Source organism: Dermochelys coriacea, chromosome 20 (genome assembly GCF_009764565.3).
Source record: "Dermochelys coriacea isolate rDerCor1 chromosome 20, rDerCor1.pri.v4, whole genome shotgun sequence".
Lineage (NCBI taxonomy): Eukaryota > Metazoa > Chordata > Testudines > Dermochelyidae > Dermochelys > Dermochelys coriacea.
The window spans coordinates 3,682,720-3,957,068 of NC_050087.2; the positions used below are offsets into that span (position 1 = coordinate 3,682,720).

At 59.0% G+C, this 274,349-nt stretch overlaps 11 protein-coding genes across 27 annotated transcripts in view; 6 read left to right on the forward strand and 5 right to left on the reverse strand.

Moving 5' to 3' along the window:
- The first annotated feature begins 13,174 nt into the window (after positions 1-13,174).
- LOC119845977 (solute carrier family 26 member 10-like) lies at positions 13,175-25,945 on the forward strand. 3 transcript variants are annotated; one of them, XM_038379009.2, is made up of 18 exons: positions 13,175-13,339; positions 17,426-17,536; positions 18,071-18,228; positions 18,463-18,627; positions 18,774-18,926; positions 19,144-19,226; positions 19,412-19,559; positions 19,788-19,901; positions 20,295-20,372; positions 20,650-20,745; positions 21,310-21,416; positions 21,795-21,864; positions 22,657-22,836; positions 23,228-23,282; positions 23,665-23,750; positions 23,864-23,918; positions 24,024-24,130; positions 24,635-25,945. In XM_038379009.2, exons 2-18 carry the CDS (start codon positions 17,428-17,430, stop codon positions 24,671-24,673), a joined length of 1,803 nt encoding a protein of 600 aa, XP_038234937.1. In that variant the 5' UTR covers positions 13,175-13,339; positions 17,426-17,427; the 3' UTR covers positions 24,674-25,945. The 3 variants fall into 3 exon arrangements, 2 of the variants coding, with proteins under 2 accessions (XP_038234937.1, XP_038234938.2); XM_038379010.2 differs by lacking the exon at positions 13,175-13,339 and adding an exon at positions 16,437-16,719; XR_005289742.2 differs by lacking the exons at positions 13,175-13,339; positions 23,228-23,282 and adding an exon at positions 16,437-16,719 and having other exon boundaries at positions 24,635-24,670.
- Positions 25,946-26,564: 619 nt separating this feature from the next.
- Positions 26,565-54,891, reverse strand: B4GALNT1 (beta-1,4-N-acetyl-galactosaminyltransferase 1). Of its 6 annotated transcripts, none has more exons than XM_043506574.1 (13): positions 54,742-54,891; positions 46,185-46,327; positions 38,818-39,010; positions 37,338-37,511; positions 36,314-36,487; positions 36,080-36,186; positions 35,738-35,775; positions 33,678-33,858; positions 30,300-30,401; positions 29,470-29,660; positions 29,179-29,319; positions 28,048-28,285; positions 26,565-27,384 (listed from the first exon to the last, which is right to left on the reverse strand). In XM_043506574.1, exons 4-13 carry the CDS (start codon positions 37,508-37,510, stop codon positions 27,170-27,172), a joined length of 1,560 nt encoding a protein of 519 aa, XP_043362509.1. In that variant the 5' UTR covers position 37,511; positions 38,818-39,010; positions 46,185-46,327; positions 54,742-54,891; the 3' UTR covers positions 26,565-27,169. The 6 variants fall into 6 exon arrangements, with proteins under 6 accessions (XP_043362509.1, XP_043362507.1, XP_043362508.1 ...); XM_043506572.1 differs by having other exon boundaries at positions 37,296-37,511; positions 38,818-38,964; positions 54,742-54,890; XM_043506573.1 differs by having other exon boundaries at positions 29,470-29,657; positions 37,296-37,511; positions 54,742-54,890.
- Positions 54,892-66,110: 11,219 nt separating this feature from the next.
- On the forward strand, positions 66,111-83,319 carry OS9 (OS9 endoplasmic reticulum lectin). 2 transcript variants are annotated; one of them, XM_038379026.2, is made up of 15 exons: positions 66,111-66,320; positions 71,242-71,418; positions 72,117-72,180; positions 73,044-73,120; positions 73,521-73,619; positions 73,876-74,077; positions 74,475-74,624; positions 75,124-75,218; positions 75,772-75,814; positions 76,564-76,652; positions 77,053-77,286; positions 77,900-78,098; positions 78,788-78,955; positions 80,994-81,112; positions 81,806-83,319. In XM_038379026.2, the coding sequence occupies exons 1-15, from the start codon at positions 66,147-66,149 to the stop codon at positions 81,941-81,943; spliced, it is 2,028 nt and encodes a 675-aa protein (XP_038234954.1). In that variant the 5' UTR covers positions 66,111-66,146; the 3' UTR covers positions 81,944-83,319. The 2 variants fall into 2 exon arrangements, with proteins under 2 accessions (XP_038234954.1, XP_038234955.1); XM_038379027.2 differs by having other exon boundaries at positions 80,994-81,106.
- A 9,064-nt stretch (positions 83,320-92,383) lies between these two features.
- On the forward strand, positions 92,384-99,300 carry LOC119845895 (glycoprotein-N-acetylgalactosamine 3-beta-galactosyltransferase 1-B-like). 3 transcript variants are annotated; one of them, XM_038378842.2, is made up of 5 exons: positions 92,412-92,515; positions 93,932-94,084; positions 95,112-95,342; positions 96,134-96,798; positions 97,554-99,300. In XM_038378842.2, exons 3-5 carry the CDS (start codon positions 95,138-95,140, stop codon positions 97,770-97,772), a joined length of 1,089 nt encoding a protein of 362 aa, XP_038234770.1. In that variant the 5' UTR covers positions 92,412-92,515; positions 93,932-94,084; positions 95,112-95,137; the 3' UTR covers positions 97,773-99,300. The 3 variants fall into 3 exon arrangements, with proteins under 3 accessions (XP_038234769.1, XP_038234770.1, XP_043362518.1); XM_043506583.1 differs by having other exon boundaries at positions 96,134-96,603; XM_038378841.1 differs by lacking the exon at positions 93,932-94,084 and having other exon boundaries at positions 92,384-92,515.
- A 5,089-nt stretch (positions 99,301-104,389) lies between these two features.
- Positions 104,390-107,953, forward strand: LOC119845957 (glycoprotein-N-acetylgalactosamine 3-beta-galactosyltransferase 1-B-like). The gene is made up of 3 exons (XM_038378969.2): positions 104,390-104,552; positions 105,726-106,390; positions 107,825-107,953. The coding sequence occupies exons 1-3, from the start codon at positions 104,405-104,407 to the stop codon at positions 107,951-107,953; spliced, it is 942 nt and encodes a 313-aa protein (XP_038234897.1). The 5' UTR covers positions 104,390-104,404.
- Positions 107,954-111,660: 3,707 nt separating this feature from the next.
- AGAP2 (ArfGAP with GTPase domain, ankyrin repeat and PH domain 2) lies at positions 111,661-168,134 on the reverse strand. Of its 6 annotated transcripts, none has more exons than XM_043506584.1 (19): positions 167,736-168,062; positions 127,755-127,813; positions 126,072-126,159; positions 124,164-124,249; positions 123,785-123,926; positions 121,963-122,097; positions 120,942-121,063; positions 120,220-120,372; positions 119,724-119,810; positions 118,319-118,423; positions 117,764-117,926; positions 117,138-117,257; positions 116,605-116,751; positions 115,703-115,762; positions 114,942-115,093; positions 114,317-114,407; positions 113,984-114,206; positions 112,986-113,241; positions 111,661-112,309 (listed from the first exon to the last, which is right to left on the reverse strand). In XM_043506584.1, the coding sequence occupies exons 1-19, from the start codon at positions 167,893-167,895 to the stop codon at positions 112,103-112,105; spliced, it is 2,556 nt and encodes an 851-aa protein (XP_043362519.1). In that variant the 5' UTR covers positions 167,896-168,062; the 3' UTR covers positions 111,661-112,102. The 6 variants fall into 6 exon arrangements, with proteins under 6 accessions (XP_043362519.1, XP_038235219.1, XP_043362521.1 ...); XM_038379291.2 differs by lacking the exon at positions 167,736-168,062 and adding an exon at positions 145,835-148,207; XM_043506586.1 differs by lacking the exon at positions 167,736-168,062 and adding an exon at positions 127,938-127,956.
- An 11,860-nt stretch (positions 168,135-179,994) lies between these two features.
- On the reverse strand, positions 179,995-189,529 carry LOC119846057 (poly(U)-specific endoribonuclease-D-like). Its single transcript, XM_038379179.2, is given in 8 exon segments — positions 179,995-180,132; positions 180,748-180,890; positions 181,820-181,926; positions 183,095-183,211; positions 185,236-185,438; positions 186,111-186,317; positions 186,319-186,352; positions 189,460-189,529. Coding segments are annotated over 8 exon segments (996 nt in total). The 3' UTR covers positions 179,995-180,017.
- A 10,810-nt stretch (positions 189,530-200,339) lies between these two features.
- On the forward strand, positions 200,340-219,030 carry TSPAN31 (tetraspanin 31). The gene is made up of 6 exons (XM_038378642.2): positions 200,340-200,683; positions 208,900-209,067; positions 212,796-212,876; positions 215,275-215,424; positions 215,828-215,956; positions 216,150-219,030. Exons 1-6 carry the CDS (start codon positions 200,612-200,614, stop codon positions 216,222-216,224), a joined length of 675 nt encoding a protein of 224 aa, XP_038234570.1. The 5' UTR covers positions 200,340-200,611; the 3' UTR covers positions 216,225-219,030.
- A 503-nt stretch (positions 219,031-219,533) lies between these two features.
- CDK4 (cyclin dependent kinase 4) lies at positions 219,534-228,649 on the reverse strand. 2 transcript variants are annotated; one of them, XM_038378641.2, is made up of 8 exons: positions 228,511-228,649; positions 227,495-227,728; positions 225,275-225,410; positions 224,645-224,812; positions 223,346-223,455; positions 222,254-222,304; positions 220,703-220,838; positions 219,534-220,420 (listed from the first exon to the last, which is right to left on the reverse strand). In XM_038378641.2, exons 2-8 carry the CDS (start codon positions 227,710-227,712, stop codon positions 220,328-220,330), a joined length of 912 nt encoding a protein of 303 aa, XP_038234569.1. In that variant the 5' UTR covers positions 227,713-227,728; positions 228,511-228,649; the 3' UTR covers positions 219,534-220,327. The 2 variants fall into 2 exon arrangements, with proteins under 2 accessions (XP_038234569.1, XP_038234568.1); XM_038378640.2 differs by lacking the exon at positions 228,511-228,649 and adding an exon at positions 228,175-228,308.
- A 15,664-nt stretch (positions 228,650-244,313) lies between these two features.
- Positions 244,314-260,525, forward strand: MARCHF9 (membrane associated ring-CH-type finger 9). Its single transcript, XM_038378639.2, has 4 exons — positions 244,314-245,534; positions 255,192-255,347; positions 256,146-256,338; positions 259,697-260,525. Exons 1-4 carry the CDS (start codon positions 245,163-245,165, stop codon positions 260,026-260,028), a joined length of 1,053 nt encoding a protein of 350 aa, XP_038234567.1. The 5' UTR covers positions 244,314-245,162; the 3' UTR covers positions 260,029-260,525.
- A 13,064-nt stretch (positions 260,526-273,589) lies between these two features.
- The window catches only part of LOC119845937 (25-hydroxyvitamin D-1 alpha hydroxylase, mitochondrial), a 7,621-nt gene continuing 6,861 nt past the window's right edge, over positions 273,590-274,349 (reverse strand). Inside the window, exon 9 of the mRNA XM_038378937.2 lies at positions 273,590-273,877. Within this exon, the coding sequence (XP_038234865.1) occupies positions 273,764-273,877 (114 nt within the window). The 3' untranslated portion in view covers positions 273,590-273,763. The remainder of the gene's footprint in view (positions 273,878-274,349) is intronic.

Below are 274,349 nucleotides of genomic sequence, written 5' to 3' on the forward strand. Positions count from 1 at the left end.
TGCATTGAATGTGTGTACAGTGTGTTCAGTGCATGTGTGTGCAGTGCATGTGTGCAGCATGTATGTATGCATGCAGTGATGTTCAGTATGTGTATGTGCGTGTGGTGTTTTTCAAGTGCATGTGTTTCTACAATGCGTGCATGCAGTGAATGTGTGCGTGCATTGTTTGTGCAGTGTATTTGTGAAGTGTGCGTGCATGCAGTGTGTTTGTGCATTGTGCACGTGCATGCAGTGTGTGTGCAGTGCGTGCATGTGCAGTGTATTTGTGCAATGCACATGTTTGTACAGGTTTCAGAGTAGCAACCGTGTTAGTCTGTATTCGCAAAAAAGACGAGGAGTACTTGTGGCACCTTAGAGACTACCAAATTTATTTGAGCATAAGCTTTCATGAGCTACAGCTCACTTCATCAGATGCATGTTTGTACAGTGTGTGTGTGCATGCCATGTGTTTCTGCAATGTGTTTGCGTGTGCACAGTGTATGTGTGTTTGTGCACTGCACATGTGGCAGCAGCTGAGGTGTTCGTGTGTGTATCAATGATGGCAGGGTGTGTGTGTAGCAATGGTAGGTGCATGAGAGTTGTTGATGTGTGTATGTTGTGGACATGGCGCTGCCCCGCAGCATGTGCATGTGTGTGCGTGCGGTGTGTGTCCGGTAGCAGCTGGGGAGTGCATGTCACTGGCAGGTGTTTGTGGGTAGGTTGTGTGGGCCAACGGTGGCAGGTGTGATTGTGTGTGTGTGTGTGGGGGGGGGCGTCCAATGCAGTCAGGGAAGAGGTATCCTTTCAAAGACACGTCTCCCGCAACCCTGCCTATGTGTGAGGGTGGCAGGTGTTTGTGTGTGAGTAGTGGTGGGGGGGTGAGAGTGTGCGTGGTGACAGTTCTGTGTGTGCAGCTGCAGCGGGGTGGGTGTGTGTGTGTGTGTGTGTAGTTGCAGCAGGGGCTGTGTGTGCATTCGTGCTTGTGCATCTGGGTGTGTGCGCGCGCACGTGTAGTGGCGGCGGGGGGCGGGGCTCTTCCAGGGGGTCCCTTGTAACCCAGCTGTTAATTACTCCGCGCATCGTTTCCTGTGTCCCGCGCGGGCCCAGCTGCGCCCTTTGAAGTGCAAACAACCGGTGCATCGCTTTGAACTGCTAAAACAAAGCTCCAGCCTGCTCCCCTCCCCCCCCAGGACCCCCCCCCCGGCTCTGGGCCCTGGGCCCTACTATCTCCACACCAGCCGGGATTTTCCCCGACTCCCCCCACCTCCAGATCTGGGGGTCTGGGGCCGGGACAGCTGATGCTGGGTGGGTGGGTTTTGCCGTGGTGCCCCCTGTGCCCCAGGGCTTCAGGGTTGAAGAGCTGGAGATAGAACCCAGGAGTCCTGGCTCCGAGTTACACCCCCCGTCCCCAGCTCTAACCACTAGACCCCACGCCCCTCCCAGAGCTGGAGATAGACCCCAGGAGTCCTGCTCCCAGCCCCCCACTCTAATCATTAGACCTTCCCAACCCCCTTCACCCCAGAGCTGGGGCTAGGACCTGACTTGGCCGCTGGGTTCTAGCTATGGGGGGCTGGTGCGGTGGGGCAAAGGTCCCAGCAGCTGGGGGCTGTGGAGCTGCAGAAGCTGCCCTGGTCCGTGGTGCTCCCAGCAGGAGGTGCCATGGAGCTGGTCTGCAGAACTGCCGACTCCTGGAGATTCTGGTCTCCTCTGCTCCAGCCCTGGTGTGAAGCAGCCGGAGTCCGCCCCCGGGGTCGCCAGTCCCTGCTCCCATGCCAGGTAATAGTGATCAGAGTAGCAGCCGTGTTAGTCTGTATTCATAAAAAAAAAAGGAGGACTTGTGGCACCTTAGAGACTAACAAATTTATTTGAGCATAAGCTTTCGTGAGCTACAGCTCACTTCATCTGATGCATTCATCCGATGAAGTGAGCTGTAGCTCACGAAAGCTTAATGCTCAAATAAATATGTTAGTCTCTAAGGTGCCACAAGTACTCCTTTTTTTTTTTAAGGTAATAGTGAGTGTCCCTCGTTCGGGGTCTTGGAGCGTTTCACTGACACCGGTGACATCTGCTCCTCCCCAGCTCCCAGGATGTAGCTATGGGAGATGGGGGAAACTGAGGCCTGAAGCATGGCGGTGACCAACCCAGCGACAGCGCTAGGGGATGGACTTCGGACTCCCTGGACTCCCCTGCTCTGAGCACTCAGCTGCGTCAGCACCCTCCCCTCCCAGAGCTGGGAATGGATATTAGTGATGTGCCTGGATCATATGAGAGAACCCAGGAGTCCTGGCGCCCTGCACCCTGCTTCACCTTGCTCCCTGTAAGGGAAGGAAGAGGTTCAGAACGGCACCCAGATGGTGGGTGACTCATGCAGCCTGCATGGGGTTTGCCCATCATGGACTGGGCTGGAGATGGTCCCATTAGAGGGCACCAGGAGGGTGGGGTGCCCACTGCTCTCACCTATGGGCTCTGTGTGTCCTGCTGCTGAGCCAACAGCGGCTGGGACCCTGCCCCTATCCCTGCCCAGCCCCATGGATCCAGCACCACAGGGGCTGCTGCAGCCTGCCAAGTGCTACCAATGCTGGAGGTGGGTTCCCAGGCCACTTGGAAAGGAGCTGGAGAAGGGGGTTATCTCCGTTCAATCCTTGGGGACACAACTGCAAATCCCCCCTCCCCCAGCTATGTCCCCCATTGCCAGCCATTTCAGGAGCAAGGGGATTGGTCGTGCTTGGAGGTGGGGGGGCGTGTCTCTGCCCCCGCTCTGGGGAGGGGGGATAGAGAGCAGCTCCCTCCTGTTACCCCCCCATCCCCCTTAAGGTTCATTCCCCCCGCACCCCGTGTTCTGTGCCCGCTGGTACTGTCCGCCCCCAGCCTCCTGCTCCCCATCTCCAGCCTCCGCGCCCCGAGCCCTCCCCGCTTGTCCTGCTGCCACCTCCCCCGGGCAGCCCTGGGCCCTGCAGAACCACACAATGGCCGAGACACACGGTGCCCAGCTGCAGGGACTCGGGGTCCCCGTGGTGGGTACAGCAGCAGGGGGCACCTCCCTTGCGCCTCCCTTCTCAGGGCTGAGCCTGGCTGTAGTTTGGGCTCTGGCCTGGGGCGAGAGGGCTGGGAGTCCCCCAGCCCCACTTCGTGGGACCTGGCTGTGGCATGGGCTCGGGCCCGCCACAGGGGCGTTTGGAGAGAGGCTGCCCAGGCCTGTCAGGTGGACAGGAGCCGATGGATCCACACGGTTTGCGCAGCGAGCGCGCCGGGCCTGGAAATGGGGATGCCGTGGGGCCAGCCCAGCTGGGGCCAGGCCTAGTGATGGTGGATGTGCAGAAGTCAACGCACCAGCCAAACAGATGCTTTACTGGGCTTGGTGGTCCGTCAACTCCCCCCACTCAGCCAGGACAATCAAATCACCCCCAAAGTCCCCCCCCCAAGGTGTCCAGCTGCGACACTGTCACTTGGCGCTTCCCAGGTGTCCGGCTGTCACTTGGAGCTCCCCGGGTGTCGGGCCTTCCCTTGGCACTCCCCTGGTTGTCCAGCCATCCCTCGGTGCTCCCCTGGCTGTCCCTTGGTGCCCGCTGAGTGTCCGGCTGTCCCTCGGTGCCCCCCCAAGTGTCCAGCTGTCCCTCGGTGCCCCCCGGCTGTCCCTTGGTGCCTGCTGGGTGTCCGGCTGTCCCTAGGTGCCCCCCCAAGTGTCCAGCTGTCCCTTGGTGCCCCCCAGCTGTCCCTTGGTGCCTGCTGGGTGTCCGGCTGTCCCTAGGTGCCCCCCAAGTGTCCAGCTGTCCCTTGGTGCCCCCCGGCTGTCCCTTGGTGCCTGCTGGGTGTCCAGCTGTCCTTCTGTGCCCCCCAGGTGTCCGGCTGTCCCTAGGTGCTATCCAGGTGTCTGGCTATCCCTCGGAGTCCCCTGGGTGTTCATCTGTACATTGCGGCAAAGAGTCCTGTGGCACCTTATAGACTAACAGACGTCTGTACATTGTTCTCCATGAAGCCGGCTGTCACTTGCTCGGTATCTCTGTCCATCTGTCTGTCTGTGTCAGTCTGCTTTGATTCCTGAACAGCCCTGCCCTGATCTTGGAGCATGGTGCGGGGGACGGGGGAGGGTTGTTGGCTTGGCCCCTCTGTCCTAGATCCCCATGATTTGGGGCTTCTTAGTCAGGGTGGGTTGGAGTTTTCCACTGGCCTCCTTGACTCTCCCTGCTGCGTACTGTAGCTTGGGTTCCAGGGACATCAGCAGAACTGAGTGTGTGGGGAGCCCAGGGCTGGGCTAGTGGGGGGCTGTGGGTCGGGAGTAAGGGGCACTGGCAGGGCTGGATGCAGGGGGAACCCAGGGCTGGGCTAGTGGGGGGCTGCAGGTTGGGAGTGAGGGGCACCGGCAGGGCTGAGTGGGGAGCCCAGGGCTGGGCTGGCAGGGGGCTGCGGGTCGGGAGTGAGGGGCATCAGCAGGGCTGGATGCGGGGGGAGCCCAGGGCTGGGTAGCAGGGGACTGTGGGTCGGGAGTGAGGGGAACCGGCAGGGCTGGGTGGGGAGCCCAGGGCTGGGCAGGCGGGGGCTGTGGGTCGGGAGTGAGGGGCATCAGCAGGGTTGGATGCGGGGGGAGCCCAGGGCTGGGTAGCAGGGGGCTGTGGGTCGGGAGTGAGGGGCACTGGCAGGGCTGGGTGGGGAGCCCAGGGCTGGGCTAGCAGGGGGCTGTGGGTTGGGTTGGAGGGGTATTGGCACAGTTGCGTGTGGGCAGCTGGCCTGGCAGGATTGGGGGACTCAGGCAGGATGGGGGGGTCCTAAGGTGGCAGTGACAGCTCTGTACCCAGTCCCAGCACCATCCCGGGCTCCCAGCCCCTCACGCTGCCAAGCCGGGAGCCCCCTCCCCCAGCAGCGGCCCCTTCCCCGGTTCCCTGGCCCAGAAAGTTTCTCGGCCAAGTGAATCTCCGCCAAGTCTCACCCCAGCTGCCCGGGAAATCCGGGGATCGGCAGTAGCAGAGAACAACAAGTAGCAGCAGCTCGGGGGGCCCCGGGGATGGGCCGTGCCCCCCTCAACCTGTGTTTCATCTCGTCTCCTGCCACCCGCCTGACGGATATCGGAGGAAGCAGCCGAGTGCTTCTGATCCGGGGGTACAAAGGCCTGGGGGGGCCCTGTGCAGAGCCGGCACGACAGGTCCAATTTGCTGGCGCCGTGTAGGCCCGGCTTTGAAGCCGCCTGTTTAACATACCGCGGCATCCGCCCTGTGAGGAGCAGCTGCTGCCAGTCCCACGCCATTCAATTAGGGGGAGAACAAGGCAGGGAGGCGGGCGCCCCCCTCTCCTTGCATTAGGCTGATGTGGGGGGCGGGGGGGGGGCACGGCGCTCCCCTCTGCGGCCCGTGCACTGAGCTCAAGTCTCGAGAACTTAACTTGGGCAGGGGCAAGGAGTCACAGGGGCTTGGCCCTCTCCAGGGCGCGCTGGGGGGCTTGGATTCCCCGCACGGGCCTTCCCTTGGAGTCTGGGGTTTGTCTACAGGGGACAGTGCCTGGGGGTGGGCGGGCCCCCAGCCTCGAGTCACAACCAGCGGGTCTCCTTCCTTCCTTCCCCGCAGTCCCCTGGGAAGAGGCTCATTAGCAGATTACGCCGGGGGGGGGGCTGTATTGCCAATCCCAGAAAAGTCCTTACAGGGGAGTGGGGGCATGAATAATACATCTGGGGTTTGCTCGGTGCAGCAGCAGGGGGCAGCCGCCGGGCCATGAATTATGCCGTCTGGCTGCTCATTAGAGCCGGGGATGTGCCCGGACGGCAGCCCCCCGGTGCCAGCGATGTCTCGGCCTCTTCTGCCCCCAGGGCTGGCCCGGAGCAGCCCCGCCCTGGCCCGCGCTCCCTGCTGTGAAGGGTGGGGGCTTTGGCCGGGCTAAGCCACGGGCCCGGGAGGGCCCTGTGCCAGCCCCCCACCAGCGCCCTCTGGTTGCTCAGTGCAGAGTTCCCCTGAGACCAGGCCCAGGTGCTCCCCTGGGAGACAGGGCCCAGTGCTGGGCAAGGGGCTCTGTGCTAGGCGGGGCAGCCATGGAGCAGGGGTTCAGTGTAGAGGTGTAGGGCAGGGAGGTGTGGGGTGCAGGTATGAGGCAGGCAGGGAGGTGTGAGGTGGAGGAGTGGGGAGTCGAGGGTGTTGCAGGGAGGTGTGGGGCAGGCAGGGAGGTGTGGGGTACAGGTTTGGGGTGTGGCAGGGAGGAGTGAGGGGCAGGGAGGTGTGGGATTCTGGGGGTGGGGCAGGGAGGGAGGTGTGGGGTGCAGGTGTGGGGCAGTAAGGTGTGGGATGCTGGGGGTGTGGCAAGGAGGTGTGAGGCAAACAGGGAGGTGTGGGGCAGGCAGGGAGGTGTGGGATGCATGTGTGGGGCAGGGATGTGTGGTATGCTGGGGGTGTGGCAGGGAGGTGTGGGGTACAGGTGTGGGGCAGGGAGGTGTGGGATGCTGGGGGTGTGGCAGGGAGGTGTGGGGTACAGGTGTGGGGCAGGGAGGTGTGGGATGCTAGGGGTTTGGCAGGGAGGTGTGGGGCAGGTAGGGAAGTGTGGGTGCAGGTGTGGAGCAGGGAGATGTGGCGCAGGCAGGGAGGTGTGGGGTGCAGGTGTGGGGCAGGAAGGTGTGGGATGCTGGGGGTTTGGCAGAAAGGGAAGTGTGGGTGCAGGTATGGAGCAGGGAGATATGGGGCAGGCAGGGAGGTGTGGCTGGGGTGCAGGTGTGGGGCAGGCAGAGAGCCTGCTGTGTGTGCAATACACTGGTGTGTCAGTAGCTGACCTGTGTTGAGTTCCCATGTGGGGCACGCGGAAGGGTCCGTGATGTATGTGGGTCCGTGCGTGTGTTGGGGTGCTCTCTGCCAGCCAGTGCTCTGGGTTGAAGTGTGTTGTGTGACTGTGTAGTGTGTTGAGTGTGTGTCATGCAACGCATCAGTGTGCATTGTGTAGCTGTGCTGTGCATCCGTGTGTGCTCTGTTGTGCAGTGTGTGTTGTGTTGTCTAGCTGTGCAGTGCACTCATATTCGCTGTATTGTGCAGTGTGTTGGTGTGTGTTGTGTAGCTGTGCTGCACCGTGCTCTGTGCCCATGTTGCATGCAGGCATATGTGTTGTGTATCTGCATAGTACAACTGTGTGTGTTTGCAGTGTGTTGGTGTGTACTTTGTTGTACTTTGTTTACTGTGCGGTGTGTCGGTGTCCACAGTGTTGTGCAATGTGTCAGTGTGCGCGTGTTGTGTAGTTGTGCGCTGTGTTGTGTTGTGCAGTGTGCACTGTGTTGCGGAACTGTGCAGTGTGCCCACCATGTGTGCCCGCTGTGTGTGCCCTGCCCCGTCCCTGTGCCCGGCTGCCCTGCCTGGCTGGTGCTTTGCCCTGTGCGGCAGCTCCTGGCACCGTGCCCACAGCGAAGGAAATCAAAGCCGGAAACGACGCCTGCGTCTTCGCAGATCAAAGGCCTGAATTTACCTCGCGCGTTGCTTGATCTTCAAACCGCCGAATCAAAGCGCCCCGGAGCCCCCGCCCGGGGACGGCGACCTGCTACCTTCAGACCAGGGGCACTCCTGGCGGGGGGCTCGTGGCTCCCGTCCCTCTCCCGACGGGGTTGCCCTGGGCTGCTGGGGCGAGCGGGAGCCCTGTGTGGCTGGCACTGAGCAGCGGGTACCGGGGAGAGGTGCCAGCCTTGGAGGCTGGGGGCCCTGGCAAGCTGCTCGCCCCTGCTCTGGTGGGCGCCCTCTTGTGGGGATAGAGAGCGCGCAGCCCCCCCGCCCTGTGACTGGTTTAAGGCACCTCCAGGGCCCTGGGGACACCATGAAAGTGGACTCCCCAGGGGTCCGACCCCACTGGAGGGGCAGTGTCCGGCTCTCCCTCTCCACCCCACGACCTCCCCTTCCTCCCCACTGCCAAGGTGGCTCTGCTTGGGTGGGGGGCTAGGCCTGCTGCATTCTTCCCCCCCGCCACACACAGAGTCCCCTGCTGGGGTGGGGCTGGCTGGGGCCCCCAAAGAAGAGGACCTTGGCGGTTACACCCCAGGGGGATGAATGAGGCAGCTCCCCCCCCCCCGGAGCTATGGGCTCAGGCTCTCGGCAGACTCAGGCAGTGTTGTTGTGTTAGTTACGCTGGGGTCACAGTTTTGAGCGTTTCTCCCCAGCTGGGAGGGCTAGAAATTGTCCTTTTCCAGTGAGAGCCGAGAGTCTGGTCTCGGGAGCTGGGGTCCTGAGCGTGGGCCTACAGCTCCTACCTGTGCCTTCCTCCAGCCCTGCTGGGGCTGCCGGCGAGGGGCCAGTTCCCCAAGCTGGCACCACACACCCAGTGGGGAAGAGGGCTCCATCCCCAGGACCGGCGAGAGTTGCCAGGCTGGGTGAAGAGGGGAATCTGGGGGCCCAACTGGCCTCTCTAGCACATGCACGAGTGGTTAGAGCTGGGGGAGCGGCCTGGGAGCCAGGACTCCTGGGTTCTATCCCCAGCTCCAAGAAGGACATGGTGTCTAGTGGTTAGAATGGGGGGAGGCAGGGGGCTATGAGTGTGGAGACGTACTGTCCCTTTAAATCTCAGCCCCCCCAGAGGTCCCTGAGGGCCATAGCGAGGGAGGGGGAGGGGGAAGGGGCCCCACTCCAGTATTCCTGTCCCAAAGGCAGCTTGCTGCTGCCCCCTAGTGTGGGTCCGAGGCTGGGGCGCAGGGACGGTGAATGACAGATGTACAGTACCCCCCCCCCAACACACACCCCACCCCACAGGCAAGGAGGGAGGGTTCAGAGTGGCACAAATGTGTGTGTGTGGGGGGGGTGGCGCAATGATCTCTCCCAGGTGGGTCGCTGCCCCCCTCCCACTGCCAGAGCCCAGCCCAGCTGTGACGTCCGGACCCGTTAAGGAACCCACCGGAGGAGCAAGGATCAGCAGAGGCTCAAGGACAGGGAGCGTGGCTGGCTGGAGAATCTGGCTCCGGGGCCAAGCTCCTATCGGGTGGGTGGGGTGATCACGGCCCTCCCTTCCTGCCCCCCAGGGAGCAGGGTCAAGAAGGGCCAGGGCACAGGAAGGTTGGCCGCCGTGGAGATAATCGAGGGAGCCATCGCCCGGCCTGCTGGGAGAGCTGGCCCTGCAGCCGCCAGGCCCTCTGCCCAGTGCTGAGGTCTGTGAGTGGTGGGCCCAAGTGGGTTCCCAAAGCTCAGCCTGCTTGTCCCCTGCGCCCCATCTCTCCAGCTCCCTCCACTGTGTCCGTCACTGTAATGTCTGGTCAGGAGATTTGTCCTCAGCACCTTGGCCTTCCTCACCTGGGGGAGCAGTCTCTGTGTGGGGAGAGCGGCCCGGGCTCCCCTCCCCTCTCTGCCAACCTTATCAGCCGCCCTCCTCTGCCCACCAGGGTTCCATGTTGGGTAAAACTACTTAACCCTTTGGGGATGCGGGTGGGTAACCCAGAGCTCGCCCAGGCCTGCAGTGCCCGTGGCCACTTGTGCCCACCTGGTCTGGGGCCCGGGGGGAGAGGCCATTGGTCTTTTCAGCATGGATGGTGTGGCTGCTGCTCTCTGGCTGTGGCTGGGACCCACTTGCCGGCTCTCCCGGCCATGGCGAAGAGCTCTCGTGACGCACAAACCACACGCGAGAGGCAGGCACGTCATGGGCCAGCGGGTCCCCGGAGGGGCAGTTCAGGACAGCAGCTGGCTCCCCGGAAAGAGCAAGTCCCATTCACTCAGTGCCGGGACCTGGCCCCACTGCTCTCGCCCCCCCCCCGATCACCCCTGGGTAGGGGGCGGATTTGAACCGGGGACCTTTGGATCCCACAGAACTAGCTGCTCTCCTTTGAGCTAGGATCTGGCTTCCTTAACCTGCAGGCCTCAGTGCATGGCAGTTCCACTAGAGGGGGACAGCGAGCGACCAAGTCAGGAGGTGCACTGGGTTCCTGGCCCCCTCAACGCTGTCAGTCACCCCAGAGCAGTGTGGGCGGGTGCTGATGTCATACGCAGGGGGGGTGGGGGGAAGGAGCCACGGGCGCAAAAAGCTGGGTGTGAGCAATTCCCACTGGGGCGTCTGTCTCCCCCACCCTGGAGCTGTTCCCTGGAGGCCTGGTCTCCGGGACCCCCAGCTTGGGAGGCAGGGATAGGATCTGCCATGGCAGGGAATTGCAGCCCCCCCTCTCCCCAAAAAACTCACCGATTCCCCAGTGAGAGCGGGGCAGGCTCTGGTCTTGTCTACACTGGAGTTGATTCCAACCCTTTACCCCCTAGTGTGGTGCACGCTGAATGGTGATCTGCAGTAGTGTCGTGAACCCTGCAGGGGTCAGTGCAAGGAGCAGCTCCTGGGGCAGCTCCCTGGAGGGCTGGAATCACCCGTTGGAGGGGTCAGTGTCGTCCAGTGGGTAGCACACTGTGCTGGGACTCCCGAGGGCTGGGCTTTAGTGCTGAGTGACCCCGGGAAGTCCCTTTTCCTCACTCTGTGCCTCAGTTTCCCCTCCCAGTCGTGGTCTGTTTCCATTATACGCTCTTTGGGAGCAGAGGCTGTCTGGGGCCTGGTCTCTGTACAACAGCAAAAATAGCTGAGTGCCCGCAGTGGCAGGAGGTGCAAGGGGCTGGCACCACACAGGAAATCCCCTCTTCCCCCCCCCAGCCGGTGCAGGGGGACCCAAAGTTTCACGGCACATCCTTCCATAGGACCCTGTGGCAGGATGGGGTCTCTGGAGGGCAAATGCTAAATATCCAGGTGTTTATTGCTCCGACTCCACCGACCCGGGCCAAAGGCTCCCAGGGGGCTTTGACAAATGACCCAGCCCTACTGCGTTAGCCCATTTGGAAGCAGCTTGCCGAAGACTAGCCCGGGGGAGGCGGGCTGGACCAAACCCTGGGCAAATCCTGCCCTGGCTTTGAATCACGCAGGGACAGTAACGCTCAGCCTGGCAGCGGCTCAGGGGTGCAGGGCCAATGGCTGGCAGATGCCACGAGTCTGTGTGTTCTCAGCTGCAGAAGTGGGGTTTTCTGAGTCCGCCCAGGGAGGCCGGTTGGAGGGCAATGGGGCCATGCTCAGAGCTAATCAGGGGTCCCAAACAACCAGACCTGCCAAGGAGAGACAGAGAGGATTGTTGTACTTGTGGAGCAAGCCCAGCATGGAGGCAGGGAGGAGAAAGCTGGGGGGGAGCTCAGAGTCAGCTGGACTGGGGAGGGTGAAGGGGTTCAGAGTTGGGGGCATAGTACAGGTGGATACAGAATGTAGGTAGCACCCGCAGCAGAGCTGTTACTGCAGAGATATCCCCTCCCCTAGGGGGCAGACACCCCTCCCAGGGTTACTGAGCCCCTGGGGGGGTCCCCAACTCTTAGGGAAAATGCCACAGATTCAGAACTCAGCACTGCAAGATGGGGAAACTGAGGCACAGAGCGAGGACTCACTCTATGTCACATAGTCAGTCAATGGCAGAAGAACCCAGGTGTCCTGACTGTCAGCTTACTGCTTTAACCACTAGACTCCCCTTTCCTCCCAAAGCCTGAATAGAACCCAGGAGTCCTGTCTCATCCCTTTCTGCTTTAAGCTCTGGATCCCACTCTCCTCCTAGAACAGGGAATAGAACCCAGGAGTCCTGATGGCCAGGCCGTGCTCTAACCACTAGTCCCCACTCCCCTCCCAGAGCTGGGGAATAGAACCCAGGAGTCCTGACTCCCTGACTGCCGAGCGAACTTCCCTAGCTGTGTGCGCCTAGGTTTGGGTCTCTCCCGGTGCCCTGGGGTGCCCGCTAACCCTACCCTGCGCAGCCTGCGTGCATCTCCCCGGGGGTTCGCGTGTTCCCTGCTCTGAGCTGGGCTGGTTTCCTGCCATCAGACAATAGCGTTCGGGGCGGGAGGGAGATGGAAGATGAGTGTCTGTGGCCCCGGCCCATCACCCTGTTACCCTCGGGCGGGCCAGCCTGCCAAGTGGCAGGCAGCCAGACGGATCCTCGGAGGCTCATTGAAATACAGGAACCCACCCTGGAGCTCTCCTCCCTGCGAACAATGTGGGGGCTGAGAAGGCACTGGTCGCGGCCTCCCCGAGGTGGGATTAACGCGGACAGGACGTGCGGAGCGAGCGGGCCAGGCAGCCAGCCGGTGCGATAAGACGCCAGGGGAACAATGGAAGGAATTGGAAGGCCGCGGGCTCCAGCCTGCACCACCCAGACTTTGAAGAATGGGCCGGGGAGAGGCAGCCGGGAGCTCCTGTCTGGCCGAGGCGGGTTCGGGCCCGAGCTGGGAAGATGGGGATGGGGCAGCGCAGAATGGGCTGGGGTGCCAGGGCAGAGCCAAGCAGGCAGCCCGGGGGCAGTCGTGGAGCTGGCTCCAGCGATGATGGGGCCATGGCACCAGGGCAGTGCCAATCAGGCCCTGCTGACAACCAGGCCACTGTGGTGGGGTAAGGCTGAGCAGGCCCCCTGGCACATGGGCCACAGCCACAGGACGGTCCTGCCACAGCTCTGTCCACAACCAGGCCCCCGTGCTGGGCAGTGCCTGCTGCTGACAACACGGGGGGTAGTGCCCAGCAGGCCCGGTTCCAGGGGTCTGCAAACGGTCATCCTTGGGCAGCGAATTGGCGGCCACCAGGGCAGCCGGAGAGCCCTTGTCCCTCCCCTGCCAGCTCCTAGCATGGGTGTGGGCAGTCAGGTGCCGCTCCCTGGGTCGAGGCGCTGCCTCTGATTGGGTTTGCTAGAATGTCAGGGGGGGGTCACAGGAGCCGGGCTCCCCACACCCAGGGGCATTGGAGGTGGGAGAGGCTCCCACAGAGCGACGGCTGGAAGCCCCCAAGAGAGGGACTAGAGGCCAGCGGGGAGCTGGCGGCAACGTGGGGCTGCCTGCCCCACCTTGTTCCCAGCTGTGAAATGGCAGCACAAGGATGTTATGGGACAGGGAGGGGACGTGGGGGCTGGGCAAGGGGCAATAAAGGGGGACATAGGGTGATGGAAGGGGACGTGGGGGCTGGACAATAGAAGGGGACAGCCTCTCTCTGCCACCAAGGCCTTTAGCCCCTTGCCACACAGGTAGCTTGATGCCTAACTCCCATTGGCTGCAGTGAGAGAAGAATGTGATCCCCGTGGGAGAGCCTCCACTGTGAACAGTCCAGCATCTGAAAGGTTAAATGCCTCCCCCTCCCCGGGCTAAATGGGACCGCCCCCCTTCCTCATTTCCTGTGCTCCTACTGGCTAGAAGTGCCTGGAAAAGGACACAGGTGGAGGCATCATTGCAATGGATGTTATAGCTGGCACCTGCCCTTGAATCTGGGGGCGGGGGGAAGGACAGCCAGGAGCTGGGGTGGCATGTACTGGAGACGGGTTCCTCTTCCTTAATGCGGTGGCTGTGGGAAGCCATGTGACTCTCCTGTGTGCGGTGTGGAGCGGGGGGGCCTGCTTGCCAGAGCCCTAAGGATCCTGCCTTCCTGCGGCTTCCCTTCCATAATTGGGGTGGGTCGAATTTCCCTTCCATAATTGGGGGGCGATGGATTTTCAGAGACTGAGATCAACCATTCGATACCACAGTCATGGGGGGAGCAGACAGACAAAAGGGGCCCTACAGATGGGGATGGGGTGCAGGTGGGGATGGATGGATAGAGGGGGATAGATGGAATGAGGGGAGTATGGATGGGGGTGGCTGGGTAGCGGTGGATGGGGTGGGGATAGAGGGGTGCATGGGGGATGGACAGACTGATGGGGGGGCAAGGGAGGCATGTAGACGATCAGCTGCCTTTCCCCCCTCCCCAAAGGCCGGGGGCATTGTCCTCCCCGCAGGGTGCCTCGGGGGTGGGGGACAGGGGAAGTGTGGCTGGGTGCTGGGGCAGCCTGACGGCCCAGCTCACCCAGTGGCCTGTCTCCGACCGGGGCTGGTGCCAGACCAGGGCGGTTATCCAGTGATCCTTCCCCTGGCGTCCTGTCCCAGCTTCCGGCCGTCAGGGGTTTTAGGGAGACCCGGAGCAGGAGGCTCCTGGCTATGGGCCATTGCTGGCCCGATGCGCCGCGTGTGCTTGGCTCGGCCCTGGGCACACGATAGTTCCTGTGTTTAGCTTAGCAGGACCAGGCATAAGTTGGGCTCCTGGGAGCAGGCCCCAGGCTGGGCTGAGGGGGGCACGGGGCTGCTGGGGGAGCGGTTTCCTCCCTGGTGGGGTTTAGTTCAATGGGAAGATCCTGTTTATAGGGAAGGATTCACTCCTGAGTTCCCAGGTTACCTAGAGGCCAGACTGGGGGAGGGGGGAGAATGGGGACGGGGAGTGGCCTGGGGTGGGGGGGGGGCTGCCTGGCTGCAGGGCTTCTGCGGTTCAGGCGCTCAGAGACCCCCGGGAGGATGGGGCTGCCACTCATGTGGGCCCCTCCCAATGTGCCAGGCCAGGACACACCTGGCAGGGCCCCCCCTCCCCAACAGGCTGAGGGGAGCTTGGCCTCGGTGGCCCGTTCAGCCCCCAGCCTCTCTGCTGAGGCTGCCCCCCCACGCCCAGCGGCTCCTTGGCATCAGGAGGCTTGGTGCTGAATCCGTCTGGTTGCCTGGGGCGAGGGGTGTCCCCCAGCTGGGCTGGCAAACAGGATATGGGGTGACAGCTCTTGGGTGGGGGGCCACAGAGACCCCATCGTGGGGTGGGGGGACTTGGAGATTGGGATGTGAGGAGGCCTGGGGGCTTCTGGAGGCAGAGGAGGGGGATGGTACAGTGCACCCCCCCACCTCCTTAAGGCACCAGGCTCTCTGGGTGCTGCCCCCAGACTGGGCAGGGAGCAGTGGGCATGACTGGGGGTGCTTTGGCGCTCTGTTCACACCCCCATTCTGCCTTGGGAATGTGGGGGTGCAGAATCCAAAATCTAATTCTGCCAGGAGCTGGGTCCCCAGGATCAGGAGGAGCTGGCTGGGCATCGTGCAGGATCAGCCCCCAGGGGCAGAATGCTCCTCGTGTCCCAGGCATGGCTCTGGCGCACCTGGGCTCAGCCCCCTCTCCAGCCAGCGCCTGGCCTTTACAGGTCTCTAGGGATGATGGTGGTGAAGGAGCTGTGGGTCAGAGGGGGTAGTTGGACACAATGGAGGGCTGTAGGTTGAGGGGGGTAGATGGGAGCCGGGGGGGTAGATGGGAGCCAGGGGGGGCTGTGGGTCAAAGGGGGGTTAGATTGGAGCCCGGGGAGGGAGCTGTGGGTTAGAGGGTGAGGGGGGCAGATGAGAGTGGGGGGCTGTGGGTCAGAGGGTAGTGGGTAGATGAGAGCTGGGGGGCTGTGGGTCAGAAGGGGGAGCTGTGGGTCAGAGGGTAGGGCATTGATGGGAGCCGGAGGGGGCTGTGGATCAGAGGGTAGGGGGTAGATAGGAGCCGGGGGGGCTGTGGGTCAGGGGGTAGAGGGGAGTCGGCGCGGGGAGCTGTGGGTCAGAGGGTAGATGGGAGCCGGCAGGGCGGGCTGTGGGTCAGAGGGTAGGGGGTAGATGGGAGCCGGCGGGGGGGGTTGTGGGTCAGAGGGTGGGGGGTAGATGGGAGCCGGCGGGGGGGGGTTGTGGGTCAGGAGGGTGGGGGGTAGATGGGAGCCGGCGGGGGGGGGGGGGGTTGTGGGTCAGAGGGTAGGGGGTAGATGGGAGCCGGCGCGGGGGGCTGTGGGTCAGAGGGTGGGGGGTAGATGGGAGCCGGGGGGGCTGTGGGTCAGAGGGTAGGGGGTAGATGGGAGCCAGCGGGGGGGCTGTGGGTCAGGGGTAGAGGGGAGTCGGCGCGGGGAGCTGTGGGTCAGAGGGTAGATGGGAGCCGGCAGGGCGGGCTGTGGGTCAGAGGGTAGGGGGTAGATGGGAGCCGGCGGGGGGGGGGTTGTGGGTCAGAGGGTAGGGGGTAGATGGGAGCCGGCGCGGGGGGCTGTGGGTCAGAGGGTGGGGGGTAGATGGGAGCCGGCGGGGGGGGCTGTGGGTCAGAGGGTGGGGGGTAGATGGGAGGAGGCGGCGGGGGGCTGTGGGTCAGAGGGTGGGGGGTAGATGGGAGCCGGCGCGGGGGGCTGTGGGTCAGAGGGTGGGGGGTAGATGGGAGCCGGCGCGGGGGGCTGTGGGTCAGAGGGTGGGGGGTAGATGGGAGCCGGCGGGGGGGGGGCTGTGGGTCAGAGGGTGGGGGGTAGATGGGAGCCGGCGCGGGGGGCTGTGGGTCAGAGGGTAGGGGGTAGATGGGAGCCGGCGCGGGGGGCTGTGGGTCAGAGGGTGGGGGGTAGATGGGAGCCGGCGGGGGGGGGCTGTGGGTCAGAGGGTAGGGGGTAGATGGGAGCCGGCGGGGGGGGGCTGTGGGTCAGAGGGTAGGGGGTAGATGGGAGCCGGCGGGGGGGGCTGTGGGTCAGAGGGTGGGGGGTAGATGGGAGCCGGCGGGGGGCTGTGGGTCAGAGGGTGGGGGGTAGATGGGAGCCGGCGGGGGGGCTGTGGGTCAGAGGGTGGGGGGTAGATGGGAGCTGGGGAGGGGGGAGAGGTGTGGCTCAGAGGGGGCGGGGCCGCCCGAGAGAGGCGGGGCTTGGCGGGGTCCCGGGCCGGGGCCGGGGCCGGGCCGGGGCCGGGCGATAAAAGGGCCCCCGCGCCCAGCCCGCCCGGGCCGCCAGCATGAGCCGCCTGGCGCCGGGCCGGGCCTTCACCGAGCAGCGCTTCCAGGAGCTCTACGGGGCGCCCGAGCCCCGGGGCAGCCCGGCCCGGGCGCTGCGCCGGCGGGTGGCCCGGGGCTGCCGCTGCTCCGGGGCGGCCGCGCTGCGGCTCCTGCAGCGCCGGCTGCCCATCGCCGCCTGGCTGCGGGGCTACCGGCCGGGGACCTGGCTGCTGGGGGACGCGCTGGCCGGGCTCACCGTGGGGGTCGTGCACATCCCCCAGGGTGAGCAGCTGCCCCGACCCCGCTCTCCCCGACCCTATTTCCCGCTCTCCAGGGGGCCTCGACCTACCCCCCCCAGCTGCCCCCCATCTCTCCGCGGGCTCGGGCGCCCCAAGGCGGGTAGCTGCCGGGTCTCCGGTGGAGAGACGAATCCCAGCCCTGGAGCGGTTCTAACTGGGGCACGGGAGGGGCAGCGAGCCGGGACTCCTGGGGCAGCAGGGTCCAGTGGTTAGAACAGAAGGGTTGGGAGCCAGGACGCCTGGGTTGACGCTCCAGCTCTGGGAGGGAAGTGGGGTCTAGTGGCTTAGAGCAGGGGGGCTGGGAGTCGGGACTCCTGGGTTCCATTCCCAGTTCTGCCTCTGACTTGCAGCTGTCCTTCCACCCCTCTGGGCCACCGTTTCCTCCTGGATGTGGTAATAACAAAGCCATGGAAAAGGGCAAGGTTTAGACAGGCTGGACCCTGTGGGGCTGACCGGGTCTGGCCTCCATGCCCCTCTGAGACAGGAGCCCTCTGTGTGTGGGGGGGGCTGCTCTGACCCCCTGCATCTCAGTCTGTGTCTCACCCTCCTGCCGGGGTCTCTGGGCAGGGGCGTAGCAGCATCCCTGAACTCTGTGGGATGCTGCTGCTCAGTCCTTAGGCGATCAGTGGGGGCGGTTATGGTCTCAGCCACCCCCGGCTTACCCCCCTGCCCGTCTCGGGTCCCCGCAGGCATGGCCTTTGCCCTCCTGGCCTCCGTGGCCCCCGTCTACGGACTCTACACCTCCTTCTTCCCTGTCATCCTTTACATGCTCTTTGGCACCGGGCGCCACGTCTCTACTGGTGAGTGGGCCACCGGTGCCCAGGGCTTGGCAGGGTTAAATGGTGGGGGAGGGGTGTCTGGTTCCTCGGGCATCCCTGTGACAGCTGCCTGTTCCCATGACAGGACGGGGGGGGGGGAGGGAAGATCCCAATAACCAACCGAGGGGCTGAATAGGGCCCCACCCCTGATGGTGCCCTCCCAAAGCTAGGAATGTGGATGCCAGCTGTGCCCTCCCCAAGAATGTGGGACATGGGGTGTGTGTGTGTGTGTGTGGGGGGGGGTAGTACACAGGGGGCAGAAATCCATGGGAGATGGGGCTAGAGGCAGTGGGGGGATCTGTGCATGGACGGGGGCCCTCCCCCAGAGTGTGAGGCACAGGGGTTAATGTGTGGGGTGGTATGCAGGGGGCAGGAATCCTTGGGAGATGGGGCCAGAGGCAGTGGGGGGGATCTGTGCATGGATGGGGCGGGCGGGGGGGGGACTGCAGGTAGCACTTTCTGGGCAGGCCGTGGGTGAGCAGCACTCAAGGGCCGTGTCTCCCTTCCCCTCCCCAGGCACCTTTGCTGTGGTGAGCCTGATGACTGGCACTGTGGTGGAGCAGCTGGTGCCCTGGCCCCTGGGGCCGAATGCAACCAGTGCGGAGCTGGCGCGGGTGGAGGAGCGGCGCATTGGTGTGGCTGCCGCCATGGCCTTCCTCGTGGGGCTCCTCATGGTGAGTCTGTGCCCGCCGGGCTGCCAGAACCTGGGGCAGGGACCCTCCATGGAGATGGTGGGAACGGTGGAAGGTGGACAGGGCATGGATGATGGGAGGGGAGTGGGGCAGGGTTCCAGGGTGGGGGGAGAGGTGAGACCCTGGGGGGAGGGGAGGAACCCTGGGGGGAGGCCCCGGGCACTGTGTCGTACACCGGGCAGCGCTGATGTCCCTTCCCCCCTCTCCCTCCCCCAGTTGGTGATGTTTGTGGTCCAGCTGGGCTTCCTGGCCACCTACCTCTCAGAGCCCATCATCAAGGCCTTCACCAACGGGGCTGCCCTGCATGTCTTGGTCTCCCAGCTGCCCAGCCTGCTGGGCCTGCCCCTGCCCCGCCGCACCGGCTCCTTCACCATCTTCAAGGTGCGTCTGGCCTGGTGGGGGCAGCGTGGGGAGGTGGGGAGAGAAAGGGGGCAGGGAGGCGGAATGGGGCTGAGGGAGGGGTGGGGGGGAGGTGGGAGCAGCCCCCCCCCACGCCCCGCACATAACACGCCCTGTGCTGCCCCCAGACACTGGCATCGGTGGTGCAGGCGCTACCCCGGACCAACGTGACCGAGCTGCTCATCTCTGCCCTCTGCCTGGTCCTGCTGGTGCCCATCAAGGAGATCAACACCCGCTTCCGGAGCAAGCTGCGGACACCCATTCCGGGGGAGATCGTGGTGGTATGTGCCCCTGCCCCTGCCCCTGCCCTCCCTGGATCCGCCCGCTTCCTGCCCTATCTCCCCTGGCCCTGCACCCGCAGCCATAGCCATGTCCTCTGAGCAGCACGGGGACGAGGCGGGTGGGGGCTCCAGCGGGGGTGGGCAGCGGGCCTTGGGCATGGGAGGGTTGGCGCCACCCTGGGCAGTGTAACCCACTGGTCTCTGCTCTCTTCCCCAGGTGCTGGCGGCCACCGGCGTCTGCTTTGCCTCCTCCCTGGACACGCGCTACGACGTGCAGATAGTCGGCCGCCTGCCAGCTGGGTGAGGAGTCGCCAGGGCCCCCTGCCTGCCCCCTCTGTGGCATCACGTGGGGCCCCCCAGCACAGCCCCGTGACGCCCGGCCAGCATCCCTGCCTGGCCAGGGCTGGGGACGTGTCTCCGCCCAGCCCAGCATGGCTCTGGGCTCGTCCCACCCGGCCTGGTGACCGCCTCTGTCTCTCGCGCAGGTTCCCGCAGCCCCGGCTCCCGGCCCTGCAGTCGCTGCCCCAGGTGCTTGGGGACACGGTGGCGGTCGCTTTCGTGGCCTATGCCGTCTCTGTGTCACTGGCCATGATCTACGCCGAGAAGCATGGCTACACCATCAACCCCAACCAGGTGTGTGGGCCGGACGCGGGCTGCTGGCAGAGGGAGGCACTGCCCGGCCTGGCGTCTCTATTGCCAGCAGCAGCCCAGGGCCCTGTGCCCAGGATCAGCCCCCCTCCTGCCCACCTGGTCCCTCTTCCAGCTGGGAGGCCCCAGTGTCTCGCCTGCCCCCTGGTGCATCTGGGCTCCCTCCCGGCTGGTCCCTGTAGCCCTGACCTGTCTCTGGTCCCTGCCCCACAGGAGCTGCTGGCCCACGGTGTTTCCAACCTGGTCTCCTCCCTCTTCACCTGCTTCCCGAGCTCAGCCACCCTGGCGACCACCAACATCCTGGAGAGTGCAGGGGGGCACACACAGGTATGGAGGGGTATGGGAGGGCCTGCAGAACTGGGGGTGGGGCCATGGCGTGTGTGCAGCGGGTGAGTGTCTCATGCTCCCTAGCTAATGGGGGGGCCCCCCCATCTGTTCTGCAGCCCTGGCTGGCTCATGCAGTGAGTTTGCCAGGTCTCAGCTTAGTGGCCAGTTGGCCTGTGTGGCTGGGCACAGGCAGATCCCTCTCCTTCTCGGACGCCGGGCAGAGGAGGCCGGCACTGAGGCCTCGAGCAGGGCACGAAGGGTGGGAGGGCTTCTCTGGTGTCTAGGGCTTCCTCCGTGCTGTCCTGGTGACCCCTGCCTCCCCCCCGCAGGGCCCAGCGCTGGCCTCACCGCCCTGGCAGAGCCTGCCCGCTAATCCGCCCTCCTCTTCTGCAGCTCGCAGGCTTCTTCTCCGGCGCGGTGGTGCTCATGGTCCTCATGTGGCTCGGACCCCTCTTCCACTACCTTCCCAAGGTGAGGCTGGGGGCGTGAGTGACCTGGGGAAGGGCTGGTGCCCACCTCCATAGCCCCTGGGGCTGCCAGGCCCAATGCCCCCATCCCATGGGGCACAGACCTCCTTTGTGCTCAAACCCCTTGTGGGCTGGTTGCCCTTTGACTAGCTGGCTCTTTTCCCCTCCCTCGCCCCCAGCCATCCTGGGAAGAGCTCCCTTTCCTGGATGCCTTGGCACCAGCTAGCACAGTGCAGGGGATGGCAGCTTGCCACTCATGCCCGTTCTCCTCCTCCACCTAGGCTGTCCTGGCCTGTATCAACGTCACCAGCCTACGCCAGATGGTCCTGCAGTTCTGGGACCTGCCCGAGCTCTGGAGGATCAGCCGGATTGACTTCGTAAGCAGCTGCACCCTTCCCCTGCCTCCTCACCCCGAGCAGGGCAGGCCCTGGGTTTCATGCCTGAGCCAGTCATGCTGCTGCCCCAGGGTACAGGGTGGGCATTGCCAGGCTGGCCCAGCCCTCCAAGAGCTGTTCTGGGCCTGCTCCACCCCACTGAAATTGGCCAGAGCAGAGAACTGGGGCCCACAACGTGCTGATGCCCACAGAGGCAGAGCTCTCCAGACCTGGAAACGCCCCATTGTGCCAGGACAGCGCCTGTCACAGAGCGAGAAGGTCCCCGAACTCAGTCGAACTAGATGAGGGGTTGGTGGCACGGAGACGGTAAAGGCCCCAGGTCACACAGCTGGGCTGTGGGCCTAGTACCTGGCTCTCCAAATCCCCGCTGGGTGCCCTACCCACTAGAGCATGCTGTCTCCAGAGACTCCTAGGGTAGATTGACCCCTGGTTTAACCTCACTGAGTCCTATATGTGTGACCCAGCGAGTGTATGGTCCCCAGGGGGACCAGCTGACCTGACGTACCGCTTCCCTGTCTCCCCTCTGACCCCGCACTCTTGTTCCAGGCTGTCTGGGTGGTCACCTGGCTGGCCGTGGTGGTGCTGAATGTGGATGTGGGCCTGGCCGTGGGGGTCGTGTTCTCCATGATGACTGTTATCTGCCGCACACAGAGGTACCAGAGTGCCAGGCGCCCTGCCCAGCCCCGTGTCTGGTCTTGTTTGTTGGGAACCTGCAGAGCCAGGGAGCTGCATCCGGCTCTGGCATGGGCTGGGGGGCAGCTCTGTCTGCCCCGTAATCCTTGCTCCAGGCACAAGACCCCCACAAGGAGCCAGCCAGCCGTGGCTGCTTGGAGACCTGATTATCGGAGGAGGAGGAAGACGGGAGGAGGGTTGCGAGGCAGGAATCTGCCTTCCCAGCTGCTGTCCCTGTCTCTGGCCAATGCCCTGCCACCGGGGGAGATGGGACCTCTTCTCTCCAGCCAGGACCGGGGCCAGCCCGGCCTTGGCATGGCCAGACGCCTCCCTGCCTGATGCTCCTTCCTCTCCCACAGGGCCAAGTGTATGGTGCTGGGCAAAGCGGCCAACACAGAAATCTACCGGCCTGTCCAACGCCACAGCAAGGTACAGGCACCGCGGGGCCTGGGCATGATCTGGGGCTCCCAGCCACCCACCTGGGGTGGGCTGGCTGAGAGCACTGGGCAGAGGCAGCGGGCGGGTGTGTGAGGCACATTGGGAAGGATGTGGTGGGGGCTTGCCCCGGGCTCCATTCAGGCACCCCCTCCCTCCTGACCCACAGCCCCCTCCTGGGCTCTGATCTACCCCCCTCTGACCCACAGCCTCCTGGCTCCCATCTACCCCGCACCCTCTAGCCCTCAGCTCCCTCCCCGGCTCCCATCTACCCCCCCCCATGGAGGGGCATTCTGCCCCTGGGGGCTGATCCTGCACGATGCCCAGCCAGCTCCCCCTGATCCCGGGGACCCAGCTCCTGGCAGAATTAGGCCTTTTGGATTCTGCACCCCCACATTCCCAAGGCAGAATGGGGGTGTGAACAGAGCGCCAAAGCACCCCCAGTCATGCCCACTGCTCCCTGCCCAGTCTGGGGGCGGCACCCAGAGAGCCTGGTGCCTTCAGGAGGTGGGGGGTGCCATTCAGGCAGCAGGTGGGTGTGTGGGGCGCATTGGGAAGGATGTGGTGGGGGCTTGCCCCGGGCACCTAGGCTGGCCTGTGTAGGGAGCTGTCCATGTCCCGAGAGGCAGGGCTGATCTCTCAGCCCTCTTCCCCACTGCTGTGGGGCAATTCAGCACCCAAACCTCCTTCTCTGTTTGGGGTGGGGGGCAGGGCAGATGGACACCCACCCCCACGGGCAGGGCCTGCCTCCCCTGCTGCAGCCAGCACTCTGGTTTTCCCCCCCAGTGCTTTGAGATCCCCGGCGTGACGATCGTGGCTTACCATGCCCCCATCTACTACGGCAACCGTGGCTTCTTCCGTGAGGCGCTGAGCCAGCAGCTGGGCCTGAGCCAGCCGAGGGGCGACCAGGGGGAGAAGGCGGTGTGGGCCTTGGAGAGTGGGGCCAAAATGAGCATCAGCAGCGTGGTAAGTGGGCCAGCAGCAATCTGGGGGTGTGTGTGGAGGGGCAGCTCAGTCCTGGGGTGTGGGAGCAGGGCAGGTGGGCAGGATTTGGGCAAGTCCGATCCTGTGCCCATGGGCCTGCTGGCTGAGGGGCTGCTTTCCCGAATCCCAGGGGTCTTCCCCCAGGGGAACCCAGCTGCCGGCATGTGTCTGGAGATGCTCAGCCCTGGTCTTGCATCTGCTTCTCCCCTGCTCCTGCTTTTGGGGGGGGGGGCTCCTTGCTGTTCCCCACTGGAGGTGGGACTTAGCTTTGGGCTGGAGGTGGCATCTTGGGGGGCGGGGGATCCTTGCAGGGCCCTGGGCGGGGTTTCGGGTGACCACAGAGGTGGCATTAACGGACTTGTGTTTCTCTCAGGAAACCTGTGTCCCCAGCTCTGTGCCCGATGGGGGAGCCGGGTGCCCCAGCTCAGGTACGCAGGGCCCCCCTGCAGCTCCCACTCCCCAGTTTGGGGGGAGGTGCTGGTATGGTGGGGGGCAGGTGTCTGTGTCCCAGATCCCAGCAGCCTGGGTGGCACTCAGTGGCCCCCTCGTGGGCTGGGAGGAGGGGGGGGCTGTGGAGGTGGATCCTTCTCCAGGGGAGGGGCGGGTCTTGGCAGGGCTGTGTGGCAGCCCTTAGTCTCCCAGCCCCCACCCCTCTGTAGGGAAGGGTCTTGCTGGCAGCTGTGCTCTGCAGTGCGGGGGCCCATCTGGCTGGGATCATGGGGCCTGGCCCCTGTGGGTGTCTCTGCAGAGCTGCCCCATCCTCAGGCTGGGGGGCTCATGCAATCACCCCCTCCCCTCTCCCCCGGGCAGGCGCCACTGGCAGGACCCATGCCGCGATCCTCGACTGCAGCGGGATTGCCTTCGTGGACTCTGCCGGGGCCCGGCTGCTCATTCAGGTACCTGGGGCAGCCTGCAGGGTGGGGGGCCCTGAGGGCAGATGGGAGGCGGGGCTGGGATGTGGCTCCGCCCACTCCTAGAGATGCCAGCCTGCCCTCTCCGTGCCTTGCAGATGTGCATGGAGTGCCAGAAGGCCGGCATCCGCATGAACCTGGCAGCATGTAATGGTGAGTTGGGGGGGTCCCCCCTGCCCCCCTCCCAGACCCTCAGAGCCCAGCGCTGCACCGAGGGGGGCTGGGCTGAGCCGTGTCTCCTCGTTTCCCGTGCTGCAGGCGAGGTCCTGGAGACGCTGACCAGCAGCGGCCTGGGGCAGCACCTCTCCCCACAGCAGGTGTTTGTGACGGTCCAGGACGCCATCACATGCATCACGCAAACCACGGTGAGGGGGCTGGCACAGGGGTTTCCCCTCTAGGGGGCGCCAGTTCTAATCTGGCTCTAGGGGCGCTGGTTGGGGGGTGTCTGCTCCCTCTAGGGACACTGGCTCTGATCCAGACCTAGACTGAGTGGCTGGCTGGCCCAGGGGGTGGGGAATGGGACACAGGGCTTTTCCCCTCTAGGGCACGCCGGCTCCAATCCAGCCCCAGGGTGGGGGGAACTGGGCTGGCCAGGGGTCTGGGAGTGGGATATGGTGGTGGTGGGGGGGGTGGCTTTCCTTATCTATCTTGGATAGAGGCCAGCAGGGACCGACAACTCCAGCTTTTGCAGAATGTGTGGGGTGTGTGGGGACACTGCAGTGCCCTTGGGGGAGCCGGTAACGGGGTCAGACTCCTAACGAGCTGGGCTCCCCCAACCCCGTTCCTGCAGGACAGCTGGCTTTGGCAGGGGGGCTGGGGGCAGAATGTGACTCGTGCCCAGGATTCACGCTGGCTCTGTTTCCACCCAGGAAAAGGTGGCAGAGAAGAATCTGGCAATCTGGGTGTAGGTCCCCTGGCAATGGACCATGGGCACCGCCCGGCCTGTAGGGCTCCCGGGACCAGACTGGCTCTTGGGCCACAACAGCAGGTTGATCTCCGGGTGTTGTGAATTCCTGCTCTGCCCATGGGGCCTCCCCAGGACCAGGGGCCCAAGGAGCCATTTGCAGACCACAGAGCCGTGGTGGAACAGTTACCTGCTCCCAGGACAGAGGGGGGCCTCCTGCCCAGCTCGCCAGGGGGACCTGACCTGGCACGAGCAGCTCCCCTGCGGCCGGCAGGCAATCCAAGGGGGCAGAGCAGGTGGCCAGGTGCCAATATAAGCAGCAGCCTGTCTGCCCCTGCAGGCGCCTAAAGGATTGGGGGGGGGGGAGTTCCTTTGCCAAGACAGTTATGGGGGCCAGGCCTACTACAACTGGGAAGAGCATGTGTGGGCATGCTGGCATTCTGGTTTGGGGGAGGGGGGCCTATGGGGGGGCATTCTCCAGCATCAGGGGAAAGAAAGATCTACACCGCCAGCTTCAAGGTGATGGGATCAGGGCAGGAGCTGGACTTTAATTGCTCCCCCCTTGCCCCCGACAGAGACTCACAGAGAGGGTTTAAACCACAGAAAGGAACCAAAATCCCTTTTATTTGTGCTGGGAGGGGGGCCAACTCCCACAGCCCCCTGGGGGTGGGGTGGGGGCTGCTTTGGCTGCTGGTGTCACAGGGTGGCATGGCACAAGGGAGGCTGCTCCTGGCCACTTCACGCAGGGAAGGGACAGGAGGGAATCTGCTTTGGTGGGCAGGGGCCTCCCCCTGGCTGGGGTGGTCCCCTGCATCCAGCCCTCCCACATCCGGGGGGGGGCTGAGATGGAGCTCAGGGGATAATCCGCCCCCTCCTCCCCACAAATCTGTCTGAGGGCTGACCCTGGCCCCCAGCACCGCCTGAAAGGCCGCAGGCTGCATCTGTTCCCTCAGCACGCGACTTCTGCCCTATAACATGCTTCAGCACCCACAGGGCTGCCCCCCAGCCCCAGGCTGGCATCGTGCTACCATCTTGCCAGCAACAGGCTGGTGCCAAACTTCCCTCCAACCCCTGCTCTGGGTGGCTGGAGAGACGCATTGCAGAGCTGGACCACTGGAGGGTGACATTGCAGCCATGGGGGGGGGGACACAGTGGGCAGGCTTTGGGGCCTCCAGGGGGTATCCCTACGGGCTGCTCTCTCTGATGTCACCACCCACTTGCTCTGCGGAGCCCAACCTTTTTAAAAAAAAAAAAAAAAGTTTTTCTCTGTTTTTGGCTAAAACACAACGAAGAATCAAGGTAGAGGGGGGCGGGGCTCAGGACAAAGGGGGCAGAGCTCAGGACAAAAGGGGCGGGACCTGGATGGCCTTTAGGGCAAAGAGAGTACTTGTAAATGCGTGGTTTTTTTTGTTTTTAAATAAACATTTTTTTTCCCTTAAAACCTCACCCCTCTGTCACCCTTAGAAAACTGCAGCTGCTGATGGCAGCTCAAGCAGCCCATCTGCCAACCCCGGGTCTCCCTTGGGTGCAGCCTGACAGCGCCTGGCTTCTCGCTCGCTCACATTAAATACCCACACACGCATATGCCCGTGCACACACACGGTTCCCGCTGTGCTGCCTCCGGTTCCCAGAGACACCAGCCAGCTCCTGCCCCGCCAGTATCCTGGCTGAGAAGCCAGCACCCACTGCCTCATCCAATGCTCTGGCTGTGGGCCCTTCTCGGAGCAGTGTGGGATTGGGGCCGGCCAGTGTGTGGGGCAAAGATGGGGCCGGTCCCCTTGGCCCTTCCCCTTGTGCCCATGCTCTTGGATTCTGTATAGAAAGAGTCCTCGGTCTAGGAAAGAGACCTCAGCCACTGCCCGGCCCTGGGAAGGACGAGCCTCCCGTGCCCATGCCCCCCCACCCAGCCATGGGCGTCAGCCCTTCCCCTTGCTCGAAGGGCTGCCCCCCCTCCCGCAGGCTTTGGCACTTGAAGTTGGAACTCTCCCAGAGGGGGCAGATGGGGGCTATAACGACTTGGCACAAAATAAAATGAGGTACTGACACTTGTCCCAAGGCAGCTGGGAGGGGCGGGGGCTGTGCTTTTTCTCTCCTGCAGGGGGGGCTGGAGAAATCCAGCTGTGAAGGGGGGCAGGTCTGTCCAGTATAAAACAGCATCTCTGGGGGAAAGTGGGGGTTCAGCCACCGGGGTGATGTAAGCTATTCTCAGCCACCCATCCTGTGGTCCAGGGAATTTCCCAGTATCCCACTGTGCGACTGGATTCCCCCAGGCCCTGCTACCAGCTGGGAAAGTGGGGGAGACTCCCCACCCCCCACCATGGAGACAGCCTGAAGCTGGCAGGGCGTGGGGATGGCGCTGGGTGGGAGGCACCAGCGAGCCAGGGGTAGCAGGGGTCACCTCCCTGGCCTGGTACAAGGATAAAAAGCCCCAGCTCCATGGGGGGGGGGCTCTCCCTGGGATCCGGCTCGCTGGCAGGGCGGGGCTGGTAGCCCAGTGGGGTTAGTTGCCTGTCATACACTTGAAGCGGTTTTTGAAGTAGAAGAGACCGTGTTTGACGCTGACACTGCTGTCGGCCGACGGGGGGTAGCGGAACTTGGCGTATTGCTTCTCGCTCTCCGTCTTCTGCCAGGGCAGCTTGATCTTGGAGGCGTGATCCACCACCACGTCGGCGCACGAGCCCACGTGCAGCACGCCCAGCCCGTCGATGAAGAACTCTGCCGGGGGGAGGGCACGGGGAGTCAGGAGGGGCTGGGTCAGCCAGCCCAGGACTGCTTGACTGGGGGGAGGGGGTCGGCTGCGGGCAAAGGGATCGAACCCGCATCCCAGACCCCCTGGTCTTCTCAGGATCTGATCCCTGAGACACCCCTTGGTGATCTCTCCCACTGACCCCTGTTGGGATTTCGGGAACCAGGCCCCAAAGCAGGAAACTGCCACGAAGCGTCCCATTCCCCAAGTCCTAGCAAAAGTGGTGACTTCTGTTTGGCACGTCGGCTCTCCAGTTGGCACCGGCCTGCCTGGCTAACCGCCACGCGGAAACGACGACAGCCCACAGCCCTATTGCCTCGGCTGGCCAGGGACCCTGTGTAGCCTGCAATGGAGCCCCATGTCAGCACCCCGATGCCACAGGGAGGGAAACTGAGGCAGAGGGAGGTGACCAATGCCACAGAGAGTCAGTGGCAGAACTGGGGATAGAACCTAGGAGTCCTGGCTCTCACCCCCCACCCCTCCCGGCTCTAACCACTAAACCCCACTCCCCTCCCAGAACTGGGGATAGAACCCAGGAGTCCTGGCTCCCAGTCCCCTGCCCTGCTTTAACCACTAGGCAGGTGCTATAGTGGTGTGGTGCAGCCCCAGCACGAGCCTTCCCCTGCACTCACCGAGGTGGGCGACACGGCTGAGCCGGGGGTCAAACCCCACCTGCAGCACCTTGGCTGTGCGGGCCAGGAAGAAGTTGACGACTCCATCGGTGACCACGCAGCCGGGGAAGCCCTCGAGGAGATGGTGGTAGCCCTGGCGCATTTGCAGGCAGTCACCCTCCTTGCCTCCTGCCTGCACGCTGATCTTCTGCCGGTAGGTGGTGGTGAACCCTGTGATCTCCCGCACTGCGCCCCCCACCTGCCAGACACACCGATGTGAGCAGGGGGACGGACGGACGGGCTGCCAGGGGTAGCATGTGGGGCTCTGCACCAGCTTCCCCTCCCCTGGGCCCAATCCCCTGGGGGCCATGGGTCAGCTCCCCTCCCGGCCAGCTCCCCCTCCCCTGGGTTCCGTCCTCTGGGGGCCCTGGGTCAGCTCCCCCATCTCCTGGGCCACCTCCCCCGCTCCCCTGAGGGCCTTGGGCCAGCTCCCCCCCTGCTCTGGGTCTCCCTCCCCTGGGGGCCTTGGGACAGTTCCCCCCTTCCCTAGGTACTGCTCCCCTGAGGGCCCTGGGGCAGCTCCCCCTCCCCTGGGTCTCCTTCCACTGGGGGCCCTGGGGCAGCTCCCCCTCTCCTGGGTCTCCCTCCCCTGGGGGCAATGTGCAGGGAGCTCTGACACCTGCATTCTTTCTGTGATCCATCCTGCCCCGCTGCCCCCTGGGGCGAGGACTCGGGTGCCCCCAATGCACTGGGGCGGGAGCCGCCTGGTGCAGGAGATAAAGCCTTGGGGGTCCCCATCCAGCTGGGGCAGCTCCTGCGACTCCCACCATGTCATGCCCGGCAGTGGCCACTAGGGGGCTCCCCTTCCCTCCCTGCGCCTCGGGCCCCCTGCTGGGATCCCTGCAGCTGGTGGGGGTGGGGGAGCAGCAGAATGGGGGGTGGGGGGTAGCTGTGGAATCCCACTCTCAGGAGCCCCCCGCCCTGCCCAGGTGTGGCCGAACTCCCCCCATCATCCCCAGCCAGGCACGATCTGGGGATCCCCCTACAAGGCATAGCTGGACACCCTGCAATTCCCCCCCACCCCCAGGCATGGCCAGCCCCCCACATTTCCCCCCCTCGCCCCAGGCGCAGCCCCCCCCCACAAACACTCACCAGGTCCAGGCTGGTTTTCTCCAGCACGTCCACCAGCTTCTCCACCCTGGTGCGGGGCGTGAAAATGAAGTCGTCATCCACCCACAGCACGTACTTGGTGGTGACCTGGGAAATGGCCAGATTGCGCCCTGCGAACCAGCCCTGGGTGGGGGAGAGCGGAGGACACATCAGTGCCTGGCCTGGCCCCCCCAGCCCCACCCCCTCTCAGTCTCTTCTGGCCCCCGCCCCACCGTCTTCCCACAGTCCCGCGCCCATTTCTGCCCCAGCCCCAACCCCCCTGGCACCCCGCACCTTGCCGAAGGGCATGAAGTACTGCTCGATGTGGGGGCCGCCCACAGGCTCGGGGTGCTGGCTGTCGTCTGCGATGATGATGGTCACCGTGGGGTAGAAGCGGCGGATGCTGGCGATCAGCACCCGCAGCTTGTCATACCGCAGGAAGGTCTTGGTCGCAATGCTGACCAGGGCGCTGATGTTGTAATCTGCTGGGGGAGGGTGGGGGCAGCACTCCAGACTCTGCGGGAGGGGATCCTGCCTTGGGAGGACAAGCTCCCCCCCTCCAATTCCAGCCTCAGATAGCTGCAGCTGGGTGCCATCTGCTCCAGCCAATAGAGCTGGACAGGCAGGAGGAGAAGCAGCGGCAGGATTCAGGGGACCCCAGGTTGGGGGGAGGGAGGCAGTGGCAGGATTCAGGGGACCCCGGTGGTGTGTGGAGGTGCAGGCAGGATTCAGGGGGACCCTGGGTCGGAGGAGAGGCTACAGCAGGATTCAGGGGACCCCAGTTGTGTGGGGAGGCACAGGCGGGATTCAGGGGGACCCCGGATCAGGGGAAGGGAGGCAGTGGCAGGATTCAGGGAAGCCTGGTTGTGTGGGGAGGCGGTGCCAAGATTCAGGGGGATCCCAGGTCGGGGGGGAGGGAGGCAGTGGCAGGATTCAGGGGACCCTGGTTGTGTGGGGAGGTGCAGGCAGGATTATGAGGGACAGTGGGGGCAGCCTTGACCCCGAATATGGTGGGCTGACCTTTCCCTCCCCATTGCAGAAGCCCATAGGTCACCCGGGACAGGCCTGTCCTGCTCCCTCCCCCCCAGATCCTCGCTGGGCCCTGGCACCTGCCTGGCACTCACCTCCGCCGTCGCCCGGGGATCCCGGGTTATAGAGCTTGGGCGTGGGTGCGTGGCGGATTCGGATGGTGAAAGATGCCTGGTGCCCATCGGCAGCAAACTGCACTGGAAAACAAAGGGGGAGACGGGTACTAGGAGGGGTAGGGGTCAGCGCAGAAGAAGTTCTGGGGTACAGGGGCCCCCCTGGCAGGAGGGGTCCCCCAGGGGCCCAGTACTCCCCAGGATTCCATGCAGGTATCTCCTCTCTCCCGCCTGCCTCGTCATGCCAGCCATCCCCCTGCCCCTGGCCTGGGAGGGGAGGGGACAGGCCAGCCGCGTTGCCCAGCCAGTCTCTGCGGTTTGGGGGCTGGAAATATTCCCCTCCCCACAACAGCCCCCCCCGGGTGCAGCTGCCCACTCTTTACGGTGCCCTGGATTGGCTTCCCCCACCTGGTGTTTTGCAGATCTACCCCTGCCAGGCCTGCCTGCTGGCACCAGATATTGCCTTCTTCTCTGGCCTCCCCCCCGTCCGGAGAGCCCCCCCAGCACCCTGCTCTGGAGCCTAGCACATGAGTGACTGCAACGTCCACCTGGGAGAACTGGGGTATCACCCAACAAGCTCCAATCAGAGGCTGCTGGGAGGGGGAGGAGCCTGGGCCCTATATTAAGTCAGACCCAGTTCAGGCCAAAGGGGCAGACGACCGTATGGGTGATGCCCCAGAGAGGGGAGTGCTGAAGACCGCACCAGCCCATTGCTGCCCGCCCCTTGGAAAAGCAGGTTTGGGGGGTGACGAAGGGGGAATTTTCTGCCTGTGTGTGCCTCAGTTTCCCTCTGGACTTTGCCTTGCTACCTGGGGGGTGCAAATGGGTTCAAAAGCTGCTCCTGGGGCAGAGCAGGAAACATGAGTGGGGGGCGGACAGGTGACAGCCTGGGGTGGGACGAGAGAGTCGTTAAAGGACTGGCTGAAACCAACCTAGATCAAGGGAGAGGCTGCAGGATGAGTGGGTCCCTTTGGGAGGCTGGCCTGCTGCAGGGGCTGCGTAGAAACTGGGGTGGAGCCCAGATCCCGGGGACGGGGGTATGGGGCCTGGCTGGACTGTCCAGAGGGGAAAAGGGGAAGGGGGGGCTAAACGGGAGGGTGGGAAAGTAAATATGGATGGGTGGGAGGGGTCTTTTAAAAACTGCTCCATTCGATGGCTGCCGCCCCAACTTCTGTGGTTGGGTCACCCTGAGCGACTGGACTGATCCTGCCCTCTCCATGAATCGTAGAATCCTGGAAGATCAGGGTTGGAAGGGACCTCAGGAGGTCATCTAGTCCAGCCCCCAGCTGGACCTCCAGCTCAAAGCAGGACCTTCACCCACTAAATCATCCCACCAGGGCTTTGTCGAGCCAGACCTTAAAAACCTCTGTGACGTTATGCGTGTAATATAATATCTCATTGAAAGGTGACAGGGCCAGAAAGAGGTAACAAACTCGCAGACTGACCTGACCCAGGGCCGAACTTTAGAGACTGGTTAGGAAGAGATGGAAATGAACAGAGCTTTGAAATGCAGCCGGCATTGTTAGAGGTAGAAGGGGAGATGTTTGCTCAGGTCTTGTGATGTAAGCAAACAAGTCTTGTCTATGGCTATAGCTTTGATTCAAAGATCAAAAAAGGAATATTAACATTTAGGAAGATACTTGAGTGAAACAGTATTATTGTCTATGTCTCTTTGAAGGTTGGGATTACCTGTATCTGAACTGTTTAATGGATAAATTACTCTGTGCTAATTGCCATGATGTTTGGAAGAAGGAAAGTTAAGCCTATTGTTTTCTCAGGCCAAAAGGCTGCAGGAAATGTATAAAAATCTTGGGATATGATCCTTCTTCATCTCCAGTCTGCTTTGGGTTTCAAGAGGGGGAAACCTTAAGCCATAAGGATTGAGATCCCCAGTCACTGACTGGAGTCACCCTGAATATTAGTTTAGTTAACAAGAATTGACTATAGCATGTATTTTGGGTAAAATCTAAATTATAATTGGACATGGGTGTGTGGCTGATCCTTTGGGATTGGAAGAACCTTTTCTTTTATATGATGAGACAAGATTTTCAGTAACCATCATCACATCTGACGTGTGTCTGGACAGAGGCCTGAGGCTGGGCCCTTTAAGGGAACTGTGTTGTTTGAACTTCTGAGTAACCAGGGAGGTACTATAGAAGCTGTTTTGTGCTGGTTTGGTAAATCTAAGTATTGGAATATCCACCAGCTTCTGGCGTTTGCCTACCCCGTTTTGTTCGCAGCTCACCGTAATTGAGTGACCTCAGCTGGCTCCCACGGGGCAGCACCGTCACAACCTCTAAAGAAGGAGATTCCACCACCTCCCTAGGTAACCCATTCCAGTGCCTCTCCACCCTCCTCGTGAAATAGTGTTTCCTAATATCCAACCTAGACCTCCCCACTGCAACTTGAGACCATTACTCCTCATTCTGTCATCTGCCACCAGTGAGAACAGCTGAGCTCCATCCTCTTTGGACCCCCCTTCAGGTAGGTGAAGGCTGCTATCAAATCCTCCCTCACTCTTCTCTTCTGCAGACTAAATAACCCCAGTTCCCTCAGCCTCCCCTCATAAGTCGTGTGTCCTGGCCCCCTGATCATTTCTGTTGCCCTCCGCTGGGTTCTCTCCAATTTGTCCACATCCCTTCTGTAGTGGGGGGACCAAAACTGGATGCAATACTCCAGATGTGGCCTCACCAGTGCTGAATAGAGGGGAATAATCACTTCCCTCGATCTGCTGGCCATGTTTCTACTAATACAGCCCAATATGCCGTTAGCCTTCTCAGCAACAAGGGCACGCTGCTGACTCTCATCCAGCTTCTCGTCCGCTGTAAACCCCAGGTCCTTTTCTGCAGAACTGTTGCCTAGCCAGTTGGTCCCTAGTCTGTAGCAGTGCATGGGATTCTTCCGTCCTAAGTGCAGGACTTATGCACTTGTCCTTGTTGAACCTCATCAGATTTCTTTTGGCCCAATTGTCCAATTTGTCTAGGTCCCTCTGGACCCTATCCCTACCCGCCAGCATATCTACCACTCCCCTCAGCTTAGTGTCATCTGAGAACTTGCTGAGGAGGGAGGTGACCAACCGGCCCTCCCCTCCCTGCCTGGTGCTCTCCGTCCTCCATGCCTGATTAGCCCCCCCGGGACAGACCCGCCTCTCCTGGTACCTGGTGCCGCATCATCCCAAGGCAATACGGCAGGGGGGCACACAGGGTCACATGCCCGATATTGGAATGTCCTGCCGATGGGGGGGTGTCCTGTTGCAGGTATTGCCTCTTGCCCCCCTGCACCAAGTATTGCCCCTTGCCCCCCTGCACCAAGGCCGGTTGTCAGATCCCACCCCACCCCCTCACAATGCCAGGTGCACACCTGTGTCCGCGGTGTTGGGGTGAAAGAGCGTGTTGGTGTAGGTGACGAACTGCAGCTGGCGGTTGAGGTTGTCCAACTGGTCGCTCGACAGTGAGAGACGCGTCTCCCCCTCGCCCTGCGCCTTCACCCCCTCCACCACTGCCGCCACATCGAAGGTGCCCAGGGTGGCAGTCAGGGTCACCTAGGGAGGTGGGAAGAGGGAGGCAGGGTTAGCGCTTGGGGCTAGGTATGGCGCCAGCCGGCTTGTGGCAAAAGGCACCACCCCTGGCGCGGGGATAGGTGCTAGGCTGGTACTGCCTGGTTGGGGAAGGGGTGTGTGTGGGGGTGACCATGTTTCCCTATGCTGAATATGGGAGACCTGGTAAAATTACACGTATTCCACGGCAATCAATCAGAAGTATGCAGTACAAACGCCCACGTGGACCGAGCCTCTGTTACAAAGAAATGCTGTGTAGCTGGACTCTTTTTTTTTTTTTTTTTTTTTAATCATCTTCGTATCTTTTTAAGACTTTAGAGTTCACATGGGGAGGGGTAACACCCCCCCAATCCCACAAACACAGGGAGAGCTCTCTCTCTCTCTCCCCTCCCCCCCCATACAGAGAGGCGGGAGGTGACCGACTGGCCCACCTCTCCCTGCCTGCGCTCTCCACCCTCCATGCCTGATTGGCCCCCGAAGACGGACCTGCCTCTTCTGGTACCTGGCACGGGTCCTGGGAGGGTGTGTGTGTGTGTGGATCACATTTCCCCCCCCCCCCACCAGATGGCCAGTAGCAGCCTTTCCGCACTGGAGGAAAGGGATGGACGGGAGCTGCTTCCAGCTGCAGGAGCTTGTCCCTTCCTGCCCACTTCCAGGCTGCTGCTGGCCACCCCCATAGCCCAGCCACCACCTGTCCCCCAGCTACAGCGCAGGCAGGAAGGGGTTAAGGCCAAAGGATGCATTGAGAACCTGACTGCAGGGGTTTCAGTGAACCTGGCCAGAGGGGGGACTCAGCAGGGGGGGCTACCTAGGCCTAAGGGACAGAGCAGCCCTGCACTCCCTGGGGGAAGCAGCTGGGGAGGGAGTGAGGGGTGCTAAGTCCCTGCCTGGGGGGCTGCTGTGAAGCCTGCAGGCTCAGGGAATGAACAGGCTGGAAACCACTCCAGAGCATAGCTGAGGGGCAGAGAGGCTCTGTGGGGCTGCGTGGGGCTTCGGCATGCTTTGGCCAGAGGGTCTTGGGTTTTCCCGGGGCGCCGGCCCAGCCAGAGGCAGTGAGGGGAAGGAAGGAGCGGGACGTGCCCCATCGGGGGGGGCATACGGAGGAGCAGCAGGGGGGAAGGGGCAAAGCAAGGAGAGGACAGCGAGAGGGGGGAGCACGTAAAAGGCCCATGGGTGGGCAGCAGAGGTGCCACGTAACCAGCTGCCGCCTGCCCACACTCACCAGCCACTGTGCAGCCACTGCCGGACGGGGACGGGGCCCTGCTCGTCGACAGCCGGCCCGCAGCAGGGACTGCACTGACCACCATGGGGAGCAGCTGGCCCCACGCGCTGCATCTTCACCCCGCCACCAACCTTGCACAACCACCCCCCTCGTCGGCCACTGGTGGGCAGGCAGCTGGCGAGCAGGGACCTGGCCAGCAGCAGGACCCGCCAGTTCTGATGGGGTCAGGGAGACAGAAAATACGGGACAATCTGCCCGTTTTTAAGAAAAGGTTGGGACACCTGCAGCAGGGCTTAAATAGGGGGACTGTCCCTTTAAAAACGGGACATCTGGTCACCCTAGGCATGTAGAAAGTGCCCATGCTGGCATCGTGCTTTGGGACCGTGACCCTCGGGCCCCGAGGTGAGGCCGTCCCTGTGAGAACAGACGCCAAGCACACTCCCCGGAATAAACTCCTCAGACCCACCCTGTGGGTCACTGTCCCCAGGGCAGAGCTGGTGCTGCCCAGCATCCACGTGCCAGTTTCCACAAGGCAGCTTTGGAGCAATGTGGGGTCTAGGGGCTCACCCTGCACCCCAAAGAGCCAGCCACTGCCCCAGGATCGTGCCCGCCCCCCTGCGGTGAGCCCCCTCCACGCCTTACCTCGTACAGTTTCCTGCTGGCCGCCTGCAAGCTGAGCCCTGGGGAAGCAAGAAACGGGATTAGTGAGACCCCAGGAGCCCCCCACCCCGTCACTGCCACAGCGAGCTCAGGTCCTGCCCGCTGGTCGTCCCTGGGCAGCAGCGCCCGTGGGGCAGGGGATTTGCCAGCTCTGGAGGCTGCAGTCTCCAGCTGGCCATGGCCAGTGCTCCCCAGGCTGTGTGCTCCCTCCCTCCGCCCAGCCACCTCGCCCCCATCACCCCTGGCTCTGTTCAGCCCTGGGAGCGGGGGGGAGCAGGGCAGGCTGCCCCCCCCCGCCCCTCCCCAAGAGGCTGAGGTGCTCACCTGGGATGAGGATGGTCCGGAGTGGGCGCACCTCCACGCCCTGGGCGGGGTACTCCAGTGGGGAGTTGGCTCTGACGATCAGCAGCTGGTCAGCTGGAGACTTGGTCCTTGGGGGGGGAAGACAGGAGTGAGGGGGGGATATGCCCAGCCCCGGCTGTGCCCCAGGCAGGAGGGGGCGGTCCTCTGACTTGGTTGCCCCCTCCACTCCTCCGCCCCCCTCCCGGCGTGGCTCACCGATGCTGGTCGCTCTGGTACTCCTGCTCCCGGGTACCGTGGATCCGCGCCAGCTCCACGGGGCCGAAGGCGGCGGTGAACTCCAGCGAGTAGAGCTGGCCGAAGAGCTGCTTGGGGAAGGGCAGCTTCCCGCCGGGCACCACCTCGCACGAGCACGAGTTCCGGGGCAGCAGCCTGGGAAGACCAGGAGCCCGGTCACGCCCGCCTGGCCGGCCCCAGGCTTATACCCCCACCCCCGGCCGATACCCCCGCCCCCATCTCCCCTGCCCCTATTCCCACCCCTGCCCGCCTGCCCCTGGCCGATACCCCCGCCCCCATCTCCCCTGCCCCTATTCCCACCCCCGCCCGCCTACCCCCGGCCGATACCCCCGTCCCCGCCTGCACCTGCCCCTGGCTGATGCCCCTGCCCTCCTGCCCCACCTTCCTGCCCGAGGCTGACACCCCCACCCCTGCCTTCCTGTCCCAGACATTCCCGTCCCTGCCTGCCTGCCCCCACCCCAGGCTGATGCCCCTGCCTTCCTGCCCCAGACCAACACCCCTGCCCCAGGCTGATATCCCCGCCCCTGCCTCAGACACCCCTGCCCTCCTGCCCCAGGCCAATCCTCCTGCCCCAGGCCTATATGCCTGCCCCTGTCCTCCTGTCCCAGGCTGATGACCCTATTGACGGGGTGGGCACCACAGTGCTGGCAATGGGGGGGTCTGGGGACTCGCCCCCCAGGAGAGGGCAGGGCTCTGGGGAAGTGTCCCCTGGGAAGGGCTGGGATCCCCATGGGGAACCTGGAAAATCCACTTCCCAAGGTCCATCCCAGGAGCCAGGCTGCAGCCCTGCCCGTAGGGGCCAGTCCCACATCCACCCTAGCCAAGGCCCTGCTGGGGCTTCCCCATCCCTGGCCACCCTTTCCTGCCCCGTACATCTCCCCCGACCCATGTCAGCCGCCCCCCCCCCGCTGCGGGGGGGGGGACAGGGGACGGAGGTCCTTACTCGAGGATCTCCTCCTTGAGCCGGAAGGGGATGTGGGCGTACTTGTTGGAGGGGCCCAGCAAGGGCTCGCCCAGCAGCTGCTCGGGGGCTCGGTCCGGCCGGTTGCGCAGGTCGACCGTGCTGTAGGGCTTGGGCGACCAGACGTGCAGGTACAGCAGGGCCAGGGACGCCGTGGCCACCAGCAGCAGACATATGGACTTCTGCACCAGACGCATCCTGCAGGGGGCAGCGGGGAGGTGAGGGGGGAGCCCTATGCCGTCGGGGGGATCTGGGCCGTGCTGGGGGCTAGGTGGGGCCCCAGCCTGGCACATGGGTTCAGAGACTGTGCCCCCTTCCGGTTTGGCTCTATTTGGTCCACAGTTCCTCCCAGCTCCAGTCAGACATTGCTCCCCAGGTCAGTTCTTGGCCCGGTACCACCTCCCCAGCCTGGGGTTGCCAGTTGCAGTGGGACTATTCCTGGAGGTTTCGTCACATTGAGTTAAAGATTAATCTCGAATTCTTGAAGACTTCAGGACCATCAGGAGGGTTGGCAACCCTATGTGGGGTGCCAGGCAGCTGTTGGGGGGTCGGGAGACTCAGAGGGGGGCTTGGCCTTGCTGGTTGAGTGAATCTCCTTGATTGGACCAGGAACGAGGCTCTTCTGGGGCCAGAGCTCAGATGTTAACCATGACTGGGAGGTGAGGGGGAAGGGGGTTCCCTGGTTGGGTCCCCCCAGGGCTGAGTGGATGCAGGGAAACAAGAATTCCCTCCACACCATCCACGGAGCAGGGCTCTAGCTTGGGGCCAGCCTGTGCCATGGAGCACCTGGCAGCTGCCTCGTCCGGAAGAAGGGCCCGATTCTGCTCCCAGCGGGACCAGCTTCTGGTTCCTCCCCATTGATGGGGATGGGCCTGGCTCGCAGCCCTGTTCCTCTCCGGGTAGCAGTTTACACTAGCGTGAAATCGGTGTGACACGGGTGGTGAGGAGGGCGACAGCCGGTGCAAGGCAGCGCAGCTTCCAGCCCCCGGGGGAAGTGGGGCAGAGCCCAAGACCCGGCCTCGGGAGCTCGTGCTGCCTGCCTGAGGAACAGGCTCGGCCCTGTCCTGTGCCAGTGCCAGTGCCAGTGGGTGAAGCAGGGTCTCTACTGCAGGGGCATGTTTGACAACAAACACGGGGCGAGAGGAATGCTGGAAAACTTGTGAGCTGGGTGCCAGGTTGGCAGGGGAGCTCAGCACCCACAGGCCCGCAGGGGTGGCTGGGAAGAAAGGATCCTGCCTCATTCTTTTATGCCAGGTGCTGCCCCTCCCTCCCCCCCCGCAACTGAGATCAGGGCCCTGTTGTGCCAGGCACTGCCCTCTCCCCCACCTTACATTGTGTTAACCGGCTCAGAGTCTGCAAGTCTCACTATTCGTATCACCAGGGGGCCACAAACCGGGGCCCCGCAGCATTAGGGGCTGCACAAAGAACGGAAAGACAGGCCCTGCCCCAGGAAGCTTCCAATCTAATGTGGCACTCAGAGGGTGGCTCTTGGTGTGGCACTAACCTGGGATGCCCTGGATCCTGGCCCTTTCGGGAGAGGTGGGCGGAGGAGCCGTTTCCTTCCCAAAAGCGCCTCGAAGGCAGAAGTGCGGTCCCGCAGGGTCCCCAGGCAGCTTCAGAGTGAGGGAGAAGTGGGGCTGTCTACCCAGCGCTGGAAGCAAAACAACCTGGCTGAGAGCGACAAACAGGAAAGGGCCCTGTGGAGAACACCAGAGCAGGCAGTTCTAACCACCACCTTGGGTGATGCTTTATCACGAGATGCAATTACTCAACCTTCCCCCCCCTCCCCAGTTCCTACTCTCACACTATACCTCACGCCACCTCTGCCCCCTGCCGCTGAGCGGCCCTGTGTTTTCGCACTCTTTGCCCCTGGGGGTGCAGCTGCTCGCTCTGGGTAAGCTGAGAAACCTGCTAATATCTGCCCTGCAGCCCAGTCAGAGGCCATGCACAGCCCCGGGGTAGGGGAGACCAAGAATGCAACCCCTCAAACAACCCCAAAGCCATGATCTCTGCCCTCCAATCCGGTCAACGCTGCCAACATTTGGGAAAGGATGGGAAACCCCCTGGCAGCTCAGCTCGTCCTGTTGCCAGGATCCACAAATTGGAGGATTGGGCCAAAAGAAATCTAATGAGGTTCAATAAGGATAAATGCAGGGTCCTGCACTTAGGATGGAAGAATCCAATGCACCGCTACAGACTAGGGACCGAATGGCTCGGCAGCAGTTCTGCGGAAAAGGACCTAGGGGTGACAGTGGACGAGAAGCTGGATATGAGTCAGCAGTGTGCCCTTGTTGCCAAGAAGGCCAATGGCATTTTGGGTTGTATAAGTAGGGGCATAGCGAGCAGATCGAGGGACGTGATCGTTCCCCTCTATTCGACACTGGTGAGGCCTCATCTGGAGTACTGTGTCCAGTTTTGGGCCCCACACTACAGGAAGGATGTGGATAAATTGGAAAGAGTACAACGAAGGGCAACGAAAATGATTAGGGGTCTAGAGCACATGACTTATGAGGAGAGGCTGAGGGAGCTGGGATTGTTTAGTCTGCAGAAGAGAAGAATGAGGGGGGATTTGATAGCTGCTTTCAACTACCTGAAAGGGGGTTTCAAAGAGGATGGCTCTAGACTGTTCTCAATGGTAGCAGATGACAGAACGAGGAGTAATGGTCTCAAGTTGCAATGGGGGAGGTTTAGATTGGATATTAGGAAAAACTTTTTCACTAAGAGGGTGGTGAAACACTGGAATGCGTTACCTAGGGAGGTGGTAGAATCTCCTTCCTTAGAGGTTTTTAAGGTCAGGCTTGACAAAGCCCTAGCTGGGATGATTTAACTGGGACTTGGTCCTGCTTTGAGCAGGGGGTTGGACTAGATGACCTTCTGGGGTCCCTTCCAACCCTGATATTCTATGATTCTATGATTCTATGATCCCAGGGAAAGGACTCTGGGAATCCCACCCCAACGCCGAGATATTCCCACCTGCCCCACCTCGAGTCACCGGTGGCGCAGGCCTTGCTCCCAGAGCAGGCCGGTCTCTGGAGAGCACCCTCTGCCCCACAGCCGCTGAATCAACTTCCTTCTTGTGCCGGGTGCCCCTCATTCCTGTCTCCGGGATGTTGTGTGGTCAGTGTGGTTGCCAGGTGCCACGGAAACAGCTCTGGTAGGAAGGATGGCGTTCTCGGGGCAAGCGCTTTGGGGAAGGGGGATCCTAGCAGTGGGGCAGACAGAGTGAGGCTGCTGAATGCAGGGAGGGCAGGTCTCCGGGAGTTGCCTCCTCGGTTCAGATTCAGTGGGGCAACAGGCCAAAGTCCTGCCAGGTGTAACCACATCTTTATGTACATCACTGGCTGTGTCCCAGGCCTGAAAGGGGCCTGGGTTCAGGTTAGGATCTAGCAGCCAGAGCAGGGCACATGCCCCTGCAAGGCACAGCCAAGAGGGCCAGCCGGTGTCCCTGGGCGAGTAGCCCCTGGGGTGGGGGCTAAAAGCAGTAAACTGAGGCTGGGGAAATACGTGGTCCCTGCACCTGCCCAGTGCGCCCCACCCCTTATGCTGGGAGCTCTGCCACAAACCCCCCCTCCCCTCCGCCCCGGGGCAAAACCGGATGTGGCCATAGTGTGCACAGAATACAAGCCCCTCCCTTGAAGCACCCAGAGCCTCGGGCTAGGGCCAGACTGGGTGGGAGCACACCTGCACCATGGCGGGTGTCCGGATCCCACGTACGCTCAGCCGAGATAAATCCACTGGCAAAGGGCCCACAGCACTGTAGGTACAGTGGGTAAGATCTGTCAGGAAAGCCAGGGCAGAGGGGCAGGTCCTCCAGGCTGTGCTGGTTTGGAGGTCACGGGCAGGGCAAAAGGCAGGCACCTCAGCCCGTGGGGTAAACTGCTTCCCCCCCTGGCAGCCCCTCGGGGATGGAACTGGGGCCAGGGGCTGCTCCAGCGAGAGAGGGAGGAATGAAAACCACTTGTGATTCCCTCTGCCGCCTGCCCTGCCCCCGTGTCCATCAGCCGGGAATCCACGCAAAGCCCGGAGCTGGGAAAGGTTCCCGAGGTTCTCTCACCCCAAAGCGCGGGACCCCCCGCTGGCCCACCCAGATTCTCTGCCCCCCCCCCCACATACAGAGGTTACCAACAGCCCCTCTGGCTTACAGCTACAAAGTCTGTGGGTTCAATCCCTGCTCATGGAGCCAGCCAGAGGAGCTGTCACAGCTGCACAAACTCTGCCCAGGTGTCTGGGTCGATCCACACATGGCAGATGCTACTGTGCAGAGTGGGGACAGGTCTCAGCTGGCTGCAGTGTGGCTATGGGGCTCTCCGGAGCTTTGCCTTGCCCCATTCACTGCCTCTTTTGCCCCCTTGGGAAAGCCGAGGGGGCTCAGATTTGCCACCCTTCCAGGAGCAGAGCTGACTGACGTTTGCACCGCGCTTTGCAGGGGCTTGGAACAGTGCCCCGTTACGGGATGACAGCGTGTGACACTGGACAGGGTGTGACGGTTATATGCGCAGGCAGGTACGTTACACGTGATAGTTCCCCGAGGGGGGGGAGGAGCATGGTCTCCGCCAAAAGCTAAGGACCTGCCCATTGTTCCGGTTCCTGCGAGATGTTTGTACAGGGCATATTTTCAGCGAGAGGTAACAGGTAAAATGTTACCTTCTGAAACCGCTGGGGATGAAGGCCGGCCCCGGAGGGTCGCAGCTAAACCCAGCCAAGCTTGCGATGTATCAGCCTTTTCCCAGCTCTGTGTTTACAGTCTGGAGCCAGGGCAGGCCTGGGCGCTCCCAAGAATGGATTCCAAACGGGGGAGCCTCGGGGCTGCAGGATGTTCCTGAATCACCCTGTCACGGGGTCCCCGGGTGTTGCTCTGGAACTGCTCCCTATGAAGCCAGGCAGGATTCTGGGGAAGTCTCCTCTCTGAGCAGCCTGTCCCCAGAGCAAGAAGCTCACACGGCTTCCACCTTCCTTCGTCTGACCCTGGAGCCTTCAGCATCCTCTGCCCTCCGTGCGCTTTCCACAGCGAGTCTGCCCAGGCAGGGTCCAGGGGGGGGCCAGAGGATCCTGCCCCCCAACTCCACAGTCAGATGGGATTCTCAGCCAGCCAGTAGAACAGAAGGTTTATTAGGTGACAGGAACATGGTCTAACACAGAGCTTGTAGGTGCAGAGAACAGGACCCCTCAGCTGAGTCCATTTTGGGGGGCAGTGAGCCAGACAACCCCGTCTGCACTTCACTCCATGTCCCCAGCCAGCCCCAAACTGACTCCCCCTCAAGCCGCCCCTCCTCTGGGCTTTGTCTCTTTCCCGGGCCAGGAGGTCACCGGTTTCCTTTGTTCTCCCACCCTTTACCTCTCACCTTGCAGGGGGGGAAGGGCCCAGGCCATCAGCTGCCAGAAGACAGGGTATCGCCATTTACGTACCCTGGCCCTTTGCTCTGCAACAGTCACACCCCCCTTATCCCACCACCTAGAGACTTAAGAAATGCATAGGGGAAACTGAGGCACCCCTACAGTATTCAGAGGAAACATTAAGAACAGTCCTGCTTTGTCACATGCCCCAATGCTGAAAAGAGGCAAAAAGTCTGGGACTGTCGGCGGAGGAAAGAGGGCACAGACGCGCTCCGTTACGGGGGAGATTCCCTGCCATCCTGTGTGTCTCATGGAAGGTGGCCAAGGGCTGTCAGAAGCGGGGGAGGATCCCTGATCAGCTAGGAAAGGGACTGTTAATAAGGGCAGGCCCGTGTCTGCCAATTCTGTTTTCCTTTTACCTAGAAGCTTGTCGCCAAAGCCTTTCCCTTGCTTTTAGCTGACTCTTTAACTCGAGCCTCATTCAATAAACTTCAGCTTGGTTTTACCGGAGCTCCAGCTCTGTGCTTTGTGCTAAGGGGCGGCAGGCTGAACCGAGGTGAAGCCAGTAAGCTGGGGTGCACGGCTGCCAAGGCAGCGGATCAGGGGACACTGCACGTGTCCCAAAGACACAAGGCTGGGTTGTGTAAATTGCCAGGCTGCAGCGGGAAAAGGCGGAGGGGCTTAGGGCAGCTCAGCATGGAGCTTTGGGAGAACTCCCCCCCCCGGGATGGGGGGGCAGGAGGGTGCAGACCAGGCTGGAAGTGGAGGGAGAGGGGGGTGGCAATTTTCCCAGGGCATCAGGGTTAACCCTGACCAGTGTCATGTGGCATGAACTGCACCCACCCACGCTTCAGTCTGGCCTGGGGTTTGTGAAATTAACCAGCAGCACATGGCTGCCCCCGAGGCGGAGCACAGCCGGGCGAGCATGCGCGGGGAATCTGGGTCATGGCTTGTGCGGGTCTCTTGACAGGCAAGCAGGAGACCATCTCAGCAGGAGGTGGTGGATTCCTGCCCGCCCCGGAGTTTCTGGAGCTGATGACCCATGTGTGGGCCAGATCTGAAGCTATCTCTATGGCAACTGCCAGCCCCCCTCCAGCAGCTGGGGTTAAAGCAGCCAGGCTGTGCCAGACCAGGCCAGGGGCCCTTCCTCTGGGTCTGCTCAGAGCCTGTCAAAATGAAGCCGGAATGCCGGGGGCAGGGCGGGTCTCAGCTTGAGATCAGGACCATCCGGCCCTTCCTGCATTGCTGGATGAGGGACAGGCACAGCTAGGGGGGAGTGAGGAGTCCCGGTGCTGGTGAAAGTTGAGAATCACTAGCCTCAGGGATTTGGATTTGGATTTTGGACATCTAGCTGGCATGGGGTCAGAGACCCTGGCCTGGGCATTAGCTGGGTAACCCCAGTGCCGGAAGCTGCCATGGGGGACATGCTGGCCAGGAAGAGCTGACTTTCCATTAGTATCGACTCTGATTTAATGCCAGTCTGTGAGCAGCGGGAGTGTGGGTGCAAACAGAGTTGCCAGGGCTGGAGCGGACCACTCATTAAACAATCATGACTGTGTACATGTTGGCGCTGTACCAGGCTCCGCGGCACTCCTCAGAGAAACTTATCCCCAGCGGCCGACCCAGCCCTGTTGGGGCTGGACACAGCCTCATGCAATCTGAAAGAGATTTGCGTACCATTGGGCAAGCCCCAGGTGGACCACTTGCGCCACTTGCGGTCCCAGAGATTGAGGGCAGGGGCTGGGAGATGGGGGGGGTCTGAGTCCTGCCCCAGGACGTGGGCACAACCCCTGCAAGGAGCCATGTTCCCTTCTCTCCCGCCTCCGAGAGCTGCTACTGGGCTTTAAAAGACAGTAACGGTCCAGGAGACTGCGAGGTGCCCAGAGGCCAGGGGGATGGGCACAGCATGTGCACAGAAAGGCACAGCGTTCCTTCCGCTCTCTGCACCAGGCTCCAAGGTGACCCGACCCCCAAGCTTGGGCGGCCTCAAGCCGCTCTGCAGCCCTTGGCCCTGCTTGGCTCCTGGTGTAAAGGGGCAGCTGTGACCTGCACCCCGCGGGGGGGTGGGGAGCAGAGAATTCCCATAGCGCCGTCCAGTCTGACCACGCCCCTCATGGGCGGGGCCTTGAGGGCAGGATTCTTAGGTGGGTCCATATCATTTTATTCCTGGTGCTGTTCCGTGTCATGCCACAGAGACACTCAGCCGGCTTTTAGGGCTTCGGCCCATCCTGTTACCAGCAGCACCGTGCCGGTGAAATGACCCTCCCTCCTCTCCTTGCCTCCCGAAACGCAACCAGCTCTGGGGAGGAGCGGCCGAGTGGCACACAGCACCAAAGTGAGTGTAGGGCAAAACCCCTCCTCTTCCAGGAATTGCTCCGGGGGGGAAGGGGGGTGGGACGGACAAGCCCGCAGCAGACCAGACGTGGCCACTTTATGCAAATCCATCATTCCCTGCCCCGGCTCCCACAGCTGGGCCAGGGCCCAGAGCAGAAACCTGATGTTTGCAATTCAAACCTATTCAGGGAAGTAGCAGAGAGACCCACAGCTCCCCTCCCCCAGGAGGTGAACTCAGAGCCCCAAGGCAGTCACAAGACTGTAGTCAGCAGGAGCGTGGGGCTCGGAGAGCCAGGCTCCATGTAGGGGTATGAAGAGAGCAGGTTGGGTGGTCCGGAGCACCTCTGTTCAGCTCAACGCAGGCTGGCATAGGGGGCTATGCCCTCCGTGAGGGGGGGAGGGACTGGTCTGAAGCCAGCTTGGGCTGGTGGCAGTTGGCCTTTTTGTGAACGGGGAGCGGATTTTATTCCACTTTGCAAAGGGCAGGGTTGGCAGTAACGTGCAAAGCGACCAGAAGCCTGACCGGGCCATGGGGACTTGAGGGCTTGTCTTGCCCCAGGAGCTGCACTGGTATATTGGCATTGTGGCAGCAGGCAGCACCTAACCCCCCGCTCCCCGCTGCGCCAGGCCCAGCACATACCAGGACAGGTGGGCACAGTGCTCTGGGGGCGTTCCTGGTGCTCTCCCAACCCTGGCACCCACCCAGCAGCGGGCACAGCGGGTAAGTGTCCCGCCATCCTGCTCACTGCCTTGTGGGAAGCTTTGGCAGTGCATTGTGGGATGCCGGCTGGCATTGTGGGAGCGTGGGTTCAACCCCCTCCGACCTATCCCAAAATTCACTGCTCGCCTACGCCTCTCCCCATGTGGATGACGCATGGAGAGCGGATGAAGGAGCAGTGCATTGTGGGATGGCAGCGGGAGGACTTAGCCTGATTTTACCCCACCAGAGAGAGTGTGTGTGTGTGTGTGTAGGGCTCAGAGGGAACAACTGTCCAGAATAAACTCAGACACAAGCATGTTCCTGCCAGGGAAATCTGGTGTGTCCACCAGCCCTGAGCTCCCCTCTGCCCTCTAGAGGTGGGTCCCCACAGGACAGCGGGAGGGGTAGTTTGCCCCACGGCTGCCTAGGAGGTAACACCCAGGTCTGTGCTCTTGGCACCCAGAGCGACGGCTGCACCCCCTTCCCCCCGCGGCAAACCTCACCTCGGGGGTGATGCAGGGCTCCCACAGCTCAGCCCGCAGCTCCTGATCTCTGGCGTGTCCTGGGCTCTTCTAGGGCCAGGCAGGGAGACTCCCCCGTCTCATCTGGAGACCCTCACGGCTCCCACGGGCAGGGTGGCACCAGCCTGGGGTGGGGAAGACACAGGGAGGCGTTGAAGAGTGGGCAGAACCAAGAAATCCCATCTGGCTCTACTCCATGCCCCCTTCTCCAGGCACCAGGAGGACAGAGGGTGCAGCTGTGGGGCGGAGGCAGGGGGCTGGAAACGCAGCAGGAGCCCAAGCCACCGGGGAGCCCAGTGCCCGTCTCCCTGCCTGCCTGAGCCCCCCCTAGTGCCAATCTCCCCTGTCTCCCAGAGCCCCCCCATGCCCATCTTCCCTGCCTGCCTGATCCACCCCTCAGTGCCCATCTCCCCTGCCTGCCAGAGCCCCACCCCACCCAGTGCCAATCTCCCCTGCCACCCGACCCCCCCTCACCTATCTCCCCTGCCTGTGAAAGGCCTCTCAAACCCCCACAGGCCCTGTGACCAGCCAGAGAACAATACTTAAGACTTTCATTGTCCTCTGTTGACTCTACCGGGCTTGGCATGGGGCATGCTGTTCCTGGGAGCCTTCCCAATTGCCCGGCCAAGAGGGGCCCTTAGCCAGCCTGAATGCCCCTCAGTGGTGCCCAGTGACACCCGGGTCTGGCAGGTGACCACCTGCAGCTGGAGAACTGCTTCGTGACTCCCTCAGCCGGGGCAGGCATGGGGTCACCTTGGGGGGGGGCAGGGTGATGTTGGGTCCCTGCCCCTCTCCTAACAACACCCTCCCTCCCTCCTGCCCAAGCAGCCAGTTCACTGGGCAGCCGGCCACCCCACAGCTCTTTGCGGGGGGGGCACGGGAGCTGCTTCCCTCTCCGAGGGGACCGGGCCTCCAGAGTTAGCAGCACGGGGGGGGGAAGAGTGAGGGGGGTCAGAGTTGGGAGAGGGGAGACAGTGACAGGCCCTGGAGGAGGGAGAGACGGTGGTCGAGGGAGTGAAACAAACAGATCTGAACGCCTCCACCCCCACGCCCAGGCGAGATGTCCGACCCCGGGGAGCCCGGGCCATTCTGAGGGGGGCAGTTGATGCCAGACGCCATGGTGAGGGGCTGGGGGGGGGAGGAACTACTTCGGGGTCTGTGTGGAGACCGAGGGCTGGGTCATAGGTAGGTAGGCCGGGGGTGGGGTGGTCGGCGACTGCCAGCCAGTGAGAGGGGAACCTGGCTCTGCCCAGGGTGCCCTGACGCTGCGGTGATGGAGCCCGCTGCAGGTGTCCTATGATCCGCAGTTCCCGGGGAAGGCTGAAGAGCCCCCCCGGAGTGGGGGAATTTGGCACAGCTGTGCCCCAGCCCTGGCTGTCGATCCGCCCCCCCCCCAAAAAAACCCCTCCCCCCTCGCTCGGTGCGGAGGGGCCGGAGCTCAGCGCAGAACATGGCTGCAGCTGGGGGCGCAAACCCTCCCCCGCCCCCGGGCCATGCAGAATGGGCTGATCCCGATCCCGCCCCCCACCCCGCGCTGCGCCCACGGCCGGTCCCGCGCAGCTGGGGGGGGGCCCGCAAACTGCAGCGCTATAAATCACCCCCGTGCTGCGCGATATTGCAACGACCCCCTCCCCAGCATCGGCACCGCGACAGGGAAAGGGGGGGGCGGGATCGCGAGGGCCTATCGACCCCCCCTCCCTCCCCGCAGCAGCACGTCCCCTCCCCCGTCCCCCCCCCCCCCAGTCTCCGCTGTCGGAGCGGCAGTGCTGAAGTGCTGGCCAGCTGCCCCCCCCCCACCAGCCTACCTGGCTGCCCAGCGCATCTCCCCGCCTCGCCTCCCATGGTCACATCTTCGGACGCCCCCCCCCACGGACCCGCCCCCCCCCCCACACACACCCCGGACCCCGCTCCGGCTCTAGCGCTGCTGGACCGGGCTGGCGGGGGCCGTCGGGAGCCTGGCAGGCGGAGGGCGCCCCCGCTGGCCCGAGGAGGGAATGGCGGCTGCAGCAGCCCGAGGTGTGTGGGGGGACGGGGGGGGCGCCTTTGTCTCGCACAGAGATGCCCACCCCACACACATACTTTACCAATCCCGACCCACCCATCTTGCGCCCTGGGGAGCCGGGGGAGGGGGGCCAGCTCAGACAAAGAAATCCCAAGACAAAGGACTTGGGGGGAGGACTTGGGGGGAGAAAGCAGGTGGCACCTTGTACTGGGCTCTAACTGGGAGGCACGGCTGGAGGAGACGGGATCGTCACACACACACACCCTCCCCACACAGGATCCCTGCTGGAAACCCTTGGAAATGGGATAGAAACAGGGACCAAACTGGGTCTAGGACCAACCACGCCCAGCAAGGGCCGGGCATCGCTGGAGACCGGGTGGGACCTTTCCCACTAGACCGGCTATCTGAGGCCAGTGGGATGGGGGTGGGGGTGGGGACTCAAAGCCATTCCCACACTTGTTCCGGGTCCCCCATGGGAACTGGATTGGGAGGATCCCGGTTCCGCGCCGGGGCCCATGTGGGTAGCAAATCACCTAGGTCACAACTGAGCCTCAGGGGTCGGGGGGTTCCTGCAGGCTGAGGGGCAGCTGGACTATCCCCAACTAGCTCAGGGCCTCACAGGGCCTGATCTGGAGCAGGTGGGCGAGACCCCAACTGGCACAGTTACCAAGGAGTGGTTTAAAGAAACCTACCAAACTTCCAATCGCCTGCAGGTTTGCTCGCTTTTATCATTCGCTGCGGCCGGAATGCCAGGACATTGCCCCCCCCCCCCAGCTTTCCCTGGAGAAGTGACCTGCGTGGGCTGCCTAATTGGTGTTGCAAGCCAGGAAGCCATCCTTCGCTGACGAACAGGGCACTGGGCAGTTTGTTCAGTTGTACGTGGCTTTCAAAAAAAACCCAGAGAAGGAAAACCCAAAACAGGAATAGAAAAAAAGGAATCGTCCCTCTGGCTAACTCATTGAGTCTACAGACAGTGCTTGAGGTTATGGGTAATTCAGGTATCAGAAGGGTAGCCGTGTTAGTCTGGATCTGTAAAAGCAGCAGAGAGTCCTGTGGCACCTTATAGACTAACAGATGTATTGGAGCATAAGCTTTCGTGGGTGAATATCCACTTCGTCGGATGCATTCGTCAGTAATTCAGGGGCAGGGAAAATCTGGGCGAGAAAGTCAGAGAGGCACAGATTTCAAAGGAGGTGGGACATTTGTCTGTGTACCACAGTGCCACCTAAATACTTCAATCGAGACCAGACTCCCCGCAGAGAGACAGCCCCGGCCCTGAAATGCTTTGGGTGGGAAGGGAAACAGAGGCAAGCAGCAGGTGAGTTGTCCAAAGTCATATGGCCAAATCTGGAGTAGACCCCAGCTCTCCAAGCTAACGCCCAACGGCTCCACTCCACTGCCTCAAACTACATCAGGAGGGGCTTTACGGTTTTACAGGGCTCCTGGAAGTTCCCAAACCCCAGTTCCTTCCCGGATCATAAACACAACCCCCAATAAATACAAATCCGCCCTAGCTTTTAGAGCTTTCTCCATCCCTAGCTCTCCAACCGCTGTCCTGAGAAGGACAGTTTCATGAGATGAGGGAATGGAAGAGATTCCATTATATGAAACTGGCCTGAGCTCTCCCATTACAGTCTGGGTGCCCCCACTTGGGCCAACTAAGAGGGGCTAGAAGAGGTCAGTCAGGCCTCAGACAGGAGAGGAGAGCTGGCAAAGTCAGGAGATGGTTTCTGGGAAAAGGCAGGAGAGGTTTGCTGGCTGGTGTCCCTGCAGAGAGGCAGCTTCCCCACTCCAGCAGAATCATAGAATCATAGAATATCAGAATTGGAAGGGACCTCAGGAGGTCATCTAGTCCAACCACTTGCTCAAAGCAGGACCAATCCCCAACTAAATCATCCTAGCCAGGGCTTTGTCAAGCCTGACCTAAAAACCTCAAAGGAAGGAGATTCCACCACCTCCCTAGGTAATGCATTCCAGTGTTTCACCACCCACCTAGTGAAAAAGTTTTTCCTAATACCCAACCTAAACCTCCCCCACTGCAACTTGAGACCACTGCTCCTTGTTCTGTCATCTGCTACCACTGAGAACAGTCTAGATCCATCCTCTTTGGAACCCCCTTTCAGGTAGTTGAAAGCAGCTATCAAATCCCCCCTCATTCTTCTCTTCTGCAGACTAAACAATCCCAGTTCCCTCAGCCTCTCCTCATAAGTCATGTGTTCCAGTCCCCTAATCATTTTTGTTGCCCTCCACTGGATGCTTTCCAACTTTTCCACATCCTTCTTGTAGTGTGGGGCCCAAAACTGGATACAATACTCCAGATGAGGCCTCACCAATGTCGAATAGAGGGGAACGATCACATCCCTCGATCTGCTGGCAATGCCCCTACTTATACAGCCCAAAATGCTGTTAGCCTTCTTGGCAACGATGGCACACTGTTGACTCATATCCAGCTTCTTGTCCACTGTAACCCCTAGGTCCTTTTCTGCAGAACTGCTGCCGAGCCATTCGGTCCCTAGTCTGTAGCAATGCATGGGATTCTTCCATACTAAGTGCAGGACTCTGCACTTGTCTTTGTTGTACCTCATCAGATTTCTTTTGGCCCAATCCTCTAATTTTTCTAGGTCCCTCTGTATCCTATCCCTACCCTCCAGCGTATCTACCTCTCCTCCCAGTTTAGTATCATCTGCAAACTTGCTGAGGATGCAATCCATGCCATCCTCCAGATCATTAATGAAGATATTAAACAAAACCGGCCCCAGTACCGACCCTTGGGGCACTCCACTTGATACTGGCTGCCAACTAGACATGGAGGCATTGATCACTACCCGTTGAGCCCAACAATCTAGTCTGCTTTCTATCCACCGTATAGTCCATTCATCCAGCCCATACTTCTTTAACTTGCTGGCAAGAATACTGTGGGAGACTGTGTCAAAAGTTTTCCTAAAGTCAAGGAATAACACGTCCACTGCTTTTCCCTCATCCACAGAGCCAGTTATCTCGTCACAGAAGGCAATTACATTAGTCTGGCATGACTTGGCCTTGGTGAATCCATGCTGACTGTTCCTGATCACTTTCCTTTAGTGCTTCAGAATTGATTCTTTGAGGACCTGCTCCATGATTTTTCCAGGGACTGAGGTGAGGCTGACTTGCCTGTAGTTCCCTGGAACCTCCTTCTTCCCTTTTTTAAAGATTAAACATTAGCCTTTTTCCAGTCGTCCGGGACCTCCCCCGATCGCCATGAGTTTTCAAAGATAATGGCCAATGGCTCTGCAGTCACATCTGCCAACTCCTTTAGCACTCTCATATGCAGCGCATCCAGCCCCATTGATTTGTGCTCATCCAGCTTTTCTAAATAATCCCGAACCACTTCTTTCTTCACAGAGGGCTGGTCATCTCCTCCCCATGCTGTGCTGCCCAGTGCAGTAGTCTGGGAGCTGACCTTGTTCGTGAAGACAGAGGCAAAAAAAGCATTGAGTACATTAGCTTTTTCCACATCCTCTGTCACTAGGTTGCCTCCCTCATTCAGTAGGGGGCCCACACTTTCCTTGACTTTCTTCTTGTTGCTGACATACCTGAAGAAACCCTTCTTGTTACTCTTAACATCTCTTGTTAGCTGCAACTCCAGGTGTGATTTGGCCTTCCTGATTTCACTCCTGCATGCCCAAGCAATATTTTTATACTCCTCCCTGTTCATTTGTCCAATCTTCCACTTCTTGTACGCTTCTTTTTTGTGTTTAAGATCAGCAAAGATTTCACTGTTAAGCCAAGCTGGTCGCCTGCCATATTTACTATTTTTCCTACACATTGGGATGGTTTGTTCCTGTAACCTCAATAAGGATTCTTTAAAATACAGCCAGCTCTCCTGGACTCCTTTCCCCCTCATGTTATTCTCCCAGGGGATCCTGCCCATCAGTTCCCTGGGGGAGTCAAAGTCTGCTTTTCTGAAGTCCAGGGTCCATATTCTGCTGCTCTCCTTTCTTCCTTGTGTCAGGATCCTGAACTCAATCATCTCATAGTCACTGCCTCCCAGGTTCCCATCCACTTTTGCATCCCCTACTAATTCTTCCTGGTTTGTGAGCAGCAGATCAAGAAGAGCTCTGCCCTGCCCCTAGTTGGTTCCTCCAGCACTTGCACCAGGAAATTGTCCCCTACACTTTCCAAAAACTTCTTGGATTGTCTGTCCACTGCTGTATTGCTCTCCCAGCAGATATCAGGGTGATTGAAGTCTCCCATGAGAACCAGGGCCTGCGATCTAGTAACTTCCGTGAGTTGCCGGAAGAAAGCCTTGTCCACCTCATCCCCCTCGTCCGGTGGCCTATAGCAGACTCCCACCAGGACATCACCCTTGTTGCTCACACTTCTAAACTTAATCCAGAGACTCTCAGGTTTTTCTGCAGTTTCATACCGGAGCTCTGAGCAGGCATACAGCTCTCTTACATACAGTGCAACTCCCCCACCTTTTCTGCCCTGCCTGTCCTTCCTGAACAGTTTATATCCATCCATGACAGTACTCCAGTCATGTGAGTTATCCCACCAAGTCTCTGTTATTCCAACCACATCATAATTCCTTGACTGTGCCAGGACTTCCAGTTCTCACTGCTTGTTTCCCAGGCTTCTTGCAGTTGTGTATAGGCACTTAAGATAACTCGCTGACTGTCCCACTCCCTCCCCTCTTGCGCTCTCCTGCTCGTGATTCCTCCTGGTATCCGACTTCCCCACTTACCTCAGGGCTTTGTTCTTTGTTTAAAGCTCTCCTCACTAGGTTGGCCAGCCTGCTTGCGAAGATGCTCTTCCCTCTCTTTGTTAGGTGGAGCCCATCTCTGCCTAGCACTCCTCCTTCTTGGAACGCCATCCCATGGTCAAAGAATCCAAAGCCTTCTCTCCGACACCACCTGCGTAACCATTCGTTGACTTCCACGATTCGACGCTCTCTACCCGGGGAGACCCAGAACCCTGAGGTGAAGGGCACCGGGGTCTGGGAGGGATAAGGGGGCTAGCGGCAGGCAAGACACCGGCCAGTAGGAGGTGCTCTGTATGCTGGAAAAGAGCTAATTCCTGAGGCAACCAGCAGGAGGTGCCACGCGGGTGAGTGTCGATCTGCTACAGTCCCCAAGCCAGAGATCTAGGCCTGGAGAGGGCTGAAGAAAGGGGAAGCTACCCGCTGATGTCTCCTTGCTGGACAGCGGGACCCTAGGAATGGTGAGATGGCTGCACCCCAGAAGGAAGGGCTGGTGTGGCCATCCTGACTGAGGGACAGGAGAGGATGGAGCAGGACACCTGGGGCATGGTGAGAACAAGACCACGAGGGGGCACTTGGGGAGGCGGCCACTCACTTGCTGGTAAACTGAGGCACAGAATGGGACAGTGACTTGCCAAGGTCAGTGGCAGCGGTAGCAACAGGCCGAGCTATGGCAGAGCTAGAATACTGAGGCTGATGATACATCTAGGTAATTTGCAGGAATATGACTGACAGCCCCCCGCAAGTCCTCAATTCCATTCCCTTCTCCCCAAGCCAGGGCAGACTCCAGTGACACAGGGCCTGATGTTATGAAATCCCAGGCATTGGAAAGGAGTCTTTATTTCCCAGTAACTAGCCTGGACTGTGAGAGCTGTGGTCTAATCCTATCGCGATCCTCCTAAACTGGGCACCAAGCCAAGCTGCTTTCAAATCAGGCACCAGAGCAGAGCCATCAGGGTTCTGGGCCCGAGTCAAAGGCCCTGAGGCAAGTGGCACATCTGAAATGCAAACCATCTGCCCCGAAAACAGTCCCCCACGTTGTGCACTGTCGGAGCCTTGCGTGGGCTCACCACAAAGATGCCCCTTGTCCAGCGGCAGTGGGCGGGTGCTGCTCCCGATGAAATGCTGTTTGCCTCTTCTGGCCTGTTAGCTGCGAACCGGGATTCAAACCAGTGGCAAGCAGCTGATTTTAACCCCCAAGAACCAGGAGACTCTGAGAGGCAGAACTCCCACCCCATCCTCCACCTGCACTGGCTGGATCCTTTTAGGAACAGCAGCCCCACACTGCACGGTAACTAACCTCAGCGGCTCGTGGGAAGCCCCCCTCGATGTTCAGGGGGCAGTGGTCGGGGTGCAGAGGAGCCTGCATTGAGTAAGGGGAGCTGAACCCTTTGGAAAAGCTAGAGGAGATGGCTTTGTAGCCTGACCCTCATGCCGGGAATTGCTGGTCCTCCGCCCTTCCTCTCCTCCCCAGGCCCCGTGTGCTATCGGCTCTATGTGTGTGTGTGTGTTTGGGGGGGTGTCTTTCAGGGAAAAGCGCAGCACACCGGGTCCTTGTCTGCACTGCAGAAGTGTTGACTATGGAAAGGCGTTCTCCAGAAATGAAGGGTTTGCTCTGGTGACTGGCAGACACTTTCCCTCCTGCCCTCCACCCCAGAGGTAGCCGCATGCACCAAGGGCTCAAGCATGTGCTTGGTGTCAGTTACAGCGTGACCGACTGCCTGCCCCTGTAGCTCTCCAGAGGCACTGTAAGGGGCCTAAGGGATAAAACCCCAAGGTGACAGAGGCCTCTGAAATACCTGTGTTAGGCTGACCGCCTAGGAGCTCCGCCGTTTCAAAGCAGGGGAATTCGTGCAACAAGATGTCTCGCTGGAGTGCCATGCCTCAGAGTATTTAGGTTGTGAACTCTTCGGGGTCTTTGCTTATTGAGACGCTAGGATGCATTGAGTGGAGATCTGCAGCTGAAATAGAACATGACTTTTAATTGGATCCCTCAGCTGGTGACATGCACAAGGGAGGAAAGGAATGTGGGCGGGAGACTGGCACCACTTCAATAGAGCAGGCAGCTGGTAGCTGCTGTGGTCTGATGTTTGGCTGCATGCATGTGTTCTCCCTGTGTGCTGCTCCCAGCTCTGCGCAGACAGCCGGCACGGCAGACTACGAGCCAACCACCCAATGACCACAAGATCCGTTAAGATATGAAGGCACCAGGCCAGGTTTATTGTTGACCAAGCACCTGGCAGACTCTACAAGGATATCTCTTAGTATATGACAATGGATGCAGCTCGGTGAATGCTGGGACTTTCCATTTCCCCCTCGGCTGGACCAAGACACTCTTTCAGAGATACCTCTTTATACCATGATGCAAACAAGTTACGTACTGCCCCTCTGACATAGTTGGTTACGGCCCCCTGACGTGCCTAGTTATCACCTATCTCCTTGTACATGATCAAAACCCCTTTATTTGTCACACTGTGATCCCAACCGTATCTTTTAGGAGGGGTCAGCGTATTCCTGTTATCCTTGGGGAATGTTTTTGTACTATCCTTGATATCGGGATGGTCTGGTACCCCTCTTCTGGAATGTGTTTGCGTGAGTGCCTGATGTTTGCTAACTTTGCTTTATATCAGCAAAGCTTGCCCACTGCTTTAGCTCATACCAGGCTTCTGTTAGAAGGGCTTATATCTCAGGCTCTCTTTCTACGACATTAGCCGCCACCAATGGAGCTGACATGCCAAAATGCCCGGTGTTGACCAATTTAGGCTGGCTAGCATATAAATATATATCATATTAATAACAGGCATGATCCACACCATAGATCTACATCGGTATGATTAAGCACCAACAATATATATATATAATATATATAATTTGGCCATGTACATTGGCCAAACTGGACAGTCTCTACGTAAAAGAATGAATGGACACAAATCAGACGTCAAGAATTATAACATTCAAAAACCAGTTGGAGAACACTTCAATCTCTCTGGTCACTCGATCACAGACCTAAGAGTGGCTATATTTCAACAAAAAAGCTTCAAAAACAGACTCCAACGAGAGACTGCTGAATTGGAATTAATTTGCAAACTGGATACAATTAACTTAGGCTTGAATAGAGACTGGGAATGGATGAGTCATTACACAAAGTAAAACTATTTCCCCATGGTATTTCTCCCTCCCCCCCCCCCACTGTTCCTCTGATATTCTTAGGTTTCGGAGTAGCAGCCGTGTTAGTCTGTATTCGCAAAAAGAAAAGGAGTACCCGTGGCACCTTAGAGACTAACAAATTTATTAGAGCATAAGCTTTCGTGAGCTACAGCTCACTTCATCGGATGCATTTGGTGGAAAAAAAACCACCAAAAGCTTATGCTCTAATAAATTTGTTAGTCTCTAAGGTGCCACGGGTACTCCTTTTCTTTTTTCTGATATTCTTGTTAACTGCTGGAATTAGCCTACCTTGCTTGTCACCATGAAAGGTTTTCCTCCTTCCCCCGCTGCTGGTGATGGCTTATCTTAAGTGATCACTCTCCTTACAGTGTGTATGATAAACCCATTGTTTCATGTTCTCTGTGTGTGTGTATATAAATCTCTCCTCTGCTTTTTCCACCAAATGCATCCGATGAAGTGAGCTGTAGCTCACGAAAGCTTATGCTCTAATAAATTTGTTAGTCTCTAAGGTGCCACGGGTACTCCTTTTCTTTTTGCGAATACAGACTAACACGGCTGCTACTCTGAAACCAACAATATAAAGCACAAGTACGGTACTGACCTCTACCTCGATCCTGTTCATTTATGCTAAGTACCCCATCACAGCCAGCATTGACTAAAATCAGCAGTTGGCACAAGCAGACAGGAAACTTGTCAGCAATCAAGATACTGTCATTCTCGGTCATGGTATAAGCTCAGGAAGTCCCTTCACGGCTCTGCACCTGGAAAGGAACAGAGCAACAAAGCAGGGAACTGGGGCAATGGGTTGGATTTTAGTGATGTGCAAATGTTGTACTTAAAGTACTGCACAGGATCTTTAGGGGGAATAAGGCAAAGCGCCACATTTATTGGTAATACATGTATCAATCAACACTGTGCCATATGCATCTGTTATATATGTAATATATATATAGATATATATATTACACTCATGCACTCCGTCTTGTTGTTGTTACCAACTAGTTGCTCCCCTTAACTTCACTGGCCAGGTGAGTTAGATGGGGGAGGGATGGAGCCTGGCTTCTGTCGGATCAATGCTCCGATGTTGACAAGATGAGACCCGGGGTCCTCTGCAAGACACTTCACATTTATAGTAGCTTCCCTCTCATGCAAATCTGTCCCAGATACAAAATCTGTGTCTGTGTCCCTTGGTCCTTTGTGCTGCTTCCTTCTGGGTGTTGTCTTAATGCTACAAAGAGGGTGTTTTCAAAAGAAGGTGTTGGCTTCTAACCCCCAAGGCTGTCAATATGTCTGCTCTTCTTTAGTGAGCCCACTTGACAAATTTTATTGTTCTTGGGTCTGACTTCCATCCCCTCTTCCACTGTTGCAGCTGTCTGGAGGTGCTTGCCTTCCATACCTTGCTCATTCACACCTCGTTCATTCAACAGGGCAATTGATTAAAAGATGTGTGTGTGTGGGGGGGCAGATCTTATTCTACTCCTAGCAAAAAGACTTTTTTTTAACATTATACCAAGGCTCAATACAGAGTTGTCTAAATAAGGATCTGATACAAAGTTGTATGAAAATTGAGGCATAATATAAAGTCATATGAAAGTTGTGTGAAGATTCTTAATGCAGAGATTTATCTACACAAAGAGACATGTAACTTGGTAAATCATAAAAATAATACCAGCTGAAACGTGCAACTTGGGGAGCACCCCTTCTGCATAAGGCGAATGTAACATTGGCTGCATGGGAGCCTGGTATCTTAGAGAACCTTTTTCCTGGAGCATATTAATAAAACTGCCTGTCACTGGTTACTTGGTCTCTTGAATATATTGTATAACGAGATAACAAACCAAACTGTGACCAAGCACTTGACTATACCATTTATCTATGCCAGTGCGGGATCAGCTAGCTTAAAAAATTTTTTGCTATTACTTTTTGAGTCTTTGGCTAGCTGTTCCTCAAATTATTTTTGGCCTTCTTCATATTTTTTATACTTCCTTTGCCAGAGTGTATGCTCCTTTCTCTTTTCCTCAATGGGATTTAACTTCCACTTTTTAAAGGAGGCCTTTTTGCCTTTCACTGCTTCTTTTACTTTGTCATTTAGCCACGGTGGCTCTTTTTTGGTTCTCTTACTATGTTTTTTTAATTTGGGGTATACATTTAATTTGAGCCTGTATTCTGGTGTCTTTAGAACGTTTCCATGCAGCTTGCAGGGATTTCACTTTTGGCGCTGTACCTTTTAATTTCTGTTTAACTAACCTCTTCATTTATGTGTAGTTCCCCTTTCTGAAATTAAATGCTACGGTGTTGGGCTACTGCCACAGGGATGTTAAATTTAATTATATTATGGTCACTATTACCAAGCAGTCCAGCTATATTCACCTCTTGGACCAGATCCTGTGCTCCATCTAAGACTAAATCAAGAATTGCCTCCCCTCTCGTGGATTCCAGGACTAGCTGCTCCAAGAACAAAATTGTCAGACACATAGATGAACATAATTTGTTGGGGAAGAGTCAACTTGATTTTTGTAAAGGGAAATCATGCCTCACCAATCTACTAGAATTCTTTGAGGGAAGTCAACAAGCATGTGGACAAGGGGGATCCAGTGGATATAGTGTATTTAGATTTTCAGAAAGCCTTTGACAAGGTCCCTCACCAAAGGTTCTTAAGCAAAGTAAGCAGTCATGGGATAAGAGAGAAGGTTCTCTCATGGATTGGTAACTGGTTAAAAGATAAGAAACAAAGGATAGAAATAAATGGTCAGTTTTCAGAATGGAGAGAGGTAAATAGTTGTGACCCCCAGGGGTCTGTATTGGGACCAGTCCTATTCAACATATTCATAAGTGATCTGGAAAAAGGTGTAAATAGTGAGATGGCAAAATTTGCAGATGATACACAACTACTCAAGACAATTAAGTCCCAAGCAGACTGCAAAAAGCTACAAAAGGATCTCTCAAAATTGGGTGACAGGGCAACAAAATGGCAGATGAAATTCAATGTTAATACATGCAAGGTAATGCACATTGGAAAACATAATCCCAATTGTATATATATATGAAATGATGGAGCCTAAATTAGCTGTTACTACTCAAGAAAGAGATCGTGGAGTCATTGGGGATAGTTCTCTGAAAACATCCACTCAATGTGCAGCAGCAGTCAAAAAAGCGAACAGAATGTTGGGAATCATTAGGGAAGGGATAGATAGTAAGACAGAAAATATCATAATGCCTCTATATAAATCCATGGTACACCCACATCTTGAATACTGCATGCAGATGTGGTAGCTCCATCCCAAAAAAGATATACTGGAATTGGAAAAGGTTCAAAAAAGGGAAGAAAACAAAAGAGTATGGAATGGCTGCCATATGAGGAGAGATTAATAAGACTGGGATTTTTCAGCTTGGAAAAGAGGCGACTAAGGGGGGATATGACAGAGGTCTATAAAATGATGACTGGTATGGAGAAAGTGAAGAAGGAAGTGTTATTTACTCCTTCTCATAACACAAGAACCAGGGGTCAGCAAATGAAATTAATAGGCAGCAGGTTTAGAACAAACAAAAAGGAAGTATTTCTTCACACAACGTACAGTCAATCTGTGGAACTCCTTGCCAGAGGATGTTGTGAATTCAAGACTATAACAGGGTTCAAAAAAGAACTAGATAAGTTCATGGAGGATAGGTCCATCAATGGCTATTAGCCAGGATGGGCAGGGATGCAAAACCATGTTCTGAAGTGTCCCTAGCCTCTGTTTGCCAGAAGCTGGGAATGGGCGACAGGGGATGGATCACGTGATGATTCCTGTTCTGTTCATTCCCTCTGGGGCACCTGGCATTGGCCACTGTTGGAAGACAGGATACTGGGCAAGATGGACCTTTGGTCTGACCTAGTATGGCCGTTCTTATGTTCTCAGTTTCCCCCTATACTTTGCATTGGTACAGGGGGCAGAAAGGATGAAGAGTAGCAGCCGTGTTAGTCTGTATTCGCAAAAAGAAAAAGAGTACTTGTGGCACCTTAGAGACTAACAAATGTACTCCTTTTCTTTTTGAGAAAGGATGAAGTTTGCTTTGGGGCAGACATATGTGCGTGGGTCACCTCCCTGTCTGGGTGGAATGCACAGAGTCATTAAGGAACAGGCTGAAACCAACTCGAATCAACAAGGGGTCCAGAGAGACCACACCAGCTCCAGTGAGTCGTGGATCCACACTCCTGGCAGGGAAGCTCTGTGGAGACCCAGACCTGCTCTTGAGAACAAAGGGAGTGTGGGTGGAGCAGCGTAAGAATTGGCTTCTGGGAGCTCTCTCACCTGTGAACTGATTAAGGAGATCAGAGAGAAACACAAGGCCTGGAAGTGGAGCACACTCCAGTTTTCCCCGGTGAATTGCACTGGGCCAGCCAGAAGGGTTGATGCTTTAACCTTCATTTCAAACAGGGGCGTAGCACCTAGCCTGCACCTCCATGACAGGGTACCTGTCATTTTTATTTGGGCCTGTAAACCTCTAGACAGAGCTATGGTCCATTTTGGTCAATTTCACGGTCAGAGGATTTTAAAAATCGTAAATTTCCTGATTTCAGCTATTTAAATCTGAAAGTTCACGGTGTTGTAATTGTAGGGGTCCTGACCCAAAAAGGAGTTGTGAGGGGGTCACAAGGTTATTCCAGCAGGGTTGCAGCACAGCAGCTGCTGTTGTTGCCTTCAGAGCTGGGCAGCTGGGAGCGGTGGCTGCTGGCCGGGAGCCCAGCTCTGAAGGCAGCACAGAAGTGAGGGTGGCAATACTGCGACCCCCCTAAAATAACCTTGTGACCCACCCCCCTGCAATTTGCTTTTGGGTCAGGATCTTCAATTTGAGAAATGCTGGTCTCCCCCGTGAAATCTGTATAGGGTAAAAGCACACAAAAGACCAGATTTCACACTCCATGATGCATTTTTCATGGCCATGAATTTGGTAGGCCCCAGCTATAATGTATTACAATTCTTATTGTATAATGGGGGGCGTCAACAGGTGGTGCTGTTACCGTTTTCCAAGTTCTCTCTCTTAGGCCATGTCTACGCTACAAAATTAAGTAGACCTAATTTAGGACGGCATACAGCCACCGCAGTAATTACGTTGCTTGTGCGCGTCTATGCTTTGCTCCTTGTATTGGTGGTGGGCGTCCTCACCACAAGTGCTGGTATGATTGGCTGTACCATCTGTGTGGAGCATTATGGGAAGGCTCTGGAAAGCCACTGGCGGTCGAGATAAACAACGCCGTGTCTATACTGATACTGCATCGACCAAGCTACAGTGACCTTGACTCTGCACCGCTCGGGGAGGGGGAGTTATTAAGTCGGTGCAGCTGGGCGGTGACGTTGGCAAGAGCTAAACTTAAGTGTGGACGCTTCCATAGCTAGGTGGATGTAAGCTGCCTTGTGTCGCCCTAACTCTGTAGTGTAGTGCAGATCCTAGTGTGCATGTGTTTAGTCTCTAAAGAAATGCTCGTGTTGCTGATCTGGGTTATAAAAGATTCTGGGGACTGGATGCAGTGGGCGCGTTTGTCCTCTACCTTGGACTCAAACTGGAGTCAATTGCTGAGGCGAAATAACTGCCACCTGGAAGGTGGAGATTCCTGGACAAAGGAATCCTTGCCTGCTGTTTGCCCATCTCTGCTCCAGGACAGGTGAATACAACGTAGGTAAACAAGCTGCACTTAGGGAATAGAGCCAGACTCACTGATTTCTCCTCCATAGGGAAGACGACCTGCAAGGCCTTGAACATCAACTACTGCTCTGCTGTGGGTTGTCTAGTGGTGTTGGAAAAAGGGGCAACAAATAATTAATCATTTTATTGTATAAATACATAAAACAGCCCAGAAACGCCACCTGAGACTAAGACATTGCCCAGTGCTCAGATGGCTATTGGCTGCCCTAAAGCCTGGAGCATTGGGGGGCCAGCAATGGAGCTTTATTCCCCTTGGGAAATTATCTTTCTGCAGCTGCCTCTGTAGGGGTCAGAGAGCATCGTAGGTGGTGTCACCTCGTAGGAACTGGAGAGTTACTCCGGGGGAAGTTTTGTCAGACTGCTCTGAAAGAGCCGGGACCAACCATTCACTGACATGAAGATTTGTACCTACACGGCATCCTGTCCTGTGTCACACCCCACTTCCATATCATACCATAAGGAGCTGGATTTTGACAGGCTGTATGTGACAAAACACATACTGGGCTATCCCCAGAGACACATCCCTGGGATGTTTTGTTATGAACAGATGAGAAGATGACATTCCCAGATGGGAGCCGGTGTTTCTGGTCTGACAAATACTTTACCTCCGTTTTTTATTTGCGATTTCTTTGGCAGTAAACCTACAACATGCATGGAAAGAAGCCAGTCTGTTGCAAATCTGGCTGGGCTATTTTCACAGCAATTATACCATAGTCATATCAAGTATGTTAGGCCATGTTGAATGGAATCAGGTGATGGTCACTGGTTCCTAGGCAACTAGCAACCTCCATTCCAGCAATTAATTCACCTTTATCTGTCATAACAAGGACCAAAATAGAGTTACCTTGTGTTGGGTGCAACACCTTCCATGTTAGCAAATTATCACCTATAATTTTTAATAACTGGAATGATGTCTTATTCCTGGCTGTATGATACCTCCAGGATATGTCTCCTAAATCAAACTCCCGCATAGCAGCACCCCATCTATTTATAAAGAGGAACTTGTTCTTAGGGAGTGCCCACTTAATCCTTAATCCCTCCTAAATAGATTATAACCAATCCTGTGAAGTGTCTCATCTGGGTTCAGTAATGCCAATTACAGAAATATATATTGTTTTTCTTATCAATGAGAATTTCGACTTCCTCTTGTCACCTAGCCTCCCAGCACTGGTTAATAAGCAAGTGAAATGTTTCTTTTCTCTCTGTTCTTTGCCACATCAGTTCAATTTGTTCATGATGCCTTGAGTTTGAGTTTTGTACCTCATTTGCCTCCGTGACACCCTTCACTTGTGTTGGTGAGTTAATGCCCTCCAAACTGCTCCAGCTAGTCTCCACCCAAGAAGGTTAGTCCCCTACCTGGGAGATGCGGGCCATCCCATTTCTAGATCTCTCTCTCTCTCTCCCACTGAAATGTGGCCCAATGTTAAATAAAACCAAAACCATCAGCCTCACACCAGTCGGGCAGCCAACAGTTCCCCTCCAGTATTTTCTGCCTCGGTCAATTACTGGTTAGGATATCTAGGAAGATCAGTTGGCCTTTCCTCTTCTTCTGCTTTGTTCCAGGATGTCTGATGTCTTCTGTAATCTGTGTAGTTCCATGTGATGCCACGTCATTGATTCCAATATGTATCATCATCAGTGAAGATTACCAGAGAATTTCTCAATCCGGTATAATCCTGAGGTTCCATCTCATTTCTTCACTCCAGGGAGACAGAATATTGTCCTAGTGTCCTTGTGGCCTTTGCTGAATTCTCTGTCCACTCTTCTTACTATGAAGCTGCTGCTGCTGATTGTTTGTATTCCGAGAATGGTTGAAGAATCTTTCTTGGATGCTGCTCATTTCAGACCGCAAGGACACCCATTAGGTATGTCCCCTGTAGCTTTCTGTTCCATTCCTCCAGAGACGGGTTCTTATGTAGTTGACCTGCTGAGTATCTGAAAAAGTCTTAATATTCCCACATCTTTTTCTCCTCTTGGTCACAAATTGCCAGTCGGCTTCTTTGGTTTCTACTCTTTCCAAGTCTTTTATCTCTTACCTTTCCTCCTGTGGACTTTATGGCAATGATTTATTAACCTAGCTGTCTCAGAAGTCTCCATTTTCTGTTGCTGCACAATGTTGCAACTCCTGCTTCCTTCCAGACCACGTATCTTCTCCTGCAGTCTGGCCACCAGCTTGCATTTCATACCCCAGAAATCTATGCTGTCTTCCAGCAAAAGCAAAACCCAGCACAACCAACTGTATCTGCTAACTGGTGTAGAATCATACCTAACTCTGGAATCACAGTCCCTCTCTAACCTCCCCCCGAAAAAAACTCTTGCCATTTACCTCTCCTGTTCACCTGGCACTGCCCGCAATACTAAGTCTTAAACCTCTCCATCTCCCTTGAAAACAGGGATGGAATAACCACTCGACATGTCAAACACCAGTTCGGCTCAAGGCCCCAGGGCTTCCAGCAACAAGGTCCCCACTCAGACACTGACGGACCTGTCTCACCTGACCAGCTCATGGGCCCACCGCCAGCCCAGCCCCACAACCCTCACAGAGAACAAACAACAGCTAAAACAAACACAACACTCACCAAGTCCCTCTATCTGCAAACAAGAAAAGGAGTACTTGTGGCACCTTAGAGACTAACAAATTTATTTGAAGTGAGCTGTAGCTCACGAAAGCTTATGCTCAAATAAATTTGTTAGTTTCTAAGGTGCCACAATTTCTCCTTTTCTTTTTTGCGAATACAGACTAACATGGCTGCTACTCTGATATGTGCAAACACAGGATCTACAGCTTCACCCTCTGAAACGCTTCTCTGCCACTCCTCTTGCCCTTACTAAAAGCTATGTATTTGCAGGGAGGGGGAGAAACAGGGAGGGTGACAGGGGACCACAACTTTTCGTAAAGGAGTTTCACGTCAGGGAGTTCTACGTCTCAGCTACATCAGTGAGTATAAAGATTGCAGGGCCAAGTCACTCGGGGCGACCTGAGACACATTTTGTCACATGCAGCCAGCTAAAACCCAGCTCCTTCTTCAAGCCCTACATGCAATAGGAGTGTGGGGAGGGGGCAGAACATGGGGCAGCATATTGCTCAAGAACGAAGCTCCGGGTGCAGGGTGGCATGTCCCAGCTCCTTCCGAACCATCCGACAGTTGCGGGGACAGGTCACTTGGGTGACACAACGCTTATTTTGTCACGCACAGTCAGTCAAAACTCAGCTCCTTATTGATTCAATCAACGAATTAGTCATTGCAATTTTGATCATATCCAAGCATTCACAGGAGGAAATTTCTAAAAATTCTATCTTACACAGAGGCATTTTAAAATAAATTGGCCACGACCAAGGAACTGGGAACAAGGAACCAAAGGCAGCCTCAGGGCTGGTCTACACTTAAAAATTAGCTCATCCTCGCTATGTTGCTCAGGGCTGTGGAAACACTGCAAGTCCTGAGCACTGACCTAACCCCCAGAGTAGGTGCCGCTCGATCAAGGGAAGAATTCTTCTGTTGACCTAGCTACTGTCACTCGGAGAGGGGGGTGAGCTGCACCAACAGACGTAAGAAGTGTCTACGTGTCGCTGAGTGGCTGTAGTGTAGACAACCCCCCGGCGCCGGTGAGGGTGCCACACCCCTCATCAGTAGGGTCCGCAGGGGGCTCCCAGCACACGTGGGGGCCTCAGAAGTGCCACATGGGTCACATCTTGCCCCACCATGGCACCTGGGCTGCCCCCTGCTCCTGCCCCCCAGCATGGGCGCCACCCCTTGCCCGCCATGTTGCCTTACGCCCCTCCCCAGGGCTTGCCCCATCACCCACCGCCTGGGCCCCACAAACACCCATCGCGTGGCTCAGCCTCCCCTGCGGGGGACTCTCTGCAGCTTGGGCTCCCCACTGACACCTCACCTGGCCCAGGCCCCACCCCAGCGCCTGCCACCTGGCCCAGGCCCTACTGAGGCCCTTTTGATCATGTGACCCCAGTTTAACCAATCGGCTTGGCTCTCCCCCCCCCGTTAGTGAGCTACAATGTATCTTCCCTCCCCCTGCAGGGCTGTTCTCTCGGGGCTGCTCTTGCCCTTTAAGAGCCCAGATGAACGTCATCAGCCGAGGCGGGCCTCGCCTTCATGATTGGCTCCTGAGAGCGCTGACTCGGCCCAATCCGCCCTCGCCAGATGCCAGCCCCGTCCCAGCTCCACTCCGGCTTCGCTACTTATGGGCCATCCCAGGGACTTCACCAATGAGAAGCCAGCACCGCTGATTGGCACGGGTGCGGCCCACTGGCAGCGCTCGCTGCGGCCGGGGCCCGAATGCGGCGGCGCGGGGCAGGGCGGAAGCAGCGGTGAGGGCAGGCGGCTCGGGGAAGATGGCGGAGGCGCGGCGGGGCTGGGGGCTCCCGGAGCCGGGGCTGCTCCTGGTGCTGGCGCTGCTGGGGCCGGGGCGGCCGCTGCCCGGGGCCGCGGGGAGCCTGAACCTGCAGGAGCTCAACGAGCTCAAGTACGGGATCGAGATCGTCGCCGAGCCCGTGCTGGCCGGGCAGGTGCGTGCGGGGGGGCGGACACGGGGGGGGCAGGGGCATGCGGGGGGGCGGACCGGGGGGGGCAGGGGCGTGCGGGGGGGCGGACGGGGGGGCAGGGGCGGACACGGGGGGGGCAGGGGCGTGCGGGGGGGCGGACCGGGGGGGCAGGGGCGGACGCGGGGGGGGGCAGGTCCGTGCGGGGGGGCAGGGGCGCGCGGGGGGGGTGGACGCGGGGGGGCAGGGGCAGGTCCGTGCGGGGGGGCGTGAGCTGTGGAGGGGCTGGGTAGGTGCGTGCGAGGGGGCGCACTGGGGGGGACAGGTGCATCGGGGGGGTGGGCAGGTGTGTGGGGGGGCGGTTAGGTGCGTATTGGGGGCAAGTGCGGGGGGCCGGCAGGTACGTGCCGGGGGGCACGTGTAGGTACGTGTAGGTGGAGGAGGTAAGAGGGGCCGGGGCAGGGGCGCTGGGACAGTTTGTACAGGGGGCGGGGGCTGAGAGTCATTGAACCAAACTGTAAATCCTGGACATGGTGGAATCTACTTCAAGCCAAGGGGTGCCGCAGCCCCCCCTAGATCCAGCACTTATGGGCCAGGGGTTCCAGAGTGGGGGGTGAGAGCGTCTGGGCTGGGTCAGGCTGGGGGTGATGGGGCCCCACTGGATAGGTGGTCGGGGGACTAGTGAGGTTGGGTGTGTGGGGGCCGAGGGGGGCTGAACAGGCATGGGTGGGGGGGCTGGGCCAGGGTGCAAGTTAGCTGGGGAATGTGTGGGGGCCAAAGTGGACCCAAGGAGTTGGGGGGCCAGGACCAGCGTTTATGTGGGGGTTGGGAATGAGCTGTTGGGAGTGAGGGAGAGCAGGGGGGGGAGACCTGGCACAGGAGTTGATACTGAGTGGGGGGAATGTTGGGATTGTGAGGTAGGGGGTAAGACTGGGGTTTATGGGGGGCTGGAGTGGGGTAGATGGGTGAAGGGGGGTTGAAGAATTGAGGGCAGGCCAGGGGCATAAATGGGCAAGAGGAGGGGGGCAGGCAGGAAGAAAAGAGGGCTGGAGAGCAGGGGCCAAGGGCAGAGATGTCCCAGGGGTGTGGGAGGTGATGGGCCTTAGTGGGGGGAGCAGGGGTGTTAGGGGAGGTGGGTTGGGTGAGGGCCTGGTTAGCAAGTGATGTGAAGTGCAGGTGAAGGGGCCAGGCCCATGCGGAACTCCCCATCAGCCCTCCCACCCCCTATCCTGGGGCCTCATCAGACCTGGTGCCCCTAGAAAACAAAGCCCCTTTGTTCCCAACTACCGACCCCATCGTGGCACAGGCTGTGGCACCCCCTCGCCCTTGCCCTCTGCAGACTCTGCAGCATCCTGGACGCTCTCCACACTGGCAGGACGCTGCCCCTGGCGCCTGTGTTTACTTCTCTGGCAGAGGTCGAACGGCTGCACTTGGGACTGCCACCATCTGATGCCTCCTGTTTGCATGTGACAAAGGGGCAGCTGGACGGGACTGGCAGACTTACGAGCTGTGGTTTAACGCTATCGATCTCCCCTGTGCTTTGAAATGGCTAATTCTGGTGCGGCTGCGTGCGGCTGCATGCACCTGGCTCTGCTTTCTGGCTCCCTTCCTCTCAGGATCAGTGACGACTCCGGAAGGGTTGGGGAGAAGGGCAAAGACAGATGGAAATACCCTAAAACTGCTGTCACTTTCTGACAGCAAAATGCCACCTGATTCTTCGTGCACAGCGCTGGCCCAGAGGGAGACTTGGGCTAAAAGCATCTGTTTGGAAAACTGGCTTGTGTTTGCATCCTGAAAGCTTCCCGTCAGCTACTAAAGTGCTGGAAAGGAATCTAATGGGTCACCCTGCACGTTATTTTGGGCACTTCATGCTTTGTAAATACTAGAGCCAGCTCATCTGCACATGGCTACTTTGCTTTGGCAGAAACTCGAAGACGAGTCCTATGACTCCGGGCAAGTCGCGTAGGCCTTATCTAAACACACGAGTTGGGTAGTGAACCGTTCAAATGATACAGGTATTGGTAACGTGTTGCACCCCGTCCTTCCCAGTGTGGACGCAATTTAAGGGCATAAGCTGTGCCAGTATGACTGCATCTGCTGAAGGGGTCATATGGGTCAGACTGTTTTGGTAAAGAAGAAATCGCTGCCCGTAACCAAAGTAGTCATACTAGAATAAAATCTGTTCGTAGGGCAAGGCCTGAATTGCTTTGTGCGTTGTTCCCCAGTACTCCGGTTCTCTCGCCCTTTATCTTCGCAGAGTAGAGACTGTGGCTTGCCCTGTGGGTTGCACAATGGGGCTGCCATCTTGGCTGAGGTCTGTAGCTGCTACTGGGCTATATATAATAAAGCCCATGCGTCTTGGTGCCTGAAGATTTCTTTAGATTGGAGCGGTGCTCGCCAGGGGTGAACGCATACGGAGGTGGTGCAGCTCCTGCCCTGAAAAATGGGAGCAGAAATCAGACAAAGGCTGGGGAAAGGTGTGTGTGTGGGGGGGGGGAGGTGTGATGGTTGATGTGGGTTGGTAATTCCATGGCAGGCTGTGTATTTCTAGATGCCTGCCTGCCTGTCGAGTCGACTTGTAGCGCTTCTCTTGGCTAGATTTGCTTCTCTCTCCGAGGCTGAGCTGTCTCTCCTACACTTCCGCGGTTGCATGGAAACCAAAACTTCTCTTTACTAAAAGCAGAAGCGGATCTTTGGGCTGTCTGGTACCCTGGTGGTCCTAGTGCACTGCCGTGCGGACTGATGCATTGGCTCAGGGGTTGGCACTGGAGTCCTCCGCCGAGCTTCCCCACCTGTGTGCAGGGTGCTAAGCACTGCTGATCCTTGCCCCAGAGGGGGCTGCAACTCGGTGGGGGGGGGGAGGGGAGTTTTGAAGCGCTTCAGAATCCTGCCGGTGGCTGCCCGAATTAGCCAGCCCAGCAAGGTGGGGGGAGGTTTCCGGGCCCAGATCCCTTACTCTGGGAGCTGACCCCTGAGCAAAGGGGGCCTTAGCAAGGCTTGTGGGGGTGTCCTGAGGTCAGGACCTTTGGTGTTAGAGGGACTGTTGCTCTCAAATGACCCCCAGTGTCCTCTGGCTGATACCCAAGGGGAGATGGTTTCCTCTAGGTGCCAAGTAGCCTATTTGGGTTCGTTACCTTTTACCCTCATGACCGTAGCCTGCTCCTTGGGCCATGGGACTGCGTGAAGCCAGGACTTTGTGGAGCTGCTCCCCTGATGCCCGATTCTCAATAAAACCCTCTTTCATTTAGAAGACCTTGTTTCCCAGCCAGCTCTGCTGCCAGTGGCCCCGAAGAGCAGCAGCTCCGGGTCGGGAAGGGTTCAAATAGGCGGCTGGTGCAGGGAAGAGGGCAGAGTCAAAACAACCCAAAAAGCCTCCCCCCGCTAAAACTGCCCCAGAGTCTCAAGAAAACCCCTGCTCCTGAGACGGCCAAGCCTGAGGCTAATGGAGACACCTCTCATTTGTTTTTAAGGATCTCCCGGGCTGGGCCTTGACTTCCCACCTCCTGTGCTCAGGAGCTCCCTAAAGGGGAGGTGGCGGGAGCTGCATTTACATGGCAAAGCTGCCAAGGAAACTTGAAACAGGCGCTAAATGAACCGCCTGGCGTCAGCTGCTCCTGGGGCATGATGCTTCTGCCAACGCCACCCATTGCACATTTGCACTTTAACCTCCACTGTTTGCATGCCCTCTCTCGCGCCCACTGGACTCCTTCCTGCTCTGATCAAGGACAGTGCAGAGAGGGACAGCCCCTTTGCCGGGGGCAGTGGACAAGTTACAAATCCACCTATGAGATCCACCACAGCCTAAAACCCGCAGCATCAGATAGACCTGGTGTGTCCTGCGGGGATAGCCAGGTGAGAGCCACTGCTACAAGCGGGGCATTTTCTGAATGGGCGCACTGGCGCCGATAGTCCCATGCTTCCCCTGGCACTGACAAGCAGAGGTTGGCTGAACTGGAATGGGGCAAGTTTCAAAGTAAGCTGGGCCCCGTTGTGATGGGTCTGTACGTATGCCACGTGAAGAGAGTCCTGTCGGAAATAATACCTACCTCTTACCTAGCGCCATTCAGCGGCCAACCTCAAAATGGCTTACAAAGGTCAGTGTCTCTAACCTGGTTTCACAGATGGGGAAACTGAGGCACAGAGCGGGGACGTGACATTCCCAAGGTCACCCAGCAGGTCGCTGGCAGAGCTTGGACTAGAACCTGGGTCTTTTGAGTTCAAATTCAGTGCTCTACCCACTAGCAACACTGACTCTCAGAATTGACATTCTCAGCACAGGCTTAACGAAAGCCGCGTCGTCAAAGCAGGGTAGCGAAATTGGTGCCAACTCCCTCGCAGCCGCTCCACTTTCAATTTCAGGGCGGCTTGTTCCAGTTTAGCTTGAGGCCGTTAGGAATGGATTGCAGCCTCCACACTGGGGATTGCACCTGTTTAAATGGGTTCAGGGGGACAGCTGCAGCTAAGCAGAGCCACTTTCTCCTGCAGCCAGAGCCGCCGCGGTGAATGGTGAAGAGCCAGCTTTCGGGCTGGGTTCAGGGAGGATTTTGGGTTCCAAAGAATCTTTCCTTTCAGATTGGCCGAGGGGCAGCCAGCAGACTTGGGTTCTATTCCCAGTCCTGCCACTGACTTGGACACCTTTGTTATGTCACCCCTTTGTGCCTTAATCCCCCCGCCTGCAAAATGGGGGGCATGCTCCTCACGCTGCCGGAGGGTTAATGAAATCCTGGTATGGCAGGAACAAGAAAAAGGCAGAGCATCTAGCTACCAGGGTGGCACCTTTTTGCTCCATGGGACCTTCGCTAAGATTAGCAGCCCTGGATTGCCCGCTGTCAGCATCCCGTTCCGGGCTGTAGCCCTCAGTGCCCGGGCCGGCCGCACCTGTGTGGAGAGCTGCTGTTCGCGTGGGCCCTGTTCTCCTTCGCTGATTTTGCCACCTACGCTTTTCTAGAGCAAGTCGGAGGACGTGGTGATCGTCTCTTCCAAGTACAAGCAGACGTATGAGTGCCGCCTGCCCTCCGCCGCCGTGAGGATCCACCGGGATGGCGAGGAGCCGCCGCAGAGTTACCATGGGCTGGGGATCTCGGATCTGCTGAGGCCGATGGAGGCTGCTCCCTGCCTTGTAAAGGTGAGCCTGCCAACGCACACTGGGGGCCAGGAGCAGAACTGAGGAATGCAGGGGGCCGAGGGATTGTGGTGCCCACCTTCGGGTCTATGGCTCGCTGGCCACCCTTTCCCAGCCTCCCTCCTTTGCCGTTCTCAGAAATGGCGGCTGTTAATTAGGCTGAGGGAATTGCGTCCATCTTCTTGGCCCCCTGTCCTGAGGGGGCTGATGTTCAGGGGTTCCTCTGTGGGGGTGCCACAGCTGTCTCCCCGCTGAGCTGTCAGTCCAGAGCACCTGATCTCAGCAAGCCGGTAACATGCAGGGTGTCCCCCCACGACTGGCCCCCACGACTGGCCCAGCAACAGCCAGCGTCAGCTCTCCCCGGGGGCCTGGCTGCTGGTGTGAGAGCTTCCCTCAGAATGCAAACAGTTGGGAGATCCCGGGCGGAGCAAGGAAAGGCCCAAGGGTTTGCATCTCCGGGCTGTAGCTTTAAATGCTCGCTGGACAGAGCCACCGTGGCTTTGCTGTCCCTCATGGGCATGGCCTGCAACGAGGCCTGGACTGGAGGATGGGTTTGCTCCAACCAGTGCTGGAGTGATCTCCGGGCTCCATAGGATCTTGGCTGGGGATGTGGCCGATGGCAGGTTTTGGGGTGCGTGTGAAGGTTTTGGGGTGCGGGGACTTCGTTGAACTTAACCCTGTTGCCGCTGCCTTGTTCCCAGACCAAGGACTGGTGGACATATGAGTTCTGCTATGGGAAACACATCCAGCAATACCACGTCGAAGGTAACCCTTGCCTTGCCACGTCCCCTGGCTGTTTGCTGGGCCCCAGCAGCAGGGGTGCGTGAGGGTGGCGGGTGGATTTATAAAGGCACCCTCACCCGAGAACATGTCCAGCCGCTCATCTCTGAGGGTGACTGGCCTGGGCTCGCTCAGTGAGTTTGGCTGGGAGATGGAAAAGCTGCCCAATTTCAGTGCTCGGGATATGAAAGAACCTGGTGTGCCAGCCTCAGCTGTGCCCAGGTAGATGACAGTAGATAAAGGGCACAGGGGCTGTGGCTTCTCTGCTGTGATCACTTTCACTAGATCCCCTCCCACCCCCGTAGCATCCTGTATCCAATCCCCCTCTGGGGCTCCCTGTCACAGTTGTGGGCTCACTGTACCTCTGACCCCCTCTACCAGCTGCACAAGGGGTGGCCCCCTTAGGTCTCCTTTGGGTGGAAAGTGACACACCCAACGCAGCTGCCGAGCATCTCCGTGCGGGGCGCTTGGGTGCAGCACAGGCAGAGGACGCTCGGTGTTTGATCTCGGTGAGGTGCCCTTAGCAAAAGGGGTTTTACCCCCAAAGACTGGGCCAGCATCCAGCCCTTCCCCTGAACCTGATCTGGGCCAGGATACCGTGTCAGGGTGAGGTATTAACAGGACTCCTGATACCATGTCTCCAGTGGGTTTGTCCTCACACTGAGGCAGGCAATGCTGTTGTCCCCACGGTCCTGCAGGAAGTCTGGGGCAGAGCAGTGTCCCGAGTTCCAGGCGAGTGATGGAGCCACTGGCCACCCTTCCTGGGAGGGTGTCTCTGCCCGCTGGGGCCCCCCAGGGGTTTAGCGCGCTCTAACGTGGGTCGCTCTGTGTCGCCGTTTGTTTCCCAGAGTCTGAAATTAAAGGAGACATCCTCTACCTTGGGTATTATCAGTCGGCGTTTGACTGGGACAACGAGACGGCAAAGGTTGGTGCTTCTTGGACTCCTGCACCGTGCTGAAGTGTGACCCCCCCCCCCCCCCCGGTGCTCTAGGTTTGGGAGAAGGGAGGTGGGCTTGGCTGGGGGTTTGTCTAGTGCTGGCTTAGCAAACAGGGCACGCAATTCTGCCATAAGTCCCTGCAAGCTCTTCCCTCCTGACAGTGGGCCCTTTTGGGCAGAGCCGGGGACTGACTCGCTGTGTGACCCGGGAAGTAACTTTAGCTGCCTCAGTTTTCCTGTCTGTAAAATGGGACAGCTATCTCCCAGGATGCTGAGTGGCTTGGTGTGTGGGGTGCTTTGAGATCCCCGGAGACAGCCCCCAGCCCAGCTCCGTGTGGACCGTGAAGTTGGGAGCTTTAATGCTCTCATCCAAAATTCACCTTCCTAGGCTTCGAAACGGCACAGACTCAAACGCTACCACAGCCAGATGTACGGCAACGGTTCCAAGTGTGACCTGAGCGGGCATCCCAGGGAAGCTGAAGTCAGGGTAAGTGGGGTGTCAATTCTCTGGAGTTCAGGTGAGCCGGGGAGACTCCCAGAAGGCAGAGGGGGGCTGGGCAGCCTCTCTCTGTGGCCTGGGTTCTCCGCTGTTTAAAATGCCAGCAGTGACTAGGGGGGGCTTCCGTGGGGGGGGGAAGGGGTGGAGGCGGACGAGCCCCTCGGGCATGGCAGGATGACCGGCAGGCCCCGCGGGACTCTCCGAGAGCCCCAGGGCACCTTAACCCTGTTCCCCTCGGCGGCAGTTCCTGTGCGAAGAGGGCTCCGGGGATTACATTGCCCGGGTGGACGAGCCGCAGTCCTGTTCCTACGTCCTGACCATTCACACCACCCGCATCTGCCACCACCCCTTCCTGCGACCGCCCTCCACGGCTACCCCCCAGGCCATCCGCTGCCACCCAGCCCTGAGCCCGGCCCAGTATGTGGACTACGTCCAAGCCCAAGTGTGTGAGTATCTGGGGGGGGCAGGGGGCTGAAGGACTCGGGTCTAAATCTGAGCCCCTCCCAGGGCCTGCAACAGCAGCTCATGTCAGGGCTTGTCTCAGCCCAGCAGATCCCAACCATCTGTAGGGTGGGTTCTTGGGCCGCCCCACCCTCTCCTCCTCCCACGGGGTGGGTGGGTTCTTGGGCTGCTCCGCCCCCTCCTCCCCACCCTGGTGTTGGCCCCCCTCCTCCTTCTTCCCTCAGGCTTCCCCCTTTCTGTCCCACCCCTGGGGTAGGCGGGTTCTCGGGCTGCTCCTCCCCCCAGGGTTGGGCGGGTTCTCGAGCTGCCCCGCCCCCTCCTTCCCCAGGGTGGGCAGGGCCTCTGTGGTGATTCAAATCCCCTCTACGCTGGCCAATGCAGTTGACACCAAGCGCAAGGTGGAAGAGCTCTCCGAGGAGCTGAAGACCCTGGACACGAGGCTGTGGAACGAGCGTGATCCCAACCCTGCCACCCAGCACCCAGAAGGTGTGGAGCCAGCCCACCCCCTCCACGAGGAGCAGGAAGCAGACGGTATGGGAGCTTCTTTGCACTGATCTCTGGGTGCTCGTGATCCCTGTCCGCTGCCCGGGCTCAGGCTCTCTGCTGAGATCTCCTGGTGCGATGGGCCGTGCGCCTGGCAGGGGGCCCCGCCAGCCTCCTGCCGAAAGGGAACGGGCGTCCCCTCACACCCCTGTGGAGGCGCGTGAGGATCTGGTGGGTGGGGCCATGTGGCTCAAGCGCCTTCCCCTCCGCATTCAGGAGCCACCGCGCTGAGTATTGACTAGGTGCCGTGGGCACTGTGGGAGAGCGAAACAGCTGGGCGGGCTGGGGCGAGATCCTGCTCCCGTCGAGGGTGGCTGCAGGGAGATGGAGGGCTCCCGGCTGCCTAGGCTCGTGAGACTGGGGAACGTGGGAAGCTCTCGCAAGGGCCTGAGGCTGTCCCGGAGCCCAGAGCACTTCTGCAGCCTCCCCAGGACTTTAGCTGCGTGGATCGGCTCCGCGGTGACGTTTTCTCCTTGGTTTGTGCCAGCCGCTCCCAGGGAAACCTCCAGAGCTGACCCGGGGGAAGACACTGACTTCGGGGGTAGAGCACTCAGGGCAGGCGACCTGCTGGACCACACCAAGGTAATAGCTCTGTCCTGTGCCCCCCATACACACGGTCTCACTTCTGGCTTTGCTGGCTTGCTGTAGTCTGAGCCAGGAAGCTGGCGCAGCCATGCCAGGCACTGCTCCCCCTGGTCTCATCCTGGGGTGGGGCCTGGGGTCAGTGGCAGCTGTGTCAAGGCTCTGCACTTCATGGGGTGGGGGCAGCAGCTCCCCCTCACTTCGCTGATGCAGAGCCCCCGCCAACTCCTGTAGTGATCCTGGGTCTGCCACCGCGTGTCACTGCTGAGCAGCACGTGGATTGTCTTCCCTTCTGCCCCAGCCAGGCGCTCTCCTGTGGGACCCCAGGGGGCTCTGCTGGGGAGCAGTTTGCCCTGTTGCCTTGTCCTACCGAGGCCAGGCTAAACAGCAGTGGCTTTGCGGTTGGCAAATCAGGAGTGCGGCTCCCTGGTGCTGTAGCTGGTGCAGTCATGTCTGAGTAATTCCCCCTCTTCCCCCCCCCCCCCGTCCCTGGGGGAGCTGTGCCTGGAGTCCCCTGTGTCGCTCTAAACTCTTGTTCTCCTCCCCGCTGCAGGAGGATGAGTACGTTGTGAAGCCGGCAGATGATCACCAGGCTGGTGAGTGTCTAATAGAGTCCTGGGACAAACCTCTCTGGGCCATAACTCCACAGGGGAGGTTGTGAGGGATCCTGGGGGGGAAGCCAGTCCGACCTAGGGTATTCTGTCCCACCCTAGGCTATTCTGGGGAAGGGGGTTATCCACCCTGCAGTCGTGGGGTGTGTAGACATACCTGAGCTAGCTTTAACCTAGCCAGCTCAGCGTCTCAGAGCAGTGTATGTCAGCTACAATCACACCCTGTGGTCTCAGTGTAGATGTGCCCTTATGTTTTTGACCCTACAAGGGGATGGGGGGCTGAAACCCAAGCATAAACTCCAGGGAATCTGCCTGGCACAGCTCCAGTGTCGGGGCGTAAATTTGGCAATAACAAGCCAAAGAACATCTACTGAGTGTTACTGTGATTTGCAATCCTGATCTCGGATGTGCTGCTCAAACCAGTGGCCATGAAGCCACCAGTCCGTTTTAGGGCCCTGATAAAACACACGTGGACATCTCTTCCTGCTCTGCCAGGAGGCTGGAGCTGGCACATCAGCTCCCTGAGTGATCGGATGAACCTTCACTGGCAGAGTGCTTGGCGCTCTGGGACATTGCAGGTTAAAATCTGTGCCCCTGTGGGAATCCCAAGGGTGCTCTGCCCGGTTCTCCTTCAGAACCGTCTCGGCAAGGGGCAGGATCTACATGCGCCGGGAGGGGAATGGCTCTTTCCAGCACAGAGCCTCAGATGTTCCTGTTTCTCTGGCCTCTTTCAGATTTCCAGCAAAAAATCCACTTCAAAGTGATCCGGAGCCCGGGGGATCTAGTCCAGTTTATCGAGGCGCTGAAGGAAAGCACCAAGAAGGTACATGGGGGGGCCTGGTGTGGTGTTCTCCATTGGTGCCTTTAGCCCACAGCACTCACCCTTCATGGGCAGGTGACCTGTTGACCCTAGGTAATGAGTGTTAACAACTGGATTCCTGGCTCGGGGGCAGGCCTGTTCTAGCACTGACTTTGACTCCCTCTGTTAATGTGAACTGGTCCTGGCCTTGCTCTGTGCCTCAGTTTCCCCCTCTGGGATGCTAACCCTCCCTGACTACACAGGCCAGCTCTGAGAGAGATTCATGTTCATTCCCTCTGGGGTACCTGGCATTGGCCGCTGTTGGAAGACAGGATACAGGGCTACCGGGACCTTTGGTCCGACCCCGTGGAGCCATTCTAACACGTTGAGGGTGGGGAGTGTCTTGATGCCTGTTTCCCCCCAGGGGAAAGAGAAGGTGAGCGAGTTGGAGAAAAGCCAGGAGGCCCCGAGGACCGAGGAGGCTCCGGCAGCTGGGAGCGAGCTCCCAGAGGAGAATGATGACGAGGAGGACAACGACCTGCTGGGGAAGTTTGAGGAGGAGCTGGAGGACATCCCTCTGCCCAGCTCGGAGCGGACCAAGCTGAAGGAGGAGGTGAAAATGGAAATGGAGAAGCAGTTCGACAACATCATTGATGAGGTGAGACTGAGGGAGTGGCCCCTGCCTCCCCACTTTCCTCCCTCCCACCCCCCATCCCTGGCACTAGGGTGTCCCCTCTTGCCAGCCCCGTCTCCTCTCTGCCCTCCCTGGGGTGCAGCCAGATCCCAACTGCTGGGCACAGACCCTCGCTGCTGTCGGGATGGCTGCTAGGGCATGGGCAGCACCCTTCCCTGCCATGCAGGGAGACCCATGTGCCGGCTGCCCATCCTGAGGGCATCGGGAAGTGTTCATGCCCCACAGGCATGTGGATATTGCTGCCAGTGCCAGGCTCCCAGTGGCCTCTCCCTCCCTCTTCCTTTGGCACCGTTACTTGTAGCCATGACACTGGTGAGGTCACTGGGGCGTGATCCCCGAACCTCTGGCTTTAACTGCTTGGGCGAAGGGATCAGGTTTGGAGGCAGTATTGCCTCTAGTCACTAGGGGGCGACGGAGCCACACCAGTATGGTACTCCCTAGCCGCTGTGCGCCAGGACAGAGGGCAAGGTGCCCTCGCTGTTGAGGGAAGGCCGTGAGGGCTTGGACTGGCATCAGCGGGGTCAGATCGCTGCTCTGCCTCGACCTGGCCTGCGGAGGTAATGGCACCTGCTCCCAGGTGGAGGAGGAGCTGGAGACAGAGGGCTTGAAGGGCGAGTTTGATCGGAACCACGCTTCCAAGTCACTGGCCTCCACCCTCAACAAGCTGATGGACAAGCTGGATGGCGGCAAAGCGCCCAAGAAAGGGGAGGAGGAAGAGGAGGGCGAGGGAGACTCAGCCAGGAGCAGTGCGAACCACTTGGATAAGCAAGCAGCTGGTATGCTCCGGGGTGTGTGTGTGGTTCTTTGATTCCTTGGGCTGCTTAGATCCACCCCTGGGCTGCTCTGCCCATGTCACTTTTAAGGGGGTGCGATGGTGTGCACTTAAAGGTGTAGTGTCTGGAAATCTGGCCCAGGCCCAGCCCCATCTGGGGAACTCTTTGCATCAGGGCTGCTCAGAGCTCCCTTCTGCCCTCCCCTCCCACCCCCCAGTCTCTGAAGCTGAGCTTGGGGATCACTCTCTCTGTGCAGCAGGACATTGCCCCTGGTAGATCTCCCACAGGAGAGTTGGGGATGGTGTCCGGGCTGGGGCAGCAGTGGGACTGAACCCTGTACAATGCTCGGAGCTGAGCAGAGGGGTTGGAATTGCTGCTTCTCACACCGGAACACAGTGCCCGGGGGCAGGGGGACCACCAGCCTTGGGAAGTGCTTTCTGATGGCCACTTGGGGCTGCATAACACCAGCGGGAATCCCGGAGGGGGATGCCCAAATGGGGTGGGAACCCCAGGCAGCTTGGCAAAGTGGGGCCATAACTGTCAGCATTTGCCCTCAGTGGCCTGGCCTCTGCACTTACGCACCCGTGAACAGTGACAGCTTCGGCCATAGCTCCCAAAGCGCACAGAGCCGCCTGCCCCCCGTGGTGCCAGCCCTGGGCACTGAAACCCCTCTCTGTAACCTTCTGTCTCAGAGGCCGACTCGGACGGGCATGTGAAGGTCAGGGTCACTAGGATAAAGCCAGGCAGCCCCCTGCAGAAGGAGCTGAGGGTGAGAGAGATGGGCAGCGAGAACCCCCAGCTGCGACACATTGAGAATGTGGTTAAGGACCTGCTGGAGAGAGAGGGCCTGAAAGCAGAAGGTAATGCTGGCCAGAGAGGAGGGTACTGCTATGCCAGGGGGCTGGGGATCGGAGCTCCCGAGGGCAGGGACCAGGGCCTGCCGGTGGAGGGGAAGGGGCTACTGTAGGCCATTCACTAGTGATCGCTTTCTGTCGTCTCACAAGCCACGTCCAGAGGGGGCTGAGCTGGTGCAGGGTCGGCCCTGAGGAGAAGGGAACTGGGGCCCCTAAAAGGGCAGGAGCAGTTGGACTGTGGTTACTGGGGGAATCTGAATAAACCCAGGGATATAAGAGGCTCTGTTGGTAATTGTAGGGCCCTCAAGAGGTCATTTAGAGTCCAGCCCCTGGCACTGAGACAGGACCAAATAAACCAGTGACCATCCCAGCCAGGGCTTTGTCCAACCTGATTTTAACACTCTCCAAGGATGAGATTCCTTGGGAGCCTGTCCTAGAGCCGATCTTCTCTTTGAGTTTGACATCTGACCTAAATCTCCCTTGGTATAGATCAGACCTGTTTCTTCCTGTCCTACCTTCCGTGGATTTGCAGAAGGATCGATGGGTCCTCTCGATAAGTCCCCAGATACACTAGGGGCCATCATCCAGTCCTCTCTCAGCTCTTTTTAATTCAAGACTAAATGTGCCCGGTTTTTAACCTGTCCTCACAGGTCAAGTTTTCTAAACCTGTTCGTTTTTGTTGCTCTCCTCTCGACTCTCTCCAGTTTGTGCCCCCTAAAGTGTGACATCCCGAACTGGATGCAGTACTCCAGCTCATAGAGCCGGACAACACCCTCCCACCCCCGTGCATTACATCTGATGTGTCTGTTAATGCACCCCAGAATATTAGCCTTTCTTACCACTCCGTCACACTGACTCATGCTGCACTTGTGATCAGCTCTAACCCCCAAATCCTTTTCAGCCTAGCCACTTAATCCCCATTTTGTAGCTGTGCATTTAGTTTTCCCACGCTTCCCAAGTGCACAGTGCACTCGGGAAGCGTGGGAAAATCGAGTGCACTGTGCACTTATCCGTGCTGAATTTCAGTTTGTTGGATTCAGACCAGTCCTTCAATTTGACGGCGATGTTTTGTATTCGAATACTTCCCTCCCTAGTGCTAGCAACCCCTTGCCAGCTTGGCGACATCTGCGCATTTTATAAGCATGCTCTCCAGCCAAGCTCTCCTGCTGGTAATAATGACAGGTTTCAGAGTAGCAGCCGTGTTAGTCTGTATTCGCAAAAAGAAAAGGAGTACTTGTGGCACCTTAGAGGCTAACAAATTTATTAGAGCATAAGCTTTCGTGAGCTACAGCTTACTTCATGCATCCGATGAAGTGAGCTGTAGCTCACGAAAGCTTATGCTCAAATAAATGTTAGCCTCTAAGGTGCCACAAGTACTCCTTTTCTTTTTGCTGGTAATAGCTCATCTTAAGTGATCACTCTCCTCCTTACAGTGTGTATGGTAACACCCATTGTTTCATGTTCTCTGTGTATATAAATCTCCCCACTGTATTTTCCACTGAATGCATCCGATGAAGTGAGCTGTAGCTCCCAAAAGCTTATACTCAAATTTGTTAGTCTCTAAGGTGCCACAAGTACTCTTTTTTTTTTTTTTTCTCTTTTGTGTACAGTCTTTTTACTTTCTAGTAATTTCATCTAGACCTGATTTTCCCTAGTTTGCTTATGAGACTGTCTTCTGGGACTCTCAGAATGGCCAGACTGGGTCAGAACAAAGGTCCATCTAGCCCAGTAGCCTGTCTTCCGACAGGTTTCAGAGCGGAAGCCGTGTTACTCTCTATCAGGAAAAAAACCAAGGAGTCCTTGTGGCACCTTAGAGACTAACAAACTTATATGGGCATAAGCTGGAGAAACTTCCCTCCTCACACAGCAGCAGCTGGATGGACAGAAGCATTCTCCTGTCAGCCCCGCCATGTCTACACTGGGGGCTAGGCTGGCATAGCTGCGGCGCTCAGGGGTGTGGAGTTTTCACACCCCTGAGCGCTGGAGCTGTTGAATCAAACTTTGAGCCTAGACCAGGGCTAACGCTTACGGCACTGATCAACAGGTAAAATTGAGATCAAAATCGTGACGACGGGGGGCTTCGGGGATGAGGACGATACGCACTGGTTGTCGGATGAGGACACCAAGAACCTCAAAGACATTTTCTTCAATATCCTGGTGAAAGCAAGTCTAATGCTACGGGGGCGGGGCCTTTGTGGCTTGTGGGCAGGGCCTTTGCCTCTTGCATCCAAGCATTCCGCAGCCACTACTGAATTAATCCCCATGCAAGGCAGATCCCATGGGGAAAACTGAGTCACAGAAGGGAAGTGACTTTTCCTCAGGCCATCCAGTGAGTAGGTGGCAGACCTGGGGATGGAAGCCAGGAGTCCTGACGTTGCTTTCGTTCACCTACACAGCCTTCTTGCTTCTCAACAGCTAGATACCTCAGAAATGCAAGCACCTCTGGGGACAACGGCATGAGCCAGCTACACAGCTGTATCGGGGAAGTGAGCGGGAGCTAGGGCCCCCACACAGAGCAGACAGGTCTCCTCTGCCCCCGAAGTCTTGATTCCCCAGACACTGTGGCCAATCTACTCTGGGGCTTTCCCTGCTCCAGGTTCCAGCTGGTGCCATCAGGGAGCCTGACCCCAGATACTCCTGTCCCCCAGCAGCCAGTGATCCCAGCTTTACCCTCCCTCTTGTCAGCATCGCGGTTCTCTTCCTGGAGCCCAGCCTTACGGGGCAGAGCCCTCCTCCCCTGGGCTAGGGCGGGAGGTGACTGGGGCCTGGAGCAGAGCTCCCTGCTGGTGGTGGGAGGGTCGGCCTGTGGGATCTCCACCCAGTCCCTCCATGGGCCCCTGCTCTCTGCCTCTCCAGATCCAGGGCACGGAAGAAGCTCACAAGGAGCAGAGGCGGCAGCAGGAGCTGGAGGACAACTACCGCTTTGTGTGGGGGCAGCGGCAGGAGGAGGCGCCAGCGGCCGGCGGCACCGACTCGGAGGAGCTGGATTTCTGAGCAGGCACCGGACGATTGCCTGCAACACCCCCTCCCCCTGCCCCCCCAATCTCCCATTGACTTGCTGTCTGGTCACCTAACCAGTCAAGTGTGCAAAATCAGGATGGGGGGTGGCGGGGTAAGAGGCACCTACATAAGAGAGCCCCAAATATTGGGATTGTCCCTTTAAAATAGGGACATCTGGTCACCCTGTCGACTAGTAACCAAGGCACCATGGCTCCTCTCCAGAGGATGCCCAGCAGGGCCTGGCCCCTATCAGCGCTCAGGGCTGGGGGGTACTTATCCCTCCTGTCCCCACAGGCTGGTGGGGGGCTCTGTCGGGGATGGCTCCTGCTAGGAGGATGGAGAGGGACTGACTGATTTCCATCGTAACGGACGGTGGGAGCATCCTCTTTGATCCCTTCGAGGAAGGGTGGGCGTGGGCTGCATCTGCACCCGTGTGACCCATCTAGCACATGCTGGCGGGGTCCATTCACCAACCCATCTCCCCATGAGAATAATGGTGAGTCCCCAACCATGGGGGCTCTGCTGGCTGGCCATTCCCTCGGGAGCAGGGGCCCAAACTTCAGGGGCTCTGGGGCCTCCACATTTCATAGATCCGGACGCCCGGCGGAGAGGCCAGGTGGCAGGGGCAGGCTGCTGCAGGGGTGCCCCACGCAGGCTGGGCTGGGCGGGCAGGGGGTCAGGCTGGGCTACCATGGGCGTGGGGATCTCCCCCATGTGTCTGCGGTGCCTGAGCAAAGGGAGGGCGGAGCTGGAGCCCCTGGCATTTGGAGGGCCCCCGCACATGGAGAAATGCCTGCAGTTGCTGGCAGGTTTTGGCCCGGAGCTGGGGGCGGGGTCTGGCCTGGTTAGCTCCTCCCACTCCACTGCTAAACCTGGCAGGGGTTATGATGCAGCTGGGCAGCATGGCTGGTCGCCTCCCCAGGGCCAGGGGTGGGGGCTCAGTTCATTTGCATCAGTCGTTAACCAGCATGCTCTCCTTGCCCTGCTGGGCTCAGGGCACAGCTGGGGCCATCATTGCCAGGAACCCATGTTGTTTCCTGGAACTCCCCGGCCATTCGGGGGGACGTGAGCCCCCTCTGTTTTGGGGCAGCTCTTCCTTGCTGGGGTGGGAGCATAGCCGTGCGCAGGAGCCGGGGGAGCAGAGGGTTAACGAAACCTCACCCTGGTTCTCTGTCTGCCTGTGGCAGCGGCTGAGCCCATCCATCCTCTCTCCTAACGAGACAATTCACTTTACTTCCCTCCGCTTGTGAGGTAAAGGTCTCCCCAGCCCCTGCCCCCTCTTGGACAGGGTGGGGGGACCCCACTTCCCCAGGGAAAGGGGGGAAAAGCATCCATGATCCAATTTGTATCAATAAACCAGGCTGGACTAATCCATTTCCTGTGTCTAATTTACAGCGGTGGGGCCGCGAGCTGCCCACCGGAGCGGCTTGTGTTCCTGCTGGGCTGTCAGGCCTCGCGCCATCTGGAAGTGAGCGTTTCCCGCTGCATCGTGTGGGCCCCTTGCGAGCAACCCTGGATTGGTCCCCACCCCTTTGGACCTTACCAGGGGGCAGTTACACCAGGGAGGCCCCCAGACCCCCGCTTGCAGCTCATTCATCTAAGGCTGGCTGGGATGCAGCCCGGTTTCGTGGCTGAAATTCCCACAGGCCGGCTCAGAACCGGGACGCCCTCATGTTCCTCGCTGATGCCCCCTTGCTCCCTAACTGGCCTGATCTCGAGTGAGACACATTCCGGCTCCCCGGGGTCTCCCAGCTATCTGAGAATGACACGTGCCTCGGCCTTTCATGTAACTCACCGGCCTCTGGGCAAATGAATCCGATGCAGCGGCAGCTTGTGGCTGGGGTCTTGCCCTGGCATTTCCCTTTGCACAGGCACCAGGGGCTGCGGCTGCCAGTGACCTGAGGGCTCTGGGCGAAGAAGGCGCCAAGGCAGGTGTGCACACAGTGCTATGGTCTGGCAACAGGTGGCAGCACCTGTCTGAGTTGTGGCAGCGTGATCTTTACAGGGTGATGGCGGGGGGGTGGGGAATCATTTGCAAAGCCAGGTTTCTGCTCCATGGAGGTGCTGCAAGTGGCTGGGGCTGGGGGGGGGGACTAGGCCAGAACCCATCTACCCCCCAGAGGGGAATGATATGGGGGAGGGGGAGCGAGCAAATCATCCTTCCCTTCCCCTGCCAGTCTTGGCCCTGCTTCTTTGCAAGCAGGGAGTGATGCTGGGGTGGCACCTACCCCTGCTTAGCTCATGGGAGGCCATGCAGGGTAGGACCCAGCCACTCCTCCAACCTCCCTGCTTGCGAGCGCTGCCCTCTGCGGCGGATCTGCCTGCTGCCTTGGTCGCTCGGATGCGGAGGTCAAAGGCAGCTGATGGCACCCCTGCTCCATGCAGCCCCCCCATCCTGCCGCCTCCCCCCACCGCTCCCTCGGATGGAGGTGGAAGCAGGATCCCTCGCTCTCTGTCTCATTTTATGCCCCTGGTGCTGGCCAGCTGTTGCCCTTCTCCCAGACGTGCCCCAGTGGGATGGGTAGGAAAGCCCATTCTACTCTGAAGACCTGGGAGCAGGCAAGGGGAAAGCAGGATGATCCCTTGGTGCTTCTGCGTCCTTGAGTCGTAGGCTGCCTCCATTCCCACCTCCAGGCCTGCTCTGGTCTGTCATCTCCCCACCACACAGGGAATTGCTTCCTTGCTCCCCACGGCCCTTCCCAGCAGAGGGAGCAAGGGGGCTGCTCCCCCCCGGGACCCCCCTCTTGGGCCAGTGGATCACTGGCCCCAGTAGTGTCACCTTTTCTCCAGCCCGTATGCCTCACCCAGCACTTACCAGCAGCCAGGCTGACTGACGCAGGTGGGGATGAGTAACTGGCCAGCCCACGTTTGAAGAGCAGGAAAACAATGTCCCAGGTGATAAGGAAGTTCCAGGCCAGGGCAAGTCCCAAGCTTGCCCTGAACTGAACTGTTCCCTGAAAACCCTTTCCCTGTTTGCTCTGCACACTTGTTTAGCCAGCACGCAGGGCCCCTCCAAGGCACCTCCTTTGCTCAGAGTCCTGGCCACCTGTTCGGTAAATGATTAACCACCCCCGGGTTGGGAGGGGATGGGCAGTGGGGGTGTGAGGGCCTCACTCCTCAATGTAGGAGCGGGATGCGGAAAGACTGGCATGGGTCCTCTGCACCCAACATGCTGCCGGACAAAGCTCTGCTCCTCTTGGGTTTGGGCTTAAATGGTGCCAGCTGTGGAGCGCCAGCCGGTGCTCATGGCCGGGCAGGGCAGCCTCATCCCAACACCTACAAAATCGACCTTGGTCCCTGCACACACCCCCAAGCGCCTCTCTGAACCTCTCTTCCCTTGGCACCTCTGCTCAGCCCAGTGCTCCAGTCAGCACCCATCATGTGGCTGGCTGCATGTGCCCCCTGCAGGGGGCAATGCCAGTGGGCACCAGCTCCTGGGAAGGGGATGGACCTGCCCCTGCTGCCTCTCAGACCCAGCTGGTGTTTGTACAGCAGTAGTGACAGTGGCGTTACCCAGTTATTGCTCCAACAAGGATGGGCTCAATGTTTGCTTTATCTGTCAGCACCTCTGCTTTGCCCCTTCCCCCCACTCCTCCCAGCAGCTGGTTTCCCAGGAGCATGTGTGGGGGTGGGATGGGGGAGAGACAGGCCACCATCTCAGATCAGGGCCTGGTTGTGCTGGCCACTCCCACCCCTAATCTCTGCTCCCTAAGGGCTAGTGAGCGAGAATCCTCCATGGCTCGTTTGGAGCTAGGCCAGTGGCGCTGCAAGATGGGTGCAGCTCAGGGCAACTGCACCTGTGTGTCGCCTCCAGCAAAGGCCCCACCCTCAGGTTCCCGGCTTCCCGGCTGTCACCTGTCTCAGCTGGAAACACACCTTGCTCCCTTCTGAGCGGTGTATCTCCAGGCTGAACGGTTCCCTGTCCCCCTGGGTTAGGGGCCCTGCTTGCTCTCCCTTCTGTGCCAGCCGACATGACTGCCACCCTATGCCAGCCAGCTGCTTTTCTCCTTAAAGGAAAAGCTCTCGAGCGACAATATTAAAAACATCCACGCACAGGCTAACAAGCTGACCGGAGATCACCCAAACCTGAGCCTGGGCTCTGGGATAAACCCCCAAGGGGTTTCAAGTTCACTTCAGCTCAGAACAAGCACATGCTCTTATGGGGCCTCGGTAGTGGGGTTGCCAATTTTGTTGGACATATTCCTGGAGATTTAACCACATGACATAAACTTTAATTAAAGATTCAGCTTTAATTCCTGGAGACGCCAGGCCAAGCCTGGAGGGTTGGCAACCCTACTTGGCAGGCCCAGCCCTTCCAGGGGTCTGACCAGGATATTGTCAGGCTGTTGCATGCCATCCTTGGCATCAGCCCTCTGGCCCCTGCGGGTATCTAGTCAGCCAGGCCACATCCAGGTCCTGCTGGATCCCGACTTTCTGTTTTTCTAGCCTTGCAGCGCGTCTGCGGGTGCAATTGACCCGGGCTCGGGAAGGGGCTGTTGACTTTTAACCACTCTGCGGGGCGGATTTACCCATGCAGAATTACTTCAGCTCTGTGTGCAAAGTGGGCAACTGTGTGTGCAAATAGAGAACTGGGGGTGGGGCAGGGTCGATCAGACAGGGCCTGCAGGACTCTTATTGTTGCCCATTGGACCTGTCCTCCCACCCACCCCCAGCCTCCTGTCTCCTGTCTCTGAGGCTGGCAAATCCAACCCTGTGCCATCGGCCCAGTTCAGGAATCACCTTCCTTGGGTGGGGATGGGGCATGCTTTGGGCTGTCCCACAGCCGCTGCATGCAGGTGTGAACAAGTGTTCTGGGGCAATGGGAATAGGGCTCCATCCTGGGTTGCTAACAGTCCCCCCCGGCACAGGGCATTTTGTGCCAGCCCCAGGAGCAGCTGCTGTGTGCGGTTAGCTCACTGGATCAGATGAAGGTGTAATTTAGATCCTGCTCTTTGTTTCTACTCATCCAGGTAAGGAGAACAAATATTTATCCTGCAGAGAATAGGTCCCAGCCCAGTGCGGATCAAATCCTGCCCTGGAGCATGTGGGGTGTCAGCAGAGGTAGGAGGGGTCGCCCCCCAATGAACATGCCTCCACCCCAGCCACTCTGCACAATGGCTGGGCTCCATCCTGCTCATGTAGGTACAATCTGGCTTCACAGGGAAAGGCGGGAAACGGATTTTCTGCCAAACCAGTAAAACCACCAGCCCAGCCAGGTGAGCAGCAGAGAGACAGGAGGTGTCAAGGCGAGGACACCTCCCCCCATCAGGGCAGTGGGCCTGGGACTCACCCGCTATGGGACATATGGAACATATGTTCCCCACACCCAGCTATGGAGCAGGAGGACAGGTGTTGGGGTGGGACCACACCCAGCTATGGGGCAGGGGGACAGGCTCGGGGGTAGGGTGGGACCACACCCGGCTATGGGGCAAGGAGCTCCCCAGCCCGCCTCCCCCCATTCCTCCTCCTCCTATCCCGGGCCCCCATTTCTTTGCTGAAGGGGGGTGTGTGATGAAGAGGGACTGTTCTTAATGTTTCCTCTGAATATTGTGGGGGTGCCTCAGTTTCCCTTATGCAGTTCTTAAGTATCTAGGGGGTGGGATAAGGGGGTATGATCGTTGCAGAGCCCTAGAGGGTAGGTGTGTGCAGGGGTCTGGACACAGAGAATGGCCAACACCCTGTTTCCTGGCACCTGATGGCCTGGGCCCTTCCCCCCTGCAAGGTGAGAGCTAAAGGGTTGGAGAACAAAGGAATCAGGTGACCTCCTGGCCCTGGAAAGGGACAAAGCCCAGAGGAGGAGGGGCTGGAGGGGGTTTCAGTTTGGGGCTGGCTGGGGACGAGGATTGAAGTGCAGACAGGGTTGTCTGGCTCACTGCCCCCCAAAATGGACCCAGCTGAGGAGTCCTGTTCTCTGCACCTACAAGCTCTGGTTTAGACCATGTTCCTGTCATCTAATAAACCTTCTGTTTTACTGGCTGGCTGAGATTCACGTCTGACTGTGAAGTTGTGGGGCAGGACCCTCTGGCTTCCCCAGGACCCCACCTGAGCGGACTCGCTGTGGGAAGCGCATGGAGGGCAGAGGATGCTGAATGCTCCGAGGTCAGACCCAGGGAGGGGAAGCCGTGTGAGTTGTGTGTCCTGAAGACAGGCTGCTCACAGAAAGGAGACTCCCCCCAGACTCCTGACTGGCTTTGTAGGGAGCAGTTCCAGAGCATCGCCCGGGGACTCCGTGACAACCGGTGGCAGGAGTGGGATGTACTACACCCCATGGATGGCGCTTCCTGCAGTAAGTGACTGGGGAGCAGTAAAATGAAGGGGGATTGACGAGGACAAGGAGTGCTGAAGGCTCAGAGTGGTTTCGGGGGGCGGTTAACCCCTGGGAGTGTGTGACCAGCGAGAAGGACTGTGCAGTAATGGGGTCCCCCTGGGGACTGTGGTGAGCAGTCTCAGGGGTGGAGGAGCCTGCAGCTTGGCCCTGGGAGAGAGAAGGACTTTTGCAGTAACAGGGTTCCCCTGGGGATTGCAGTGAGCAGTCCCAGGGGCAGAGGGTCTGCAGCTCGACCCTGGCCGAGAGGTGGTGACCTTGAGAAGGGCTGGCACCCGAGGGGTTCTCCCTGGAAACTGTGGGGAGCTGAGAGCACACAGGCCTGTGAGTCCACAACAACTTGGGGACAGCAGAGTGAGGGCCTGTCACCGTCTCCTTAAGAAGGACATTGTAACCCTGTGCAGAAAGAGAGGGTTGCACATTGCAAAGTTCACCAAAGCACAGTTAATCCTGCAGCTGGAGGATGACGACCACCCTAAGGAGCAGATTCCTGACCCCAGTGGGGCTATAGCAGGATCTGGGAGCAGCTGGAGTGGGAGCCAGGCATCCCCAAGACTCCTGTCCCCGACCAGAAAAGGGTCTTCACAATTGGGTTGCCCATTGGGGGATTGGAGACGGACGGGATTGGAGCTGAGTCCAAGAGCGCAAGAGGACTGTGAGAGACAGTGAGAGTCCAAGAAAGAGCTACAGAAGCAGCAGCAGCATGAATTGGCGATGGTGGAGCGGAGAGGCAGAGGGGACCTCCCAGGGGTGAGTGGGGATAGATCCCGGGGTGCCAATTCCGCAGGGAACGTCGAGACTGGTTAAGGATGGGGGGGATGTGGATGCCCACCTCACTGCTTTTGAGCAGGCTAGCGATTTGAACCAGGGGGACCCTGAGGAACAGCCCCGGTGTCTAGCTCCCTTGCTGGGTCCCCAGGCCATAGACTCCGTCAGCCAGATGGGTGGGGAGGTGGACAGGCTCCCACTCCTGACCCCAACCTATATGTCTGTGTGGAGTTTCCTGGAGCCAGGCCCCTCGGACCCCCAGTGGGAGCGGAAGGTGATGGTCAATGGGGAGACATTTGTGGGGTGGCGAGATCCTGGGATAGAGGGAACTATTGTCAGGCCCTGGATGGTGCAGCCTCAAATGCTGAGGGGCTGGGTGAGGGTCCCAGAGATGAAGCCCTTCGCCCTCCCTATAGCCCAGATCCCTGTGCAGACCCAGGAGGGGTTGGGCTGGCTGGCTGATCATTGGAGTTCTCCAGGATATCCAGGCCCTGATCCTGTAACGGCCAAGGGTTTGAATTTGAATCCAGGGAACCAATTGGTGGAGAGGGAAACGGTCAATGAAAATGCAGCTGACCTGACTGGCAGCAGGGAGGAGCTGCTAGGCTCAGCATACCTGCCTGCCTGTAACCAGCCCCCTGGGGCTGGGTGGGACAGAGAGATGCTCCCAGCCCCCTTGCACTCTGGAGAGGGGGCTCACGAGGGGGCTCAAGCTGGCTCTGATGCAGGGAGGAAAGCAGCGAGCTCGCTGCCTACCCCCACTGGGACAGCAAGGGCAGCGCTGAGCACAGTGGGAGCTGAGACCCCAGCTGAGTGGGGGGAGACACAGGCAGGGCAGGGGATGTGTTGGGAGTGGCAAGGTGCTTGGTAAGGAAAGTCTGGATGAGCCTAGGCAGCCTTGTGAGCTGATGGCTTTGTCTAGTCAGCAGGGTGGGAAGGCCAGGACAGTGGCAGATGAGTGTCCCTGCACCTTACCTGTTAGCTGGGTGGAGAATTGGGACAGTGAAGGAAAAGTGCCTGTGTCTGTCAGGGGTATTGACTTGCCTATGGAGGGAGCTACCGTGGTCTCCAAGCATGTCTGTGAACAGTCCTGTGTGCTGGGACCAGGGGAATGAGATCCCGAGCTGTGTGTCTGGTAAAGGAGAAAGTGTCTCCGGCTCTTCTTTGTCTGTGGAGCAGACAGAAGGGGCCTTTCAGCCTGGGATGGTTGAGAATAGTGCAGTTGTCTCAAGAGTTGGTTCTGGATTCAGCTAAAGCCCAGGAAGGGAATGGCCCTAAGTTTGTGTCTGCTCGGGAGAATGGCCCTGTAACTAATGAACCCTGTCGCATCCAGTTAGTGTCTATGTAAAATCCCAGAGACCAGACAATTCTGGTGCTTGTATTTTGCCTATTGCTAGTGTGTTGTTGGGATAGGGTGTAGCAACTCTGTCTAATCAGGGTGAGATCCTAGCCAGGGCACAAGGAGAGCAGAAAGGTGATTTGATCCTGTTACCTACTGAGGGTGTGGAAAGAAGGAAAAGATTCCTGAACTTGTGTGTGGCAAAGGGAAGGAGAATGCTCCTGACCTTTTATCTAGAAAGTCTATGAGTTTGCCTGAAGTGGGATTGTGTAGGAATCCGCCTGATGGGCCAGAGGTGATTCTGGATGTAAGTGAGACCCAGAAAGAGTCTGTTGTTGCTCAGGAAAGTGTTCCTCTAGAGCAAGCCCTAGGTGAAGAGGGTAAGGGCAGAATTTCTGTGAAGGGTGAATTGTTGCATAGAAAAGCCCCTAGGGAAAGGAATCCTCATGGAGCCTTTGCAAGCAGTTTACTGCCACTGAAGGGTGTGAAAGTGATTTAATCAAGAAAGTTTCAGTTCCTAACAGCCAGAAATTTTCAGTTGTGAATGGATCCACTGACTTTCCTGTTGAAAGCTCCAGTGTGGATGGCTTTGAGAAGGTCTCAGATGGAGTGAAAGCTATTAAGAAAGCTAAACAGTCCTCTAACCAAGTGGCTGTGTTTGGCCAGCTTGTTGGGGAGACAAGGTTGTTGAGAAAGGGATGCCTGCATGCTGGTTCTGTAAGTGAACAGTCTGTGGACCAGGTCAAGATGGGGGCTCTTAACCAAGAGAGCCCGAATTGCAGCCCTCCAGACTGGAGCGCTGGGAGAAGACCTGATCCCAGTTTGACCCCTGGGGTTTTGGGGTGGCAAAAGGGCACTGGCCGCATAAACCTTCCCACATGCGGCATGCGAGTGCTATCGACCACCCCCGACCTAAGGGAGGGCGTGAAACTGGAAGGGCCTGGTGTAACTCCCACCAAGGAACGGGAGAGATGCTGGGGCATCCATGGGAACGTTGGTGGCTTTGAACTTCCCCAGGTCACCAGCTAAAGTGACCCCACTCAGTTCAGTCTCGAAGGGGGAAGAGATGTGATGAAGCAGGGCTGTTCTTAATGTTTCCTTTGAATAGTGTGGGGGTGCCTCAGTTTCCCCTATGCAGTTCTTAAGTATCTAGGGGGTGGGATAAGGGGGTATGATCATTGCAGAGCCCTAGAGGGCAGGTGTGTGCAGGGGTCTGGACACAGAGAATGGCCGACACCCTGTTTCCTGGCACCTGATGGCCTGGCCCTTCCCCCCTGCAAGGTGAGAGCTAAAGGGTTGGAGAACAAAGGAATCAGGTGACCTCCTGGCCCTGGAAAGGGACAAAGCCCAGAGGAGGAGGAGTGGGAGAGAGTTTCAGTTTGGGGCTGGCTGGGGACGAGGAGTGAAGTGCAGACGGGGTTGTCTGGCTCACTGCCCCCCAAAATGGACCCGGCTGAGGGGTCCTGTTCTCTGCACCTACAAGCTCTGGTTTAGACCATGTTCCTGTCGTCTAATAAACCTTCTGTTTTACTGGCTGGTTGAGAGTCCCGTCTGACTGTGGAGTTGGGGGGCAGGACCCTCTGGCCCCCCCAGGACCCTGCCTGGGCAGACTGGCTGTGGGAAGTGCACGGAGGGCAGAGGATACTGAAGGCTCCGAGGTCAGACCCAGGGAGGGGAAGCCGGGGGAGCTGTGTCCTGCAGACAGGCTGCTCCCAGAGAGGAGACTCCCCCAGAGTCCTGGCTGGCTTTGTGGGGAGCAGTTCCAGAGCATCGCCCGGGGACCCCGTGACGGGGGGGGGGTCCTCCCCCTTTGTGACTCCCCCTCCCCCTTCTTTGTAGCCCTCCCCAATCTGCGGGGGGGGGCAGGGAGTCTGCCCCCCAGGTCTCCTCCCATACGGGGAAGAAACCTGCCCCAGCGCCACCTGTATGGGGGGATCCTTGAGCCAATGAGGAGCCGCTTGGGGTGGGGGCTGGCAGCCCGGCGGCCAATGGGCGCAGGGAGGGGCGGGGCCTTATGCCCGAGCTGGATACAACGTAGCGCTGGGTGATTCCGCGGGCGGCGGCGGCTGCGGGGCGCCTGGGCTGGAAGCTTTGCTGGGGGTCCCGGGGCGGGTCCGGCCGCGCCCCTGGGAAGGTAACGGTGCCGCGGGTCCCTTGACACCCCCCCAGACTTGGGGGGCTTTAGATCAGAGCGGCCTCACCCGCTCTCTCTCCCCACACCTCTGCCCCACTCCCACCCGGTGTCCCCCGGTCTGCCCCCCGCCCTCTCCCTCCCACGTCCTCCGAGTCGTCCCCCCCCATCTGCCCCCCGCCATCTGCCCCTGGATGCTCCTTCCCTTCCCTGGCAGTTTCCTCTCTCCCTCTTACCCCTTCCGTCCCCACCCCCAGGGTTTCTCTGTTCTCCTCCTTCTGCTCACAGAGAGGGCATCTCTCTCTGCCCACCCCTCTCTCCCCTGCTGTGGGGCTGCCCCATCTGCTTGGGTCCTAGGATCACTCCCTCTGGAGGGTTGTACCCTGGTGCCCAACCCCAGGGTACCCTGGGTCCCTTTCTCTTGCTCTGCTCCTGTCCCTTAATTCCCCTGGCCCCTGCGCTCCACTCGGATGGGAAGGTGAATTCATCGGGGCTCCCATTCCAGGGCCCCTGGACCATCCCCGACCCCCTGCCTGGCCCCGGGGTGCCGCACTGAATGCTCATGGCTGGATTTCCCAGGGAGCAGAGCTGGGAAGGGCCCCTTGCTCAGGCAGGATTGTTCCTCCGGACGCAGGCGGCGCTGGGGTACACAGCCTTGCCGGTGCCTGGGAGCAGGCAGGGGGTACGTCGGGCTAACCAGCGCCCCTGCATGGTGGTGGCAACAATTTCCTGAGCCCGCTCTAGCCCACAAGGCCTCGTTGAGTCTGCAAGCCCAGCCCCAGGGGGAGGGGATCGCCCCCTACTGCAAACAGAAGAAGAACCTGGACTGTGGGTGCCAGGGGGTTAATTTAATTCTGGGACCGGTCCCACTTAAGGACAGGAGACCAGCCTGGCTCTGAGCCCTCCAGGGGCTGGCGAGTAAAGAGCCCAGCTCTGAACAGAAGGTGGGGGGCGGCTCAGCATAGGTGCCAGGTGTGAGTGTGTGTGTGGGGGGGTACCCCTGGAGCGGGGAGATGGAAGTTGCAGGATGGGGCTTGGGGACTATCTGGATCACTTGAATCAGAGGGCGTTCTGGGTGGAGGGGGAGCAGAAGATGGGGGGGTGCTGGCTGAGGTCCCCTTGGATGCTGGGGTGGGAACCTGGGGCATATGGAGGGTCCCTTGAGGGCAAGGATACTGGCTGCACCGGGGGGTGGGAATGGAGGGCACTGCATGGGGGTGTCACGAGGAGGCATGGAGGGCAATTGGGTGGGGGGGCACTGGGTGGGTGGAGGCCTAGGTGGGGAGGAGATCAAGGGGGGCCATGTGAAGGGCGCTGGGTGGGTCTGTCCCTCTGTCCATCCATCCCCTCCCTCCAGCGGGATCTGGCTGGCAGAGAGCTCCCCCCTGTTGCTATGGAAACCCCTCCCTGTCTCTCTAGGTGCTCATCAGCCAGCTCTGGTTTTCTGTGTCCACTAGCCCTTCCCAGCAGCCTGGGGGGGCAGGGGGAGACGGGTTGGGGCGCTCATTGGATCCCAACTGCCTGTTGGAGTCTCTGGGGCGCTGTTGGCTGCCTAGGGGCTACGCTCTCCTGGTGAGTGATGGGGGGCGGCTCCCCCCAGATGCTTGGGGGCAGGGATGGCAAAGGGGCTGGGTGGGGGAGACACTGCTCACCATGGGGTGGAGAGGCTTGAGCTGGTGGAGGGGGGTCTGGTTCCCTCATGCGTGGCTGCGCAGCCCCATAGAGTCCCTGACAGTCCTGGCGTCACCCATTGGGATGGATTGACCTAGTTTAGACCCGACTGTCGCTCTCTGGTTGTCTGCCTCTGCTTCCCCCCCACACTCCACCGCTCTGCGGGTTTGGGGTTACTTCCACCTCATTTCTGACCCAGCTCTGAGCCCGGAAGAGGGCCGGGGTCCCCGGAGCAGAAGAACAGGACCCGTCCAGTGGGGGGAGATGCGGGCCCGTGAGGGGTGGAGGGGGTGGAATAGCCTCTGCCAACATCCTGCCTAGGCTAGTGATCACCTGGGCAGACCCGTGGGCTGGGTCCCCCTGGAGTCACTAACATCCCCCTGGGGTGGGAGCTCAGGTTAGGGTCCCCTCTGAAGAATTATGCCCCCCCCTTTGTTGCCACCCCGCCCAGCAGGGCAGGTCCTGGGATGAGCCCCCCATCATCCTCCTGGCATGTTTGCTCAGACGGGGTATTCCTGGCAAATGTGCCTCTGGCTGACTTCCCTCTTCCTAGTGCCCCATCTCTGCCACAACCCTGGGGCTGTCCCAGCTCGCTTAGGGCTATGAGTGTTTCAGAAGGAACTGGGGAGGGGGGATAGTGTGCTGAAGGGGCAGAAATCCTGGCCAGGTGGGGGGTACAGCTGGGACAAAGTGGTCAGATCCTGGACCCTGGCAGGGAGTGGGCACCGGAGCCGTGAGGGGCAGGCGGGGCGTTTCCCAGCTCTGTCTCTGCCCCTTTATGGGTTTAGCTTTGGACTCTGCTCCTGTCCCAGCTGAACCTGGCTATTAATTAACGATTAAGCTGCAAGGTGCGGGGAAGAGTCGCCTGTTCTGGTGGCTTCACTCAGCGCCCCCCACCCCAGCATCCTGACCCACTGTCTCCCCCTAGGCTGTGTGAAGCCCTCCCTGGGCAGCATGATGCTGGGGGGTTTCAAGGGCTCCTGGCTGGCCTTCCACGTGGGCATCGTGACCGGCTTCGTCAGCACCTTCTACCTGCTCAACGGCCTGCTCTGGCTGCAGCCCCCGGACCCCGAGAGCCAGAAGCCACACCCTGATGTCGACCCCTTCTGGGTTGTCCAGCAGCCGGCGCTTCTCAGCGCTGGCCACCCGCACCTCTCAGGTGGGCAGTGCCAACGGTGGGGGGCACTGGGGGGATGGAGGGATCCTGCAAGAGCCGTGGGGCACAGTGACTGTATGGGAGAGGGGGTGGGGGGCTGTGGATTGATCGTGCAGAGGCTGGGAGAGGGAGTGGAGCAGCCAAACTGGGACCAGAGGCGGTGGGGTGGGGTGGACACAGGCAGGCCAGGGCTCTCCAGCAGCGCTTGCACGTGGGGGATCCCTTCAGATTGATCCTGGCAGCCGCACTAGGGGGATCGGGCGCCATCCTCCACTCGGCTGCAGCTCCCCTCCTGTACCAGCTGGCAGGAGAACCCCGGGAAATCACCATCCCCCTGCAGCCTTCGCAACCCCATTCCCCTGCCCCCTTCGGAAGGTTGCTTGGCGGAGACGGAGGGGATCCTGGCGCCGGAGCAGGGATTATTCCTGGGGGCAGGGAATCCCTGACGCAGCTGTGGGGCTGGCCAGCATGTGTGCTGGGCACCAAGGCAGGAATTGCCCCCCGGAGGTGGGTGGCAGGGGGAACTGGAGAACGGCCCCTCCTGGGCAGTTTCACGCTGGCCTAGATTTATTACACTTTCAGTAAATGAGAGAAGCCTGCCCCCCCCACCTCACCTCCCATTGTCCTTGCCCAGTTCAGCGTGTACACCAGGTTCAATGGGCTCCGGGAGGCTCTGGCACTGGCACCCGCACCTACCTGCAATGCCAGGGGCCAGCTCGGTCTTGGGGTGATTGCGGAGGTGGGGGTGTCTCCCCTGGCCGCCCCCATGCACCTAATGCTCTTTCTGTGCCCAGGGGAGGTCAGCGCCACCGCGGCCGAGCTGTACAGCAAGGTGCGGATCCTGTGCTGGGTCATGACGGGCCCCAGCAACCTGGAGACCAAGGCCCGGCACGTCCAGGCCACGTGGACACGGCACTGCAATGTGGTGCTGTTCATGAGCTCGGTGCGGGACGACAGCTTCCCCACCGTGGGGCTGGATACCAAGGAAGGCCGGGACCAGCTGTACTGGAAAACCATCCGGGCCTTCCAGTACGTCCACCAGCACCACCTGGAGCAGGCCGACTGGTTCCTCAAGGCGGACGACGACACCTTCGTGGTGCTGGACAACCTGCGCTGGCTGCTGGCCAACCACACACCTGAGATGCCCGTCTACTTCGGGAAGCGCTTCAAGCCCTTCGCCAAGCAGGGCTACATGAGCGGCGGGGCCGGCTACATCCTCAGCAAGGAGGCCCTGAGGCGCTTCGTGGAGGGCTTCAGGACCCAGGTGTGCAGCCACACCACCTCAGTGGAGGACCTGGCGCTGGGCCAGTGCATGGAGAAGATGGGGGTGCAGGCAGGGGACTCCCGGGACACCAAGGGGCGGGAGACTTTCCACCCCTTTGGGCCCGAATCCCACCTCACGGAGAAGTTCTCCAAGAGCTTCTGGTACTGGAACTACTGCTACTATCCCATTGTGGAGGTATGTGGCCACCTGCATGCCTCCCTCCCGTGGTATCCTCTGGGTGTGGGTGCCCGTGGCTGCGTTCCCTTCCTCTCCCCTGGGCCTGGGTTCCTGGGCTGCATTTATCCCCTTGTGGCATCCTCCGGGAGTGGGTGCCCAGGCCAAATTGAGCACAGGCCCTGCTGTTCTGGCTTCTCCATGGCCAGGGGAGGTGGTTCTGTGGTCAAGGCCAGGGTGCCAGGTACCCAGCGCGCAGGCCTCTAAGACACCCAAGCAGCACATGGACCCCGTGTAGCTTTCTGGGTCCCCACTGGTGGCCTCTCGTGGAAGGGGTGGGTCTCAGCCCCACGTTGGCTTGGTCCCTGGGACCTCTGGTACTTTTGCGCGCTGGGCCTCCTGCAGATGGGCAGCTCACAAAGCTGCAGGGGATCACTGTGCCCCGTGGAAGCCAGCACATAAGCGGGCAGAGTTAATAACATTAGTCAGCCAGCAGTGCCACCCTGAGGGGTCCAGATCCTGGTCCTGAGCCAATGCCCCTTCTGCCCGCAGGGGAGCAGGGATGGGATTGGGGGCATGAAGTTGGGGGGAGGTCCAGCACACTGCCTGTTTGCTGCTCATTGGAGGCTCCTGGCAGGACGGTCCCGTGGCTTGCACCAGGGGGGTGGGAGGGAATGGGGGGGATCTCTGTTGGGGCTGCTCCTCCTGCCCTATTCTCACCCCTTTGCGTGGCTTGGGGCCTCTCCCATGAACCCTTGCCCTCCCGTGCTCTGCAGGGCCCCCAGTGCTGCTCCGACCTGGCCATCTCCTTCCACTACGTAAGCCCCGAGCTGATGTACACCCTGGAGTTCCTGACCTACCACCTGCGGGCCTACGGCTACCGCTACCGCTACCAGCCACCCCTGCCGGAGAACACCGCCCGCCTGCTGCAGCACCAGGGGCGGCCGAAGGTGGCCAATGCTACGCTGCTGATGCAGGGCACCAAGAAACTGTAGGGCGGCTGGGAGGAGGCAGTCAGTCTGGGATCGAGCGTCCAGAGGCTTTGTGCCTGATGTGAGGCTGGCACCCTGGGCGAGCCATGGCTGGGAGCCACGTGGCAGCCCCTGTACTGGATGATGGTGTGGGGTGTCTCGGTCTAGCTTCCGTCCCAGTTGGCACTAACTGACCCCCTTGCTGGTAGAGGGGTGGAGGGACCCCACATAGAGGGTCCCCTCCAGGGCAGGGGGAGGCCTGGAATGGGGGGTTCAGCCTCCTCGGCTGTGTCTCTGGTTTCCGATGGTGCCACGCTCCTGCCCTGGCCCTTCTCCGACAGACCAGATCCCTCTGAGCCCTCAGAGATAACTGGAGCCTGACAGGTGGGGAGTTGGGGAAGGGAGACTGGAGCTACATTTGGTGGGGAGGGAGGGTCCTCTCAGCCTCCCCTCCCTGCCCCCCACAGTCAATAGGGCAGGGTCACAAGGCACAGGGGAGATGAGGCAGGTAGCCCAACCACTGAGGGGCCTTTGGGGCTCTGTCTGATGGGCCCTTCCAGGAAGGGGCAAATCTGGCTCAGTCCATGGGTCCTGGGGGCTTTAAAATGGGGAGGTGGTAGGCACTGTCCCAAGGAGTGAGGGGGCTGGGAGCAGCCATCTCCCCCCTCCCTTACCCCGCAGAGGGCCCTGGAGTGTGTGAGGTCTGAGGGGGACACATGGGGGAAAGGAAGCGGGCACATTTCCCCGTTGTGGGGGAGGGGGAGGAGCTGGGATGCCATGATGGGGGCACAAGGGGTGGCAAGGAGTTCTGGGGGCAGCGTCTGGCTGGGCTGGAGAGGGTGCTGGGGAGAGAGGCCCTTGGCAGTGGGGATGCCGTGGCGGGCGGGCATGTGAGAGGCAGAAGCGCTGCCCTTGGCTGGAGGTCCCTGACGCAGAGCTACCCGGCGCCCGACCAATCGCAAATTGTGGGCGGAGAGAGACCCTGTGGTAAGCCACGGGCAATACCACTACATGGTGAGGGGGCCATGGGTGATACCACTGCCTCCAGGTTTGGCTGGAGCCCTGCCACGGATCAGTCCACTGCATGGTGAGGTGGCCACGGGCAATACCACTGCAGGATGAGCCGGAGCCCTGCCAGAGATCATACCACTACGGGTGAGCAGGCCACAGATCATACCACTGCGTGGTAAGGGGGCTATGGGTGATGCCACTGCCGACTAAGCTGGAGTGCTGCCACGGATCAGACCATGGCAGGTTGAGGGGGGCCACAGGCTGAGCTGGAGCCCTGCCACGGATCATACCACTGCACGGCAAGCAGGAGCTCGGCAATGGATTGTACCACTGTGGGGTGAGCAGGAACCCCGCAGCAGATGGCACCGCTTCACAGCCTCACTTGTGGCTTCTCTTTATTTTGTGAAGTGCCCATGGCAGCCTCCCACCACCACGTGGTGGACTGGAGCAGAGGGTCTCATCACTGTCCTGATGGGCAGAAGTGAGGGGCTAATTGGGCTTTGGGGTGAATAAACACTGCTTTGGTCTTTTTTAAAGAGAAGAGCCATGACCTGGTTTTAGCTTCCCCTCCCTGGGCTCCCACCGCTGTGTCTGGGCTCTGTCTGTGGCAGCACCCAGGGCTGAGCGGGTGCTGACCGCGGTGCCCACTGGGCCCAGCTACGCCCAGCCCCAGTGGGTGGCAGGGTGGGTGCAGGGGACCAGGCAGCTGGGGCTCTGAGGCTGATCAGCGCCATGTGGGATGGGTTCCCTGCACCCACTTTGTGGCTGGGGTCAGACTCCAGGCTGTGGTTCTGGGTACTTCCTCTGACCCCCCCCCCCCCCCCCCGGCTGAGGTGTTTGCACAACTGGGCCTGAGCTGGACACTTCTTGTCCAGGGGCCGGGGCCTGGTGCTGGGTCCCAATCTGAGCAGGGCAGCCTTAGCCCCAGAGGTGTGGAGACATCAACCCCTTCCCTCCCAGAGTTGAGTCCACCTACGCTTTGCAATGTGGGGATGACGTTATGGCCCAAATGCAGCTGGGGTGGAGGGCAGCGGCTGCACAGCAGGGGTGGGAGGTGAAGGGGCACTCGGGGCTGAGATCTGTGCTGCCAGCCGGAGGGCCAGAGGTGGTGGTTCAGAGTTAACTGGCTGTGCCTGCTGGAAGGTTCAGGGGGGAACGGCTGGGTAAGGACAAGGGCCTCAGCGGGAGGGAGCTGCTGGCACTTTGCTCCATTCTTTCCCCCCACTCCCCATCCCTGCAGAGGTAGCCACGGCCCAGCCAGGACCAGCCAGCAAGACCGTCTAGAGAAAGGCCTTGCTGGTGCCAGCTGCAGAGCGAAGGTAGCTGCTCTGCCAGGCTCTGCATTTTCTCTGATCTGGTGTGTATCTGCCAGATGCCCCGAGAGTGGAAGGCATGGGGGTGATCTCACCCCTCCCCAGAAAGATGGTGTCAAGCCAAGGTTTGTGCCAGGTCTGGGGAGGGGAAGGGGAGGCCCCATAGCAGCCTGGCAGGGTGTCTCTTTTGCTGCTCCGAGCTCAGCTGGGTGGCTGCACTGTGGCAGGAGGCTTGGCTTGGCCACGATCCTCACACGCCCAATCAATGCCACCCCTCCCACAGCAAAGTGACTCTGGGGGCTGATGGGCAGCCCCTGCCCCACAGACTGGGCCAAAAAGGCCACTGCCATTGTGGGGTGTGTTAACAGCAGTGTCGCGTCTCACACACAGGCGGTAATTGACCCGCTTGAGGCAGGGCGCAGTTGGAGACCCCTGGGCACTGTGCAAATCCGAGAGAGGCCAGAGGAGAGCAACCAAAAACAATGCAATATTTAAAAAACCAGAGCCCCAGGAAAGGTGGAAGACCACTTGATCCCTGTCCTCTTTACAGCAGCCCTTAGCGGCTGTTCTCAGGTCCCCTTGGCACATTTAGACGGTAAAGAGGACAGGGATCAAGTGGTCTCTGTGTCAGCTGACGGTAGGGGAAGGGGTAACGGGCTTGATCTCCCGTGTGGGGCAGTTTAGGTCAGATGTTAGGGAAAACTTTCTACCTCACTGGGCTGGAACTGGCGGCCTAGGGCGGTTTTCAAGAACAGTTTGGACAATCGCCTGTTCTGGTACAGGGGGTGGGACGTGACCTCTTGCTGCTCCTTCCAGCCTGACATCTGAGCTTCCTACATCTGCCCTGCCCCCTCCGCTCCCTTCCCCTCCCATCGCCAGACTCCTCCCCCTCTCCCACTTGCTTCCCCCCACTCCCACCCCCACTCCATAGAATCATAGACTATCAGGGTTGGAAGGGACCTCAGGAGATCATCTAGTCCAACCCCCAGCTGAAAGCAGGGCCAAGCCCAAATTTTTGCCCCCGATCCCTAAATGGCCCCCTCAAGGATTGAACTCATAACCCTGGGTTTAGCAAGCCAATGCTCAAACCACTGAGCTATCCCTCCACCCGGCCCTCTTTTCTCCCCAACCCAGTGCCACGCTGCCTCCCCACTTTGCCCTCTTCCCACATCTGGCCCCAACTTCCCCCCCACCCCCGGCGCTCCTCAGGCCCCAGCCTGGCCCCTCCCATCCAGGGCTTGCTGACTGGGGGAAGGGAAATAAGGAAACGGTTCAAAGTACTTTTAGCAGCTGGAAAGGCTGCAAAGGATCTGGTGCCATGTGCCCAGCCATGCCCCCTCCCCCACCTCCCACTGTCCCCCCTGCCAGAGCTCTGCGGGTCGCCCATCAGGAGCCCCTGGCTCAGGGTGGCACTGAGCTTTGCAGCCATGCCCCTGGCTCAAACCTGGGCATCCAGGACTCAGGCTATGGGTTGCCCACCGGTCTCTAGAGGGGTTAGGCAGGGTGGGATTTCTCCCCTGGGCTGCATGGGGGCCTTGCTGGCCCATGAGGCATGGGGAGTTGGCCACGGTGGGAGACCAGGCCAGCTGGACCAATGGACCAACGTCCAGCTGAAAGCGAAGAGCCCAGTGGAACTGCATTCACCCCTGGAGAAAGCCCCGGGAGCCCCTGGCCTTGTCCCTTTGCTCTTGGGTTCCCATGACGTGGAGGTGCATCAGAGCAGGATCTGTCCAGGGCAGGTGCTTGGTGTCAGGCCCCGACGGGTGCTGCAGTACATGGGAGAGTCTCTGGGGTGGGGCTTGGGTGTAGTCGCCATGACATGCTGCTCTTCTGTGTGCACGTTTCCGGGGTCAGGTCAGTCTCTTTGCTGCTCCCCGGGGAGGCAAAGCTGCAGCCTCCAGCGAGAGCTGGATCCTCGGAGCTCAGGGAGTGGTGGCTGGTTTGGGGCAAGCCAGCCTAGCCCTCCGCAGGAATGAGAGCAGGAGCTTGAGCCGAAGCCTGAGCGGGGGAGCCGATCCCTTGAGCTGATGTGCAGGAGGATAAAGGTGAGCAAAAGTCTGCCCCGTGCAGGAGGTGACGGGGACAGACACACTCGTCTGCCTTCACACTGACCCAGACCCCAGTGATATGGCAGCACTAGGGGTTAATGAAGGTAGCCAGTATTCCCTCCCCTCCCACAGGGATCACAAAGCCAAGCAGCATCCCGGGACCCCAATACTCCTGACCTGGCTCTGGGGCTGGGGAGGGGATGGTGGCTCCCCACAGAGGAGCAGGGGAGTGAGATCAGCGGTCCCTAGACAGACGGACCCCTCTCACCTGCCAGGCTACAGCCCTGTGGAGGGTGCAGGTTTCATGCCCTGGGTGGCCACCAGACATGGTTGGTGGGCTCTGGGCAGGAAGCAGCATTAATTCTAGGACCTTGGCACCTAGTCCTTATGGCGGCCGAGTTGCTCCCTGTGGGCTTTGCCTGGTAGGATGAAGTCTCTGATGAATCTCTCCTTGCGGATGCCTGATCAGGCCCTGGGTTTCTCACCAGTCTCTAGAGGGGTCAGGCAGGGTGGGATTTCTCCCCTGGGCTACATCATAGAATATCAGGGTTGGAAGGGACCTCAGGAGGTCATCTAGTCCAAGCCCCTTGCTCAAAGCAGGACTAATCCCCAATTTTTGCCCCAGATCCCTAAATGGCCCCCTCCAGGATTGAACTCACAACCCTGGGTTTAGCAGGCCAATGCTCAAACCACTGAGCTATCCCTCCCCCAAATGGGTGACTCAGAGACCCAGCCTGCTCTCAGATGAGGTCGGGGCGGTGTGGGATTGTTGCAAGAGGTCTGTGCGTGCTGCTACAGGGGATGCTACAGGGGATCAATGCCAATGCAGGCAAATTTAACTGGCAAAACTTCGTAGCATAGACCAGACCCAAGACAAAAGGTGTCAGGTGATAGAAACAAAGAGGGGCTGGGCTGAGGGGAGGGAACTGGGTCAGATGAGATGTGGGAGGGGTAGGGTGACCAGATTTAATGGAGAAAATATCAGGACACATGGGGGAAGCCAAAAAAAAAAAGCAACTGGAGTTGCCAAAGCAAAAAACAAAACGCCTGAGTGGCCAAAGCCGCAATGTCGGGATGCGGGACAAAGACCTAAAAATCGGACAGTCCCGATTTTATCGGGACGTCTGGTCACCCTAGGGAGGGGATCGGGGCTCAGCACAGGAGCAGCTGTTGGGAACTCAGTATCCAGGCAGCATCTTGACCCAGCATGTGTCCCAAGTATCCCCTCTACCCCCCCGAGAAGTGGATAAAATGCAGGGTCCTGGATTGAGGGGAGTTTCTATGTTTTGTTTGGTTCCAATTTGGACCCAGACCAATTTAAGGGGAATGGTGTTCCCTGGGGACCCGGCAGCCTGAAACGGACGTGATCCTTGCCAGTTTCACATCTGCAATCCAGGGCTCCCAGAGCCCCTTGGCTTTGGGACAGCCCTGCCATGCACACTCCCCAGGCTCAGGACTTGGGCAGGCCAGGGAAGCCAGATGGCCAGAAGCAATGAACCCAGAAGCCCTGGCTTGGACTGGGGTTCTCTTGGGGCTCCAGCTCTGTGGCAGGGACCCCGAAAGCCCTGCATGCAACCACAGACCGTGGAAAAGTGGGGACCTCCTCAGCCCTTCCAGAAATCAGGCAGGTGCCATCAAAGCCCTGCCTGTGACTGGCTGAAAATTCATTGAACCCAAGGTGGTTCTGCGAAATGTTTCAGTTTTGATGAATCGGCAACAATTCCTGCCCAGCTCCAAACCTACCTGTTCTGTTGCCCCCCAGTTCCCCGCCGGCCCCCAGCAGCCCACTTCTCCATGAACCAGGCGGATACCGACCCACAGGAACAAAGCAATGGCCAGACTGGCTCAGAACTGAGGTCCATTGAACCCAGGGGCCTGTCTGACAGTGCCTGCACCAGACACTTCCGAGGAATTTGCGAGAACCCCCCCAGTCAGCAGATATGGGATAAACCAGCCCCCACCCCCAATTCTGTCTCTCTCTCTGGTGTGTAATAGAGATTAAAGCAGGTGGTTTCATGTCTCTTCCAGAATTTTCCAGCATTAACTAGCCTAACACTTGCTACCCATTGCAATATCCAATCCTGCTTTGAATGCTTGGCCTCAGATAGTCATGTAGCAAGGAGTTCCAAGTCCAACCACATGTCATCTACAATAAATATTTCCTTGGCTGTGCAGAGAGCTCTGTGGGGATGGGAGCCAGCTCTGCATGTGCCCCTTGCTCCTGCATCGTGGACAGGCTACTTATTCTGAGTCACCTCGTACAGATCGGACGTGCCGCTTCGCCATGAAGCTCCTCTCCAAGAGGCAAGAGCTGTGGCTTTGCCTAGGTATGGCTGTGGGGCTTGCCATGGGATTTACCTTCATCTACGTCTTCAGGCCAGAACAGAGCACGTCAGCGCTGGTGCAAACAACCAACTACTATCATCACTCAGGTGAGGGATGGGCATAGTCTTTCTAATGCCAGAGCTGACCCTTGCCCCCAGACCTGGGTCAGGGAAGTCCCCTAGTGTTGCCTTATGGAGGCGAGTCATTGAATTGTAGCTCACTTGCAGGACATTGGCTGTTGATGGTTGGTTGACACCTGCCCAGGCGTTGGTGACTTTCCTTGCTGTTGTCTCTGGAGAGACAAAAAGAAAAGGAGGACTTGTGGCACCTTAGAGACTAACAAATTTATTAGAGCATAAGCTTTCGTGAGCTACAGCTCACTTCATCGGATGCATTACTGCTGTAGCTCACGAAAGTTTATGCTCTAATAAATTTGTTAGTCTCTAAGGTGCCACAAGTCCTCCTTTTCTTTTTGCGAATACAGACTAACACGGCTGCTACTCTGAAACTTTGCAAAACAGTGTTTTTGGATTTACAATAGTCTAAAGCATCCTCAATAGGCATTTCATTGAATACATTCAGCACTTCACCAGTTAATTTCACAATCAGGGTAGGAACTCTCTTACCATCTGGGATTTCAGGCACTGCACACGGCCTTTTAACAGTGCTCACATATTCAGCAATCTCGTCTGCCTCATTGTATGCAGGACATAAGTGGTCCCAGTCGTGGATTTTTGGAGTGACGGGAATTGCTGAGGTCGGTGGGTTCGGGTTCTGGTTCTCTAGCTGGTTCAGCTGGTGTTTTCACTCTCTCTTTCCTTCTCCTTTATCTCCAGTTCTTTTAGCTGCAATAGTCTCTGGTGCTCTCTCTCTTTTTCTGCAACCTGCAGTCTAAAAAGCTCCAATTTCGCAATCGCTTCACTGTTTTCACTCATTTTCCGGCTTTTCTGTCCCTTCGTCCCTTTCCCGAAATAAGCAAACAGAAAATAACAAACCGGTACCTACCTCCTGACTGTCCTTAGCCACCACACTTAAAGCCTCATGTAAAATCTTTACACCAGTGTGTGAAGTGCAAATCTTGCTCAGTACAACACACAGCGGGTGTGTATTTCACCCCGCTCGCTGCACCCCACACACAACCCCTACAGTTAGAACACCAGGAAATTTCCGATTTAAATATCTGAAATAATGAAATTAACAATTTTAAAATCCCATGACTGTGAAATTGACTGTGAATTTGATAGGGCCCTCAAAATAAGGCGTTGCCCTTCTGTTCCCAGTGGAGGACAACGCGATCGCGGCCGAGCTGTACAGCAAGGTGCGGATCCTGTGCTGGGTCATGACAGGCCCCAGCAACCTGGAGACCAAGGCCCGGCACGTCCAGGCCACGTGGACACGGCACTGCAATGTGGTGCTGTTCATGAGCTCGGTGCGGGACGACAGCTTCCCCACCGTGGGGCTGGATACCAAGGAAGGCCGGGACCAGCTGTACTGGAAAACCATCCGGGCCTTCCAGTACGTCCACCAGCACCACCTGGAGCAGGCCGACTGGTTCCTCAAGGCGGACGACGACACCTTCGTGGTGCTGGAAAACCTGCGCTGGCTGCTGGCCAACCACACGCCTGAGACGCCCGTCTACTTCGGGAAGCGCTTCAAGCCCTTCGCCAAGCAGGGCTACATGAGCGGCGGGGCCGGCTACATCCTCAGCAAGGAGGCCCTGAGGCGCTTCGTGGAGGGCTTCAGGACCCAGGTGTGCAGCCACACCACCTCAGTGGAGGACCTGGCGCTGGGCCAGTGCATGGAGAAGATGGGGGTGCAGGCAGGGGACTCCCGGGACACCAAGGGGCGGGAGACTTTCCACCCCTTCTCCCCAGAGAAGCACTTGATGGAGAATCTCCGGATAGATTCCTTTTATCCCAGCTACTCCTTCTACCCCATCCTGGTGGTGAGTGTAAGGGAGTCCCGGCTCAGGGCAGCTGGGAGGTGGGTGGCCCGGGCCAAGGAATACTGGCCCTTGTATCTCTTAAGACCAGACCATCATGGTCCCATGATTCCTGGCACTGTTCTTGGCTCTGCCCATCAACCCAGTTCTGCCCACAAAACAGGTTCTGCTCACCCTCCCAGCTCTGCCCACTCACTACAGATGGTGCCGATGTCGTGGGGCTCGATGTGCTGCTCTGTTCCCCCTACTCCCCCCAGTGCTGGCTGGGCCACATGAGCCTGCTGCAGCCTGGGCCAACAGATCTGGGTCTGCTGGCTCATGTGCTTAGATCCAGCGGTCCTGGGTTTGATCCCCATGACCCAGCCAGTCGGCTCTTGGTCAGTTTCAAGGCCAGCGGGGACCCTCACGAGCCACGTGCTGAACCTCTGTCTAACCCAGGCCAGTGAATGTCATCCAGGGGTTCAGGTGGGCCCCCCTTTGCACGTGGCTGAGCTGCCTACCTGCCCAGCTCAGTCACGCAGGCCATTTGGGGCAGGATTCTGTCCCTTCCTGTGATCCACATCAGCTGTGTCCCGCATGAAACCTGGCCCCAGGAGGCAGTTATAGGATCTCTGACCCCCCCCGGGGCAGATTTCTTTCCTAGCATGGTTGGCTGAATTCATGTAGTCCCGTTCTCTAGCAGGGCTGAGCCACCATCTCGCCATCAGGGCCTTGCCTGGGCTGGGCTGAGCAGGGCTTTGAATAAGTCGCTACGCCAGTATTAGCGCCACCAACACGCGTCTCGTAACGCTTAAAGGCCCCGTCTGCTGATGAGCTTCTAACCACCTGTGACTCACGGCAGCAACCTGGTTATAACATAACTGAATCCTTTATAGCAGGACCCTTAAAAGGCCGTAGGAGCCAGTAGCGTGACTAATGGTCCCTCTTAGTCACGAGCACGCTAGGGTAAAAGATTTCTGCCATGCTGGGCTCTCTCCAGACCGGGCTGCGAGTGTATTAAACATAAGAACGGCCACACTGGGTCAGATCAATGGCTCATCTAGCCCAGTGTCCTGTCTTCTACCAGTGGCCAAGGCCAGGTGCCCCAGAGGGAATGAACAGAGCAGGGAATCAGCAAGTGACCCACCCCCAGGCACCACACTCTGTGCTGGGCTTCCATGTGACATAGGAGTGTGGGGGGGGTTCACCTGTAAAGACCCCCATTTCCCCATGTGCTGCACAGCTGGCCTCTCCCCACATGGTGCCAGAATCCTGGGGCCGACGACTGCACATCGGGGCACAAAGGTAGTGGTGGTGGGGGGTGGAATTGTGACTGACAGGGCTTGGGGCAGGGTGGTGTCAATTGCTGCCCTCGGGGTATAGCTGTGTTGGGTCCAAGGCAGCTCAGTCTGGGGTGGGATGCAGGCCCCTGAACTCGGCTGGTTCTCGTCCCCACAGGGCACCCAGAGCTGCTCGGATTTATCCATCTCCTTCCACTACGTCAAACCGGAGGAGATGTACATGTTGGAATACTTGAGCCAACACCTGCGCCCGTACGGATACCGGCCCCGCTACCAGCCGGCGTGACGGGCCTGGAACTGTACAGAGCCCAGGGAGGGGTCGCTGTCGGGGGCTCCGCGGCAGGATGCCAGCGCAGGGTGCGAAACCCCAAGGGCCGGTGTTATGCCAATGGTGATTTAGATCTAGTTGAGGTGCCTGGACCCACGGTGCCAGGGGCTGTATAAAAGTGACTGAGGGGAGGGAGGGGGCATTTGGTGCTGGAGGGCTGCATGTAGGATGGGGGCATGGGCACAGTGGGACAGAGCAGAGCCTGATTAGCCCCTTGTCCGGAAGATGCCAGGACTGGACATCACGTGCCAGGTTAGCCTCTATGGGTGCGGAGCGCGAGCTCAGAGCAGAGTCGGGGAGGGGGCTCTCAGGCAGGGCACCCCAGTGGGTTTGGGGGGAGGGTGTTCTTGGGCAAAACCCCTGAGGGAGTTTGGGGGGCCCCCAGCTAAGGGGGGGTGCAGATCCTGTCTACATATAAGGTGTCCTATCGTCATTGCAAACCTCCCTTCTCTTTAGCTACCTCCAGGTGAAACGAGGGTTTGTCTGTGGGGGAGCCCACTGCACTAATCACTGGAGGCGGGTGTGGGCACTGGGCACCCATGGCCTCTTGGCGTTGGGGGATCAGGCCAGCTGGCGGACAACTCCCCTGTGTATCCCCAGGCCTTCCTTAGGGGGTGCCAGGCTGCGAGGCCCGTTCGGGCCATGGGGTCTCTCCTTGGGGACTGGGAGCAGGTGCTGGTAATGGTAAGGCTCCATTTCCCGTCAGCCCCCATCCTGTTCCTGCCAGTCTGGCCTTTTCTGCCTGAGCTGGCAGACGCCCCCCTCCCCTCCCTCATCCCCCACCCCGGCTTCGCTGGGCCACTTTCCTGTGGGCACCAAAAATGCTGAAGCAGAGTGAGCTACAGGGGTCCTGTTCCCCCCCATCTCCCCTGTCTGATTCCCCCCCGTTCCCCCCCCCATCCCCGGCTTGCCCTGCAGGAAGGGTCACTCCCAGCAGAAAGAACCAGGCACACGCTACAGCTCTAAATCTGACATTGTTACGTACTTACAGTTACAATCCAAGAGATTAAAACACTGTACACAGCCACGGGTGTCAGTGCTGGCTGGCCATGCCCGCACCCCTCACCACATACACATGCCCCCCCGCTACGATCCAGCCACGTCCGGGGCCAGCGTGGCCCCTGCAGAGGGCTGCTTCCTCCCCCAGCCTCCCAGACCCCCCCTTCGCGGCCGACACCCACTACCCGCTTCCCAAGGGGTAGCGCATTTGCGATGCCGCGCAGGCCGGTCAGTTACGTGCCCCCCCCGCCCCGGTTCAGACTGGTGGCCCCGTCCCCTGGGGCCCACGGCAGTGCTGGCGGTTGGAGGGACAGAGCAGCGTCCCTGACCCCTAGGCCTGGCTCTGGCCTGCTTCCGGCGTCCCGGGGCCATCACAGAGAGGGAGGGCAAGGCCTTCTTTGTGCAACACGGTAGCCAATACATTCATGAACTGAGCCGCTCAGCTGGTTTGGAAGAACGGGGCCGGGGGGGAGGGAGCTGGGGGCCGGCTGCGGGCCCCACGGAGAGCCACGGAGTTCTCGGGCCACTAAACTCAAGGTCGGGCCCAGACACTCAGCCTGGACCCCCCGGATCAACCCCTGCCCAGGCCTGGACTTAAAGCAAGGACTGGCGGGAGTGGCTTTCAACTCAGCACTGGGGGGCAACGTGCCAGCCAGCGCTCCAGGCAGCTGCAGGGATGGCCGATTGGTGTGCGGGGTGGGTCTGTATTACCCTGATCACGTATCGAAATAAAGCCTGAAACCACATCACTCACAACAGCCACTTTCGGAGGCCTCGGCCGGGGGCCACAAAACACCGAAGGGTCACACGCATCCTGTAAACGTTGTGCCGGGGGGGGGGGGGGGGCGCTGCCAACCCAGCCTCTTGGAAGAGACAGTGGGAGGGCGATTTCTGGCACAAGCCTTAATGTTCGGAGAAGCAAATAAATTAAACCAGGGTCCCGAGAGGAGGCTGGAAAGGCCAGTCGGGGGGAAAGGGACGGGGCGGGGGCTTTGCCCAACAGGAACGGGTTGAAAGCTGGATCTGGCTCTAAGGAGGCGCTGTGCCAGCTCCTGCAGGTATAAGCCAAGGGGGTGTCAATGCCCACAATGCCCTGTGCCAGGTGGCCCCCTCGCCCAGGTCTGGGAAGGGGGTGCTGCTTTTCAGAGAGGTGCTGACTGGGAGGGCCTGGCGAGGGGCAGCCCAGCGCCTCTGGCTGGGTTGGGAGCCTGGCTCAGTGGGCGTAGGCTGGCAAGGGGGTGGTTGGCGGCTCTGCCTGGGGTGGGGGAGGGGGGAGGTGACCCTGCTGGTAAGCAGCGAGGGGACACCTGCCCCCGCCGCCTCTCTGCCTGAGCCATCCAGGGAACCACCTTTTCTACAGCAGCGAGAACCCAGGCATCCTGACTCCCAGCCCCCGCTTGGCTCTATCCCATCAGACCCCACACCCAATAGAACCCATGAGTCCTGGCTCCCAGCTCTCTCCTCACCCCCCACCCCCACTCTACTCATTGGACCTCACTCCCCTCCCAGAGCCGTGATACAACCCAGAGGTCCTGACTCCCAGCCCCCCCCCCCAGCTTTAACCCATCAGCCCCCACTCCCCTCCCAGAAACCCCAGTGGAACCCAGGGGTCCGGCGCTAGGGGGCTGGCTGAGAGATCCACGGCCGCTGGCCTCACAAACAGTAGCAAGGAGACTCTCGCCCTCTGATGTCTGTGCTGGGCCAGTGCACCCAGTTGGGAGCTCCCAGCCGCATGGGGTGGGGGCACAGCTGTTCCCCCCCCCCCCAACCGCCATTGGTTTCCATGGTGGAGACGGAGAGCAGGGGAACGGGGCGAGCTGCTTCCCTTCCCCCGCCTTCATGGAATGAGTGGGGCACTAATTGAGGGCCGCAGGGATTGGAGGTTCAGGGCTATGGCAGCTGGATCAGATGGTTGGGGGGGGGGTTCACGAGCTCAGAGGCAGCTGCAGGCCCCACTTGGTCCATCACCCCCACCCACGGTACTGTCAGCCCTCTCTCTGTGCTGTGGGTCCCTGTCTGTCCCTGGGGGTGCCGGGGGGCACAGAAGCGGCAGGCCGGGAACCCAAACACCTTGGAAAGACATTGAACATGTTTCACCATCAAAGCTCATTACGGACAGGAATGAACGACCCCCCTCCCCACCCCGGCCGTGTCCTTAAACCCCACGGGAAGGATGGGAGGGTGCGGCTGGCGGGGATCACAGGGCAAGTCAGTGACAGAGCTGAGAATAGAACCCAGGAGTCCTGGCTCTCAGCCCTGTGCTCTGACCACTAGACCCCACTCCCTTCCCAGAGCCAGGAACAGAACCCAGGAATCCTGGCTCTTGGCCCTGTGCTCTGACCACTAGACCTCCCACTCCCTCCCAGAGCCAGGAACAGTACCCAGGAATCCTGGCTCTCGGCCTTGTACTCTGACCACTAGACCCCGCTCCCTTCCCAGAGCCAGGAACAGTACCCAGGAGTCCTGGCTCTTGGCCCTGTGCTCTGACCACTAGACCCCCCTACTCCCCTCCCAGAACCAGGAACAAAACCCAGGAGTCCCGGCTCCCAGCCCTGTGCTCTGACAAAACTGTCTCTCTTTGTCCTGCAAGTTCCCATCCCCTGCCCAGCCACACGGGAGGCCTCGGGAAGATGTGCTGGAACAGTACAGGGGGCAGCACGGGCCCCGGGGGAGACAGGGACATAACGAGCCGCACCAGCAGGGGCTGAGTAATAAATAGAGCATCAAAAATACAAATTGTCCGACACTTCCATCCTGGAGGATGGGGATGCCCAGTGTCCTGCCCAGCCAGCTCCCAGGGGCGGCCTCACCTGGGCACCTGTCTTGCCAGCCATGCCCGGAAAAGCTGGGTCCGTTGGGCCGAATGTCCCTTCGGCATCTGGCAGGTGCGGCCCACGCTGGATGAAGTTGTCCCCTGACCACCCCCGCGTCCTTCCCCTCCAGCCTTGTGTCGGGCTTGGGCTCCGTTGCACCCGGTCCAGGTGGCCGGAGGCAGGCCCGGAGCCTGCTGGGGAGGGCTCTGCAGGGGGCCCAGGCATTGACCGTCTCCCTCTGGCTCTGGGCTGAGCCCCAAGGCCCTGCACGGGGCAGTCCGGTGGGGCTGGCTGGCTATACCAGGGCGGTCCGAGTGTCACACCGTCCCATGCTGGCAGTGCTGCTTTTCCGGCGCAGGCTGGGCGTGGCAATGGTGCCATGGCCCTCGCCGGGGCAGCCGTGCTGCAGGAGGATCTCGGCGCACTCCTGGCTCCCGGCTCGCCTGGCGTAGAAAAGGGCCGTGTGGCCCAGTGCGTCGCGGGCCTTCACTTCAATGCCGTACTGCGGACAGAGAGGCATGAGGGGATGAGGGGCGCGGCTCCGAACCAGCGCTAGCGTGCCCCAGAACTGGGAACCAACCACCACCCCGGGGAGTCCTGGAGCCAGGGGGATCGCCCCTCCGGCAGGTGAAACAAGCAGCCGGGGCACCGGGGTGTGCCGCTGGCTCAGGGGATCCCCAGGCTGGGCAATCTGGGCTCATCACCCCCAGTGCGGGGTAAGGAGGATCCCATCTGCCCAGCTCCGGGGGGCGCCCTGGGCTCTACCTGGCAGGGCAGGAGCCCTCGCTGGCTCTGATTGGCCTCCACGTATAGGTCTCCAGGTACCAGTACAACTGGTGATGTCACAGACACTTCCGGAGCAACAGGCAGTGATGTCATAATGCCCAGGTTTATGACATCACTGCAGGCCTAGGCGGAGCTCTGCTATAAACTTGCTGCTGCAATGCCCTCCTTCGCCCTGCAGCTGGCACCCCGGCCCCACAGCCCATGGTGCCAGGGGGCATATGGGCCCCGCCAAGCTCAGGGGGAGCCCCAGGCAAAGGCTCTGCGGCTCCCCCTTCCTCATCTGTCCCCCGCTCGCTATGAGTGAGGGCAGCAGCCTCCCCTGTGCCGGGGGGGGGAGGGAACGGATCCCCCCACCCCCCACGTCCCACGGTGTCCCCGGCCACCGGACGTACCCAGACCAGCAACTGGGTGATGACCACATGGGGCAGGTCGCAGGCCAAGTGCAGGGCCGTGCGCCGGTCCTTGTCCCCGGAGCAGGTGTTGATCAGCTCCTTGGTGCTGTGTGCCAGCAGCAGCAGCATGGTGCCCAGGTCCTTCTCCTGCACGGCCCGGAACAGCTGCTGCCCCAGCGGGATCTCGGGGCTCGGGAATGGGGCCAGGAATACCCGCTGCTCGTACTTCGCCCGGATCCACGACTCCCGCTCCTCCCTGCAGCGAGAGACGCACACGGGCGGTGGTGAGTGCCCGGCGACGCAGAGAGACTGGGCAGAGACGCAGAGCCCAGAGCTGGGGACCCCCAGGGGCCTGCAGTGCCTGGAGCCAGGTACCCCCCCAGGATCATGCAGTGCTTGGAGCCAGGTATCCTGCAGGGACCTGGGCGAAGTCTGGAAGCAGGTACCCCCAGGGGTCTGCAGTGCCCGGAGCTGGGTACCCCCCAGGGATCTGCAGTGTCCAGAGCCAGGCACCCCCAGGAAACTGCAGTGCCTGGAGCTGGGTACCCCCCCAGGGATCTGCAGTGTCCAGAGCCAGGCACCCCCAGGAAACTGCAGTGCCTGGAGCTGGGTACCCCCCCCATGATCAAGTCCAGAGCCAGGTACCCCCAGGGACCTGCAGTGCCCAGAGCTGGGTACCTCGCCAGGGGCCTGGCAGTGCCCAGCTCATGATGCCTGCAACCTCCACCCTGCAGAAGGCTGGCATGCCCACAGCCTGGTGCCCACAGGGTCCTGCTAGGTGAGAGAGGACTGTTATTTCCAGGGGCCTTTCAGCATCACCCCCCCTCCACGCCCCTGGTCATTCCTGAGCCATTAGCTATTGCCCCCAGGAAACCTGGCCGGCTGAATGGCAAACCCCACAGGGGGGCTGCATTCTTCCTTCTCTGCCTCTTTCCCCAGCGGCTCCCGCCCAGTCCCCGGGGGTGGGCATGGGGCTGCAGCCTGGGGCAGGAGCTCACCGGGATGACTCGCAGGTGGGCTTCCGGCGTCCCTGGGTGTTCTTCTCCCAGATGCTGTTGGCCGTCTCGTTGCCAATGGACGTCAGTACCAGGGTGAGCTCCAGGGGCCAGTCATCGAGGTCCAGCGAGCGCACCCGAGACAGGTGGGTGCCCAGGTTCCGGTGGATGCCCGAGCACTCAATGCAGATCAGCGCCCCCAGGTTCAGGCTGGCCCAGGTGGGGTCTGGGGGAAGGACAGGTCCCCATCAGCACCATGGCCTGGGAACCAGCCAGCCAGGGAGAGCCCCCCGGCGCCAGCCTCGGTGCCGCCCGCCCCCCAGGAGTGAGACTCACTTGGTGCCCCGCAGTCCACACACAGGGAATTGCCTCTGGCATTCCGGATGGCCTGGATGGCCACCGCCTCACTCTGGCTGTCCATCCGGGCCTGCAGGGAGCAAAGGGGGGGCAGTTGGCTAAGCAGCCGGGGAACTGGGCACAGGCGCTCCAGGAGATCCTGGAGCCAGGACATGGATCCGCGCCCTGAGGTGTACCCCAGCCCTGGCCGTGGGGCTCGAGGTGAGCCATATCCGAGCTGAAACGCCCCCAGTTCTAGTCCTGGCAGTCTCCCCTCTGCCTTGTGGGACATCAGTGGCACCCACCTTGGGCTCCCCCTCTGCTCGGGGTGAATCACATAGACCCCAGAGAAACGGGCTTGACCCTGTTTCACCCCCAATGCATGGTTATGCCGGGAGCTGTACACTTTGGCTGCTATCCTCCAGAAGTGGCTGCATTTCCCTCTCTGAAGGGACTGACTGAGGGCAGGCAGGGCCCCGCCCAGGTGGCAGGGCAGGGCAGGGCAGGGCTCTGCAGGGAGTTCCCATGCTGTCCTGGCGGCTCCGCAGCCGGACGGCAGAGAGAGGACTCTGGGGAAATGCCCCAGGAGGCAGCTGGCCCTGGGGAGCAGCTGGGGCTGCCATACCTTGTTTTTGCTGCTCTCACAGCACTGCAAGCTAGCCAGGATCTGGCTCTCGATCGCCTGGACCCAGGCATCCCTCTCCTCGAAGCTGCCGGCCTCGAAGTGCCACGTCTGGCCCGTGCTCGACACGATGATGAACTCGAAGTTCTCCTCCTCTGCAGAAGGGAAAGGGGGGGGTGGGGAGGGAGCGTCACCACCTGGGCACCCCACCCGAGCGACCCAATGGCTCTGCACGGTCAGGCTGGGGAAGGTCTGTCTGCCGGACAGGGCGCGGTAAGGCTGGGCGTGAGAGGCTCCCTGCCTGGCCGAACACCCCCCTGCTTACAGGTTTATTTGTAGGAAGGACACAAAATACCCCTTTAAAGGAGCTGGGGCCAGCTGGGTAGTGTCAGGAGGAAGCTGGCAGCTTGGTCCCTGGGGTGGGAGCGCCAGCGAAGCGGCACTTACCGCCCCCTGCTGGCCAGAGGGTGGCTGTGATGCGGAACCCGGCTGGGAGGAGCATACTGGTAGCATGCGGGCATGTAGGTAGCTGGGCGGGGCAGGGGCCAATGGCAAGTCGTCAGAGCAGTGCCCCTGCCTTCATCTGGTGCCAGCCAGCACTTGCGGGATTGGCATGGAGCTCAACATCCGGCTGTCTGCCCTGCCCCTTGCCCTAGGTACGGCTGGGCTCCTCCCCGCCCCGGGCGGCCGGTGGCACCACACGATGGAAGCACATTGACATGCATGAGTGACACCAGCACCGCGTGACGGCCGCTGCCCGTTACCTGTTTTATAAATATTTCTTAAACTACCAAAGGTTTTTAATTTCCACATTTTGCGCTTGGCTGCGGAGCGTCCGGGGGGGGCAGCGGGAGGCAGGAGAGAATAAAGGGAGACAGTCAAGAGAAAAAGCCAGAAGATGGGGATCCCACCCGGAGGGGGGCAAAGCGCTGGCGGGGGAGGGAGGAAGCTGTGAGCAGTGTCAGCCACCCCCACCCCAGGAAAGGTGGGGGCGTGGGGAGAGCTGGATGAGGGGGGCGCGTGCTGAGAAGCCATTCGCAGAGCGGAAATGAAACGCTTTCTAGCATCCAGTGGAGGGGCCAGCGTGGTGCCTGGTGCAGAGTCTGGCTGTCAGAATGGACCGGTATCGTCTGGACCGGGCCAGGAGGAGTTGTGCTGAGTGTGCCACCCTGGGCTGGGCATGCCCCATGTCACGCTGCTCTGGGTCAGAGTCTCCCTGCCCCCGTCTCCGTGGCAGTCCTTCCCTGCCAGGGCGGGTCTCCATGGGTATGTGTACACTGCAGGGTTCGAACTCGGGCTCAAGCCGAACCCACTCCTGTCTACACACAAATCGCGCTAGCCCAGGGCTTGGACTCAGGCTCTGGACCCCCCCAGGGGCGGAGAGTCCGAACCGGAGTCAAGCCGGGACCCTGTTGCTTTACAGTGTAGATGCAGCCCCACTCATGCCCTGGAAGCCTGCCGAAGGTGTCCAAGAATCCCAAGGGCTGACTCTCTTTGTCCTCTCCCTCGAGGGCCCCCGGACCCCCCCTTGCCCCTCCCTGCTGAGCTCCGGGCACTTTCTCAGAGGCTGTTCCCAGGATGCTCTAGGGCCCCCGAGCCAGGGGTGCTGCTCACAAGGCTGCCAAGGGGCGGCTCCCTGTGTTACTGCGGCGACAGCCTCCCTCACCTTCCGCCTGTCCTGTTGACCCCTCGGTTTTTGAGGGGGTCATCAGCTTCTTCCGGCGATGCTTCTTCCTGTCAATCATGGGCGAAGGAGGCGGGTCTTTGCTGCTGGGGCTGGAGCTGGACACCCCTTCTCCGGCCAGGGACCCCTCTGCAGAGAGACATGGACGGGAGAAGTCACCTCACGTCCCCCCCATCTTCCGACCCCCCCCCGGTGCCCGGAGAACCCCACTGGCATTCTCTGGGGTTGGGAGCCAGCCACCCCCTCAGGCTCTGGAGAGGGATTTCTGGGGGCCCCTGGGTGCGATCGGGGCTCCAGGTTCTAGGTATCAGCCAATCTCTGGGGTCCTTGGGCAGCAAAAAGCTGGGGTTTGCCTGAAACATCAGCGCCTCCATCACCAGAGGCCTCCATCACTCTGGGAGCCCAGAGTGCCCCACAGCCGCCACGTACCCACCAGTGACCTTCCCTGCCCCCTCTCCGCTTGCCGGCTGTTGGCGAGGGACGCCGGGCGCTGCAGAGGGCAGCGCCGAACCTACCCCCGCCGGAGGTCTTGGTGCTGGCCGCCGAAGCGCAACGCTGGAGCGGCCGGTCCGTCTTCCCTGAGGCCTTGACCGCTTGTTCTGTCGGGATGGTCAGCGCCGCCGGGGAGAGGCTAGCTGTGGGGAGAGAAGGGGAGCTGAGGGGTCTCCCCAAAGCAGAGGACCTTGGATCCAGCCGAGACAGGGTGCTGGGCCCCTATGCTGACATATGGACCCACTGTGCACCGCTGAGCACAGCCAAGAAGCAACCCGCTGGGCCACCAGGTGTCACCGTTGAGCTGTGTTCGACGGCTGGGCATAGGGCTCGGGCTGGGGGGGGCCTGGAGTCACCCCAGAATGCCAGACCCTCCTGGGGCACCCAGCCCAGCCTCCCTCTCTGTCGCAAAAGCCCCAAGTGCCTCAGCAAGAGTCAGCCCCCCTCATGCCCTCCCAGCTGCCCCTCCCGTTGTGCCAGCCTCCCCTACACACATGAGCATCAGGCAGCCCCCCCACCTTCCCCACTTCCCTGTGGGTGCCAGGCTGGCATGGCAGCAGGGAGACGCCCAGGTCACCCTCCACCCACGGTCCAGGCACTGATGCCCCGGCTGGGTCCCCGCACGGAGCTGGGCCTTGCGGTCACTTACCGCCACCCTCGGGCGCCGACCCCCCACTCACGTCCCGCAGCAAGCCGTTGATGCTGGAGGAGGGGCTGCAGGCGGAGATGGCCCTGGGGGGGCGCTTGCCGGGCACCTTGACGGTGGTGCGCAGGAGGTCCATCCCCTTCCCGTGGGTGCTGTGAATGTAATCCTGGGGGGAGACGGGGAGTCACCGCAAAGCCCCCGGGCAACCGCGGATCTAACTCCACCCGGCTCTCCACCCTGCATCGCCTGGCCTGGCTCCAGCCCCGTACAGCGGGGCAGTGTCCCCTCTCCCCTGGCGGGACGGTGCAGATTGGGCGCCCAGTCCCGAGTGTTGGCACTCAGCAGGCCCGAGGGAGTTGGGGGAACCAGGAGAGCCGCTGAGTGAGCAACATCTGGCCGGGGGGCTGCTGATTTCAGAGCCAGGAAGCAGCTGGCACCCCCCCCCTTCGCCTCCCTGGGAGCTGCAGCGACGGGCTAGGCAGGGCGCTCAGCCGCTGCTCATGGCAGTCGGCTCAGCCGGGCAGGGCCCTGGCACGGGGGGCGCGGCCAGGCGCTTACGTTGATGCTGGGGTGGTAGAAGAGGAGGCCGTTGCTGGACAGGGTCACGTATTTCTTCTTCCACTCCTTGTTGAGGGAATTGCCGCTGCGTTTCAGCAGGAAGCTCTGGGGGGAGTGAGGCAGGTTAGCCAAGGCTGGGAGGTGAGGGACTGCCGGTCATTTATGGAGCCCGTCCAACCCTGAGGCACCTCCTCTCGCCAGCCTCGGCACGGACCCTGTGCCCTTCCCGGGGCTGCCTGCCGACGGCTCGCAGAGTGTGTTATCCATGCCAAGGAGGGCCCCCCCATTTTACAGAGGGGGAAACTGAGGCACAGACCGAGGCTGTGCCGGGTTCCAGGTCACCCAGCCAGCTGGTGGCTGAGCTGGGAATAAAACCCAGGTCGCCTGGGTCCCGATCCAGTGCTTCTCCCACCACATGCCCCACGGCCGGTATCCTGCTCCGGGAGGGCCAGGGAGGTGGAGACAGCGTTTGCCCATGTGTGCGATGGACTGGCTGGGTGCAGGGACTGCTCCCCTTGGGTCTGGGTCAGACCCCTAGCTGGACAGGCACAAATGCCAGGGAGGCTGAGCTGAAGCCATGAGATTTGTGTGCATCCCCATGTGTGTGTTCCTGGGTGGCCATGCATGTGCCAGGGTGTGTGTGTGCGCGCGCACGGGGTGTGTGTGTTCGCTCTGTGTGTGGGTGTGTATGTCTGCTGTGTGTGTTTGCTGGGTGTGTGTTTGCTGGGTGTGTTTGCTCAGTGTGTGTTTGTGTGTTTGCTGGGGGTTGTTGGCTGGTGTGTGTTTTCTGGGGTTGTCTGTGTGTGCATTTGCTGGGTGTGTCTGCTGGGAGTGTGTCTGCTGGGGGTGTGTTTGCTCTGTGTCTTTGCTGGGTGTGTGTGTGTTTGCTCTGTATGTGTGTGGTGGCTGGGTGTGTGCTTGCTGGGGTTGTGCGTGTGTGTGTTTGCTCTGTGTGTTTGCTGGGTGTGTGTTTGCTCTATGTGTGTGTGTGTGTGTTTGCTGGGTGTGTGTTTGCTGTGTGTGCGTGCGTGTGTTTGCTGTGGGTGTGGTTGTATGTTTGCTGGGGGGGGTGTTGGCTGGATGTGTGTGTGTTTGCTGGGTGTGTTTGCTCTGTACGTGTGTTTGGCTGGGTGTGTGTTTGTTGGGATTGTGTGTGTGTGTGTTTGCTCTGTGTGTGTGTGTACGTTTGCTGTGTGTGTTTGCTCTGTGTGTGTGTGTTTGCTGTGTGTGTGTGTACATTTGCTGTGTGTGTTTGCTCTGTGTGTGTGCGTTTGCTGAGTGTGTGTGCTTGAGGGTGTCGCTGTTGCGAAGGAAAATTCTGGGTGCACCTCTCGGGCACTGGGGGGGGATGCCAGCTGCCAGGTGGCGAGGGGACCCGGGGCCCGGCTGTGCCCGCGGCTCTCACCTGTTTGATTGGGATAGCGCGGCCACTGCCCGTGCTGTCCCCTCTGCTGTCCAGGCTCCTCTTTTCCGAATCGCTCCCCCGGCGGTTCTGCAACGTGACAAGGAGCCCTCGGCAAAAGGAATGTGGCCCCCAGGGGCACCACTGAGCTGGCCCCAGGGCGCGTCGCTGCCCCAACCCCAGGGGGGCACCACTGAGCTGTCCCTAGGGGGCACCACTGAGCCGGCCCCAGGGGGTGTTGCAGTCCCATCCCCCGGGGGCACCACTGAGCCGGCCCCAGGGTGCGTCGCTGCCCCAACCCCAGGGGGACACCACTGAGCTAGTTGGGAGCCAAACCCACATGCCCGTCCCTCACCTTCCCATGGGTTCCCAATCCCGGGCGGCTGTGGTGCGTGGCTGCAGCCCACAGCGGTGTGTGGCCGGGAGCGGCACGGGGCTCAGGGGAACGGCACCGTCAGACATGCCCAGGCGGGAGCTCCGGAGATGGGGGGGGGCTCACCGTGAAGAGGCTGGTGCGGCGCTTGGCCCCGCGGTGCAGGGAGCTGGGGGTGCCGATCCCGACCGAGCCTTCGCTCCGCAGCTCGCGGTGGCTGATGTTGGGCGTAGACGGCAAGGAGGAGGAGTAATCGCTCGTGTGGCCTCCATTACTGGCCTGGAAAAGAGCCCCGGGCACCTGGCATCAGCGTCCCCCGGCCCGGAGCCACCCGCTGCCCATGGGCCCCTTCCCCGAGCCACGGAAATGCTCCCCTCTGACGGCTCCTTCTCCCCGACGGGCTGGGGGCCAGGGAGCGCAGTGAGCATGTGGGGGTTTAGGTGGGCAGGGGGCAGAAGCAGGACTCCTGGGTTCTGTCCCCAGCTCTGGGAGGGGAGTAGGGCCTAGTGGTTAAAGCAGTAGGGCCTGGGAGTTAGGACTCCTGGGTTTTATTCTCTGCCTATAACCCCCACACACACACATACATACTCCCCCAGGGCCAGGGCAGTGATAGCTCTTCCTATGCCCCCCCCGCCCGGCATGCTTGTCCCAGTTGCCCCGGTTCAGCGGGGAGATGGGGCCGAGCTGGGCATTGTGGTGCCGTTGGGGCTGGAAATGGCCCAGCTGCCGGCTCCGTGAAAGGGGGGGGGGCGGCTCCGTGAAAGGGGCTGCAGGCCTGGAGGCGGCTGAGGCTGGGGAGGGGGCACCCCTGGTGCTGTGGTGCCCCCTGCTGGCTAAGGGAGGCGTACCTGCCCAGGGTGGATCCCGCCCACGGGGGTGGAGGCAGCTGAGTGGCTGGGGGTGCTGGGCAGGGACTTGCAGGAGGCCAGGAGCTGCTGCTGCTTCTTCAGACTGACGACCTTCTGGGCCACTGGGAGGGGAAGGAAAGTCCCGTGAGAGACAGGGAGCCACGCGGACCCCCCCCCGAGGGAGAGCCCCCCCAGCCACGGTTAGAGGACCCCCCAGGGGACACACTGCCCCAGCCATGGCCATGGGGACCCCCAGGCAGATAGACCGTCCCAGCCACAGCCACAGGGACCCCCCCCAAGGGAGAGCCCACCCCAGCCACGGTTAGAGGGACCCCCAGGGGACACACTGCCCCAGCCATGGCCAGGGGGACCCCCAGAGAGACAGACCATCCCAGACATGGCCACAGAGACCCCCCCGAGGGAGAGGCCGCCCCAGCCATGGTTAGAGGGGCCCCCAGGGGACACTGCCCCAGCCATGGCCATGGGGACCCCCAGGCAGACAGACCGTCCCAGCCACGGCCACAGGGACCCCCCCAAGGGAGAGCCCACCCCAGCCACGGTTAGAGGGACCCCCCAGGGGACACACTGCCCCAGCCACGGCCAGGGGGACCCCCAGGGAGACAGACCATCCCAGCCACGGCCACAGGGACCCCCCCAAGGGAGAGCCCGCTCCAGCCATGGTTAGAGGGACCCCCAGGGGACCCACTGCCCCAGCCACAGCCAGGGGGACCCCCGAGGAGACAGACCGTCCCAGCCACGGCCACAGGGACCCCCGCCCCCCCCGAGGGAGAACCCATCCCAGCTAAAGCCAGGGGGACTCACCAGGGGGAGAGCCCACCCAAGCCACGGCCACAGGGATCCATGGGGGAACAAACCACCCCAGCCCTGGCCACGTAGACCCCGCCTCGGGTCCTGGCCCAGCCCCACGGGGGGCCAGGCCCAGCCCTTGGCTGAAAGGGAAGGAGCAGCTGGGACGCCTCCCCGGGGCTCCACGGCGTGAACCCCCCTGGCTGGCGGTTACCTTCACTGAAGACCCGGTCGACGTTGAGGCCGTAGGTGGCACAGGTCTCATAGTAGAGGCAGCGTCTCATGTCGCTGCACAGCGCCCGGGCCTGCGGGTCCTCGACCACCCGGGGGTTGGTGGAGCTGATCTTGTCTGGGGGGCGGGAGAAAGAACGGCCCCTTCTCACCCGGACGGACAGATGGACCGAGGGACGCCGGGGAGGACAGGCACCACCCAGCTCCACACCGCCGCCCCCCCACGGCGGCCGGGCGGCGCCTTCCCTCCCCCCCCCGAGGGTCCTTGGGGCTGGGATCAAGTCCCGAGCCGGGCGCCCGGCCAGGGAGGGGGAAAGACGCTCTGCACCGATGGCGCGCGAAGGGTTAACGCCCCCCATGCACCAGACACAGCTCTCGGCTCTGGATCCTGGGGGTCTCCGGGGCCAGTGCTGACTGCGAGGAGAGAGCACCCCCTAGTGGCCCCTCGCCCCACTCCCCGCGTACAGAGCCCCCTAGTGACCCCCCGCCCCGCTCCCCGCATAGAGAGCCACCTAGTGACCCCCTGCCCCGCTCCCTGTGTACAGAGCCCCCTAGTGAACCCTGCCCCGCTCCCCGCAGTGCAGCACCCCCAGGACCCCTTCCCCGCTCCCTGTGTACAAAGCCCCCTAGTGACCCCCCACCCGCTCCCTGCGTACAGAGCCCTCTAGTGGCCCCCCGCCCCGCTCCCAGCGTGCAGAGCCCCCTAGTGAACCCTGCCCCGCTCCCCGCAGTGCAGCGCCCCCAGGACCCCTTCCCCGCTCCCTGTGTACAGAGCCCCCTAGTGACCCCCCGCCCCGCTCCCTGCGTACAGAGCCCTCTAGTGACCCCCTGCCCCGCTCCCTGTGTACAGAGCCCCCTAGTGACCCCCCACCCGCTCCCTGCGTACAGAGCCCTCTAGTGGTCCCCGCCCCACTCCCCACAGTGCAGCGCCCCCTAGTGGCCCCCGCCCCGCTCCCTGCGTACAGAGCCCCCTAGTGACCCCCCGCCCCGCTCCCTGCGTACAGAGCCCTCTAGTGACCCCCTGCCCCGCTCCCTGTGTACAGAGCCCCCTAGTGACCCCCCACCCGCTCCCTGCGTACAGAGCCCCCTAGTGACCCCCTGCCCCGCTCCCTGCAGTGCAGCGCCCCCAGGACCTCTTCCCCGCTCCCTGTGTACAGAGCCCCCTAGTGACCCCTCACCCGCTCCCAGCGTACAGAGCCCTCTAGTGGCCCCCCGCCCCGCTCCCCACAGTGCAGCACCCCCTAGTGGCCCCCGCCCCGCTCCTGTGTACAGAGCCCCCTCGTGGCCCCTTGCCCCACTCCCTGTGTACAGAGCCCCCTAGTGAACCCTGCCCCGCTCCCCGCAGTGCAGCGCCCCCAAGTGGCCCCCGCTCCCTGTGTACAGAGCCCCCTAGTGACCCCCCACCCCGCTCCCCGCAGCGCAGCGCCCCCAGGACCACTGCCCCGCTCCCTGTGTACAGAGCCCCCTAGTGACCCCCCGCCCCGCTCCCCGCAGCGCAGCGCCCCCAGGACCACTGCCCCGCTCCCTGTGTACAGAGCCCCCTAGTGACCCCCCACCCGCTCCCCAAGTACAGAGCCCCCTAGTGGCCCCCGCCCCGCTCCCTGTGTACAGAGCCCCCTAGTGACTCCTGCCACGCTCCCTGAAGTACAGCGCCCCCTGCTGAGCCCCCCGCCCTATTGCAGCCCCTGGGATTGGCTCAGATATCCACCACCTACCTCGTGACGGCCTGCAGCGAGCGCCCACTCTGGGCATGTCCTCTTCCCTGCCCCTCCCCGGGGCCCCAGCCTTGCCCACATCTCACTCACCCTGCGTGCCCACCAGGGCCACGGCCACCTCCAAGGGGCTGCGGTAGCCGGTCAGGAGGCTGTAGTACTGCGAGACCTCCTGGAAGCTGGCTTCATTCTCCAGGCTGAACACAAAGACCACGGCATCCACCCAGCTGGCAAACTGTGTGTGTGGGGGGGAGAGAGAGCGAGAAGGGGGGTTTGCTCTCTGTGCTGGGGGGAGGGGTCCCCAACACAGAACCAGGGAACCTGCCCCCCCACCTTGATGCCAGACCTGCGGGGATGTCTCAGCAGTGGAGACACCAGGAGCCAGGGATCAGCTGCGGGAGCATCCAGTGCCTTGCATTACCCCACCCCCCGGCTGTGGCTGCTCCCCCCCGGGTCCTTCCCCAGTGGTTACCTTGGCGTCCGGGGCACCCCCTTCCTCTCGGATCAGTAACAGGTGACTCTGCCCGTCCACCACCACTTCCTTCTTGAACTGTCCGCCTGGATCCAGAGAGGGGGGAGAGAGCAGGCGCTGAGCACGGCCCCTGTGCCCGATGGCCCCTGTGCCCGACGGCCCCTGCCTGCCCGCGCCAGGCTTAGCTCCCTCCCAAGCACGGGCAGCCTCGTCCCAGCACTCGGGGGAGGTGTTTGTTTGGGTCACAAAATCAGCCCCCGAGGTGACGCAAAGCTCAAGTTACTGGCCTCTGCTCAGAAGTCCTAGCAGGGAGCTGCGGGTCGGGAGTGAGGGGCACCTGCAGAGCTGGGGGGGAGGGGGAGCCTAGAGCTGGGCTAGCAGGGGCTGCGGGTCGGGAGTGAGGGGCACCTGCAGAGCTGGGGGGGAGGGGGAGCCTAGAGCTGGGCTAGCAGGGGCTGCGGGTCGGGAGTGAGGGGCACCTGCAGAGCTGGGGGGGAGGGGGAGCCCAGAGCTGGGCTAGCAGGGGCTGCGGGTCGGGAGTGAGGGGTGCCGGCAGAGCTGCCAATGCCATGCACCCCCCAGCAGGGTCGGGCCTGTGGACTACAGAAGCAAAGAGGACATTGGAGGCTGAAGCCTCCTGGACCCAGGGCCCGTGTGTGGATGGGCCGGGGGCTCACGGCTGCAACTGGCCAGTTGCTGGCCCTGGTGACTTAGCCCCTGTGTCTAATCTGGGCCCATTTGGACTCTGGACAATGACTGGGGGGAAGCTGCCACCAGCTCTTTGTGCCCAGCCTGTCAGCTGCGCGGGATTCAATCAGGGCCATTGTTTGCAGCTCCCTTGGAGCCAGCAGCTGGCCCAGTGCCCTGCCCTCACCCCAGCCACGGGCCTGGGGGGCTGGCAGCAGCTTCCCATTGGGAGAACAGAGGGGTGGGAGATGGGGATCCATCAAGCCAGCCAGGGGGGCCCAGCTGGGACAGAGCCAAGGCTGGGTGCTTCCCACAATGTACCTGATGGGGCCGTCTCACCAGGGGCTAGCGGGGGCAGGGGAGGAGGGGAGAGGTCAGGGTGCCCTGCTGGGAAATGCCCAGTTAGGAGAAAATCCAGGTATGGCAAAAATTAGGCTGACGGGCACATTCAGGCCCCAGAATGGGCATGGTCTGGTCACAGAACCGGCAGGATCTGGCCACGGAATCGGCACAGTTTGGCCACGGAACTGGCGCAGTTTGGCCACGGAAGTGGCAGGAACTGGCCACAGAACCGGCACAATCTGGCCATGGAACTGGCAGGATCTGGCTGCGGAACCACCAGGACCTGGCCACGGAACTGGTGTAGTTTGGCCACGGAACTGCCAGGACCAGGCCACGGAACCGGCACAGTTTCGCCATTGAACGACCAAGATCTGGCCACGGAACTGGCACAGTTTGGCCACGGAACCAGCATAGTTTGGCCATGGAAGCACCAAGATCTGGCCATGGACCCAGCAGGATCTGGCTATGGAACCAGCACAGTTTAGCCATGGAACTGGCCTGACCTGGCTGCGGAACCGGCAGGACCTGGCCACAGAACCAGCACGGTTTAGCCTTGGAACTGGCTGGACCTGGCTGCGGAACTGGCAGGATCTGGCCATGGAGCCAGCACAGTTTGGCCATGGAAGCACCAAGATCTGGCCACCGAACCGGCAGGATCTGGCCATGGAACTAGCGCGGTTTAGCCACAGAACCGCCAGGACCTGGCCACGGAACCGGCACATTCTCCGCTCTGCTGGCTGGATGCCCATGCCCGAGGGAAGAGTTGGATTTACCGCCCCCGACACGCCCCTGCTGGTCTCTGCAGGGCCCTAAAGGAGCGGAGCAGCCCAAGGCAGGGCCAGGCCAGGGTGGGCCCCCCCCCGCCCCCCCGGCACTCACTCTCGGCTGGCTCCAGGCCCAGGTAGGAGCCAGTGAGGAAGCGATGGACGAGGGCCGACTTCCCGCTCTTCATGCTGCCCAGGACGCCCTGGGAGGCCAAAGGGCAGAGGTCATGGCAGGCCATGCTCAGTCGTGTGCTAGACCGCCCCCCCTGCCCCCCCACTCCAGTCACACCCATGCGCCCCCCCAGCACAGGCCTCCAGGGGTCATTGGCCAAGGTGTTGAGCCAGTGCCCAGCCCGCCCCCCTAGGGGGAAGGAGCTCCCCTGTGTCCGGGGGCCCCATGCACCCCCAATCCCTCCACCAGTCCCCATTGGGGGGGCCCTCCGGAGCTCTCTGCTGCCCCCTGTGGCTGGGCTGGGAGCGCCATGTGTCCTGGAGCAGGCCTGGGGCGGCATCCGACTACACAGCCCCCCCCAGGCACAACCACGGCACAAGTCATGGGGCCTCTGAGCTCGGGCATCTGAACCAAGGCCAAGTGTGAGCTGCCAGGCTCGGTGCCATGAGGCATTAACAGTGAAATGGGCTAGCAGGGGGCCGTGGGTCGGGACTGAGAGACACCAGCAGAGCTCGGGGGGGGGGATCCCAAGACTGGGGGCTATGGGTCAGGATTGAGGGGCACCGGCAGAGCTGAGGGGGGGGAGCCCAGGACTGGGGGCTGTGGATCAGGATCGAGGGACACCACAGAGCTGGGAGGGGGAGCAAAGGGCTGGGCTAGCAGGGGGCTGCAGGTTGTGATTGAGGGGCACCAGCAGAGCTGTGGGGGGGACCCCAGGGCTGCTGGTCAGGATTGAAGGAAACCTGGTGGGCGGGGGCAGAGAGGGAGCCAGGGCTGGGGGTCGGGATTGAGGGGCACTGGCAGAACGGTGCAGAGGGGGGGAAGGAGCCAGGGCTGGGGGTCGGGATTGAGGGGCACTGGCAGAATGGTGCGGGGGAGGAGGGAGCCAGGGCTGGGGGTCGCGATTGAGGGGCACTGGCAGAATGGTGGGCGGGGGGGGAAGGAGCCAGGGTTGGGGGTTGGGATTGAGGGGCACTGGCAGAATGGGGGGGGGAAGGAGCCAGGGCTGGGGGTCGGGATTGAGGGGCACTGGCAGAACAGTGCGGGGGGGAGAGGGAGCCAGGGCTGGGGATCGGGATTGAGGGGCACTGGCAGAATGGTGGGCGGGGGAGCAAGGAGCCAGGGCTGGGGGTCGGGATTGAGGGGCACTGGCAGAACGGTGCGGGGGGGAGAGGGAGCCAGGGCTGGGGATCGGGATTGAGGGGCACTGGCACAATGGTGGGCGGGGGAGCAAGGAGCCAGGGCTGGGGGTCGGGATTGAGGGGCACTGGCAGAACGGTGCGGGGGGGAGAGGGAGCCAGGGCTGGGGATCGGGATTGAGGGGCACTGGCACAATGGTGGGCGGGGGAGCAAGGAGCCAGGGCTGGGGGTCGGGATTGAGGGGCACTGGCAGAACGGTGCGGGGGGGGGAGGAGCCAGGACTGGGGGTCGGGATTGAGGGGCACTGGCAGAACGGTGGGTGGAGGTGGGGGGGAGGGAGCCAGGGCTGGGGGTCGGGATTGAGGGGCACCGGCAGAACGATTGTGGGGGGGGGACCCAGGCCTAGGGGTCGGGTCTCACTGCCATAAATCCCATGTTTCCGTATGTCCCACCGCTCGGTGGCTGAGGGGGCGACGAGACACCTACCAGTCTGAGCTCCGGGATGGAGCGGCTGAGGGTCCATTCCTGGCTGTTAGCTATGGCCTCTGAGGAGAGAAAGAAAGGGGGCATGAGGCCCACGGAGATGCCCCTGGTGGGCCAGGCAGCTCAGTGCCGGCTCCTACTCCCCCCGGCTACAGAGCCCCAGCCTGCTGTGATGAAGGGACGGACCCGGCTCTGAACCACCAGGGAGTTTGGGGCAGAGGGCTCGGATCCCGCCATGGCACCGAGTCCCCGGGCAGAGATGCGATGGTCATCAGGGCCAGTCTCCCAGCCACGCGCACCAGAACAACAGGCAGCTCTGTGCGCCCTTGCGGTAGGGCGGGCAGCTGCCAACTGGCCCTGGCAGGAGCCGCGCGGGTGCAATGCCACCCCGGAGGAGAAGGACGGGGCCTGAGGGAGTGAGTGTTGCAAGGGAATGGAAGAGGAAGTGACGGTGGGAGCACAAAGGGCTGACATGAGCCAACTGCAGGCCTGGGCAAGTGCTTGGGTCCCAGCCAGGTGCCAGCTCCTCCGCAGAGCCAGGCGGGCATTGTGCATTCCTAGTGCAAACACCTTGATCCTGGAGTGATGGGCACTTCTAAGAGATAGATAGATAGATGGGGTGTACGGGGATAGATAGATGGAGCAGTGGACAAATATATGTGTGTGTGTGTGTGTGTGTGTGTTTAACCCTTTCCATGATGTGCTGCCATCGATGCGTCTCCCTAATGTCCTTGCTCTGACGGGCTGATCGGTCCATTAACTCTTATGACTGTGGCCTGAGCCCCATTTCCCGCAGAGCTGCCCCGAGATGGAACCGCTGGGTCCTTCCCGCCCAGTCCCGCTCCCCGGCTGGCTGGGCCATGGACGCAGGCCGTGACTCGCAGTTGGCTCTGTGCTGCTGACAGACCGATGGGCCCCACTCTTCCTGCTGGCTGATGCATTGCGCTGCGCCGGGGGGAGGCGGGCGCCGCTTGATTTTTCACGGTGCCTTGGGCAGATGGTGGGTGCCAGGTCTGGGGGGCAGGGGGCAGGGCGGGCCAGGGACGGATGCATGAGCAGCCACTTAAGACCACCCTGCCAACCTGAACAGCCGCGCCTCCCCGAGCAGGCCAGGACAGGGCTTCGGGTTCACTCGGGGCTGGAGTGACACGGAGAGAGACAGGGACGGGAGCAGGGGTGTTTACACCGAGGATCTGAGCGCTGCTGGCACCTGGGACCAAGAGCAGGCCTGGGGGGTGTTTACATTGAGGATCTGAGCGCTGTTGGCATTCGGGACCCAGAGCAGGCCTGGGGGATGTTTACATCAAGGATCTGAGCACTGCTGGCACTCGGGGCCCGATCCTCCCCTGCCTCTAACCTCGGGCCCAACGCTGCACTCTGGCCTCTTTACACCAGCCAGACTGGTGCAAAGGAGCCTTAAGGCAGACGCCGGGGGTCCGGATCAGGCCCCCTTGTTGCATACCCAGCTGCCATCATCCAGTACTGCCCTGGCCAACGGGGCACGCCGCTCTGCTTAGGGAGCAGTTCCCCTGTGCTGCAGTCGGTATTACCCCCCACTGCTGGGGAGGGGGTAACGGAGGCAGGAGAGTGGGCTGTGCCAGCCTGGAGATGGCAGGGCCTGGAACCTGGGTCTTTACATTGGAAGCTGAATGGAGCCACGGGGTGCCCGGACGCGGAGCCGTGGCACAGAGAGGCTATTTACACGCAGGCCTGGCCGCTCGGGGAGACACTGGGTTATTGAGCCCTGGATGACAGAAGCACCAATCAGCGGCTGGAGAGCGGCGCGGGAAAGTGACCAGAGCAAAACTCCATCACGGCATTTACATGGGGGGGCCCCACGGCCCTGGGATCTGCCACCCCACAGACCCCCTGGCTCCGGATGCAACAGCGTGGATACTGTACATAGTGCCCCATATACACTCTGCTGTGCACCACAAACACTATAGATACCAGCCCCATATATACGCCACTGCCCTGTATAACCCAGCATGGATTCAGGACCCAGTTTCACTATATATACTAGCCCCATATATACGGCACCCCTCCCCATATAGACCAGCATGGATGCCGCCCCTGTGGAAAGTGAGGGCAGCATCCACCCGGTGCTGTGTCTGGCTGGATTTAACTCCCAGTGATGGGGTCTTCCCTGCGAAGCAGAGAGCCGGGGGGCAGGGGGGGGTGTTAATGTCCTTTCTCTGCCGGTTTGCCCTGGCCCAGGATCTGGGCTCCAGGGCAGGTGACCCTGGGGCGACTCTGGGCCCAGGCGGCCGCTGGCGGGACAGGCCCTGCCACGGGCTGCGCCCAGCCGGGCTCCACGGCACTGCACGGCCGAACTCATTCCGTCTCTCTGTTACCATGGAACAAGTTGCTAAGCAACAGTGCCCAGCACGTTGCCGAGCAACCCAGCGAGACAAGGGCCAAGGCTACAGGCTCTGATTCCTGGAGCTGAGGGTGTTTCCTGACAGCCAGATACCCACGGGTGCCACCTCCCATGCAGCCACGCTGGTCGCTGGTCCCACGTTGGACGGCTTCCGGCTGGTGCCACCCCACTCCAACCAGCTGAGAGCCCCGCCACCCCCACCTAGGGGTGTCTCTCACTCATGCCCTGGCCCCTAATGGAGGATGCTACCCGACCATCCTAACCTCCTGGTCAGGCACGTCCGTGGCTATCTTGTTGGGTTCCCATATGGTTTCCAGCACCACCTTATCTGAACACCTCATGCTCTTCAAACCCTCCGTCCTGTCCCGTCCCATCCCCTGTGAGGTATGGGGAGTGTTATCCCTGTTTTTAAGATGGGGAAACTGAGGCACAGAGTAGCTAAGTGACTTGTCCGAGGTGGTAGAGCAAAGGGCATCAAATCCGGCTCTCCGAAGCTCCCTCACCACTGGGCCGGCCCTCTTCTCCAGGAAGGACTTTTTCAAAGACACTCAGGGGGAAGAGCAGCCCAAGCCCCAGTGAAAACCAGTCATGTGCCTAACTCCCTTAAGAACCTCTGACTATCCCAGTGCTGCAGGTACACAGGGAGAGATGGGGAGGGCGGGCAGGAGACCAGTAAACTGCCCCCCATCCATCAGTATCAGGGAGACACCAGAAAGCAGGGGCAAATGTCTGGGTTAGCCGAAGAATCCAGCGAGGCTGTCTCTGCCATCCGCCCTCCTCTCCCCCCGCGGCTGCCTTGACTCAGTGATTGCCTGGTGCCATGAGTCACAGCGACAGGCTTGGCTCTCTCTGCCCGGGACTGGTGCTGTCATCTCGGGTTGTTATGTAAGTTCAGCTCTAACAGTCACCAAAGGATGTCGCTTGCCATGGCCCCCCGGCCTCACTGATCACAGGACTCTAGCCCAAAACTGAGGAGCGGACACGACCAGTGTGGGCCTCCTTGGACGCCCCACGCTGGCAAGGATGCAAAATCTGGATCGCTCGTGGCCTGCCCCGAAGTTGGGAAGCTACTGGGGTTCAGAGCAGCTGTGGGGAACCCCTGGGCTCTGAGCATTCAGGAGCCCCTAGCCCCGAACGAGGCAGATGCCCCGTCCTCTCGGTTACAGGCTGGATGGGGAGCCTGGATCCCGGGAAGCGGCCAAGCCAATCCACAAAGAAATCGTGCTCTTGGGTAGCTCCTGAGGCCCCCCACTCAGACCCACGCTGCTCCCTACGGGCACGTGGCGCCGGCTCTGCACCAGCGGCCGTGGCAGCCCCGGAGAGGGCCGGGCTAAACACCCTGTCGCCACGCGTGACAGGTTCCACGAAACCCTGCCCCCTTGCCCAGGCCTCATGGGAGACGCTGCCCCCTGCTGGGGACACAGTCACATGCGAGGGATTGCGGCCTGCGATAAGGTCCGGGCCAGGGCAGTGGCAGGGACCGCCTGCGGCGGGAGCAGGGCACTCGGGACTGAGTCTCAGACGCTGCCCCCCAGCCGTGCCCAGATGGCAAACACAACGCCAAGCTTGCAGGTGTGGGGGGGAGCTGGAGGGGGGGCAGGCAGCCCCCCTCCCCCCCCTCCCCGGCACACGGCCCTCGGACAGCATCAAGCGGGCTGGGAGAAGCCACAGTCTGGCACCTGCAGGCAGCCACTGGATCAGTCGCGCTTGGCTGGGCGCCTGACAAGTGTCACCGAGCGTTCCCCTGACACAACCTGCCCCCCACCCTTAGTGTTAACGAAGGAGAATCCCAGCACCACTTACTGCAGGACCATGGGCAACAGCTCAGTGAAGGTCCTTCAAGGTTTCTGCCATGTAACTTTGCTGGGGGTCGGAGGAAACCAGTGCAGGGCAGGCTGCCCGGGATTGATCCCGGGGCTGTATGTCACTTTGGTTGGAGAGCTACAACCCCCCCTTCCTTTTGCACCACCTCAGCCACCGTTTGCTTGCTCCCTTGTCTCGACAGCCCCCCCCAGAGAGTAGCACCCAACATTTGCACTAGAGCACAGCTCCCCCTTTAGGCAGTTTGCTGGGCTCTTCTGATAATCCAGCAGTGGGGGGGTCACCCCGGGCTATTCAGGTGCCTCGAAAGGACCTAAGCTCTTTTGAAAGCCTGGCCCCAGATGAAGGGCTGGAGAACTACGTCACAGCCAGATGGGTCCCGCCAGCCCGGAGTTTCCATGATGCCCTTTGGCTCAGCAGCATGCCACCGCCTGGACCCGTTGCAGCCAGACTGGACCTTTGCCCGGGGCCTTGCACCCGGTCGGGAAAATCGCTGCCCTGCGGATTCGGTCTCCCTTTGCCCTGAAGGATGCTCGATCGGGGCCCTGCACTGGAAGCTGGCGTGCACGTACCAGGCTGGGCAGCGCGCGTGCAAAGTGCCTATGCAGCACTTCAAAGTCGTGCAAAGATGCCTGTGCACCTTTATCCACGACAGGGAGCAATGGGGCTGCTGTTCCTCCCCCCAACCCCGGCAGGCCTTTCATAAGCTATTGGTGCAACACTCAGCCACTGTACTGCTGGGCAAATCCTGCCTCGGCACCAGTAACAACCCTTCCTGGCTATGACATCACCCTTCCCCAACCTGATCGGTGCAGAACCGCTCAAGCAGCAAATCAGCTACCGCGACTGGGGCAAACTCAAAACGCCGCCGCGATTGGCCCGGCAGGTTCGGCATCTTGCTCCCAGCAGCCGCCAATATCTGCTGCACGGTGGGAAGAAAAGCCCAGCATGCACCTGGCCAGCGGGGCACTGCTGCACGTGGGGCAGGGGCTGGGATTCCTTCCTGACCCCGGGGCCGAGAGATCAGCGTAGGCCCTGGAACGTGAGAGCTGACTGCCCCAGCCCCGGCTGTCAGGGCTGCAAGACAAATCTGATTAGCAGGAAAGGAATTAGCCAGCTGGCTTTGAAAGCCCCCCGCCTCCAGGTCCTCATCACAGGGCAAGCTGGCCCTTTAAGGGGAGCAGGAATTTATCCCCCTTCCCAAGTGAGGGGAGGGGCTCAGGTCAGTCCCTTTAGGGCTAGAGAGCCTGCAGGGATCAGGCGACACCTGGCCCAGGTGTGGCTGAGCCCGCCTCCCCTTAAAGGGCCAGCTCACCCTATGACAGTCCTAAGGAGGGATTCAGAGCAGTGGTCACGGGCGGTCTGGAGCCAAGGCTATTTCACCACAGCGACGAGGCTGAGGGCAAAGCAGGGCTCTTGCTCTCGGGAGGATGCTAAAGCCTGAGATACGGCCATGGAATTTAGGCACCTAACTCCCATTGAAACCAATGGGAGTTAGGTGCTTACATACCATTGAGGATCTGGGCCTTCATCTCTATTGCTCTGGGATAGCCGGGAAAGAAGGCCGTCCTAGCCACTCGCAATCTACGTCCCTTGGGACGGAGGGCAGGGGCCTGGCACAAGGGCATGGAACCACCAGCCACGGGCAGGGCTGGGGAGACGCCGCCGTGGCTGGAGGATGATCCATGCCAATGGTACCAGCTTGGGCTCTCTCCTTCTGTCGGGCCTGCCGTCTCTTTGGGGAAGGAATCTTAGTGCACCCAGGGTAACGGCCCCAATCCCCGACTAGGGTCTCCTGGCACAACCACAGTACAGAGAGATAATGACTGTCGGCTGTGGTACAGTGCCCACCTCACAAAACCCATTGCCACGCTGGGCATAGGGCTTGTCGGTTGCTTCAGCAGGGGACACAGAGTGAGCTCCCCTCTGGAGCCCGGAGAGGGTTCCCCAGGGCTGAGGGATATCAGTGGTGGTGGTCTGGGTAACTTACACTGGCGCTGCCCAGGGCGTCCCATAGTGGAGGCTTGGGCCCAGATCCTAACAAGGTATTGAGGTGGCTAATGAGGATCTGGGCCTTGGCTCTCCAAGGTGGCCAGGCTGGCACTGAGTTGAGACCAGAAGGAACCCGTGTGGGCATCCAGGCTGACCTGCCAGAGGCTCTTCCCCTGGGATTCCTACGTTCAGCCCATATCTGGTGGGTGAGCTAGAACATGTTCCTACCGAGGCTGAGATTCTCCAAAAGCAGGTCGGGCACTCGCTGACACCCCTTGGCTCCAACACCCAGAGATTTCCAAAATCCCAGCCCTACCTTGCTCCTCTCAGAGCCCTTGTTCCAGCAGATGCATGGTGCTGAGGCGGGCGAAACAAGGGAATGAGCACCTGACAGCCCCAGACCTGTTGTGTGTCTCCCCCCTGTGCCCCCACGGGCAGGCAGCCAGCACCCCCTTACACCCCAAATGCTGGAGCAGAGCTCCCCTGCGCCGGGAGGAGGAGGGGTACCACCACGCGACGTGCATGAGGCTCTGTGGCTGATGGAAGCCGACAGCTCCCTCGGTGCCACGGTGCCCAGACAAAATACCTTTTAAATCCCGCTCCACAATCCCTTCCCCGCCGCGCGCTCTGTCTGTCTAGGCCTCCTGCCGGTCGCTTCTCCCAGGCTGCGGCGTTTGAAATGCCAGTCAGCGGAGATCAAAGGCAAGCCTGGCTGTTACAAAACCGGCGCGCCGCGGGGACGCTGCCCCTGATTAACACCCCCGCTGTGTGGAGGGGGAGCCCACGCAGGGCATCAAAGGGACCGGCGCGGGCATGCCTGGGCGTTCGTGTCTATACACTGGATCTGCCAGGCAGGGAGGGCCGGGTCCCTGTTGCCGCATGCTGTGTGCCCGCTGGGACATGGCACAAACTCCCTGGCTCCATGACAAGCGAGTGTCCCCCTCTGCCAGCAGGTAGGTTGTGCTGCAGGGAGCCTTCCGGAGACCAAGGCCTGGCACTGCTCTGCCCCCTTGTTCACCCAGCCGGGTCACCCACCTCATGCTTCTGTGCTTCCGGTTCCCTCTCGTTCCTCAGCCTCAGGAGCAGCCCCCCGGGGGCCGGGCGGGTGGCTACTGGTACGACCTGTCTGGGCTGGAGGGGGCACTGTACGTCTTATTAACCCGTCGCTGCAGGGAACCAAGGGGCAGTGAGGTCTAGTGGGTGGGGCTCTCCCCTGGGACTAAGAAGACTTGGGTTCTGTTCCCAGCCCTGCCACTGCCCTTGGACAAGTCACGACGCTGCTCTGTGCCTCAGTTTACCTGCCTGTACTATGGGGATAATGATATTTAGCTCTTTTGTAAAGTGAAAAAAAAAACCCGCCCTGTGTCTCAGTTTCCCCTCCCATTCTTAGCCATCTAAACCATGAGCTCTTGGAAGCATGGAATGTCTCTCAGTCTGTGTTTGTACAGCACCTAGCACAATGCTCCCCTCTCCCACTAGCTGTTACTGTAACACATCTAAATAACGCTAGAGGAGCACTTTCATGTTCAGGCGTTTTCACCTAAAAGCCCAACTGAGCTGCCCTGGACTTTTCCTGCATTTGCTTGTCATGGGAAGGGAGGGTGGACTTCTTTAGCCCTAAACAAGACCTTGGTTCCTTCCAGCCCAGGTGCTCCCTGTTTATCACCATGGTGCTGGGAGGTGCTTAGAAGCTGCCCTGAGGTGAGTCACCTTAGATCCAAAGCGAAACACAGGCCTCATTAAAGCCGACGGGTGGCCACGAGAAGGAGCAATTCCGGCCAAGGCAGTAGCCGCAGGGCAGGTCACAGCAGAGCCGTGGGGGCTGAGGGGTCTCCGTGGGGCAGGGAGGCAAAGGAAAGCAGGAGCAGGAGTCGTGAGCAAGTCGCAGAGAAACGGCGCTCCTTGGGCACAGGGCCTGCCGGAGGGCAGACCTGGGGATTTCTGAGCAAGGAAATGGCTTGCTGTGGTTTGTCCCGCTGCCTTCAGGGATAGGGGACTCTGTCCTGACTCGGAGCATCGGCCAGGCCCGTCAATCGTCTGCACCACTCAGGCTCAGGCCAAAGGGCTAACGCCGGTGGTCCCGCTTCACAGGTGAGCCCAATTGCCTCATCCCAGGTCTCACGAGGGTCAGAGCCCCCGACTCCCAGTCCACTGCTCTAGCCACTAGCCTGTACTGCCTCTACAGCCCCTTGCAGGCCGCCCCACGGAGGCTGCAGCAATGGAGAATGGACTGCGGAAAGCCGCCGACAATAACCCCCAAGGCCAGGAATTCAGGGACCGCGCCAGGGCTGATAGGAAGGTGTTTGTTGAACACCAAGAGTTCTCCGTGATTGCTAATGAGTTGCTCCGACCGCGGCTCAGGGACCAGCCTGCCTGCAGATGGGGCTGGAGAGGGAAGAGTCCCGTTAGCTCAGCCAGGCCGAGACTCGGCCCCACGCCTGAGCTGAGTTTGGAGGGTGCTCAGCTTGGCCCCCCCCACACCAGCTGGGGGTGTCGGAGCCACGCCAGGGATGAGAGGAGCCTTGGGTCACAGCAGAAACGAGGTGTCTTGGGTTTTTGGCAGCGAAACCTCACAACCTCCAACCGAACACAACAGCAAGTGGCTGGGTCCATTCCCGGCCCTGCCACGCCTCTGCTGGGTGACCTGGGGCAAGTCAGTTCTCTGTCTCAGTTTCCCCTCTCACGCCTTGTCTATTCAGACTGTGAGCCCTTCAGGGCTTGGACTGTCACGAGCGGGGCCCTGCTCTCGGGTGGGACCTTCGGGTGCTACCATACTACGCACTGTAAATGCGAGGCAGGGGTGCAGGGCGGAGCTGGACTCTGATCCCCAAGCCCAGAGAGATCAGCACTTGGGAGCCGCGCTGATTTCAGTGGGACAGCTTGTGGGCTAAAGCCCTGCTCCATAGGAGCAAATGGGGTAAAAGTCTGGCTCCCTGGCCCCCAATTTCTCAATGGGATGGGGGGGGGTGAGGTTTCACCATCCAGCGCAGGGGGATGGGGGGGTGTTTGTGAACTGGCTCCAGAAGCTGCCTGTCTCTGGGCGGAGAAAGGCGCTGCAGAGACACAAAGCCAGGTGACGATGGCTCATTTCAGAGATGAGAAATAATGATGGGCTTCCCAAGCTGAATCACCCGCCAGGCAGCTCATTAAGACGCCGGGATCTGCGAAGCAGCGAGACCACAAAAACGCTTGATTGCCGACTGAGGTTGGAGGCAGTTTCCCAGCATTGTCTCCCGGCCCCGGGCGTTAGTAACTCCTTTGAAAAGGAGACGCCCCGTAACCTGGTGCTTGGGCACCCGATAAACACCATGGAGAAAGGCACCTGGAAAAGCAACCTGGTCCAGTAAATACAGCACCGGGCAAGGACTCAGGACTTCTGGGTTCTGTAAGTTCCAGTTTGCCCTTCCTGGGTGACCTGGGGCAAGTCCTTTCCTGGCTCTGTGCCTCAGTTTCCCCTCCCGCCCTTCATCTATTTAGACTGTGAGCTCTGCAGGGGAGGGGCTGCCCCTCACCCTATGTCTGAGCAGCCCTGATCAATGGGGCCCTTAATCTTGGTTTTGGGCATCTAGGAGCTACCGTAATGCACCAGGTAGCTGCACAGTGAGCACAGAATCCAGGCGGTTCAGGGCCTCTGCAGAAAGGTCTCAGGAGAGGGAAGGCTGAGAGGAGGGCTGGCATAGGCAGGTGACATGCAAGCTTCCCACCCCCCGCTCTGCCAAGGGGCATCACTCCTGTTCTGCAGCCATGCCATGGCTCCCCACACCCCAGCTCTGCCGGTACCCCTCAATCCCAACCTCCAGCCCCTTGCTATCCCAGCCCTGGGCTGCCCACATATACACATCTTGGCTCATGAGCCTCTATTCTGACCCAGAGCCCCCTGCTTCCCCGCCCCATGCCTCAGTTTCCCCTCCCACACCTTGTCTATTCAGACCAGGCACTTTTTAGGGCTGGGACTGTCTCTCAGATCAGGGGGCATGTAGGTTATCTGAGCCCGCAGCAAGGCCCCAGCTCAGGGGGTGGGCGGGAATGACTGCGTCTGTACCCAAGGCTGGCATCGCTAATTACGGCTTCATTACCAGAATGACTGTGAACCTGGCCAAGGAAGCAATGCCCCTCCCCAAGGGGCACAAATCCACTCCCTCTCCCCAGCCCCCAAGTTTATCTGACGGGCTCCAGCATCAAGGTTCCCGTCACAGGGGGTCTCGGAGACCAGACTCTGCCAACTCAAGCCAAGCCTGGAGCCTGGACACCCCTCACAGGGGCTGAGCCAGATTCCTGGCTAGTGGTGAGATGGCGGGTGAGCAGCTGGCAAGGGTCCAAGCAGAATGGACCAGGGGGACCCCTGGCACAGGCCAAAGGAGATCGAAACTCCTGCCCTCCTTTTGTGGCCCCTCTGGGCCCTCGCCAGGCTGCAGATGAGCTGCAGTGCCCGCTCCTCTTCCTTGTCTGGCCTGCTTGCGCCACGCTTCCATGCTGCCCTTCACCGTGGCATCTGCCCATCCGCCCCGCCATTCCCAACACCTGGCTGGGTCTTTGGAGCACAAAGGAAAGCCATCATCCTCCAGCGAGGGGGAGTGAATGGCAGGGGCCCCCCCTCGTATCCTTGGGCCAGGCAGCGGGGGAGCGAGCGCTCCTTCCTCCAACAAAGGGGAGCCAGGGCACAGGGTGGCAGCCCAACCCGTGCCATCCCTGCCCAGGGTGTGCCCGGCTCTGTTGACAGCAGCTCCTGGGGATCCCCCCCGGGGTGGGGGGGAGTTCAGGGGCTGAACAACAGAGAGCAGGATTCCATGCTGCCCCCACAGCGAGCTTAGGTGGGGTGAGGTTGTGGTGTGCCACCTTCTTTTTCTTTCTGCTCTTCACCGTGGCATCTGCCCCCCCCCCGCCCAGTTCCCATCACGTGGCTGGGTCTTTGGAGCACTAAGGAAAACCATCGTCCTCCAGCGTCCTTGGGTCCTCTATCCCCCCGATCTTGCGTCCTTGGGTCCTCACTGACTCACACCCAGATCATGCCCCCCCCCCCGCGTTCTCCACACCCTTCCTGCTCCGCCTCCCCCCCCCGCACTGTGTCACCAGCGGGGTGCCAGCGTGCCCGGGCACAGCGGGTAGGACAAAAGCACCCCCTAGCCAGGCGTGGAGCCTTTCACAAGCCATTATACTTTCTGACGGGGGAAAAAAAACAACCAGCATCACGTCAAATTAGATTCAAAACCCAAACTGTGAAGGAACAAATCGAAACGGAGCCCGAGGACGCCCACGACAGCTCTGGGAACAGGAGCAGGCATCCCTGCCACTGGCGGGCGCGGGGGGAGTCTGGCCTGCTGCTCACGACAAGCAAAGCAGCCACAAAGGGGCGGGAGGGGAAACTGAGGCAAGGGGTGTGTAGGGAGGACATGCCCAGGACCAGAACACAGGCCTTGCTGTTATTTCACTGCAGAGGCTGGGGCAGTTCTAAGTCCCATCACCGCTGAGCGCCTCAGTTTCCCCTCCCACCCTTTGTCTATTTAAACTGTGATCTCTCTGGGACATGGACTATCTCTCACTAGATATCTGCAGTGCCTGGTGCAACGAGGCCCTGAGCTCACTTGAGGCTGCTTGGCGTTACCGCAGAATAACCAGACAGAGCAACGGATCTGAGACCAAAGAATCGGGCTCGCTTCCCTTCACCTCCCTTGGCTCCCCCATCCCGCTGCCTGTCCCTGTGGTCCCACAGGCCGGGGAGATCAAGGTTAATTGTGGGTCATTTCACTGCCTGGGAATGTTACTCCCCTAGAGAGTTCCCACCCCTAGGCCTGCTGCCCCCACCCGCCCCTCTCAGCTGCTGCCCGCGCCCGCCCCTCAACTGCCCCCCGCCCCAAGGCTGCTCCAGCCTTGCTGGGCATCATGGACAGATACTGAGGGGCAGCCAGCGAGATGGGAAACTGAATTTCAGGCGAAGCTTCCTAGCAGCAAGCCATCTGCGGCTGGAAGGTAAAGGCCAGGGAAGGGGCAGCAACCCAAGCCAGGCCAAAGCCCCGGGGAACGCCGTGCAGGGGCAATCCAGTGCGGGCCCCAGGAGAGGGAGTCAATGGGAACTTCCCAGACCTGGCTTCTATGGGCCAGATCCCAGCTGGTGTAAACTGACATCACCCCACTGAGGTCAGTGGGCCAGATCCCACCCCCTGCAAATGTGGGGGTGCCAACCCCAGGTGCCCCCTGAAAATCGGGGCATGTCGCAACTTGTGCCGCCCCCCTGCAATCAGGGCATGTTGCCCAGGTTCCCCCTGCAATAGTGGTGTGCCACCCTGGGCTCTCCCCTGCCATCAGGCACGCTGCCCCTGGTTCCCCCTGCAATTGAGGTGCGCCACCCACAAATGGTGCCCGGTTCTGTCTGGTTCCAGCTTTCATGCCAAGAACTTGGCTCAGCTCCCATTAGCTGCCAAGCGGCTTCCTCCTCAAGCGGTTGGCTGCCCAACCTCCTCAAGAGCCCACGACTCCCATGGAAAATGCCCCTGGGGCGCTTCGCACGTTACATAAGCGGCTCAGCGGCAGGTTCCCCTGCTTCAGCTGGCGCCCGGGCAAGGCGGCTGTCAGAGATGCTGGATTGAGGCCGGCTATGGCTCTCCCGGCTTCTACGAAAGCTTCCCCAATTTAACCCCATCCAGCCAAGGAGCCTGGTCTCTGGTCTGAGAACCCTGCTCCTTACCCGGCTACGGGTCGCAGCTAAGGGGGTCCCCACAACTACGAGGGCTGAGAGGGCTACAGCCATCCACAGCTCCTGTTGCTGCAAACGGCTGTCTTCAACACTCCAGAGCAGTGGGCACTAAGCCACCCCGGGACGCCACCCCAGGGGTCACGGAGAAATAGCCAGGGGGTTGAATTAAATTCCACGGCTTTGGGGGGAAAATTCCAGTCTGGGAAAGCAAAATCATTCAGAAATTCCCTCTGCAAGACAATCCCAAAACACCAACCCCCCAAACCCTGTGTTTTGGGCCGAGCAAAACGTTCCACTCGAATCAAAATGTTTCATTTTGACATCATCATGGAAAAGCTTCCTGCTCAAATGTTTACAAGGCAAAAGAAATCTCTCCACGGCACCCAGCCATTTGGAAGGGAAAATTCCAACCCGCCCGTCCGAAAAACGTCGAAACAAAATGTTCCGATCTCGTCGAACTGCTGGTTTGCCCTTTCCTCCCCCGCCACGGAAATCGACACGTTTCTGTGCAACATTTCACCACCGACCGTTCTGCTCGGAAGCCATCAGGAGCCAAACTCAGGTGGGAGGGAACCCATCCCTTTCGAAGAGGGAGGGCAAATAGCTGTTGGAACAATTCACCAGGGCTTGCTCCTGGTGGATTTGCTGTGAGCGGCGATTTTAAAACCAAGGCGGGTTGTCTTTGCAAATTTACAAATATGCTTTTTATAAAGCTGTTTTGTGGAGGTTTTTTTCAGTGTTTCGGGCAGACTGTCCAAGGGACAGGGAGACAGGGTACTGTCCCCAGCTCTGGGAGGAGAGTGGGGCCTAGTGGTCAGAGATCCAGAGGTAGGGGGGCTACATTATCGGCAGACAGGAACTAAGTATAATATTGGCTCTAGGAATTCTTTTAGGGATGGGCCATGGCCTGTGGCATCCAGGAGACCTTGGAATCTGGGAATCTACAAAGGTATTTTCCGCTGGAAAGACGTTCCGTTGGAAAATTCCCAACCCACCTCCCAGATGGCGGCCGCCCCTCCACGGTGTCACCTTGGGAGGAGGAAGAAGCTATCTCAGCTTCTGCCCATTTCAGCGTTAGGAATTTCCCTGCTCCCTCGGGATGCTCTGCAGGGAGCAGTCCGGCTGCCCCCCTGGGACTCAAACCCTGGTCTGAGACCACTGTGTTCGCATGCGAGGAGCTCAGCAAATTGTGAGATGGCTCCGCTGGCCCCGTGCCCACCTCCCACTTCTGCTAATCATCCAGAACGCAGCGAGGGAGGTGGCCATGTTGGGGGATCCAGGGAAACGGGGAACAAAGGGACCCCCGTTACAGCCAGGGGCGTGTGTGTGCGCAGAAACCAGCATTACATGAACATCCTACATTTGCTCAGAGCCTGGCTGCCAGCCAAGACAGCTTTGCAGCTACCTAGCTCTGTGCCTGCTTCTGCCTTCGGTGACACCCCCCCACACACACATGCACCCCTGATCCATGGCGGAGAACATGCTCTCCAGCAGGGCTAGACCAGGCCCATGTCCCAACCTGGCTCACCTCCCGGCCTGCCCGACGGCGGGGCGGAGGCGGGATGCGTGAGCCTTGAAATGGCACTTGGCATTTGGCTGAGAACCACAGCCCCGCCAGTCCTCGGCGGGGAGAGCGTTCCCCGCTCTGGGCAGTCCCAGGCTGCTGGGCTTTTCCAGCTCACTGCTGGGGCAGGGGCAGGGGAGGGGGTCCAATCCTCCGGGAACGGCTTTGCAATTCCAGAGGATGAACAAGTCTTCATGACAGCTCCCCAGAGGAGGGATCTGGCTCCAGCAGAGCCGGGCCAATTCAGCCATTGCAGCCGGAGGGAAAATGGAGATGTCTGGGACCCACTCCTACCAGCATCCGTTCCTTCTCCCGGGCACCAGCAGCTCGGTCATTTTCTACCTGGGGATCTGTTCTAGATCTCTCACATGTTTCCACTGACCCCCACCACCGCGATGTCCAGCTGCTGAACAATCTTTAATGCACTGATCCTCAAAATGCCTCGTTTTTACAGGTGGGGAATTGAACCACAGTGCCTCTAAGGCATGGAGGTCTCCGACCTTTCGGGACCTGAGCCAGAAAGACTCAGGGCTTGTCTACAAGGAGCCATGGGCTGCTCCAACTCTGCTGGCGTAACTCCCCGTGAGAACCCTTGAAAGTGGCTTTAATCTGGAGTAAGTGCTCCACTTCAGAAGCTCATAATAATAGCTAATCATTCTATTCGGTCCATATGCCAGCCCATGCCCATCACCCTGGCCTCTGGGTCTGACAAGGGGACTCCTTTATCCCACCAGAACCACAGACATAGGGAATATTTTAATCAAATTACATCTCTGTTTAGCTTTTCCTCCCCCTTTCTATATCCCAGCTTGCTGTCCTGGAAAACAGGCTTTTCCGTTGCCCTTCCACGCTGCGGTTCTTCCCAGCCAAGCCCCTCTCTCTACCCCACAGATAAAGGCTCCTGAAATATTTGAAAAACAAAATTTGCAAATACACGTGTTATAAAGCTGTTTTATAGGGTTTTTTTCAGTGTTTCGGGCAGGCTGTCCAAGGGACAGGGAGTCAGGATGCCTGGGTTCTGTCCCCAGTTCTGGGAGACGAGTGGGGCCTAATGGTCAGAGATCCAGGGGCACGGGGGGCTGCATCATCAGAGGAAAGGAACTAAGTACAAGACAAGCTCTGGACCAGTGCTGCCCTGTGCTGGGGCTTCTCCTTTACGGATGCAGGGCTGGGTTGTGGAATTAAAGTCTGTCAAGGAGGCCCACACGGACATGACATGCCGCATCCCTGAGCCACTGGAGCTACCTGCAGCCAGCTGGGTTGTTGCCTGGAGGATGAGTGTGTGTGTTTGTGTGTGTGTATGTGTGTGTATTAACCCTTTGTGCCTCCACAACAGAGAAACGGTTGTGTGCTGATTAACCCTTTGTGCTATCCCAAGGCCCTACAGCTCTGTAGCATTCTAACCCCGATGCGGCAAGAGCGGCCTTGGGCTCGCCTGGCAGAGCGACCCGTGATTCCCGGTTGCTAAAACACACCCGCCAATCAGCTTCCTGGCTGGATTCATCCTTCATGTTGCAAAAAGGATCATTACAAGCGCAGCCCCTCCTTTCCCTGCCCTCTGCCCCCGGCCGTATCCCAGAGAACCCGCTCCCATGTCATACAGGCCGGGCTAGGACCCCACTTGGCTCCCATCACAGATGTTCAAAGGGTCAATCCAGGCTGCCCCTTCCAGCCCTTGCAATTCCCACCTTGCTCCTGGGCGCCAATTCTGCATCCCTTTCCCACGGGAGACGCTCGGCAAGGGGAACGGATGCTTGGTACCCACCTCTCTGCCAACGGAGCGTTTCCTAGGTGATCCCTCGCCATTTCACTGTGGAAATTTTCAGTGGCAAATGTGGACGGGGGTGGGGGGGTGGAGGATGGGGGGAGAACGCTCCTGGTTTTGAGAAGCATCTCCGAGCAATCAAAGCCGCAAAATCATAAGAACATAAGAACGGTCATACTGGGTCAGATCAAAGGTCCATCAAGCCCAGTATCCTGTCCTCTGACAGTGGCCAATGGCAGCTGCCACGAACGGAATGGACAGACAGGTTATCATCAAGTGATCCATGCCCTGTCACCCAGGCCCAGCTGCTGGCAAACAGAGGCTAGGGACACCATCCCTGCCCATCCTGGCTCATAGCCATTGGTGGACCGATCCTAAAGAATTTATCTAGCTTCCTTTTGAACCCCGTGATAGTCTTGGCCTTCACAACACCCTCTGGCAAGGAGTTCCAGAGGTTGACAGTACGTTGCGGGAAAAAATACTTTCTTGTGTTTGTTGTAAACCTGCTACCTATTCATTTCATTTGGTGGCCCCTTGTTCTTGTGTTATGAGAAGGAGTAAATAACACTTCCTTCTTCACTTTCTCCACACTGGTCATGATTTTCTAGACCTCTATCATATCCCCCCTTAGTCATCTCTTTTCCAAGGTGAAAAGTCCCAGTTCTATTAATTTCTCCTCATACGGAAGCCGCTCCATACTCCTAAATCCTAGCACTAGAGCTTCCAGGGGAACAACACAGGCTAAAACCTTGGGGGAGGTCACATATTCGCCAAAAGCAGCAGGTCCCACTGTCTGGGACAGTTGCATTAAACAAGGGCTAATAAATGCCACGCAGATGTTTCAATAAATGGCTAATCCATTGTCGTAGAGTCTGCCGGGTCAAAGCCTCACCTAGAATCCGCCCTGCTGGGTGTCTCACCGCCCCTAACCTGCACTGCTCATGCTAACCATGTAGGGACCTGCTCGTTGCCATGTGTTTGTGCAGCGCCCTGCACAGCAGGGCCATGGTATCACAGCTGCAAGACTCGCCCCCCATTGGCCTTTATTAACCCTTTAGCAGCAGTGCTTTGATACCAAAGGCCACCGTAAGTGGCAGTTTCTGAGTTCACATCCCCGCTCGGTGACCCCCTGAGACACCTAATGCGGTGGCTCTTGGATTTCCACGGTCTCAGAAACCCACCTGCATGATACTGGTCAAAGCATCCTCCTCTTCTAGGCAGATTCCCCTGGAGAAGCTGTAGGAGGACCAGGCTTTCTAAGGGGGTGCATCCTTAACCAGAACCCCCCATCTCCATGACTGACACACACACAGAGTGGAGACTTCGGGCTCCATCACACCCTAGAGCGGAGCTTCTGGGGGTCCGTGCCCAGGCTCGCACTTGGGACTGGACATGCAAAGTTCCATAACACAGATTTGCTGGTAGCCCCCCCCCCCCGCCCCCAATGCCTAAGGGACAGGTCTGCGTCATTCTCGGGGGAGCTGTGGTTTTATTTGCCATGGATCTCCGAGTGCTGAACCCTCATCAGTGGCACCTCCCCAAGTGGGGACTGTCACCCCCATTTTACCAAAAAGGAAACTGAGGCACAATGGAGGGATGTGACTCACCCGCGCTCATTAGGGAAATGTGACAGAACCCTGGCTTCCCAGCTCCACCTGCTCTAAACACTAGATGCCCCCCCCCCCAGAGCTCGGAATAGAACCCAGGAGTCCTGGCTTCCCCCCATCCCAACCACTCCCACAACTGCAGAAATAATTCAGCCCCCCTGATCCACTCCCCCCTCCTCGGCTTTCAAGGCGTCCCCCCCAAACTCCTCACCGTACCCCCCTCCCCTCCACTGCCTCCTCCCCAGGACTGCAGCCGAACTTACTGGGCGAGGACTCCTTGGCTCGCTCAGGGCTCAGCAGTTCCCGGCTGCCCAGGCCCAACCCGGGCCCGGGGTGGGTGGGGGTGGAGGCCGGGCTCTTCGTGAAGATGCCACTGATGAACTTGAGCATCTTGCGGTCCCGGGTGGAGGCTCGGCCACCCTCACGGCCCCGCTTCAGCCCCACTCCAGCCTCCGAGGGGCAGAAGCCCGAAGCTGCCGGGACCTCAGAGTCCAGGAGCAGGTCGCTGTTGTCCAGGGTCTTGCTCTTGCCTTTGCGCGGGGACAGCTTCACCCTGGTGGTGGCCCGGGGGGCCGCCTCTCCGCCACCCTTAGGGCCCCCTTTCATGCGGCCCTTCGCCTCGCTCTCCGGCCACGACAGTCGGTTGCCTGGGCCCCCCTTGTGGGCGCTTTTGCCGGCCTTGGACTCGGAGCCCATCTTGACGCCGCTGGTGGTCACTGTTTTGAAAGGCTTGTTGCTGACCAGCCGGAGGCGCCGGCTCCCGGCCGCTGGATGAGGCGAGGAGGCACCAGGGCCCAGGTGGGAGGAGAACGAGGAGCCCCCAGCTCGCCCACCACCGCTGCCCTCGGGTGCTCCAGGCGCCCGCACTTCGGGGCAGCCCCAGCTGGCATGGCTCAGCAGCAGCCTCCGGCCTGGAGCCACCGCACTGGAGGAGCAGCTGGTGGTGAGGGCTGGCAAATCTTCCCTGGAGGTCTGGCTCCTCTCGCCTGGCACCTCCAGGGTCTCATTCACCCCCGGAGCTGCTGGGGCCACAATGGCTTCTGGCTTTGGGGGCACAACTGGGGCAGCTGGGAGCAGTGTGACATCCGGCTTAGGGGGCAGAGCTGGGTGCAGTGCAGTATCCGGTTTAGGGGGCACAGCTGGGTGCAACGCAGTGTCCGGCTTAGGGGGCACAGCTGGATGCAGTGCAGTGTCCGGCTTAGGGGGCACTGCTGGATGCAGTGCAGTGTCCGGCTTAGGGGGCACAGCTGGGAGCAGAGCAATGTCCGGTTTAGGGGGCACCGCTGGGTGCAGTGCAGTGTCCGGCTTAGGGGGCACAGCTGGGAGCAGTGCAGTGTCCGGCTTGGGGGGCACAGCTGTGGTTGCTGCGTGCAGAGCGGAACCCGGCTTGGGGGGCACAGCAGGGGCTGCTGGGTGCAGACTGGTGCCCGGCTTGGGAGGCACAGCTGGGGCTGCTGGGTGCAGACCGGTACCCGGCTTGGGGGGCACCGCCGGTGGCGTCAGGGTCAGAGGAGCCTCCGCTTTGGGATCCAGAGCTCTGGGGTCTTCAGCCGGGTCACCCGGGCTCGGGGCGCTGGGCGAGGGCAGCCCCGGGCCGGCCCAGAGGGCAAGCAGCCGGCCGGCGCTCTCCGGGGAAGGGGAGGGCGAGGGGACCTGGGTCCGGGGGCTGCTGGGCGACAGCTGCAGGAAATAGTCTCCCGGGCCGGAGCTGCTGGTGCTGATCCAAAGCGCATCCTGCCGGTGGAAGCTCCGCTCCTGCCGCTTGCTCTTGGCGCTTTCCTCGGCCCGGGGCCCCTCGCCCTCCCGGCGCGCCGTCACCCCGGAGAGGCCGGGGGTGGCCGGGCTGGAGCCGGGCTGGGGGGCTCCATCTCCCGCCCCCGCCTTGGCCTGCTCCTCCGGCGGCTGCACGGACTCGAGCTTGACCAGGGTCAGGGAGATGAGGTAGGTGGTTCTCCGCTGCAGGCTGGCCCCTCTGCTCATGAGTGCCCGCGGGAGCGCCTCGCCTTCGCGGCCACCGGGCCGGCTGCGCCCAGAGCCCCTAGCGGGGCGTCGATTCCCGGGCCCGGCCGCTCCGCGCTGCCCGGCGAGCTGGGAGGCGGCGAGCGCAGGAAAGACGCGCGAGTCCGGGCATCCCCCTCCGGCCGCAGCCACTCGCGGCCCGGCCCGCCTCGGGGCTCAGAGCAGCCCCCGCCGAGCGGCGCCCAGGCGGCCTCGCAGCGGCCGACCCCGCGGGGGGCTCCTGGCTCTGGCACTGCTCCGGGGCCCGTGCGCCACGGGCCCCCCCATGCGTCCGCCTCCTCCGGCGCGCAGCGGCAGGTGCCCCCCGTCAGGAATCTGCCATGTCGCCGGCCAGGCTCCGAAGCCGGGACCCAGCCCCCGCCTCCCCCTGCGGGAGCGCTTTCGAGGGGGCGCCTTCGGAGCCAATCCCGCGTCCCCCGCCGCTTGGAGAAGACGGCGCGGGGCGGGGCGGGGCGGGGGCGGGCGCGGGGGTGTCCGCAGGGCCAGCGGAGGGGGGCGCCCCCCCCGGGCGGAGCGGGGCAGCCGCCCCCTCGCGGGTCGTCGGTCCGGAGACTCGAGCCCCCACCCCCGCCGAGGGAGCCGCCAGCCGCCGATGGGGGCCCCGGGGAAAGCGAAGGAGCATCTGAGAGTTGGCACCTTGGAAAATCCAGCAGCCGAGGCGTGAGGCTGCTGGCTGCAGAGGCGCGGGGAAAACCTGGGCTGGATTCGCCGGCTCGGGAATCCCTGGCCCCCCTTCCCCGCCCGCCCCAACGAGGTCGTGAGGGCGCCTATGTGACAGCCTGGCAAAGAGGGCACCCCCGGGGAGAGGGATGGCCCATTAGGGTGACAGCGCTGGGCCAAGCTCAGAGGAGCAGCTGGAGGGGGGCTCCACAACTGGGGGAGCGGGGGCTGAAGGGAAATCTGTGGGGCAGGATGTAGCACCCAGGGGAGCGGCCCTAGCAGATCGGAAGCCTCGCCTGCTGAACAGCCAGCCATCCCTCTGCCTACCCATCTAGGGCTCTGTCTGTCCAGCCTACCAGCACCTCCCACCCAGCTGTTAGCCTGCTCTTCTTATTACAAATGTTTATTTGTGTTACGGTAACCAATGGACTAGGACCCCACTGTGCTAGGGGCTGTACATAATTTATTAGGTGTATTATGGTAGCTCCCAGGAGCCCCAGTCACAGACCAGGACCCCATTCTGCTAGGCGCTGTGCACTACTAGGTGTATAATGATAGTGGCTCCCATGGTGCCAGGCGCTGTACATTATTAGCTGTATTACGGTAATGGCTCCCATGGTGCCAGGCGCTGTACATTATTAGCTGTATTACGGTAATGGCTCCCATGGTGCCAGGCGCTGTACATTATTAGCTGTATTACAGTAATGGCTCCCATTGTGCCAGGTGCTGCACACTATTAGCTGTATTATGGTAGCGGCTCCCATTGTGCCAGGTGCTGTACACTATTAGCTGCATTACAGTAATGGCTCCCATGGTGCCAGGTGTTGTAAATTATTAGCTGTATTACGGTAATGGCTCCCATGGTGCCAGGCGCTGCACACTATTAGCTGTATTATGGTAATGGCTCCCGTGGTGCCAGGCGCTGCACACTATTAGCTGTATTACGGTAATGGCACCCATGGTGCCAGGCGCTGCACACTATTAGCTGTATTACGGTAATGGCTCCCATGGTGCCAGGCGCTGCACACTATTAGCTGTATTACGGTAATGGCTCCCATTGTGCCAGGCGCTGCACACTATTAGCTGTATTACGGTAATGGCGCCCATGGTGCCAGGCGCTGTGCAAACAGAGCCAAAAGAATCCTTACAACCGACCTGTTTTAAGTCTCTAAAGTGCTCACTGATCTGTCTGTCCCCAAACACGCCTCCCTCTCTCCATCCACCTGCGCGGCCCTCATCTCCGGCACGCCACTCAAGTAGGGCCTACCCGCCCCTGCCCGACGCCCCGGCAGTGAGCTCCGCAACTCCCCCACCCTGAGCTCAGAGCTGGGCAGGAAGTTTGGAAACCCGAAACCCTCCCCGGGGAGCCGAGGCCTTCAGCTGGGAGACCCAGGTTCAAATGTCTGCTCTGCCTGACGTGCAGCAAGAGACCTGGCTTCCAGTCCGGCTCAGAGACGTACGGCTGGGTCTCCCGCCTCAGGCCCAGCGGCCATTCAACGCTTTATACCCAATGGAACCGCTGGGGCAGGACAGATTCCGACTGAGCAGCCAGATGAGGGGAGCGGCGGGTTCGAATCCCTTCGCCAAATCAGCTGGAATAGGGCCTTGAACCTGCCAGCCCTGCCTGAGATCACAAGGGACGGGGGGAGGAATTGGAACTTAAGCAATTTTTAAATGAGAGGAAACCTCTCCCCACGGTTCAGCGGCCTAAGGGGTGGGGGGTGATTGACAGCACAGGAGTGGGGGGGGCTCTCTCTATTCTGAGCACAGACACATAACAGGAGGAGGTAAAAGCATCCCCCCTCACACACCCACGCTCGCTTTTCAGTCCCCATGGCCCACCCAGCCCTGCCGGTGACAGGGGCTAATTAATGCAAACTGCTCCTGAATATCCCCACTGACGGGGGCCATTAAAAATGATTCACATCCAGACCCAGCGTGCTCCATGAGCCACTTCCCCCCACCCCGCTTCCTTTCCAACACTGTCTCCTGCCAATGGGCAGCCTCGCCCCCACTCCAAGTCACCCTCCATGACTGTCAATCCTTGAAGGGGTGGGGCAGGGGTAGATCTAACCCTGCCCTGCCCTTATATGAGCGGTACTAGTGTTTTCCCCCACCTCCCGGTCACTGGGGGAAGCACCTGTGCAGGGCCTAGCAATCGCTGATGCCCTGTTATTAGTGGCTCCAGGGACGGAATGAAGCCTTTTGTATTCCCAGTAATAACAACGCATTCTGCAGTCACGGAATAACACCATCCAACGATTGTTAGCCCTGTGTTACAGATGGGGAAACCGAGGCACAGAGCAGGGAGGTGATTAGCCCAGGGTTCACTGCAATGGCCACAGCCCCAGGCAAGGCTCGGAGGATGTTTCATAAAGGTGCAGCAGGCAGTATGGTCATCCCCAATGTACCGATAGAGAAACCGAGGCAGGGAACTCAAAGGCAATATCTGCAAATCTTGGGGGGGGGGTTGCTAAAAATCAGCCTCCTTAAATTCACAGTTAGAGGCCTCAAAAGCAGCCAGCTGCTTAGGCACATGTATGGCCTGTGACGAAGTGGGACTAGTCTTACTAGAGCTATGAGTCTCGCTTACCTAGAGACTTAAGAAATGCATAGGGGAAACTGAGGCAGCCCTACAGTATTCAGAGAAAACATTAAGAACAGTCCCACTTCATCACATGGCCTGATTCCCATTGCAGCATGGCCAAAGGGAACCACCAGGAGGGCAGGTGAGACATCAGGGGCTGGGGGCGACACCCCATTCCCACCTTCTCGACCTCCAATGTCAGCTGCAGCACACCCCAGGGATCAGAGCTTCTGAGCCCAGACTGGTCAGTAGGAAGCGGGAGCTCACAGACCCCCTGGTATCCCCCTGGACCAATACTGCTACCTACCAACTCAGTCTCCCGCCCTGGGGTCCTGCAGGAGCAGAGGCAACCACGCCGACCTCCGGCTGGCTGGAAGACTGCCTCCCGCCCCCCCCAGCCCCATTGGACACAGTCCTGGCCATGGTGGCCCCTTTCCCTGTGTGCCTAGCGCATCTCACTGTGTGACCTAGCTGGGGCAGAACATGGCTCGCTGGGAACATGCCACCCCAGTGCCTGGATCTCGGCACTAGCTCTCCACTGAGCCGAAAGGCAGCTGAGCCCCCTCATGACTGTGAAGTCTGATCAGGACTGAAGAGATCTGGGCTCTACCACTGGCCTTCAGGATGACTTTGGGCAAGTCATTTTCATGCCTCATGCCTCGGTTTCCCCATCTGCCAAATGGGGCTATGGATCCTGGCTTCCTTTGCACAGCGCTTGGAGAGCTACTGATGACAAGTTAATTACTATTTTTAATTATCACCATGCTTCCATATCATCTGGACGCTGAAACTGTCAGCCAACAGTGGGGGGGAGGAGTCCAAGTGAGAAACAGCTGTCCAAGGAGCTGGACCTGTGGAACTCGCTGCCACAAGAGATAAGGGACCTCAGGCCTTGGCATGATCAGAGCTAAATACAAAACCACAGCTCCCTTCCCATATGATCTTCACGCAGAGCGAGCACCCACACACACCCCCGCCAAACAAAAGAATCCATTGTGCTTAACAAATGCTATTTCCTGCAAGTTGGGAAGGAAATGAGAGACTGTTACCACTGTTTATATCTTTAAAGATTCGGGAGGCTCCCAGAGGAGCCACCATCTTCATTATTCTGCATGTATTGAGAAATCCACCCATCTTCCCCTCCTGGCTTCCAGCAGTCAGAGATTTAGGGTTGTCCCAAGGATGAGGCTTGTGTCCAGGGCCTGGAAAAACTCTCCCGTGGAGAGAGATTGAAAAGATCAGGGTTGTTTCCCTTGGGAGAGGCATAAGCGGGGATATGATAGAAACCTATAAAATATTGAGTAGTCCAGAGAAGGGAGATCAGGCGCATCCATTCTCCTTGCCTTGTGGCACAAGGGCAAGGGGACGTTGGATGAAATTGAAAGGTGGCAAGACAACAAAAGTAAACACTTGCATGCTGGGTAATGAGCCTGTGGAACTTCTTGCCACATGATGTCAAAAAAAGTACTGGCCATTTCTAAGGATCCAGAGTGGTAACACCCAGCTTTTACACACCACGTTGCATCGGTGGATCGCAAAGCGCTGCACCATGGAATCATGGAATATCAGGGTTGGATTGGACCTCAGGAGGGCATCTAGTCCCAGCCCTGCTCAGAGCAGGACCAATCCCCAACTAAATCATCCATCTTTCCTGTATTTCTCCTGTAGGGATATTCATTACCCCCATTTTGCCAAAGGGGGAACCGAGGCACAGAGAGGCTAAGTGCCTGTCTCCCAAGTCCTAGCCCTGGTGCCCTAACCACTGGACCATCCTTCCTCTCTGACATACTGTTTGGAAGGGATATTAGTCCTCAGGCGTCATGCTTTAAGCCACTCTAACTATTAGAGATCGGGGGAGATCTAATGCTGGGGGAGGGGAGTTTATCCCACCCATGCTGACCCCCTCTTCCTCTGATGCATCTAGGGCTGGACATCGGACTAGAGGGACAGTGGGTCCCACCCACGCTGGCAATCTCCGTGTTCCTACGGGCTTCCTTTCCCACTCCGTGAGTAGCCCCCCGGTGCCCTGGGGTTAAGCAGGAGCGGGGCCCAAAAGCCAGGGCCTAGCAGGTGGATGAGACAAATGGGCTGGTGAAGAGCCACGTCAGCGCAGACCAACCGCGAGCTCGGTCCCCGCCGCAGAGTGAGCCGTAGCTCCATTGCCCCGCCGGATCAGGAGGGAGAGACCAGACGGCTGGAGAGAAAGCCGCCGACCACAGACCCCGATTCTTAGTGACAAGCCCAGTTTTTGCTAGAAAATAACAACCCCCATCCACTGCTGCTTGATTCTGGATGCTTCCTCTCTTCCCCCCCCCCGCCCCCCTCCAGAGCCGACCAGAATAGATCTATAAAAGGATCCGATCCAATCCGGTTGCCTCTCTGAGTCAGAAGAGCTGACAACAAAAATTTCCGAGATTTAAAAGAAATATACGTATAAAAAAAAATCCACGTTTGGTTGTTATGGCAACGGAAGCCCTGAAAATGCAGCAAAACCAGCAGGCGTAATTAACCTAAGTGGGGGGAAATCAGCGTTCAGGGGAACGGTTAAAAAGCCCCTCAGGAAAGACATCTCGGGGTGGGGGGGCAGGGAAATGAGCGAGTGGGTGTGACGGAGGGGGGGGAGCAGGAGGCAAAGGCAAAACCAGGCGGCGTAGAAAGGATGGATTGGGGACGTGGTCTCTGTTGGCTTCACCCAGACGGGTCCCGGTAGCCACGCTGTCCCCCCCCCCCACAAAGCCAGGGACGACCCAATGTCCCTCCCTCTAGACCTTCGCTTTTGCTTTGCTCAGCTTTCTGTCCGGGGAGGGGGTGGATCCTGGCGTTGATGGGCACCCGCCGCTGGGCCATGGTGTTGGGCGTGGAGCCGGCCCGCCTGGCGCTAGGCACTGTACAAACACAAGCCAAAGAGCCACTCCCTGCATTTGTTGCTTTAACTGCAGCATTGCCACTCACACCCCCGCTGTCAGCTCCCTCCGGACCGCAGTGTGGCCCCTGCCTGGCACCCAGTCTGGCAGGGTACGGGGGTGAACTCTGTCTACCCCCTCCACCTGCCCCAGCCTCCTTCCTTTGCCCTGCCAGGCCCCCTCATGGCATTTCCTCCACCAGGCCCGATGGGCTGCAGAAGGACCCCAGCCCGACCCTCTCTGCTGCACTCTCGCAGGCAGGACAGTTGGCATCAGCTGGAGACACAGGGTGCAGTGCCCCCCTCTCCCCCGGTCAGGGGCAACAGGCCAGCAGGAGCTCAGGGCACGGGGCCAGTGCTGGAAGTGGACTGGAAAAAGTGCATGGAGGGGGGGATGAGGGGACGGAGTCACACTGATCAGCTTGGCTCTTTCTGCTCCCCCTCCCCTCCTGTGAAAACAGGGCTCCTGCTGGGGGGGTGAGCTCTCAGAGGGGGTCATCCCCCCCCGGCAAGGCTGCAATGTGCACCCCCTGCTGCAGAGACCCTGCTCCAGTGGTAGGGATTTTACTTGCTGGATGTGTGACCCCCTGGGCTCCGTGCTGGGTGGGTGGGGCCAGGGCCATCTCACAGCGCATCCCCCCACCCCGCTTTCCCTGAGGAGGTGTTAAGGGGCAAACAGCTGATCAGGGCAGTGACCCCTAGGACATGAGCTCTGTTGCCAGTCCCCCGAGCCTTGGCCCTGCACAGCCCCCTCCATACACAGCTTTGCCTGGGAGACCCTGCGCCCCCCTTCTGCCCTCCCCAGAGGGCGCCCCGCACCTCCTGGAGCCCGCGGGGAGCCGCGCGTAACGCAGAGCAGCCTCGGGGTGGCTGTAATTGCCACTGAAACATGGGGCGTGCCAAGAGGGCCCAAAGCAAATCTAAATCTCTATCTCCCCCCCACTCTGCTATCACCATTGCTCCAGATGCAAACAGCTGCTCCTCACTCCAAGCAGGAGTTATTCTCAGCAGCAGCCTCTCTGAGCCGCCCTGCGTGGTTCCTCTCTGCCGCGTTAGAACTTAAACCCCCCTTACGCCCCCGCCCTCCTCGCGGCGCCATTGAGGGAAACCAGCTCCCCTGTGCCTTGCCATGGGGGGGGGAGCACTCTCCCCTGTGCTGAGTAGGGTTCCCAACTGTCTAATCACACAAAACCAAACACTTTTGCCCCGCCCCCTGCCCTGAGGCCACGCCCCATGCCCCGCCCCTTCTCCAAGGCCCCACCCCTGTTCACTCTATCCCCCCTCCCTCTGGTGCTCGCTCTGCCCCACCGTCATTCACTTTCACCAGGCTGGGGCAGGGGGTTGGGGTGCGGGGTGCAAGCTCTGAGAGGGAGTTTGGGTGTTGGAGGGGGCTCAGGGCTGGGGCAGGGGGTTGGGGGTGTAGGAGAGGGTGTGGGATGCAGGCTCCAGCCTGAAGGCGCTTACCACAGGCGGCTTCCAAGCGGTGGCGCAGCGGGGCTAAATGCCCTGGCCCCGCGCCAATCCCAGAAGCAGCCAGCACGTCCTTGAGGCTTCTGGGGGGGCAGGGGGCTCCGTGCACAGATCATGCCTACAAGTGCCACACCCACAGCTCCCACTGGCTGGAGTCAGCACTGGAGCGGAGGTCGCGGGCAGAGTCACCTGGCCCCCTCTCCAGTGGCCGCAGGGATGTGCCAGCTGTTTCTGGGAGCTGCACAGGGCCAGGGCAGGCAGGGAGCCTGCCTTAGCCCCGCTGCGCTGCCAGACTTTTAGCGACCTCAAATCTCCCGGTTTGGCTTCAGTAGCCTCCAGGAAATAGGGCCTGATTCCGGGAGACCTCCGGTGACACTGGGAAGGTTGGCAACCCTGGTGCTGAGGGTCGAGCTGGGGAGCATGGGAGTATCGCTAACCCAGCCCCTCCGGTCCTGCAGGCTGGGCAATATGGCTGCTGGCTGCCCAGGGCCATAGCTGCCATCTTGGCAGATGCCCAGGCTCTAGCCGGGAACAGCCAGCTCAGCGGGGGGGGGTGAACAGACCCATGTGGATCAGAGGCACATCACGTGACAGTGGTGCATCTCCCTCGGTTCACCCACCCCTTGACCACCCCCCACAGGAAAGGCCCGGAGCCAACTGCTCCAGGGGATCCGGGTCCCTCTGGCCAGGGCTGGTTTGTCAGCATGGTGGGGAGCTGCCTCCTCCCCAGGCGTGGTTCGTTTCCTGGAGAGAGCGGCTGATCCTCAAACTCAGTGCCGTTTGCTGCGGGGCAGAGGAGGGTTTATTTCCCCTTTGCAAAACACTGTCTGTGAATTCAGCCCAGGTGGACGGGGGTGGCATCCCGGCCCCGTGAGCTGAGACCGCTGTGAAACTCCAGAGCAGGCCCACCCGCCCCCAGGCTGGGGCCCGAGTGGCTCAGCCCTGCAAAACACGCCCCCCCCCCCCACTAAGGCAGCTGACAAGGCTCCAGTCAGGGCCAGGCGCGGAGCTGTGGGTGCCTGTCCCATGAGCAGCTGGGCCCCCTCCCCCAGCTCGGCCGGTGCCCCTCACTCCCGACCCGCAGCCCCCTGCCAGCCCAGCCCTGGGCTCCCCCCCAGCTCTGCCGGTGCCCCTCACTCCCGACCCGCAGCCCCCTGCCAGCCCAGCCCTGGGCTCCCCCCCAGCTCTGCCGGTGACCCTCACTCCCGACCCGCAGCCCCCTGCCAGCCCAGCCCTGGGCTCCCCCCCAACTCGGCCGGTGCCCCTCACTCCCGACCTGCAGCCCCCTGCCAGCCCAGCCCTGGCCTTCCCCCCAGCTCGGCCGGTGCCCCTCACTCCCGACCCGCAGCCCCCTGCCAGCCCAGCCCTGGGCTCCCCCCAGCTCTGCCGGTGACCCTCACTCCCGACCCGCAGCCCCCTGCCAGCCCAGCCCTGGGCTCCCCCCCAACTCGGCCGGTGCCCCTCACTCCCGACCCGCAGCCCCCTGCCAGCCCAGCCCTGGGCTCCCCCCCAGCTCGGCCGGTGTCCCTCACTCCCGACCCGCAGCCCCCTGCCAGCCCAGTCCTGGGTTCCCTCCACACGGCGGTTTCCTCCCTTTAACCCGGGAGACAAGAACGACCCAGGTCCCTGTTACAGGGAAGGGCCCAGCTCTGCCTTTGACTCTGCTCTGACCCCCGCTCTAACGAGCTGGTTTGTTCCTCCTCGGGGAGCTATTTATAGCAGCAGCCTCCCGTGCCCGGCTGGCACAGCAGGCTCTGCAGGGAGCGAACGCAAAGGATCGGGGAGGCATTGCAACCCCACAAAACCCCGCAGGACACTGGCTCCCTTTAAAGGGCCACGGTTCTGGTGCCAGCAGGCTGGCGGGAGAGCCCAGCCCCGCACCCGACAACGTGCCCGGGGATGGGAACAGCTCTGGGCAAGAGTCGCCCCAGGACCCGAATGAGTCTCAGCAGATCCGCTGGAGTCGGCTCACCAAACCGTCAACCCGGAGTGGGCACTTGGCAGAGAGAGAGCCCAGCCGCGGACAGCGCCGGGAGCTGACCATGGGGCTGCTTGTTCTTTAAACCCACCGCATGAAGAAAGTGGGGCCTCATCAAAGTTGCAGCCCGGCAATTCACTGTAGACAGGCCTAGGCCAGCAATAGCCGGGGGGAGGGGGGGGCTCCTGGCTGGAGGTGGGGAGCTCAGGGCTGGGACAGCCGGGGGCTGTGGGTCGGGATTGAGGGGCATTGGCAGAGCTGGGGAGGGTTCGGGGAGCCATGCCTGAGACAGCTGGGGGCTGAGTGTTGGGATTGGGGGGCACTGGTAGAGTTGGGGGGTGGGGAGCCATGCCTGAGACAGCCGGGGACTGTGGGTTGGGATTGGGGGGTGTTTGCAGAGATGGGGGGGTCGGGGAGTCATGCCTGGGACAGCCAGGGGCTGCGGGTCGGGATTGAGGGGCATCAGCAGAGCAGCGTGGGGAACAAATTTGCCCACCTCCCACTCCCACTGGGCTGGGCTCATGCCGCAGCTCTCCCCGATACTCGCTAGACACGACCCCATTTATTGAATTAAAGCACAGAGCCCCGGTCACGCCCTTAATGGGTCCGTGCAGCGACCGCCGCGGCATGAGCCGCCTTCCGGCACCTGGGACCACAACTCTGCCTCTCACACCTAGCACCAGGAGCAGCCAGGGGCCCCCAGGGACCGGTGCCAGCCTGGCACCAGCAGCCGCCTGGCACCTCCTGCCTGAGCTGCGAACGCTGGCGAGGAGCCATTACAACTACGCAGGGCTCTGCCCGTTGCCAGCCAGGGGTGCCGGGCATGCAGAGGAGTTGGGGGATAGCGAGCCCTGTGGGGATCCCCTTCCCCCATGCCTGCCTCTTCCCAGCCCTCCCTGATGCAGCCCCGGCTTGCCTGGTGATGGTGACTCAACCTGACCTTGGAGCCAAGCACAGCGGAGGCTCCAGAACGGGCGCGCAGGGGCTGATGGGTGGCAGGAGCTGGGTCAGTCGTCACCCGCAGCTGCTGCATGGGCAGGGCTGGGCCCGAAGCCCCTTCCCAGCTGCTAAGGCAGCAGGCAGGACCCTGGGGAGGGAGGGTCTGGGGGGAAGCCCAGAGGCTCTGATCTCAGCCAGCTGCATGCAGTGCCGGCACTCACGGGGTTCACCCAGCTGTGACTATGGGAGCCCAGCACCCGCCCCGGGGTAGCACCAGGTGGGCACAAGCTCAGCACGGGCTGGCGTGAGATCACCTGGAATTCTCCGTCCCAATGGGTCGTGGGGAGTGAACAGGCGGCAAAGTCGGGGGGGCAACTTCATCCACTGTCCCACTGCCACCCCCACCAGCCCCACCAACACCCCACTTCCTCCTTCAGCCACTCCAGGCTTCACACCCCCACTGCTCCCCCACCAGCCCCACCAACACCCCACTTCCTCCTTCAGCCGCTCCAGCCTTCACACCCCCACTGCTCCCCCACCAGCCCCACCAGCACCCCACTTCCTCCTTCAGCTGCTCCAGCCTTCACACCCCCACTGCTCCCCCACCAATACCCCCACCGTAGCCCCACTCACCCACCTGACCCCCATTCGGTCTGCCGTCCCCCAGCCCCCCATGCCTTGTACTCCACAAACCCAGCCAGGCAGCAGAGCTGTGGCTCCCCCAGTGTGGGGTCATCCCCCCCCGCCCCGGCAGGGCTATAATAAACTCGTCCATAGGCGACTTTTGGGGAGGCAGGGCCGCAGTTACACAGGGGAAGCGGAAACAAGATGTTGGCTTCCCGGCAGGGTGTTTGTAGCAAAGGGGACCCTCCCGGGCCCACCCGCTCCCCGCTGCGCTCGTCCCTGGAGAGGGGGAGCCCCTTCTACCCGCTGCACCCCAAATGCTGGGGGAGAATGGGGCATGGCGCCCCCAGATGCCACCAAACCCATTCCCCCTCCCAAATGCATCCAAGGCCTGGGGAAGAGTGGGGCATGACCCCCCACCCTGATTCCACAACCTCCACACTGAACTGAGTCCTGGCATGAGGGGGGGCGGCTACCACCACCCTGAACCGCTGCCCTTCCCTGCTGCATCCATATCCTGGGGTAGAACTGGGTATGATCCCCTCCCCGCCACGATTGCCCTTTCTCCCCCGCCCCGATCCCTACCGACACTTCCCAAATCGGGGGGGGGGGGGAAAGTGGGACATGGACTCCTCCCCTGTGGCTGCAGGAGGCAGCTCCTCTCCACTTAGCACTGCAGCTGAAATGCAGGAAGCAGCCCCCCCGCCGTGCAAACTGGGGGTATGTCCCCCTCAAAGCTGCTCAGTGTGCCCCCACTGTGCCAGGATGCTACAGCCCAGGCTCTACCTTTGGGGAGAGGGGCTGGACCAGCGCCCTGCCTCACAGCAGCAGCCCGGCCATGTGTGGTAAAGCGCAGGGTTCCCCCCCCCGGAGACTCTGGGGAGCCAGGAGCAGCCCCCCCCAGCTCGTGACAGAGCTGCGTGCATCACCATGGAGACCCACCCACGGCGTGGGCGGCTGCTGAATCCCCGCTCGTTCCCCCTGCACCCCCCCAAACCGCAGCCTGCACTGGGGAGGTGGGGGCGAGTTCACCCCCTGTCTCCAGCATGCCCCAGTGCAGCCAGGACCATGACTCGGGCATCCAGGCCAGGCTGCCCATAGAGATGCCCCCCCATGGCACAGGGCATCTGCCGGGCCTGCCGGAGCGCCCCAGCGCCAGAGGCAAGGAGCACCCTCTCCCCGCTCCAGCCCGCGGCCGAGCTACAGGGCACCAGGGTGCCCGTCCCTTGGGCTCAGCTCAGCAGAGAGGGGCGGGCCTGGGCCCAGCAGAGCGGGCACTTGGCAAGAGCCCCACTGCGGGAGACAGGCTCCGTGTGCCTGGCATGCGGCTCCCCTCCAGGGGGTGGTTCTCGAGAGCCCTGCGCAGCCTCCCCAAAACCGCGGGTCACACAGACACCGCCAGGCCAGCTGCCTCCAGCCTGAGAGCCTGCCCCGAGCCCGGGGTCAAGTCCCCCAAAGGGTTGCCGGCTGCTGGAACCCATCTGCTGAGATGCCTCCTGCTGGGGCGGGTCGGGACCTAGCTGAGGGACGCTAGGTCCCCCCCAGATCTCACCCGGGAGGGCCCCAGCCGGGTTCTGCTTACGCAGTGGGGCCTTGGCACCCCCAGCCCCCCCAGCACATACTGAGGCCGGGGTGCTCCGAGCAATGCACACAGCAGCACGGTCCCATCCAGCCGCCCGGCAGGATCCTTTGGGCTGCGGCCTTGCGGCCCCTCCTGAAAGTTCAGCCCAGCCAGGGGCCATGGCATGGGCCAGAGATCTGGGACACGTCGGCGGGGCGTGGGGGGGGGCAGGAAATGAGGCAGGGGGAGGGCAGAACATGCCACGAAGGGCTTGGCCGGCTCAGCAACAGCCGAGTTCCCCGCATGATGTCAGATGCCCCGCTGCTTGTGACATCACAGCTGTTGCTGCGGCAACCAGCTGTGATGTCACCCAGTGCATGCCAGGCTTTCGGAAGGCACGGTCCCGCGGTCGGCCGGATGGGGGCGGGAGAGAGTCTGGGGGATGGACGGGTCTGGAGCTCAGACCTCTCCCTGCCATCGGCTGCCTCTGGCCACGCCTGGCCGCGTGGCTATGTTTAGGTCCGGGCAGGGGGCTCGGGCCCATCTCGATGTCAGGGGACTGTTGTCCCCTTACTAACACTCAGTGGGGGGGTTTCGGTTGGCTAGCTCCCAGTACTAAAAGAAAGGGGAAGGGGCGATGGGAAATCAGGCCCCTGAGATTGATTGTCCCCAGGAACAATGGGGAGAGGCCAATGCTCCAGGTCAGCCTGATTGACAGGGCGGGCAGGCTAATGAGGGAGTCAGGGGGCCAGGGCAGGGGGGTCCCCACCTTCATATGAGCTGGAATTGCCTGGGTCAGACAGGGTGGGGCCGAGCTAAGGAGAGAGCAGGGGCCCGAGCTAAGCTGGGAGCAGAGCTGGGCCAGCCAGAGGGGCCAGAGAAGTAGCCCAGGCAGCTGGTGGGTGCTGGGAGCAGGGCCACAGAAGCAGCCCAGGGAGCAGACCTGTGCTGGGAGCAGAGCTGCAGCCCCAGAGCCAGGGGGGCCAGAGAAGCAGCCCAGGGGGCTGGAGGCAGAGCAGCAGCAGCAGCCGTGCTGGGGCAGAGTGGAGCTGGAGCTGGGGCTGGAGCAGTCCGGAGCCGGGTGTGGTGAGCAGCTGGGGAGAGTGAGGGGGACCCTGGGCAGCGGGCCCAGCGCAGGGAGACGCCCCAGCCAAGAGGCTCTGCAGGCCAGGGGGATCGTAACCCTGACAGTGGCGACGCTGGGAAGAAGGGTCCTGCCACCCAGAGCCTGAGGGCGTGTGGCCACCACCAGAGCAGGTATCTGGCCCACGGCATCCCTGCAGCACAGCCGGACTTGGGCAGGAGCTGGGACGTGTGAAGATCAGACTGAACTGCCCTGCTCTGTTCCAGAGACGCTGGGTGTGACGTCCCCGTGCCACAGAGCAGGGTGACGGGTTTTCCTTTCACCTTTCCTGTTTTTCCCTTATTTTTTAAATCGATTGCTTTTTAATAAATTGTATTTGCTTTGAACTGTGTGTGATGATCAGTGGGTCAGGGAAGCGTCCAGAGCGGCGAGAGCCCCCCGGAGTGGGGATACCCTAGCCCCTTCCCTAGGGGGCAGTGTGACCATGACAAGGTTGGGGGTCGAGCCCCCCAGGAATCCTGGGCCCAGCCATGTTGGGGTTACAAGGACTCTGCCAGACAGGAGAGGGGAAGGGGAGCCCTCGAGGTCAGGCAGGTCTCTGGGTAAAGGGAGTGGGAGCGAGGACTCAGATCCTTTCGCTAGCCCACTTCACCAGGGTCGTGCAGAAGCCAGGAAAGTTCCCCACAGGAGCGGGACCATTCCCCCGCTTACATGTAGCAGGACTGTGCCCGGGGAAATGCTGGGGAAGGCTGTCGCAGCACCAAGGTGCCAGTCTGAGCAGCATGTCCTGCCTACCGGCGAGGTTTGCTTTCCCTCCTCAGAGACGTCTTGCTACCGCAAAGCTCATCACAAGGGACCCCTCGGCAGGGGATCAGCCCTGCCCCATCCCCTCTCGGACGGGCTGGGTCGATCTGGCGTTGAGTGAGCCCTGGCCATTTTCCAGCAGCCTTGCTGCAGCGCGGCCCAGTGGCACGCATGAGCTCTGGGGGGGGTCTAATCCCAGCTCTGCCACTGACTCCCTGGGTGCCCTTGGTTAAGTCACTGCCCCTCCTACTCGTCATCTGTGTAAACTACACACTCCTTGAGGCAGGGGCTGTACCTGTTTTCACTGTTGACACCCGCCCCCCAGGCTCTGGCTGCTCCATGGAACCAGCATAAGAACAGCCATCCAAGGTCAGTGCAATGGTCCATCTAGTCCTGTATCTGGCTGCTGACAATGACCGATGCCGGGTGCTTTGGAGGGAACAGGACAACATAGTGATCCATCCCCTGTCATCCAGTCCCAGCTCCTGGCCGTCAGAGGTTGGGGACACCCAAGGTTGCATCCCTGACCAGCTTGGCTAATAGCCCTTGCTGCAAGTTTTTCTTGCTGCTGGCTGGCGCGGGGGCTTCGCTTCACCATTTGGCACATTTCAGGGAAGCAGAAGACGAATCTTGGCAGCCCACACAGCGGGGCCCGGGACACAGCCAGGCAGCCGGCACTGCTGCACCATCTGGCCAGCCCGGCACACGTGATTGCGACAGGAAGATACCCCCAGATGAGCCCGCTGCTCGCTTGCGCTTGGAGCCCCAACTGGGGCCAGTTCCCCTCCGCACCTCCCTCCCGCGTCACCTCGAGGGGGCGGCCTCGGGCGCACGCTCCCCTCCGCAGCCCCTGCCTGCAAACCGTGGGCATCCGGACTGTGTCCCCATCACGGGCCTCCCTGCCCAGCCAGGGTGGCGAGTGGCACGTCCCAGTGGGGCTTAGGTGTCTAATCTTTCCCCACTCCGCCTCCCCCAGCACAGGATCGGGGCAGCGAGACGGCGGGGCCGGAGCTGCTGGCTCAGCAGAGAAAGCCGAGGGCTGAGCGCCTGGCATTTCCCCGCTCTGATGCCTGGGAAACCTCCCAGACCTGGCAGGCTGAGGGGAGGGAAACCAAACAAGTTGTGTTGTCTCTCTCCCTTAGTTACCTGCTAGGGTGGCGCCCGGCTGCTGGAATTCACCTCCTGCCCACAGCTGGCCTGAGTCAGCACCGCCACCAGTGCCCGAGGGCAACCTGGGCAGCGCTGAGAACTAAGTGTTCGGCGTGCGGCGCGCTCTCCAGCTCGATACCCTGTGCCCAGGGCACAGCCACCTGCCTTTCCAGAGGTGCCCAGCTGCACCGTGGCAACCGGACCTCCTCCCCGTCGTCATGACAGCAGCACAGCGGGTTGCTATGTGGGATCCGGCAGCCACTGTCGAAAGGAACGGGGTGGGGGGGGCAGGAGAGGCCAGGTCAGGGGGGCCAGTGAGCGCCCAGCGCCAAGGAGGTACAAGAGGAGCAGGCGGTGCCAGGGCAGGACGGGCAAAGCCGACGGCACGGCAGCGCCGCAGGGGCTCGGCTGGCAGCGCACCCAGGCCCCAGTTGCCACCTGGCGAGAGCCGCCCGGCGAGCTCTTGGCTCGGGTGGAAATGCCAGCCCGTGTGTCAGCCACCAGCCGGGGGCGGTGCCTTAGAGATGCCAGCGGCAAGGGGCACCACGCACTGCAAGGTTTGGGCGACAGGGCCCCGCCTCCTGGGGGAGGATCGGAACTGGTGGAGGGGGCCGGGGGGTGAAGGATCCAGCCGGGGGAGCCTTGGACAGATCTGCGCTTCTGGGGGCTTCTCCCTCCTCCCCACCCCAGGCACTGGCCCGGCACCGAGGTGGGACAGAGATCTCGTCCCAGGTGAGGCGACCCCACTGCAGGGAATGAACTGGAGCAAACGACCCCTGAACCACGAAGGGGGAGACCTCCCCCTCTTCCCCCCCCGGCCCTCTCCTAGCCCCCATGGCCCAGCCTCAGCATCCCAGCCCATAATCCCGTTGGAGCAGCAGGACATAGGGCAGGGAGATGAGGCCCAGCCCCTATATTGCTCCACTTCCCCCCGCACCCCATAGTCAGCCCCCTGCTCACCCCGCAACCAGGACTCCACTGGCCCCCAGCCTGGCCCTGCTCATCCCATAGGCCCCTTCCCCCGACCCCAGCCAGGCCCATGCACACAGAGGCCCCTGATGCAACCGGTCATCGACAGGGGTGGGTCCCAGCCCTTCACAAACGCCCCCTCCCCTCGGTCCCTGTAAAGGCCCCGCGCTGCGTGTGCCAAACCACTTCTCTTTTCTCGCCATGGCCCCTGCTCTGGCACCCGGGATCCACTTCTGCGTCAGAGCCAGGCACACAGAAGCCACCCGAAGAACTGGGCACTGGCATCGAACCTGGCACCGGCGAGAGGCAGCCCCGTCCAGATCCCCCAGCAGGCAGTGGCAGAGAACGAGGCGGTGCCACCAACCACAGGAGTCAGGTGTCCCGTGGCACAGGGGAACCGCAGCGCTGAGCACCAGTGGCGGGGCCAGAAAGGGCCTGGCGTGGGGCCATCCCATCCTGAGCCCCGGGCGGCCGCTGGCAGTGAGCCCGGACTGCCCCTCCGCCCAAGGCTGGGAGCGATGGTGCCCGGGTGCCTGGTGCCCGCGGGGGGGCTCAGACCCCGACAGCCAATGCGAGCGCTGGGCTCCGTCATTCTCAGATGCCCAGCTGGGAAGGGCCCCACCTGTTGTCCCCGGCACCTGCCCCCAGCCCGGACACCGTCCTGCCCAGCCGGGACGTGGCCACGGGATCAGCAACCACGCAGCTCCCGCCCAGCCCAGTGCAGCTCCCCTCCCCCCCAGCATGGTCCAATGCCCCTCCCCCCAGCCCAGTGCAGCTCCCCTCCCCCCCAGCATGGTCCAATGCCCCTCCCCCCAGCCCAGTGCAGCTCCCCTCCCCCCCAGCATGGTCCAATGCCCCTCCCCCCAGCCCAGTGCAGCTTCCCTCCCCCCCAGCATGGTCCAATGCCCCTCCCCCCAGCCCAGTGCAGCTCTCCTCCCCCCCAGCATGGTCCAACGCCCCTCCCCCCAGCCCAGTGCAGCTCCCCTCCCCCCCAGCATGGTCCAATGCCCCTCCCCCCAGCCCAGTGCAGCTTCCCTCCCCCCCAGCATGGTCCAATGCCCCTCCCCCCAGCCCAGTGCAGCTCCCCTCCCCCCCAGCATGGTCCAATGCCCCTCCCCCCAGCCCAGTGCAGCTCCCCTCCCCTCAGCATGGCACACCCCCTTTTGCTACAGAATCAGCCCAGCCACCCCCACAGCACAGTGCAATTCCCCTTTCCCCCGCCCCCGCATGGTGCAGCTCCCCTCCTCCCAGCCTGGCGCACCCCCTCTGCTACAGCATCAGCCCAGCCTCCCCCCAGCATGGTGCAGCTCCCCTGATACACGATGCAGCTCTCCCCACCCCTGGCATGGTGCAGCCCCCTCGGCTACAGCCTCACCTCCCCCCTCCCAGTCCCATACAAGGGGGGAACAGGTGCCCCAGGAAACTTGGAGGCAAACTCCAGCCGGAAGGCGCACAGGGGCCTGTAACCACAGATACCTCCTTGCTGCTTGGAGAGCGCAGCTGTCGTCACCGCCTAATGGCTTAATTGGGCGGCAGTAATGCTGCCAAGCAAGGTGCAGGCAGGGCAGCCGGCTAGTGGGACGGGAGGGCAGCTGGCCACGTGGAGGCTGGGCTTCCGAATCCCCTGGCATGGCTGGGGGCGAGGGGGGGAGGTACGCGTGTACACACAGGTGTGCAAGCCAGCGTGCATATGTGTGGGCATGCACAGATGTGTGCACGCAGGCGGGCCTGTTGATACTTGGGTGGCCGCATGCAAATATGTGTGGATGCGGGTGGGTATTTAATCCAAGGGGGCAGCTTTGTGTGTGTGTGTGTGTGTGTGTGTGTGAACACAGGTGTCAAGTGTTGTGGGCCTGTCTGCAGGTGGCTGCACACAAGTAGGAACGTGTGCGTGCATGGGTGTGGGAACGTGTGAAGGTGTGTGTTGTGTGCCGGTGTGTGCTAAGGTGCGTGTGCATGCACACGGGTGTGAGCGTGTGTGGGTGTAATGGCACACAATCACGGGTGTGTGCATGCGTGTGTGCAGAGGGGAGGAGCCGCTCCCTGCAGGAAGGAGCTCGGTGCAGAGGCCCGGGGCGGAGGGAACTTTCCAGCTGTCAGGACCAGCTGTTTCCAAGGTGAAAGGAACATCCCTGGATGGCCAAGTGGGACAGAGCTGAGGACGGGAGCCCTGGGAAGGGGCTGGGAAGCTGCTGAGGGTCAGACGACGACGCATGCTCTCCCTGGGCAGGCCGGCGGGCGAAACTAGCGCCCGCTGGGGATTCCCAGGTGGCATTGGGAAGGGATGCGCCGTTCGCTTGGTGGCTCCGGGGCACAGGGAGCGGGATGTCCCTGGCGTGGCTGGTGTTCCCTGTCTTCCTCCCCCATTCCTCTGGCAGGCAGTACCCCGGGGCTGCTACACCTTACCCACCGAGAACAGGGGGGCAGCAGGCTCCTGGCCCTGGACACGCTCCCAACGCCAGCCCCAGGGCCTAGCGCAGTTCTTGCCACAGGGGGAGATCCGGGGCCTAGCTGCTGCTGCCAGCCCAGTCTCCTAAGGCGCTGCCAGAAGGGGCTGGGGTGCACAGGAAGGTGCATGAGAACCTCACTTGTCCCTCACCGTCCCCATCAAGAGACTGCCCTGCATGCCTGGGTCACCAGCCTGCTGCAGGTTGTTTGGGGCAGAGGGGACCTGCGTGACGGATGCCTACCCCGGCTGCCCTCCCCCACCGATTGCAGGGGGCTCCAGAAACCCACAGGAAAGCAGCCTAACCGACAAGTCTCTACGCCACCATGGGGCTCTCTCCCCTCCCCCCCCACCTTGCCAGCCGTTTGTGGGATCGCCTCCCTCTTAGCACAACAGCCAGAGCCACGGAAGTGAGGAGGCAAACCCAGTGTGCCCCTGCCAGCACCAGCCTGGTCCTAACAGCGTGGACCTTGCACTGCACAGAGCGAATCACTTACTGTCTCCTCCAGTGCCAGCCTAATGCTCGTCCAGGGGCCCCGACACCCCCCAGCCACTGGCTGGGCCTGCTCCGATTTCCCCCCTGCACAGCTCTTGCCTGCCCAGACCCTCCCCATCCCCTGCCACCCAAGCCGAGATGCCACCTCCTCAAGAGAGCTGCAGGGACTTGCCCTGAGAACGCAGGAGCCCGGTAGCTGCATGACACTGACGAGGGACATCGGGGGAAGAGCAACCAGGCGCGCGCTGCGCTCCATCCCCCGCGTCCCAGCTCTCTGAGAGCTGCCTGGCGTGGTGCGTTTCGGCGCCGGGCCGGGATAAGCCCTTTCGACGGCTTCCCCCCGGCTCCTCCCCAGACTCAGCAATCCAGCCGCCACGTGCCTGTGCCCTGGAAAGCAGAGTCTCCCGTGGTCACCCGCGTGCCGGGCCCCTCTGTGGGGCAGAGGAGCCCAGCCCAGCCACGCCCCTGCCGCTTACCTCGGACGATGCTCAGCGAGGCCTTGATGTTGTTCTTCAGTTGCTGGTCACTCACACGTTCCACCAGGCGGAAAACTTTGTTCAGATGCAGTTTGACCCCCTCGTGCCTCTTTGCCTCTGCGCGGATGGCTGCAGACACCAACTGCTTCTGCACGTTCATGGTCCCTGGCCCCTCGCCCCGACTGCTAATTCCTGGCAAGGCTACGTCTGGATCTTCTGCCCATGGCTCAGGCCCCCTCCCCCCTCACGACCAAAACTACCCAGATCCTCCTTAAAAATGAAAGGGGCCCCGGCCCATCCGGCTGGGTCTGTGGCTCTGTCTAGCTCTGCCTCAGCAGCACTTCCTGAGTAGCGCGTCACCCAAACCAGCAGCGCTCAGCGTCTGCCGCCCGACCTGATTCTGACAGCATGCACAGGGTGTCGCTCGGCGAGGGCCCGCCGGCAGCAGGACCGGGGCCTGCGAAACACCCCACAGGTTCCCAAGCAGGGCAGGGAACTCCCACAGCGAGTGGAGCAGCTCGTCGGGCTGCTTTGTTGCCAGGTGTTTGGAACATTGGCTGCCCGCAACATGTAATTATTTCATTCATCTCAGCGGCACCCAGATTAACAGGTGTCCCATCGGCTACGCCAGGACACACCCAGCCGAACACGCCTATCCCTGCACACACACCCCTTCGTGTACACCCATGTGCATGCACCCACCGTCCCCACATGCATCCATCCAAACCTGCCACTCGCACCCTCACACCCATCCGTGCACATGCCTCACCGTGCACCCAGGTGCACGCACCCACCTGCCCATGCATTGACCCCAACACCCATTCATCCAGACAAACAAGCCATCCGTGCACCTCCACTTCCCCGTGCACACGTACCTGCGTGCACATCCATCCCCCAAACGTGCCCTCCACGCATGCACGCACCATGCACCCACACAAACACGCCTTCCATGCACCCTGCATGCATTCCACCCCTCCGCATGCACTTGCACACCTGCCCACACCCACCTGTCCTTGCTCACAGGTATCCAGCCATCCATGCACAAATACATACAGTCATCCACGCCCACACATTCACACACACACCCCTAGCTAGCGATCCATAACCCCCCCACACATACACAGGCACCCTAATGTAACCATGCACCTACCCATGATCACCCGTACAGACCCATCAATGCACACACACACACACACATGCATCTGCCTGTGTGCACAAACATTGTACATCCCCAGCCATACGCATATATCTCACCCACTCAGATCCATAAAAAGAAAAGGAGTACTTGTGGCACCTTAGAGACTAACAAATTTATTTGAGCATAAGCTTTCGTGAGCTACAGCTCACTTCTTCGGATGCATTTGCAAGCTGTAGCTCACGAAAGCTTATGCTCAAATAAATTTGTTAGTCTCTAAGGTGCCACAAGTACTCCTTTTCTTTTTGCGAATACACACTAACACGGCTGCTACTCTGAAACCTGTCTGGCTGACGTATCTCTTCCAGCCAGGCCCTCCAGCCTTGAGCTGAAGGCAACAGGCGATCGCGACTCCCCTGTTTTCCTTGGCAGTTTGTTCCAGTGCTTAATCGCTGTTAAAAGTTGGAGGCTTATTTCGAATTGGAATTTGTCTGGCTTCAGTTCCAGCCATTGGTTCGCATCCTGCCTTTCTCTGCTAGGGCAAAGAGCCCTGCAGGACCCGGGGTTTTCTCCCCGTAAAGGTACTTAGACACTGTAATCCGGTCCCCTCGCAATCTCCTTTTTGACAAGTTCTTTGAGTCTCTCACTGTCTGGCATTTTCTCAAGCCTGCAAATTGGTTTTGTGGCTCTTTTCTGCACCCTTGACAGTTACCCAACATCCTTTTAAAATGGGGACCCCAGACCCGGATGCAGGAGCCCAAGACTGGTCTCACCAATCCCATAGACCGAGTAAAATCACCTCTCACTTGATGTTCAGTACTCCCTGTTACAGAGTGTGGGGGAGTCCGGGCCCTGCACCCCTCTTCCTGGGATTCACCGTGACTCTCAGCCAGCAAGTAAAACAGAAGGTTTATTGGACAATAGGAACACAGTCTAAAACAGAGCTTGTGGGTACAACCAGGACCCCTCAGTCAAGACCTTCTGGGCGGCAGGGAGCTTAGACTCCAGCCTTGGGGTTCCCTGCGTTCCACCACCCAGCACAAAACTGAAAACAAAACCCCTTCAGCAGGCTCTCTCCTGCAGCCTTTGTCCAGTTTCCCGGGCAGAGGTGTTACCTCCCACCTCCCACTCCTGGCTCAGGTTACAGGCTCTCAGGTATCCCATCCACAGGGAGCAAAACTCCCCTGCCACATTCCCAGGTCAACACTCCCCCCTCCCTACTGCGTCACACTCCCGTTTAACCAGCATTAGCCCTTTCTGCCACGGCATCACACTGGGCGCTCATCCTGAGATGTTTATTCACAGTGATCCTTGCATCTTAAATTCTCAAGGCAGAAGTGGGGTCTAGTGGTTAGAGCCAGTGGCTTGGGTGTCAGGGTGCCTCTGGCCCTGTTGTAAGGGATCCAGAGCTGGAGTTTTTAGCATGCGGGGGAGGGGGAGCATTATGGGAGAATCATGTGAGCTGGATGTTTCTGCTAAAATTACTGTCATTGTTAGGTTTCAAAGTAAACACCCACTAAGGTGAACAGCAACCCTTTACACCTCTCTCTGGGCTGTCATCTCAGACTGTCTGCAGACTTCCATGTTCAGAAGGTTTTATTCAGAGCCGTAAGGGGAAAGGGGCCCTGACTTTAGCGGGGATCTGGGAGTCTGGACGCCAGGATTCTAGATCTAGCTCTGGGCTGAGCTTGCATTTCACCTCCCTTTGCAGGAAGCAGCGAGCATCTCCAGAGCAGTGAGTGTCTTTGCAGCATTTGTGTTTTGTACAGCACTGGGACGTTGGGTGTTAATGTGCCGTCCCCATCAGTGATGCAGAACCGGTCCCAGTGAATGGGAGGAAGGCTGTCTGTCCCGCCATGCGTACCCGCGGTAGATATGATCGTATCCTCATGAGTCGGTTGGATGCTGGTGAACACAGGGGAACACAGCGCTCTCGACTGTGGCGCAGGAAGTGCTGAATGCATGTCTCTCCCTTCCCAGAAATACACGTTCCGGGAAAGCCCCCCTCAGCCCTTTCCCCCATGGGTTTTTTTGGTCAGTTGCACAAGCCCAGGCCGGGGAAAGGTGCAGGCCGTCGTCAGAGTACACCACAGAGAGGTAGGAAGTGCCAGCCTCCTACCTCCGCTGGCTTCCTCTTGAGATGACGTTTCAATCAACACAGCAGCTTGCTAAGTGGGCCTGGGTTTTCAGTATTACTCAGCTCCTATCTAGAAAAGGAGTACCCGTGGCACCTTAGAGACTAATAAATTTATTAGAGCATAAGCTTTCGTGAGCTACAGCTCACTTCATCGGAATGCATCCGATAAATTTATGCATCTAATAAATTTGTTAGTCTCTAAGGTGCCACGGGTACTCCTTTTCTTTTTGCGAATACAGACTAACACGGCTGCTACTCTGAAAGCTCCTATCTAGGCATCGAACGGAAGCAGATGGCTTTTCAAAAACATTTGGCACCCAGCGGCTCCCTCCCAGAGCAGTGGAGGATCCCCTTCCCCACTGGGAACAATGGTGTACTCCCCCCATCACCACCTCTCTCTCCCACCTTATGGGAGCTGCTGGGGGCTGAGAACTTTTGCAAATCTGGCGCCTTAGAGCGCCACCTGGTGTCACCTCTCACCCACCCTGGTTCTCATTATGTGAGTTTTGCAGTCTAGGGCGTGGTTTGAAGAGCGCTAGGGACGGTGGATTTGGGTGGGCTTTGTTATGGCATTACAGTCTTCGATCTCCTGGTCTCCGACCCGGCCTGCCTCCCGCCACCCGACTCTCCGGCTGCCCTCTGGCCCATCTCGGACTCTGATCCTCTGGTCTCCTGACTCTGCCACGACTCAAGTCCGGCCCTGTGGACGCTGTTAGAGCAGGAGACACCCAATGGAGCTGCTGCAGCCTTTTGCGTCGCATGAAAGCGGAGTTCAGTCTTTGAAGCAACGCTGCTTTGTTGTTCGTTTTGTGATGCACATTCGTCCGGGGGCTGCGGTTGCAAGCAGCAGGCGAGTTTGCTCTCTGCCTTCAGTTCTAACTAGTTCAATGCTTACAAGTGACACTAAGAAAAGACCAAGAGTCTACGGCACTGACTTCTCTTCCCATGGGGAGGCCTCAAAATTGGCTCCCACTTGGCAGGGGGGCGACAATATTAACGCCTGAACCCCGGCTATGCTGCACATCCCACTGGTGCTATTGCCAGGGGGAATTACAAGGTCTAAAATGGCCAGTGAAGACGCTGCTGGCAGTGAGCAAAGAGTGCCAGTTCGCAGCCTGCTAAGTCAAGCCACAACCTCCCTATTCACCAGGCACCAATGACCGGGAGCCATGAAGATTCGGCCATAAATCCCCAGCAGCTTCACGCTTTGCAGGGGTCTTTCTGTTGCCTGCAAAATCAGAGGCGCTGCCGGGGAAATCGCACACAGCACAGTGGTGTCTGGCCGTGCATCGCAGCTTGGCACCCCAAGGCGGGAAAGAGAGAAGGCGTTGGAGCCCAGACAGAAGAAGTGATTTGGGAAGCCTCTGGTTTCGGTGGGGGTGGGGGGGCAAACCTCAAAGGGGCCTGGTTCTGAGAATGTTCTGAGCCCCCTCCCTCTGGAAAGCAGGCCCCGTCAGGACATTTCAGTCAGGCCCCCTGAAAACAGAGGGGAGCCTCTGTTTGAACAGGAACGGCCCTCCCGACCCAGCCCTTGACATCACAAGCCACACACATCCCCGGCCTCTGATCTGTTTGCAGCCCTGCTGAATTTGTCCTCCATTTCCCCACAGCGGTTCCCCACTGTCTGACCCGTCCGGGCCAGCGGCTCTCCGGGGTTGGGGGAGAGGGGTGGCGTGTTCACTGGGCAGACACAGCCGCTCCTTTCATGACAGTGCCCATCAGAACAGCAGCTAAACGAGCTGCCGTTGGTGGCGACGGGAGAGTTCTAGGCCTGTAAAGTGGTTCTCAGAGTAGCAGCCGTGTTAGTCTGTATTCTCAAAAAGAAAAGGAGGACTTGTGGCACCTTAGAGACTAACAAATTTATTAGAGCATAAGCTTTCCTGAGCTACAGCTCACTTCATCGGATGCATTTGGTGGAAAAAACAGAGGAGAGATTTATATACACACACACAGAGAACATGAAACAATGGGTTTATCATACACACTGTAAAGAGAGTGATCACTTAAGATAAGCCATCACCAGCAGCAGGGGGGGGAAAGGAGGAAAACCTTTCATGGTGACAAGCAAGGTAGGCTAATTCCAGCAGTTAACAAGAATATCAGAGGAACAGTGGGGGGTGGGGGGGGGGGAGAAATACCATGGGGAAATTTTTCCACCAAATGCATCCGATGAAGTGAGCTGTAGCTCACGAAAGCTTATGCTCTAATAAATTTGTTAGTCTCTAAGGTGCCACAAGTACTCCTTTTCTTTTTGCGAATACAGACTAACACGGCTGCTACTCTGAAACATGGGGAAATAGTTTTACTTTGTGTAATGACTCATCCATTCCCAGTCTCTATTCAAGCCTAAGTTAATTGTATCCAGTTTGCAAATTAATTCCAATTCAGCAGTCTCTCGTTGGAGTCTGTTTTTGAAGCTTTTTTGTTGAAGTATAGCCACTCTTAGGTCTGTGATCGAGTGACCAGAGAGATTGAAGTGTTCTCCAACTAGTTTTTGAATGTTATAATTCTTGACGTCTGATTTGTGTCCATTCATTCTTTTACGTTGAGACTGTCCAGTTTGGCCAATGTACATGGCAGAGGGGCATTGCTGGCACATGATGGCATATATCACATTGGTAGATGCGCAGGCGAACGAGCCTCTGATAGTGTGGCTGATGTGATTAGGCCCTATGATGGTATCCCCTGAATAGATATGTGGACAGAGTTGGCAACAGGCTTTGTTGCAAGGATAGGTTCCTGGGTTAGTGGTTCTGTTGTGTGGTGTGTGGTTGCTGGTGATCTGGATCCCTGCTCTCATCGCAGGAAGGGTTAGTCGAGCTGCTAATGATGAGATGGATCCAAGGCCGTCCCGGGGGCGCATGGCTATTTAAAGGTCTGGTCCTGCTCCCCTGGAGTTTTGCCATCGATTTCAGGAGCAGGCTTCAGGATGGCAAAAGTCTTCGCTCTCCCCAGGCAAACAAGGTATGACAAAGCGGGACTGTTCTTAATGTTTCCTCTGAATAGTGTGGGGGTGCCTCAGTTTCCCCTATGCAGTTCTTAAGTATCTAGGGGGTGGGATAAGGGTGTCTGATCATTGTAGAGCCCTAGAGGGCAGGTGTGTGCAGGGGTCTGGACACAGATAATGGCCGACACCCTGTGTCCTGGCAATTGATGGCCTGGGCCCTTCCCCACTGCAAGGTGAGAGCTAAAGGGTTGGAGAACAAAGGAATCCGGTGACCTCCTGGCCCAAGAAAGGGACAAAGCCCAGAGGAGGGGGAGGGGGCTGAAGAGAGTTTCAGTTTGGGGCTGGCTGGGGACATGGAGTGAAGTGCAGACGTGGTTGTCTGGCTCACTGCCCCCCAAAATGGACCCAGGTGAGGGGTCCTGTTCTCTGCACCTACAAGCTCTGTTTTAGACCATGTTCCTGTCACCTAATAAACCTCTGTTTTACTGGCTGGCTGAGAGCCCCGTCTGACTGTGCAGTTGGGGGGCAGGACCCTCTGGCTTCCCCAGGACCCTGCCTGGGCGGACTCGCTGTGGGAAGCGCACGGAGGGCAGAGGATGCTGAATGCTCCGAGGTCAGACCCAAGAAGGTGGAAGCCGTGTGAGTTGTGTGTCCTGAAGACAATCTGCTCACAGAAGGGAGACTCCCCCAGACTCCTGACTGGCTTTGTGGGGAGCAGTTCCAGAGCATCGCCCGGGGACTCCATGACAACTGGTGATAGCGGTGGGATGTACTGCACCCTGTGGATGGCACTTCCTGCAGTAAGTGACTGGGGAGCAGTAAAATTAAGGGGGATTGATGAGGACAAGGCGTGCTGAAGGCTCAGAGTGGTTTCGGGGGGCAGTTAACCCCTGGGAGTATGTGACCAGGGAGAAGGACTGTGCAGTAATGGGGTCCCCCTGGGGACTGCAGTGAGAAGTTTCAGGGGTGGAGGAGCCTGCGGCTTGCCCCTGGGAGAGAGAAGGATTTTTGCAGTAACAGGGTTCCCCTGGGGATTGCAGCGAGCAGTCCCAGGGGCAGAGGAGTCAGCAGCTCGACCCTGGCAGAGAGGTGGTGACCTCGAGAAGGGCTGGCACCCGAGGGGTTCTCCCTGGAAACCGTGGGGAGCTGAGAGCACACAGGCCTGCGAGTCCACAACAACTTGGGGACAGCGGAGTGAGGGCCTGTCATCATCTCCTTAAGAAGGACATTGTAACCCTGTGCAGAAAGAGAGGGTTGTGCATTGGAAAGTTCACCAAAGCACAGTTAATTGTGCAGCTGGAGGAGGGTGATCGCTCTAAGGAGCAGATTCCTGACCCCAATGGGGCTATAGCAGGATCTGGGAGCAGCTGGAGTGGGAGCCAGGCATCCCCAAGACTCCTGTCCCCGACCAGATGGGGGTCTTCACGATCGGGTTCCCCGTCAGGGGATCGGAGACGGATGGGATTGGGGCTGAGTCCAAGAGACCGAGAGCACTGTGAGAGACAGCGAGAGCCCGAGAAAGAGCTGCAGAAGCAGCAGCAGCATGAACTGGCGATGGTGGAGCGGAGAGGCAGAGGGGACCTCCCAGGGGTGAGAGGGGATAGACCCCGGGGCGCCAGTTCCGCAGGGAACCTCGAGACTAAATTGCTGCCCCTGGTTAAGGAGGGGGGATGTGGATGCCCACCTCACTTTTTTTGAGCAGGCTGGCGATTTGAATGAGGGGGACCCTGCAGAAAAGTCCCAGTGTCTAGCTCCTTTGCTGGGTCCCAAGGCCATAGACTCCATCAGACAGATGTGTGGGGAGGTGGACAGGTTCCCACTCCTGACCCCAACCTATATGTCTGTGTGGCGTTTCCTGGGCTCAGGCCCCTCGGACCTCCAGTGGGAGCGGAAGGTGATGGTCAATGGAGAGACATTCCTGGGGTGGCGAGACCCTGGGACAGAGAAAACTGTTGTCAAGCCCCTGGTGGTGCAGCCTCAGATGCTGAGGGGCTGTGTGAGCTGGGTGAGGGTCCCAGGGATGAAGCCCCTCACTCTGCTTATGGCCCAGATCCCTGTGCAGACCCAGGAGGGGTGGGGCTGGCTGGTCGTTGGGGTTTTCCAGGATACCAGCTGTGAGACCCTGTTATGGGGCGACTGTGTCTCTTTGGGACCTGATCCAGGCCCTGCTCCTGTAACTGCCGAGGGTTTGAATTTGAATCCAGGGAACCAATCGGCGGAGAGGGAAATGGTGAATGAAAATGCAGCTGACTTGGCTGGCAGCAGGGAGGAGCTGCTAGGCTCAGGATACCTGCCTGCCTGTAACCAGAGCCCTGGGGCTGGGTGGGACAGAGAGATGCTCCCTGCCCCCTTGCACACCGGAGAGGGGGCTCAGGCTGGCTCTGAGGCAAAAGGAAAGCAGCGAGCTCGCTGCCTGCCCCCACTGGGACAGCAAGGGCAGCACTGAGCACATTGGGAGCTGAGACCCCAGCTGAGTGGGGGGAGACACAGGCAGGGCAGGGGGTGTGTTGGGAGTGGCAAGGTGCTTGGTAAGGAAAGTCTGGATGAGCCTAGGCAGCCTTGTGAGCTGATGACTGTCTAGTCAGCAGGGTGGGAAGGCGAGGAGAGTGGCAGATGACTGTCCCTGCACCTTACCTGTTAGCTGGGTGGAGAATTGGGACAGTGAAGGAAACGTGCCTGTGTCTGTCGGGGGTATTGACTTGCCTGTGGAGGGAGCTACCGTGGTCTCCAAGCAGTTGTCTGTGAACAGCCCTGTGTGCTGGGACCAGGGGAATGATCCCGAGCTGGGTGTCTGGGAAAGGAGAAAGTGTCTCCGGCTCTTCTTTGTCTGTGGAGCAGACAGAAGGGGCCTTTCAGCCTGGGATGGTTGAGAATAGTGCAGCTGTCTCAAGAGTTGGTTCTGGATTCAGCTAAAGCCCAGGAAGGGAATGGCCCTAAGTTTGTGTCTGCTCGGGAGAATGGCCCTGTAACTAGGTTGCATCCAGTTAGTGTCTATGTAAAATCCCAGAGACCAGACAATTCTGGTGCTTGTATTTTGCCTGTTGCTAGTGCATTGTTGGGAAAGGGTGAAGCAACTCTGTCTAATCAGGGTGAGATCCTAGCCAGGGCACAAGGAGAGCAGAAAGGTGATTTGATTGTGTTACCTACTGAGGGTGTGGAAACCTGTAGCAAGAAGGAAAAGATTCCTGAACTTGTGTCAGAGTAGCAGCCGTGTTAGTCTGTATTCGCAAAAAGAAAAGGAGTACTTGTGGCACCTTAGAGACTAACAAATTTATTAGAGTGTGGCAAAGGGAAGGAGAATGCTTATCTAGGGAGTCTGTGAGTTTGCCTGAAAGGGGATCATGTAGGAATCCGCCTGATGGGCCAGAGGTGATTCTGGATGTAAGTGAGACCCAGAAAGAGTCTGTTGTTGCTCAGGAAAGTGTTCCTCTAGAGCAAGCCCTAGGTGAAGAGGGTAAGGGCAGAATTTCTGTGAAGGGTGAATTGTTGCATAGAAAAGCCCCTAGGGAAAGGAATCCTCATGGAGCCTTTGCAAGCAGTTTACTGCCACTGAAGGGTGTGAAAGTGATTTAATCAAGAAAGTTTCAGTTCCTAACAGCCAGAAATTTTCAATTGTGAATGGATCCACTGACTTTCCTGTTGAAAGCTCCAGTCTGGATGGCTTTGAGTAGGTCTCAGATGGAGTGAAAGCTGTTAAGAAAGTTAAACAGTCCTCTAACCAAGTGGCTGTGTTTGGCCAGCTAGTTGGGGAGACAAGGTTGTTGAGAAAGGGATGTCTCCATGCTGGTTCTGTAAGTGAACAGTCTGTGGCCCAGGTCAAGATGGGGGCTCTTAACCAAAAGAGCCCGAATTGCAGCCCTCCAGACTGGAGCTCTGGGAGAAGACCCAATCCCAGTTTGACCCCTGGGGGTTTTGGGGTGGCAAAAGGGCACAGGCCGCATAAACCTTCCCACATGCGGCATGCGAGTGCTATCAACCACCCCCGACCTAAGGAAGGGCGTAAAACTGGAAGGGCCTGGTGTAACTCCCACCAAGGAATGGGAGAGATGCTGGGGCATCCATGGGAACGTTGGTGGCTTCGAACTTCCCCAGGTCACCAGCTAAAATTACCCCGCTCAGTTCGGTCTCGAAGGGGGGAGAGATGTGACGAAGCGGGACTGTTCTTAATGTTTCCTCTGAATAGTGTGGGGGTGCCTCAGTTTCCCCTAAGCAGTTCTTAAGTATCTAGGGGGTGGGATAAGGGTGTATGATCCTTGCAGAGCCCTAGAGGGCAGGTGTGTGCAGGGATCTGGACACAGAGAAGGGCCAACACCCTGTTTCCTGGCACCTGATGGTGTGGCCCTTCCCCCCTGCAAGGTGAGAGCTAAAGGGTCGGAGAACAAAGGAATCCGGTGACCTCCTGGCCCGGGAAAGGGACAAAGCCCAGAAGGGGGGGGGGCTGGAGAGGGTTTCAGTTTGGGGCTGGCTGGGGACATGGAGTGAAGTGCAGACGTGGTTGTCTGGCTCACTGCCCCCCAAAATGGACCCAGGTGAGGGGTCCTGTTCTCTGCACCTACAAGCTCTGTTTTAGACCATGTTCCTGTTGTCTAATAAACCTCAGTTTTACTGGCTGGCTGAGAGTCCCGTCTGACTGTGGAATTGGGGGGCAGGACCCTCTGGCTTCCCCAGGACCCTGCCTGAACGGATTCGCTGTGGGAAGCGCAGGGAGGGGCAGAGGATGATGAAGGCTCCGAGGTCAGACCCAGGGAGGGGAAGCCGGGTGAGCTGCGTGTCCTGCAGACAGGCTGCTCCCAGAGAGGAGACTCCCCCGAGTCCTGACTGGCTTCGTCGGGAGCAGTTCCAGAGCATCGCCCGGGGACTCCGTGACAAGAGGTTTGTGCATTTCTTCACGGCAGCTCTCGTTAGCTGCTGCTGCTGCCTGGGGATCCCCCCACCTCTGCAGGTGATTAAGGGGTCTTCGTGGCGGAGAGGAGAGCGGTGATGGATTTGGCCGCAAACCGCATCAGCCAGCAGGGCAGCTTGGATTAATCCTGCCACAGGACCCTGAGCCGAGGGCCAGACCCTGCGCTCACCGGGGCTGCCGGGGGGGGGAAAATGCCCTTCCTCTGGAGCAAGGGGTGTGGGCGTGTGCCCGAGAGGGGTCCGCATCTCTCAGCACTACCATGGCCTGGCCAGCAGCCTGCCCAGGGCAATTCTCTGACACCTGCCTGCCCCCTGCAGACTGGGAACAGATAGGGCAGCTGCAGGACGGGGAGGAAGCCCGGCTTTTCCAGGGCATCTGTGCCTGCTTGCTGCCTAGCCAGGAGCTCTCACTCCTGTGTGTGGCCGGGAGGGATTCCTCTGCAGCAATAAGGGATAAAAAAGAAAAGGAGGACTTGTGGCACCTTAGAGACTAACAAATTTATTTGAGCATAAGCTTTCGTGAGCTACAGCTCACTTCATCGGATGTAGCTCACGAAAGCTTATGCTCAAATGAATTTGTTAGTCTCTAAGGTGCCACAAGTCCTCCTTTTCTTTTTTGCGAATACAGGCTAACACGGCTGCTACTCTGAAACCAGCAATAAGGGATGTTTTCCATCTAAACTCCGCCTGGAGACCTCACTGCCGTCCACCATGGACAGCGACAATGGGGCAGGTCATTAGCCCGGCTGCTTTACCAGTGCGAGCTCAGTGGCTGGCTGCTCCCAGGGGCCAGGGCAGCTCTGAGTACAGCACAAATCACAAGGCAGAAGCTCGATTCATGACCCCCCCCACTCTCCCCGTTCCAAGAGCCAATGGAGCCGGACAAATGCACACATGGCGCATTAACCCTGGGGCCTGCTTGGGGGCAAAGGGACAGGGATTAAAAGAGCTCTGCACTTGCCCGAGGTTATGACCTGTTGTCACATAATAGGCTATGTACGCACCCTCCCGAAACAACAATCACTGCAAGAAACTAGCTGCAGGCACCACATGTGCAGGCGGGATGGGGCAGGGTTCCCCACTTAGGACCCTGAAAACAAAAGGCAAGAGGGAGCGGCTCAGCAAGGGAAAGGTTTATTGTTGTGGTGCTGAGCAGAGGGCTCAGGGGGAGTTGGGGTACGAGGAGGCAAGGTACCGTTTGCCTGCTCCGTACTCCGAGTTGGCCCAGGAGTAGGTCTGAATCTGAGCCGATTTCCCACCGAGGCTGAGCGTGCACCTGCAAGGAGATGGACGTGAGGCCGCTGGGGGGGGCCGTCCAGAGCCACGTCGCCCTCTGAAGCCTCGAGCCCTGAGTGCACTCCGCAGAGCGACACAAACCTGTCCCCACGGGGGGTATTTTTTAGAAGCCTCAGAGGGTTTAAGCCAATCCTGTGTTTTGTTTTCCTGTGGCTGGACATGAGTTTTGAACACTTGGGGTTGGCAATGCTGAGAAGGCTAGAATCCTGATCCCAAGCCCCCTGCTCTAACTACTAGACCCCATTCCCCTCCCAGAGCTGGGAACAGAACCTAGGAGTCCTGACTCCAGCCCCCCTGCTCTAATCACTTCACCCCACTCCCCTCCCAGAGCCAAGAGAAAACCCAGGAGTCCTGACTGCCAGCTCCCGCTGCTCTAAGGATCAGACTGCAATGATCGCCTTTGCCACAAAAGTCTGCAGAGAAGGAGACATTAGCAGGCTTCTCAAAGGGTTTTACGCACAAAAAAGAGTTTTTAAAAAGTACATCAGTTGCTACCAGAAATGACCTGAAAGTCCACACCCCCTGTGCCAGTGGCTCTTCAGGGGTGACACCCTCATTGGGGCCCGGCCTACCTGGCATTGCCCCTGATACTCACAGCTTGTTGGGCCTGGTTTTGTAGCACAGTGTGTACATGGCCAGTTCAAACTCGGGGCTGGAGCCGATGAAGAAGGAGCCGACGCTCTTCAGATAACCCGTCCAGCGGTACTGGAAAGCCATGATGTCAGGGTAGCTGGTCCACTGCAACCAGACAAGGGGACGCAAGAGATGGGTTCCCCTTGCAGGGGGTACTCTGGGCTGTCTCCAGTTGGAAACTATCTCAAGAGGGTGCATGGGATAAAGGATGGCACCAGTTTGCTACCCACAAGCCAGTGCCGGGCAGGGAGACGGGCAGCCCGCTCGCCAGCCGACAGCAGGACTGCGATGGCTCGGGACTCCATGGGAGGAGACTTTGTCCTCCCTGTCTGTGCTGGGCCTGCAAAGGGACTCACTGAGCCCCCCCACCACTAGGACTGAGACTTGAACCCAGACCCCTTGTGGGGCCAAGAGGCAGCAGGTTGTGTAGGTGAGCAGAAAGGGATCCTCCCTCCGGTCTAGGAGCCATGCTGAGCTGGGCTGGGCTGGGCACCACCTGCCCCTGGATCAGGAGGGTTGGAGCCGCACCGGGCTGGGCTGGGAGCCACCTGCCCCTGGATTGGGTGGGTAGGAGCCACACTGAGCCTGGCTGGAAGCCACCTGTCCCTGGATCGGGCAAGTAGGAGCCACACTGAGCCTGGCTGGAAGCCACCTGCCCCTGGATCGGGCGAGTAGGAGCCGCACTGGGCTGGGCTGGGAGCCATCTGCCCCTTGATCGGGCGGGTAGGAGCTGCACTGAACCTGGCTGGAAGCCACCTTCCCCTGGATCGGGCGGGTAGGAGCCACACTGAGCCTGGCTGGAAGCCACCTGCCCCTGGATCGGGCGAGTAGGAGCCGCACTGGGCTGGGCTGGGAGCCATCTGCTCCTTGATCGGGCGGGTAGGAGCCGCACTGGGCTGGGCTGGGAGCCATCTGCTCCTTGATCGGGCGGGTAGGAGCTGCACTGAACCTGGCTGGAAGCCACCTGCCCCAGATCGGGCAGGTAGGAGCCGCGCCGAGCTAGGCCCAGTGGACGTCCTCCCCCCAGCACTCACAGGCCCATTGTAGCTGTAGCTCAGGTAATTGATCTCCCCGTTCTTCTCCAGCTCGTAGTAATGGACCCAGTTGTGAAAACCTGAGATTTTCCCGCTCTTGATTTCACCTGTAGGCGAGAGGAAGCAGAGCTGGAGTCACAGCCTGTTTCTGGCTCCTTTCCCGCCCCGCCCCCAGAACAGGTGGCACCACTGACAGCTTCCCGCAGACCCTGTGCCCTTCCCAACGGGCCCCTCACTTTCTTCCAGCCGCTCATCACTTTCCCCTGAGTTCCCATTGCCCCCGGGATCTGTGAAGTTCTTTGGTACAACTGTCCAACCGTAAGGCGCTTTAGGACAATCATTTGCGGGGCTGTATCTGTCTGTTCAGCAGGGCCCTAGAACATCAGTCGTCTCGACACCGTGCTAACGTGGGTCAGGGTGAATTAATACCCTGTTGAATGGCTGAGAATAACTAAGTGTCCTGACCTGAGAAATGCTGTTCAAGGTAAAAGCCAGCCCGAAAAGACCCAGCGTTAAATTTAGAGCCATGGAGCCATGCAGCTTACGGCCAGGAGGATCCACCAGATCATCCGGAGTGACGTGTGTATTGCAGGCCACCACCACCACCCCGGGACTCAGTACAAGGGGGTTATCCCCAGGAAATCCCACTTCAGGCTTGGCTACACCACTTATCAGACTGGCACATCTAGTCTGTTCCATTTCAGCTTTCACGTCTAACTGGCCCCTTGGCAAATTCCCAATGATTGACGCCCCACCCTCCCCATTCACGGTTGTGTGATTGACAGAAATTACATCCCTGTGATTGTTCCCGGCAGCCTCTGCCTCTGGTCTGATGGGCAAACTTGGACAAGTCGCATCCCTGTCTGTGCCTCAGTTTCCCATCTGTAAAAGGGGGCTAATGATACCAGCCTCCTTTGGAAAGTGCTTGAAGATCTATGGATCGAAAGGGCTGTACCCAGAGCTCGGGCTTCCTATTCTTAAACATGTGGCCTGATTTTCACAGAGGCTGACCTGAGGCAGTTTTCAGCAGGTCAGCCCCTCTGCAGATGAGGCTACTGCTTGCTCAGGAACCTGAATATTAGGGGCCAGATTTTAGGCCCCCCATGTTTGACGTTTCCGGCTCTAGCATTTGGAGGGGGGTCCCCTCCAGCAGAAGGGGCTCTGCAAATGGGCATGCTGGAGCCTTGGGTTTATTCATCTTTCCGACAGCCCCCGGAGCTGTGGCTTTGTGTTGTGCCCTCATCGGGGATCCACCCCCCAGCTGCCCCGCTGTACCATGGAAGACGTGTTCAAAGCCAGAGGAGTCCATGGCCGCTCCCTTCGAGCGTGAGTAGAGCCCGAACCACATCTCCTTCAGGTCTGCCTTGAAGTCATTCTCTGACAAATAGATACCTGGCCCGGGGAGACAGCAGGCGTCAGAGCTGGTCTCCAGCAGGGCCATGCAGTTAGCTCCCGGGGACTGAGCTTCCATATCCCAGCCACGGGAGATCTCAGAGCCCCACTGCTGGTCTGAATCCATCAGCTGGCCAGATTCCACAGCACGCAGCCCAGCGAGGGGCAGCAGGGTGTTTGCATGGCTCTGGCATGGGCTTAACGGGGTCATACGCCACTTGTTCACTTGTAAAAACTGGTGAGGCCCGAAGATAGCAATCCGATGTTCTCCATCGCCAGCCTCGCTATTTAGAACGTCAAACCCTTGTAGCAGGGACACGGGGCCTTCTCCCTGAACCAAGGCTGCCTCCCCTCCAATCCCACGCCCACTCCTCTCTGAATGTGCAAACTGCCCCTCCATGGCACATTTCCCCGTCTCCTTTGTCACTCCCAGCTGGTAGACTCCCATCGGGCGCAGCTGCCGGCTACTACCTCTGTGTCACGCACGCACCCCGCTGGCAAGCAGCGAGTGTGACAAAGTGGGGGGGGTTTCTTGGTTTCCCTTTGGTTTTTCCCATGGGTTGCGTGCAGAGGGGATGAGACTCAGTTTCCCCAGGCGTTACTGGTTTAACGAGGCGGTAGGAGAGGGAGGTTGTTGTTACAGGGGACCGGCTACGGAACTTGGGGCCCCAGCCAATGGCCTGGAGAACGGAGACCCCAGTGACTGGTGGCCGGGAGGCCCAGCTCGGGAGTCACATCCAGGTCTGGCCAGTGGGAGGACAATGGGCTGCGGAGAGGGGACCCCGGTGACCTGACCAGCCAGAGGGGGCCAGAGGATGGAAGAGAGGAGAGGAGGTGCAGGAGACCCTGTTTACGACCCTGTTTACCTGGAGAGAAGACAATGGACAGAGGCTGGCTTAGGGCCTGTGAGATCGAATGCCCAGCTGGGAAGCAGGGGGGCTCTGAGCTGGAGGGAGGGAGCAGGCAGAGCCCACCTGGATGCAGGGGAGACTGGGATGTGCTGTGCGGAGGGAGGCCAGGCCTGAGGCCCGGAGAGTTTCCTATGCTGGGTTCAGACGCTCAATAACCCCTCCTGTTTTACACTGGCTGAGAGTCGCTCCAGTCTAGAGATCAGGGGGGCATTATTCCCTCTAGAAGTGGAGTCAGGCATGCTAAGGCTCAGAGAGGTGCGGTTCCAGGAGGCAAAGGGGCTTAACCCCTGAGAGTGAACCCCCAAGAAGGGCTGTCTCACTGAAGGGGGTTTCCCCCAGGGACCGTACGGGGCCAAGAGTGGGTACGACCTGTGAGTCCGTGACAGCGAGTTCCCCGTATGCCTTCGTTTTAACAACAGCCTTATCTTTCGTTGCCTGAATCTTCCCATTCCTGCCTCAGAAGTGAAGCACGTGGTGCTGGCCCGGTGGATGCGATGGTTGCCTCGCCAGGATGCAATGTGCTATTTGTGACAACTGTTTGCAGTGAGCAGCTGAGCGGGGAGGGACAACCAGGGTGCTGCGGATGCTGCTTTCACGGTCTGCTTTTGAGTACCGCGCTTGGTATTTAGCCCGCGAGCAGACAGTGCATTGGGAAATACACCAAGAAACACATGTTCCTTCTCCAACTGATGCGCACAGCAAGCTTCAGAGACGAGAGCTGGCTGTGGTGAGAACAGGTAGTCCTGGTTGCCGGCGCTGATGGCCAGCAGGTGCTGGGAGCTGCGTTCTGCTCGGGTGAGAGCCGAGCTCGAGGGACAGGTGCTCTTCAGAGAGCCAAAACTCCTGCCCCAGTGGCCTCACATTGGGGTGGATGGTCAGATCCTCCACACAGAGCAGAATCTACTACAAGTCAGCTTAGCGAGTGGAGGCAATTCCTTGCTTGGACTCCTGTCAGCTCAGCCAGGGGAAGTCTGTTTCCACGGCACCTGGCAGGGCTACAGGATCCTGCATTGAGCTGAGGCTGGGGATTAGCTATGGTCCCGCTAGCACATGGCAGCAGACACAACCCATGTCATCACCTAGCTGCGCACTGCCACACAGTTGGCACTTTACCTTTAGAAAGAAAGAACTGGCTCAGCTTCTCCATCACCTGGGTCTTGAAGATTTCATCCAGGAAAGCGTCCACCTCCTGTCTCTCGGAGGCAGTCACCACCTCCTCCTTGCCCGTCATGCGTTCGTAGTTATTCAGCAGAGCTAAGAGCCTGGCAAAGGTGGGCTTGGAGAAGAGGGCATCCTCGTCCACATAGCTGAAGAGCCTGGCAGGAGAGCGGAGAGAGGGGGTTAGGGACACTGCTCCTAGTCACAGATCTAGCCAGAGAATCAGAGGCAGAGTCGGTGAGCTGATAGCTCTGCATTAGGTATTTATCTGGGCCCCATCACCAGAGCATCAGAAGGCCTCACAATCTTTAATGCCTTTATCCTCACCGCCGCACTGGGGGGCAGGGAAGTGCTATTTTCCCCACTGGACACACGACAATCTGAGGCAGAGAGACTAAGTGACTTGCCCCAGGTCACACCAAGAAGTCTGTGGAGGAGCAAGGGATAGACCCCAAGTCTCTGGCTGGTACTCTAACCACTGGACCATCCTTTCTCTCTGTCCAAAGACTAACTAGTCCCTCTCTAATAGTTATAAATGGGATCTGCGGAAGGAGGCATCCCTGCCAGAGAGCCAGAACGAGACCTAGGTACACTTCCGTCCCCCTTTCTGCACCCCACACCCTGACCAGACCCGTCTGCCATGTGTGCATGCTACCTCTGTGTCACTCCACTCTGTCTGCCCTGCAGGAATTTCTACGTGGTGGTGGAAGGTTCTCCCCATGCAAGGATATGGTGTAATCTCAACGCACCCTCCCCCTTGATCTGTACATCCCACACTCATGGATTTCCCAGCATCTCCTGTCCCCTCCACTCCACCCCCCTGCCCTCACTTCTGCCTGGCGTAGTCTTGGCCTGCCCCGGTCTGGTCAGAGGAGATCTTGTGCTGCAGGTTGAGGATGATCTCGCGGCTGGTCGCCCTGTTCACGTCAGCAGAGTACAGCATCTCAGAGACGCTCTTTATCTCACTGTCGGAGACAGAGTAGAATGAGGGGACCTCCCGCTGCTCACCTTCTCCTGGAATGGCAACGAGAGGGAACAGAGTTCACTACGGCCTCGCCCCAGTGGCCAGATACTAGGGTAACGGGCTAGAAATATGGACAGAGAAGCATGTACAGCACTAGTCCCCAACTCCCCTCTTATCCAGCTCAAAGGAGTAGCTGGCTCATTGAAGGCATGATGGCTAGTTTATTCAGTTCATCCAGCTAATGTGCCTGTTGGAATAGTCACTAAGCCATCATTGTTATGGAATAATTACTCCCAAGGAACCCTGTGCAGGCAATATAGCCAAAGGGGAGAATCCAGCTTCCCTTTTCCATGTGCTCCATTCCTAATACAATACCCAACTGTCCATACACACCCTTTTCCCTGGGTTTGAGTAGGGCCTACTTCCTCTCACATGTGGGAGAGAACCCAGCTTCGACCATCTGGAACGAGCTCCATCTACCGTCTGCTTCAGACGCTCCGTTTCCTTTCACACCTCGGCTGTCCAGCACAGCCTGGTCTCTATGCCACCCTCTCCCGCTGCAACTCTTCCACGCAACCTGCTGATTCTGTGACGGATTTGCAGGTTGAAGCCGCGTTTCCTGGATTTTCCATTCTAGATATGGATGAAGCCCATCCACACAGAGCCCCCTTCAAATCACTTTCACCTTTCTGGGGGTTTCTTAAATTTTCCCTCTCTGCTTGACTCCACAGCTGTACCGAACATCCCCAAGACTCCCTCTCCAGAAGGATCGATCGACAGGGGGCCTGCTTTACACAGTGGATCGGGAACCAGGACTCCTGGGTCCTTTTTCCCCGCTCCGCCACTAACTCACTAGGAGACCTCGGGCAGGGCATTTTTCTATGTGCCTCAGCTTTGCTTCTCTATCCAATGGTGATGTGGATACTGACCCAAGGGAGACCCTCAGCGACAAGAAGGGGAAATGACACTGTTAATGTAACATAGCTGGGAAAGAGGGGATGTTGCTTCTCTCTCTTTCGCGCCCCAACGCTGCCCTTGGGATGTGTGCAAGCAGAAGTGGGCCGAAGCAGCTCCCCATCTTGGAGGCAGCTGGCCCTGACTGCCCCATATCACCTGCCCAGTGCACAGCAAGACTCAACGCCTTGAGAGCAAATCATGCCGGAGCTGAAATCCCATCAGAGGCTTTACAGCCAAGAGCGCTATCCATGGATTTTTAATGAGCCATAAATGCACGTATCTCTGGGAACATGAGAGAGAATCTGCTCCCATCTGTAGATATGGCATCCAAGCCTTCACCTTTAAAGTTAGAACTATAAATCTGACCTTAATTATTCACAGAGATGGGAAACAACATGGGTGAAATCCTGGCCCCCCTGAAATCAATGGCAAACCTACTGTCGGCTTCATTGAACTAGGATTTCTGAAGTGCTCGTGCATAGGTGGCTACGACTTGATTTCACGTGTTTGATAAAGTGCATGTTACACGGTGGTTATTTGCACAAAGTAACCTGCATGGGGGAAGAGCAGCTATCATCAATGGTGAACATATGCCAGGCTAATAACATGTTAAGCAAAGAGTGATTGCGAGATACTCGTGCAGCAAAACAGAAAACGCTACCAGGACACAGCGTACAGACCTTACTGGAGAAGAGCCCCAAGTGTCAATTTTGCTGCCACGCTTTAGAACTATACCAGGGATCAGCAGCCTTTCAGGAGTGGTGGGCCAAGTTTTCATTTATTCACTCTAATTTAAGGTTCCGCGTGCCGGTAATACATTTTAACGTTTTTAGAAGGTCTCTCTCTATAAGTCTGTATTATATAACTAAACTATTCTTGTATGTAAAGTAAACCAGGTTTTAAAAATGTTTAAGAAGTTTGATTTAAAATTAAATTAAAATGCAGATCTTATCAGTTTAGTGCAGTGGTTCTTAACCTGGGGTACATGCACCCGCTGGGGGTGCGAGATGCCCTTTCTGGGGGTGTGAGACATGTGAGATTTTTTTAGAAGGTAAATCATCGAAAACACAAATTAAGCACGGGCACATATGTACAACTACTTTGCTTCATCAAACCTATGTATTTATTAACATTATACATTTTTAACGATTACTGTAATATACAAAGTTTTTAAGTTTTTAAGCTAACTGTAGTGTAATTTTTTATAAGGGCTGCAGAACACTGGGCCCAGGCCAGGAGCAGAGCCCTGGTCTGGCTGCCGGTACCCCAAGCCAGCAGGAGGGCTGAGCGGGGTCAATGGCTGGGACCCCGGCTGGCAAGAGGCCGGCGACCGGAACCCCAGACCAGCAGCAAGGTGAGCAGGGCCGGCGGCTGGTATTCCAGGCCAGCAGCAGGCTGAGCGGTGCTGATGGCCAGGATTTTGACTGGCAAGGGGCCGGCGGCCAGAATCCCAGACCGTGAGCAGGCTGAGCCAGGTGGCGGACAGAACCCCAGACCAGCAGCGGCTCACTTGCTGCCGGTCTGGGGTTCTGCTCGCTCCTACCAGCCGGGATCCCAGCTGCCGGCCCCACTCAGCCCACTACTGGTCTGGGGTTCCATCCGCCGGCTCCTGCCAGCCGGGATCCCGGTTGCCAGCCCCACTCAGCCCGCTGCCAGTCTGGGGTTCCATTTACCCAGGTTGGTGGTTTTGCCCAAATTTGTCCCCAATGATGGCCAACGTCAGCTTTTCACAGAGCAGATTTTTGAATATTTTTTTCATAGAGTCATGGATGTTAAGCCCAGAAGGGACCGTGAGGAGCAGTCTGACCTCCTGCGTAACACAAACCTGGGAATATCACTCAATGAGTCCTGCATCCAGCCCATGTCTTGCGGCTGAGCTACAGTGTGTATTTTTGAAAGCCATCCAATCTTGATTTAAAGCTGTCAAGGGATGGAGAATGCACCACATCCCTTGCTTGGTAAATTGTTCTACAAGGGTAAAATTCACTCCTATGCAAGAGGCCAACATGGGGCCTTCTGCACCACTTAAGAAGTGAAAAGTAAGCAATTCTTAGACCCTCTGAACAGGGCTGAATTTCGCTTTTGCAAAGTCAGAGCTTTGGGCATCTACGTTCACTCAGAAATGGCTCATTTGGCCATGATGGCCATCAAATGGCTCTTGGGCAGGAGAGAAACCTGAATCTCTTTTTTGTTATCGTCACATAAATCCAAACGGGATACATTTTAGTTTAAAAAATATTTTAAAAATCTGCTCTTACCCGGAAAGGAGAGCTGGGCCCCGGATGTTAAACAGGGCAGGAAGCAGACCAGCGCAAGAATGCCCTTCATCTTGGATGGCCCGCAACTTACCTGATGCTGGAGCAGCACTGAGGGTTTATATCAGTTTTCTGTTTCGCTTGAGATAACGCTAGAGAAATATTAAACCGCTCTAAGTTTGGAGCTGCAGCTCAAAGCCCTGGGATAATGAACACATGCTAAGTTTGTGAGCAGAACTAGATAAAGTCAGACACAGCTGTTGCACAGCTAGTTAAGCCAGGGATAGGTGGGAGCGAGTTGGATGATATTCAAGACCAGAGAATTCAGGTATTGAAAGATAGTCAGGAGTCCAGTGCAGAACGGCTGCTGGAGTTCTCAGGATCTGAGAAGTCTCCACTAGGTGTCAGTTTCCCCACTGATTCTATAGGGCGATATGGGACACGCAAGGTCTTTGTGCAGTCCATGTGACAATCAAGGTCTAGACACCCCAGGGTGATAACAGGGGGTCTGATCCCCAAAGAGTAAGCGACTGTATACAGTATTACTGCAGCAGAAAAGTATATCGAGTAAGGTCTTTTATGAAAGCTGGTGGCATGCTGGTGATCAATATCATTGTGAAATGTGTTAACACTATATGAGGAGTTATGGATACTCACTGATATTATGCTTTAAAGTCTATGACCAAACAAAGGGAGAAACAGGTTTTCTCCCAGACAGAAGGGAAGGCAGCTCTCTACATGGCTCCAGTGTAAATGAAGCCTTATGGAATCAAAACAACAGAAGCCTCATTTACCCACAAATCAGCAGGGGGATGGGCACAATCAGCCAAACCACACACAAGCAGTGACAGGACTCAAACTCGAGATGGCGGGCTCTGAAATCGTCGCCCCCCAACCAGCGTGCTAAAGGAGCAGCTTCCCACGCGGTAACTGGGACACGCAATAGGCCTGGTTGTGTTGCCTGGTAGCAAGAATCAGGCTTTCCCAGAGATCGGCTCACTCTGATCTCATAAAGGAGCATCCTCATGGTGCTAGATAGGGTAGCTTCTAGGGGCTGGAGTCTCCAAGGATCCCAAATCCAGCTGCTTAGCCAGGGGGGTGGGGACATACACGACACATCAAGGCGTCTCAACTGCCCTTGGGTCGTAGAAATTAAAAATAAAATCACCTCTCTCCGGGAAAACTGTGAGTTAATTCTTTTTTTGATTCCTCTTCATTTCCAATCTCTGAGCAGATGCACTTATCCTGGATTTTATATTTATATGTAAATGGCAGCATTATCTCCCAAGTACTAACCTCAAAAGAATAATGGGGCCGGTGGGAAACCAGAAGGTCTCTGGGGCATGAGGTGGGGGGAGGGATGCCCTTCCTATGAAATCTACACAGCAGCTAACTACACAGCTTTATTTCCAGGATGGATTGGAGTATCAAATATCTGGGGTCTCAGACACAAGCGGAATATGCTAATGCCATTCTCCTTTAGGATTAGTCTGAAAGCCATTAATCATCTCAAATTGGCAGGCAGAGGCTGGATAGACCCACTTATTTAACATTTCCAGACGGAAGCGTATTTAGTCGCTTAAGCGCGGTTTAGCCGAAACCCATGGAGGTGGAGGAGCTTGTGGCCATTCAGATACAGAATGGAGACCCTCCTGGTTTTCACTTTCATTCTTCCATGACATCTGCACGTGTTTTACTGGCAGAGAAACGGACTGTTTGGTCATGTGAGGTCAAGGATGAAGCTGGAGTTTCACTGGCTCTTCTCTGCGGTACTGGCAGTCTCGACCGAGCCTGCTCATGCTGCATTCCTGTATTGCAGATAGTCAGGTTATCCACTATGTATATTGCAGTGGCTCCCAGAGGCCCCAGTCAGCATGGTCCCTGATCCATCAATATGGCATGTTGCATGCTGGCATTGGTAGCCTCCACACACCCCTCCACTGCACTAATGGTAGGGACAGCTGAAATCACTTCCAATTAGGTGTAACTATTTGCTTGTGCCCAGTTGTCAACATTGCTAAATTTAGATGCAAATGATCTTAACTCCACACAGTCCCTTCAGTTCTCTTACGCCTCTTGGAAACTGGGGTAATCCCAGTACACCACCCCCAAAGGGGTCCTCACAGGGCTGGTCACTCTGGTACGGTGCACGCAGGCAAGCTGTGCCAAGAAGCTGTGGACAAACAGGGGACCAAACTAACATTTTTGTTCCCATTCAGGAATGGCAGGATCCACGGATGCAGGAAGGGTGATGCTGTGTCACTTAGAAGCCAGGAAAGGAAGTGTGTTGCATTCTTAGAGAGTCATTCATTAAAGTAATCAACCCCAAGGCTATTCAGCTCTTCAGACCCCAAGCCAGCCTTGAAAGGAACTGTGTGTGTGCAAGGACTGACCCCTCTGCTTTTGGGGTAGTTCTCTCTCATTTGAAGGCACTTGATTTCCAATACACCCAACAAGGCCCCTCGTTTGGATTCAGCAGAGTCCACTCAGCTGGTAAATTACCCTTCTGTCCAACAGGCAGGCCGCAACGGTAATAATTTTATCTTCAAGGGCTTGTTTAATATTTAAGTGACCAAATGCTGCCTATGTTAGACTTTCCCACTGCGGTCTCAGAGGGACTTTGCTGGGTGAAAGCTCTGAAATGTAAGGGGTGGGGGGGATAGTAAGGGAAAGTAAATTAGCCCTGGTCTCCCCTTACCTCCCCTTCAGGGCCATAGGTGACAAGTTATATGGGCCCATGGTGTCTGTGCTCCACCAATATTCAGGAATGTGGGCCCAGTTCCACCAATATTTGGGCTTATATTTTCAGACCTGTCCCGTCCATAGAATGGACTGGGGCAAACTCCCTCCCCCGAAGCATGGGGCCCAGGGCAGTTGCCCCGGTCCGTCCTATGGACAGGACGGCTCTGCTTGGACCCGTTCTGGGCACCACCAAAAATTACACAAACCTGGCGCCCATGTTCAGGGCCCTAGATTGGGCCCAAATCGATCTCTTCCACACCTCTTTTTTCTGCTCCTCCAACTCTTGACTCCATACTCCCTAACCCCGCACATTACAGGAAATCTTCCTGCCATGAATTGCGGACTAACTACGACATTCAATCTGGGACCACTTTCATAAACGAGGATCCCTGGGGACGCAGGAATAGGGAGACCAGACAGCAAGTGTGAAAAATCGGGACGGGGGGTGGGGGATAATAGGAGCCTAGATAAAAAAAAAGACCCAAAAATTGGGACTGTCCCTATAAAATCGGGACATCTGGTCACCCTACGCAGGATCAGCTAGAGCTCCTGCACATTGATATTAAGAAACAGGCCATTTGCTTTGATGATTTCCTTCAGCTTCCAACCCCAAGGGTAACATATGCTGTCTTAACATCATGTCTACTAGCTGTTTGGCACAGGCTTTCCCTGGGTGGAGAGGGAGGGGGCAGGGAACAGTTCCGGTAACCCCCAGCAAGCAGCCAGCCTTAGGATCCAACTGGTCCCGGTTTCCAGAGGACATATGCTCTGTTTCAATAGGAAGATCCTAGCACTTGGCACTATGGAACAGAGTTGGTAAGGAGAATTTGCATGTGCTATGTGCTAGCAAGTCTACACTGGGGACTCCAGTTTAACAGGATTCTGGACTGCCAAGGCCCCGTGATCCATGTGTGATGCAGCAGGGAGTGGGGAGTATGGATCTGGGAATGTTGCAGGGGAGTTTTACTGGGACTGTCTGCATTGGGGATGGGAGACTTTCCTTGAGGGAAGATACCTGAGTATGTAACATGAGAGCCCAGGAGGGGAGTTGGGGCCAGGTGACACCTTCTGTCAGGGAAACTGGACAAAGGCTGGAGGAGGAACCAGGGGGAGAGATGCATCCGATGAAGTGAGCTGTAGCTCACGAAAGCTTATGCTCTAATAAATTTGTTAGTCTCTAAGGTGCCACAAGTACTCCTTTTCTTCAGGGGGAGAGAGTGTGAGACGGCTGGAGCAGGTTTCAGTTTGGAGCTGGCTGGGGAAACGAAAGGAGCCGCAGAACTGAGGTCTAAGCTCCCTGCCCCCCAGAAGGACTTGACTGAGGAGTCCTGGTTGTACCTACAAGCTCTGTTTGGGACCGTGTTCCTGTCGTCCCATTTTACTGGCTGGCTGAGAGTTAGGGTGAATGGCAGGAAGTGGGGGTGCAGGCAGGGCCGGCTCCAGGCACCAGCTTTCCAAGAAGGTGCTTGGGGGGGCAATCAGAATAGGGGCGGCAGTCCGTGTCCCGCGGCGGCAATTCGGCGGCGGCTCCGCCACTGTTGCGGCAGCGGTAATTCGGCAGCGACTGCTTGGGGGGGTAAAATTGGTAGAGCCGCCCCTGGGTGCAGGGCCCTGACTCCCCCACACCGTGACACCATGCACACAGGAAGGGGTCCTCATCTGTCTGGAGACCTGCCAGTCTCTTGTTGTGGCCAGAAGGCTGGAGCAGGGATTGCAACGGTGCGGGCAGGAGGCTGTTTCATCACTCTTCCGGCTCTTCCATAGATTCATAGATATTAAGGTCAAAAGGGACCATTATGATCATCTAGTCCAACCTCCTGCACAACGCAGGCCACGGAATCTCACCCACCCACTCCTGCGATAAACCTCTCACTTATGTCTGAACTACTGAAGTCCTCAAATTGTGGTTTAAAGACTTCAAGGAGCAGAGAATCCTCCAGCAAGTGACCCGTGCCCCATGCTACAGAGGAAGGTGAAAAACCTCCAGGGCCTCTTCCAATCTGCCCTGGAGGAAAATTCCTTCCCGACCCCAAATATGGCGATCAATTAAACCCTGAGCATAGGGGTAAGATTCACCAGCCAGATACCCAGGAAAGAATTCTCTGTAGTAACTCAGATCCCACCCCATCTAACATCCCAAAGCGTCGATCACACCAAAAAATCCACCCTTCAGAGGCCTCTTTGTGCTCCACATGGGAGGGTGGCACTGCCCAGGATGTCTGACAGGGGGTCACGGGGAGCCCAGACGAGTACAGCAACTTTCTCTCTCTCACACTTGATTTTCGTTGCCCAGCACCTGACTGGTCTGGCCACCTGTGCCTGTGTGTAGAGTAGCTTTCATAGGGAGAAACGGGTTTACCAGTGTGTGCCCATTTCTCATGACTGACCTTTTCCCATGCAGAGGTTCAGGGCTCACATGTACTGCAGTTCTGCCCCGTTTCCCTCCCAGCTGCTCACTAATGGCATCTCTTTCACTATTTGTTACTCGTGTTTCTCTGTATTTCGATCAGGGAATGTCTCATTCTCCTGTTGCACCAGTCACAGAATAACTCTTTGCGGGATTCGCAGGGAACCAGTACTCCCATTCACAGATCCAGTGTCAGATTCCCATGTTGACAATGTTGCCATCTCCTGTGGTTTTATTGTGAGTCTCACAATAACTGATTCTGTTACTTACCGCCCCAGCTCCTGGAGTCAGGGGATGACACGATGTAAGCCGGGCTCGTCATAAGAAACTTGCCTCATTTCTTAGTGGGCATAATTGGGAAGGTGACTGGAAGGTTAAGTTGTAAATAGGGACTTGACAAACAGTACGCTGGAGTCAGGATGTCTGTGCTATTTAAGATAAGCAGCAACACCTTGATGCTAGGAACTAAGGACAAGATAAATCTGGAAGGTAAAGACCAGGTTCCGTGTGAACAGCCCATGGACAGAGCGTGCTGTACAGGGATTGGCTCCTGCAAAGTGACCAATCCATTCAAAAAAATTTGTGGTGTAATATATAACAAATGCTATGTAATGTGTAAATGTATATAAAGGAAGAGGTTGTCTATGTAACTTTGGATGTGTGGTATGCCTTATACCCACCACCCCCTGCGGTTGAGTCTGATCATTCATCAGAGAACTGGATGAAGTGTTCTCCCAGAACTGGTCAAGGTGTTCGCGTTAAACTGAATGGAACAGGTCTTGGAGGGAATCCCAACACACGAGACTCTCATCTTCCATTTAAAAAAAAAGTTTCTGCCCTTCATGACTGTGGAGAAAAGCTCAAAAATGTGACCCCAAAAGGCTTAATAAACAGAAGGCAAGTAAAAAGAATTATTATTTTGGTGCCGGATTCACGATTCTTGAACATTTGGAGTTGACAATATTGTGATTAGATAGATCGATAGATAGATAGAGTCACTCAAGCACTCCCCACCAGGGTCTCTCAATAGCAACTAATTGTGCCATAAGGAAATTCCATTCTTGCCTATTCGTAAGGAGTCACACAGGCCTTGGAATGAATGGATGTTTCCTCTCTCCAGAAAAGAACTTAATTTTGTTAGCACACTGGTCCCTCAGGGCAGCTCCATTGGCCACATTTGCCCCCCACCTCAACAGGAAGCCCCTCAGCCCTTTGCTATTATTTTGTATTACTCTGACTGACACCCTCAGGGCCCAGGGTGGAGGGCAGCACATAGAGTGACCATCTGTCCCTTATTTCAAGGGACAGTTCCTCATTTCATTTATTTGTCCCTTAGGATGACTCCCCATCCCTTATTTTAAAGGGTGCCCCTTTACTCCCTTATTTCAATGATTTGTCACATGAGTAAGGGAAGGCTGGAACATAAGAATGGCCATAAGTGCCGACTCCGTGGGTGCTCCGAGGCAGGGAGGGGGCAGAATTGGGGTGGGGACTTTGGGGAAGGGATTGGAATGGGGGCGGGGCAGGGGCAGGAGGGGACAGGGCCAGGGCAGGGGTGGAGGCAGGGTGGACCGGGGTGGCGGTTGAGCACCCGCCGGCGCCAGGAGAAGTTGGCACCTATGAGAATGGCCAGACTGGGTCAGACCAATGGTCCATCTAGCCCCGTATCCTGTCTTCCAACAGTGGCCACTGCTAGATACTTCAGAGTGAATGAACAGAACCCGGCAATTATCAAGTGATCCATCTCCTGTCATCCAGTCCCAGCATCTAGCAGGCAGGGGCTGAAGGACACCCAGAGCATGGATTTGCATCCTGGACCATCTTGGCTAATCACCACTGATGGACCTGTCCTCAGTGAATCAAACCTTTGCAGAGCAATGTCACTGTTGATTAAACTTTGTTTTCGGGGTAGAATTCAGCCTGGAGAAACCTAATCTTGTAACAAAAACTGGCCACACAGCTCAAAAAAAAAGGGGGAGGGAAAGAAAGAAAGAAAAGGTTCACCTTTTGTGTTTCCCTAAGAGTTCACTGCACACCTGAGATCGAAATCATAGATGGGTTATGCAGACAAAACTACACAGGATCGTTTTAGGGGACAAGGCAAAGATGCCACATTTATTATGATAACAATTTGATCTATAACCACTAGCTAATGCATAATACTTACACACACACACACATACACATCAAATGTTCTACAGCTGCTAGATAGTTACCAGTCCTGAATGTAGCTTGAGTTTGTGGCTTGGGGTTGTAGCTTGTGGCAGCTAACTGGCCAGGAAAGCCGGGCACAAGGAAGAGCTGGGTCTCTGTTGGGCATGCATCGATGCCCTTCCACGTTGGCAGCAGAATGTTACGCTCCAAAGTCTTCCATCTCAGCCATCCTTTTTGTAGGTTTTAGTTTGAATCCAGAGTCTATAGGGTCTGCTGTGTCACGCTGCCTCTGGGTTGGGTGTCAGAGTAGCAGCCATGTTAGTCTGTATTCGCAAAAAAGAAAAGGAGTACTTGTGGCACCTTAGAGACTAACAAATTTATTTGAGCATAAGCTTTCGTGAGCTACAGCTCACTTCATCGGATGCATTCGGTGGAAAATACAGTGGGGAGATTTATATACACACACAGAGAACATGAAACAATGGGTTTTATCATACACACTGTAAGGAGAGTGATCACTTAAGATGAGCTATTACCAGCAGGAAGTGGGGGGAAAGGAGGAAAACCTTTTGTGGTGATAATCAAGGTGGGCCATTTCCAGCAGTTAACAAGAACGTCTGAGGAACGGTATGGGGTGGGGTGGGGGGGAGAAATACCATGGGGAAATAATTTTACTTTATGTAATGACTCATCCACTCCCAGTCTCTATTCAAGCCTAAGTTAATTGTATCCAGTTTGCAAATTAATTCCAATTCAGCAGTCTGTCGTTGGAGTCTGTTTCTGAAGTTTTTTTGTTGAAGGATAGCCACTCTCAGGTTTGTAATCGTGTGACCGGAGAGATTGAAGTGTACTCCGACTGGTTTTTGAACGTTATAATTCTTGACGTCTGATTTGTGTCCATTTATTCTTTTACGTAGAGACTGGGTTGGGTGTGATTGATCACCTCGCAATTGCAGACATGAATTTCAGCCTGGGACCTGGCTTTGATGTTCCTTCAATTGTACCTTTGTTCTTTTCTTTTTAGGGTGGACTCTTCTTGCTTTGTCAGGGCTGTTGTCTGCATCTTCAGCAGTTGGTGTTTACACTTGATTTAATCAGGATGGGCTGGGGCTGATTCCATCATCCATACATACCTCATTCACACATCTAAACTACACTAATCAGATTTCAGCAGGGTTTTGCAAAATGGAGTGAGCATTTTAAAATGGAGTTTACAATACGGACATGTGTAAGGAATGGCAACCAGTGAGCAGAAGTTACAATGTTGAAGCAGTGCAAGTTTCAGTGATTTAAGCAGCAATTGGATTGAAAGTGAAACTCAATTAGCCAGTTATTGGAGTAACTGGTTTTATGAATGAATGTTGTTTCATTCATAAAATTTTGCTTATGAAGTTATATTAATAAAGGTGAACAATTAAAAACAATTTCATCGATCCGTTCTACAGACGCAACTTCTTGTTTGAGACTTTGCCTGTTAAAACACGAGATGAAATATTCAGGAGTTTCTTCAACCTCTGCTTTTGCACTTGTAACACCGGAAAGGAATGGGCAGCATGCCAAGACTTCTGGAAAGGGAAAGGTTCGTTCATTGCCAAATAAACAGCAACCGCTTGCCACCTATGGGCAGCACACTGGGGCGGGCAGGCGCCAGGCACAAGGCCAGTTGTAATACTGGGGATGCTCATCACAAACTGGGAGAAGGGAGCAGCGAGGCACAAGGCCCGGAGGCTGGAGTAGCAGGCAGTGTTGAGGGTGGGGTTACAGATCCAATAATGGGGGCATCAGGGCACCAGGGCACATGGCCGGGGGGGGTCCAAGGCACAGGGCTGGGGGGGACACCAGGGCTCAGGGGGCACCCAGGCAGAGGGCTGCAGGGGGATCAGGGCGCAGGCCAGGTCTCAACACTGGGGGGGGCACCAGGGCAGAGGGCCGGGGGTTCCAAGGCACAGGTCTGGGGGGCGCAGCAGGGCTGAGGGGAGATCCAAGGCAGAGGGCAGGGGGGCACCAGGGCAAAAGGCTGGGGGGGCATCAGGGCCGGGGGGGGATCGAGGACAGAGGGCCGGAGGGTTCCAAGGCACAGGGCCAGGGAGGCGCACCAGGGCCAGGGGGGGGCATTGAGGGCAGAGGGCCATTGGGTTCCAGGGCACAGAGCTGGGGGGGCAGCAGGGCACAGAGCCAGGGGGGGCACGAGGGCCGGGGGGGGGAATTGAGGGCAGAGGGCCGTTGGGTTCCAAGGCACAGGGCCGGGGGGAGCAGCAGGGCCAGGGGGGGCACCAGGGCACAGGGCCAGGGAGGCACCAGGGCCGGGGGGGGATCGAGGACAGAGGGCTGGGGGGGGAATTGAGGGCAGAAGGCCGGAGGGTTCCAGGGCACAGAGCCGGGGGAGGGGGGCAGCAGGGCCGGGGGGGGCATTGAGAGCAGAGGGCCGTTGGGTTCCAAGACACAGGGCCGGGGGGGCAGCAGGGCCGGGGGGGGAATTGGGGGCAGAGGGCCGGAGGGTTCCAGGGCACAGGGCCGGGGGGGGGCAGCAGGGCCGGGGGGGAATTGGGGGCAGAGGGCCGGAGGGTTCCAGGGCACAGGGCCGGGGGGGGGAATTGGGGGCAGAGGGCCGGAGGGTTCCAGGGCACAGGGCCGGGGGAGGGGGGCAGCAGGGCCGGGGGGGGAATTGGGGGCAGAGGGCCGGAGGGTTCCAGGGCACAGGGCCGGGGGGGGGCAGCAGGGCCGGGGGGGGAATTGGGGGCAGAGGGCCGGAGGGTTCCAGGGCACAGGGCCGGGGGGGGGCAGCAGGGCTGGGGGGGGGAATAGGGGCAGAGGGCCGGAGGGTTCCAGGGCACAGGGCCGGGGGGGGGCAGCAGGGCCGGGGGGGGGAATAGGGGCAGAGGGCCGGAGGGTTCCAGGGCACAGGGCCGGGGGGGGGCAGCAGGGCCGGGGGGGGGAATAGGGGCAGAGGGCCGGAGGGTTCCAGGGCACAGGGCCGGGGGGGGCAGCAGGGCCGGGGGGGGAATTGGGGGCAGAGGGCCGGAGGGTTCCAGGGCACAGGGCTGGGGGGGGGGAATTGGGGGCAGAGGGCCGGAGGGTTCCAGGGCACAGAGCCGGGGGAGGGGGGCAGCAGGGCCGGGGGGGGCATTGAGGGCAGAGGGCCGTTGGGTTCCAAGACACAGGGCCGGTGGGGCAGCAGGGCCGGGGGGGGAATTGGGGGCAGAGGGCCGGAGGGTTCCAGGGCACAGGGCCGGGGGGGGCAGCAGGGGCGGGGGAGGGGGGCAGCAGGGCCGGGGGGGCACCAGGGCACAGTCACGGGGGGGGCATCAGGACAGGGCACTGGAGGAGTCTGCGGCACTGGGGCGGGAAAACACAGGGCCCCCCAAGGGGAACCAGGGCACGGCCCCAGGGGAAGGCGTCCCCTCCATCCGGGTCTTTGTCCACCCGTGAGCCACTCTCATCCGGGTATTTGGGGTCGAAGCTAAAGCCCGGCCTGGAACGACCGCGCATGCGCAGCATCAAACCGCATTACCCTGCGCAGGCGCTCTGAGCGGGAAAGGAGCCTGGCGCGGGAGGTGGGAGTGCTACGCAGGCGCCGTGTGTGCGAGCTGCGCTTGAGAAGACCGCACGCGCACCGCGCCAGGGTGCTGCGCAGGCGCACGAAAAGGAGGTCCTGCCCAGGCGCAGTGCGTGTGGGCGAGCGCGGCGTACGGACGCGTACGCACGCGCAGGGCTGCGCAGGCGCCTCTCAAGGAGGCGGGCGGGCGGGCGGAGGGTGGGGGGTACGTGCGCAGGCGCAGAGCGGCGCTGGGCGCGGGGCTGGGATTTAAAGGGCCAGGAGCGGCCCGGCTTGCGCTGCCCCCGGCCGGGAAGATGGTGTGTGGCGGCGGCGGCGGCTTCGCCTGCTCCCGCAACGCGCTCTGCGCCCTCAACGTGGTCTACGTGGTGAGCGCGGGCCCGGGGCCTCCCTCAGCCCGGGGGGGAGGGGTCCCGCGCGGGGCCTGGGGAGCCGAGCCCCCCCTTTGTCGGGAATGGGGGGAGCCGCCTCCCCCTTTGTCGGGGGAGGGGCCGAGAGCCGCCCTCCCCTTGGGTGTGGAGGAGGGGAGGAGCCGAGCCCCCCCCCTTCTCGGGGGGAGGGGCCGAGAGCCAGCCGCTCCCCCTTTGTTGGGGGAGGGGAGCCACCCCCCGTGGTGGGGGGTGAGGCCCCTAAGGCAGGGGGTGCTGCATGGGTGTTTGGCCTGTCTCTGCTCGGCCTATGAGCTCTCTGGGGCCCATGGAGGCTCTAATGTCTAGGGCAGCTGCCTTGGCATCTTCCCTAGCCCTGAGCTGCAGGAGGAAAATGGGGACACGCGCCTCCTCCCAAACAAACATGGGTTCGTGCCGAAGTCCACACGTCGCTGACCCCACACAGGCCGGGGCTGGACTTCACTGCGTACTCCGCTCCAGGCAGCGTAAAGACCACCCCCATCCCATCCCATCCCATCACGCCGCAGCCTGCCCTGATGTCCGCATCTAACGATCGCCGGTCGCCGCTGGTCTACATGGACAAGTTCGACGGCTGTAACGCTGTAGTGTAGCCGCTTCCTCAGCAATGGAAGGGGTTTGGCCATCGATGCTGTTAATCCACCCGTCAGGGAGCTCTCAGAGATGTGGCTAAATTGATCTATTTTTTTTAAGTGTAGGCCCGGCCTTATTGGTCTGTGAGGGGTGTGATTCTTTAATCACTTACGCCCTGCCTAGTGCATAACTGCATCCATCAGTCAAAAGTGCCTGATTTTGGTAAAGCTGATTTTCCTTCCTGAACCGGAGTAGGCCATACAGTATAAGCTCTCTATCCTGATATATCCCCTCCAGGGGGGTTAGCTGCTTTAGCTATACTGGAATAGGTCAAGTGACACAACTTTCTAGTGGAGTACCCAAGTGCCTCAAACACCCAAGAAGCAGCCCATCTGCATTGCAGCCCAAACCAGCCAGGTTCACAAGCTGCCCATGGCTTTTCTATGGAATAAGCCAAAAACAAGGTACCCCACTTTATATATAAAAGTTGCAGTCGTACAGTCATTTTAGCTTAATGCTTCTAAGTGCCTTTATAATGCAGGTTCATATGCACCTGGAGGGGCATGTCTATACGGAAACGGAGCAGCTGCGCTGTTGTAGCGTTTCCGTGTAGATGCTACCTGTGCAGTTGGTCTAGGTCATCAACCTCTCTGAGAGGCAGCAGCTAGGTCAATGGAAGAGTTTGTCCATCGACCTAGTGCTGTCTACACTGGGGCTTGGGTCACTATAGTGACACGTCTCAGGGGGTGTGGATTTTTCACACCCCCGGGAGACACAGTTCTACCAATATAAAATCCTAATGTAGGTCAGGCTGAAGAATTATTCATTGGTGATTGTATCTGTGAGACAAGGAAGTGAAACTTCAATAGCTCTTTCCTAACATCTTGCTGTAATAGGCATCTTATGCTGATGACAGCCAGTTTCAGAGCGCTGGTGCGGTGAAGCTTAGTTAGGCGCTTCAGTAATCTGATGTGTTCTGCTAGAGAGTGTTAACATAAATGCACATTATTTCAGCGCCTATTTAGCAGCATCCTCTTGATTCTCTGGGATACTCTTCTAATCTGGTTAGCCAGAGGTTGCACCCATATAACTGACATGCATCTTCTAAGGCTGTCGGAGCCTTTTCTTGGAAACCTTCCATCAGCGGTAGCAGTACGGAGTGCGCTGGCGTAAAAGAAACTGGCGTGGTTTAGCAGTGTTTGTAGCATGGATGACATCATGTCGATAGCACAGACTTTCCGCCGTCATCTGTATTGGGGTAGTGACGGAGAGTCCCTGTCCTGGGCCAGGATCCCAGGGTGCTGGATGCTGGACAGACCAGAAGATCCCACTCGAACCATGGGAGGAGGGCTCTCTCAAATCAAGGCTTGGGGGGGCTCCCAGTGAGGTCCCAGAGCCTGGGCAGCTCAGGTCTGGAATAAGCGGTTGGCCCAACAGATGCTGTAAACTTGATAACCAAGGGCTGGATCCACTTTGAGATGTTCAGTGTCGTGGCGCCAATCACAGAAATAATATGGCAATCCACAAAGTTTGAGTTAGGTGCCTAGGTTCCCTATGTAACGAATGGGGTGAGGGAGGGGAACTGCCTAAGCTAGCCAGGAAAGGGGTGTAGGTTAAGTCCTGCCTTTCTCTCAGGGACAGGTGCCCAAGTCTGGGCTGTGTAGAAGGAAGAGAGCCTGAGACATAGTCTTGTATTAGAGGCCTGGCATGAGGCAGGACCAGCTTATAGGCTCTCTTCCTACTGCAAGGAGGCACCAGTCCCTGCTCGTGATCCCCAGCCAGTGACCCTCTCCTGGAGTTGGACGGTGTAGGCACCTCAACTGTTGGGAGAATGAGTTAAGCCCCTGTCTCACGCCACACAATGGAGTGGTGAGTTGAGATGGTTGTGGCCACTTTAGGACCAGTGGTTAGAGCACTCACCTGGGATGTGGGAGACAGTGCCCCCTTCTGCCTGAGGGGGAGAAGATTTGAACAGGGATCTTCCCCCCCTCCTCGAGTGCTCTGACCACTGAGCTAGGGGGTATTCTGATGTGGGGCTCCCTCAGTCTCTCCTGCTGCTCATTGTGTATAAATATGCGAGGGGTCACTGGGCAAGCGATTCCATAGGCTGGGGTTGGGGTACCCACCTCAGAGGGGGGAGACCTAGGGTCCAGTCCCCCTGCTCCAATCCGCTTCAGTAGGCAAAGGGAGCCCCACATCAGACTATCCCACCACTCAGTGATTAGTGCCCTCCTGAGACGAGGGAGACGCCTTTGGTAGAGAGACAGGTTTCAGAGTAGCAGCCGTGTTAGTCTGTATTCGCAAAAAGAAAAGGAGTACTTGTGGCACCTTAGAGACTAACAAATTTATTAGAGCATAAGCTTTCGTGAGCTACAGCTCACTTCATCGGATGCATTTGGTGGAAAAAACAGAGAGACTCAGGTGGTTCCGCAGTTTCCTTGAGAGTGTGTGGCACAAGCTGTCAGCATAGTCTGTGTGGTATGTAGATTGTAATGGATTTTTTACCTTCAGTCCTTTCGGTATGATGTCCATCTGTTTGCATTTGGAGAGGAAGATGATGTCTGTCTGTATCTGTGCGAGTTTTTTCATGAAGTTGACAGATTTCCACTCTATACGGCTAAATTCAGTGCCTTGCATAATGACAGGTTTCAGAGTAGCAGCCGTGTTAGTCTGTATTCGCAAAAAGAAAAGGAGTACTTGTGGCACCTTAGAGACTAACAAATTTATTAGAGCATAAGCTTTCGTGAGCTACAGCTCACTTCATCGGATGCATTTGGTGGAAAAAACAGAGAGAACAGAGACTCTGTTCTCTCGGTTTTTTCCACCAAATGCATCCGATGAAGTGAGCTGTAGCTCACGAAAGCTTATGCTCTAATAAATTTGTTAGTCTCTAAGGTGCCACAAGTACTCCTTTTCTTTTTGGTAGAGAGAGGAATCGAACCGGGGTCTCCCACATCCCTGGTGAATATGCTAACCACTGGGCTAAAAGTGTTGATGTGGTCTCTGCTGCTGCCTCCAGCCTGATTTCGAATGGGCCCCTGTCCTGTAGACAGCCTCTGAACATGATTCCTGGACTGGGCCTGCAGAGAAGATAGGCAGGCAAATACCGATTTTCTTCCAGTTGATGGATCTTTCTGGGGCTCAGAGGCAGAAACGTAGTCACCTAGGCCATGTGTGCTACAAGTTCTTGAGTGCTGGGGGAGTTTAGGTGCCTACAGGGGTAGGTGGCCACCAAGTGTGGTTTTGCAGATTGCAGTGGTGCATAAATCTGGGACATAAGCACCCAAACCCCAGACTTGGGTGTCTGTGGACCAGGGATCAATTATTTTTGCTTTAGGTCCCATAGAGGTTTTGAGTCTTCAGAAGCATTTATTGCCCATAATGCCTCACCAGACTGGCTCAGAGCTGACTTTTTAACGAAGTGGCGGCAATAATACTGATTCTAGTCTTGCTCTAAGCTTTTTTCTGCCAGTCGCTGGGTTTGACTGACGCATCAAGGCAGAGAGGCCGCCGTCCTCCCTGAGCAGCATGTAGGAACAGGCAGGGTTGAACGAAACGAATGCAGACAGAAAGCGAGAGAATGCACAGTGAGAAGGGGGATGGAAAATGGACAAGTAGTGGGAGGGCAGCCATGAATCAAGGTCTGCCAACAGAAATGATTGGAGCCCTCATGACGAGTGATCTAGCGTGCAAATCTGTGAACTGCGATCTCTGGTTCTGCCTGGTTAAACTACACTGGGGGCACAATTCTCTGGTGCCCTGCAGTCACATAGTACATGGTGCTACCAGTTTGACCCTGTTGCACTTCACACTAGGGCTGAATGGGTGTAAATGACATGAGATGCTGGGCAATAGGGAATCCGGCCCCAGGTGTCTATGGAAGCAGAAGGCATCTGTGCGACCATGGCTTGATTGGAAAGCCTGGCCGTGCAGCCAGGCTGGGGTAAGCCTAGTGAAAAGGACAGTTGGTTTAAAGCACTAAACACTAGTGCGTCTTCTACACGGCGAGAGCACTGGGAACTAGGACCACAGCGGGGCAGGCTGTGCACGTGGCTCAGTCTTTACATCCCATCCAGTCGAGAAGTGAGAGTCAGAATAGCGCTGCCTCTACCCCTAGGGCAAGCCATCAGGTGTCTGCTGGAGCCTGCGCTTCCAAAGCAAACTGCGTAGGAACAGCAAGCTGAAAGGGAGCCATGTGTCGGGGGATGACTGTGTTGGAATAAGTCCTCGTGTCCCACAATCCTGGCCTGTAGCAGAGCTTGTCTTCAAGCCACTGTCGTGCGCCCACCCACAGACGTGAGAAATTTGTCGTGTCCATTAGCTTGGTCTGAATGTAGGTAACTGCAGTAGCTTGTCTGCTCCATGGGCCTGACTGATATAAAATAGACAGGAAGGGAGGTCAGAAACCAAACTGGGCTGAGGAGAGGGCCCAGCCTTTGTCTGATGGGAAATAAGGAGGTGGAATGAGGTAGGGAGAGAGTGAAACACGGCTGACAGAAAGTGGACTCATCGCTGATGGAAGCTCACTGCGGTCAGTTACAGCAGGGGAAATCTGGCCTAATGTTTCCTTTTTCCCAGGCGACAGCTGTGCGGGATTCCTCCTGCAGAGGAGACCAGCACATCTATCTTGAGCAGCCGAATGGCAAGCAGATTTGCACGTTGCTGTGCTAAAGAATGAGTGCAGGAGAGAAATCCCAGTGCTCCTGCATGACCATTACCCAGCCATCCGTATCCTCAATGGTGCCAGACAATAGCCCAGTTAGAGGGCGTCTCATGCTCTTCTTTGCCAGGTGCCCCCTCATCTGCCCAGTGTGAAGACATCTTCAGTGAGAGCGACACTAGCAGCAATGTTCACCTGCAACGTTCTCTTGTTTTCCTGGCAGCCCAGTGGTCACCAGCTGCATTAATTTGTGCAGAAATCAGCAGGGTTTCACTGACTTGAAAACCCATCTCGTCTGTGCAAGAGCTGACGTTACTGCAGAATCTCTGAAACACGAGAAGTTTGGAGGTGCAAATGCCACCCTAACTCTGTTCTCTTTGCACCAACTCTCTGGAGGGGTGACTTCAAGCACTGTCACACTGCCAGGTAGCTATCCCTAGTGGCTGAGGCTCTCCATGCTGGGAGAGGAGGTGCAGTAAGCTGCTACAGATCTTAGAGCTGCACGGTTCATGTTGTTCTAAAGTGCTTCACAAACTAGTCACCTAGGAGCTAACTAATCACTGAAATGCAGCTTGTTGTTTTTTGGGGGTGGGCATGGGGATCTTAAAAGCGGGCAGCGAACAGCCTGCTGGCAAAGAGATGCTTCCATTCAAGGTGATCAGGGAAAACCTAAACTCTAGGGGCTGTTGAGCATCTGTAGAGAGTACGTGAGACTTGTCTGAAAGTCCCACACACAATCTCAGAAGATCAGCCCGGCCAGGATTCAAACCTCTGGTTCTAGGCAACCTAATTGTTCACAACCCAGAACACAGAGAAGGTGGGTGAAATCCTGGTTCTGTTTAAGTCAAGAGGGTCTTGCACTGGTCTTGAACTGCACTGGGGCCAGAATATCACCTGGTATTTCTGGTGCTTGTCACTGTAATTTCTATTGGTATGTCTGTACTGCAGTAAATCATGGCACAGCTGCAGCTGACTCAGGCTTGCAGGGGCTATGAAGTTGCAGGGTAGATGTTTGGGCTCAGGCTGGAGCCTGGTCACTGAGACATGATGAGGGGTGATGTGATGGAAAAGTTGCAAGAGAAGCAGCCTGTGTTAATGTCTATATTTTATTGTTGACCTGGTCATATTAATGTGCACAAGCTAAACAGCTGCTTAGTTAAACAGCATTGCTCTGTCTTGTTGCCATTTGACTGACCTGGAAGGTGCAAATGCACAAAGGTGCCTCTTTAACTGGATTTGGTAAGCCAGCACGAGCCCCTCTGGAGGTGCTCTTAATTCAGTTCGATTGGCCTATTCTGATGTAGCTCAAGTCAGTAAGGAATCGAACACTGCAAAGCCAACATAAGCCCTTCAAACTGGGGTTTTTTTGAGTGCCCACAGAGGGGCTTGCGCTAATTTAAGAAACCAATTTAGTTTAAATGGATGCTCGTTTGTGTATAAACGTGGCCAAAAGATGGCAAGAGCTAGCCAATTCCTCCCCCAGTTGAAACCCATTTTATGAGCTCAAATGGTGAGTGGATCTTTCTGGGACGTGTCAGTCTAGGAGATGAAAAGGGGCATTGACCACACTCTTACAGGAGGTCAAGGTTAACTTTAATGTGGTGACAAATACATCCGTGCTGTCTAATGTGCTTTTGGCTCTGAAGTGTGGGGAATAATGAACCACTCTCAGTCACAAGCCAACTGATTAAAAGGTGGCAAGCTCAAAACCAATACACCACACGCATGTAGTTAGACAATGGAAATTGAGGCCACAAATGTAGCAAGTTTCAAAAGGGACTGGATCCTTTTGTGGATAACAAGAATCTCCAAAGTTATAATTAATGCTAATAATTTAGAAGGGCTATTAACCCTCATGCTTCAGGCTCTAATAGAGATCAGAATGAGACCTAGATGGCAGGAAATAGATTATCCCTCATTTACCTATTATGGGTTTCTTGCACTTTCCTCTGAAAGGTGGTGTCTGGTGTCGGACAGGAAACTGGATGGATGGACAGTGAGTCCAATCCAGTCTGGCAGTCGCTAGGCTCCCAAAATAGAGATCATAGATTACAGAAGTGCAATAGGGAGCATGTAAAATGTGCAGAGACGCCCTACCCCCAAAGATGCAAAATTGGAGCTGACAGTCCATTCTTCCAACATCTGATCTCTTAAAATGGGTGATTAAGAAGCCAACTAATTGCAGGCATGCGTGGGTGGACTGTGAGCTTGGATCTTCGCATGAAAGGAATGGGGAAGGGCCTGCTAGCTGGGGTGGGAGCGAAGGGCTGGAATAAACAATGGTTAACGGAAGGGAAACCGGCAGGGGTTGGACAAGAAGCTGAAAATAAAAACCAGAAAAGAGTAAGTCACAAAACAAGGCCCCAGTCCAGCTGATGCTTAGGCATGTGCTTGCCTTTCCCTGCTTGAGGGTCCTGTTGCAATCAGCAGGGCTACTCGGGTGAGTAAAGCTAGGCAGCAGGCAAAGTTCACTGCCACTTAAATGCTGGGCTACAGGTAGGCATGGTTTAGCGGGGAAGTTTTAAGTCCAGACCAGGAAGGGGACAGTACTGTTTACAAAACCAAATAGCAGGTCTCAAAGCGCTTTACAATGGTAAGTATCATTAGCCCCATTTTACAGATGGTGAAGCTGAGGCCCAGGGAGCCAGAAGGTGTCACACAGCTGGGAACAGAACCCAGGTCTCTGCAGTCCACTTGCCCGCCCTCCCTCCCAGTAATATGACAAGCTCCCAGCGCTCCCCCTTTGCAGCCTATCTGTTTGTTTAGACTGTCAGTTCTTTGGGGGCTGGGATCTTATCGAAGCCCTTCCCGTGCTATGCAGGAGCTGAGAGGTGCCTCTGCCAGGATGCTGAGGTCACTGGAGGAGCGTGGAACTGGTGTGCTGGGTGGCACGGGGGAAAGGGACCCCCACATCCCAGGCTGACCTTCTCCTCTTGTTTTCCAGCTGGTTGGGTTGCTGCTGATAGGCGTGGCTGCCTGGGGGAAAAGCTTTGGCATTGTCTCCAGCATCCACATCATCGGTGGAGTCATCGCCGTGGGTTTCTTCCTGCTGCTCATTGCCATTGTGGGCCTCATCGGGGCTATCAACCACCACCAAGTCATGCTCTTCTTTGTATCCTTCTGTGCCTGGCCTGGGAGGCCGGGGCCATGCCACGCTCCTCACGACTTTGCCCCGTGACCCTTATGCCGCTAATAATCTCTTGCTTCTCTGTGGCACGAGAAGCGCTGCTGTCTGGAGCGAGAACATGGCCTTGAGTAACCTCAGAGCCCGGCTACATCTGCTGATGAAACTCCCATTGTTTTTATTGCTGTGCAGCTCCATGAAGGGGAGTCCCGCTGTTGTCCGGCCCCTCTCTGAGCAGGGTTAAGTGTGGTTCAAACTCTCTAGCCAGTCTGGTGGTAGTAATGATTGGGAACCCAGCCCAAGAGGCTGAAATCTAGAAGTTTGGTCCTTAGGACCCTGCTAGGTAGTCTCGCTTGCTACAGCGAAGCAGCAATCTCTGCTGGGAATGCCGGACGTTCCCTTCAGGCAGTGGGCCTGGCTTTAGGGTGAGGATCTCTGGCCCCTGCTGTGCTGCAGCTCAGACTAGATGATCGCCATGATCTGTTCTGGCTCTGACATCTACGGAGGGGTGGCGTGGCCTTCCTTTGGAATTCCCCTCCGCCCCCAGCTCAGATAGAGGCACATGGTACTACGTGAATGATGCGACCATTCTCGCCAAAGGTGGGGAGGCGGCTTGGCAGGAGAAGTAGCTAAGAGCTAGTGGGTAAAACAAGTGTCCTGGACTGGAGGAGGAAGTGAATGTGCCATGAGAATCTGAGCGAGACTGACTGTGGGTAAACTCAGGCTGGGGCTGTTTGAACTCTCACTAGGTAAAGCACTTGAGACTGCGTGGCAGGGACAGCCCTGCAGACAGTCAAGGGAGAAGCGTCGGGGGAAGGAGTCTCCTTGCTCTCCCACTCGGGGGCGTGGGGCAGCCAGTGGGTGCTCACTGGGGTGTCTGTCTTGCCATGCTCCGTAAGAAAAAGGAGGCTGGCATCTCAGAGCGAGCCACTCCTCCAACTTGCGTCTCTGCAGGCCGGTCAGCCAGAGCGGAGACCCTGTTTGGCCCTGCCCGCTGCCAGCCGCTGTGAGCAAAGAGCTTCATGTCAGGAGGAATGGCAGCTGAGAGGATCTCATTCGATGTCCACAGTAGTGGGATTTCCATGGACTTGTTCTAATCCCTCCCGCTCAAACGTACCGGGGGTGGGGGAAGGAAAACAGTGTCTGGTGGAACCTTGGGAGTTAGTTCTAGCCCCTCTTCCAGATTCTCATTTTTATCTATAAATAAACCCATAGCACATTTCTCCCCCCCCGCCCCCCACGCCCCCTCTGGCAGCCAGGCTGACGTGCAGCTCCCGTTCTGTTCCCCTCACGCGTGGGTGGGGTTTTTCATCTCTGTTTGGCTGTCATGAGGCTGGCAGATGTAGCTGCTGCACTCTGAATATGCTCTTCCTCTGCAGAGCCTGTCACATCATTGGGGCACTTCACCACCGGATGCTGGTTCTTAGGGGCTGCTGCAGGCTCTAGGCCAGGCAGGTGCTTGCCAGAAGGGACCTGGGGACCCATCTTGGCCTGGACTGGGGCAGAACCTGTATCTACCTAGAACAAGGCCAGGCATGGCTGATTGCCACCTATAAATGGGCTGATATTTCAGCGAAGGGGAAGTGATGCGAAGGGGAAACCACAGCTCCACTTGAAACCTCAACTTTTGAGAAACTTAGCTGGCTGGTAGCAGATTTGGAGACCTCAGCAAGGGGGACAGGAACTCCGCCAGCCTCTGAGAAGGCCAAAATCTTGTTAAACTAGGTGCGGGGGGGCAAATGCTCCCTAGGCACCAGAGGGCAAAGGCTAGGTCTCAGTGGGGATTGTTCCAATCTTGGGGTGGGCAATACCCCTGACTTTAGGGGGGCCACAGCAGGAGGAAGGTAGGAAAAGCTGAATTCAAGAGTCACTAACTCTACTGGCCAGCTGGGGAAGGTGAGGGCAGCACAGGAGTTCAAGTCCCTTAGGCCAGGCTCTGCACATGCTGCTCTCATCCGCAGACCAATGTCGGGTAGGCAGGGGCCTTTCTTTTGGTCCTATTCTCGGTGCAGTTATACTGGTGGAAAAGGGCTTTGCTGGAATAGCTTATTTCCCTCAGCCGATGGGTGTAAGCGGTGGGGTCCCTAGGAGCGTTTGCCAGCAAGGCTAGACCACAAACCTTTGAAGGGGAGACTAGACCGTAGGGTGGAAGCCCTGGGGGGCTTTGTCCTGCTTGCACCCTGCCTAGCACAACCAGAGATCAGCCTCATCCTGTAACTGCCTTGCGGGAGGGGGGCAGGTTTCAGCACAGGCCTTGGAGCACCGACCTGGCCAAACCCAAGTGGCGCAGGGCCCTGCAGTGTGGGTCCTACTGCCATTCACTCCGGTTTGGAGGAGGTGGGGCCCTGAGCTTAGGGCGGGGGGGGGGAGGGGAGGGAATCGGGCTGCTGGAGGAGAGGGAAAGAGGAAGGTCTGGGGGGTGGAAAATCTTTCCCCTGCCAGAAATGCACTTTAATTGGTGGCTCTGCTGGCCCCAGGCCTGGGCCAGGAAAGCAGTGTGAACAAACTCTGTGTAGCACGAGCAAGCTGAGGCTGCTGGCTTTGTGTCTGTTGCCTTCTTTGACTCAGCTGTATACTGGGCTCTACATTTACATGTATGTGGGGAGAGGTCACCTGTGGATAATAATCTGCGTTTAAAGGGCCCTAATTAGCCCTTGATGGTCACCCCTCAGGAAGGGAAGGGTAAGCAGCCAGCTTGGCTGCTATGGGTGGTCTAGAGGAAGATGGGCCCTTTTTCTCCTTGCAAGGCACCTGGGACGGCAGGGTCCTTTGCTCGAGGAACTACCTACCCTGTCACCTGAACAGGGTGTTAGAGCAGGACCCTGCCACTGGGGGCTCCTGGGTTCCACTCCAGCTCTGCCCTGGTCTGGTGTAAGATCAGAGCTAGGTTTTCTTATTACACAAGTCGCTTACCTTTCTCTGTCTCAGGTTCCCTACCTGTACCATGGAGCTGGCACAGCCCCCACACCAGGGCTTGTCTGCAGGGGAAGCCCGCCCGACAGACCTGCTCTGGAATAACCCACCCTGAATGCATCAGATGAAGTGAGCTGTAGCTCACGAAAGCTTATGCTCAAATAAATTTGTTAGTCTCTAAGGTGCCACACGTACTCCTGTTCTTTTTGCGAATACAGACTAACACAGTTGCTACTCTGGAAACCACCCTGTGGATGCAATTCCAGCATAAAATCTACAGTGGAACAGTATCAAGAGAGGGGCGTTACTCCAGATTTGCCGTCCTGCTTGGCAGACTCCCATGGAGACAAAGCTGAGCGCTGTCTCTTTGTAAAGCTGCAGCCTCCTTTCCCCAGTGCTCCCCTCTGTACATTTAAACAGCCCTAAATTGACCCCCTCACTGCCTAGCTAACCCCCCTCCTGCACCACTTCCAGTCTGAAGTTCAGAAGTTTGCTGTGGGAAGCACCCAGCATTCTCAGGGAGTTGGCAGCGTAAGCACCGGTTGCACAAATAGGAGGTGTCCTCTCAGGGAAGCCACACAACTCCCATGGAAATAACCGTGAGCTATGGCGAGAGGGCGCTAGAGTGTGGCAGAGGTTTGTTCTTTTGGATGGGATTTGGCAGTTGGCAGAGGAAGCTGCCTGGGCAGGTGCTGTTGCTGTCACTGTCCTGTTCCACCCTGGAGGCTGGGTAAGGGGGCAGGAGGCTAGGAGGAGATGGCAGTGTTCCCTCCCATGTTTCCTTAACACTGACTCTTCCTCAGTACATGGTCATTCTGGGGCTCGTCTTTCTCTTCCAGTTGGGAGTCTCCTGTTCGTGTCTGGCCCTTAACACAAGCAGAGAGGTGAGTCAGCCTCCCTGCCCTACCCTTGGCCACAGCGGCTTCAGCGAGATGCGCTGGAGAGTCCATACATCCGTCTTCATAGGGAAACAGGAAGGGGCCCTGGCAGCAGCCCTGTGGCTTCTAACTAATGCATTCAAAGGTGTTTGGTGACTGGCAGGCTGCAGATTGTCCCAGCTAGCGAGAGTTGAAACCCTCTTCCTACTAAGCTCTGGGCCTAGTAGATGTCTCACCAGCCCATCAGTGTGGTGAGGTGGATCCTCTGCCTGGTTTGGCTAGTTACAGCGCCCAGTTGTCTCCCCTGGAATCGGGGCCTGCAGGCCAGCCAGACCCATGTGAGATCCCACGCTCTGCCCCGCAGAGTGTAAGCCAAGGGCTTGTCTTTACTGCAGACTTGACCCGGGGGCACCCCTTGGGTTGTATCTTGCGTTGAGTCCCATTTGCACACCCCAAACCCTGACACGCGCAGTGGTGCTTTAAGTCAAGTTGACTGGCTTGTCCCGGAGAGGTTACAGGTTGCCTAAGTACGCTGTGTCACCTGCTCACTCCAGCATGAGTAGTGCAGGTGTTGGCTAGCCCCACTGGAGGGCAGGTAGTCCTCGCACCTTCCCACAGTGCCGCTCGGGTGGCTGGCAAAGACAGCCATGTTTGCCCACAATTCATTGGAGCGCTTTGCTCAGGCTGTGCCCCCAGCGGTCTTAGTGCCAGGCCCCACCCGTCTGGCCGTACGGAGCAGGCTGGCGGTGGAGCCAGTCTCACGCGCGAGGAGAACTCGGGTTGACTCGGAAGAGGACCGACCAGAAAGGGGGCGGGGAGAGGAGACCATGCAAGAGATGCACTCTACATGCAACGAGGATGGGGCTTGTTGGGGGGGTGGGGCGGCTGGTTTAACTCTGTTCCTCGGGGAATTGCTGGGACTCCCACCCTGGAGCAGAGGTGGGTCAGCACTGAGTTCTCAGGAACACCTGCCCACATTCACTCTGGATTTTAAAACCATCCCATGCTTGTTCTGCCTCTTGTCCTACTCCTCCATTCCTGCCGAGCTGGGCTGATTGTGGTAACACCAGGAGAGCTGCATCAGCAGCGCTTCACAAAACACCCACTACAGCTTGTCTCCTCTCCAACAGGCCGCCCCCATCACCTCTTCCAGAGGGCACCCTCAGCTGGCATCTCATCATGGAAACAGCCCAAAGCCAGCTGTCAATACTGGGATGGGGCAGGAGCAGTAAGGGCCTGTTGTATTATTTTAGATGGATTATATACGTTATAGGTGTTACCATAACCTGCTCGCTGTCCACCATTAACCAGTGTTAAACAAGGTCCAGGGCTGGCTAGCAGAGACCTCAGCCTGCTTCGTACCATGGCAAACACACCATTAAAAATCTTCTTACCCTTTCATTAAAAATGAGAAGACAGAACAGCTCTGACCTTTGAACAATAAAGTACTCACTACGGCTCTCCTGCTGGCCCCGACCCTTGGTCCCTTTCCCTTTAGCTGGTGAGAGTTTTTAAGAAGGAAAAACCCCTTTAGGTTCCAGGCTCTTAGATCAGTGTGTCTCAACGACCGGTCCAGGGACTGGGTCCAGTCCCTGAGCTCTCTCTGGCAGTTTAGGAAGGCAGGAAGCCAGTTCCCGCTATTAAAAAAGGCGAGAAACACTGTCTAGACGGTATCAACGCTGGTAAGAACTGTCCTGCGGGGAAGAGAGGAGTTAGCTGAGCTGCCTGGAGCTGCTGCAGCTGTTAGAGTCCGAGCCCATTTCATCCCAGCTGGTATGTGGGATGGAGCTGGTGAAGGCGGCGATGTCATCTGCATCCCGCAGGCCTGGCCGGGGCATCTCTCGGGATCAGGCTGATGGAGGGCTGAGATCCCAGGAGCTGGTGGGGGTGGCAGCTGTGATGGTGACACTTGCTGATTTTTCTCCCCAATCTCTTTCTTTACAGACACCCCCCCCCAAAAGGGAGCGGTGGGCGGGGTGGAACAGCCCGTCCTCTCCTTGCTTTGTCCATCCATCAGCCCGACTTTCCAGCACATCAATTTTTTGGTTCCCTGATGTCTGGTCCCAGGCCTGATTGCATCCCAGCCCTTGAGTTAGAGCTATGGGTCTTCTTGGGAGCTGCGGGGGGCTCCTTCCCCCACCTCTGTCTGCCAGGTGGGCCAGCTCCCCTCCTAGGGCTCCCTCTTCTCGCACTTCTTCCCCACTATCCATGTAAAGCTGGTCCCCCCCGCCCCTATCCACCGAAGGAGGGGCAAGGGGGAAAACCTCTGGCAGTGGGGAACAGCATCCTTTAGTGGCTGGTCAAGTTGCTGCGGTGGGTGCAGCTGTGGCCACCAGGGCCCTGGCCCAGAGGGCGCTTGCTGGCTGTGCTGTTCGTGGGGTAACCCCGGGGGCTCTGCCCACAGGAGAGTCTCTTCCGCGCCACCTGGGACATGCTGAGCAACAAGACCCGCAACGAGATTGAGGTGAATCTGAACTGCTGTGGGCTGCTAAACAACACCAACGACCCAGTTGCCATCAGGACATTCCAGATGGACTATAACCTCTGCGCAGCCGTGAGTCTCAGGGCGGGGCAGCACCTTACCCCAGCGCTTCTGCCTCTGGCCTTTCCTGGCTCTCCCGGGCTGCCCGGTCGCTCACCCCCAGGGGAAACCAGCTGGGAGATCTCGGGCCTGGTTCTCAGGGGCGGCTGTTGAGGCATTTGGGTTCCAGGGCAGTAACTCTTGACTCCTCCCAGCTGCACTAAAATTCAGGGAGAAGCCCCGGCTGGGGCCAGCGGAGGATCAGGCGTGTCTCTGTCAGGGGAGGGAATCCCATGCACGCCCAGCCCCCTTGCCTGTACCATGCTCTCCTGGCTGGGGTTGTGGTGTGCTAAGGGGGGATGGTTCTGCTCCCTTGTAGCCACGCCGCTCTGACCGCAAGGGGAGCGTCACTTTGGGGCTTTATCATCCTCTCCAGATGTGTAAGGACAACACGACCAAGGGCCACGTGCCCAGCTGTCCCAAGTGTGGGGAGACAATGCTGAAGCATTCGGACGAGGCCCTGAAAATCCTCGGGGGAGTCGGACTCTTCTTCAGCTTCACGGAGGTAAGTCCTCCGCTGGGGGTAGGGTGGGGGGGACCCCAGGTAACCTCTCAGCAAAGTGCTCATACAGTGGTCCTTAGCTGCTCCTTGTGACTCAATGGGGAGGGACCACCACCACCAGTGGGAGCTGCAGCCTGTGGCACAGGGAGCCCCCATCGCACCTAATCTCCCCCCTTCTCTCTCTCTGTTCTCTTAGATCCTCGGAGTCTTGCTAGCCATGCGCTACAGAAACCAGAAAGACCCCAGAGCAAATCCCAGTGCCTTCTTATAGACCGTCCACCCCCCACCTCTTCCCCTCCCTAGCTGCTAGTACATTAGCCCTGAGAATCCCTCTCCCTCCACTGCTTGGAAGGAAAGCGACACCTGCATCTGCCCCCCTGTCCTCACCCGGGCCATTGCTGTGTGACCAAAGTGCTGAGCGGATGAAACGGCAGCTGCACGGCTCCATCCTTGATATGAAGCCTTTGGCAAATGGCAAACGGCTGGGGGGTGGCGTTCAGTGCGAGACCATTCTTGTACAGCGAGAGCCTGGGCTCAGCCGTGCCAGAGCCAGCCAGGAGCACTGGGCCCAGCTAGAAACGTGAAGCTGCTAACCTGTAGTTAGTACCCTGCTCTGACCAGTTCCCCGGCTATTCCTGGCATGTAGCCAATTGCGGAGAGGCGTGTTGCCCTGCTGAGACTGGTCATGCCAGCCTGGCCAGGAGCAAACTCCAGGGCTGTATTTACCTGGTGGAAACTAACCTGGCCACAGCTGGACTGACCTGACAAGGAGAGGGAGGGACTTGCACAGCTTAGAGACCCTGGAGCCAGAGCCAAACGCCAGGGCCCCGTAATCTAGGAAGTTAGTTATGTTCCTTTAAGGGCTGGGGCAGGGGGCTTTGTCTCTGATTTGTATTAATCCAAAAGGAGAATGTACAGCCTCTCGCGGCGCTAAATACCCTGAAGAGGTTCGTGTGAAATGCGGGGGAGATCTAACAGGTACAGGGGGGCTGGTGCATAGCAGGAAATTTGGTATTTTTATCCTTAGAATAAGCGGAATCTTAAGAGTCAGGCCGTAGCCTTTCAGCAGGTGGCACCTGGGCAGCTGCTCTTGCCCCAACCAAGGGCTTTGCAGGGACATTTCTGAGCCTTGGACCAGCTCCTCAGCCCCCTGCAAAAGCATCTTCCAAAGCCTCTGACCGCCGGGGCCATCGCACACCCCCTCTCCCCCAGCTGTCCGACCCTAACCTCCCCAGGGGCAGCAGAGATCAGGCGCCATCCCGGAACGGCGAGAGCCTCAGCCGAGATGGGGTCCCATCCTCCTCTGCCACAGTCAGTTGGAGCTTGCTTCTGCGCTGCCATAAAGGGATCGGCCTGCTGCAGAGGGGCCACCCCCTGCCTGGATTCCTTGCCCAGGTGATCTCTGCAGGGCCGGCTCGGATCTCTCTTTGCCAGCCCCCAGCTGGAGCTTCTTTGGTTTTGCTGCACCCCCCACCTGAGATCTTAGCCCAACTGCCAGACACAGCTTGACTGATGCCTTACTTAGAGCTGGGTGCTACACCTCCCCGCAGCAGGTGAGTTTGGCTTTAGAGACTGACTGGGAGGGCTGGGCTGGTCCAGTCCGGTCCCACTACACTCCCAGATCCACCCGCTGTCTCCAATGGGCAGTGTCTGGCCCTTCCTCTGGGTCAGACAGGGTTTGCATGTGCTGTTCAGGGACAGGAACACCTTCTCCCCTGAGCTTGCACGGAGCGTCTCCCCCAGCGGCCCTAGCTGCCAGCTCCGATGGCACAGAACAGCCCCCGCTGCAGGCTGTAGCTCTCTGGGATAGACCAAGGCCCCCCCTCAGCCCTGGCACGCTGGGCGAGGCCCTGGCCTCCTCGAGCTGGAAAAGGTGGAACCCAGCTCCCTGGCATGACAGCGCTGGCCCAGCCACTGCTTGGCTGGACTCAGGCTGCCCGTAGCGTGGGGCTGGAGCCTCACCAAAAGCTGCAGGCTGCTCCCACTCCCCTGCAGGCCGTAGAGGGCCCAGGCAGAGCTGGATAAACCCCCTCAGGAGAAGCACCATCCTGAACCGACACTGGATCATTTTAATTCTTCCTACCCTGCCTTTGTGAGTCCCCTCACCCCTGTGACTAGTGTGGTTAGAGCCCACAGGGGCTGCATGCTATTTATTTATAAGTCTAGCTGGAAACTCTAGGTATGTTGTAGTAGAAGGTGTTTTCCCGCAGCGTGACTGAGCCCTCCCCGTACCAGGCTTGGGGCAAGGAGACTGGGGCCTTCTGCAGAACCAGCAAAAGCACCTGATTCTCCATCCACACTTCCTAAAGAGCCGTCTGCCCTTCAGCCTCTGGGCTATGCCCACGGGAGACAGCAGCGGGCAGTAGCAGAACGCTGCTGGCTCCTTTGTCAATTAACCCCTGGAGGGAACTCAATGAACGCACCTACACCTCAGTGTTAAATGCACACCAGGTGCTGGCTGCCATTAGCCGGCCCCTGGACGCAGCCCGACAGAGCAGGGAGACCAGGGCGCTGAAGGAGTCAATTTCCTCTCTGGCACCCACTTGGATTATTTGCCAGCTGAGCCAGCCTGGAGCTCAAGGCTTCAGCTGATGACAACAGCACGTCCCCCACTCCCTGGGGAAGTCACCAGCCCCCAGTCCTGTGTCTCCTGCTGTGCGATGCCTGCCCCAGCTGGTATGTAAACAGAGCCACAGGGCAAGGTCCCACACCTAGGCCCTCAGGGGCACTGGGGACTCCAGTGTGACTCAGCCCCGGGCAGTGATACTAGAGGTTTCAGTGTTTTAGCTGGGCTCACTGGTTCAGAGGGTGCTTTCCCAGCAGCGCTTGTGGGTGCAGGTTCCCTTGGAGGTTGGGCAGAACTCGGCTGGGGCACTAGCAAAGCAGAAGCTACTCCCAGAGACTTGTGTTTAAACAGAGGGGCAGCAGGACGTCAGCCTCTCCCCCAGTCTGCTCGGCCAGGGGATCCGTGCTGGACCTGTGTATCAGTGTCCTTAGGAGTGGCTGGAACCTGCACAGCTCATTCACTGTTGTGTGTATCTCTTACTTTATCGATCAAATAAACATCTTTCAGTGACCCTCTGGCTCCACGGTATCACTGGGGGAAGGACACTCCTCCTCCCCCCTTGGAGTAAAGGTGCAGTACCCCCCCAGAGGCAGCAGTGAGACCCCCAGCTGGCAGAAAGCAGGAACGTGAGCATGACCCCTCCCCTTGGGGGGGGATGCCAGGTGAGAACACGTACACAGCTCTCAGGGTCCTGTCTCTGACCAGGGCCACCCTGCTGCAGCCTGGATGGGAACAGGGGGCAAGGTTCTGTCCACTGCTGCAGAGGAAGGGGTGCCCGCTTCCTGGGGTTGACAACCCACCCCGGATCTCAGACCCAAGGGTGAACAAGCCAATAAAGAGCAATGAGGGGCAATGCCCAGCTGCCTCCACTCCAGTGACCCCTTAACCTTGCCCCGTAATCTGCTGCAATCACTGGTCCAGCAGCGAGCAGAGGAAGGGGACCTCTGACCCCACATGATGGGGGGGTGCAGTCCCAGCTTCTCAGCCGCACCATTCAAACCCAAGACACGTTCAGGCAAGCCAAGGGACAAAGCAGGCTGGGGTGGGGCTGGGGCTGGACGCGAGGGCAGCCAAGTGTGTCCGGGCACTGCCCTTCCAGCCCCCTGCCTTCCCTTTATTGGGCTCTGACCATTTTTAGAGCCGATAAAAGAAAAAAGTTAAGTGTCCGAGAACAATCATTATAAATATAAACTTGTTGATCCCCTTCCCGCAGCCCCGGGGGAGCAGCTCCCCCCCAGGATTCCCCAATCCACCCTCAAGGAAGCAACTCCCACATGTGCACCAAGAGTCCGGCGGTTCGCCCTGGCCACCGCCTGGTAGTAGAAAAACCGCGCGCAAATATTTCTTGTAAAAAAAAAACCCCCACCTGCCCCGAGCGTGGGGAGGGGGTCCGTCACGCTGCTCTCAGCCCCTCGCCCGGGGTTGGGGGTGGAAGAGCTGAGACCGGCGGCAGGAGGCTGGAATGTGATAAGGCAGCAACAGTTATCTTGTAAACGGTTACAAAAGGCTACTCAAAAGTGTCCATGAGAACTCGGGGTGAGGCCCTGCCGGGCCCCTTCCCAACACAAACTGACCTTAACCAGAGCTAGGCCTGCCCAGGACCACGCGCCTGGGGAGGGGGAGGCGCCACCGGAATCCCAGCATCCCCCGGGAGGAGGCGTCTCACTCCCTGCTCGAGTCCGTCTCCGTGTGCGTGCCGGTGGCGGCGCCCCCCTGGGGGCGTGGGGTGGGTGCAGAACAGGTGCTCTCCCAAGTCCTCCATTGGGTCCCCGTGGGGGGACGGGGTGGGGGTGGGGGGCACTGGGGCGTTACCCCTCCACCAGGCTCTTGTCCTGGAGGTAAAGGTGATGCAGTGCGTTGAAGGCCGAGATCCGCTGGTAGGGGTTAAAGGTCAGCATCTCCTACGGAGGAGAGGAGAAAGGGATAAATGGGACGGACCCCATCCTACCCCCACAGAGAGGGACTTCGGCTCTGAGGCTCCCCCCCAGTGGATCAGCTGGGGGCCACCTGAGCCAACTGGGTGTTCAAAGAGTAAGGACCAATTAACAGGCCCCTGCGTCCTGTCCCATCTGTTGATACCTCCCCTCCCCAACCTGCAGCCCCGTTCTCCCAGCCCTGGGCTCCCCACCCTCCAGCTCTGCCAATGCCCCTGGGCATGTCATTTCCAGAGCCCCCTGACCTACCAAGAGAAGCTGCGCTCCCAGCTTCTCCATCTCTGGCACAAACATCTCCACAGGCTGTGGGGAGCGTGCCGTGAAGGCGCAGTGTGGCAGGGCCACATCCAGGGGCCAGTCGTCCTCTGCCGGGAGCCCGATCATGCTGCGGGGGGAGAGGAGAGAAGAGAACAACTGGGACGGGGCAGCAGGGAGGGGGTGGGACATGAGCACTGCCAGCCCAGAGCAGAGGTCCACGCAGCCCACCGTCCCATCCATCCAAGGGCAGGAGGAAGGAGAGAGGAACCCTACCCGGGATGCGAGGGAACAACCTGCCCTACTAACTCCAGCCAGCGTTTTCCCTCTGCCCTGAGGCTAAAGGACTTTGATCCCTTGTTTAAAAACTAGGTATTTTTCTCTCTTTCTCGCTCTCTCATTGTCCATGGGGGGGGGGGGTCAGATTCTCTTCTGAAGCCTGCCAAGCTCTCGACCTCGTGAGCCCTTGTGGCAGTGAGTTCCACAGGCTAATGCTGCTGGGATTCCAAGGATACCACCTTTCCGTGTCCTCGACAAGCCCTTTGTGAGCCGAGCCCAGGCTCCTGGACCCACTGGTGACTCCCTGTCCCACCTCCCGCCCCCTACACGGCTCCAGCCTCTTCAGACAAGAGCCTATCCCGGCACAGTTCCGATCCCTGGGGAGGCCGGGGCTGATTGCAGTCTCACCCGCGATTCCCAGCAGGATATCTCCCAACTCCCTCCAGCCTCGTATCTGCTAGGAACAAAGGGGCCTTTTTAACCCCCCACTAAGGTAACCCGTGTTCACCTTACAGTGGCTGCTCTCTGGGGCAAGGGCCGTCTCTGTTCTGTCTGCGCAGCACCGTGCATAAAGGGGTCCCGGTGAATGGCGCTCCTGGGCGCTACCATAATACACCTAGTAACTAAGTAACCTGGGTTCCAATTCTGGGCAGACCAGGCAGGGGTAGCTCGAAGCCCCATCACCTTGTCGAGGCAAACCCGGGCGCCAGCACTCCTACTGTCCCCTCGCCCCCAGGGTTGAAATGCACCTTCCCTCCTCTAGCACAGAGCTGCTCGCAGCCCGCAGTGCTGGGCCCCGGGCCGCTTGCGCGAGGCAGCTCACTGGACATTCTGCACCCCATGCGGCAAAAAAACCCCTCAACTAACATGTGGCCGGTCGCCTCCTTCCTTGGCCATCCATGGGGGGAAAGACTGGACCCAGCTTGATCTTGGAGCGTGGCAGGGTGGGTCGCTTACTGAGTGTCCCGGAGAGTTAACAGGATAAAGGAGACAAGCACTCAGCAGTCCCCCACCCCACAAACTCTTGTGTTTATACCTCCAGCAGCAGCACTAAACCCAGGCATGCTGCCCCGCCCTGTCCCATCAATCAGCAGCTGTCAACCAGGGCTGGGTCCCCCAGCCCCACCCTGGCTCAGCCCTTAGTGCCTCATTCAAGAGCTGCTTGAATGAGTCCCATCCCCCTCCCAGAGCTGAGATCCCAGTCTCCCCCCGCCGCCCCTCATCCAGCCCCATCCCGCAAGACACTAGGGAAGCTTCAGAACTTACTCAAAAATCTTGCCCAGCTGGTCGGCTTCTGAGTTGCCACAGAAGAGGGGCCTGCAGGGGAGAGAAGGGCTGGCTTCTGAGCTGAGAGTGGGGCGTGCTCCCCACCGTTAGCCCCATCCCCACTCCCTTTGGGGCAGAACCCATCTCAGAACCAGAACTGGGATTCTCATCCGCTGCAGCATGCTCAGCTGCTCCGTCCTCACCCAGAGGTGGCTGCATGTGCACACACTCCCATCCACATCACCCTCCCGCCCCCCTAACAGGCTCAAAGGCCTAAGAGGCTGAACAATGGCGGGGGGGGGTGCTCAGAGGGGCCAATAACAAGGGCAGTAACAGGCCAGGGCCCAACGCCCCCTCCCCAAGCTAGCCATGACCTGCACAGAAGGAGCCGGCTGGGCACCAGGCTCATTCTCACACATCCTCCCTCCCCTGGAGAGGCCCAGAGCTGAGCCCACAAGGCCGGGAGGGGAGATCTGGCAGCGAGGGGCCCCTCCCCGTCTATCAGCACAGAGCGGAGCCGATAAGCCAAGCCAGGGGGGTAGTTCCTGGCTCAGCCCTAATCAATTGTCTCCCAGCTGCGCTTGCTAAACTACGGCAAGGGAGGGAGGGGGGAGGCAGAGACCAGCAGGTGGGTTCCCCATCATGGTCTGCCGCTAGCTGGAGCCCAGAGCCGACCCAGCCGTGCCCGTCCTAGTCCCCAGGTGGGCCATGTTACCGCAAGGCAGCGTGATCAACTGGTCGGAGCAGGAGCTTGGGAGTCAGGGTTCCTGGCTCTGTGAGACTGGACACGACGTCTCCCACCCAGAAAAGGGACCTGACAAGACCAACCCCCTGGCATCAAGCACTTTGGGGTCCTTAGTTAAGTGGTGCTGAGCAGATGCCACCCTGGGGGGTTGTGGATGGGTGGGGTTCAAAGTTATACATTGACATCCAGCCAGGCCTACCCGCAACACACCCAGCCACGCCCTGACCCACCCGTGCAACCCTGCACGTGCCCACGCCACCCATGCCTGCCCTGTGTCTGCAGGCACCCCAGTGCCCGCACCCCGGCCCTGCTCAGCACCTGCCCAGCTCCTCCCCACACACACTCACTTTCGCCGGAACATCTCGGCAAAGATGCAGCCGACGCTCCACATGTCCACCGGGGTGGCGTAGGTCGACTGGAGCAGCACTTCCGGGGCACGGTACCACAAGGTAACCACCTGCACGGGCACAGTCACGTTGGGAGTGAGGGGGGCGACAACCCAAGAGGGGCCCCCACAGGGCAGGGAGAACCCCTGGCTAGGCAGCCCCCAAGGCCACACGATGCTTCCAAAACACAGACTTTGTCCCCCTCCCCAGTTAGAAGCCTGTTGGGGTTTAGGACTCCCCTTCCACAAGCAGCCTAAGAGACCCCCATCTCCTGGAGGGTGAGTCTCTCCGGGGCTGGTTGAAAGCTCAGAGCTCCCGGTCCCTGCCAGGCAGGAAATGCCTTTAGGCTGAGTGTCCCCACCCGCCGGTCCCACTTCCTGCCTATGGCACAATATTTACCCTACAGATTCCACGCACCCCACAGGCTGGGGGGAAGCATCATAAGGGCTGCCGGAGTCTGCAGCTGCGCTCCCTCCCCCCGCAGTGCAGGGACCCACCACACTGGAGCTCATCTCCGCGGAGATGTGATGGGGTAACCCCCAACATCAACAGACCCAGCCTGCCCGGGCGGGGCTGCCCCAGGCCCTGGCCCCAGGCCCCCCCAAGAGCTGGAAGTTAGCATCTTGGAGAACCCCAAAGTCTCTCAGCCCCCTGGCAGGGTCTCCTGGCCTGGATCTCCAGCCCCCAGAGAAGGAGGAGCTGCCAAGCCAGACCCCCTTACTGCTCACACAGCCATGAGCTTCAGCTATAACATTCCCCCCTTGCGCTTGGGTCCCCAGCCCAGGGCCACCAGGAGGCCCTGGGAGCTCAGATCAATGATGTCCGAGTGCGCCCAAGCCCCTGCCAGGTTCCCGGCACACCCCGCTCCCAGCAGCATCGGCGGCAGGGGGCCACTCGGAACGGTGGGGGTCTCCCCAGGATCCCCTTAGGGGCAGTGCCTTGTAGAAGCTGAGTGAAGATCCCACTGATGGGGGTAACCCTCCAGTGACTCAGGCTCACACAGCTGCCAGCCCTCATCCCCACCCACGGCAGCAGGCCAGACACTGACCAATCCCCTCCCCACAGCGGCAGGAGCCCCAGTGCCAAAGGCAGAGTATTCCAGGAGGGAGCCGGGCATCTGCAATGCAGGCACAAGTGCGGGACCGCAGGGGAGGAGGCACCTCAGCATTTCAAAGCCAGGCTCCATGAGCCAAAAGCTGCTCCCTTACTGCCCCACCCACCCCCTCCACATGCACAGGCCTTAGGGCCTGGGGCGCTCACCACAGGGGTCAGGGCCATCTGGCAGCTGTAGATCCGGGCCAGGCCGAAGTCCGCCAGCTTCACTTGCCCACCGCTGGTCACCAGGATGTTCTCCGGCTTCAGGTCGCGGTGCACGATGCAATTCGAGTGCAGGAAGTCCAGGCCGCTCAGGAACTGGCGCATCAGGTCCTGGCCAAGCAGGGGGAGAGCGCAGGGTCAGATTCCCTGCCTGCCCCAGCAGCGCGTGTGGGGCGGGGCCCAGGGACACAGGACGGGAAGGGCCCTCCTGGGGCATCGAGTCCAGCCCCGGAGCCCATCTTGTCATCCCATTCGCAGAGCTATCCAGCTCCAGCGCCGGACCAGTTGGATCGTTTGTCCCCTATTGGAGGCTGTTCCAGACCCTGGGCCAACATTGTCTTTTGCCTTCACTAGCTCGTCCCTCCCCTGGGCTTCCCCCGGCTATACTGATGGAGAGCACTCAGATGTGTTTAGGCTGAATGAGCCCAGCTCCTGGAGCCTCCTCTGGGCGAGCAGTTCTCCCCGCCCCGATCACCCTCGTAGCCCTTCTCTGCCCGTCACGAGGGCAGCGGGTACCGCAGGGCAGGGGCACCACGAAGGTCCCTACAGCCGAGGGCTCAGTTCCCCATGTACCTTTATCTTCTCCACTGGCAAGCCTGGGGCCGGCGCCTTGTCCAGATACGTCTTCAGGTCCTGATCCACGTGCTCAAACACCAGGGTCACCTTGGTCTCGCGCTCCGTCCGGGTGGTGGCGCAGACGTCCATCAACCTGCGGCAGGGTAGAGAAGGGAGCTTGGTGGGGGCTGGGGACCCGAGTGCAGAAGGGAGGGGCCAGGCAGGGATCTGACACATGCTCTGCTGGAAGCGGGGCTCCTGCTCGCAGCTGCAGGAACCCGATGATCCGGCTCAACACAGCGCAAAGGACCAGTGCTGTCTGGGCCCAACGCGGGACTGATGGGACCCCCCCAGGCCCATCTAGAGGGATGGATCACAGCTCTGCCAATGCCCCTCACTCATGATCCGCAGCCCCCTGCTATCCCAGCCCTGGACTCCCCTGCCTCACACACAGCTCTGCCAATGTCCCTCAATCCCAACCTATAGCCCCCTCTCCTGCCCCCCATGCTTTATATCACATGGTAATTTGAGGACAGGCTTCCTGAGCCCCTGTTGTGAGCAGGCCCCTGAGCTCAGAGTATCAAACCCCCGCCCAAGAACAGAGCTGCAGCCAGTACTGGGCTGATTCGATTCCCCAGCTGCAGATCCTGCCACCAGATAGCCCAGAACAGGGCTCCAGACTCTTATCTGGCTAACTCAATCAGCGATTCCGGTGGCCCCATGGCTTCAGCACAGGACACGGAGATCCTTCCCCCACTGCACTGCCCTCTGGCACAGAGAGGCAGGCAAGGGGCTGGGAACTGCCTGGGAAATGTCTGTGAAGCTGGTAGCAGGGAGGAGACGGGGGGCTGGGCTGGCTCACGGGCAGACAGAATGGAAACTCCGTGTGCATCCCTCAGGGCCCGCAACTCAAAGGGACGGAGCCCAGCAGAACCGGCCCCTGCAAGCTCCTCTGACGGGGGAGCCGTCGCGCCGAGGGCAGCAGGGTCCCCACCCCTAGAGATCACTGGGGGGCAGCGTGCCTGGGCTAGGCCCTTCGCAGTGGGGTCTGGACGGCTCCACGAGCCCCTCTCACCGTAGGAGGCCGCCAAGGAGCTGAGCGTTCAGGCAGCAGCAGGATGGTGCTTAAAAAGCTACAGTCCCTTGAGAGGCAGCTGCCCTCAACCCCCAGCGCACCCCCGCCGCTTCCCCCTGCCTCCAGGCACCCACCCCCCTTCCCAATGCTTTGCCACACATCCCCCCAGCCCTGGCCCCCCCCCCAAGGCCCTGCTACTGAGGCTGGATTTTTAGAAGCTCCCTAAAATGTCTCTATTTACCCCCAAGCATCTCGTACAGCCGGGAGAGGGGCAGGATGGGGACCCACCACCAGTGACCTCCTTCCCTGGAGCTCTCCCCACCCTCCTGCCTTCACCCCAGGGTTTCCGTAAAGCCAGCAGTGCCCCAGGCTGGCGTCGGCAGAACCCCCAGCAGAGCGGAACTGATGGGCAGAGAAAGGCAACGAGCCCATAAACACCTGGGGGCCAAGGCCGGGCAAGACTCAGAGCAGCTCTCGAGCCTCTTCCCCCTGCGCAGGCGGGCCCCTCAGCGGGGGGAGGACGGACACCCTCTGCCAGTGGAAACCCGCCCATTTGCCAGCTGGGCCATCCCGCGGCCCAGCTCCGGGCGCTCTCCCTCCCTGCGGCTGGCGTTTCAGGGCTCTCAGGAAGGAGGCAGCTTCCAGACCGCGGCTCAATTCCTAGAACCGGCCGCACATTTCCCAGAGCTGGCAAAACGAGCGCAGAGCGGCCTGGGGCTGCTTCCAGCTCCCAGGGATTAGCTCATACAGGAAGAGAGGCCCCAGAGAGCAGGGCAGGGTTCTGTCCCCGGCACGGCCACTCCAACCTCGCAGGCCGGACTGGCCGTGTGCCTCCTACACCGACCCCAGATCGGGGACCCCTCCCGGCTCCTTGCCTCCCACCCACACCCCCAAGCCCCCTTTCCCTTTCCCCCCACACCCCCGAGTCAGGGGGAGCCCCCACCCCCACGGGATACTGATTCCCCTTCTTGCACAGCCTGGGATGTTTATCCCAGCGGGGCGCAAAGGGAAGTGGCTGTTGGGTCCCCAAAACCAAACTCCCGCCAATGCACACTAAGCGCCCTCCGGCCCCATGTGACCGGGCACCATGGACAATTCCTCCCCGGGGGTCTCGGCTTCCTCCCAGCCCTGCCCCATCCACACAGCCACCCCCAGCCCCTCACCGGACGACGTTGGGGTGGTCGAAATGCTCCAAGCGCTTGAGCAGGGCCACTTCGCGCACGGTGGAGAGCGGCAGCCCGTTCTCGTTGGTCTGGACGCGCACGTTCTTGAGGGCCACGAACTTGCCGCTCTGCAGGTCCCGGGCCTTGTAGACGGTGCCGTAGGCGCCGACGCCGATCTCCGCCACCGGCTCGTACTGCGCCCGCATCTCCTTCGCCATCCTGGCACCGCGCCGGCTAGGAGGGAAGGGGGTGGCAGGTTAGGCGGAGACTCTGGCAGAGGGGATTATGAACGGTTAGCCACCCGGCCTGCTCCCTCTTGCTCCCCACTGCCCAGCCCCCCAGATTCGCCCCACTGCCCAGCCTGCTTCCCCCCCCAGCCCAGATACCCAGCCTGCTGCCCCCAGCTCCATCCCAGGCTCTCGGATACCATGAGTCCCCCTCTCCTGCCCAAGATAAATGCCTCACCTTCCACCCCACCGCTGAAACACACAATATGGGGCTCCTGTAGCAGAGCCGGGGGCGACCCCACCACGGCAGCCCCACAACCGCAATAACCCTACCACAGAGACACCCCCCCCCCGAGACACACATTGCAGGTGTCCCACGCCACCCTAAAACCGCACCAGCCCCCCCCCCGGCCCCCAAACCCCCGAGCGACCCTACCATAACAGACGCCCCACCTGGCCATTTCAGCGCCGAGCCCTGCTCCGGCCCCGCTGGGCAGAGGGAGGCCCCCGGTCCGGTGGCCGGCGAGACTCGGGGCCGAGGGCTCGCCCCACCCCGGCCCCACCGCGGCCCCGCCCCCACCCCGGGCCGCACCATGTGCTGGGGGGAGGGGACGGAGCCTGGGTTGCCCCGGGAATCCCGATGGGGACCAGCCCCGCCGGGGCAGGGGCGAACTCGGAGCGGGGGGGCTGGTGCGGGGGGGGGATGCCCAGACCGGGGGGGGGTTGGCGGGGCCGCGCGCGGGGGGGCTCTGTGGGGAGGCGGGGCCGGGGGGGGGGGCGCGGACTCACCCCGAGGTGGCAGCGCAGCGGTCGGGGCCGGGGGCCGCGGGTGTCGGCGGCGGGGCCCGGGCGGGGGCGGGGCCGGAGGACCGGAACCAGCGAGAAGGGCCGGCCGGAAGGTCGATGGAGCAGCTCCCCCTCCCCCCCCGGACTCCTGGGTTCCCCGGTTCTCGGGAGGCGGGGGAGCCCGGACTCCTGGGTTCCCTGGTTCCGTGGGGGGGAGCCCGGACTCCTGGGTTCTCGGGAGGCGGGGGAGCCCGGACTCCTGGGTTCCCTGGTTCCGTGGGGGGGAGCCCGGACTCCTGGGTTCTCGGGAGGCGGGGGAGCCCGGACTCCTGGGTTCCCTGGTTCCGTGGGGGGAGCCCGGACTCCTGGGTTCCCTGGTTCTCGGGAGGCGGGGGAGCCCGGACTCCTGGGTTCCCTGGTTCCGTGGGGGGGAGCCCGGACTCCTGGGTTCTCGGGAGGCGGGGGAGCCCGGACTCCTGGGTTCCCTGGTTCTCGGGAGGCGGGGGAGCCCGGACTCCTGGGTTCCCTGGTTCCGTGGGGGGGAGCCCGGACTCCTGGGTTCCCTGGTTCTCGGGAGGCGGGGGAGTCCGGACTCCTGGGTTCCCTGGTTCCGTGGGGGGGAGCCCGGACTCCTGGGTTCCCTGGTTCTCGGGAGGCGGGGGAGTCCGGACTCCTGGGTTCCCTGGTTCCGTGGGGGGGAGCCCGGATTCCTGGGTTCTCGGGAGGCGGGGGAGCCCGGACTCCTGGGTTCCCTGGTCTCGAGAGGCAGGGGAGCCCGGACTCCTGGGTTCCCTGGTTCTGTGGGGCGTGGAGAGCCCGGACTCCTGGGTTCCCTGATTCCATGAGGGGAGCCCGGACTCCTGGGTTCCGTAGCTCTGGGCAGGTTTCGAGGGCCCCTGTCTCCCAGGAGGGGCGGAGTGAGACAAGGCCAAGCTCCCCTCCCCCTGGCCCAGGCCTGCTCCCTTTCTAAGGCGGGATAACAGCCCTGCTACTGCTGCCAGCCCAGGGCCACCGGCCACCTGCTCTGTGTGCCAAGGGGCCAGCTGCTCCCAGTTGATCCCCTGCTGACAGCCACGTCCCCTGGCGGCTGGGGGAGCCAGGGTATGACCCATCTTGGCCTCCCTGCCAGAGCCCCTCCCGTCCTTGGTGCCTGAGATGTGTGGTGCTACTCTGAAGGTGCCCAGCCTGGCATCCCCCAACACTCACATCGGGCCCCTGGAGGGCAATTCTGAGGCTCTTCCCGCCTGTCTGGTGTAACGCCCCCACCCCCTTTGTGGACTTGAACTCTGGATCATCAGCACCCCGACACAGATCCCCTCCAGCATTGCTAGCCCCAGGACTGAGCTGTTATCCTCCCGGTGCTCCAGCCCAGGAGGAGAAGACGCACCTAGGAACCCCAGTCTCGGACCAGGACCCCATTGTGCACAGGCTTGTGCCAGGCTGCAGCATTGACATCGCTGAGTGTTTCAGGCAGGCTTCTCTTGAATCTGTGGACTTAAGGCCACTAAAGGTGATTGGGCTGTGGTGCTGCTCCCAGCCCCCAGAGCTCATGCTGGGGCCGGGGTTGCCCCAAGGGAGCTCCTCTGTCTCTCTCCATGCAGACTTTTCTTCCTTCTCTCAGCCCCTTGCCAGCAACAGATTCCTCTGTGACTGGGATCCATGTCACCTCCTGGTCCTCTTTCCTCCTGGGCCATCCCAGCTCGGGGATTCAGTCTCATGCCACTAAAGCTCTGGATTCATAATCACCGCTGCATGTCCTGCAGAACCTCCCCCTGCATCCCAGCCCACGGGGATGGAGGTCCTCGTGGCTTCCCAGCCGTGGTGCACACCCCAGTCTCGCCCACAGCTGGACCCCGTCTAGGAGAACCCCTGGAAGCTGCTGCCTCATCTTTCCATTCCCACTCCCCTGGATTCCATTGTCTGCTGGTCACTAATTGTGGCTGCTGTGGTGGTGATTTAATGGAGGTTGTCAAGGCTGATTCCCCACCATGGCACTCTGCGTGCGGAAGGTGGGGGCCCACAGGGATTCTAAAAATTAATATTGGCCACTCCAGGCTTGAATTAAACTCCCAAGGTTACAGCTTTTCTCTGTCCTTGGATGGGTAGATGGTGCCACCCCCTAAGCGCAGAACCCCTTTGAGAGCCCAGGAAGGCGCACTTGGGAATTCCTGTGGGGTACCCTCAAGCAGTGGTGAGTTGGAGCCGGTTCACGCGAACTGGATGGTTAAATTTTGAAGCCGGTTTAGAACTGGTCGTTAAAGGGGTGGGCAAACTCCAGCCCGCGGGCCACATCCAGCCCGCAGGACCATCCTGTCCGGCCTGCCTGAGCTCCCAGCTGGGGAGGCTCCCCTGGCTGAGAATTTTTACTCACCTGGCGGCACTCCGGGACTTCGGTGGTGGGCCCTTCACTCGCTCCGGGTCTTCGGCGGCACTTTGGCAGCGGGTCCTTCAGTACCACCGAAGACCCAGAGCGACTGAAGGAACCTGTTCTTCAGTTTTTGACAGCTCATCACTGCCCTCAAGCCCTTTCGCCCCCACTCCTGGGAAGAGCTGAGAAAGGAAAAAAAAAAGAAAGGAAATCAGCTGTTGCCACCAGCTAGTTAAACAACATGTGCACAACTCTCTTAAGACACAAAAATCCAATTCTGTTCTTTAAAAAGGTAAATTTTATTAATAAAAAACAAGAAAGAAAATACATCTGGGAACTCGGGCTGTTGCTAGATTTTAAAAGAGCAACTACACGGATTAAGCACCAAGAATAGCTTTCTTGAGGTTCGGCTTAAAGGTTACAAGCAAAACAAAAGCACCCGGGGTTAGCACAGAGGAATCCACAAGCCATAAAGAAATAAAAGGGATAAACCTAATTGCGTCTTCCTAGACCTTTCCTGATATACTTACATCTCTGGGGTTTTACATGAGTAGTTTCTATGTATGATGCTGAGGATTTTTTCATACTTGGCCCAAGCTTTTTACAGCATAGCTCTGCCCTGTCCGCCTCTCCCCGGGAGAACAACAGAGACAAAAGGGGAGTCTTTTCTCCATTTTAAAAAGTTCTCGCCTTCCCATTGGCTCTTTTGGCCAGGTGCCCACTCACTTCCTTTTACCTCTGCATAGCAGTGAGACTTTTTAACTCTTTACAGGTAGAGCAATTAGAGAACAGCTACCAAGAGGGATTTTATAGCTGCTGGGTGTCCATAAAAGAAAGCTTCCCCCGCTCTTCATTTATCACAGAGGTGGACTCCTCTCCCCAGCTCTACAGCATCCTAAGGTGCCTAAGCCAGGCTGGTCAGCAGCAGCATCGCCCAGACAATCACATAAAACAAAGACTTCTTGCAGCCCAGACCCAGCCAGGAATGAAGGACTTGGCTCAGCCTGTGGCCCTGTGTCATACCGCTGGGGTTTTGCAGCGCACAGGTGATGCTGGGACACCGCACCACCAGCGCCTGCCAGGTTGCTCTCCTCTCCCTCTGGTTTCAGCTGCCTCATGCAATTTCGCCATATTGTTGGCAAGATGTGGGGCCCCTCTGGCTGCCAGGCCCAGGGTGTTAATCCCACCCTGCCAGGCTTCCTGCGGGGAGGAGCAAGTGCTGCCACAGCCTTTCTAAGAGTCTAAGCTGAGGGAATCTGGGCTTGCACCCTGGGATCCTGGATATTCAACCTCCCATCAGCCAGCTCAGGGAATTGCAGTTTCCAGTGGTGTTTGCATCCCCAACCGCCTGCCAACCCCACGGGCAATGAGGCCCCCAGCTAGCAGCCAAACATGGCAGCATCTGCTCATGCAAATTGCAGCCCTGCAAGCCTCCCTCCATCCTCGCCCTGGCACTGCAGTTGGCCAAACTCTAACGCTCCGTGCCATGCCTGCCCTGGCGATTCTTCAGCCCAGCCTGGAGCAAAGGAGCATGGCAAGGAGGCTGACACAAGGACCGCTCAGGGACCTGACTGTAAATTGCCTTTTGGTCGTTAAGCTGTATAATTAGTTGAAGCCACTTAAATCAGCTCAAGACATCATTGCTCCTTTCATCGGGGAAGTGGCCTGTTGCCATAATTCATGTTTTTATTTAGGGCTGGCCACGTGGCTTCGGCTCCAAGGCTGCTGACGAGCCAAAACTAGCATCAGATGTGCCCAGAGAGTCAGCAAAGTGGGGTGGAGGGGAAGATGCCCGCTCATGCGGAATCCAAGCTGGTGCCACCTGGTGGCAAAGTGGTGGAGCTCACTGCAGCGAGCCAGGGCTCTGGGGTGGTTTGAATGGGTGTCTGGCATTTCCTGATAGTAACAAAGGGAAATGGGGAAAGGTCCCCATACATCAGCAGTGCCAGGCAGGGATCTGGTCTCCCCTGGTCTGCCAACCTTCTGGCGCACCCCAAATACCCTAGGGACTCGGAACAGAAAAGTGAGCCTTTGTACATTTCACGTGGAGCCTGATTTTAGCCACGAGTTCAAGCGGAGGTAGGGAGTGGCAGCAAAGACAGGGAGGAGATTTCCCAAGGTGTCTCCCAGCTATTTCTCAAGGAATGATTCCAGTCTCTTTGTAACCAAAAAGGGGTGGGGGGGGGTTGGAGTTTGTTTGATTTCCGGTGCATGTGCTCAGGAGAAAGAGGGGCTAATAGTGGGACACCCTAACCAGCACTGGGTGGGGAGGGACTGGGCCGTCCATCCCTGCCCACAGCCTCTCCTGCTTTTCCAGCATTGACCTCTCCACAACCAGCTTTACTGATGCACCTCAAGTCTGATCTTCTGCCCCGGTGATTCCAGTCCTGGGCTGCCCGTGCACCACTTGGCTAGCATGCCAATATTCGAGGCTCTAACGTGGCTTATAAACCTGCTGCAATCTCTGATTCTGAGGACGCAGGTCACGGCAGGGAAGGGCTGGAATAGAGACCCAGCGTTATGTGCTGCCTCTCTGGGCCCGAGGTTGAATCAAGTCCTGTTGTTACAAGGAAGGCCCCCGCTCAGAGGAATCCAGTGAGCTCAGGGCTCATTCCTAAGGCTCTGTCTACATTACTGTGTATGCTGCGAAACGTGTGTCGCTCGGGGGGGTGAATATTCCACCCTCCTGAGAGAGCAACATAAGTCACACACCACACAGTGCTATGTTGGTGGGAGAGCTTCTAATGCCCTACGGCATTTGGAGGGGTTAACCCCCATGTCCCCTCTGACCAGCGTGGAATGGCTGCTGCAGTCTCTGCACTGCCCTATGCTTTGGGATGGGGCTCGCAGTTCCTAGAACCCCCTGCAGGAGGTGCTGGGCTCTTTCTGGTTCTGCATTAGAGGATGAGCTCCGGGCTGGGACCCTAAACCCCAGAGGCCTGCCAGCTCTGTGGGGACGTCACCGACCCTCTAGGCCTTTGCAGCAGAGCAGATTCGGGGAGCTGCATGAGATGCAGCTGATTGCGGCTGTCCCTTCCAGCAGAGCCACATCCTTGCTCTTAATCCCCAATCAAGTGGGATTTCCCCTCCACACCTTCCCTCCCCGTTCCCCAGTTTGGGGTGGGATGGGGACAGTAGAAGGGGAGGGGAGCCAGCTCTGCAAAGCTCAACCCCGAATTCTCTTGCGTTTCATGGTGTGCTGGGCCCCCCTAGTGGACACCTCGGCCCATTGCAGCTTTCAGACTCCCTGGGGGCAGAAAGGTCCCGGGGATGGGGAGTTGGGTATGGCGAGGGCTTGAGATGGACCCCACTGTCTGGGGTGTGTGGCCTTGGCGCTGTTCCTGGCTGCCCATTTAAAAGGTGCGATGCTGGGAGAGGTGAGGGCGAGGAGAGGGGCAGGCAAGTTGAAAAGCACACGGCTTAAATGTCCCTGCCATCCACCCATGGCTGGGAGCTGGGGCAGGTGTCCACGGCTTCATGCAGCCAGACGGACTGGGGTCATGGGTAGCAGGCCAGGCTGCAGATGGCAAAGGCGGGTGTCAGTGTGGTTTTGGCCTCCATCATTACTGTTTGCAATGCAACCCCTCCGCAGCGCCTCTTCTCGGCTGCCTGGGAAGAGTCAGAGACAGCCCAATCCTTAATCCCCTGGCCAAGAGAGGGGGAGCCTGCCCCAGGCTCTGCTGATGGGTCTGTTGGCTGCCCTGAATGGATTTAGCGCCCAGGCTCGGTGAGGTGCTGGGGTCTGACGCCACCCAGGGCCTGCGCTATCCTGGGAGCCAGACAGGATGATGGGAAATTAAATGAGTCAGAAAAAAAGAAACTGGCTGGCCACATGCAGGAGAGATCACAGGGAGGAGGGAAAGGAAACTGACAACCTCCCACTGCTGCAGTGAGTCAGGGGTTCCTGACCCTTCTTCCGCTCGTCTTCAGCTCAAGGGCTGACGCTCCTGCCCGGCTGCCGTGGAAGCGAAAGCCACCATGTCGCTGTTTAACCGACGAGAGGCCGATGCAGGGCTCGGGGGGGGGGGAGACGGACAGGGGCCCACCCATCAGCTGCGGGGGGCCATGCATGCGAAAGGCACTGTGGTACAACAGCACTGTACCAGACAGGCGATGTTCACAACAAGCCTATGTAGCATTCAGGAGTCCACTGGTTCCCAACCTCTTTGGGCTCAGGACTCATTTTATGACCTGTCACAACCCAGTAAACAGGCTGGCAGTGGAGGCTGTGGGGTGGTTTAGGTAGGATCCTGCCCCCATGGTCAGGGGGATTAGGTCCTGCCCGGCACTCAGCCCACAGTGGCAGCTCCTGCAGCTCCCGTGCTGTGGGGCTGGCTGGGCTTGGCTCTACCTGCCAGGGGGTGGGGGGATATTGCAACCTCCGGGGTTGCAGCACCACTCGCTCGAATGTGGCCGGGTGCCCCCAAGGGAACACACCACCTTGCCGGAGACGTGCCAAGCTACAATGTGACGGGAGACGAAGGCAAGCAAAGTCCTCAGCTCCTGCGTTTCCTTGCGGGGCCATGATCGAAGGGGAGCGTTCCCTTTCCATGACCCCTCTTGCTGGGCTGGCACACTGCACATCACCAAGCCCGTATCTGGCACACCGCCAGGGGCTTCTACACGGTGATCCCTCATCCAGCACGGCCGGCTTCCCCAGACACTTTGTGCCAGGGGTCCCCCAGGCAACATCCTGAGGCAAATTCATCCAGTTGCCTTTTAGCACCTTTGATCTGCCCTGGCCTTCGTGTGGCACTGACGTTCCAGACGCGGCCGGTGCCCAGAGTCACAGGATGTGAGGGAGGGCAGCCTTGTGGTTAATGTGCTCGCTGGGGATGCAGGAGCTGGGACTCACTTCCCAACTGTGCTACAGACCTTGGACAAGTCCTGGGGAGCTAGATCTTCCACAGGGCGGCCCTGCTCCCATTTAGGTGCTTGAATAAATGACCCGATTTGTCAGAAGAGCTCAGCTGGCCTCAATCCTAGGTGCTGAGCCCTGTACAAAATCCCACCCACTCTGAGCCTCAGCATCCACCCCTGGAGAACAGTCCTGCCTTTCTTCCACCCTTTGCCTTGTCTGGTTAGTTCCTTTGGGGCAGGCCCTGGCTCCCCATCTGCGGCAGCACCTGGCATAACGGGAGCCCCAATCTTGGTCGGGGCCTCCATGGAATAATAAGGGGTCACAACTGGAGGGCAAATCTGAATAAAGATGGAAGGTCTAGTGCGTAGAGCAGTGGAGTCCTGACTTCCAGTCACTTAGGCCCAGATCCTCCAAGGATATCAATGGAAATTAGGAGCCAAGATCCCATTGGGGTTCGTAGAGTCCAAGATCACCAAGTCTGACCTCCTGTATAACACAGGCCAGAGAACTTCCTCAAGATAATTCCCAAAGCAGAGCTTTTAGAAACACATCCCATCTTGATTTTAAAATGGCCGCTGATGGAGAATCCATCACGCCCCTTGGGAAAGTGCCAGTGGTCTGGATCCACTGGGTCTGGAGCTTAGTCACACTGTGCCTTAGTTTCCCCCACTGTAAAATGGGGATAATGCTCCACGAGCTCCCAGGGGTGCTGTGAAGCACTCAGATGCCAGGGTGATGAGGGCCTTATAAGGACACGTCTAGGCAGGGATCAGGCATGACAGAAGGTAAAATCCACAGCGGAGAATTTCCTCTGCACCCCCACGGAAGGGTTAATGGCTCGTGGATCGGCTCCTCTCCAGGGAAATGACTTGAACAGCAGCTCTGGCCAAGCGCCTTCTGCATCCATTACCCTGATTGTGTTCTGAGCGCCTGAGATGGCTATCGGGGGCTTGCAGAAATTGAATTGGAGCCGTTCTCCTTGAATGACGAACAGCCAGGCCTCCTGCTTTCTCCTTTGCCGTGCGTCCCAGCCTTATCGCATGAGCAAAGCACCACGGTTTGCCCCTCTCAGGGACAGGACCAAAGATCTGGGTGGACGGATAGTGGAAAATCCCTTTGGAAAGGCTGGGATAGTGGACTCCCTTTGGCTCAGGCTGGGATCAATGGGAGGGCAGGCTCTTTCTCTGAGTTGCAGGCCCCACAGCTGTAAAGCCAGGGGTAATCATCCTTCTCGTCTCCCACCCTTTGTCTCTTTAGTCTTGGGCAGGGCCTGTCTCTCATTCTGTGGCTGTGCAACACCTGACACTACACGGCCTGTAGGCTGCCCGGGAGTCAGCCACAGAGCTAGGAATCCAACTCAGGTCCCCGGCCAGAGCCCACTAGGCCATCCTTCCTACCTGCTGCTCCCTTTCCAGAGTCTCTGCCTCTGTGCCTGCCCCTTCCTAGCTCAGGGGCTCCCTGGGGACAGGGGACGGTCCTTGCTGCAGAGTGCCCGGCACGTTGCAGGCCCTGCCGCAAACCAACCAGAAATAAATCATGAGCGTTCAAAGATTAATTACAAGCTCAGCTCCAGCTGTAGGGTGTCTCCCAATCCCCCTATGCTGGGGGGCAGGTGGTCACAGCTGGACTCAATCAAACGAGACGCTCCACCTCAGAAGAGGCGAGTGGGGCAGGGGGGAAGATGATGTCCCAAGAGCTAGTTGATAAGGCTAGGGCAACCTGCCATCGCCCTGAGGCCAGCTTTTCAGCACCACGAACAGGGCCCTGGCTGGCTCTAATGGAGAGAAATAGCTGGAGAGATCCAGGGCTGCTCTTTGCTTGTTTGCATCCAGGGCTGCATCCCTCCTGGGGACTCTGCAGAGAGTTGGTTTTATGCTGCCGTCTGATGATTCCTTTCTGGCTCTCCTGTGCCGGAACTGGAGTGGAGGCCGTGTCCTCAGCTGGGGTCCCGCCCGGGGCAGTGAGTTGTATGGGCCTGTGGTGCCTGGGTTCCAGCAAATTCAGGGCCCGGAGGGGCCTGGCTCCACCAATGTTTGGGACCCCAACACTCCCTCCTACACCCCCTTCTGCACCCCAATCCACTGTCCCAGCCCAGAGCCCGCACCCAGCACCCAAACTCCCTCCCAGAGCCTGCACCCCAAACCCCCTCCTGCACCTCAACCCCCTGCCCCAGCTCAAAGCCTGCACCCAGCACCCAAACTCCATCCCAATGCCTTAGGCAGGTGGGGCGGGGGCAGGACTTGGACCCATTCTGGGCACCACCAAAAATTATACAAACCTGCCACCCTGGTCCCGCCAGAGGACAAACATCCACTCCTGTCACGAGTGGGCAGAACTCAGCTGCAGATGGTGCATCCCTCGTTCCACACATGGGGGTGGGGGCTGCAGATGAACATCTAGCAAAACAGCACCTTTATTTGATGATTTAGTTGGGGATTGGGAATGATTTAGTTGGGGATTGGTCCTGCTTTGAGCAGGGGATGGGACTAGATGACCTCCTAGGTCCCTTCCAACCCTGATCTTCGATGATTCTATGATTCTATTAATGATTCATAAACTAGGTGTCTTATGGCAGCGCCTTGGGACCTCAAACGGGGCCCTGCTGTGTCCGGTGCTATACGGCCCTGTGACCACGGAGACAGACCCTGCCCCCAGAGAGCTCATCAGTCCTTTTCTGGAATGGCTAATTACAAACAAAGTGGCAGCTGATTGGCTGGCCTCCTCTGATTTATTATTAAATTAGTGCCAATAATAATTATTGTCACAGTTGCAGGGCGGCACCTCTGACCCTTCTGTGGCCCCACAAGTGCCGTCACCTCTTCTGGGGTGAAATTCCTAGAGCGGGCGCTGGGCTGGCTACCCTGTGCATCCACCGTGCTTTTCCCAGCAGGTCCAAGCGGGCTCAGGTCTCGGTTCCCCCTGCAGTGATCTGTGGCCAGCAAGATCAAAGTATTGCTGAATTCTAACAGTAGGAATGAAGTGTAACAAGAGAGGGAAAAGGATTGCCAAACAGCAAGTATGCAGATCTGCCTTCCCTAAGGTCCTGGGACATGGGCCAGGAAGGTCTAGCTTCTTCAGCAGGTATTAGCCTGGACAGCCACCCATCAACAACCCCACTGCCATCCTCTGAAAAGGGGAAGGGTGTCACTATTCATCCCGCCCATTCATCCTTTTGCTCTGCTGGTGCCCATGCAAACCCAGTTTTGTAGCTCAGCTGGAGCAAAGAATCATTAAGAAAGGGATAGATAATAAGACAGAAAACATCATGTTGCCTCTATATAAATCCGTGGTAACGTCCACATCTTGAATACTGCGCGCAGATGTGGTCACCCCATCTCAAAACGGATATATTGGAATTGGAAAAGGTTCAGAAAAGGGCAACAAAAATGATGAGGGGGATGGAACAACTTCCATGTGAGGAGAGATTAATAAGACTGGAACTTTTCACCTTGGAAAAGAGAGGACTAAGGGGGGATACGAGAGAGGTCTAGAAAATCCTGACTGGCGTGGAGGAAGAAGGAAGTGTTATTTACTCCTTCTCATAACACAAGAACTGGGGGTCACCAAATGAAATTAATAGGCAGCAGGTTTAAAAGCAAGTATTTCTTCACACAACGCCCAGTCAACCTGTGGAACTCCTTGCCAGAGGATGTTGTGACAGGCAAGACTATAACAGGGAACAAAAAAGAACTAGACAAGTTCCTGGAGGGTAGGTCCATCAATGGCTATTAGCCAGGATGGGCAGGGATGGTGTCCCTAGCCTCTTTGCCAGAAGCTGGGAATGGTTGATAGGGGATGGATCACTTGATGATTCCCTGCTCTGTTCATAACCTTTGGGGCACCTGGCATTGGCCACTGTCGGAAGACAGGATACTGGGCTAGATGGACTTTGGTCTTACCCAGTCTGTCCAGTCTTATGTAAAGAGATAGAATCCTCCCCACTAACAGCCTGGACAGCGTCTTTTAACAACCGTGAAGCATTTACCCCCCAGTAGCAGGTCGAGCAGTTGTTTTGCTTCCTGATGGGATTTTCTTACCACTCCCAACCCCGACCCCTCTGCCGCCCCTTTAAAACTGAACCAACATCTGTCATGGAGTCCCCCGGCGATGCTCTGGAACTGCTCCCTACAAAGCCAGTAAGGACTCTGGGGGAGTCTCCTCTCTGGGAGCAGCCTGTCTGCAGGACACACAGCTCACCCGGCTTCCCCTCCCTGGGTCTGACCTCGGAGCATCCAGCATCCTCTGCCCTCCGTGCGCTTCCCACAGCGAGTCCGCCCAGGCAGGGTCCTGGGGGGGCCAGAGGGTCCTGCCCCCCAACTCCGCAGTCAGATGGGACTCTCAGCCAGCCAGTAAAACAGAAGGTTTATTAGACGACAGGAACATGGTCTAAAACAGAGCTTGTAGGTGCAGAGAACAGGACCCCTCACCTGGGTCCATTTTGGGGGGCAGGGAGCCAGACAACCATGTCTGCACTTCACTCCATGTCCCCAGCCAGCCCCAAATCGAATCACCCTCCAGCCCCCCCTCCTCTGGGCTTTGTCCCTTTCCCGGGCCAGGAGGTCACCTGATTCCTTTGTTCTCCAACCCTTTAGCTCTCACCTTGCAGGGGGGAAGGGCCAGACCATCAGTTGCCAGGAAACAGGGTGTTGGCCCTTCTCTGTGTCCAGATCCCTGCACACACCTGCCCTCTAGGGCTCTGCAACGATCATACACCTTTATCCCACCACCTAGATACTTAAGAACTGCATAGGAGAAACTGAGGCACCCCCACAATATTGAGAGGAAACATTAAGAACAGTCCCGCTTCGTCACAACATCTTCATACAGGAAACACCCCAGTGACCTGGTCTCAAATGACATTCTTACGGTAGTACAGAGCAGTCCAAATGATCAAAAGCCCCATGGTATTATTATCACCAGGGGGTCGTGGTGCCAAGATTTCCTTCCCAACTGCCAAAGTTCCCAACTTTCTTTCTGTTTGAGACACCCCCCGATCACAGGCTTTAAGTAAAAACATCCATGATGGGGTATAGACCCCCTGCTCCAATCCTGGCTCTGAGAGGGTTAATGCAGACCTGAGAGGCCAATTAACCCACCTGGCAGGTGGTCAAGGCCTAATTAAAGATGAAGCCCCTCGTCTGGGGAAGGAGCTGGGTGGTGACTAAAGGGAGCACAGATGAGAAGGAGAGAACGCTGCAGTCCCTGGCTTGGAGGTAGAGCGCAAAGAACCCAGAGCCAGGGAAGAGGATGCCCAGGGGGAGAGCTGGCCTGGGGGCTCCTCTCCTGAGTGGGGAGACTAGGAGAGAAATGCAGCTGTCACTGGGGTGGAGTGAGCTCCGATGAAAGGGCACGACCAGCAAGAGGCTGAGGCCTGCTGACAGGCTATGGCAGGAGAGAGTCTGGGGACAGGTTGTGAGTTATAGGATACCTGGACTGGAGCCCAGTACAGCGGGAGGGCCTGGGTTTCCCTCCAGCCACTGGGGAAGCGGGTGGGAGGCCCCTGGGAAGGGGAAAAGGATTGAGGGACTGGGGGACCACAGGGCCCCCAGTCAGGGCTGAAGACCTTTTGTAAGGACATTGGACTTTCTGTTACCCCAGAAGGGGTGAGCCCAAGCTGGAAGGTTGAGTCATGAGAAGAGGCAAGACCATCCCAGGGCTGAAGCGGCCATCTGCCGGAGGAGCTCAGCTAGATGAGAAAAATGCTGCTGTTCCCGGCCCGGCCATGAGGGGGCGCTCCATCAGTGAGCCCACAAACGCATAAGAGCCAGCGAGACTAAACTAGCCGAGTTTGTCATTTCTGTAGCCCAATCGACAGAAGGTTTGCCAAACCGGACCAGCCCTCTGGCCCATCCAATATGGTGCCCTGGCCAATCCCCTGATGGATGCAAACTTCCCAGAATGCTACTGGGCCAGTAATATAGTCCTGGGATGGGGGGGCTCCCTCGTGACACCAAAGTGAAGACATGGAAGCTGTGATCCAAGCCCTGGGGTTTAAAGCTCAGAGAGCAAACGGATTCCAGTAGGGGGGTTTTTTGGCACTGGTAGCAAATTAAGGTCAAAGCTGTCAATCATTTATAGAAAGGAAGGAAATTATTCCCACTACCTTATCAAAATGCAGGGAAACGATATTAGCTGGGCCCATAATGAAGTCATAGCATGTGTGGATATTATCCTGAGATAATACTTGGGAATTGAGAAATTAATGACCTGCAAATATAACTGTTTTAACTGGCCACTTTGGGCTAACAATACCTCAACAGAGTGATTTGGCCTGGGGGATGAGTTATCTATGGCTGGATATCTGGGGAGGTCTTTTTCTTGGCTGTAACTATAAAATTCCAGACATAAGTCCTTTGATATACCGGGCAGCATTAATGGGCTCCCAGCCACAGGTTGGTTTGAGAAATCAAATGTGTTTTTCCCCTAGTAAATTAGTGAAGTGGCTTCCTCTGCAAATCCTGCCCTCTGAGACCGTCCTGCTACAGGACAGAATGTAAATTCCAAGTGTCAAGGGAATTGAAAGAAAAACAACAAGATCTGATAGAGGGACAATTTAGGATTGTGTGAATTCCAAGGTTTGCAGGGGTCCTTAATGCGTGGGGGTCATTACAATGCAACGCAACACTATGCCACTCAATGCAGTGCTAGGCAACACAACACAATACAATGCAATTCAACACAATGCCATGCAATGCAACACAGCACACTATGGTGAAACACCATACCATGTCATGTAACACGACAACGAAACACAACATCAGACAATGCAATGCAACCCAATCACTGTACGGTGTTGGGTTGCATTGCATTGAGTGGCGCTGTTTCATTGCATTGTGTGAAGCACAATACATTGCCATGTGACATGACACAATGAAACATAACACCAAGCAAAGCAATGCAACACAACACAACACACTGCAATTCCACACAGCACAATACAACACAACACAGCATAATACAACACCCCAGAGTATAATGCAGCCTAAAACAAGAAATGGGGGGAAAGACCCACAATTCTAAAAGGGCTTATCAGTTTCACCCCAGATTTTATTTTTAAAACCCTCCTTTATAGTAGTGACTACACATGGGCAAGTTTAGCTTTAGCCAGAGAGAGTGGAAATGAGGATGAAACTGTATTTTAGGCTGGCCTATTTCTTTCATCTTTAACAAAAGTGTCACTAGGGTGGTTGGCAACTGTTGTGTTTTGATTGCGAGTCTTGCAATATTTGGGATTTTTCTTAAAGTCCCAGCTCCTGGAGCCAGACAATCACACGAGAATCCCAGCTTTCATATTTGAAAAAGGTCGGCCTAAAAACCTGCCCTGAGTGTGACCCTAAAGGCTCAGAAACCCAGAAGAAAACTAAAAAGAAACCCAAACGGACTATTTTTTAAAACAATCTCATGATTTTGGGGCCTGACCCATGGCTTTTGGAGACTTATGGCTAGCCACACTGTTCAGCACAAATGTGACTATAAGAACGGCCATACTGGGTCAGACCAGTGGTCCATATAGCCCACAATCCTGTCTTCTGACAGTGTCCAATGCCAGGTGCTTCAGTGGGAATGAACAGAACACCACAATTATCAAGTAATCCCTCCCCTGTCGTCCAGTCCCAGCTTCTGCTAGTCAGAGGCTTAGGGACACCAAGAGCATGAGGTTGCATCCCTGCCCATCTTGGCTAATAGCCATTGAGGGACCTATCCTCCATCCACTTATCTAATTCTTTTTTGAACCCTGTTATACTTTTGGCCTTCACTCAGCATCTTCTGGCAATGAGTTCCACAGGTTGCCTTGCTCACTGGGTTCCTTGCCTGGTCACCAGAGCTTTTGAAAGAATGACAGCTGAGCATGCAGCCAGAGGCCACCAAAATTAGGCCCAAAGCCATGTGGGCAGACCTTTGTGCCCTGCCTGGGTGGTCCAGGAGCTGGGAGATGCTCCTAGCATAATGGGATCTTGGTCAATCCTATGACACAGATGAGGGCGGAGGGGGCACAAAGAAATCGATGGGACATTAGTGGATAAGGTGACCTGCTCACAGCCAAGCCATCAAACCGGGGTCGAGTCTGGTGTAGGCGCCCTGACTGGGGAGGGATTTGGAGGAGGGTAGCCAGGCTGGGAAATTCACAGCCAAAGTTCCCCTAGTTCAGCCAGGCTGCGGCCAGGGACCTGGGTGTGTGTGGGAGAGAGACAAAGAGACGGAGCCTCACTCACTCACTCCGCACTCCAGGCTTGGGGAGGGCAGAGGCAGGGCTCCTTCTGGATTGCTGGGGAGGGGAACCGTGGGCTGGCAGGGCTCCCCACACCTGCCTCCTCCTGGCTCCGGTCCCTCCTTCCTGGAGAGGGGGAAAGTGGGACCTTTCCTCGCCCCTTCCCCGTCTGGAAGGCTCCCATCTTCGCGGAGGGGGGGGGCCCCCTCTGGTCACTTTCACATTTCCCGGGGACTCCCCCCACGTGCTCCCCACGTTGGGGGGGGGGGACAAGCAGCGTAACGCAGCAGCCCTTGCTTCCCCCCCCTCCCGAAATGTTTTATTTAACACGCTGCTGTACCGGAAGAAGAAGCCATATTTCTCCCCTCCAGCCCCGAGCCGCGGCCAGCCCTGCGCCCTAGTCTTCCCGGCGGTGGCTGGGGAGGGGGAGCTTGGCGGGGCGGGGGGCGCTGGCCCCCCGGAAGGAGGGGGAGCGCTCCGGGCGGCAGCAGCGGCTCCTGTTGCGCGCAGAGCCGCGGCTTTGGAGAGACAATACCCACGGCGCAGGGCGAGCCCCAGCCGGGGCGCGGAGAAGGGGGACGCGAGGCTGGGCGCCCGGGCAGGATGCGGCTCCTCCGGGCCCCGCGGGTCGGCGGGTGAGCGCCTGCCGGGAGGAGCGGAGATGCCCGGAGCCCTGCAGACAAAGGAGCCGGCGCCCCGAGGGGAGGAGGCGGAGAGGGGCGCAGCCCCCCGGGTTTAAGCCCCTTTGGGCCGCCGCTGGATTTGCCGCTGGGGGATCGGTCCCCGCATTCGCCGCCGTCGGGGGGTCCCGGCCTCCGCCTGCGCCGCTCACCATGACCCGGGGGAGGCAGCTGGACGCAGGCGGCGGAGGGGCCCAGGCACCCAGCGAACCGGCCCGGCCTTAGGAAAGCGACCGGGCCCCCCCCCACCTTCCCTGCCCCGCCGGGGTCCCCTGTCCCCCCTCTATCACCAGCTGCCCCCCCCGTGCGCTCCCCTGTCCCGGCGCCCCCGGAGATGTATCACCCAGGCGGTGCTGCTCCCTCTCCCCCTTGTTGCCCCCTCGAGACCCCCCCACAGGCCCCCTCCTCCTCCCCTTCTCCCGATGCGGCGGGCGCCTCGCAGGGACAGAGCTAAGCGCCCCCCGCGCCCCGTGCGCGCCCCGTGCGCCCCTGCCCCAGCTCTCCAAGGCGCCGCCGCCGCTGGGCCCGGGCTCCGGGATGTTCAAGTACCGGATCCGCATGTTCTTCAACGAGCTGAAGCTGCTGGTGCTGACGCGGCGGGGCCGCCCGGAGCCCGAGCCCGGAGCCGGGGGGAGCCGGGCGCCGGGGGGCCGCGGCTGCGGCTGGCCCCCCTTCGCCGACTGCTCGGCCCGGCAGGACGATGAGGCCGAATACTACGGGGGGGTGGCCGAGCCCCGGCCCCGCAGCCTGGCCTGGGAGGAGAAGGAACCGCGGCCGCCGCCCCCCGGCCAGCAGCCCGGCCAGCAGCCCGGAGCCGGGGGGGGCCTGGACACCGTGTCGCTCAGCAGCAGCCTGGACAGCGGCATGAGGACCCCGCAGTGCCGGATCTGCTTCCAGGGGCCCGAGCAGGTCAGTCGGCGCCTCGCTGGGGTTGCTAGGGGTGAGGGGGGTTACCTGGGTTACTAGGGGTGAGGTGCCAGGGGGCTACTAGGGGTTAGGGGTACAAGCGGGTTACCAGGAGTGAGGGATGCCAAGGGGGGTGTGAGGGGTGCGAGGGGCTTACTAGGGGTGAGGGTTGCCGGAGGTTACCAAGATTACTAAGGGTGTCAGGGGGTTAACTAGGGGTGAGAGTTGCTGGGGGTGAGGGGTGTCAGGGGGGTTACTAGGGGTGAGGAGTGCCAGGGGGTTACCAGGGTTACTAGGGATGAGATGCCAGGGGGTTACTAGGGGTTAGGAGTGTCAGGGGGTTACTAGGAATGAGGGTTGCCAGGGGGTTGCTGGGGGGAGGGTTGCTAGGGGGGTTACTAAGGGTGAGAGGTGTAAAAGAGTTACTAGGGGTGAGAGTTGCTGGGGGTGAGGGGTGTCAGGGGGATTACTGGGGGTTAGTAGTGGTGAGCATTGCTGGGGGGTTACTAGGGGTGAGGGTTGCCAGGGAGTTACTAGGGGTGAGCGGTGTCAGGGGGTTACTAAGGGTGAGGAGTGTAAAAGGGTTACTAAGGGTGAGAGTTGCTGGGGCTGAGGGATGTCAGGGGAGTTACTGGGGTTACTAGTGGTGAGGGTTGCCAGGGGTTACCGGGATTACTAGGGGTGAGGGGTGTCGGGGGTTACTAGGGGTGAGAGGTGTAAAAGGGTTAGGAGGGGTGAGGGTTGCCGGGAGTTACCAGGATTACTAGGGGTGAGGAGGTCAGGGAGTTACTAGGTTTGAGGGATACCAGGGGGTGAAGGGTGCCAGGAAGAGATCATGGGTGGAGGTACCAGGGGATGAGGGTGCCAAGGGATTCTCAGGGGCAGGGCAGGCAGGGTCTGTGCCTCGTGGCAAGGGTGACAGGTTCTGTGCACCAGGCAATGCCAGGGTCTGTGCCTCATGGTAAGGGTGACAAGGTCTGTGTGCCAGGCAATGCCAGGGTCTGTGCCTCGTGGCAAGGGAGCTGGGTTGTTATGGTGAAGATGTCCAGGGAGGGTATTTGAGTTGTCCTCCTGGCCCTCTTAAGAAATGCTGATGCCCAGACGAAGGTGGTCTTAGTGGGCACTATGTGTCTCTTATTTTGAAGAATGGTTCCTTGCAGGGCCATGTCCCCTCTAGCCCACCCACTGCTCCCCCCTTAGACCCGGGACTGGGTCATACCCACCCTTGTGGTGCCATGGATGGACTTAGTGCTGCTTAGGGGGTGGGTTGGCAGGATGGGTCTGGGCATCTGAAGGGATGTGTCCCGATGGGTATAGTCAGTGGGACGGAGGAGTATGCAGCTTGCACTGAAATCCTGGGGGAATAAAGGACTCTGGAGCTTTCAGGGGCTGCACTGGGGTTACAATAATGCCCGGGCATTAGTCAGACCTAGCTTGTGGGTGTGTTGTTTGGGGCCGGGGCAGAGAAGCATTGTGTCTCAGCACAGGTAGGCCTGGCGCGGAGCACCGTACTGATGGCTCGCTGGCTGCCCTGAGAGCATGCGGTGTCCAGCAGTCCCATCCCCCCCCACCAAAATACAGCCACCTCTGGGGAGGAGCACAGCTGCCGCTGAGCAGTGCGTGAGAGTGGATGCGCGAAATGGCACTGCAGCGGGATGTCTAAGGGATCGGGTAATTCCCAGAGTTGGAAGTGGGGTGCTGGGGATAACGCTGTGACTCTTGTGAGAAGAGTTGGAGGCTCTTGAGTGGCCAGAGGCGTGTAGTGGCTTAAGAAGTGTCTCGTCCCAATAGCAGAGGGGCCGAGGCAGGGTCCTCTGTGGCAGGGGGCCTCAGGGGAGATCTCCACCTGCTGAATGTCCAGCTGGCTGCAGGCACCTGGCAAGTCTCCCATCTGAGTAATGCCCGGGCCTAACCCAGCAAGATCTCCTGCGATCCCGGCCAGAGGTACTCTGAGACGCATAAGACCCAGTGTCTGTAACTCCAGAGGGGAAGTGCTGCTTGCCTTGGAGAGCCAGGTGTGACTGCAGACAAGAGAGATGCCAGGCGTGGCACTGAACTCGCTGGGCCAAGCTGATGGGAGTGTCCCTCATCTGGACGGGCAGGGGGAGCCTGGGGGAGGAGAGGAAATGAGAGAAAAGCAGGAGGTTGGAACCATGGGGTAGACGAGAGGCTCCTTCCGTCCCCACCTGTTGGCCCCATTTCTTGGCAGACACAGACCTGCCTGCGCCGGAGGAAGGCGGGATATTTATTCTGGGATTTGGGAACCGTTAATTAATCTTTCCCCTTCGAGACCAGGCAGCCGCGGTACTTACTGCTCCCAACTCCCCTGCATGGAAGCCGCGCAGAGCTTGTTCTTCCGGTCCTGGTGCTGCCGGATGCCCTGGAGAAGGGGGACTCCTGGATTTAAACAGGCCTGGGCCATGGAGTCACGGGAGGGAGCGAAGTCTTTCTAGGAACTGCCGAGGCGTGGCTAGAGTGAGGCACATGGGTCCATGCCCCCCGGCTGGAGCTGGGCAGATTCAAGTGGCAAAGAGGAAAGGAATGGGACAGGGGATCTGGGGTTGGCGAACCCCAGTGGGAACCCCCTCCCTCTCCCTTGGGGAGTCCTTGGAGCACTTTAACCCCAGCAACTCCCAAGAGGGAATGAGGCCAGTGGGATTTTTATGGCCTTGAAGATGAGATTTAAGGAGTGATTTAGGGTTTGCACTGGGACTGGGGGTACCGAGAGTGGGGACCCTGTGATACTGACGGGGGTCATTTGGAGCTAATGCACCAGTAACTCCCTCCTGGCCGATAGGCATAATGGGGGATGGTAAACGCCTCAGGTAAATGTGTGTGTGTGTCGGGGGGTGGGGGGGTTGCGTCTCTGCTTTTGCTGCATACACCAGAACGTGCTGGTGGGGACATGGGGGCGCTTTTGTGCACATTCGTGCCTGGCCCCACGTGCCTATGCAAACACGTGGGCATATCCGTGTTGGTGTACGTGTGTGACTGGACACGTGTGCGCCCGTGCCTGTAGACGTGTGCGCCCACACATCTCGGCGTGTAGGTGCCTACGTATGACATGGATGTGCATTCACACACATGTTGGTGCATGCTTCAGTGCTTGTGGCTCTTTAGACTCCAGCGGGGGGCTCCCGCCTGTGCCCCCTTATTCCCTGTGCCCCTGCAGCCCACCAGGGCTGTGCCCCGGGGCGGGGGCATAGAGCACTCAGTTGCAGAGAGGCAGGGATGCCCATGCCCCCAGTGGCACATGGCATTGGAAGTGAGCCAGATGTACAGGGCCCTCCAACTTCGGCCCTCCGCCGCCAGCTCTGTCTCCCTAGAGTTCAGCCTGGTGCATAGATCTGGCCTAGAAGGTGATTCAGTGACACGGGACGGACGGCAGAGGTGTCATTGCAGACATGTCCCACCATGTGGGGCTGGGGACGTGTGGGAGAGACAGGGAGTTGTCCCTCCCCTTTCCCCGTCCCCAAACACCACCAGGGATTGGACCCCGGGCAGATCCAGCACGTCTCCATCCCAGCTAAAGTGAAAGCAACTCAATAGGGGGCTGCCGGGCTTGCTGGGTTGGTGCCAGCTTGCCCTGGCCTTGGTGACAGAGACGGCCCAGTCCCCGCCAAGGAGGCTGGGCTTTCTGGCCTCCCGAGGTCCTGGTGTCTGAGAGAGAAGCTGTCCGGGCCAGGGCCAAACACCTGGGCCAGCTGGTGCGGCAGGAGGGATGGCAGCGTGGCAGGGACGCCCAGAACCCAGCAAGGGAAGCCCTGGGTGCAGGGCTGCTCTTGGGTAGGGGTTGGGATCGTGGGAAGCCCCTGCAGGCATGGGCAGGCGAGTTATATGGGCCCATGGGGCCCGTGCTCCACCAATATTCAGGAACGTGGGCCCGGCTCCAGCAATGTTTGGGTTTATATTTTCAGAGCCGTCCCGTCCATAGGATGGATCGGGGCAACCGTCCCGGGCCCCATGCTATGCGGGGCCCCACGCTTCAGGGGGACGTGGGATCCTTGGCGGCCTGGGGAGTTACTCAGGGGGCCTGGCACCAGCAGCAGCGAGCGACCCAGCCCCAGCCTGCCCTGCTCACCTCTTCCCGCCCCTGCTCTGCCCCTTCTCCCAAGCCCCCCGTCTGCCTCTTCCCGCCCCCACTCCACCCCTTCCCCCAAATCCCTACCTGCCTCTTCTTGCCCCACCCCGCCCCACCTCTTCCCACCCCTGCTTTCCACCGGGTCTCCCTGTAGTGTGGGGCCCCTCAAAGTGTGGTGCCCGGAGCAGTTGCCCCGGTCCGTCCTATGGATGGGACGGCTCTGCTTGGACCCGTTCTGGGCACCACCAAAAATTCTACAAACCTGGCGCCCATGCCCACAGGTTCCTTCTGGCCCCTCCCACCAGGACCCTGCCCCATCTGGCGTCCCACGGCTCCAGCATGGGAGCTATCGCCCCAACCATTGCGGTGACTCCCCGGGCAGCTCCGTCAGGCTGATAAGATATTTCTCCTCCTCCTGGCTGGGCCCCTTCGCGCCCCCCCCATTCCCTGCACAGGGCTGACCCTTTTCCATCCACAAGTTGCTACATCTCCAGGGCATCCTGCCCGTGCCATGGGGGCTTCCCCATAAAAGCCAGTTCGCAGCCTTAGGGTTCATTCTCCGACTGTCTCCGAGCCGAGCCAGTTTAATTCCTCCCCAAAACTGTCTTTGACGCTCATCTCTGGGCTCCATGGTCCATTGGTGGGACCCCCTGCTCTGAGCGGGGAGGGCTACGCTGTCCTGGATAACATGGCCCGTCTCTGTGACTCAGTTTCCCCCTCGGTGAAATGGGGGGATGTGGTGGGAGGTGTGAAACGGGGGGGGGGAGGAGGCTGCAGAGATGGAAGCAGACCCAGGCCCCAGAGGATGGTTCTGGCCAGGCCCCGAAGGGTGGGGGGGGAAAGCCCAGGGGCCCCCTCCCCAGCTCTCTGTGGTGGATGGAGCCTGGCAGGAAGTGAGTCATCAGCCCAGGGCAGTGCATGTTGAAATGTCACTTTAATTGGAGCCCTGTCGCGGCTCCAGGTGATGGGTGAGACATTCCCCAGCAGCACGTGGCATGCGGGCTCCATGGCCCAAGGACAGGAACCGCCACAGGCTGTGCCAGGACTCGGGGGTAGGCTGGTATCCAGGCCCCCTGCTCTAACCCACTAGCCCCCACTCACTGGGAATTGAACCCAGGGGTCCTGGCTCCCAGCCCCCCAGGCTAACCAGCTACCCCCCACTCCCTTCCCAGAGCTGGGTAGAGAACCCAGGAGTCCTGGCTCCCCGTCCTGTGATTCAGCCACTAAACCCTAATCTCAGGGTCCGTATCCTCCCGTGTGGATCCCCTGTCCTGCTCTAGCCTCTGTCACTCTGTTCTACCCCTTTGCCTGCTCTGCTCAAATTGCGAGCCCTGGGGCCCAGGGACTGTCTCTCGCTCTGGGTCTGTGCAGCGCCTGGCACGACAGGGCCCCAAGCCTGGTTAGGGCCACTGGGGTGCCACCATAATGCAGCAAATTACTCACTGAGCTGTGAGCAATGTGTGTATCCTGGCGGCACCCACCAGGGGCCTGGCGCTGCCCACCTGCTGGGCAAGGGACAGTCCCAGGCCTGGAGGCATTCACCTGAGGAGGGGAAACGCTCCGAGAGCATCAGACAGTCTTGGATCCTTCGCTGCCCCTTGTCCTACCCTGGTGCCAGTCGCCTGTAGCTGCGGTGGCCCAGGGCAGCCTCCCCTGCAAGAGGACAGCGCGTGGGGGAGGTGTTGAGGTGGGAGCTGGCAAGCAAGGGGGGATGCAGGGAGAGGAGGGTGCTGGTGCCACATGGTAAGAGCCGAGCAGACTAGTGGGGGAGGGGGCGGGCCATGGGGTGCTCAGTGGGGAGGAGGGCCGTGCGGTGCTCAGTGGAGGGGCGTGGCAGTGGGGTTCTCAGTCATGGCCCAGGACCTCATTGCGCTAGGGGCGGTACGTTATTTATTAGGTTTATTATGGTAGCACCGAGGAACCCCAGTTGAGGCGCAGGACCCTATCACGCCAGGCTCTGTGTGTTATTTATGCATTAAGGGAGTGGAATTTTCTGTGTGGCCCGGGGGCTGCCCCTGGGGGACCGGGATGGGGTCACTGTCCCAATCTGGTGTCCAGGACTCCTGGAGCTCACAGTCCCACCCGCCTGCCCCATGCGCCCTCTCCAGACATCACATACAAGGGGGCCCTGTCCAGCGGCCCTGAGTTAGAGGTGCCTTCACCCCCATCCTGGCTGGGGTTGGGGGGTGGGGGGCACTCAGATACATTCTTAGATGTGTATGTGGGGGGGTTCTCCATTGTTCCCCTGGAGCGGAGAGGGGATGCGCTCCTGTTTTCTGGGGATTCCCCTGGTGTCTGGTTAGCCCTCAGGTGCTGGCCCTGCCGGGGTGGTTCCGTCTGGAGCGCCAAGCCGAGCTGCACGCTAAAATCGTGACTCCGGCCCCAGATCCCCCCGAGCCCAGAGCAAACCTGCAGCGGGTCGGGCGATCATTAAAGAACAGCGCCCGTGAGAAACGGAGCGGTGGGCATGGTGCCATTTTGTTTGTCCCACATGGCCTTAACAATGGACCGGCGCAGGCTGTCCGAACTCCCCGTGGGGTTAAAGATCCCAGGGGCGCCAGCTCCACCTGAGGCTCCGTTCTCTGGGGGCTGCTGGTGATTCTTGGCCGTTTGGTTTTTCATTTCTCCTGCAGCAGTGACGGGCAAATGCTATTTCCCTCCGGCGAGCTCCCCCGAGAACTGCGCTCTTGTGAAATGGCTGCTGTCTGCTATTGCTCTGCATGGAGCAGAAGTCGCAAGGGCCCTCAGGGAAGCCCGGGCTGTCGAGGGCTGGGAACCAAGGGCAGGGGTGGCCATCTTGAAAGAGGGCAGCTTGCCTGGAATGTTGTGGGCAAAAATAAATGACCATTAGTCCTAAAAAATGCCTTTCAAAGGCTACCTGTGACATCAGAGCCCTCCCTCTCTGTACCTCCATATTCAGGCCCGGCCTTGCCCTTGCTGCAAGTTAGAGCAGCCTAAAGGCTGCTCTCATTTGCGCTCTGCTTCCCCAGCCCCGTGGAACCAAGAATACCCAGAGTGCAATGCTCTTTGGCCATGGTCCCCAAGCCGCCCACTATGCCAGGGGCTCCGGTGCGGTGTGTGTGAGCAGAGCTGTTAGGCCAGCTTGGACACCAACCAGGCTGTTGCCACCCTCTTGAAGGCCCTTTGGGTGGCGCCGAGAATCCAACACTTTGCACCCTCCGAAGCAGACATCGGTTTGTGCAGCCATGGGCACCGCTCTCCAGCCTGCCCGGCCTTGGTAAATCCCCAGCTGGAGTCTGGATGGGATCACACAGGTATGGCAGGGGGTGCTCCTTGGATGACAGGAGTAAATGCCCCTGGGCCTACTAGGGAGAAAGGGTGCGGGAGACTTTTATGCCAGATGGGGCATTTGGGGAGCCAGAGCAGGCCCCAGTGATCAATGCCAGGCCCCGGTGATCAATGCTAGTGTGGGCCAGCCCAGTGGGGAGATGGATCAGAACCCCCTGCCCTGGCTGGGTCCGTCTCTCTGCAGCCAACCAAGTTGGCAGGCGGGATGCGTGCACCGGTGTGGGGTCAGCCAGCCGTGAAACTGGCAGAGCGTGATCCGCCAGGTGGTAGCCAGTCGAGCTTGGCGTCTGTGCGTCCTCTGCCTCGTGGCACGGGACCGGCGGGGAGAGGACCTCTGGAGGGCCGGTGACCCCTCTTTAGTTGTTGTAGTGACCGAGGCCCCTCTGGGTCAGCCGCTGTCTGTGGGTCTGTCCCCCAGCTTTACGACCTGGGCTCTGCCGGGTTCGCACAGCCTGTCCAGAGCCATGCTGAGTGCAGCGCCCCAGGTACCTCGGTTTGGGGGGGCTGGCTGGGTGTGGGGGGCTGGAGTCCTGGCTTGGGATTTTCCGTGGGGAGGAGGCTGCATGTCCTTGGATTATCCTCCCCATCGGGGAAGGGGTGTCAGCAGTTGTGCTGCAGGGTCCCTGCTCAGCAGGAGCTTCAAGGCAGCTGAATGCCTCACAACAGGCGCCACCCATTGCCCATCACACCCGTGCCCCCAGTGTGCCCTGGGCTGGGTTCTCTGATGCACGGGAGGGGGGCCAAAGCCATGGGTAGAGCAGCTGGCGGAAGGGAGCCTCATGGAGAGCCCCGCACTGTCTGCCGAATAGCAAAGACGCTAATTAAGGGAAAGGGAGGGGATGAGGACGGGGCTGCCGACGAGGGGGGGCACGGGCAGCAGGGACACTGGGGAAGCTGCGATCGGGGTCTGTCTGTGACCAGCTGCCGAGCTGAAAGCGTGGGAAGGAAAAGTCAAGTGACGGTCATTACTATGCCAAAGTTGCCCAGCGAAGGGGAGGTGACGGGGTTGGGGCTTTGGATCAGCCCTGCCGAGGGGACGGGACTGCAGAACAGGGTGAGAGGTGGGGCTGGGATACCAGGGGGCTGCGGATCAGGATTGAGGGGCATTGGCAGAGCTGGGGGCAGGGCTAGGATGGCAGGGGTTGTGCATGGGGAGCCCAGCACCCATCACCCAGCTGCCCTGAACGTTGCCTGCTCTTTTCCGAGTCGCTCTGTAACACTGTTCATCTCTGAACAGCCGCCCTGGCCTCCCGCTCCCTAACGGGAAGGGATCCCCCCGGCCCAGCACGGAGCATAGCCCAGACTTCCTAGGACAATGACCCCGTCTCTGATGCTGCTGAAGGCAGCTGCCAGCACTGAGCAAAGCCCCCGGGGTTTCCTCGCCTCTCAGCCCCCCTCTCTGCTTTGCAGACTGTCGTTGCTTCTCCTTAGAAGAGGGATTGTCCCCAGCCCCCGGCACAGCCACCCCGGGCTCCTCTCAGCCCCATGCAGCTGGGGATGGCCCCACTGTCGGACCAGCCTCTGCAGCTCCCGCTGGGGGGAGCAGTCTGCAGTCCGGTGTGCGGAGCTGCGGCTGGGGTGGGGCTCCTTGGGGGCACTATCGCGCTGCTGTGCCGCCCCCCACCTGCCACGGGAGGATCAAGCTGGGATTTTGCACCCAACAGGGACAGTTAGAAAAAAATAAAGATTTTCTGCAAAACTTGATGGGACTCAGAGTGTCATCGTGGGGGCTTCACCTCTCCCCCCGGTAGGCACCTGCTTAGGGATACACGGGTACGGGGCAACACCATCATCCATCCTGCCCCCTTCTATCTATCTATCTATCTATCTCCATCCACCCCATCTAACTATCTACCTATCTATCATGCCATCAACATGGTATCTAAGCACCAATTTCCTGTGGTCATAAAACTGACCGATGGCTACGTTTTTTCTGGGGATGGGGAGGGAGGCCATGACCCCTGTGACCCCTGCTGAGGGGAATCACCGGGGCTCTGCTGGCCCAGTGTCTCCATGATGCGTCGTTAGTGCTTCCTGTCAGGAGGCATGAAATATTTATGCTAATTGCTCCCCCCGTCAGCGCATCAAGCAGACGAGGCTAATAAACCGCTGTTTAAACGTTAGTGGCCTAATGGAGCGTGGCTCTTGCCAGGCGCTCGCTGGGGCCGCAGAGTGGGGAGGGTTGGCGTTACCCAGCATCCCCTTGGGGAGCGTCCCCCCCCCCCCCCGCCCCTGCCAGCTCCTAACCCCAGGGCCTGTTTGCTTTGCAGGGGGAGCTCCTGAGCCCATGCCGGTGCGACGGGTCCGTCCGCTGCACGCACCAGCCCTGCCTGATTCGCTGGATCAGCGAGAGGGGCTCCTGGAGCTGCGAGCTCTGCTACTTCAAATACCAGGTGTTAGCCATCAGCACAAAGAACCCCCTGCAGGTGAGCGGGGGGCGCCCCGGCGGTACGGTGCACAGACACAGGCCGGCACTCGTGTGCACACAAGCTAGGCACACGCCCCGACACTGATACTGACACTGACCCTGATACAGGGCCACTGCGCTCCTAGACATGGGCTGCTCCTGGGAACCCCCTCAGAGCCAGGAGCGTGGGATCAGCAGCCGTGCTGAGCAGAGAGGTGGCTGCTCCTGCCTCCTGGCCCCGTTCAGCAGCTGCTGCTTTGAGGCCTCAGGAGAGGAGCATGAGCCGGGACGGGGCGGGGCGGGGAAATCCCAACTGACAACCCCCGGCTATCCCAGCCTTTGGCTCCCTTTCCACAGCTCTGTCAGTGCCCCTCAACCCTGACCTGCAGCCTCCTTCTCCCAGCCCTGGGCTTCCCCCCCACGCCTCCCCCCGATGGGCCCCTACTGGCAGCAGTCCCTGGCCCCGGAGTGCAAATCAATTGCTCGGCATCCAAATATTCCTCAGAATCTACTCGGCACAGACCAGACCTGACTTGACTTTATCCTGGTGCACTGGCAGCGGCTTTCCTTCCCCGGGTGCCCTAACCCCTGTGATTCCCTCCCCGCAACCCACTGCAGCTCCAGCCCCCTCCCACAAAAACCAGATCCCTTGGCCTCTATGATTTCCCTGCCACACATCGTGTGCCCAGCCGCTAGGGTCTCCGTCCCCCACAGTCCCCAGCTCCCATTCTTCCCAGCCCCATGCGGTGCCCAGCCCCCTCTGATCCCAACCCGCACCCGATCCAGTAACCCATCGCGGCGCCTTCTTCCCTTGCAGTGGCAGGCGATTTCCCTGACCGTCATTGAGAAGGTGCAGATCGCGGCCATCATCCTGGGTTCCCTCTTCCTCATCGCCAGCATCTCCTGGCTCATCTGGTCGTCCCTCAGCCCCTCGGCCAAGTGGCAGCGGCAGGACCTGCTCTTCCAGATCTGCTACGGCATGTACGGCTTTATGGACATTGTCTGCATAGGTGAGAGCCCGGCCCGTCAGGTCCCCCCTACCCCAGCCGTGGGCTCCCTGGCTTCCCCCGTGCACCCCCTCTGGCTGGAGCTAGGCAGCTCACCCAGAGCAGAAACTAAAAGGTGAATCCACCTCATCCCCCCACCCTCTGCTGCCCAATAGCCTCCCCCCTCAGCTCTGAGGTGCACCACGCTCGATTCCTGTGGTGATGGGTAGGGAGGGAGCATCGGAATGCAGAGCACTAGGAAGTGGGACCTACCGGTGGCAGGGGGGTGTTGAGTGATGAGGGGTAGGGTGGTGCCATGGATGGAGCACTAGCCTGGGATTCAGGAGAACTGGATTCTGTGCCTGGCTCTGCCACTGCCTTCCTGGGTGACCTTGGGCAAGTCACTTCCCCGCTCTGTGCCTCGGTTTCCCCACCTCTTCTCTATAAGACTGCTCATCAGGGCAGGGACGGGCTCTTCTGTGTACAGCACCTTGCCCAGTGGCGTCTTGGGTGGGATCTCTAAGGGCTAGTGCTGTAAACGAACAAGCCAGGCATCCCTCAGTGGCCATAAAGCCCCACCTGATTGCGATAACGCCTGTTAATTAAAAGCGAATAACGTGGACTCAGGACTGGGACGAGACTGGCAGCGTTCAATGATGGACTCTGCAGACAGCAGAGATGAGACGATTACCGGCTGGGGCTTTGTGGCTGGAATGATGAGCTGCCAGCTGCAAATGAAAGGATGGATTGTAAATTTCCGATTAAGTCAGCGGCTACGTGTGTCCCATTGTACCCGTATTAGGAAATGCAAGAGGTCGGACTCGCAGCCAATGGGCAGTATCCTATGACAGTGAAACAGGAGAAATGCTACTTAGAAATGTTTGCATGTATTTGGTGCCTTCCCCATGTGCGAAAAATTTACAGTAATAGGTCCTGATACAATTAGGAATAACGATTATCAGATAGAATAATATGGTAGAATAATCATTAATAGATAATAATAAAAAGCAATGATTATAGTTTAATAATACTCTAATAAAATAATAACTAGAATAATTGATAATTATTCTAATAATTGTGACTAATGGTCTAGTATAATAATAGATCATGATAATTATATTGCAATAATTTAATATTAAAATATTAACATAATAAATTGCTAGAATGATCATTAATACACACTAATTAGATAATTTTAATAAAATAATACTTATATTTTAATAATATAATAAAACACTTAATAGCTAGAATAATAATTCATAGGTAGAATTAAAAATAAGAATGAATAGTCAGACAGCCCATTCTGAGATGATTATTTATTTATATTACTGTTATGCCTTTGGGCCTCAACTGAGATCAGGGCCCCATTGTGCCAGGCGCTGTACATCCATGTAGCAAGAGAGAGACCTAAAGAACTTACAATCTACATAGACAATGGGTGGCAAGGGAAACTGAGGCACGGACAGGGGAAGGGACATGCCCAAGGTCACCCAGACGGGCAGCAGTAGCGTACGAAGGAGGGTCTCAGATTGCTGAGATGGAAAGCCCTTGTTCGCCTTCTGATCTGCGGGGCGGTGACGTGGCGAAGTAGTAGCCCGGTCTGCTGGCTGAAGGACGTGTGTCCACAGCCTCCCAAGGCCAGGGCCTGGTTCTCCATTGCCCTGGTCCTCGTGCTACACACAAGGGCACAGCCAGTGTCAAATGCTGTTGTGGTGTGGGTGGTGTGAATCGCTGCACAGCACGCAGGGATGTGGAGAACCAGCCCCCTTGTGGGCGCTCGCTCTCCTTGGGTCATGGAGCACCAGGGAGGGATTCTGGCAGCCAGTCCGGAGGTCTCTGCTCATTACCGACCCTGCCATCACGAACCGGAAAGCATAGCCCCAGCATTCATGAGCAGCCCTGCAAAACCGAACCAGCGTGCATATGGAGACTCAGTACTTATTAAAAACCCTACAGTAACAGACCATTGGGTGCAGACTCCCCCACTGGAGACCCTGCAATAATAAGCCAGTACACAGAGCCCCAATGCTCCTGGGTAGCCCAACAATACCAAACAGCCTGCAGTGATAAAAGGCTCAGATCCAGAGCCTCCGTGACTCTCCAAGCCTTCGGCTCCAAAGCCACGGCCTCTCCGTTCTGACCATGTCCCGGGCTTGGGGTTTTGGTGGAACCACCTTGCCCTGGCTGGCTTGGAGCTCACACTCCTGGCCCTTGACAGAGGGGAGGTCTCTGCACGGAAACAGGAAGGGTCCCCACATGCCCACCATGCCCAAGGGCCCGTTCAGTCACAGGGACTCCCGTACTGGGAGCAATATGCCCACCCAGCCCAAGCAGGGCTCAAATGGAAGGACCCCACCCCTTTTCTGAGCTCAGCCACTGGGCCAGGCCTGTGCACATTTAAGCGAGACATGCCATGGCTGTGTCAGCAGCGTGCCCTTGTTGCCAAGAAGGCTAATGGCATATTGGGCTGCATTAGTAGGAGCATGGCCAGCAGATCGAGGGAAGTGATTATTCCCCTCTATTCGGCACTGGAGAGGCCACATCTGGAGTATTGCATCCAGTTTTGGTCTCCCCACTACAGAAGGGATGTGAACAAATTGGAGAGAGCGCAGCGGAGGGCAACGAAAATGATCAGGGGGCTGGGGCACATGACTTATGAGGAAAGGCTGAGGGAACTGGGGTTATTTAGTCTGCAGAAGAGAAGAGTGAGGGGGGATTTGATAGCAGTCTTCAACCACCTGAAGGGGGGTCCAAAGAGGATGGAGCTCAGCTGTTCTCAGTGGTGGCAGATGACGGAACAAGGAGCAACGGTCTCAAGTTGCAGTGGGGGAGGTCTAGGTTGGATATTAGGAAACACTACTTCATTAGGAGGGTGGCAAAGCACTGGAATGGGTTACCTAGAGAGGTGGTGGAATCTCCTTTCTTAGAGGCTTTTATGGCCCGGCTTGACAGAGCCCTGGCTGGGATGATTTAGTTGGGGTTGGTCCTGCTTTGAGCAGGGGGTTGGACTAGATGACCTCCTGAGGTCCCTTCCAACCCTGATCTTCTATGGCGACGGGCCTAACCCCAAGGTAGCGCTGGCCTCCAAGGGGTCACACCTCTCAATCTAAGCCCCATCTGCAACCACCCCTCCCCTGCCCCAGCCTTCCCCTTCCCAAACACCAGGCCACCCCACGCCCTCTCCCAGAAGCTTGCAGTTGTCCATGGAACCTGAAGGGAATTAGGGGATCCGAATAGTTGGGCCTGGGCACATTTTCCAGAGCCACATTGGCATGAATGAGTTCCAAGCCCTGTCCAGCCACCATCTCAAGGGACCTGTTTGGCTGCCTGCCCCAGAAGGTCTCACCTCTTCTTTCCCCCCACCCCGACTTCTCTCCCTTAGGGCTGATCATTCACGAGGGCTCCTCGGTGTATCGAATATTCAAGCGGTGGCAGGCAGTGAACCAGCAGTGGAAGGTGCTGAACTACGACAAGGCCAAGGACCTGGGGGAGCCTGTTGGCAGCGGGGCGGCCAAGGCCGGGGGCAGGAATTCACGGACGAACCCCTCCTCCGGGAGCGAAAGGAACCCCCGGCGGGGTCAGCGGGTTAGAACGATTTTGAACCATCACTGTGGCTACACCATCTTGCACATCCTCAGTCACCTGCGGCCAAACGAGCACCGGGGCGGCACCAGCTCCGGCCGGGAGGTGGTCATGAGAGTGACAACTGTATAACGCCGCGTGGCCGGCGGACGCGGAGGGCTGGCATGAGGAACGCCCTGGAGAGCCACTCCTGCGGGAGGGCTGCATCCCAGGGAAGGGCGCATGCCAGCAGTCTCTGCCCCACTGTTTCCACCTCATCTTCCTATTCTGGGGGCCGCCCTCCCCGCATCTCGGCCCACACCCGGCTAACCTCCCATCAATGTGAAAATTCCTGCGGAGGAAGGGACCGGGCTGTCCCCTTCCTGCTGGCTTCCCTTGCAACCCCTCCCTGATTTGGGGGATGGGAGAGATTGTTATTAACCTCCCCCCAGTGACAACAGATCCAGGGGGCCAAGAAGGAACGTGCTTACCTCATCATCATCGGTCAAACAAAAATCCAGTCAACCCTCCCCAGCCCCAACTCCCCGCCCACCCTGACGTGAGTCTCCACCCCGGAGACGTCAGCTGGAAAGGCTCTGAACTCCTTGTCCCCTCAAAAAAGGTGCAATAAACACGTTTCTAAAGCAAAATGGGATCCGGCAATAAGATACCTGTACATTTCATCTTTAATTTAATGCATGAGAATCCGTCTCCCCTTTCCTTCTCTCCTATCGTGGGAGGATAAAGAATCATTTATATGCAAATGGTCGACTACAAAGCCATCTCTCTCTCTCTCTCTCTCTCTCTCTCTCTCTCACTCTCTTTCTTTCAAATCCTTAATCCTGCCAACTGGGAATTCTTGGTGGGGGAGAGGGGAGCCGTAAGGGCTCAGCCCCAGGATGTGTGGGGGTGGGGGCATTGCTGTCAAACAGTCCTCAAGAGGTCTGTCTTGTCTCGTCCCTTGCAAGCCCCACCCTGGTTTATGTTCAGCTCGGTGGCCTTTGCCTGTCCTGGACTTGACCTTAAGAAGAAATTGGGTGCATCTCTGGGAGGAAGGATGGCCCAGTGGTTAGAGCACTGGCTTGCTTCTTGAGGGATCTTTGCCACAGACCCTGGGTGACTTCTCGGGGCTGCAGTTCCCCATCTGGACAATGGGGAAAACAGCCTGGTCCTACCTCACAGGGGTGTTGTGAGGATAAACCATGATAGCATGGGAGGGGCTCAGATACTGGTGGGTACCATGTGAACACTGTCTGTTGATAATCTTTGCAATCATTGCCTTCAAAAGCTAACCTCTTAGGGGAGTGTTGCAGGGTGGGATTTGTGGGGGGGCTGAGGGAGGGGCACTGGTTTGTCCACGGGCGGGGGGAGAGATTTCCCTGCCCTATAGCTGCTACCACGGGGTTTGCTTCCATTCTCTGCTGCAGGACTGGGGGGAGGAGGGACTCCATGGGGAGGAATTTGTGGCTCTTCCCCAGCAGTGTCCGCAGGCTCTCTGGACCTGTGGGGGTTAAATGCTTTCCGGGCATGGTCCCAGACAGAGAGGAACCTGAGCTGCCACCCAGATCTCACTGCGGGAGCCTCAAAAGGCCTGAAACATAAAATCCTGGTTCAGCAAAGAGTTTGGGGCTCTCGTGAACAACATCCCCCGCCACCAACCTCGCTTTCATTTGGGAAATGCCACGTACCAGTTCAAAGGGGACGAGTGGCCCACTCTGCAAAGAGGTGACAGCGCCCATGAGGCGGCGGGGTGCGCCCTAGATAGGGACTCGCTGGCCTGACTGCCTGGAACACCGATGGCCTCTTGCTCAGGCCGGACGAAGAAACCAGTCAATGCAGCCTCTTGGGACGTTCCTGAGAGAAAAAGCTGGAAATGCTGACACGGCACCTACCGCTGGGCCTCCTTCCTTCCACACCCGGCTCCGGCTTCATTCCTTTCCCAGCATGTGCTCCGTTCAGTCAACCGTCGCCACCTTCCGCCATGTGGGGGAGGGCTGCAAGCCTTGGTGTGCCCTGGCCGGCGGATCTGCAGCCCAACGAAGCCTTGGCGGGAGAGCCAAGGAACCACTCTGAACAGATTCAACGGGCGATCCAACTAGGGTGACTGACCTCCATGCAGGCTCTGTGGGGCTCGCCTGTCACACCGGCCAGGCGTTGCTGTCAGCCCCGGGCCCAGCAATATGGATCGTGCCGTGTGGATTGTGACCAGCGCAGGGGGTCTCCAGTTCCCTGCCAAAGCAGAGGATCAAGTTCCCTATTGAGCACCGGAAATGCCCAAGGGGTGATTGTGTTTTCATGCATTTAACCAGGGAGAAAGGGGTAGAGGTAAAATTCTCTTTGCCTTCTGTAGCCCCAGAGGGACAGTGCGGGGTGGAGGGGAGGCAGGACCTATTAAGAAAATATCCAGATTGATCTGAGCAGTTGAGGCACTTGGCTCCAAGCCTGAAGGTTGTGGGGTTAAGTCTCTGCCAGGCCACCCCCCAGCTACCAAACGGGCACCCGCTCCCTCACCATAGGGCAGTCGGACGTGCTGTTGACCTCATTGCTCCCTTGGCTTTGAAACCGATGGGCCTTAACGGCATTGGCCCCGTTGGCTTGGGGGACCTTCGACTTTCTGAAACAAAAAAACCCTGGAGCCTTTTGAAAGGAACAAGGGGCTCACAACAGAAACTGACAAGGACGGGGGAGTAGAGACTGACCGGCAGGGGGAACCTTCCTAACAGCTGCTGGAGGATCTTGCCCCAGGGAAGAAAGTGTGGGAGACCTGTTGCCTGGGACATTTAGGCTTAGATTAGGGGATTTGGATGCCTGGTTCCCAGTCATTTTAAGAGCCTCCCCCAGCCCCCATAGGCAGCTTTGAGAAGTCCTCAAATGAGTCTGGATGAGATGGGATTTAGGTCAAACTAGATGGTCATAGTGATCACTTTTGGCCTTATAATCTATGCATTTGTGGCCGGGTCCTTCCCTCTGCTCCCTGTGGTTTGTGAGAGGTTCCCTGAGCCCAAAGCTCAGCGCAGCTGAATCTCAAAGAAAGGCTGGAGAATTTGATGCCCAATGGTAGCCGAGATGAGACAATCGACTCTCATGTCTCGGGGAGCCAGGCACCTGCCCTGGCATTCCCAGCCCACCCCCATGTTAAGCGTTGCCCCAGGGGCTGGTGTGTTTCAGCGGGAGTTAATCTCCCTGTAGGTCCTGTCTAGACTAGCACGGTGCCCTCCCAGCCGGTGCAGCTCCATCCTAGGTAATGATAATGGGAGCGCTAATGTCCATGCGGCCCTGCTCTGAGATCCCCTTTGTCCTGGCCCAGGACAGCACTGCCAGGGCCAGCCCCTGGAAATCCAGTCCCAAAAGCATTACCAGAGCTGCCAGGCAGGAGGAAGGTGCCTCCATGGGCTGGGCTGAGCTGGCAAACCCCAAATCCCTGGTTTGATCTTGACCCTAAAGGTCCTTGCGGGGATGTTTGTGGGTCCTGTCGGTTATAATGCTGGAGGGTCTTTTATTTCCCGTCTGTACATCTTTATTTCCAGTCACCGTTCTGCAGATATCAGGGGCCTTCAGTGGACAGGATCCAAACTTTCCAACTAGGGTCTTATTCACCCTGGAGCTTAAAGGAGCTTCACCCCTCACCTCCTCCCCCAACCTGGTGTCAGTGGGGCGCCGACGATTTGCCAGTGCACTTGGGGACAGGGAAGTGCTGTTCTGAGCTGCGGTTTCCATGGTATAGAAATATGGGGAAAGGAGGTCGGCAAGCAAATGGCTAAACAAATGATTGAGATGTTCTTAGAGGGGTAATTCACTGATATAGGGCTGGGGGAGGGACACACGCTGTGGATTCGGGTAACTGGGATTTTTGGAGAAAGGGAATTCGGATCAAGGGAACTATGCCACAGGTTCCAGGCAAGGCTGCACTAGCTCTGTCCATGGTGCTGAAGTGCACCCGAGCCCATGGGAGCCGAGAGATGTTCGCTCCAGGACGAGGAAGGTGTGTCTACACGGCAATTGTCTGGCCCGTACCAGCTGACCCGGCTTGGGGCTCAGCCTAAAGGGCGTTCGCCAAGCTCGGGCTCAGCTCAGGGGGGGATTGAGATGGAGGAAGGATGCACCTCGAGGACGCAGCTGAGGTAGGAATGGCCGTTTCTGCTGGAGCTACGACACGGAGGATCCCAGCACTGGAGTCTGCATGTGTGGCCCAGCTGGAGAGGAGTGGGTGGTCAGCCCATGCAGGGAGCCACGTATGGGCTGCATCTCTTTGCCCTCGGCCTGACCTTCGCATCCCAGCCCAATTGCAGGCATTTGGCGCCACATCGCTCCCAAGAACAGATGTAATCCAGGTGACCAAGACATAACACAATCCAGTGGTTGGAAGCTGAAGCCAGACTTGTTCAGACTAGATGATCACATTGGAATCTGTAGATCTATGTAATGCTGGCAGGGCGGGAGGGGTGCAAAGTCACCCACTGGCTGAGCGGTAGCATTTAGCTTATGTGGAAGAGATTAGGGTGCCCAGACAGAGGGAAGGAGGATACACTCTCCTGTTCCAACGGTGGTCAGCAGCACATGCTGCCGAAGAGCTGAGCTGGCTCCACTCTGGAAGGAGATTGATTCCTGACCCCGGCGGGGGAGCATTGTGTGCACTGAAGCATGAGGATTGGGCGTCCATGTCAGCCAACATCCAACCGGAAACAGGAGGGAAGAATGGCTGTGGGGACATGGGTAGGATGGGCTGGACATGTGACATCAGAAATGCCAGCAAAGGCATCAGAGAACACTCAATGAAGCTGGAATTGCAGCGCAGATGGGTGATATCTGGGGGAGATATCTGGGAGGTCTTGCAATCTGGGTTGTCCTCCTCCCTCCATGGCCATGACCCAGTCCCTTGCCTTTCTCAAGGAGGAGCCGGGCGTTTTGTGAGTGCCCTTGGAAAGTTTCACAGCTGGGATGAGTGGCTGGGTGGGGCAGGTGTGCACCAGCTGCTGTTGGCAGCGTGTGGCAGCACTGTACCATGTGCAAAGGGGTCCGTGCCAAGTGGCTCCTCACCTGGCAGAGCGCCATCCCCCCAGGGAGGCGAGAGCAGCGTAGCGTTGGGTGAGTAGCTCTTTAAAAGGCACTGGTGTTTTGTTGCTGCGGCTGGTGCTGCAGCCAGAGCAGGTGAAGGAGCCCGGGGGCAAATTCATGCCAGAAAAACCCGCCCGTCCAGGACTAAGTGGCTCTTTGATGGCTGATTGGCACTCTCGCTCCTTACCCATCACCGCACGGGGAGTTCGGGCTGGGTGTCCCTCCCTCTCAGTCCAGGGTATGGGCTCTCCCCATCCGAACCCATCGCTGTCCAGGGGCACTGCCCGCTGTTCAGCTGGGCACCCCCCAGTGGCAGTGTTTTGTCTTGGATCCACCAGCGCAATGGACTCAAGTGCAAGCCAAGAGCCCTCGGAGAGCGTTGGCTGTTATCATGAATTGGCTCCAGCTCCCCGCTGCTCGGCTTGCAGGTTCCTTCCCCATCCCTGTTTTCATCGCACGGTGCAGGAGATGGGCTCTGACTCACTCCCAGAAGGCAGAGGTTTCATCCGGGCAGCCGAGCGTGCCGCGCTGCAAGATGCCTCCAGGGCCCCAGCCTGGCGCGAGGCTCTCGGCTGGGAGTGCTGGGAGCAGAGCTCGTCTAGCAGAGAATTAATGATGCGAACGAAAGGAGCCAGAGCGTGGACTTGGCTGCAGGGCTCCGTCACAATTCCCTGCCCTTTGTGTCTGCTCTTCGCGGCTCTGCACCTGGCCCCTCTGGGTGCCCAGGGTGCTGAGTGTCCCCCTCTGCCCTCGCCCTGGAACCCCAACCCAGCCTCTGCCTCCAACCCCACCTACTCTCGGCTCTATGCCCTTTCCCTCTGCCTGCCCTGTACCCAGACCCCCCACCTGCTCAGGGCCCTTTGCCCTGGCCCTCTGCGCCCACCCATCCTGCCAGGTGTCCACATGTGAGTTATGGGCCTGCTGTGACATCTCCCTGCTGCTACACAGCTACATATCACACGCACAACTGCATGACGCACTCACAACTACACAACACCTCCTGAAGGACCTCGGTACACGCACCATTCCACAACCACCCAACACACACACACAGCTACAGAGCTGCACAACATCCTTCCCAGGGCCTCATCACCCACACAGCTACATAACTGCATAACACACACACAGACACAGAGCTACACAACACCTTTCCAGGGATCTCACCACACACACAGCTACATAACACTCCCTCCACAGGCCTTAATACACACACAGCTACACAACTGCATAACACACACACAGACACAGAGCTACACAACACTCTTCCAAGCGCCTCACCACACACACAGCTACACAACACCCCCTCCACAAGCCTTAATACACACACAGCTACACAACAGCATAACACACACTTGTGACATACACGTGATTGTGATGCCCTGTCCAGGCTCTAAACACAGCAACCCAACAGCACAATACCCCCACAACTACACTACACCTCCTCAAGGGCCTCAACACACATCTAGGTCCCTGGACAAGACACCACACCACCCCAGCTCCCCAAGGCAGGTGACATCCGGCTCCAGCTCTCAGAGCCAGAACCCAGGGTCCAGGCAGCCCCAGCGGCTAACAATCCCACACAGGGAGCTCGGGTTCTCCTGGCTGCTGGGGCCACGGGGCCATGTCTGAGTGGGGCAGTGGAGGCAGCAGGGGGCTTAGGGTGGCATTAAGCAGGCGGCTCCCTGCCTCTTCCCTGCTCCCAGCCCGTTACAATCGAGCGTGAAGCAGGAGCCATCCATTGATCTTGCTCAGATTTCCTGCCCCCGGCCGGTACCTGTGGCAGCTTCGATCCGGGCCTGGAAAGTCCCAGACTCTCCCTGCCTCCTGCAAAGGGGAGTGGAAAACCAGGCAACAATCTCTAACCCAGGCGTGCCCTGTTCAGTCCACCGCAGCTCCAACTCAGCCAGCCCTCTGCTCTGTGCTGGGTTTGTGGCTTCTCCGCCAAGCACCGGTTAAAGCCCTACCCACGGGCCGTGCTCCCCGCCCCCGCCATCGCGCTCGCTCCTGTTCTCCTCAGTGGCCGTTCTCTGTGTCCGGCGCCCTGCTGCAAAAACACACCTCCTTTCCACAGCCTCGGGGGCACCCAGGCCCCATCTGCTCCAGCTCGTGGGGTGCAGTGGTGTTTCAGGCTATGAGCGTGAGACAGTGGGTGGGGTAATACCGTTCACTGAGCCTGCCGGATGTGGTTTCTTGCGCTAGCACTTCCCCCTTTGGCCCTGACTCAGGGCTGGGGTGACGTGTCTCCTGCCCTGGCAGCCTTTCACCTCCAGAGGAATCACACCCGATTCCCAGCCAGGCCTGGCTCCAAGTCTGGGCTGCAGTGGGAGGCCCTGAGTTAGCTGTGAAGTGGTCGGAGAGGCAGCGAAGGGTTAGCAGCTGCTGGATGAACATGCCACCCCCCTGGTCCTAGTCCCAGAACTGTTGCTTCTCGCTAATTCCCAGCTGCCCCCCCACCTCGCCCTCAGCCCCCACCACCCAGCTTGGGAGCTGCAGAGAAACAAGCTGACGCCACTTAATGGAGTCAAAGGAGACTGCCTGGCTCACAGGGGTGGGGAATGGGACACAGAGCCTTTATCCGCTAGGGGGCCCGGCTCTGATCCGGCCCCAGGGTGGGGGAACTGGCTGGCTCAAGGTCTCAGAACTTGGGATATGGGGCCTTTACCCACTAGGGGGGTGCTGGCTGCCATCAAGTGAGAGCAACTGGTTGGCTCTGTGGGGCTTAGCGGTGCCCAGTCCAGTCTGGCCCAGGTTGCGGGGCTGGCTGGCTTGTGGGAAGGGCTTAACGTGACCCATCAGAGCCCTTTAAACCCCCACATGTGCCCCCCCAGAAGCTGATGCCACATTGACACCCATTCCCCTGCCATGGGGTTGATGCTGAAGCCGCAGCACCATCTAGTGGCCATCAGTGGAACTTTCCCTCCATGCCAAGCAAACTCCTCTTTTCCCCCCAACAAATATTTTGGCTAAATCCTGTTGGAAGAGGAAGTCAGGGAGAGCTGCCCAGGCACCCAGCCAACCTGGTCCCCCTGCCCCCTCTCGGAGGTGCTGGCAGAGGCAAGTTGAGTGGGCCAGCAATGAAAGCGCACTCCGTTACCCAGAGGCCTTTGCACTGGGGTCTTTATTACCCTGCCCCACAGTGACCCACCGCTGCCACCCGCCAGCCAGTGGCACACTGCTACCCCACCCCGTGCACCTGCAGGAGCAGGGTAGGAGGGGGCATTAACCCTTTGGGCACGGCCTCGCCGCGGGGGGGCACACCCTGTTGTCCAGCCCCTCCCCAGGTGTGCAATGGGCCATGCCCCTTAGACAGCTCTTCCCTGGGACTTTGCTGAGCATTTGGGGGCTGCCTGGTGCACTCCAAGGAACATGAGCCCCAGAAGATGCTGTGCCAAAGGACACGGTAGTTCAGTGACTCCTATACCCCCCATCCCCAGATGCCTGTTGCTGGCTCACTCTTGGCAGCACATCTGGGGGCACCTGGGGGCATGAGAAAGGATCCCCCCTCCCCTGTGTTTGGCTGGGGGCTGTTCCTGGCTAGTGCTAGATAAATAATAGCACTGCCACTGGCATCGCCAAATGCCCAGGGAGTCTGTGGCAGGGGAGGGCTTAACGTGCCCACCTCAGCCCCAGCCCCACACTGGCAGCTCCAAGCGCCCAGTGCTCAGCCAGGTGCCCCTGTATTTGCATCCCTGGGGAGCAGTCACGTTACATGGCTCCCCCTGCAAGAGACAGCTGGAGCTGCAGCCTCCCCCTGGCCTGGAGTACAGAGGGACTCGATCCCGCCTGCTTCGGGGTACCCGCATCAGGTGGTGGCCACCCCGGGCCCGGCTGGTGCCAGCCCATGGAAGGGTCCCCCCCCCAGATGATGGGGCTGCCTTTTGCTACCAACAGGGGAGCACAGCGTTTGCCTAGCACTGGGTGAAAGCGTGGGGCGAGGGCTGCTGCCAAGTAACCCTGGCCCTGCGGGGAGCCAAGTCCACTGGCAGCACCAGCTTCTCCTCGCACGGCTGGGCCAGCGTCACAGGGGCCCGGCTGTGTCACGAGCCCAGCCCACAAGTGTGCCCTGGCTGGTCCAGAGTCCCAGGCCATTGACGTTGGTTGTGTCCCCTGGTGTGGCATTAACAGGGGCCTGGCACGGGATGGGGGGGCTCCTAAGAAAGAGCAAGCCAGGGCACGTGAATGTTTTACCAGGAAAAACATCCATGCAGAGTTCAGAGATGATGCAGAGCAATTAACCACCTACCTGCCAGAGGGGCAGGGGCACATGAAACCCCATAGCGGCCTGATCTTCCATGGGACACAGCACCTCAGACTGGATTGCCTGTAACACTGCGCTGGGGACTTGAACGTGGGACCTGCTGTGCTAAATCCTGTGATGGAGAATCGGGGCCAGGGGTTTTATGCCTACCTCACTGTATGACCTTGGGGAAACTTCCCTGTCCCGCACTTTCCCATTGGTAAAGTTGATGTAACACACCCTAGCCAGTGAAGTGCAGGGAAGTTAAGCTCCTTGAATGGCAGCCTCAGGATTCTAGTAACAGGCTCCTATCCCCAGGGTTCAGGCATGGCAGGGGAGACTTGGCGGGCACAATGCCCAGTGGGTCAGACAGGGCACTGGACAGCCAAGATCACCACGTCTAGAGGTGGTGCATGCAGCTTAGCTCTCCTGCCCCAGTCGCTGGGGGGTTTTAAACAAAGGCCTTGCTTTCAGAAGTGCCGCTGTGTCTTGTGTTTATCTTAAAGCCTCGAGCTCCAGGAGTCATGGGAATATGGAAAGGGCCTGGGGGGGGGGAATCTACTCACCTTGCCAGTGAGAAGTTCCAACGAGCACTCGGAAATGACGGGGATCGTGTGGAAAGAGGCCAAGGGTTGATTAGATGCCTGTCGGGCTTCAATCCAACCTGTTGTGACTGTAGGCTTGGAGCCACTGGCCCCCTGTTGTTGGCTGCAGTCAGGCTGGCTGTGAGCGAGGACACATGAGCCTTAGCTCAGGAGATGTGATTTTTTTCGCTTGTGCACCGGGCACCGGGGCAAACTCTCCTGGGGAAATCTCATGTGCCCGTCAGCTGGCATGCAAAAATCCAGGATTAAACTACAGCCAACTCAACGGGGATTGGGGTGCTGCTTGGGAGCAGCCAGCCGTGCCAAAGCCCAGGGGTGACTAGCGGGGGGGGGCTGTGGGTTGGCATTGAGGGGCATTGGCACAGCTGAGGGAGCCCAGGGCTGGCTCATACATTCAAGGGCTAGGTGGGGGAGCAGCCTTCCAGCAGGCCCCCTGATTTGAGCTAGGTGGGTGTGGAATGGGCACCAAACGCGGATGACGGTTGTGATGAGTGCCTGGATATGAGCTGCCCTGTAAATACAACACAGAGATGGGGCGGGATGGGCAGCGCCAGGCCTGGGAGCACGGCCCGGACCAGCCCTGGCCTTCCCGAGCTGCCCCAGGGGAAGCGGAGCCCCGAGGGAACCGTCAAGCAGGTGCCAGCCGGGTCCCAGCTCACTGATCTTTTACTGAGCCAGCTCTTGGCAGCACCCGTGACCCACTGCCACCCTTCTGGGAAACAGCGGTGGGGCCCTTCCCTTTCCTGCTGTGGGTGGTGCCCGGCTGGGGCTGCAAGTCCCTCTCTGCTGGTGAGCCCTGTGCAATGCGATGGGGGGAGCCATGGAAATCAAGGGGGTTACACTACGGGGCAGTTTGGTTCTGAGAATTGCTCCTTTCCAGATACCCCGGTCCTGAGATGTGGGTGCCCATTACTTCCACCAGGGGCTGAGCGTAACCACTAGCACCCACCAGGGTGCCCTGTTCATAGCGGTGGATTCTCCCTGGTGCTCCAGAGCTGGGATCCTCGTGCCAAGGGCACCCACAGCCCCAGAGACAGGGACCTGCAGCCAAGGGATTGTGGGGATGAAGGCTTGGCACCGTGTGTTCACAGCTGTGTGTGCACAAATGCGTGTCCACAAGTGCAGGGTTGGAATTTGTGCATAGGAATTGGGGTGGGGGGGGCGGGATTTGAGTCCAGCCAGCCAGGTCCGTCCCAGACCCCCTGCAGGACAGAAGCACTTTTGCAGCTGCCCCATCTGCCAAGCCCCATTGCCTTGGGCACCACTCATGCCCATCCCTCCCTGACACGTGCAGCAGCTGCCCCCTCCCCTGCTGAGGGACCAGCATCCTCTGGGCTCAGTCATTACCGGTGCGAGAGGGCCTGGCGATCTTCCCCACCAGCCTCCGGGGGCATCCTGCCGCCCCAAGGACACTGCTCCGCGCAGCTGCCCTGGCACAGCTGTGATGCTGCATGGCCCCTGCGCCCCAGGAAGATCCAGGGGGAAGAGAAGCCGCTCCCTTGTCCCCTGCAGCAGGTGGGCCCTGGCGAATTGGGGAGACCGATGGGCCCCCTCCAGGCTTCCGACCTGCATGGCGGGGCGGGGAGGTCTCTTTGCTTTCTTGCCCTGACCGCGGCGGGCACTAGGCTGGATAACGCCTCACGCTTCTGGTGTCAGACCATCTAAGGCAGAATGAGGAACCTCCAGGCATTTCCTCGTAGGCAGCTGCCAGCCTGCGGGGCTCTCCCAGAGGGTGGGAATATTAAAGGACACCTCGCGGGGGGGGGGGGGGGGAGTCTAGTCATAACCATTGGCGATGGGGGGTGGGGGGAAGGTCCTATCATCACAGCACTGCAGGAATGGCTCAGCAATGGAGCAGGGATGCCACTTGGTGCTCGGCCCGGTGGCACGGTTGCTGGGGCCTTACCCCGCCAGCACTGTGCCCAGCTGTTTGCACACCAGCCTCGTGCCTTGGACTTAATGCCCCATCGGCCCCACCCCCCCCTACACAATCCACCACCCTCCCACTAGCTTTCAGACACTGGGAGGAGAGGAGGAAGCAACTGCCCCACAGGGCAAGTTATTCCAGTACTGTCCACTGGGGGTGGGGCTTAATGCCCCTTCCTCTGAGCCAGCCCATCCCCTTGAACTCAATGGGCAGCTGTGGCCTGATGACATTGATGCTGGTGAAGCTAGATCCGGAGTCTGGCCCACCTACCATTGGTGCAGGGCATCTTTGCCCTCACCCTGCTAGCCAAGTCCTCCCTCAGCCTGGTTGACCAGAAGCAGAGGAGAGCTCTCCACACCTGAGCCTTCTTTTGCTGCACGGAGCCACTCACCCCGGTCTTTGGACCACTGCAATGAGCCCCACGCCCCATAGCAAGGGGCCCCTGCTGTGCCAGATGGCACCTTCTTCCGGCACCCTCCAGCTCTCTGGTAGAGGTGCCAGATGGGGTGAGGCCTAGTCAACACTACTGAAAAGCAGAAGCCATTCAACTGTCCCTCTAATGCGCCCACCTCGGGGGTGGGACGCATCAGCCCTTTGAACAGCCACTCAGCAACTGGTTCCAGCCGCTTGCTTGGGGCTGGGGGAGTTAGGAGGTGGATCCTTAAAACCGAGTTGCCAAGAGAGTTAATTGGAAGAGATTTCCACCCAGGGAGCAAATCGGAGCAATTAATCACCCAGGAAGTGTATTATGCTACGAGACGCAGCATGGGGCTAGCGAGCAGGGCACTGGAAAGGCAGCAAGAGACCCGAAGTTTATTCCCAGCTCTGCTGCTGATGACGTTGGACGAGTGGCTTCCTCCTGCCACATCTGTGGCACAGTTTCCCCTCCCACCTCTTACTAACAGTCCCTGCAGTGCCTGGCCCAAAGGGACCCTGATCCCAACCGGGAACTCTAAGTGCTACTTTGTAATTGTACAGCGCACGAATGAAGGGTTCAGTGCTTTTTGCCTGGAATCCAACCCAACCTCGTTTCCCATCCAGCGTCTTCATCCCAAACCCACAAACGCACCAAACTGTGTGGGTTGATTTTTTTTTTTAAAAAAAGAGTCATATTTATTCTCCAGGGAATAATAAATAACTGTTAAATATCAAAGCACCAGCAACAGCTGCAGGCAAACAGTTCCGTGACAGCAGGCGAGAGACATTCACGTGGCAGCTGCCCTAAATACAGAGAGCCTCGCAGCTGGCTTGGAAAAAAAAACACCACACTCAGCTTCAGACGTTGCTGCGTCCCGAGAACCATGAATAAGTTACAGGCAATAAATATAAATAGGGGGCACTGTGCTTCAAAGGGGAGTGTTTAAAGTGATTATTAACAAGAACAAACCTCAGCACATCCCTTTCAACTCTTTGCAGGACCCCAAGAGTTGATCCTCAGCTGGTGTTGATCAGCGAAGCTATGCGGATTTACACCAGTGGAGGAGGCGGACCTGAGTCACTGATCAGCATCAGAACCATCCCCCAAAGGCCAGCTGGGTCCAGATTTGCTCCTTCCCGTTATATGCCCAGACGTACACAGGCCGAGACGGGGTCCAGGGGCTACCCTGGGGATTCGAACCAGCTGATTCAGGGAGCTGGGCAGTTTGGCTCAATGCTCTGCAGGGCTGCTGTCCCAGCTACGGCAGAGCCAGGCGCACACACTAATTGCACTGCAGAATGCTGCCTGGAGGAGGCGCTGGTTCTGGGAATGCCACTCCGGCTCCACCTTGCTCTGCGTTCAGGGGAACTCCAGGTTCAGGAGGGAGGACAGCCCGGGCGGCGGGTGGGTAGGAAGCCACGCCAGGCCCCCCCCAAGATTTGTTTACACGGCTCTTTTTCCACGCAACAGTTGGCCATGTCACACAGCCCTTCCCATCCCATGGAGCAGGGATGAGTGCATGTGCTTTGAGGCACCAGCCCCTCCTTTCCTTGACTCTGATCTGGGGCCAAACTGCTCGGACGGGGCCCATCACCCCATGGGGGGCCCGGCCATCCCTGGGGCCAGCGGTTCCATCTCCGCCCACGTTAGCGGCTCACAAACTGCAGGTTGATGTCCTTCTCGGGCACCAGGAGGGTGCGGGTCATGGGCCTGACCGGGCCCCCCTCCGGCTCCGGCTTCACCTCAAAGTGCATCAGGATCTGCCAGGAGAGAGGAGGGCAGATTAGCACCAATTGCGCCAAGGCTGGCGGGAGGGGAGTATGCAGTGGGCCCAGTAGGAGTGCACGGGGGTGGAGGGAGAGGGAGCAATTGGCCTGGTAGGAATACAGTGTGTGTGTGGGGGCTATGGGCCTGGTACCAATGCAGTGGGAAATGGGGACTATGGGCCTGGTAGGAATGCAGTAGGGGAAGGGCATATGGGACTGGTACCAATGCAATGAGGGGGGGGACTATGGGGCTAGTACTGATGCAGTGGGAGAGGGCGGCTTTGGGCCTGGTAGGAATGCAGTGGAGGAAGGGCCTATGGGACTGGTACCATTGCAATGAGGGGGACTATGGGGCTGGTACAAATGCAATGAGTGGGGGACTATGGGGCTGATACTGATGCAATGGGAGAGGGGGGCAATGGGGCTGGTACCGATGCGGTGGGAGAGGGGGGCTATGGGCCTGGTA

Coding starts and splice junctions, on each gene's coding strand:
- OS9 (XM_038379026.2), top strand. CDS start 66,147: ATGGCGGAGGCGCGGCGGGGCTGGGGGCTCCCGGAGCCGGGGCTGCTC. Junction 77,287..77,899: donor TCGACAACATCATTGATGAG/GTGAGACTGAGG, acceptor ACCTGCTCCCAG/GTGGAGGAGGAGCTGGAGAC. Junction 78,956..80,993: donor AGAGGGCCTGAAAGCAGAAG/GTAATGCTGGCC, acceptor ACTGATCAACAG/GTAAAATTGAGATCAAAATC.
- B4GALNT1 (XM_043506572.1), bottom strand. CDS start 37,510: ATGCGTCTGGTGCAGAAGTCCATATGTCTGCTGCTGGTGGCCACGGCG. Junction 36,488..37,295: donor CTCAAGGAGGAGATCCTCGA/GTAAGGACCTCC, acceptor TGGTCTTCCCAG/GCTGCTGCCCCGGAACTCGT. Junction 30,402..33,677: donor CCCCAACACCGCGGACACAG/GTGTGCACCTGG, acceptor TTTGTTTTCCAG/TGCAGTTTGCTGCCGATGGG.
- LOC119845895 (XM_038378841.1), top strand. CDS start 95,138: ATGATGCTGGGGGGTTTCAAGGGCTCCTGGCTGGCCTTCCACGTGGGC. Junction 95,343..96,133: donor TGGCCACCCGCACCTCTCAG/GTGGGCAGTGCC, acceptor TTCTGTGCCCAG/GGGAGGTCAGCGCCACCGCG. Junction 96,799..97,553: donor GCTACTATCCCATTGTGGAG/GTATGTGGCCAC, acceptor CGTGCTCTGCAG/GGCCCCCAGTGCTGCTCCGA.
- LOC119845957 (XM_038378969.2), top strand. CDS start 104,405: ATGAAGCTCCTCTCCAAGAGGCAAGAGCTGTGGCTTTGCCTAGGTATG. Junction 104,553..105,725: donor CAACTACTATCATCACTCAG/GTGAGGGATGGG, acceptor TTCTGTTCCCAG/TGGAGGACAACGCGATCGCG. Junction 106,391..107,824: donor CCTTCTACCCCATCCTGGTG/GTGAGTGTAAGG, acceptor TCGTCCCCACAG/GGCACCCAGAGCTGCTCGGA.
- LOC119845977 (XM_038379010.2), top strand. CDS start 16,458: ATGAGCCGCCTGGCGCCGGGCCGGGCCTTCACCGAGCAGCGCTTCCAG. Junction 23,919..24,023: donor GAACCTGGCAGCATGTAATG/GTGAGTTGGGGG, acceptor CCCGTGCTGCAG/GCGAGGTCCTGGAGACGCTG. Junction 24,131..24,634: donor CATGCATCACGCAAACCACG/GTGAGGGGGCTG, acceptor GTTTCCACCCAG/GAAAAGGTGGCAGAGAAGAA.
- MARCHF9 (XM_038378639.2), top strand. CDS start 245,163: ATGTTCAAGTACCGGATCCGCATGTTCTTCAACGAGCTGAAGCTGCTG. Junction 245,535..255,191: donor GCTTCCAGGGGCCCGAGCAG/GTCAGTCGGCGC, acceptor TTTGCTTTGCAG/GGGGAGCTCCTGAGCCCATG. Junction 256,339..259,696: donor TATGGACATTGTCTGCATAG/GTGAGAGCCCGG, acceptor TCTCTCCCTTAG/GGCTGATCATTCACGAGGGC.
- AGAP2 (XM_038379291.2), bottom strand. CDS start 147,551: ATGAGCAGAGGGGCCAGCCTGCAGCGGAGAACCACCTACCTCATCTCC. Junction 126,160..127,754: donor CCATCCCGGAGCTCAGACTG/GTAGGTGTCTCG, acceptor TTGGCCTCCCAG/GGCGTCCTGGGCAGCATGAA. Junction 122,098..123,784: donor GGCCCTGGTGGGCACGCAGG/GTGAGTGAGATG, acceptor CCCGCCCCCCAG/ACAAGATCAGCTCCACCAAC.
- CDK4 (XM_038378640.2), bottom strand. Junction 224,813..225,274: donor TGCCAGTGGAGAAGATAAAG/GTACATGGGGAA, acceptor CTGCTTGGCCAG/GACCTGATGCGCCAGTTCCT. Junction 223,456..224,644: donor AGATGGCCCTGACCCCTGTG/GTGAGCGCCCCA, acceptor GTGCCCGTGCAG/GTGGTTACCTTGTGGTACCG.
- TSPAN31 (XM_038378642.2), top strand. CDS start 200,612: ATGGTGTGTGGCGGCGGCGGCGGCTTCGCCTGCTCCCGCAACGCGCTC. Junction 200,684..208,899: donor CCCTCAACGTGGTCTACGTG/GTGAGCGCGGGC, acceptor CTTGTTTTCCAG/CTGGTTGGGTTGCTGCTGAT. Junction 215,957..216,149: donor TCTTCTTCAGCTTCACGGAG/GTAAGTCCTCCG, acceptor CTGTTCTCTTAG/ATCCTCGGAGTCTTGCTAGC.